Genomic DNA, 259,800 nt, shown 5'->3' with positions numbered 1-259,800 from the left:
AAAAACAGCAATTGGAAAACCCAAAATCAATATCATTTCGTGTCGAGTTTTTAATGAACAATTGTCGCGAAGTTTCAACAAAAATAAGCAAAGGCGCATGGTAAATAAGCAATTGAATTGGTTAGCAGCAACAACAAATATTCGATATCGGAATATTGTGTTCGGTGGTGTCCGTCTGAGTCAAAGACAAAGTGAGTGGCACCAGATACGGCTAACTGGCAGAGAGCAGGCGCGAGCCTTCCACTATGGACTATGTGCTGCTCTATTAGGTTTCATTTTTACAGCCCGTTCGTTTTAATCAAATTCACATTAACAACAGCAGCAGCAGCCGCAGCAAAAGCCAACTGCAACTGCAACAATTTCCAATGCAGCTGCAATAACTGGCAACTCGCAACTTGCAACTAGCAACCAGCAACTGGCGAGTCTCAAGCACTACATATTGTATAAGCTAAGCATTTTAACGTACCACGTAAACGGGTATATTAGTTTTATTTAAAGCTTTTTGTTGTTTTAGTACATCACAAGACGTAGGCAAAATCAGTGCCAGATTAAGCCAGTGAGGGGCCTGTAATAATGCAAATTAGAAGACGACTCTTCAATGTGAATGTTAGCAAAAGAATGAAAAACCAAAGAAGCTAACTTCGGAAATGCCGAAGTTTTTATACCCTTGCAGCAATAATTTTTTTACATTTTAAAATTTGTTTCCCTGCAACTCAATTCATTAATATACAAACAAAATATTACAATTGTTTCTTCTTCTTCCATTATTCCCTAAGCAAAGCACGGCACGCATACACATACAGTTCACTTAGTGCTGTGTCTGTATGTGTATCCATGTGCTCTGTTGATTTGATGATGACGTAGTAGGCAGCGCTTGAGCCGATTTATGTTGACTGTAACTTGTGTTCTATTTAACCGATCAGAATTTCAAATCAAATTTAGGGTCCGGTCAAATAGGATCCGGGGTTTTATGTCCAATACCATCATATTGGCAAATTTCATGTGGATCAAGTTAAATTCACTTGAAAGGAAACAAGTTTCTAAAAAAAAAATAAGTAAAAAAATAAGTGTTTTAAACTTTGAAATTTTAGTGGGCATTATAAAAGTAATTTCTGCTTAAATCGAGGAAGGAAAATTTTATTTTGCTGAGATTGATAGCAGAGAGGAGTACAGCTTTTCATGTCACCCAAAAGTAACAGTGATAGACCATTTGGACCCTATCCCATCCTCGGTGTGTAGTCCCTACAGTTATTATAGTCAGGCAATATTAATATTAAGGAGCACACCATCGATGACCATTTTATAAATGTTTTTGAATAAGAGGGCCTTTGTAGTAGAGGGCCTTTTGTTTTTGGGATGTAAAAATGTTTTATGAGATGTTTCAAAATAGAGAATAATTAAGTTTTTTAAACGTTGATAAGAAGTTTTATTGGAATAAGGAAAAATTGATTCAATTGTTATCCATACAGAAGAAAGTGACTGAATAAAGAAGCCTGTGAGTTGGCCCAGTATTTATAGAATTTTTGATACAAATTTCTCCATGGCTACCTGATGAAAATGAAAAGATTACGCACTCACATGGATATCGATAATAATAATCGAGTATCGATGACCAGATATGAGGTACCGTGCCGTGCCGAAATTTTCCCATCTTTATATATGCAAAGTTTTATAAGTTCTTATAACTATATATCTGAAACATTGACCTTTTTTATGTTACAACAATTGCAGAAATTAAAAATGATTCGATAGGTATTTCACATCCACCGTAAATCCCAACCGTTCCGCGCAGATGGATCGAGATGGTGGATGGTCGCCAGTGGGAATCGGGCTTAAATTACTAAAATAACAATTTCAATAAAAGTTATCGATAGCAATTTCAGTGTAGCCATAATACAAAAACTTTTCATTTTCATCAAGTTGCCATGGAGAAATTTGTTAGGAAAATCGTATAAATACTGGGACGACTCACAGGTTTCCTCATTCAGTCACTTACTTCTGTTTGGATAACGACTGAATCAATTTTTCCTTATTCCAATAAAACTTCTTATCAACGTTTAAAAAACTTAATTATTCCCTATTTTAAAACATCTGATAAAACATTTTTACATCCCAAAAACAAAAGGCCCTCTACTACAAAGGCCCTCTTATTCAAAAACATTTATTTAAATGTAACCCATTTTTCTAGTCATTACAATTCTGCCACTAGCACGTCAAGTTTTTATTGTAGTTTGCTTGTCCTGTACCTTAGCCTTCCCAAAAGTTTTCTGATTTAAGTTATTCAAAAAACAGTTCTTTATTTGGAAATTGCTAATTCATTGCAGTTTGTTAACTGAAGTCGAACACTTTATGTTAAAATGATTTTTTTATTTGTGTTGCCTTTTAAGTCATAACCAGGCATATTCTCATTTTTTTTGTTTTTGACCATTTAAGAGTATCATCTCACTAATAATTATTTTACTTCGGTTCCCAATTTGAAAACGATTCGGAAGAGACCTTGTAGATAGGTCTTGTAGGAGCAATCAGTTCAAATTTCAGTGTTATAGCCATTTTTCACGATTGTTTACATTATGAATTTGCCGATTTGTTAGATTTTTTGGTAAATTCTATGAAAAAAGAGTTTTTTATAATTTTTGATTTTGGATACACATATCACCTAACACCAAGACTTCACAATAAATAATCGTTTCTTTTTAAAAATCATTTATTTTGAAGAAAGGAATAAATTAGCACAGGAAACCTATAATTTGTTTAAACACATCGTGTAGTCTTGAAGCAAGCGAAAAAATGTTAAATAACTATATAAATCTAAAGGTCATATAAAAGATCATACGAAATCGATCTTTGGCAAATTAAAATTCCTAATTCAACATTTATAGCATCTAAAAAGCCTGACTTTTGCCTTTACCATATATTTGAATGGAGAATCCGGAAAATTTGTTAGCAATTGGTTTTAAAGACGCAAAATTGTGGTACCATATCGAAAATGTAGAAACAGAAAGTTTAAGAATTCCATTCCGACTATGGAAATTACCGTTGGACGATGCAAACCTCCACTACAATAATCGAAAATTACGATTTGACAGATGCAAAACTTAACTACTATAGGTGATCTAAAGAAAGCTAGAAAGTTCAATGATACAAAATTTTGCATGGGGATACTCCGATTTCTGCAAAAATGTTTCTTCTAGAACTATATGATTTAGTAGTCCGATTCTGCTGATTTTCAAACTTTATCTTGCCCAATTTTATAATACCCTCTGCAAGGGTATAAAATCGGTAAAAACCAAGGCGTAAAGATAATGGTTTTTTGATTTTTTTTTTAAACATTATCAGAATTTTAGTTTTGAGGTTCTAATTTTAAGAACCCGTTGGAAATCAACAGTATTACAGACTATCAAAGTAATGAATTTCTAAAAATATTTGAGATATTTTTAAAATAGTCTTTGGTAGTTTCACCTATTTTTCTCAAACTGTGTTTTTGCCAACTTCTAACCGATTTCAAAAAGTTATATCTCAACTAAATCGCAATTTATCATATTTTAAAATGACATTAAAAACTTGGATAATTGAAAAAATTGATTTCAAAGCGATTTTTTGAAAAAAATCAAATGTATTCATCATGAAATTTTTTTAGGTTTTGAGGTTTAATGCAGATTGAAAGACATTTTTTTTTTTTGAATTGAGACATTAAAGGCATGAAAATAAGATATCACCTTCGCAAATCAGTTAAAATTTGTCTAAGTTAAAAATTCGCAAAGTTTGAATTTCCTGCCAGTTCTGCTATAGAGATAATCCGCCACAGAGCGGGTCAAAAAAAAAAAATATAGAACATTTTTCATTTCTGAGCAATTTTGCAATTTCATCTGCCTATCAACTTAAGATTGTAGCATTTTGGGTGCCAAAGCTGCTTTCATTTCCATTCCCCAATGCATATAAATAGAGATCAGAAGACCAAAACTGCTGTTTTATTTCAAGGAGTTTTATCGTCATCGATATATTCTTAGGTTATCGAGAGACAACCATCACAAATGACAACATCAGGAGGTTACCGCTTAATTCATTACAAAAACGCATCCGCTCTGTCATGTTCATAATTGAATTTAAAAATAAAAACAGAGTAATTGATTGCCTCCTGTTTACTTGCTTTAAGGTTTAGTCGTTTAAATCCGTTTAGCATACTTATTTATTCCAGGATTAAGTTTTCCATATGGTTTGTTCCAGTATGTTTTTTGGGGGGCAAATGAATTTAATTTGCAATTGAGTTGATTTTCATACAAAAATACAAGGCGACCAGTGAGAAATTAGTTACGTCTACGTCAATGTACGTACTGAATTTCGATTAATTTAGACGATTTATCGTGACTGTATCATCTCTTGCTACAACCGAAAAGCGATTGTCGTTTGGTTTAGTGTATTTAGAAACAAATTAAAATTAAGAATAGCAAAAAACGACAATTCTAAACGCAATTTCAAAATAACCCAATTTTTAAACAAATATTATGTGGGTATTCCTGTAAAAAGGGTTTGCTTAACTTAAATTAAAACATTTTTAAACCCATAACTAACATGTATGTACATACATACATACATTTCATTAGCACCTTTGGGAGAATTCTTTTCTACAAGGTATCATCATGGTCGAATAACTCTTTTAGTGCGTTGCTTGCACATTCAGTTATGGTTTTTATAGCTTTCTGTGTCGGTGGTACACGCCCAAAAACCAACAAACAACCAGGCTTGCAACAACTGCCTCTTGTTGGACAAGTTACCAAAAATAGACCGAAAAAAAACCGCCAACCCAAAAATAAAAAAAAAATAAAACACAAACCAAACTCAGTTCAAAAAATTGTCTCGCACAAATTTATGAACTTTTTGGTTAGCGTTGGTTGGCACTAGATCCGCCTAGCCCCAACTCCAACCCCAACCAAGAGAGCAAAATAATGGAAAAAAAAATAAACTGCAAATAATTGCTGCGGTTATATTTACTACTAACTATGGCTAGTAATTCATATACAGAGCACAACTAAGAGCATAAAGCGTAATTCATGTTGGACTTTTATGGTTAACCAGACCAGAAGGAAAACCAAAAAGAAATAAATAAATATATATGTATGCAAGTATATGTATATAGAAATGCATTGTGATAATTTGCATGCCCAAGGTTATCACAAATGTCTGCCGCCTGCCTCCCCACAAACTCCCAAAGACCGCCCCGAACTGTCGTTTGTCAGACTCGAATTGGCGCTCTGCTAGTGCTGCACCAGTTGACGCCTCTAATTGCAGACTTGGTGCACAGCATTCGAAGTCATCAAATTATGGGTTTATGCATTTTCCTTCATTTAGTTGAGCTGATCTGACAGTTATTATAGAAAGAACGCCCCGTTCCCATTAGCGAAAACCAGAATCCGAAACGAAATTGTGGTGGGCCTGTTGGCGGCGGCTGAAGGCAGGAGGGCGGGATCAGAGAGGGGGCCCATCCTAATGAACTTGTCTAGGTCCACAATGATAACACAGCAATGCAATCTGTTTGGGGTTTGGTTGGCCAGTTGGCCAGCGTTCTTCTGAATGCAATTTATGGGATCAACAGACCCGTTAGTGCCAAATTACAAATGGGCTCGTAGCAGCAAAGTGCAAAACAGACGTGGCAATAACCAACAAGACATTAACCCGGCGCATGCCTGGCCACAGCACACAGCACAGCTGCATTTATGCTGCATATGCTCCACACTCACTCTCTCTCTCTCTCTCTCTCTCTCACTTACTTACTCTATCGTGTTCTCTTTCTTTTTTTTTGCCTCTCCCCATCAGCGTTGTCCAATAATTGCTTATGAGCTGCGCCAAACAGCTGCTGACTGCGAGGCGGGAAGCTGAAATCACTGCCAGCGGCGATTGAACAAGATATGAGTGCAGTTGCAGTCTCTGTAGTCCCCCCCTTATTACCTCCCTATGGTAACCAAAACCAAACCAAGTCCAATACAAGCCAACCAACTAACCGACCAACCAACCAACCAACCAACCAACCAACCGACCATCGCTTGGCCACAAAAACATAAAACAATAAAGTTAGGCGCTGCGCAAAAGAATAATCGCATAAATCATGCAGTCTTGGGGACCTGCGGCAGCGGCGTCTAACTAAGCTGCACTAACGGCAACCAAAAGCTTGCAACTTTTGGGGACGCCTTACAGTGGATCGGGTTTATTAATTATGTCCTTTTTTCATATTTGAATAGTCCTAATCCCATATTTCCCAGCATACTCTGCGTGAGAAAGTGTTTCAGTCATGAATCAATCCTTCTTATTAGTTCTAAGCTATTTAAATTGTTTTTTTTTTTTTAGAAAGAGTGAATAAAACTGTTTAGCTTCTAACACTTTCGTTGAATTATTCTTAAAGAACTCACTAAACAATGCACTTATGCACTTGATGGGTCCATATTGGAGTCTAGTAATAGTTTAATAAGCTTAAATAATTAATGTATTTGATATAATTGATATATTATAATTTACGAAGTCAAGAAAAATCTATATAATCTGCTTTACTTTTGTAATTCTCAACTAATTTTGGCATTGCTACAGTGGTTTGGACGCTGTCATTTTTGGGGTCTAGGTGCTTTATGAAATATTTATACACAGAACAGCTTTGCCATCTGAACAAAATACATTTCTATTAAGTCCCAAAAATAAATTAAGCTTTTATAAAATATTAAATATTCCTTAAATGTATTTAAAATCAAAAATTATGAACAAATTTTAAAGGATTCTGTTTAATTCTGTTTCGCTATAATTTGAAGGAATTTTTAAAAGATTTCCATTAATGTTTTATTTAAAAATGTCCATAAACTAAACGCTAGATTAAAAGTATTTCAAAAATGACATTTTCGAGAAAGCAATCAAATACTTTTAATTAAAGGTAAACAAATTTAAGGTAGAGGAAGACCTTTAATTAAAAATAATTAATCATGAAACAAACGAATTTATCTTGCTCTGATATCATTATACCTAACCATCATTACAAAGGAAGGTAATGAATTTTCTACGGATATTGATGACAATATTAAAAATATAATATTAAAACATAAGCTTTTAAATCCGATTTAAAAAATATATTCGTTTGAGCAATATTGCTATTCTTTCGTTTGGCTATTAATTGATCATTATCTGATTTGTTCAGTATAGACTAGGATTGCCCCACTGTAGCTGTAGACATTGGCAACACTTTTCTTGCCTTAAGCCAAATTTATAGCGATCTAAGTAGGTATAAAGCGTTCATTTTGTGGCAGCGACGACGGCAACGGCAACAGCGACTTCGTTACGTTTTCAAGGAGTGCCTAACAGGAGTATGGCTATGGCTTTTGTTTTTGTTTTTTTTTTTTTTTTGGTTTTTTTTTGGTCCCGTTGGCAGTTAAGTTGGCTCTCTTCTGGTAAGAACAATAGAAATGAAATGCATTGCCCTGGCATAGGGAAAGATGGTGGACTACTTGGGCGAAAGGCAACAGCCGAAAAAAAAAAGAACAAAAAAAACGAACGAAACGATGGACAGAGACGCGGCGACCAGTACAGAAACGTTGTGACATGGCACCAAGCGGGCGCGGTTGCATATGCAACTAACCCATATAAAAGGGTAAAGTGAGGCAGGCAGGTAAAAGTAGGGGCTGGTTGGAGGGGATCTGTGCTCACTCGTGCGCGATTTAAACAACTTCTTGCTGGGCTTTCGCTTTGTGTTTGTGGTCCAGGCTGAGGCTGAGGCTGGGGCTCAGGCTTCAGTCCCCATTCCTTTGTTGTGGTTAACAGTGGAAGAAATGGGACAAACTTTTGGCCAACAAACAAACAAACTGAAAAGCCCCAAAACTCCCCCCATACACATACACACACACACTCACACAGAGACACGATGAAAAATCCGCTTAAATCATGAGCTGCTTCAAGTTATACCTCCCACCCGTATCGTACGACCAGTCATAGACAAATGGCATTCTAATGCCTCTATTGGGGGATCAGACAAGACCGAAGCAAAAAATCACCATTAATCACATATATGACAAAATGCAAGGCAAAAACGAAACAGATCGCAAAATGTTAAACCTTTTGTTTTTTTTTTTTTTTTTATAATCAATGTACACACAGGATGGGGGAGGGCGAGGTGAGATGGGTTGTCTCCTTTGGGCAGGTCTGACTGGTTTTACAGCCGCTCCATCGCCTTCTGGCTCCCGATAGCTTCTGCTTCTCCTCCGCCGTCTCCTGCATCGTTTTTCTGCCGCTGTCTCATTATTATGCGCGCATTGTGCGTGGCCCCGGCAACAGGAACTGGACATGGGCATAGGAATTTGTGTGAAGCCTGCCCAAGCCGAGCATGAAGCGTGCTCCGATTCTCAATTGCAAGTCTTGCTGCATGGTGCATATGCCTCTAGGGATAATTCATATACATAGGAGGCATACAGACAGCGATGCGGAGAGAGAGAGAGCGAGAGAGAGTCGTAAAAGGAAATCATCCAGGCAGGCAGGAAGGCAGGCAAACTACAGTTCGCAATTAAACAAAGCCCAACCATTGGAGGAGCAGACAAACATGGAACGAGTGCAGTTCCATCTCCAGGTTTTTGAAATGGCAGACAATACGCCGACCAACTTGGTGGCAAATGTTGGTGTTTTGCCATATCTGTCTCTCTCTCTCTCTCTCTTTCTTGCTGTCCCTCGCTACATCAGGTTGTTGTTAATACACTAACCAGGCACAAACCCAGGCACAGGCACAGCCTAGCTCCAAGGACTCCAAAACGCATTTCCGCCGTCGACAGCCATGCTTTGCATTTTATGCAAAAAAAAAAAATTTGAACAAAAATGCCCTCACAGCCTATCAGACGCATCCATCGCAATGGAAATGGAAGCCAGTTAGAGTCAGTGGGATTAAATGGACAGGAGGAGGCGAAGGTTCAGGAGGAGCAGTCGTAGTTTTGACCAGCCATTGCCCCACGGCTTGTCATATTTAGTTAGCAAAACAAAGCATTCGCCATAATCGCTTGCAAATCACAAGGGAAACGTATTGCTTGTTAGCTTGTTTTATACCGAATTGTTTAACTAGGCAGCACCAAATCCTTTTTGCCATGTACATTTCATTTTCCCAAAACGCACCTTTCGTTGCCCAGTAGTTTAAAGGTTTGCCAAGAGTCGTTTCATTTGTCATTTATCTTGAAAAATTAGACGCATATTTCAAGGTATGGGCAAAAGAGCTTGACGTGAGGTCAAAAGCTACATAGTTCATTCATATAAAAATCTATATCATAGATTTTTCATCATATTAGCCAATTGTTATCGTTATCGATTTATTTTTATGTTATCGGGATGTGCTATCATCACTAGTAACATGAATAAAACGCACATAATGCATAAAGTATGGAATCAGAAGAAACATTCTTACAAGTATAAATATGAGTACATGCGAGTGAACCTTTGAGGGACAAAAAACGCTCGAGTGAACTCAATGAGACCGGCCTAAGACCTTTTCCCAAAAGGTCTTCAGTTGGCATGATGGAATCATTATTCAATGGTTATGTGTCAGGATATAAGATCCTGAAAAACTCGCCAAATAACAACCCTATTCCCTACTTTCCAAACCACTCCAACAATCAGACTATTAAAGCAAATGTTTTGCATTTTTGTATATATATATTCATTAAGGAAATTTTTGAACCATTTTATTAATTTTTCTAATATTCAACTTATATAACTAAATAACTTTTTTGAAGTAATTTGTAAGAAATTTCCTGTTTGGCTTGCATTTGTTAGTTTATAGACAACTCAATTCAAAAACATTTTTTTATACATATATTTATTAAAATTTTTTTAGTAATTTTTCTAATTTAACTAAATATAACTTATTTAACTAGGTAAATTTTTCTTACCTAACTTAAATCCTAGTTGGGAAAATTTTGAATTCCTGTGCAATAAATAAGAAACTAATCCTAATAGTTAAATTATTAATATTAGGCGAAACTCTTGAGGCCCAGGGAATCGCATAGTCGATGCCCCAATTGAAATATAAATAGTTTTTAGGTTGAAACATGTGGGAAGTGGCATAGAACTAGACGTAGTATGTAGTTTCTATGTAAATTAAATAAATCTTATCGATCTCTTCCACAAATGGTTACAAAAAGGATGAAATTTACTTGTTTGTTTTCTTTTTTTTTTGCATACCCCTGTCCATTCGAATTTCAGTTATTTTTTGGGTTCGGTCCAATTCTCGTTTAAAACTTCAGCTCAAGCGAAGCATTACAAATTTCACTGACCGTAGCACCACAATGCAAATGAGGTCCTTTCAGCGATCCCTGGGTCCAGCCTTCAGCCTGGTCACTTGGTTAACATTGTCAACCTGAGGGTAGGGGAGTTCCATCGTCATCATCATCATAGGAAGGCTGGGACTCGTCTCTGTTTTGTGTTGGTGACAATTTAACACACAAATTCAGTGAAGCGTCAACTTGGGTAGACATAAATTTACAACATTCACAGCCAACGCCTCCTCCTTCCCTCCTCAACAGCGCTGCCGCCCATTGGACCATTCGGCCTTCTGCCAACTGTCCCCATCGATGTGTGAGCGCTTTAATTTTCCTTTTTCTTGCAATTTTCTCTTTGTCGTCGTCGCTTTTTTTTTATTTTTCGGCGTTTATGCTCAAAGTCACTGAAGCGGAAAACTTTACAATCCATCAAATTAATGGAGCAATGTGTCACGAGGAGCACTCCGGTTCCCAGTTGTCCCCGATCTCCTTCTCTCTCTCTCTCTCTCTCTCTCTATCTCGCTCTCAACGCCCTGACAAACTGACGATGCGTCGCAACGATAACTAGAAGAAGTGACTGGAACCTCTGATGTTGCTGCTGCTGCTGCTGCTTCCCATTCAGCTCCTCCTGGTGCTGGTGAAATGTCATCAACTTGAAATTGTAAATCAAGCAAAAATTGATTGAACAAAGCGCAGCGCTTGAGAAACCAAGGAGTAAAAGAACAAAATGAGAGGCAAGCAGACAGGGATGAAGAGTAGAGAGATGAGAACACTGCAAAGGAATGCGGTGCGACCAGTGGCAATGTGTTGAGTAGATTTGCGCATTGATTAAGTTGATAAAAATAGTTGAAGAACCTTTAAATCGAACAAATTATATCAAATCAGTATCCCAAAACAACATAAATAACTTCAACTAACCTGAAATATCTTAGTCTTAAAAAATTCATCGGGGAATCTTTTTTCTATATATTTAAAATCAGATAAATAACATAATGTCCTATTCAAAATTTGCAGAAAAAATGTTGAAAACTGTTATAGAATGAATTATCAGCTTCGTCTTTCGATTATGAATACAATATCTTAACTTCGGAGTTGTACGTTGGCAATTTTTTCTTTTTTCACTTTATCCAATTGTAATTCTCAACTTGTTTTAGCATTAAAGTAGTCATATGGATGGTAAGTCGGCTCGAAATCAATATCATATGCTTAAATTATATTACATTAATTGCATCTAATCAGTTTTCATTATTTATAGTTTACTTTAGCAAAAACTGACAAAGAATTTGCTTACAAAAAAGTATTTGAGTTAGAAATGCCCTAAAAAATAACAATCAATTAAGAAAGCTAAACTATTGCAAGTCAGCAAATGTTTTCTACTCTCTTGTAGATTGAGGGACATTTCCCGTTTTGGTTAGTATACACATACATATGTATGTATGTATGTATTAGTAAATAAATGAATTGATTGATAGACCCACGTATTTTTCACCTGTCACTTGATTTGCAACACTTCCCACTTACAGTGTCATATCCTTTCATCTTTCTCTCACTCTCTGGCCTTAGGCAAAATGACAAAACTTTCCTTTCACCAACCAAATAATCTCACATACATACATACACATACAAATATACATATATTTCTGTAGGTAGGTATAATTCAATTGCCACATATGATATACAATTAACACGGTTAATATGTTGTTGGACCAGCCCACATACTATAGACGACCACCACCACCACCGGCACCACCTTCTCCTTCTTCTCCATTGCCCACTACCACCACCTCTTCCTGGGAGCACTCTGTTTGTTGCCTTTCACCAAAAGACTGCCTTTAACTTGAATGTAATCTTCTTTCTCTGAGAGAGAGAGAGAGAGAGAGAATGAGAGAGAGAGATGTGTGGACGGACATAATGAAAGTCCTACATAATGTTACGGGCGCAAAACTTTCGCAAATATGCAAATCGTCCCACTGCCATTTGCACGTACAAATGTAAAGTACATTTTATAGACTTATCACGCGACACTCTCGGCCCGGGAGAAGAGCGGCCCATAAATCTAAACGATATGCCAGCCATTACCGCCCACTTGCCCCAAAGTTGTTGTTGCCATGGTCGTCTTGGTCGTCTTGGTCTTGGTCCCGTCGTCACGAGTGGCAACAATTAATTTTCATACGCAGACGCAGTTGGCTTGGCAGTTGGAGAAGCTGCAGGAACCACCTCTGACTAGCTACTGACTACTGTCTGGCAACGGATGCAGCGTTTATTTTTTTCTTTTTTCCTCACACCGTCAACAAATTGCACATCGATGGGACGCAACGATGGCGACTTGTGGCATTCTAGGAAAATAAATTTAAATAAATGCAAAGACTTTTGCTGCTTCTTCTTTGTCACAATCTCCCTCTCGCTCTGTTTCTACCCCATACCAATAGAATTGAAAATGCAAATTTGAGCACAAAATAAAATCAAGTGAAGTAACTCGACAAAGAGTGGCAAAAAGGCCTTTAGACCCGGTCTCTCTCTCTCTTTCTAAATGTCTGTCGTCTTTGTTGTCTTTGGGCCACAAGTGTTTTAACATTGTTTGCATGGCGCATTACGTGATTTGGCCACCGCCTACTCCTACACTCACTCCTACTCCAAGTTCATATGCCGAGTAGGAGCTGGAGGAGTAGTCGACTATTGCGTCGAGTTGTTCCTTTGCGTGTTAGCAGCATGTTGAAATTTGAATAAAAAACGCAACGCCAACAACAACAGCAACAAGAACCAAAGGAAAACAATGAAAACGATAAGTGAAAGTTATGTAACGAATCACAAAATACCCTAAAAATAACTAATTTCAAAAGTTTTTTTTTATAAACAATAGGTATTTCTTCAAGTTAAACACTATGAACTTTATCATAACTCTAATTTGTTGTCAACTTCTGAACATGTTTCTTTATTAAAAATAATTAAAATTTTCTATTCGATCAGCTTATTTTTAGCCGATATTTGCATAAAGTATCTAATTAAAAGGGGAAGGGAACAAGGATGATATAGTCTTGTAAAAGTTCTTTAAGTTAAGCATCGTTTGATCCAACCGAAAATTTAATCAAAATCTTACATGAAAATCTGAAATACTGAAGATATGTAAATGTATTAACATAATCCTCTTCAAAAACAAGAGGTTTCGCCTTGAAAATTATGTTTGAGTATGTTTAGTCTATAGTATTTATGTGTCTAATGTGTTATTAGATTTTAATGAAGTGTTAAAGGTTCATAATGAAACTTCCTATTCGATGAAGATTACCAAAGTGAGTAAAAACCAAAAGTCAAAGCTGAATTTGGCTGTACCGAAGTATGTATAGATACATAAACATATATCCTTGCAAGTTCTTTGTGTTACGATATATGATATAATATAATCATCTGATCTTGCTCAAACTTGAAAAAGATATTAATGACTATTAAATTTTAAGACAATTGCTTTTAAAATATCAAAATACCATTTGATGTTACGAGAGTTATATGTCCTTGGTTAAGATATGAGGTCATCTCGTGGTGCTGTTCAAGAATATATCTAATTTATATGGTCGAAAATGCTTTTTTCAAAGCGTAGCACTTTTCTGACCAAAATTAAGATACACTGTTTTTAAAGTGTATTGTCTTTAAAGACAAGATAAGACGAAACATTTTGGTTTTAAGACCTATTCTGAAAGGAAAGTATCTCACACTTCTTGACTCTGCACAAATCTATCCCTTGTCGCAAGAAGAGAGCTATATATTACTTAAAAGTGATTTGAAAATTTTAAGAAAAATATATTTAGATGAATTTTTCTACCATTCTGCGTTTCTACAATTTTGTTGGTTGTCCTCTGTGGGCGATGTGGCTCTGATGATAAGGCATGGCTCTCGCTCTATGGCCGAGTACTTGCCAGAGATAACAGACAGGCAGCAAGAAATGTGGGTGTTGGACAGAATCGAGAGGACAGACTCAGCTGGCAGTACTTTGGCATCTGAAGCAGGAGAGGCACCATTCCAACATTCGTTTTCACAACCTAAGCCGATAACATTCCCAAGATGTCACCACATTTCGAAAGTGGTAGCCTGGAATGGTTGGCTACCTTGGACTTGGCTCGCGAATCGATAAATTAACGCTTGCGTCTTTATTTGTGCATTAGTCACGGTGAAAGGTTGCCCCCTAAAATCAAGAACAATGCCCAGGACCCAAATACCCATCAACATTGACCAAGCACACTGGCCATTTCCACTCCTAAAGCCATTTCTGCCATTCTGATACCGATTCCCTTTTACCATTTTGCTGCTGAGTCATTAGAATCTGCAGCTGCGCTTGCACCGGCGGCTTAAATCCAATTACAATGCAGAACCCACTTGGACACACACACACACACATACACAGATATACAGACATACACTTACACAAATACAATGATCTGGCTGGAACAACCAGTTCCTGGGCCTGATCTGCAATTTGGTTTCAGCTTTTGGACATGACCAAAAGCCGCTGGCCAAGCATTGTCCACTCCGTGGGCCTCTTTTGCTTTATTATAGCAACGCTTATACAGATTAGAATAAATCAACTTGGGCCCCAAAAACGGTCGCCTTTGCTCTGTTCAGTGCTCTGGTTCTCGCTTGTCCAGCGATCGGTAAACGCTACCGGCAACAATCTCAAGCATAGGCACACTAGGCCCCAGCTGCACTCCATGCACTGGGGAAACTCGGGATAGTTGAAAGCGATTTCCTATTAAGTGCGAGAGCCTGGCGCATCGACCGAAAGGAAGTTGCTAAGAGATAAGCGAAGCATAAGAATTAATAATGCATACGCCAGGAGGAGAATGCAATAGAAGGAACAGCAGCAGCGCACTTGGCTTGGATGGGTTGGCGAATGAATTATTTTATTATGTATACTAAGATCTACACTAATTTGAAGTACTAAAACTTTAATATATTATGACTTTAATCAAGTGAGTCGAACTATATGTAAGTGCGGAAATTGTTCAGCAAAATTCACCCATATTTTACCATTATTTAATATTTTCCTTATATTCTAATTTAAATTAATTAGACCACTATTTTTATACCATGTACCCATAGGTTGAAATGGTATATTAAAGTCTCCAAAATGTATGTAGCATAAAATATATACATACATACATATGTATGTATATGCTTAATCAGGTTTAACAGCCGAGTAGTATGTATATGTAATTTTGGCCACGCCCCTTTACTTCCCCAGAATTCACACTATCGATCGAACTCTTGATTTCTGCAATTGTTTTAACTTAAAATATCAAAGAAGCTAACTTCGGCTATGCCGAAGTTTATATACCCTTGCAGTATACTTGGCAATAATATTTTTCCTTTTTGAAATTTCTTTCCCTGCAACTCAATTCATCAATACACAAACAAAATATTATTTCTTTTTTTACCACAAGTTTTTCTTCTTCCATCATTTTCTAAGCAAAGCACGGCACGCATACACATACAGTTCATGTAGCGTTGCGTCTGTGTGTGTATGCGTGTGCTCTGTTGATTTGATGATGGCAGTAGTAGGCAGCAAACAGCGCTGCCGGCAGCGCTTGAACCGATTTATATTGACTGTAACTTGTGTTCTATTTATCGGATCAGATTCAAATTTTGGGATCTGAGATTTTATATCTATTACTATCATATTGGTAAATTTCATGGGGATACTCCAATTTTTGCAAAAATGTTTCTTCTAGAGCTATATGATATAGTGGTCCGATCCCAAAGATTTTCATACTTTATCTCACCCGGGTAAAAAAAAATTTCATCCCGATAGCTCTTAAGATGGCTGAGTAAAACGCGTACGCACCGACGGACAGACGGACAGACGGACATGGCTATATCGACTTAGCTTCTCATGCTGATCAAGAATATATATACTTTATGGGGTCGGAAACGTCTCCTTCTGTGCGTTACAAACATCTGACCAATTTTATAATACCCTCTGCAAGGGTATAAAAAGATCAATATTTTACATATATAATTAGTAATTTATAATTCTATGCATATTTAAAGACTGAGAGAACGTTCTTTGCAAAATTTCAATTTCTCAAAGAACGATTTTTTTGACATTTTCGATGGCTCTGAACTTTATATATTTTTAGCTTGCTTCAAGACTACACGATGTGTTTAAACATATTATAGGTTGCCTGTGGATCAAGCTTTTATATTCCTTTCTTCAAAATAAAGAAATATGATTTTTAAAAAGAAACGATTATTTATTGCGAATTCTTGTTGTTAGGTGATATGTGTATCCAAAATCACAACCCATTCCATTCCCTTCATAGAATTTACTAAAAAATCATCAAACAAATCGGCAAATTCACAATGTAAACAATCGTGAAAAATGGCTATAACACTGAAATTTGAACTGATTGCTCCTACAAGACATATCTACAAGATCTCCTCCGAATCGTTTTCAAGTTGGGAACTGAAGTAAAATAATTCTTAGTGAGATGATACTCTTAAATGGTAAAAAACAAACAAAATGAGAATATGCCTGGTTATGACTTAAAAGGCAACACAAATAGAAAAATCATTTTAACATAAAGTGTTCGACTTCAGTTAACAAACTGCAATGAATTAGCAATTTCTAAATAAAGAACTGTTTTTTGAATAACTTAAATCAGAAAACTTTTGGGAAGGGTAAGGTACAGGACAAGCAAACTACAATAAAAACTTGACGTGCTAGTGGCAGAATTGTAATGACTAGAAAAATGGGTTACATTTAAATAAATGTTTTTGAATAAGAGGGCCTTTGTAGTAGAGGGCCTTTTGTTTTTGGGATGTAAAAATGTTTTATCAGATGTTTTAAAATAGGGAATAATTAAGTTTTTTAAACGTTGATAAGAAGTTTTGTTGGAATAAGGAAAAATTGATTCAGTCGTTATCCAAACAGAAGTAAGTGACTGAATGAGGAAACCTGTGAGTTGGCTCAGTATTTATACCCTTTCCTTACAAATTTCTCCATGGCAACTTGATGAAAATGAAAAGTTTTTGTATTATGGCTACACTGAAATTGCTATCGATAACTTTTATTGAAGTTGTCATTTTAGTAATTTAAGCCCGATTCCCACTGGCCATCCACCATCTCGATCCATCTGCGCGGAACGGTTGGGATTTACGGTGGATGTAAAATACCTATCGAATCATTTTTAATTTCTGCAATTGTTGTAACATAAAAAAGGTCAATATTTCAGATATATAGTTATAAGAACTTATAAAACTTTGCATATATAAAGATGGGAAAATTTCGGTACGGCACGGTACCTCATATCTGGTCATCGATACTCGATTATTATTATCGATATCCATGTCAGTGTGGGATAATACGTAAACTTTTCATTTTCATTAAGTTGCCATGGAGAAATTTGTATCAAAAATTCTATAAATACTGGGCCAACTCACAGGTTTCCTCATTCAGTCACTTACTTCTGTTTGGATAACGACTGAATCAATTTTTCCTTATTCCAACAAAAGTTCTAGTCAAAGTTTTTAAACATTTATTTTTCCCTAATTAAAAACATCTCTTAAAACATTTTTACATCCCAAAAACAAAAGGCCCTATTACAAGGGAATAAGTTGACGGTGGGTTTCTCTTTGAGTAGCCACATTTTCCTTATTTGAAAACATTTACTTAAATGATTTTTGAAAGATTTTTCCTTAATATTAACATTGCCTGACTATAATAACTGTAGGGACTACACACCGAGCATGGGATAGTTACAATGCCCACAAATTGTAAGTCCAATCATCAGTTCCTTCACAGACGTGTATCCCATTTTTGTAGTCTTTACTATTCTGCCACTAGCACGTCAAGTTTTTATTGTAGTTTGCTTGTCCTGTACCTTACCCTTCCCAAAAGTTTTCAGATTTAAGTTATTCAAAAAACAGTTCTTTATTTAGAAATTGCTAATTCATTGCAGTTTGTTAACTGAAGTCGAACACTTTATGTTAAAATGATTTTTCTATTTGTGTTGCCTTTTAAGTCATAACCAGGCATATTCTCATTTTGTTTGTTTTTTACCATTTAAGAGTATCATCTCACTAAGAATTATTTTACTTCAGTTCCCAACTTGAAAACGATTCGGAGGAGATCTTGTAGATATGTCTTGTAGGAGCAATCAGTTCAAATTTCAGTGTTATAGCCATTTTTCACGATTGTTTACATTGTGAATTTGCCGATTTGTTTGATGATTTTTTAGTAAATTCTATGAAGGGAATGGAATGGGTTGTGATTTTGGATACACATATCACCTAACAACAAGACTTTGCTATAAATAATCGTTTCTTTTTAAAAATCATTTATTTTGAAGAAAGGAATAAATTAGCTTGATCCACAGGAAACCTATAATTTGTTTAAACAAATCGTGTAGTCTTAAAGCAAGCGAAAAAATGTTAAGTAACTATATAAATCTAAAAGTCATAGAAAAGGTCATACGAAATCGATCTTTGGCAAATTGAAATTCCTAATTCAACATTTATAGCATCTAAAAAGCCTGTGTTTTGCATTTACCATATATTTAAATGGAGAATCCGGAAAAGTGTGTAAACGTAGACTTTGGTTTTAAAGACTCAAAATTGTGGTACCATATCGAAAAAGTAAAAACCGAAAGTTCAAGGACTCCATTCCGACTATGGAAATTACTGTTGGACGATGCAAACCTCCACTGCAATAATCGAAAATTACGATTTTGCAGATGCAAAACTTAACTACTATAGATGATCTAAAGAAAGCTAAAAAGTTCAATGATTCAAAGACGACAATTAGACTACCATTTCTGAACCAATAAAATAGCTGTAGAAAGTTCACTGCCTAAAGTATTTTTAGTGAACTAATACCTACATTTTGAAAGCATTCAGTTCCTATTTAAGGTCCAATTGATTTTGAATATATAATGATGAAAGTAAGTCGACTCGCCGACTTGGGTATACGCCAGGTGAAACAAATACTTAAAATTTCGAAAACCAAATGTATGTCTATTGAATTGTTTTAACATGCCTTATAACCTAACCTTATGCCTGCTATCTCGCTCAATCTATAAACACACGAGCACTCTAGCGCCGCCACTAGCCAACGGCCAATTCTGCCCTTATGGATCGCATAGCATAATACGTTCATACGCACATTCATTCTAGCTCTTATAGTCTCCGAGATCTGCGTGTTCATACAGACGGACGGACGGACAGACGGACATGGCTAGATCGGCTCGGTTGTTGATCCTGATCAATAATATATATACTTTATGGGGTCGGAGAAGCTTCCTTCTGCCTGTTACATACATTTTGGCGACTTTAATACAACATTTCACCCTATGGGTGTATGGTATAAATATGTATACAGTGTTAGAAGAAATAATAGAATTGAAAATATTTTTTTCAGCGAGAAATTGTCCAGAAAATACTACTGTTGTTTTCATTCTTTTTCTTCTACATGCTTAATAGTAAAACTATCACGTAATTTGATTGGGAAAAAAGTAGAAACGTTCCGTATATTTTCAGTCAAAAACATTTAAAGTCTCACAAAAGTAAATTTTTATACATTTGCAGAGCTACTTATAGCCCGGAGCAGCTAAAGTATGAAAATTGTCAGGATCGGACCACTATATCATATATCATATAGCTCTAGAGGAAATACTTTCATAAAAATCGGAGTATCTTCATGAAATTTACTAATATGATAGTTTTGGATATAAAACATCAGATCCCGAAATTTCAATCAAATCGGATAAATATAACACAAGTTACAGTCAATATAAATCGGCTCTTCTACCACGTCATTGCTTGAAACCCACAGAGCAGCTGAGCACACGCATAAACACACAGCCGCAACGCTACGTAAACTGTATGTGTATGCGTGCCAATCGCAGTGTGCAGCATGGGGAAGAAGAAAAAGAAATGGAAATGACTTTTGGAAGGTTTTGTTTGTGCATTGATGAATTGATGATACTGACAAAGAGTTTGGAACAGGTAAAAATATTATGGCCAAGGACTGCAAGGGTATATAAACTTCGGCACAGCCAAAGTTAGCTTCTTTGATATTTGGTTTGAATATAATTTTCTACGTTAAAGGTGTTTAAAGTCCATTACTACGGACTCTTATGAGGAAGAAAGGGAAATTGTAAAAAACAAGAAACTCTAGTCGTTCAACTGCTAATTAATGAATTGCTCAAAATTCAAAAGTATTTAATTCATACAAAAATCTGTAATTTTTTAAGAATTTGTATTGGCGATATGGATAGTCTCAGCTCAATTTTTGTTTGCCCGTGTACAAAATACAATATTAAAGCAATATGTGTGAAAATTTTCGTCCAAAAATATTGAAAATTGAGATATAGGCAATCTCCGGCGGTACCTCGAAAAAAAGTGGTTTGCGGTGAACATCGTAGCTCGTCACAGAATCATCGGAAATGTTTTTCATTTATCATCTAATTGCATTAGTTGAACGACAAAATTCCCCGAGTAACGCTGTTTTTTTCGATTTTTAAAGGCACTTGAAAGTAAAAAACCCCGTTTTTCGCTCAAAAAACCGAGTTATTTAATAATAAATTAAAAAAAAAAGAAAGAATTTAGTGAAAAAGTACTGTGCAAAATTTTCACAAGGATTCGTGCAGTACATTTTGCAGGATCGTGTTCACGGACTTTGAAAATGGCAACTTTTCAGGAGAGCGTTTTAAAGTTTAAAGGGATCAATTTAAAATTTTAACACTATTCTTGAAAAATTGTGCGTTTAGAAAAAAAATAATAAAAATAAAATCCAAAAAAAAAACAATATACTCGTCTATGCAAAAATTTAGAGTTTTTACAGTGGTTTAAGAAGCCGCGTTTGACAATCAATGGATTAAATATTAATCATCGATTTTGGCAAAAAAAAATATATTCATTGAAAAAACTCAACGTAAATATCCTTAGCAATACTATGCCTCCCTTTGCTGAGAAAAAATTGTCTTTAAAGTAGGAATATCAAATTTATATATTTTACTTTTAAGAGAAAATAAATGCCTTCGTTTTTATATTAAAGTTACTTTAAAAAATACAAAACATTGTTTTTTTACTCCTTGGTCTTGATAACGAACTAAAAAAACGGTTTACAAAAAAAATTGGATTTCAAAACGGAATAAATTGTACATTTTTTACATTTGTAGTTCACAAATAATTACTACTGCACCAAACTACATAAGGTTAGGAATGATTCCCGACGATTGCTTCCAAGAGGAATAGAATTAGGCCGCTCCTATTATGTTTAGTTATGCTGGGGTAATTAAAGTTTTAAAATATGAATAAGGAATATAATGAGGTCGTTGCCCCAACAGAGGGCAGTAAATGAATGTTAAACCGTACGAGCTGTCCCTGTATTTATAAGATTTTTAAGGCAAATGTCCATGACTACTTGATGAAAAACCAACATCTTAAGTATTATCCAACACTGACCTTGCCTTCGATAACTCGATAACTAATATCGAAATTATCCATCTCTAAAGATGGATATGGGAATATGGTCTCCCAAACTAACAAAAAATTAAAGAAAATAATATATCTACATATGTACATTTATCAAAACTAATACAAATATTGGTCCAAGAAACACCATAGGCCGACTTCTTAAGATTTGTCGGGATTTCATTTGACCAAAATAGATTTGCCAGCGGCAGCGAAATAGATCTGGGAATGCAATCGATAAGAAATTCGATACTATCGATGATATAGCCAGACCTATCCCGAAACAGCTGATTAACAAGGTGGCAAGCCTAGATAAATAATGAGAAGTTAAAAGAAGAGCGTCAGAGGACGGGCAAAATAAATGTATTTTCTTTTTTTAGTTTATTTTCAATTGCGTTCTCTTAGTTACACCTTAATTCTAAATAATAATTTTAGATAATGTTTATTCACATAAATAAATAATGCATTAACCATAACAAATAATCCAATTTTTGTGTACACAAAACCGTGAAGACCGTTGCTTGGATAGAATTCAGGTAAGAATTTCTTTACCTCAAAATTAATAAAGATTATATATGTATAAGGAATGTTTTATCTATTGAATTGCATTAAGTTAAGCTTAAAAATCTAAATAAATGTTTTCCAATGCTAAACAACGCAGTTTTTTCGATATCAAATCGATAGTTTCCACTATCGCCTCGTAAAATAATCGATGGAGGAATCTATCGAATTTTGCACAGTTCTACAAGAAAAGCTTTTGCCTCATATTCATCTGTTACTGCCGTTTTTTCAGTGTTCCAAGTAAGAAATATTTTAAGCCGTATCATGGAAGTGCGGATAGTTAATGGTGCTGTGTGAAGAAGAGGTTTGATTTTTTGGGGACATTAACGGTGGATATGAAACATCATGAAACATATTTACAGTGGTCCCATCGATCATTCTAGAACAGGACCCACCCGATGGCGTTGAGATGGGGATACATACCGAGGGCTTTTGGTCGGTCTTAGAGACCGCAGTAAGTTTATTTCATAACCATTTGGTCATCTTATGCCGCCTTATTTTGCCCTAAGCGTAGTAACTGGGTATATACTCGACTCTTCTCTCCATTCTGCTAATTAAAAAGAAAAAGTGTAGATAATTGTCTTCTCGAATCTTTTAAACCCATCCAATTAGATTTTTACTTGCATTATCCATCATTAGCTGAAGTAACGAAATTGCAAAATTCAACAAATTACTCTCTAACTTGCCATCGGCAAACAACTGGACAAGTTAAAAAGAGGCAAAACCGTTAACATAAAGTTCAACACTCGAGAGTCGGCTTTGATGATCGCCTCACAAATCCAACAAATTAAACGCATTCAAGTGCAAGATCGAGGAATTTTGATTGGGTCAAGCCGAGTCGGCAAAAAGAGAGGCGAGCGGTAGCTAAAGAATGCCATAACAAAATGTGTCAAGTGCCAGACATACATAAATGCCTAAGTAAGAGAAGCCAGGGCTTTAAAGAGGCAGTGGCAAAGCCAGTGACAGAGGCAAAGGCAGAATCAACTGCCACAAGCACATTGTATCCTTCGTCTTTGTTTTTGTGTATTGTATATAGTGCGCCCTGCGGCCTCTTATTCTGCCTGTTTACTCTGGCCATTGGACATGCTTGGACGACGACGACAAAGTCGACGAGGTGAAGAAAACGCTCTGAAGCTGGAGCTGGAGTTGAGGCTGAAGATGGAGCAGAAGTAGAAGAAGGCAAAAGCAAAGAAGCTTGCCGATCGTCGGACCTCATGAAACAATAAATTTTCGGTGCGTCACTTCTTTCCTTCTTTTTTTCCCCCTGCGCTGTAGGATCGTTGCTCCCGTATGTGTGTGTGCCTTTCCAATTAAAAATGCGCATGGTTTTCAACGCAATTGGACTGCCAATCGTTGGGGCTTGTACTTATTTGTAAAGTTGCACGCAAAAAACAAAAAACAAGAAAAACCCTTGCTGCAACTTCATTCTGCCATGGCTTGAATTCTTGCTGCCTACACGCATTCGTTCTTCTTTTGGCGATGGCTACCACTAATTTACATAAAAATATCTTAATTGCAATGCCGCTTTTATTATTATTATTTTTTGTTCTCTTTTTGTGCCGTTTGACTTGCCATGCATGGTAGTAGACTGTAGACTGTTGACCACAATTCTTCACTTCGCCACTGTCCCACTGACTGGGCGTCACATCAAGATCACCGGATCCACGATCCATGATCACCAAAAGCCAAAAGATTTCGAGCCGTTACAACACATGTTGCGGCGACACTTCACTTGCTGCCTTTGAGTCGATCTGACTCTGATTCTGTTGATGAGGATCGGGTGGCTCTTGTCTCTCCTTCAGCTTCTTTTGGCCGGTTCCATGCATAATCGTTGATAAATGTGCCTTTCAGTGCAACGAAAAATGATTTGTTGATAATTAATACAGTTGCAGAAAAAGGGAACCAGTTTGCCGCCTGCCGCCGCCATCCGAGGACAGCAATTTGTGCCCAACTGTTGCTGTTGCTGTTGTTGTACTTGCAATCAGAGACCTTAAACGCAATCAAGCCACAGTAATTCATGCCGCTTGACAGGAGGCCAAGCACAGCAACACCGCCAGAACCACTAGCACCACCTCAAGACGACCTCAAAATACAAAAACGAAAAAGAAGCAAACCAAAAAATGAAAGACGAACGAGAGAAAATCGCTTCCTAGCGTCACGCAGCTAATTGCCATCTTGGGCAATGCCGGGAAGGGGGAAAATAGCGAGGGCAACATGATCGCAATTAATGCGACCCAATCTAGTAGCTAAGCAATGGGCATCATTATGATTTTCGATGATCAAATATTCACAGAATATTAATGAAAATTCAAAAAAATTAATAGCTAATTACGAGATTGCAGCTAGAAATTGCAGAAATGAATAGACAATATGTTAAAAGAATTTTTAGTATATCATTTCTAAAGGCTTTGACTAGGGAAAGGGGAAATACTTTGACTATTAAGTATTATCCTTCATTTGTCTTTGACATTTTCTTTTTAATTTGATACTAGGGGTACTTTATATACCCCTATAACGACCACAATCCAGTTAGCCACTCAACTAGCTTATTTAACCCACTGTGCATGGGACTCCTTCGGGATTATTTAATCAATTTGGCACGCAATGTTAGACCAAGAAGCAGCAAGTTTTTTTGTGTCTGCGTATACTTGATGAACATTTTTCAACACCATAATCATTTAAAGAGTAGCTTATGTCAAAAATAGACCCAAAGCATGAACAAAGTTGCAGTTGCAATTACAAAATCCGTTATATTTGATGCAACATTCCAATCAGAATTGCAAACTAACCCTGTTAAGGGAACTCATTGGAATTGCAATAGGATTGGATAGGATAGGATTCCTCACCACTCATTTTTCAACTCTAAAATTTACTCATGTAAAGCCATTTTTTTAGTTTTCTCATAAGCCAAATCAACGTGATAATGAAATAGGTCAGACCAATAGACAATAGTTAAATTTCAGGGTCAGTTTCATTTATTTTTGTAATTTTGGAAGTGCAACAGTTGATAAATGCCTCAACTAATTGAAGAATTATCTACAAATTGTTGAGTTTTTTTCTGCATAAACAAAGCCAGTGATCTTTAATAATTTTTTCGACATCTCAAAACTTAACCTATAGGTTGTTAAAGTGCTCCTCCTCATAAAATTACTAAAAATACTGTGCCGAAAATCTTAATTTTTTTTATCGGAGCTTTCCCAAAGGCCAGATTAACTTTAAGAATTTTAATGTTTTGTATACGTTTGTATCCCAATTGCTCAAAATTCTAATACATTGCCTTTTTGCATACTTTTAGGCTTTATTTTTTTGTTTGAAAAAATTTGAAAACATTATACATATGAATTTTATTGGTGATTTTAAAAAGTCCAAAGATATTATATATATAGAAATTTATAAATTTAAAAATATAAATAGAAATTTTACCACAACACACAAAGTCGAAAATTGCCTTTGCTTTTTGATATTTATTGATGGACATAACCAGTAGGACAGAGTTTTTAACCTGAAACTTTGCCTGAAATTACGAAATATAAAGAAAATGAACACTTGCATAATTAATTTTTGGCAAAAATGACTAAGGTTTCAATTATTTTTAAAGATTTTAATACCTACCTCAAAAATCAAATATTCCAACCAATTCGAATTGCCGTGTGTAATAGCGACAAAGGGAAAACTTACCCTGGTCATAGCAGTTGGAACATACGAACATATTGTCCCAATAACTTAACAACGTTTTGTCCAATTGGAAAATGAGTTCAATTTTCGAGGATCGGGAAGGACTTAAATATTTATCAGTTTAGAAGTTGTTACGCCAAATCGGATCAGAACTGAAAAACCAAATAACCCAATAATTATGCTATTTCATTGTAGCACTTTTGGAATATAATTTACATAAAACTTTTAAGTTAAAAGTGTTTTGGGAATTTGATTTCCTTAGTAAACAGCCACAAAATTTGAATTTGATGTTAGGTTTTATTTGAAAAATCGTTTTATTTCGCCTTGCTTGCCAAAAAAATCTAGAATTTATAAAGAATTTACCAAAAACAAAACGTTTTGTTGTGTTTTTTTTTTTGTCTTTGTTTTTTTTTTCACTGCTTTGCACATTAAAATTTGACCCATTTTGACCTTTTTGCTATTTGCTTTTGACATTACATTTGTTTGTTTTTCTTATTCCTTTTTCTTCCCTCTTTTTTTTCTTTGTAGTAGCAAAACAAAACTTAATTGTAATTTTACTACAACAACATTTTGTTTTTGCCCATTATATAATATTAAATTGTATATAATATGCAATTCTGTAGCTAGTTTTTTTGTTTTGTTTTTGTTTTTTTTAATTCTTTTGACATTCATGTTTCATCTTTTTTTATCGAGTTCGCCCTCTTTCGGCCTCCCACTAAATTATGTTTAATATATATACTAAATATATTTATATGCATGTAGTGTGTCTGTGTGTGTGTGTGTGTGTGAATGTGTGAGTGTATAACATGAGTTTTTTCCCTCCCCCCCTCTTAAATCATTTGTTTTATAAACAAATGTCTCTCTGCCTAATGTTGTTACCAACATTAAATACAATTTAATATGCAATCACACTAGTCACTTCACTGAAACTGCTACTTCTGTTCACAGTCGCAGTGAAGTGACTTTTGGGATCCCATTTCGAAGTGGAAGTGGAGATGATGATTTTGTTCTTGTGCAGTGGAAACTAATTTAACTTAATAATTGCATACAATTGTTTACTCTCATTTTATTTATCCCTTATATATTCTTTCATTCATTTTGGTTTTGAGTTTCATTTTGGTTTTTTTAGGCTAGGCTTTTCCTTTTCATCGCTTAATGCACTTATGTAATTTCCTTTGCTTTTCCTTTCCTTTTTCTCGCTTTAGTTGATTTTGGTATTTGTTTTTTTGTTTTTTGTTAATTGTGGCTAGAAACCTATAAAAATTTCAAGCCATTTTGCAATTTTTCACTTAACTAACTTTACAAAGAATGTATAACTTTTTCATTTTTTTGTTTTTTATTTTATGTATATATATATTTTTTTTCAAATCAATTTCTATGCCAGCAATTTAGCTATAGCTGATCATATAGCAAATGAATTTCGATTTTTCTTGTTCTTTATACTATTTTTTTGTTAGGTTTTTTGTTTTGTTTTGTTTTTTTTTTTGTGTTTGGTTTTATTAGAAAATGTTTGTTCAACTCACAAAGATGAGTTTGGTTTTAAAAAACTGTTCCCTTCATTTTGGTTTTTCATTTCATGGTTGTTTATTTTTTTTTTTTTAATCTTTTCTGTTATACTTTTTTATTTTCAATATTTTTTTTTTTTAATTTTTCTCTGTATTGTGCTCTACAATTAATTATTGCTATATATATTATATATATATATATGTGTGTGGTGTGTGTCTGTGTGTGTTTGTTGTGTGTTAACATCCTCCTGATCGTGGCTATAATCAAGAAAGAACTGAGATGATTTTTATATATAGTTTTGTGTTTTCATCAACTGAAACCTTAGCTAGACTTTAGGAGACCAAATAAAGCAAATCGACAACGTCGACTAAGACGACGATGACAATGAGACAGCAGTAACATTTCGGTTTTGGTTTCGATTTCTGTTCTTCAAGCACATATGTATGTGTATATCAATCTCTAAAAATGATTATAAGCAATGTATGTATATAAATACATATATACAGCATGCACTTGCGTGATATATAAGATATGGATGATCGGGATCTACGAATGATGATGTGGTGGATAGAGCCAGCGAGATAGAGCATTAAAAAACAGAAAGAAAAAAGAATTGAAACTGAAACAAAAATCAAAAATAAAGCATCACATACATTTGTTGATTGGGTTTGTTTTGTTTTTTGCAAATAAGTTTTTCTTTTATTACACAAAAAAAAATAATTAGAATAGAATAAAATACTAAATGAAAAACCAAACTACTTAAAAGATATGCATGTGTGTGTGTGTGTGTATTGGAGGGGTGTGTTTGTGTGTGTGTGATAATTACTAGAAAACGTCTTTGTAATTTTAGGTTTTGTTGTTGTTGTTTGAGAAAATTATGCTAATTAAAATACACAGGTAAAAATAATTTCATTGTTTAATAATTGTTGTTGTTGTTTTTTTTCTTTTTAAACTTAAATCTAGGCGAAAATCTTGTTTCTTTTTTTTATCATCTTATTTTTTTGTTGTAACGTGCAAAATCAATTTTTATTGTGTTGGTGAGTGTAAAAAGCTTTCTTTCTTTTTTCGTTTTTTTTTTTTTTTCGTTTTGTTTTTTTCATTTAAACATTATTATTAATTTGTACACATTTCTTTTAAGTATTTCATTATTAAACAATTGGCTATGTGAGTTGGTTGGTGGATGCATATGTTTGTGTGTGTGTGTGTGTGTGTGTGTGTATTGTGTGTGTGTGTAAAGTACAAAAGTTGCCTTATTTGGAAAGGTTTTTCGGACTTTGGGGCTAAAAGGTTCGTGTGGACACATTTACAAAGACAACATAATCTGGACATAAACACAAAATTAAAAACAGTTCCTAACGCTCAATTCTATTATTACTAACTCGTACGTACACACATCAGTTCTCTCTTCTCGACTTATGCCTCTCCGTCCCGTCTCCGCCTTTTGCACATCACCACCTCAACGAGGGAGTTGGGCTGGGGCGGAGGGTTGGGGGAGGATTAAATCTTCTTATACTTCATCTACTACAGTCCTTTCCTATCTGCTGCGCTTTGCGTTTAGATTCCTATATAATATATAGTTGTTATATATGCAATTTACAGTATACCGTTTTCTTTCATGATTTTTTTTTGTTTCTTTGCTGTATATGTTTGTATTTGTATATGTGTGTCTGTGTGTGAGTTGGTGTTGGTTTCTACCGTTGTTTTTTAATCCTTTTTTTGAAATTTTTTTTTTTTTTGTTGGTTTTTGTTTTCTTTGCTTTTTGTTTCGTATAATTTAATTTAAACTAAATTTCGCTTTGCACAAAAAATTTACACAATTGATTAATTTATTATTATAATTATATGTATACATATATAATATAGATTTAAATAGGTTTCTGCTCTCAATTTGTTGTAGGCTAAACACTTGTATTAATTACACCTCCTTGTTTTTATTTTTTTTTTTTATCTCTGATTTTGCTGCTTTCTTAAGATGTTATTTTTATTTTTGTTGTTGCTGTTGCTTACTGCAATTTTTGTTGTAAATATGTACAAACTTTTTACTTAACATAAATACAATCTGTATGTTACTTTTCTTCTCTCTCTCTTTCTTACTCATTCTCTTATCATCCTTTTTGATCTACGTTTTCTTCTACTTCTCTCTCTCTCTTCTTTTTGCGTATGCTCTATATATAGATATATTTATATGTATAATATATATGCCTATATCTGTGTGTGTGTGTATGTATTGGTTTCTCTTTTTTGCCTTGTTTCTGGTTTCTTATGTTTCCTCTTTTGTATGTGTGTATATGATTATAAATATTAAACGCTAAAACAAAAAAAAAAAAAACAAAAAAAATTTTTTTTTTGCATAAAATACACAATTCTTGCACTTGACAACACGTTTGCATGTGTTTGTTTGTTTGTTTGTTTGTTTGTTTGTGTGTGTGTGTGTGTGTGTGTGTGGTGGGGGGGAGGAAGGGGTTTTATGGGTAAAGGGTGGGAAGGGAAATTAGGAAATATTTGGACGTGGGCGTGAGAGAGTTTTACAATTTACAATCATCCTCAATGTTTCCTTTTCTTTTGTTAATAAATAGTAATGCTGTGTTTGCTGTTCAAGACTTATCAGTATATATAATCAATTGACATCTTTTGATGTCATTGCGTGTGGTTCGTTATCTTTTCCATTTCTCCTTATAATCCTTATGCTGCCCTCTCCCTCTCTCTCTCTCTGTATAGATTTGTCGCCCGCTTTCAAGTTTCTCCTCAAACTTTTATCTTGTGGCTAAAATAATCTGTGCGTTTGTTTTGGTTTGTTGTTTCTTTTCTCTTTTTCGCATTACACTGTTGTTGTTGTTGTTGCAATTGTTTAATTTAGCTGCTGCTGCAGTTGTTGTTGTGTGGAACGGTCGGACGATATTTTTGCTATTGCTAGGCTGTTAGCTAGATGACATTTAGGCTATGGCAGCCGTTAGATAATACAGATCCATTAGCGTCTGAACATTTATGGGCAGACATGAGAGACGATCATGCGTATTGGAATCCAATGCCAGCCAGGAGAGAGCATTATATCCTTCCAGTACAAAACGTAAGACATCCGCCGTCAGACTGGAATCAAGCGGATGATCATTGGCCGACTGATGGGCATTGGTCTGATTGAACATATCATCGGCAATCTGTATACTGGGCACATGCAAATGTAGAGCTGTCTTCAAGAATACAGGGCACACATCCTCCAGATGGGGGCAGGCTGACCAGAACCAAGCGGGCATACGACCCGTTGGTGCTGTCGATACCATATAACCAACCGAAATGGGCTGCTGATTCAAAGAACCAACCTAAAAGCAAATACGATAAGGATATAGAAAGGTTTATGCTTGTGGCAACCGTCGGCTTACCTCTTCAACTTCCTGGGGTGGACTACACTTGAAATTATTGCCACCGGCACTTGGCCAGCTGCGATTATCCTCCATGCGTCCCGGACTGCCAGTCGGTGACACACGATCCATGTGAGCCGCTGGGGGTTAAAGACGAGACATGAGAGATTAGATGAGATAAACCCGACAACTAGGTTTTGTACTTACTGTCCCAGAAGATGTCGCCAATATCGGCATCGCTAAACTCCTCATTACCCTCCTCTTCAAATGTGAGAAAATCATCGTCCACTGGGGGTTCATTCTGGAACTGACGAGTAAAGGACTGCAGGAAAGAGAAACGTATAGGTATGTATGAGTTTAAGTCGAATTTTGAATTAAGATTCATTTCAATTAACTTACTGCACACACAGCACTGGTGGGAAAGACCAGTATATGGGTACAGGTCACATCCTGTGGGGTGGATAGCGGATTTTGCATTGATATCTGAGAGAATCGTTCATCGGGCGTAAATTGATCCGGCATGACACGCAATTTAGCATCAGGCTCAAGGGTTACCAGGCAGGCACTCAAGATTGTGGGCGGATACATCAAGGTGCATTGTTTGCACATGTCCTTGAATTGCTTAGAGGCTTTCTGCAATTGTTGCTTGCTAAGCAAATAGCTCCAGGACTTTAGCTCGCTATGACCAATGCGACCGATGCGTCCAATGACCAGACGCCACATTTGCGGTGTTTGCGAAATGAGACCCATTATAAAGTCCATTAACTTCTTGAGGGCCACATACCGGGCCGGTGCTTTGCGTCGCCTCAGACGATTGGGCACATCGATATTGATGCACACCTTCTCAAGCAGCTCACCGCGTTCATCTGTGGCCGTTGCCAGCAGCCATGCTTGATCCTCGCTCAGGCAATAGTTGCAATACATCACCGAATAGCGATGCTCGTTCTGGCCATGCATACTGCCAGCTGCCCTTGAGAAATCCGTCTTGTCGTTCCTCTCGTGCATGGGGGCCAAGACAAAGGGAGCTGTATACATTTTGTAGGCCTTGCGATTCGGTTCATCCTTGGTTTTTAGGAATGCCTCCATATTGGCAGCAGTGCCAAAACCGGTTAGACTCTTCACCGACTGCGCATGAACGAGATGACGACGACATTGAGAGAAGATGTTCAGTGCCAGGCATTTGATCTCATCGGAGAAACGTTTCCGGTTGCCGCACGGTCCCAGCTCCATAACGGCCTCCAGTGATATAATCTGAATGTTCATCTGCGCACGTACCGAATCTGGAATGACTTTTAGTAGCTCCGCATAGCAGCGTAGTAGGGCAATTAGGGCCAGACGCTCCAATTCACAGCTATCTGAGGCAAAGGTGAAAGGATTTACCACATAGAGGACAATTGCCGATGGATTAATGTCCTCCAGTGTCTCGCCTACACCCAGTGGATCGCCGAGAATTAGAGCTGGCTTTGAATCGCTGCCATTTCCATTGGCTCCACCAGCTCCCTTAATATCGGGTTTGGTATCCTGACTGTTGTCCTGTTGTTGCTGACCAGATGACGATGACACAGGTGTCTGTTGCTCCGTACCCGGCTCAAGTTTAATGGCAGCATCCGTAGGCAGTTCCGTACCAGAAGAGTTACCCAAATGTTGGCCAGATCCTCCAGTCTTGGATGAGCCGCTGCCGCCGGCACCGCCAATATTGCTGCTGCTGCTGCTGTTACCATCTGGTGGATTAAGCAATGTCTTGTCAGTGGCCACTCGACTCAAATAGGGTGCCAATTGATGATGGAAGGCCACTGCATAGCGGCGTATCTGTTCGGCTAGTGGTGCATGCTCCAAGGTCCGCAACCAATCATCCAGCGGTGTGGGTCCCTCCCTATCGTTGGGTAAGCCGCTTCGACTGGAGCTCACCTGAAGGATGCCATCCCAGCCACGAATGGGCGTATGCCTACCCAATTTGCACATCTCGTACGTGCTGCTTAGCTCACGGAAATACGAGCGGGTGCATGATGCCACATGCTCATTATCCGGACAGACCACCAAGTAGACAACATCCCGGGCATAGGAATATGGCTCCAGCAGGAATTTGTCCCAATAGTGTATGGAATGGGGTGCCACCGAAATCCAGTCCTTCTCATAGCCCACCACAACGGATGGTATGGGCTGAGGTTCGCATTGTCCGGATGCCCGGCCAGCCAAACGATGAAATTGTCGCCAGGTGAGTGGTCCACTTACAGTATTATACGAGCTAGCATCCTTGGAACCGGCCGCACCGCCTCGTGATTTGCAGTGAAAGGCATTTTGCAGCATGGGCTGAATGGAATTCATGGTGCGTACGATTTCCTTATTGCTACGGGTGAATCCAACTGGCAGATAGGGCCATTTGTGCACTGTGAGTCGGCCACTGCCCAGGATGGCTAATTTTTGACGCAACGCTAGCGGAGCAGCCTGGAATGCAGTCAATTGCTGACTACTACTATGCTGATTGCTACCACCATGGAAGTCCATTATATTGTCCATCCGCTGACTCTCAAAGGCGAGACGTGCCTGCTCCAGGGCCAAACTGATCACATCGTGGGCATCAATGAATTCCAAGACATTGGCTATGGAAGCCATTGAAGCAGCCGGTGCTCCACTATTTCCAAATAGACGTCGTTGCCTAGACATGCGTCGCCGATGCGATTGTACGGCACGATGCACAGAACTGCTGGACGTCTGGATAATCGAGCACTGTTCCAGCAGCAGATCGAATATGGCATGAGCCAGTTGTTCAACTTGACCAGTAGTAGCTACGCCCGTTGACTTCTCCAAGGCTGTCGAGGAATTCGTCTCGCCCGGCATAAGTTTGCCCTGTTGTCGGCGACTCAAACTCTGGATGAGATTTAGCAATGTGGGTTGTTTATTCTTGCCCGGATCATCAGCTATGCCCGTTATTTCCAGCTCGTCCTCATAGAAGAGACCGGCGCGATGCGATAGTCGACGATTGACCACAGCACTAAAGCCACAGGTGCAATCAACGGGATCATCGTCCACATAGCCAGTTATATGCGGATTACTGCTGGGTGGAGTGCACGATGACGAGCTGGAGCCTCCATTTGGCCCATGCCCATGCCCAGAGCCAGCTCCGGGCATTGAGGAAGAGGCAGGTGAACCACCAAAGGCACTGATCATCCTTAGACCACCAGCAAACGATGACGATGACGAGGAGCTCGGTCCGTTGAGTAATCTTTGGGCAGATGACGCAGCTGCCGCTGAATTAGCCGTATGGCTGGTAGAGGAATGCGTCGGAAATGGATTGAAACTGCCGCCAGGCAATGGTACATAAACACCCGAATCGGCTCCGCGTATATTGCCAATCTTTTGGGTATCAGCATTACACACACAAACGCTGCTACTATCGAAGTTATGATCCCGAAATACATTCAATGCCGTATCATAGAGCAGAATGTTGACCAGAACCGAATTCACCTCGGGTAGCTCCTGCAGTAGACTACTAGATGGGACACTCACTGCTGATGAGCTGCCACTGGCAATGCCCGCATCGCCTGTGTAATGCATCATGCTTAGGTGGGAGTTGCCACTTGCTCCACCGCCAACCGTTGATCCAGCACCATTTGGTCCATTGCCAGATCCATGGATTCCCATGCCGCCACCGGCGCCGCCTTGCATATGATGCATGCTGCCCTGCGGCGTATGTGAATGCGGATGTGGCTCCTGTGAGTTGAATTGTTTATTCAAATACGAAGATGTCGATGTGGCCGGACTGACCACAGCCAAATCGTATGGATATGGTGGTGGTGGATGTGTGGGTGTCTGCCTATGCATGGGACTGCTGCGCGGAAAGGGCACGGTGCCAACCCCAACAGGCCCCGGTGAAATGGGTGACATTCCGGCACGCATTAGCTGCTGCATTGAGCTGCCTGGCGGTGCTTGGGGGCAATTCAGTTGATTTAACAGCAACTGACTGCCAGCGCTGCTCAGTGGTTGGGGTACTGTTGATGTCGATGGTGAGGGCATAGCTGTCGAAGGAGTTCTTGGTGCATTCGACAGAAGAAGCTCTTGTAATTGCTGATGTTTCTGATGCGGATGGGACGACCCGGCTCCTGCCGACTGTTGTTGTTGCTGCTGGTGTTGTTGCTGCTGCAGATGTTGCTGCTGCTGCTGCTGTTGATGCTGATGCTGATGCATTTGAAGCTGCTGTTGGTGCAATTGTATACGCTGCTGGAGAGCCTGATGCTTCTGATGCTGTTGCTGCTGCTGCTGGGCAGCGGCTGCCTTGGCCAACGAAGCGGCTCGAGATTTATGTGTGCTCCAGGTAGGCTTGTAGAAGCAATTGGGTGGAATATTCAAAGCCGGCAGCGTTTGGCTAGGCAAATTGGTGAGTGGGGCATAGCGGGAGGAGCCAACAAACTTCTCTTGCTGTGGCGGACGATACACATAGGTCCAATCATCAATGGGCTCTTCCACAGGACTACCCAATTCGACGTTGTATTCCTGTTTGACCACTTTGAGGACTACACCGCCAACGCCAACCCCGCCGCCTCCGCCACCACCACCACCACCACCACCACCACCACCGATGGCAACACCACCAACAACACTGGATGAGATGCCAAGTGGCACTAGAGCTGTGGCGGTGGCTGCAGTTCCCGCCACTGCTGGAGTGGCCATAATACTGGTGGTGTCCACACTGAGATCCGTCATTACAACATCTGTCTGGCAGGGACTTGAATTGGGATGCTGTTGCTCATGGGATGGCGGCGTGGGAAACATTTTTGTCAGATCCTCGGCCTGTATGCTGCCCGCTCCAGAATTGGCCAATCCTGCAGCTGCTGCAGCAGCAATCACAACGGCACTAGTTACCGCAGTGCTTCGTTTGAGCTCATCAATGGTATTGGTCACGGTGCTGCATCCTCCATTCGAAGGATTATTGGAATCGGGCGGTGTGTGTATCTGGACACTGCTACACTCGTCATTGGAGCTCGTTTCGAACAACTGTTCCAGATCGTTTAATGAGGGATTAAGCCCTTCGGCGGTGAAGAGATTATTGCCACCGCCGCTGCTGCTGCCACCCGTATTAGATGATTTGGTTTCCCTGCATGATGGCGATAGCAAACCCGGCTCCGTTTTGATGTCCAATCCCTGGAAATAGTTGTTATTGCCATTGTCGGGCTCATCGCCACCAGCTCCGCTGCCTCCATTGGCAGAATTGTTGCCGCCGCCGCCGCTGCCTATGCCACAACCACCGATCCCGCCGTTGCCTGTCCCACTGCCGGCAGTTCCACTGGCACCACCGCCGACACCTCCTCCACTTGTCCCGCTGCTATTAACAATGCCAACTAAACCATCGTTTGAAGTGCCACTGCCACCGGATATTCCACTGCCTCCGCCAACTGCCGCTTGAAGATCCAGGGAGAGCAACTGAGAGCCATAGACTGAACCAGGTGATGGCATCAATGGCTTGAAATGCGTGTGACCCTCGTATAAGTTTTTCGAATATCGCGGCCTACGTTGCTTTGAAGGATCCTCCAACTTTGGCCTTTTCACAGGCAAATAATCCCTACATAAGTGAAATGGAGAGAGATTTTAACATTCCATTGGCTCGTAAATTGTAAATTTGCATTCTATACTCACCAGTTTTCTTGAAAGCGAAAGTCATAGACCACTTCCTTTAGCCATTCCTCATCGTAATAACTATCGGGATCCTTTAGCGTCAATTGTGGCGGCTTGTAAAGACTTAGCAAATTGTTAATTGCTTCTGTTGTGGATGCGGCAGCATTTGTCGAAGATGCTCCCGCTGTGCCGACTGTTGCCGCTGGCCTGCTGCCACCACTCAAGCCCGGTTCCTGTTTGATAACCGAGGCCAGCGATGTACCAGACATTCCTCCACCAGATGCCGTTGACGTCGCCGTTGATGCTTGTTGTTGCATTTCCAACTTTTTTACTGTAATTGTACCGCATTGTGCTGCTGTTGTCGCCGCTGTGGCTACTGCCGCTGCGGATGCTGATGATGACGAACCAGAAGCAACAGATGGAAGAATATTAGAAGCTACTGTTGTTGCTATTGTTGAAGCTGCTCCACCTGAGGATGCTGTTGTTCCTCCTCCACCTCCGCCGCTGCCACCGCCTGGTGTGTTTGCTGATGCTGTGGGCGTATTGGGTTGCACGCTTCCAGGTCCACTGAGACTGGGCTGGGAGGCTGTACCACCACCAGCACCACCGCCGCCTCCTCCACTATGCTCTGTGTAGGAAGGCGGTTCAACGCTGGGCGTTTGATGGACATATGGGGAGGCTGTAATGCTTTTATTATCATGTTGATCTGTGGGCGTCGGAGCTGGTGTATTCTTGTCCAGTAAATGATCAATGGGCGTGGGAGGTTGCTGTAGATTCGGAACTGATGTGGGGGCATGTGGACTCATATTGAGTAGCTGTAAAACACAGACACACACACACACAAAATGAAAGTAATATTATTAATCAAATTTCATATGGGAAGAGAAATAGATATTAAATGGTAGTGGTCCTTCACTTGCACTCACTTGCTCTGCAGGTGGCACAGATGTGGGCTGCGAATGTGCCGAATTTGGATGTGGTGAGGGCGCCGGCGTGGCGGGTGATTCAACTGAGGCCACTGCTGGCATAGATGAGTCGCCTCCCAGAGAATTGCGCAAGTATTGCGAGGCGCCGCCATGGGCTGTTCCATGTGGTGTGGTGCCACCAATACCACTGCCGCTTCCAGCATTAGCACCACCAGCAGTCAGATGTCTGTGACAGAAACAAATTAAACAAATTGCAATTGATTAGAGAAAGTCTCACATTGTAAATACAAGAAAAAAGGAAGAAGAAAAAAAAACGAAAGAAACTCTCTCGTTCAATTAAAAACTAAAAATGTTTTAGTTATGTACAACAAAATGTTCAAAAACTACGAATAATGTAGCTGTAGCTAAGTAGTATATTTATATATGCACTTGGTTATAATAATTAATTAATCATTAATAATATATTTTTGAGTATATAACGTAAAAGGAAATTGTTTATTATTAATGATGCTTTCTTTTTATATATTAGGGGCACTTTCCCCCCAAAAATAAAAAAAAAAAACAAATGGTAAGCGAAACAAAAAAAAAAAAAAGAAATAAATAAATAAACCACATCCAATAAAAACCATAAGTGAAAAATTAAAGGAGAATAAACCTTTTTGTAGGTGAAACACAATTGTCGAGCATAAAAAAATATATATGTATATGTATGTATACATGAATCTAAAAAATATTTAAATATATATATATATATTATATGCAACCGTTATTTACAATATATCCATACTACAAAAAAAAAAAAAAGGAAAAGAAAAATCAAAACAAATCATAACCAAAAATTCAGCCAAAAACAAAATGTATAAAAAAGAGATGATGAAAGGAGGTTATTACACCACACGGTGGCTAAACGTGGAGCAGCGGAGTGGGGTAAGGATTCATTCGCAAGAGTCAAGAGGGAACGATCGAGCGAGCGCATGCACCAAAACCAAGTTATTAATTCCCTCGCCAAATGACAAAATGCTCAAGCAAATGGATGAACGACAATGGCCACGGCTACTGAAGGCGACGGTGGTGGACATAAAGGCATGGTGGAAGGTGAACTTCCTCTTTCTTCAATTAAAATGAAACCTTTGTGAATGATTAATATGGAAAAGTGTGTGGGTGTGTGCGTGTGTGTGTGTGTATTTCCAAAAACCGATCTCAATATAATCAAGAGGAAAGGACGACTTTCTTTCTATTTCAATAAATATTATACCAGTTTTATGTTAATTAACAATTTATCCCAATCATTAGAGTCCCAAAAGAGCACGATGCACGATTTGATCATGGATAACAAAGTATCTAAATATTAACGCTCATTATTTATATTTTAGTTTTATTCACTTAAAGATCTGTGTTATGATCTGATCCCCACCAACCACTCCTCTCTTTCCATATACCCTTGCACCTTTCGTTCATAGATGATATCTGATTGAAATATTTTACCAAACCAAATCAACAAAAACAAAAACAAAAAGAAAAAAAAAAGGGGGAAAAATCATAAACCAAAATTATGGATTGAGTACAGTTAGAAAAAATTTGCATATAAAAAGGCGGCGTTTGCGTTGCTTTGCTTTGCTTTGCTGCTGCTGCTGCTGCTGCTGCTGCTGCTGCTGCTGCTGCTGCTGCTAGGCTAAGCTAAGTAGATAGTGTGTGTGTGTGTGTTTGAGTCGGTGTGGGTGTGGAAGGTTTGACTGTGGTCGTAGTGGTAGTAGTAGTAGTAGAAATAGTAGGAGTAATATAGTAGTAGGTGAACGCTGTTGTTGTGGTTGTTGCTGCTGCTCTACTCCATATAAGGGCAATGTGTGATTAAAAAAGGTTTGTGAATGAAAATTGTTTCGAGAATGGATGTTGTGTCTGTCTGTCTGTCTGTCTGTCTGTCTGTCTGTGTGTGTGTGTGTGTGTGTGTTGGTCAAACAAAAAGGAGTATCAAAGAAATTATAAGATTAGGAGGAGCATGTGAGATAGGCGCGCAAGAAATCATCAACCAACAAGTTTTAAATGAAAATTATAAAACAAAATTCACAACAGAGCATTGTGTGTGTTTGTGTGTGTGTGTGGGTGTGGGTGTGGGTGTCGGTGGGTAAGTAGTAAATGAAAATAGGAAATAAAAAAAGAAAGGAAGTAGGAGATATTAAGCAGCACAAAGTTGTTTTTTTTTTTTTTTTTGTAATATAAATAAGGACACACGCTCCACACACGACGACGCTCTGGACAGCAACACAAACCTTTGTTTTGGTATATTGGTGTCTGTTGTGTTGTTGTTGTTGTTGATGTTGATGTTGGTTTTGGGTTTAAACAACGATGACAACGACGACGAGGACGACGACGTCAGAGTATTGGGTAAACGCTTGTGAAACGGCACAATGTGACGCTTGAGGGCAGTCATCATTGACGAGCAGGAGGTGGAAGAAATGTTGTTGTTGTTGTTGCTGTTGGTGGTGTTGGTGTTGGTGGAAGAAGTGGAATGATGTGATCCTGCTGAAGCTGCCGCCGCCGCTGCTGCTATTACCGCTGCTGAGGATACAGGTGCAGGTGTGCCTGGACGCTGATAATGATGCTGATGGAAAGAGGATTTCATGTTGCCACCACCAGCTGCACGTAAAGCAGGCGACCCCAACGGCTGTAGTTGTTGTTGCTGTTGCTGTTGCTGATGATGATGATGATGACGCTTACTGCTGCCACCACATTGAGCGCTGAAATTTGTTTTTTTTTTTTTTGGTTTTTTTTTGGGGTGGGGCGGGATTTGTTGGTGTTAACATAATTTTTTCAAACATCATTTTAAACTGCCTCTCTCTCTCTTTCTTTCTTACTAATAAATTTAAAGCTGACTGGCTAGACTGAGTATATATATATATAATTAAAATAGACACAACTATGTGCCCAATTCGCATGCATATATCTCTATATATATATATATTTTCATATCGACAACAAAAAAAAAAAAGGTAGAGAAAAAAATATATAGAACTACGTAGCAGGATTCAATTGTAGGCCTAGGCGCATGCTGTCATCAAAGCGGAAACTTTTTTTTGTTTTTGTTTTGTTTATATATATATATATATCTCCAAAAGTACATCAAATAATTATATAGTAATTATATATTTTAAAAAAATATATATATGTATATATTATTAATTAAATAAATAGAACAGTAGTAGGCACTACACGAATCAAAAAGTAAAATCAAAAAAACAAAGAAAAGGAGAAACTGTTTGTCGCGCCTTTTGTATATATTTTTGTTGTTGTTATTGTTGTTGTAGTTGTAGTTGTTGGAAGATTAAGAGGTAAAGAGGCAAAGTCTGACACAATTATCATAACCATAAGATAAGCAAAATATAATTCAAAAGTTGAGAGAGAACTCTTTTTGGAATTTCAATGGAGCCACACAACAGATTTGCATCCTATCTCTGTCGTTTCCTCTCAAAAGGGAATTAATTAAAGAATTTGATTTGACAAATACTTTCTAACTATAACAGCAGCAGCATTCGGCTACTATATATAGTGGATAAATTTTTGGGTGGCAACAAGCATTTGCCATCTCACTCGTTCTCAAGACACGATAGATTGATTAACAGGTGTTACAGACATTTTGACGGTTTAAACTTAATTTAGTCAATCGATTTAATTGAAATTCCATAAAGAGATGACTCAACTTTTCACGGTTTAGTGTTTGTTCATCCAATGGTTACATACTACTATTACTCTCCGTTGGGAAAAGTTTGCTTTTGTTTTTGTATTTAGATATTTTTCAGATAGCTAAAACTTACTTAGTGCATATGCAGGGCGCCTTTTGCATGGGATCCACAAATTTCCAAAGCTTTTGACGTTGCTGTTGTTGCTGTTGCTGCTGGATTTGCTGTTGTACCAATTGCTTGGAATCCGCTGGAGGTGGTTTATTCTGTTCATCCTCATCACCGCCACCGCCGATTGAAGCAGATGACGCCGCCGCCGCTGCCGCTGCTGCTGCTGCCGCTGTGGCTGTCGCATCTATTTGCAATGTATTCATAATGCAATCCTGCCAGGATCGCTCTGGCATTTCGATAGCAGCCGATGGGGGTATATGAGTATTGTTGGTATTGAAGCTGAAACCCGAAGTTGGACGTTGATCGTAGTAGGGTTGAAACGTTAAACGCTCCAAAGCACTGATCGCCTGAGGTGCTGTCGCTTTTCGTGAAGCGATGGCAGCAGCATTGGCGACAGAGACGGTGGAGGCGGCGGAAGCGGCGGAGGTGGCTGAGACATTGTTGTTGTTGTTGTTGTTGTTGTTAGTAGCCAGTGGCATCGCTTGCGTGGAAGCAGCAACAGCAGACGACGATGAGGATACAGCAACTGTTGCTGCTGCTGAGGCAAGAGCAGCTGTCTCACCGGCTGCCGCCGCAACAGCAGCCGCCGCTGATGCCGAGCGTGCCTTGTCCAGTTCGGCAAACTCCATCTGCTCCATATCATCCAGATCTGTGACTAGTACATACTTCGTGGGATGATACATCTTATGACCACCTGTAATGATTAAATACAAATTAGAATCATGGGTAATCTCTGAATGAGTAGATGGATAAATGGGGAGTGTCCTTACCCGATACCACTTCCACTACAGGTGGCACATCTGTATTATCCTTATTGCAGAGCGGAAAAAACGATGACCAATCCTCTAGTATCTTCTCGGCCATGGGATCAGTGGCCTTATAACTATTGCCGGTGAGTATAGCAGCTATACCAAAGGGAGCCAACATCACCTTCCTAGCATGAGCTGGTTTGGATGCTTTAGCTGTCTCCCCATTGCTGCCAGGGGCCTCCAGTGGTTCAGAATTGGTATTCGGTTCTTGATTTTGTCCCGTTGTTCCGCCAGTTGTGCCATTGCTACCAGAGGATTGAGCACTGCTAGCCGCAGCAAACGCAGTTGCTGCATCAGCTAAATGCTCTTTGGTCAATGGACGTACAGCGGGATGTTCTCGTAAATCAATGGAGGCACAAACCGTATCCCCATGAACAAAGAACGTAAACGAGAAGGACAAATGTTGCGAGCTGTAAAAAACAAATTTATATAAATAAATCGTTTGTTGATAGATAATCATAGAAGATAAAATTAATTGTATATTGATCTGTAACAGGAAGAACGATGCGATTCCATAAGCTTCAATGCAATCGCACAGAGTTCCTTTTATTATTTTCTCTAGGATGCCATTTTCAATGTCAAACAAATGGTAGCAATTTCCATCACTTGCATTTCAGTTTAATTGGCTTCCCACGCACAATGGTCAATGGTCTTTTCTTAACTGACGACTCACCTACGTCCAAACAGACGATCGCTTGAGGTGCAAGGTTGTACAAACCATTTACCAAAACGCACAATGTCCTTGGTGAGCACGAATCTGAGGAGGTAAGGAGGATAGTAGATTATTATATGTATCTCTTATTCGTTCAATTCACAACTTACCTTTCCATGAGATTGTGCAGAGCCTTAAAGAGCAGCGAACGGCACTCATATGTAAGTTCCCCCTTCCAGGTGCCATTCCAAAGTGGTTGGTTAGCTGTAAATAATAAAAAAAATTATCATTATTATTAATAAATCCATACATATATTTTGACTAGCAGTAATTCAAGATATATTCTTAACATTAGCCCCACTGAAAACCACTATAAATATACATGGAACATTAACGAATCAAATAAGAAATAATCTTATTTTGTATCGGGAGATAGCGTTAATCGCTATTAACAATCAACGAGAATGAATTAATGGGACTTTTTTTTTGGAATATCGGGACGGACAACCGATGGTTTCCACAATTGCTATCCAGAATTCTATTGAAGGGTGTTTTTATTTCCCTCTTTATCTCTATATTTTTATTTTCAAAAGGAAAAAACTAAACAAAGGACACTAATTGAAAAGTAAAAAAGCAAAGGAAAGTGTATCTGTGGCTTAAGGTGGGCAATGTTGATATTTAATCTATGCTGCTTAACATAGTTGATAAATATTTTTACTCAAAATTTGAGAATTAATTCGTAAATAGTTTTCCCATTATTTTGAATTGTTGCAAACAAAAAATGGAAAAATTCATATAGCCATTTAGGGGACTCTCTTCGTTATGGAAAAAAACAAATCGAATTAGTGAAGAAACAATAACAAAACTGCTGATTCTCTATTTCTGGCCGGACAATAATAATACGCAAAACCATCGTCGTATTCTTCGTCATCTGCCGTCGCTTGTAATTCCCCCTCACACTCCTTTGCGACCCGTTACCCCTCTAAAGATGGAGGACCAACGATCGATGCCCTGCGCATGCGTCGGAAACTTAATTTTGTTATTGTTTTGCATTTGAATGACAAACAATTATCCGGTGATAAAGGAGGAATTGGGGTGGTATGGAGGTAAGAACAATAATGGGCGGTTGGGTGGTAGAGCAGGGTATTATACTTTCTACTAATAAGACTAAAATCCGGGCAATCCATATGTGGAACAAGTATGTGCGTCTATGTATGCAAATGCAACAACATTTGGAAGAAGAAGAAAAAACAACAGAAACATGAGTGGAAAAGGAAAGACTGTTCGCTCGCTCATATGAAAATGTGAGCAAATACGAATAACCAAGCACGAAAGAGATAGAATGGAAAAAGGTGAGGGTGGGGGGAAGCAGAAGACTACAAAGTAGGGAAGGGAAATCCAAAGCGGAAGCACAAACAAAATGCCCACTTAAAACAAAAAGGCAACCACACACACACAACGAGTAAATACATAGTTGTCGTTATGATTGGATGAGAGAGAGAAAAGAAATTTTTGGAAAATTCCAAGCATCTCAACACACACAGACAGACACACTCTGGGGCACTGTAAAATAAAGAGACAGAGAGAGAGAGAGAGAACCAGAGAGTAAATTATAGAGACCAAGAGAGGAACAGCCACCTACACGCGCTGATGATTTTTACAAGATGCCGAACAGCTTTTACTTTGCCTTCTTCTCTGTCCTACAACTCCTACTCCTCCTCTGTCCCCCTCATACGGTTGCATACATCCTCTCGTTCGCCACTTTTGACTTAAAAAATGTTGCAAAGATTACGTAAAGGTAAACAACATTATAAATAACAAAACAAAACGCCATCTCGAGAGAAACAAATTGAGATAGAGAGAGAGTAACGTAGAGAGAGCGCGTGAGAGCGAGTAACGAGTAGCTGGCTCTAACATTGCAGCGCCTACTACTGCTGCCTGCTGCTTTGTGTAAATTTATGTTACAACCATTCTTAATGTTTGTGTGTTGTTGTTTTTGTTGTTGTCGGTGCCGCTGCTGCTGCTGCTGCTGTTTTTACAAGCCTGCGTCATTGTGAGTGTGTTTTTTTTTTTCCTTTTTGTATATTTTTCTTTCAATGAGATCAGCGCGTAGTTTTTTTTTGTCGTCGCCTGCGTCTCCTCTGAGGGCAATGTACGATTATGTATAAGTATTCATGAGTGCGTGTCTATGCATGTGTGCGCGCTTGAGAAGAGCAGAGTCTGGGCCAAGAAGAAGAAAAAAAAGGAATGTTGTAACTCTGCCGGCTGGTCTGGTTTGGCCTGGCCTGTCTTGGCCTGGCTCTGAGGTCACATACTCTCAGCGGCGTCGGTCGACCAACGGTAAAAGTTCAAAGCTCGCTAAAAGCCCGCAAGGGGTAACATTTATTGCAGCCTCAGCGCTATTCTTTTCTCTATCTTTCTTTACGTATCGCTCTGTCTCCCTCTCTCTCTCTCCTCTCTTTCTGTGGAGCAAACAAACAAAAGAAGAATCGACAAGCCAAAAGGAAATGGCAAGCCAACAACAAGTTCGACAACAAGCAGCAGTAACTGAAACTAACTGACTACTGCCCCCGACAATGACGCCAACAATAATAACACAACAGCAACAAAAACTGGAGAAGCAACAACAATAACTTGGAACTTTGTCTAAAAGCCCCCCAAAAAAACACAGGAATCCGAATCGGACGACAACGGCGACTGCTCAATGCAAATTCCAAATACATATACATATATGAATGTATGTATGTATCTCCCTTTTATATAATCGTGTGTGTGTGCGTGCGTGTGCAAGTGTGGGTGTTTTTTTGTAGCACGTGTGGTTTGTGCACATGTTGCTGCTGCTGCCGCCGTCGACGACAACACAACGCTATTGTCTCTTCGCTCAGAGAGAAACACAAGAGAGCTACAGAGAGAGGAGCAATAAAAAAACACAAAAATTGCAGATACTCAGAGAGCGCCGACATGAAAACTAACGAGTAATTGTGTGCAAGTGTGTGTGTGTGTGGGAGAGAATGTATCTATGTATCTGGCTTGAAGCTTTTCGGTCATAAAGAAGATGTGTTGTTTGGAACTAAAAGTGCCGCTAGGCGTGCACTCGCTCACGGCAACAGTGTCACTCTCTCTATCCATTACTCTCTGCAGTGGTCTCTCTTGTTGTTGTTTGTGGCCCATATATAAAAAACAAAATGCTATTTTAGGTTAAAAATTTGCTACCACAGCAAAATGACGTGTTAAGAAGAGGCGGGTGACAAATGGTGTCCTCTCTCTCTCTCTCGTTCCATCTATTGTTTATACGTGCGCGTTTGTGTGTGTAATAACAGTTTAATAAAGTTGTAATTTACTGAGAAAGAGAGCGAGGCATCGTGAATGAGTGAGTGGTGAACAAGCGAAAGAGAGGGAGAATAAATTTTGCATTGCATGCAACAAGCCAAGGAGAATGGCCAAAAGCAGCAACAAATGTGTTTAATCAAGGTCAATAATCTGCGGCTGAGAAAATTGTTTAATAAGCACAAAACACACACAAAAAACAGGTAAAAAGAGTCAAGTTAATTCAACCTCACTCACACTCTAGCAAACTCGACTCAAAGAAAAAAAAAAAAAAAAAAAAAAAAAAGGAAATTAAAAAAAAATTTTACAGATAATAAGAAAAAACACAACAAAAAATAAATTTGCAATAACAACAACAGCAAAGCGCATTGTAATTAAGCTTGCTTGCAAACCAGTTTTAAGCTCACAAATGAGAGCTGCTCTAGCAACATCAACAGAGCCGAGAGAGCGAAAGAGAATTCTAGAGAGCCCCCGCGGTACATACATATACAAATGTTTGTGTGTAGTAGAGATACATAAATACAAGGCACATCGTAATTCCACTAGCTCCAATTGTGGAGCACGCACACATGCAAACAGCCAAAGGCAAACAAAGTGACAGCTGTTTAAGCTAAAATGGCTACAGCAGCAGATGGAGATGGAGTATCAGAAGGAGGCGGCAGGCGCAGCAGCAGTTAGCCATCAGAATAGCATTGAGATTTTGTGGCGCCCACATATGTATACGACATGCATATGTGTGTCTAATTGTCTGTGTGTGTGTTGTACCAAAAAATGTAAAAGCCTTTATTAGAAAGGAGAAAGACGAGATGAATGCACCACGCAAAAGAAGGATGGATTAGTTGATGTGTGAAGAAGAGTTGGTCTAACCTTGGTCTATCATATATATACATATGTATGTATATAAGTAGTTTGTTTGGATTTACATTAAAAAGACTCAATGAAAAATAAACAAATTCCCCTTCTTTCACTGTGTCAAACGTTTAAGTATGACTTAGCCGGATGGTGTTTGACTCAAACTTTAAATATTCAAGAGACAGCTTTAAGTAGATTAAGTAAAAATAAAATAAAATCGTCATATTGTTATTAACTTATCCACTCTTATGATTTGCATACTAAGCATGTTTTGTTGGAAGTCGTAGAGTTTAGAGTTTATCAAAGTATTTCAACTATGTACTTTCGAATTTGATAAGCTAGAAACCACTGAACCCCAGCCCCTGTATGTTGTGATGTGGAACTCAACCAAAAACCAAAGTCAGCAACAATAACCAACACCGTCTTACATCTGCTTTCTCTCCAATTCTTCTTTTCAGCCCTGCTACAAGCCTACTTCTTCTCCATGAACGGAGCATTAGACACCTCTCTTCAGTGCTACACCTACCTACCCTCCCCTTCCCCCCTCCCACTTAAAACAAACAACCCTACATACATAAATACATACATATATTTCAAAGTTTCATTCACACGGACTCAGACACACAACAATACAAAACACAACTGACACAGACTTTTTTTTTTTTGCCCGTTTTGTATGTGTGCCCGACGAGCGACGCTTCTGTTTGGTGACCAGACCGACAGTTACACACAAAGTAAAAGGTGCTATAAAAAGAAAATGAAATGATATTGCGCGAATGAGAGGAGACAGGCACAGCATCGTCGTCGAGACAAAGTAATGTCAATGCAATTAGTCAATGTCCTTGCCATTAAGAATCAGGCAAAAACAGCAACAACACCAAAAACATAATGAAACAAAAAAACACAACAAGGCAATGTCGTATAGTCGGGGTCACCAACAATTTCACCACAATTTAACGACGTGCATTCAACTCAAGTCAGAGCGAGCGCGCGCGAAACAGAAACGTTTATCAACAACATACACACTCACACTTAAACACACACACTGACAAACCTAACAGTAAAAAGTAAAATGAAACGCCGACATGACGTAGGTAGAAAGCGAACGAAGGTTACAACCTGCGGTTACTAATGGAATTTGCCGTAGTAGTGTAGTACTAGCTGCTAGCCAGCCCCAAAATTCTAATTCTACAATAGTTTTCTTCTTCATTTTGTTCCTGATGATTGTCGTCGTTGTCGGTCAGAGATAATAGAAGTAGTGGCCACACGCAAGAAAACAAAAAAAAAAAAAGACTGATAAGACTCGAGGAGAGACCCGAAGGCCAATCTTGTCAGATGCGACGGCGACCAGAATGGCAGCAGCAGCGGCGCTATTCGTGTGTATGTGTGTGCATACATACATATATTGGCGGAACAACCCTACAAAAGAATTGCCAAAGCGCCCACACACATATCACACAGACATACGGCAGACATACTGACAGACAGACAGAAAAGAGAGACACAGTGAGAGAGAGCGCAGAAACAAAAAAAAAACAAAAAAAGAGCCAACACACACACACACGCCAGCCATTCACTGAGTGAGAGAGAGCAGCAAACACCCTTTTTGCATAAATAGGCGAGCAAACAAGCAAAGAGAAGAGAAAAATCAGTAAGGCGAGAGAGAGAGAGAGCAGCAGCGCGCTAGGGGCTAGATAGAAAACATTGCAAATGACAGGTGACGTTTACGCCTACGATTGACGTTCTGAATGTGAGTGACGTTAAAGGGGAATAAATAATCATCATCATCATCATCATCATCATCAACAGCAGCAGCAGCATCAGCAGCAATCAAATCTGCTCGCATGTGTTTGTATGTATGTGTGTGTGTTTTTTTTTTTTTTTGTATTTTTTTGTTTTTGGTGCGGCGCGCTGCATGAGCTGCGCGGCCTTGAAGTTTTATTAAATTCATCACATTGCACACAAGCGGCGGCGTGTAAAATGTGCAGAAGTATCTGTGTGTGTGTCTATAAATCTCTAGTTGGCTATGCTGTGTGTGTGTGTGTATGTGGGTGAGTGTGGAACAGAGAGAGAGCGAACAAATGGGAGAGAGTAAAAGAGTTTGACATGTTTCTTTTTTCCCCCCTCACCTATCGGTGATTTGTATCTTTTTTTGGTGGGTTTGTTTATTTGCTTTTCACTTACCCGCTATTCTCAGTAATTCAGCATCAACCAGATCACTAAGATCAGGCTCTTCGCCATACCAAAATATCCACAACTCCTTGGCGGCGGCTAACGATAAAGGCGGGTGTACTTTCGTCGATGTGGTAATCTCAAAATTTAAGGCATTCGGATCGGTGTTATCCTGTTTGGTGGATTGCACACGCCGCCACACGCATAGCATATCCGCTTGCATGCATCGTGAATAGGATCGAAGGATTGGATCGGCCAATGGATCGCTAGATGCATTCGGCCGTTCCCCATTAACGAACTTGCGCCATTTTATTCCACACAAATCAGTCTGTAAATGGATAGAAATATATATAAAGAGAGTGAGAAAATGTGATATTAATTATGATTAAGTCATAAGCGAGATAAGGAATCTTACCCCAACCCGATACCCATATCCATTCTACACTCTAATTATATAGATATGGATTGATTGTCAATCAGGTGCAGGTTTGTGTTGGTAGCCTATCTATCTCTCTCAGTATATCAAAATATCAATATTGTTCGAGGTTTTTAAAAGCAATCGCTGGTTAGATCTATAAAGCTTTAATAATATCAACTAGATATGTAAACATACTATAATTTTAACAAATTTCCCACCGCATACCTCCCTCCCCGTCCACTGCTGTATTAAGATGAAAACCGTTTACTTTAATGAGTAAGCTTCCGTTTATTTAATCGATCATGGGCCTATTAGCCATCATCATATCAGTTATTGACCACCGCTAATGTCACAATAATTAAATAAACGCTTCCCTCTAATGACTCTCTCTCTCTCTCTCTCTCTTCCGTTGTCTAAAATATCTGGACAAAGTCAGTGACCTTCGCTATTCCGTTAAGTTCCTTTTTTTAATTATCCTGCATGAACTTTTATCACAACAAAATAAATAACCAAGAATTGATCTTTACTCTTTAAGGGTCATTATAATAACAATAGAGAGAGAGAGAGAGATCTGGCTATTCTATTTTAACCGTTTTTTCCTTTCCAAATCAGTTGATGTTGAGATATTAAGGCTTCATTATCGTTCGATCACACTACACTCGCGCGCTTTCGCCGCTGCTTCACACGTATGTATGCACAGTGTTGCAAAACGCACGCCGCATTCCTTACTACACTTGTAATAATAACCAAAAGAAGTAGCAAAGCAAAGCTTCTTCTTCAATCTCTTTACAAAGAAACAGCAGAATAAGCAGAAGAAAAAAAATACTAAATTAAGTCTGGCCTGGCTAGCTGAGCTGGCTTGCTGCTTCTTAGGGTCGTCACCGTCATCGTCGTCGTGGTCGTTGTCGTCTTGGCGGCTTCCGTTGAGAGTAAGTGTTGGACATATGTATGTATGTACATATGTATTTACGTATGCAGCTGTTGTTGTTGTTCGTTCATAAGAAACAAGTTGCTTCTGTGTTGCAAACACACAACAAATCAATGAGCAACAACAATCTTGGCCTAAAAGAGCGGCGCGCGTACGTTTTAACTGAGATAGAGCTAAATAACTGCACCTTACACACACACACAACGAGCTAAAACATGCACACACATGTATGTATGTATACAAACACAGAGAGACAGAAACAACAACGATACCAAGAGGTATTCCCCCAAACCACACGAATGGCTGGCTATGGCGGCGGCTGGCAATGCCGACTAGCTGCCGATGTAGTTCCCCTACCCCCTCACACTTGCCACTCACTGCCCCCCGCCGACACCCCTTTCCTTTTACCGCATTGCGTCGCACCATCGCTCAGCAACAGCAACAACGTCGTCGTTGTCGACGATGGCAAGTCGAGTGTCGTCGGTCGGACGGTCGTATCCCCCCGATCCAAATATGTTCCACATTCTTCCGTTTTTGCAATTTTTGTGTGTTTTCATTTTCGCTCTCGTTTTTTGTCTGCCCACCCAACCAACCATCACACACACTCGCTATAGTTGTGCTTTTTTTTTCTTTTCTTGCTGTGCTGTGCTTTGCGCCTTGTTCTTTTATTTATTGACTTTTATTTTGGGCTAGCGCCGCTGCCGCCAGAGTCGTCGTCGCAGCCGCCGCTTGCTATCGCATTATAACCATATTACTACCGTCTTCTTGAACTTCTCCTTTCCATCCGTTGCCTTAACGGCCGCCAACCCTCTGCCCACCAGTCGTTTCTCTACATTGTTGTAATGCAGTCAGAGTTATTTATTTTTTTTTTCTTTTTGTGATCTGTCTACGTTGTCGTCATTCGTTTGTATCTCTATCTTTATCTTGCATATGTGCGCGCTCGCGTGTGTGTATTTGCAATTTTCATACTCAATCTCCAACACTTGCAATTGCCTGCCTTTGGCTTTTATGCTCGAGATATATTTCTTGTTTTTTTTTGTTTTCCTTTCTTCTTTTTCAGCTTTTCGGTGCTGCTGCCTATGGGCCACATTTGCATTGCGAGTGTATTATGAGAGTGCTCTCTTTTACTCTCTCTCTCTCTCTCTACATCTCTGCCTCTCTCTCACTCTGTGTGTGTGTGTGTTGTGTATATCTGTATTGGTGTGTGTTATCATTCCGACATGCTTTACTTGTGTTTGTTCACGCGCGCGTGCCTCTCAAGTTCAAGCTCCCTCTCTCTCTCGCACACACACATACTTGCCTCTCCCTCTCTTTCACATTGGTGTCGCTGGCTTGTGCTCTCCCTCTATTTCTCAAAGAAAGTTTCGCGCGTTTGTTATTGTTTCGTTATTTCGTATTTGCCGCATTCGTTGGCGTCGCCATCGGCATCGGCCTCTGCCTCCACTAGTGGAGCGAAGCGGGTATTTGGGACGACTGGATATACATAGGAGAGAGAGAGAGTGTGTGCGGGGAAAGAAGAGCGCGCGCGGGGGTTGGCCGCGAGTGGAGCACGTTGACTTATACGCATTGTCGTCGTCATTGTCAGTTTTTCCACTTTGCGGCAGTCCGCGTTTGGTTGGTTTTTTTGTTGTTGTTTTTTTTTTTGCCTTTGCTTTCCGCTGCTACTTCAAGATTCATTAAAGAAATATGCCACCTTATGGTGGAAAGACAGAAAGAAGAAACTAGTTGAAGAACCTGTTATATGAACGGACGGACCGACAACAGCAGGCGAACCAGTGTTGCCAAGAAACTAACTATTTTGTTCACTTACTACTTAAAAATAGCTAAACAAATATAACAATTCACTTTATAAATAGTTAAACTAACTAAACAACACAAGACGACTACTGGCTAATAACAACAAGTTTGAAATCATTTTATAGTAGGAATTCTCCCCTACTCCACAATCGTCAAAGCTAAACAAAACAAAACATTGTGTCTCTTTATGTCAACAGTTGTTTTTTTTTTCTTCGTGCATACCCTGTTGCTGTTTTAACGGTAAACGAAGAGTATATATGACAAACGAACCGCCCTCCTCTCACACTACAACAGACAGACAGGCAAGATTACTTCAGTTCATTTACCCCAAAAAAGTTAAACTATTGTTATAAAATAGTAAAATAAAATTATTAATTTCTTTTACTAAAACCCTTTAATTTGTTTCCTCGAATCCTTTGCTTCACTATAATCATAAATTGTAAATTAGAGTTTATAATTTGATGTTGTTGTTCTGTTGAGTTTTGATAAATACAACAGAAATCTATTAATAGTCGGAATCAACCTGTTGAGATCAAGGCCCATTTCTAAGTAATCAGTTGTAAATGCATTTTAGGTTTGCATATTTAAAATTAAATATTATTTGTTGATTAAAACATTTCTCTTTGTGTTTTCGTTTAAAACACCGGCAAACAAATTGTAGTTTCACTCATACACACACACACATGGCTAACCAACAAGTGTAAGTTAAGGTGATAGATCATCCATTTTCAAACGAAAATACCCCTCTAATCTCCACACCACCCCACACCCACAAAAACCGGTGGCAGTTAGATCACAATTTTGTCACTGACCTACATATAATTTTCTACAAAGATTTTTTTTATATTTATGTATGTATTGGTATATATTTGTATGTATATCTGATATTATTGCTTACCAAGGCATAAAAGTTTGTATGGCAATCCTCCAAACTTGCGCCGTTTGTCTGATGATTTTGATGCGTCATAGTTCTTGGCTTGTTTTATTTAAACAACAGCAGCACCTCATTTTCTCAAGTTTGTGTTTTGGATTGATTTCGATTGCTTTGTGGTTTTTGTTGTTGTTGTTGTTATAGTTGTAGTTAAAGTTGATGGTGTTGGTGTTGCAGCTGTTGTTGTTGTTTTTGATGCAATTGTAGTTGTTGTAGTTGCTGCTGTTTGATTTACTAATATTTTGCACATTTGCTGTTGATTTTCTTTTGTTGTTGTGTATATTTTATTGATTCATATAGAAGACACACATGCACACACACACAGAGACGACGACGACGGCGACGACGATAGAAGAAAGAAGAGGAGCAATATTGTAGAGTAGGAGGGTTTTGACGGGGGACAGGGAATACTAGGGCGGGGGGAAAACAAACACACAGATACACAAATGGGGCTCTGATGCTTCTCTTCTTTTTCTTCTTCTTTTTGTTTTTCTTGTTGGTTTTGTTTTTATTTGTTGTTGTTGTTGTTGGTTGAATTAGGTTTTTCTTTCTTTCCTTTCTTTGATTTTGTAATTAAAATAAATTTTTGCTTTGGCAACAAAATACACCACGCACTGCAGCAGTTTTCATTTTGCTGTTGTTACTACAATAAAAAAAAAGACAAAAAAAATAATGAAAAAAAAAACAATAATAATTTAGATTTCGAAACCGTTGAGAGTCAGCAACCGCCGAGAGCCGACGGAGAGAGCGATGGATGGTGTGTAGGTAAAACAACGGCAAATTGCACTCACACTCACACACACACACACACACACACACATGCATAGACACACATTAGTGGGGAGAGAGAAAGAGAGCAAGTATTTTTCTTATTGTTTTTTATTTGTTGCTGCTGCTGCTGCCTCTGCTGCTGGTTTTCTCACTCACATACACAATTACAAGGGTGGATCGTTCATATGATTCAGAGAGAGATAGAGAGCGAGCGAACGAGCGAGTTTTTGATGAGAGAGCGTCGCGCACACATCGAAATTAACTTTTTTTTTTTCCTTTTTCAAGGCAGAGGCAGACGTGATGGCAAAGAAGAGCGAGACCAAGCGAGTCACATACAAACACACATACATGTACACACACACTCACACACAGAGACATCGACACCGACGCACAACGACGACGACGATGAAAGTCGTTGAGTTTTTCGTTAATCGTTGATGTAGACAAAAAATAAAATAGGTAGTTTTTTCTTTTTCTTTTTTTTTTACTTTTATTTGCGGCGACAGTTTATTCAAATTGTTCATTTGTTCACCCCAGGCGGTTGTTATCCGTCTCCCCCTCAATAACACGGCGCTGCTTGCTGCTGCTTGTCGCCATTTATGTTTTGTTCACTTTCCAGCATCTTCTTTCATTTTTCTGTATTCAAATTTTCTTTTTTAATAAATATTTTTTAAAAACAAAAAAAAAATAAAAGGAAAAAAGACTAGCGTAGCAGCAGATGAGTAATAAAGTTTGTTCACACACACACACACACACAGAGAGACAAATGTACTCGCACAATCAAACAGACACACAGTTGAGGAGGGAGACTCGATTAATTTTGCTTTGCACTTTACACGGTCGCGAAAAGTTTTTGGAGGTGGAAAAATCGAATATAACGAACCCTTTTCTTTTTTATTGTTGAAAGTGATTTAGATTTGGTTATTGCGTATTTGTTACATTTTAATTATTTATACTTTATTACTCAATGTATACGTATGTATGTGTATATACACTTTATTTCTTCTTTTTTCGCACAACACCGCACAGCACAAATGACGAGTCAGAAAATTTTAAACCGACTGTTTCTGCTGCTGCTGCTACTACTGCTGCTGCTGCTGGCTGGCTCTGGCTCTGGCAACGGGCACAGCAAAAGCAAACGACGACGACGCGACATCGCCACACACAATGGAAATTTTGCTCGCCTAGCTTTGCTTTTGCTTGGTGGGAACCAGCGAGTAGCGAGAGAAAGAAGATTTGTCAGTTCATGAGAGAGAGCGCTAGCGAATAGCGGCTTTTGCTCTTTTTTTTTGCCAACAGAGAGAAACGGAGAGACAGAGAGCAAGCAAGCGAGCAGGCAAGAAGAGGGAGTGTGTGTTGTGAGTGAGCTACCAAACAAGTTTTTGAATGCTAGTGTGCGTGTGCATGGCGGCATCGGCGTCCACATCGGGTCTCTCTCTCTCCTCATACGCACCACACGCTCTCTTTTTCTCTCTCTCGCTTGCATGCATCTGAAATCTTGTGTTGTTTAGGGATGGATGCAACCCCAGATCGATTTTGAGACCCCAACCGAAGTTTTATTTTCAGATTTAAACTTGTAGATTTTTTTGATTTTGCCTTTCCATATTTTTTGAAACAAATTTCGAATAAATTAACACAAAAAAACAAAAAAAAAAAGAAATCATAATTTATGCACTATACAACACTGCACAAATACACATGCAGACACACACACACACACACACGAGTAAAAGGCAAGCAGAGGCAGAATTCCTCTCACAACAGCAGCAGCAACCACTTTCGTAGGTTTTCTTTCGCCCCATTCCGTTCCCATTTTCTCTGTAGTAATGTTCCATACAAACACATACAAACGTTTGTGTTTGTATGTGAGACTTTGATTTCTTAGGTACTCTCAAAATAGCCGTTCAATAGATCTAGATTGTTTCCGTTTATTGCAGCCACTTTCCTTTTATTCTTATTACTTATTCCTGCTCCTTTCTCTTTAGGTCTTGGAACACACGCATACACACACACACACACAAGCACACACATATACACCATCGCCCGTCAATTGCTGCGGAAATATTTAAATGCTCGTTTTGAACCACTAATTTTATTTTCTCTTGCTTTGATTAAGAAATCCGAACTATTTGTTTTGCAGAGAAATTCATTTAAATTTGTTTTGATCAGATTTTTATATTAATTGTCGTTTGTTTTGATCAAGAATACATTTTTGTTTGGATAAGGATTTTCACACAAGTTTGCAATTTTTGTAACTCAGGTATTTCTCTGTGTTTCTGGTATTTTTGTGTCTTTTTGGTATTTCTGTGAGTTTTTTGGTATTTCTTTGTCGTTTTGGTATTTTCGGTATGTTCTATCTGCTTGCGTGGAAATACAGGGAATGTTGGCCAAGCCACTGTTTAAATCCAGCAGAGATGCCAATTGGCCAAAAACAGCGGCAACATTTAAATCAAATTACCAGGGCTGCGACTCATTTATTACAAACTCTTAATTCTTGCATGTTATGCAGCCCTGTTGGCAAAACCTGTTATGGCAACCCGAAATTCCATGTTAAAGCGTGGGGCAATAAAAATAAACAAAACGGCGGCTCCACTGCAAACAACAATTGTAAAAGTGGGCCGCCGCCGCCGCCAAGGGAAGAAGCAGCAGCAACAACAGAGACAAAAGCAGAAGCTAAAGCAGCGGCATCGACAGCAAGACAGGTGAAGGTGAGAGCAGTGGCGTCGAACATAAGCAACGGCGACGGCGACGTTGACGTCCAAGTTGGAGCTCGAAGATTTCACTTTTCTACAAGGCAAGCGACGAAGCAGTTCAGCCAAGCGCAGCCAAGCCAAGATTAACAAATTCTTCCACTTGGATATAAATATTTACAAAGTTTTGCAATTAGTAAATCCCCTCCAAATAGAAAGCAAAAATGTTTAGGATTATGCAACAACTGAGCCAAAGGATGTCCCATGGAGAGAGCCTAAGCCTGATGCAAAAACGTTATCTGGCGCTGGCGGCGCCTGCGCTGAAAACTTTCACTTTGCAGCAGCAGAAACAACAACAACAACCACATCGCTGGACAGCAACGTCAACCATAAGTAGCAGACAACAGCAACAGGTGACTACGCCACCGCCTCGACACGATTGGAATAGGGCTGTCAGTGAGGCAGAACGCATAGTTGGATATCCTACATCGTTTCTAAGTCTTCGCTGGCTCCTTAGCGATGAGATAGCCAATGTTGCATTGCATTTGCGCAAACTGGTGGGTAGTGCCCATCCACTGATGAAGACCGCCAAGTAAATACCCATTACATTCCATTCCATACCATCGGGTCCTAGTAAAATTTCTAATTTTTATTTATTTCAGGCATCTCCTGTATAATGGCAAAAATACGATGCAGGCATGGGGTTTAATTGTTCTACTCGTGTCAAAGGCAGCAGGACATGCGGCCAGCATACCGGATGTGGAGCAGGATAAGAGCGCTGGGGTTCTACATTCCCAACGTGCTTTGGCCGAAGTCACTGAAATGATTCGAATATCTCATCTGGTGCATAATGTAAGTTTTCATTTCTCATACATATTTGGCCGACTAAAGCTCAAGGGAATGATTTGGTTGCAGAGCGTGGTTAATCTACAGGCCAGCACGGAAGCTGGCCAGGATGTGGCCACCTATGATGACATGTCGTTTGGCAATAAAATTGGCCTGCTCACTGGTGACTACCTATTGGGTCATTCTAGTGCCGAGTTGGCCAATTTGCGTAACCAAGAGGTCGTGGAATTAATCTCGTCGGCTGTACGTGACTTTTCCGAATCCGAATTCATTGGCGAACGCGATGAGCAAAACAATCCATTGCCCTATAAACCGGGCACCTTCCAGCGCCCATCGTTGAATGTCGGCGTCGATTTTAATGAGCATGATGTCATGACACCCATGCCAATTGCCCAGGTTTTGGGCAATCCCGAACAGGAATGGGAATGTAGAAATATTTTAAATGCCGGCAGCCTTCTAGGCAAATCCTGTCAAGCATCACTTAAACTGGCTGGCCAGAGTGAAGAACTACAGCGACATGCATATCGCTTTGGCAAGCATTTGGCCATGGCTTGGCAGGCTTGCTTAGATGCCGAGCCCTTCCAGTGTTCCACATTGCCTTTGGATGCCACATTCAGTTTGGTGAGTGCTCCGGTATTGTTCCATTTGGAACATGATCCCAGCTTGTATGCCCAACTAGAGAAGGGCAAACAGTCAGTGGAGAATATTGACTATGATCAGATTCATAAGGCTATACTGGCTGGTCCTGCCCTGGCCAAGACCAAGGAGCTGCAACGTAAGCATACGGCAGCTGCTCTTGCGGTGCTGCAGCATTTTCCAGCCACAGATGCTCGACAGGCATTGGAGAATATCATACTAGCCATGCAGGATCTGTGATGGTTGTTGATGGTCGTCAATTTGCGGGTAATTGGGTTTTAGCATAGTATACAACTTTTTTTTAAGAATCTTTTTGAATATTTAAATAAAATAAAATAAAATAAGATTGTTAAAAAAATTAACTCAAACTTTAAAGTCAATTATGGAAATTCACATAAATTTCATTTAGTTATTTGATTTTGAACAAAGCCTGTTTAAACTAATCCTTAATTTTTCCACCAATCTTCGAATGAATCAATTTGTCCTGACAAAAGGACGTCTTTAATAATCTATTTAAATGTTTATTCCATTTATTCAGCTAGTTACATATATAGATATGTATGTACAAACATAATGAGGGACGTCTTGAAATTTGTTGATTACTAAATGCTAGAGGGGGATTAGCTATCGTGAGGTAATCCTCATCAGCACCAGTTGGGGGCAGCGTTCGTATTCAAAGTATTGGGGAAAATCCAATGGAAGGTGCTCTATAAGCCATGGCTTTGACCTTGTCTGTGCCACAAAATATTCATACATGGGTGCCACAGAATCACAATCGGCAAATGTGAATACATAACGCTTCTCCAAGGCCACATAGAATGTCTTTTTATTGTCTTTTTTTAGCATCTCATCGATGACACGTATGAAGGCATCCGTCAAGGTGTCATCGTATATGACATCGGCTGCCAATATGATATCGCTGGCATCTATGGCTCTGAGTAATTGTTCAGTTTGCTCCTCCTTGGGTGTGAGAAAGTTGAACTCCATTACTTTCACTTGACCTTGACCTTGACCATGGAGCAATTTGAGATTCCTTTGAACATTGCCGCTTATAAGTTGGAGAATGCAACCCAAATCGACATCGGTGCAATAGACCTGGCCCGCATTGTGGATGGCGGCTGCTATACTAGTTAGGCCAACGCCAGCTCCCAGCTCCATTATGGTCCGGCCAGCCATTGACTCGCGCCGATGGAATAAATAATCCGCCAGGAGCAGAGCACCCCGCCATACTTGCAGGCCCACCAATTTTAATTCGGTTGCCACGGAATGTTCAAGTTCAATGACGCCTCGCCGGGGACGGGCAACATCCAGATCTCCATCCTTGTCAATAATGTTGCTCAATGATTTATCCTGTTTTTCCCCAGTTTCCGGATAACGGAAACGAAACTTGGACACCACTTTCTGGCCATCCTCTGTGCGAGTTGGTTGATAATTGGTCTCACTGTAGATCTCCGAGCTGACTGTGTACATTATTGGAAGACAGTTATATCATTATGAATATATACATAGGCCTTTTGCCAAAATCTGAGGTCTCTCTCTTGGCCCTAGGTCGCCTAGACCCTGGGCAACAAGTGTGACCAGCTCAGCAAAATTTGAATTCGGTGTCCGTTGCAAAATAACGTACACAGTGGTGTGTAGCAATGAAAGACTAAATCAATTGTTGCAAAAAAAGTGAAATGGAAACAAATCGTTTTAGAAACTAAAAAATTAATTGAATACGTTTTAATTTTTTAATTTAAATATGTACATACTAAATTGCAGATCTTTAGGGCTAGTCAAAACATGCGAACCAACATTCCACACAATCTGGTGCCATAAATATGCCCAACACTGTACAGAAGTGCATGTAGAATTATATTTTCAATTTTACATTGTTTTCGAATTCGAATAGTCGATTTTTTAACGCGACTATCCCAATTGATTGTTTCTTTTTCTAATCATCTTGCCCCAATGTGTATTGGCAACAAGTTTAGTGTTGAGCACAGCTGATTGGCCTTGCAGCGACTTGCAACACTACCTCTAAAGCGTGCATCTTGTCTGGCAAGCGATGGAAGTCGAAGATGAGGAAGATCCCATTGTTGAGGAGGTAAGTTGGCTATTGATGATTCCATGAAGTAGCTGCAATTAAAGATCCTTTGAAATCACATACCCAGATCCCAGTGTTCCTGTCAAAGAATCTACAGGGCAACCTCTATCTCTTCCAATATCCAACCAAAACGGAATTGCCAAATCATGACGACGCTGTGGTCGTCAATTGCTGTGTGAAACCCTTCACCCAGGAGGTGAAGGTTGACTTTGGCTTGAACATAGAATCCAAGCACTATGACAGCTTCAAGGCTGAGCAATTCGCCGTGGCCGCCGATGGCAAGCATACATACGGAACTGGACCGGCAAAGGCGAACGAGAGGCCGACATATAAACGTGGCATAATGGACAAACAGGCATTTACCAGCACTCGCTCCCTGACAGACATTTCGAAATACATTGTGGGCATATATGCGGACAAGGAGGTCCATTTGTCGCCACTGGCATCGATTGTCCAGCTGCGACCTGCCCTAAATCATTTTGACAAGGATGACAAACGTCGAAAGGCCGAGCAAAAGGCTCAGTCTGACGATGTCGATGAGGAGGAGGTGCTACAACAAGTGACTGTCAAGTTTGCACGTGGACCGGGAGCGGCAGCTGCCAAGAAGACCAAGGAGCAACGCGGCGGCACCTACAACAGTTTCGTGCAACGAATTATGGACGAACCATGGTGCGAAGCATTTTGGCATGCCCGGAATTCATCGACTGCGGAAATAGAACGGCACAAATTGTATGCAACCAATCATCAGGCCAATCCATCGTTGGCCCTGAATGCCAATGATTACCTGAGGAAACTCTTGCCCCATGATGAGCAGGTGCAGCAAGTGAACACGATGATGATGGCCCATCCAGTATATAATAAGGCAATGCTTAAGACGATGCCATTGCTAGAGCAATTGCGTGTCCTGCTCAAAGATGCTCGCATGTTATCGTTCAGTGATTTGATGAAGGTTCTTAGTGATCATGTCGATCCCCAGGTGACAGCCGATAAAGTGCTAGCCCTGTTGCCGCAAGTGGGCATATTGCTTCATGGCAATTGGGTACCCAGATCGGAAGTGGTCTATCCTGAGAAAATGCTCTCACATGCCAATGGTGCGACTGCCGAGCAAATGATACGAGCACGAGATTATATAGTAAGTCATTAGGTTTAAGCACAGCATTTGTTAAAGAGATTAACATTGCCTTCCATTTTCCATTTGTAGCTCTTTCGATTCTCTCGGACTGCTTGCCTATATCGTACTCAGGTAATGGCCGCCGTTCAGCTGCCTTCAGCGGAAACATTGGATGTACTTCGCACTGTGGCCCGTGTGAATGCCACAAAACGCTGGGAGCTACTTGTACCACCCGATAAGGAGTTCGAGCAGAAACATCCAGATCTAGTGCAGCGCCAGGAATTGCATTGGCGAGCCTCTGAGCAGCTCTACAATGAAATGGACTGGGCCAAAGAGACAAAACGGGTACGCAAACGTTCCACACGCAAAAGTGAATCCCAATCTACAACAATGCCGCCGCCTGCACTCAACCCCAACTCCTTAGCGGATGCCTAGCACTTAGTTAGAATATATACACATACATATATATATATATATATATATATAATTAAATAAAGATCCAAATGATTTATTTTGTAAGATATTCTGTAATAGTTGCACACAAAGCATCTCGATTGCTTTCGGTCACATGATAGATAACAGCTCCAGGTTGTTGCTTCAGTAGCTTCACCATAGGTAGCGACTGTCCCTGCTGGGGTATGGTGGCCAGCAAAGGCACTTGGCAATAAATGAGTTCCTCGAGAGCGTCTTCAAAGGGGAAGCTGCACAATTCCATTTTACCCACTTCATCAATAACCCACAAAGATGAAGACGGTTCCTTATTATCATTAAGTATGGGCAAAATTACTTTGTCAAAATCTAGGCAATACACGGAATATTTGCCCACTTTGGGACACGGCAAATAGTTTTCTGATGGGTCCTGCACCCGTGCCAGTATGCCACGTTGTCCCGCCAGTGTGACTACATCAAAACCAATGCGCTGATGGCTTTCATCCCGGACTTCTTCGGTATAGAATCCCTGTAGTTTTCTTACTCCCGAAAGATTTGCACAGATTTTGCGCACTAAAGTGGTCTTGCCCACACCTGAAAGGATTACAAATCAGAACCAAATTGCAGGCAGAATAAAGTGGATTACCTGGTGGTCCAGTAATTAGAACAATCCCAGTCGAATTTGCCATTAACCGGTGTGTCTTCAAGTGGCGGATGCGCAAACAGCTGTTTATGACCCGGCACAGTGGCACAAGTAAAAATAATATGTAGCTAAAATCTTTTCCTCTCTCTCAGTATAAAATATATTATCAGGAGCATTTACTCTTCTTTTTCCAATTTCGATGTGATTTTTTGTTTTTGAGAGTTAACAAAATTAAATTTCAAAGCCCCTTTTGATTCTCCAATATTTTAGAAACTGATTCGATATGTTGAAATTTTCTAATCAATAAAACATTTGACATTATTATCGAGTGTTAATAAAATAACTCAACAGCTTATATTAACTGATTGCATAGACGGATCTTGACGAGGGGAATTTTCTCCCAAAAGTATGCAATAAGCCGACCAAGAATTCAATTTTCGAAACGTATAAAGAAGTTTTGGAAATTCGTTTGGAAAGATATAAACTTTTTGCAAATATTCCAGCCTATTGCATTTTAAGTATGCAGGAGCTTACTTCTCCCATTTCACAGTCCTAGATCCCACACTTTCTCACAATATTTGTATAGACAAATCAGACTGTGCAAAATTAAGACTGATAGAGATAGGTAGATAGATATCAACACAAAGAAATGTATGCCGTCTCCCTCATTCTGATGCCAAACTGAACGTGTCCCTGTCGCTTTCAGGAGAAATTTTCTGTAAAGGAATTTCCGAATCATCTAACGGAAACGAATTTACCGTTTTCACACATCGTAAATAACGGTACATTAGTAAGACACCACCTAGCGGTCAAATTTTTTATGCATCGAAAATGATTATATTGCTCAAAATTTACTTAAATGAAACAAACTTTACAAAATGACTGGATATTTGAGTTTTCTTTTTATTTACACATGCAGTATATACAGATTTTGGACAATTCTTATGACTAATTTTAAGTAAATGTAGTTTTTTGTTCTTAATTCTATTTATGTACACATGTATTAAAAAAATATTTAATAGAAATTTATAAATTAATTAAATTCGATTCGAAGTAGATCGAATACATACATATATAAATGTATATGGAATAACTCGTACAACTCTTCTTAACAATTTATCATAACATTGATTGTGTGTTTTTGTTTTTATACAAATACAAATAGGATATATCTATGTATGTATGTATAGGAGATACAGAATTTCAGGCAGTCATTTAGATTTTGGCTAGAAATTGGTGTACCACTTCTCTGCAAGGGCTCTAATTAAATTGGAATTCATATAGTCATTTCCTTCCTTTTTGGATGCGCTTACGGAACAGTTTTACCGTATTTTAATTCCAGTTCATATTTGACTAAACGTTCTTTTTGCTCTAAATCTAGTTTCTTTAGCTCATATTCCTGTCGACTTCGCTCACGATCGAGCTCAAATTTCTTTTCATCGAGCTCCAGTCTTTTGGCTTCCATTTGCAGTTTTTGATGCTCGAGCTCTTTAGTCCAATTGAGCTCCTCCCGTTTCAGTTGCAAATAATCCTGACGATACAGATACGAATTGGGCGTTAGTTCTGCTTCATGCTTGTCATTAATTTTCGGTTTCTGTTCAAATTCCGAACGTGTTGAGGTATCGGGCGTATGCGAGGGCCATTGGGAATCATTGTAGTACGTTTGTGTATCCTCTTCCAATTCAACCTGAGCCATATTGACAACATCTACCTCATCGTGCAGATCCATTGCTGCTCTAGGCTTGGGTTTCTTGCCATTTCTTTCAGGCTCCTCAATAACCAAATCATTGTGCCATCGCCTGATGTGACTGGTTAGATTTGAGCCATGATTACCCTATTAATTGAAAGCATTGTTAGTCCAAATTTTTTAATACAACAATATCGTTTCCCGTTCTCTGTTTACCATAATATGATGACCGCATTGTCTGTTATCCTTTTCGACCATACAGGTGCTTGTATTTGTTTGTGAGTCGAATGTAAAGTATTTCCGGTATACGTTTGACTTTGGTCGTGGCATTTTGAGCTTTAGTTCCAGTTAAAAATTAATTAGAATTATTCTTAAATTATAACAAAGTAATTACGAAAATATAATCCAGCCAACAATGTTCTTAAACGCTGGTCACACTATAATCGCTAGCGATTCCCTCCGATGAAATTGGCGTAAATATCGATACATTGCACTTTATCAGTGTCATAAATTTTTTTTTGGCTCGGGCGAAATCGAGATGTTGTTGTAAGTGATGTCATTTTTTGTTAGGCCAAAACAGCTTAATCGACTGAAGAAAACAGCTAAAAAAAGCGTAGTCCCCGGTATAAAAGTGGAAAAAAGGTGATTTTTATATATTGTTTTTCAGTCCATACCTAAAATTTTAGATAAATAAATTTCTAATTTACAAATATATGTATGTATATATATTAATTTTTTGCGTGTCCTGCAATATTGGCTTTAAAAATACCAAGTACAAATGGATTTTTTCTTGCAAAACTATTCCAAAATGGGTTTTTCGGTCATGCCACTGAGTTAAAATTCTTGTAACTGCCTTTTCAATGGATAACCATCTGGTGTCACAAGCGCTTGGAATTTTGCAGGGAAGCCTTTTGATGAAAAATATATTAATTTATTTATTAATTTTAACATCAATCAATGTTTAGGACAATACAGACATACATACATTTTCAACATCGCACTTATCGTCAAATGCGATAGAAACCACTCAACAAATAAAATTCCCGCTGCCCGCTGTTGTTCATTCCCGCAATCGCATTTCCCAAACAGCCAGATCTGGCTGGAAAAAAGCTGAAATGACATCAGTGGTTGTTGTTTCTTATTGTTGTTTTTGTTTTCAACGTGAGCGGGTGTGTTATTTTGAACGACGCGTGTCGCGCGTGAAAATAAACCGAAAATATATCAACACTTTATCAAAAGTGCATTCAAGATCAGTTGGTATTATTGTTACCCGCTTTGAATTAGAAATACAATTGAATTTAATTTTTTTTTGATAATTTTTGTTTATTGTTTGGTCAATCAAAGTGTTGTTGTTGTGAGCGCTCCTTTTTGGTGCATTGCGAGTGCGTGGCCGCCACGGCTAGTGGAGTCTCCTCTTTGTCGCCGTGTTGGTGTGTCGGTGTGTATGTGCAGTGCGCGTGTGTGTTGTGCTCCTAAGGAATATGCAAAGCAAAGGAGTGTAAAGTGAATCAACTAGATTACATTATTTTTTCCTTTGCCTGGCTATTAACAAAATCACACAATCGCAAACATGTCGGAAATATCACCGGAATCCGACCTGTTGCATCAAAGAACTCAATCGTTGCTTATGGCCAGCTCCATGTTGATGGTGGACACGGGCTGTGTGGGTGTGAGTGTGGGTGGTGCAACAGCCACAGGACAGCAAGCCACAACTGGCGGAGGATCAGTTTGTCTCAATGTCGAGGACCTGCTGAGAGAGAATAATGCCCTGCATTCAAAGATTAAGGAGTTGAGCATGGAACGTGATCGCTTGCTATGTGAAGTTTCCAATTTGCGTTTGGAACTGGATATGTCGGAGCTGAAACGTCTGCCCTTGGAATTGGATGGCTATGAAGGGTGAGTGCAAGTTCCTTTTTTTCTGTTTTTCCATTCACTGTGTGAGTGATGGGTGGGGGGAATGGGCTGAGAATTAAGAGGGTGGGGGGGACTGAGTCATAAGGGGCAGCTGCTGCAGGCTAAATAAGTCGTCTGGTTTTCCTGGTTTTTTTGCTTCTTTTTCTTAAATATTTTTGCAACCCCTTTTTTGCTCTTGTTATTGTTGTTGTTGTTGTTGCCCCGGCTACCTGTCCCTTTTACCTGAGAGAATGACTGCTAATCGACACTCGACAGTGTCGTCCATACATATAAAACCACCTCTGATCGCTTTTATAAAAGATACTTTTTTTGGTTTTTCCTTTCTATTGCGTTTTTGGTTTTTTTTTTGCACTCTCTGACTCATTTTTCTCTTTCCTTCAGTCGTCGCCACCCCTCCCCCCACCAGCCACAAAATGCTTATCACAAATATACTTTTTTTTGTTACTATTTGTATTGGGTTTTTTCATTATCAATTTGAGTTCACTTTTTTTTCGTTTTTTACCTTGCCGATAGAAAATATTGTTGTTCTTCTGCTTCTTCTTGGAGGTAGATAAGAATTAACGACCACGAAAAATGCACGGAAATTCAATGTTAAGTACAAGTGATAGATAGAGTTCTCCCCTCTATGTATGATTAACACGAAATCCAAAAGGCAAATAAGCAAAGTGCGCAAGATAATATGAATATTCTCTATATATATATGTATATATATAAATGTATCGATCAACTAACTAACTAAATGCAAAAGACCAAAGAATTGGCCCAAGAACAAAACCGGCAACACCAACAAAAACAACAATACAAAAAGAGAAAGAGAAAACAGAATTACCGTAACACACCAAGACAAAAATGTCGATTTTTTCTTACCCTACAAATTCAGAAAAAAAATAAAATATTTTTAATTTAGAATATTGACGTTATTCATATTTTATTGTTATCTACTGACGAAATGAATGAGTTATTCAATTTATTTAAGTTTTTAACCGCATATATTCAATGTCGGATTAGCCATATAGCAGCATTAGCTGTTAAAGGATAATTTTATACAATGTTTATTCATCTACCAAAATATATGTAGTTCTAAGCAAAATATGTAAAGTAACAAAAATTGAATTTATAAAATTCTGAAAATTCGTAAAACTTTAACTTTACAAATCTGTAACTTGGGCTAACATTTGAACGATTTCCAAAAGTGATATCAATTTGAAAGTAAATCAAGCTAATAATCAAGTTCACCAAAATGTTCTAATAATTCTTAATTTCTTTTGAATCTTTGGTGGAGTCGATTTTTTGAGTTTTTTAAAAATTCATGGATTTATTTTCAAGTTAGCATAATGTCTTTCAATCTGCATTAAAATATAGAGAACTAAATATTTTGCTAATTTTCCATAAAAATTATGATGTGTACGTAATATATTTTTTATTCCTTTTTTTTTTGTTTTGAAAAATCGTGTTAAAATTAATTTTTTCAAAATAGCAATTTAACTAAGGAAAATAAGTAAAATCGAACTCAAAAATTATTTTAAATTTACATATTTTACTTAAATTCTTGAGAATTTGTAAATTTCTTAAGAGCGAGGTAAGGTGTTTTGATTTCTCTATCCTTGGCTAAAATGGATGGTATAAGGATTATATAGAAAGATTTGTGTTTTATTCATATATTTTTTACATATATTGTGCCTGAACATGGCTATATTACATTGCTCAATTTTGGCTACATTTTGCCTGCTCTAATATGCCCAGAGAGTTTTTTGTTTGCGAAAAGGGGTGAAGTGTAACCAAAACTGAAAAATATCGTATACGGATTTATGTTTTGTTTTTTTTTTTCGGTTTTTTCTGTTGGTTTTGCATGCGGTCATGCCCAGTGAAGCCCCCATTTATGCGCAAATAAATAAATAAATATATATACATATATAAGCGCAGTTATTTCTTACCGTTGGCCGCTGATCTCTCTGCTGCTGCTTGGTGGCCTCTGTTAAAGTTAAAGACTCTGCCACAAAGAGACACACACACACACACATACAGTGGAGATGGGGGAACGAAGAGGTAGTAGTGGGGGAGGAGCAGAAGCAGGGGCAGGGACAGTTGGTGGTAGAGGCCAGAAGTCTCTTCTCTTGTCTCGTGTGGGGGCTCTTCACAAAAATTTTGCGCTTCTCACCTTCGGGGCTAACAACAACAACAACAACAGCAATAAACCATCATAATAATAGCAAAATATGGGAAATCATTTAAATCAACACCGACGTAGCGTATACCCTAAGCGATCAAGAGAAACAACAAGAAAAAAACAAAAATTGATCATATCGTATTCAAAATTAATTTCTCAAAATTTGCATATTTCATTTCAGTGAGATTGTCGTTCTGAGATAAGATTATAATTATTAAATTAAATTAAAGACGCTTTGAATTTGTTTTTCTTACCAAAATATAATAGGGAAGTGGTCAAGTCAACTCCTATAACAAGCAATCAAACCAAATGAAATCTTCCAAAAGAAGAAACAACAATATATTCCCAAGTGAATCCCTATTTAACGAGCTTCATCCATAAAGAATGGGTTAGAATCTAAAACTTTTTTCATTGACTTAAAACTGAAAACATTTTAATTGGTCAAATTTTCGACTGCAAACGTTTTGAAGTTAATCCTTGTTTAATCCAAAACTTTTCTGCGATTTTGTCATAGATCTTTAAATTGATTCTCTTTCTTTCTCGAATTCTTCACTATTAGCAAACAAAATGCAAACAATTCCACCAAAGCCAAAAACTATTTGAGAATGCGTACTAAACCCAAATAGATATTTTGCTGACATTGTGTAAGATCGAAGTTAGTAATGAGAAAGAGAGAGAGAAGGTACAGGTGTCCGACTGACGACTCTTGCCGTAGAAGTTACCTTAAAAAGTGTTTAAGTTTGTTCGTTTAACCTATTTACTATTTAGAACCTTTTTGACTAAAATTGGCAACAATTTCTTGCATTTCTTGATCTACAACTTCTTCAAGAGTGAACAAACAGCTGACTTTAAGGGATTGGTAATTTTCCAGGGTTACGAAATAAATTATACAGTTATAGTTTCTGAATGCCCCTCTATTTAAAACAAAAAGGGTTTTAGACATCTGGAACAGTGTGCACTGTATAAGTCCTAAATCAGTTTCAAACATTAAAAAACCTGTATTGGGTCTTTCTCTATGAGTGGTCTTTCTCCTTCTAACGGGGGAAGAAGTGTAGGTGATTTCCCCTTCTCAGAGAGCTTCTAGAACTAGAGTCCTGAGGCCCTTGAGGTTTGTCTTTGGCAGTAGAGGCACCTACCAACCTAAGGCTTCCACTTGCCTTGGTTCTTTTTAACTATGGCCAAGGCAATAAGAACTTGGAAATTCATTTTCAAATTCAACAAGAGGTTAGGAATCAATCAATGATCCAAATTATGACTAAAAAACCCAGATACTACCCTTTACTCAACTTTATACATTAACTTTTAGTTAGAGTATGCAACAAGAAACACAGAATCTTTTTTTTTTGTCGTTCTTCTGTTTTTCTGTTTGTAAATTGCGCGGGCAGCTAAGTGACTGAGGAAAGGAAGTAGCCAGTTGCTGCTATTGTTTGTTATTGTTGCTGCGGTTGTCTTTGGTGGCTTCTGCTTTTGGTCAGAGGCAACAACAACATGTTTTTGGCTTTCCGCACCACAGTTCAACTCATTAGCCAGTTATCATCATCTAATAAAGCAAACACACGCAGCACTCGCACCACTGAATGGTGGGATGATGATGTTGGTGGTGGTCAGCGAGGTGACTCTCCTCTCTCTCTCTCTCTTTGTCTCTCTCTCTATTTTACTCGAGGGACTTCTGGAAAACAAAAAAACACTTGCTCATTGTAGTGGTTGTTGTTGCTGCCGTCTGTGATAATTAAGCGAATGGAGAGTCTATTAATTTCATACGCCCCTCTTTAAAAACAGCAACAAAAAAAAGGTCAAGTAGAGGCAGAGTTCTCTTTCGTGTGGTAGGGGAGGAGGACAAGGGGACTACCTAATGAGTTTTGTACTGTGCTTAGTAGGTGAAGTTGTTCCCTCCATTTGCATGCAACATTTAGAGAAAAGCAAAGATATATCTATCTCTCAGTGGGGGAACGGGGCAAACATGCGTGCTGCAAAAATATCTTTGAAGTTTTTGCTTTTAATTAAAAGATACTACAAAATGGACATATGCATGCATGTACACATGCAAGAGGTGGGGGATGGGGCTCCATGTTGTGTGTGTGTGTGTGTGGGTCTGTGAGGGGGTGGGGTTAAGGAGTCGGTGATCTCAGCAAAGAACTAGAAAGAGAAATGTATATTAATTACACTAAAATGCAAACAAACTTTGTGTCTAATTCCACAATTTTCTATCGACTTGGGCAAAAAGTTTTAACAATGTCTGATTGGAAATGTCAATTGATAAGCTAATGTCTTTGTCTCTCTCTCTCTCTCCCTAAAATACTAACTAATCTTTGGGTCCAAGATACAACGTTTTGTTCAGTTTATATTTTTTCGACTAAACTCCCGCTTTTATTTATGCATATTTGTAGTTCAACTGATAAAATAAACCACTAAAATTGTTAATTTGGCACGTGCTAAATTATTGTGATTAGCTATTTTAATTTAATCACTTTAAACAGACCAAAATCTATTAAATTGTGTGACATTTTCTTTTTTGGACCATGTCTTTGCATTAAATGTATAATTATTGCTTGTCTTTTTAGTAAGATTTAGCAATTGATCATCAAAAGGACATATTAGATACTGAGTCTCAATATAGTTGACATCTCAACCACATTGAGAAGTTTTCAGGTGTTTAAATGATTTAGTAAAAAATGTATACAACAGTTAATAAAGACAAAGGGCAAAAAAGATGTCAATTTGAGCAAACACATAAGATTATCTTTTTTAAATGAATTTCGATATCAAATCTCAAGAAACTATCAAGGGAAACTGGTGAAAAGACATTGCAAACTTCTTCAAAATCTAAACTGAAAGCTTCGAGAGTAAAAATTGATTTCATGCTGTTGACTTAATTGTTATTTCTTTGTTTTTTTTTTTTGTTGTCCAAAAAGAATAGTTTTTAATCAAGCCCTTTTTGCCTGATTTGCAATCATCACTTGTCCATAAAAAGTAAAGAGCAAAAGTCCCACAGTTTTGTTGCCAAAAAAAAAACAAAGTCTTGGGGCCTTGGACCTTGCCATTTTTGGACGCAAGCAAATCGAACTGAAACTGGAACTGGCCTAGAACACACCATCACATCACATCACATGGTGTAGAGTCTTGGGACGCTTGAGCCTCAAGTCTGAGTTATGGCCATGTAAAGTAAGTTGGCTGTCTATTTTAGCCACGATTGACACAAGCTGCTGCACGAGTTGAGTTCCGTTCGCCGTTGTTGGAAGCAACTCGGAAGTTGTCGCTGCTGCTGTCAAGGCAATGGGCACAGATGGGCATGCCACATCAATCATTGAGAGCACACACACACACACATGTGAGTGTGGTGTGTGAGTTGACTTCATGTACTCGAAACGGTATGTGTCTCCCATTGCGAGTGATGTCCTCTAATTGATTACATTGTTGGTTATTCGTTGGTTGCTAAGTTCGTTTCAAAACTAATCCGCAAAGACCTTAAGCTCGCTGCCAAGTGGCATTTGCAACCGTCTTTCTGACTGACTTGGACTTGGCAATAGATAATTTTTATACCCTTGCAAAAATGGTATATTCATTTTGGTCAGAAGTGTGTAACGCACATCTCCGACCAAGACAAAGTATATATATTCTTGATCAGCACGACGAGACGAGTTCAAACAGCCATGTCCGCCCGTCCGTCTGGATCGACAGGATCTCCTCCTAGACCGTAAGAGCTACAGAGCTGAAATTTTGCATGTAAGCTTTTATTTACTGCACAGTTTATATATCTCGGATATGTATATTAGCCGGATCAGACCACTATATCATATAGCTCCCATACGATCGTCAAAGTCACGAACAGTGATTTTTCTCAAAAACTTCGTTATTTTCTGAGATATTATTGAGTTTATTATACCTTTAAATGACTGTGCCAAATTTGATCAAGATCGGGTGACTATATCATATAGCTCACATAGGAACGATCGGTCGAAAACAGTGACTTTAATCAATAACTTCTTTATTTGATATGATATGCTAAGATGGTAGGCCGCTCTTTCGCAAAACATATTTAGATAAATCGTTTTTCCACTTTGATGGCTTTAGGTAAGGAAAGAGTAACTTGCAAGAGTATACAAACTTTGACACGGTCGAAGTTAGCCCCTGGTTTTATTTATTTATTTTGTATTTTTGGATATATCATGCCCCATGCCATTGACATTGTTTATTAAACATTTCACAATGGATAGATATATAAATAAATAATTTTAATTATTGTTCTTTTTCCTACTGAATCGATGATCTCATTTTTCAATTGAACAACACATTGTTTTTTTTGTTGTTGTTTATTGCATGCATAATAAATAATAGTCTAGTCTCTCTAGAGATCGAGTGGATTGATGTGTGTGTGTGTGTAGTGGAAGGTGGAGAGGGAGGGGCGTGGTTAGACAGATAAATTCGCATGTAATTATTCATGGATAATAAAAGAACTTGTCGGATGAATGCGTGACTTCTGATCGTGTGTGTGTATGGATGGAAGAAGAATATAAATCCTGAAAAATGTGGAATATCTATGACTTGATACAGGGTGCCAAATCAATTATATTAAAAAAAATAATTGTCCATCTTAATTAATTTAAGTGGTAGATAAAGATTTGTACTATTTGCTGAAAGGATTTGTTCTCAAAGGTCTTCTCAGGTGGCTAAAAAAAAGGTGGACTGTCTGATCATATACGAATCCTTTTTAAGTCCTTTCTGTGATCTCGTTGTCTAAACATAAATGATTCCTTTGTAGGGAGAAAATGTTACCCTAGTCACGACTCCTCATGATGAGTCGAATAAATATCATAACTTCTTTTAATCAGTTTTGACTCTTATTAGTGTCATAGTTTTAATTATACACGGCGATAGCCTTACTTGTTGTTATTGAAGATACTTTCTATAAATCTGATTTTGAGTACATGGATGACTAATTTTTGTTGTCTCTTATTTTCTTGTCTTGTCTTCAAGTATGAAAATAATCATATTATTTGTTCAACAAGACTGCTCTAAATATACTCATGAAGGTAATTTCTGATAAAAGCAATCTTTGAAATGCTAGGTGGAATGTTTCTAGATTGATATTAATACAACTTTTAGGTTAAAACCATACAATAAAACCCTTTGTAATTCGCATAGATTAATCCTTAAAAAATATGTCAAAGTGAACCATTAAAATAAACAGAATATTTAAAAGTTTTCACTGACATTTTATACGATTACGAAACAATTCAACCGACGCACAGTGGCTGATTCCGGTGAAGTTACTGGCAAAAATCTTTTGAACCAAACCAGATATCGATTGGAAACTTAAAATTTATATTTCTAATACTTCAAAAAAGTTTTTAGGGTCAAACTTAATTCGGGCGTGGTCAAAAAAAGCGGCAAATTAATGTTCAAACACAGAAAGTTTCGTATTTTTATACAATTTTTATAGTTTTAAAGTTCGATAAAAACATTTTGTCATAATATGATAATAAGTAAACAAAAACCAATTTTAAATTAAAAAATAAATATTTTACTTAGTGTTATTTTACCGAGCTTAAAAATACATATATGTACTACCGAGATAATAAGCTTTTTCAAAAAGATCGATGATTCCGTTGAAATAAATTGAAATATTTTATGTGTTTTTTAAAAAAATCAGTTTAAATGGTACTAATCGCAGGGTTTGTCGTTAATCTTTACTTAACTAGTGGGTCAAATTAGAAAAAGTAAAAAATCTCAAGCCGATTGTTTATTTTTTCAAAAATCATCTTTAATATTCACAGATTTTTTAACTAAAATCAATTTTAGATGCAAGTACCGCACTGTAATTTTAAGAACTAAATTAAAATTTAAAAAAAAGTTTTATTTAACACTAAAACTTAACTTGATTTAAAGATATTCGTCTTCAAAGTTGACTATATAAACTGCTTTATTGCTTCCTTTAAATTTTTTTTTAATTATTTAAAAAAAATATTTTTTTAAAATGAAGTTTGCGGGAAATTTTTTAATAATTTCTTAATTGAAATATATTAAAAATTATGTGAAACGGAAAAACTTGAAATTTTATACAAGTTTTTTCAAAATCAGCCACTGTAAGTTTCGTTATAATTATTGAGTTTAAGTTGTGATCATGTTTGTTTTAGTAGAGAAACATGCAGTTGGAATTGGCCAGATCAGAGTGGTTATTAGTTAAAACTTAAAAAAAGGGGTGGATAAGCGTAGATTTCTAGTTTCTAGTCAATCTACATTTAATAAATTAATTAGTTATGTGTTTTATAGCTTATGAGCTAACTACTTTAATCCTAAGAATATTTGTTGGTTTTCATACACATACATACATACATATGTATGTGTATGTATATACATATATACATTTCTTGATAAATGATTAGTCTAACGAGACCTTGAATAATATATGTACTTGAACTAATAAGTTTCTATAACATTTATCAAAATGACCTAAATGTTTCATTTTATTAAGTTTCCTTTATGCTGACTTCAGTTATCAACATTTCAACATTGTTGGTGTAGTTTATTTTAGATTATTTTTAACCGTGAATCATGTGGCTTATCAGAATAATCTATTGCAGACATTCTAAGCATAAAAAAAACAAACACGAATTTTCATTCTCCCTCTCCCTCTCTCTCTCTCTCTCTTGCTGTCTGTCTCTGTTGAACAAAGTGTTTTCTAATTTGTTTTAATTCTTCAACTCCTCGCCTCGAGAATAATTAAATATTGCTACAAACTGACAGGCACTTCCGGCCTGGCCCAAAGCTTTCAGCTGGAGGAACTGGGCTCTTTTGCAAGCGTTTGAAAATGTCGTTACAATGTACCAAAAAAAAACAAAAATTGTTATTTCAAATTCTCAATACAATATAAAGGAACAGGAAAGCAGCTGCAGCGCGTGCCTGAGTCTCTGCCGCTGTCAATCAATTAACACGGGTTCGACCATTAAAAAATGAGCAAAAAACAAAAAATAAGAAGAAAAATTTCCATAGAAACAATAAATAAGATGCATTGCAGACGCTCCCTTCCGCTCTCTCTCTCTCTCTCTCTCTCTCACTCTCTCTCCATCTCGCTTTGAAATATTAATGTTGTAAAATTAAAAAACCATAAAAGAAAAGTGAAAAATTAGTTGTACATTGACCCACATATTGTCTCCTCCTTCTACTTAAGTGAGAGAGATAGAGATAGAGAGAGAGAGAAGTGTTTGGCTTTTCATCGCCGTGGCTGAGTAGTTGCGCCTCTGCCCCCTCTATGTAGCTTCTTCCCCCACCATTTGCTTCCTACTTGGCTTGCATGCCCCAATTGCGGGTGCCAAGAAAATGCGTTGTTGCTTAATTTCCTTCCCTCTATTCAGACCCCTTACCTCCGCGCCCACTCCCCTCACTCCATGAATAAGAAACCCCCCCTCCCACACTCTTCATCTTGGCTTGCCTTTTCATGGCTATCATTAGAGTGCACTCTCACTCTCTCTCTCTTTCTCTCTCACTCTCCGCCTATCTCTTTCTATCTGTTTGTTAAATATTTAAATGAAATTTTGTTCAAAAATTAAAAGCACGTAAATTCGACAGCTGTTCACTCGCTTTCCATATGTGTAAGTGTAGGCGCAGCAGCAGCAGCAAAGTGTCTTACGATTTATATATGCATATATATATATTGTATATATTTCGTTTTATACCCTAGGCTAGACCTGAGTTTCAAGTTCAGTTAGTAACTTTTTCAACAACTTATTGAAAAACACAAGAACTAATCGAATTTCGATACATATTAACAATACCAAATATGTATTTATGACATTTTATTAGGTTTAATAAACTGTCGAATAATCGTCGAATTAATCGAAGAGTATCAAAATTAATCGGCCAAACGAAAGCACATTTCGATCAAGGCATTTACTGGACTTATTTCGATTGTTTGTAATGGATAAATGATTCCCATACCTAAGAATGTAGAATCTGTCAACGAAATATCCCGAAATCTCGATGTTTTGTATTTCATATATCATTGTGTGGGATATTCCCTTCCCCCTCTTACCACAAAAACTACATATGCATATCTTCTTTCCCCTGCGTGCGTGCCTTAATGAGAGATTGGCTTGATGCAATTGTTAATATGTTTCAATTTCTGCTGAGTTACCCGCTTAAAAATTCATAAATTCATATGCACATTATAGTTTTTTTTATAACAAAAACAACGATATGGTTCATTTTTTTCACACGTTTTGGATAGTCTTTAGTTTCTTTGCTTCATTTTTGACCTCTCTGTGATTAATGATTGGAAGTTTGTCGTTTGTTCTTAAGCAAATAGAGATTTTTCCTTGGGTTTTATCATAGCATTTGATGATGAATGACAGTAAATGGTTATAGATCTCTAAAGACATTTAAATACAATTCATTTCGAGTTAATTAGTTTGAAGCAATTTTCGTTTGTTTTTATAATACTTCTGTTTAAGAAGTGTATCATTTTAGGTTTAATGTAAAAAATAATTCAAATTACATATTAATAATTTCGGCGTAATTAGCTCGTTTACCTTACATGTTGTTATAAAAGAGAACTGTGTAAGTTGCTTTCTTTTTGTACTTTTCTCTTGTTTTAAGAGTAAGTGTAAGACTTTTTTCTTCTTGGTGTTAGCGATGATACATATGTACATTAAGGATAGTCAAACGATAAACAATGAGCGAAAATTTGGCCAAAAAAGGACTATTAGTTAAGAAAGTCTTAGACTCCCTAAAAATGGTCAAAAAGAAAAGTTTGTGGCGGCTAATGCGAGATTATAGGGTATCTTAAAATCGGTGACTCTCTGTAAAGTTTTCTTTTTTTGAGGGTTATTATTTGTGTGTTGATCTTCGAGTTATGTTCCAATGACTTTGTCTTGCTCATCGCATCGCATCGCAACGCATCACTCTCGAAATTGACCTTAGCTTGTTTGTGCAGCTTAAAGTTGTCGTTGTTGGTTTTGTTGTTGTTGTTGCTGTTGACTCGCCAACGTCAATGTACGACGCAGCCATCGGCAACATTTGCGCCGACGCCAATGGAATGATTGGTGACCCAATGTTTTTTTTTTTGGTTGTATCGTCGTCGCAGCGGCGCCGTTGAACGCATTCAGTTAAACGCCCACAATATATATGTAGATATATATATATATATATATGTATAATATTTTTTAATGCTGTTTATGTTCAATTCCATTCATCGACAAAAAGGCAAAAAACGTTGAAAACGAAAACATGCAAATTGAAAGCGAATTGAAATCGGTTTTTGTTTTTGGTTTTTTTTGTTTCTTTACTTGTGAGACGAAGCCAAGTCAAAGTAGTAACTTGACCAGGCCAGCTCGGGCCAGGGAACTAGCTGGTCAAGCAAGCAACCAACTAACCAACCAGAAGATAGCCATTTATATGTGCCATTAATCGATTGTCAGAGGCGACGACGGACAACGGCAACGTCGTCATAGCCATTGGACGCGGACTGTGTTGTTGTTGTGGTTATTGTTGTTGTACGATAACCAGTTGTTGCTTGTTGTTTGATTCCCTCTTCATGTAAAGTGGGGACCATTGATTAACATAGGCAACATGAGACACTATTCCTCTTAATGCTTATCACACAGATAACCACCGATTCCGATAAGATAGAAAACAATTAGCTCTTTCTATTCCATTCGAAACATTGTGCAAAATATATACATACATACAGTAGAATCCGGTTATAACGACGCTCAAGGGACCGACGATTTTTGTCGGTATATCCGGAAGACGTACTAACCGGAGGCCCTTTCATATAAATTTGTATTGGGACCAACCAATCACTCATCGAACTTTAGTCGCTATAACCGGACGGACGTTATAACCAGATTCTATTCTGTATATATATTTTCTACTAAAATTGTATATCATTCATTTGTCTACTCAATTGCCAATCTATTAAAAACTGTTAACCCATTTTGGACCGGGCTGATTTTAAGTTGCAAAATTATATTTTTTAAAGAATAAAACATTCTGCCTGTTTTAGTTTGGGATGAAACTGGTTCAAAAAATGGATTTGAAGGTTTATTCAATGGAATTTTTGTCGAACTAACTATATACTTCCCTTTGATTGAAATATAGTCAAATAAAATACAGAATCTTTAAAAACATACAAAACTTGCTGTTCGCAAAGTCGAACAGTGGTCCAAAATGGGTTAAACTACTCCCCGAGTAGGGGGGGGTAGAACAGGCAGTGAAGTTCAAAATTGATAAAAGATTTCTAGTACTGACTATCTTCGAAAATCTTTTACATGTACAGTCGATAGAACATACGATATAGGCAGGACAATATAATCTCAAGATTCCTTAGATTGAACAAATTGACTAAAACTATAAAAAGTCGCGCCTTGCATGAATTTTGATAGTTAATTTTGCTCGGTTCATGGTTAAATTATAGATAGAAGTAGTCCCTAAACCCATGTGAACTATTGCCAAAAAGAATGCTATTAAAATATCACTCGATCGAAATAATATATAATATAAATTTGCAACGATCAATGGATTAGAATCTAAAGGTTGATTTTGTGTGTGTTCCGATTTTAATTCATAACAGATTTCTGCTATATAACAGCCATTAATTGTTAGCCAGCTTTCAGAAGTGGCTAATTAACTTTGGTTTTTGTGATAAGTCTAAAATTACCTTTAGATCATTTGGTCAGCTCACAAACTTAAGATTGAATCTAACAAAAAGTTTTTTTTTTGGGCATTTCTAATTTTTGACACCTCCTACTACTTTTACAACAAATTTTCGTGACTGTGACTTTTACAACAAAAATTTTTTTTGAGCCAAACTTAAGCAAGAAATGTTAATCAGTATTTTTTGTAACCTTCTTGGGTTTCAAAAATGTTTAAAAAAATATTATTATCACATAAAATTGATATTCATTGTGATATATGCAAATTAAACACAAAAATATTAACATAATTATTGAAAATACATTAAATTAAATGTTAATTAATCAATATACAAATGATTGACTTTGAATATATGGGGAAAAATACATACATACATATAAAGGTAGTAAAAAATTGTTAGTATATATGTCTAAGCTTAAAAATGTTGATCTATTTTTATAATCTTTCCACTGGATTGACTTTTTGTAGAACAACAACAAAATCAATATTCAATTCCCTTTTTGCCACCTGACTGAATGTGAGCAAATTTTGCCAGCAAGCTGTGGATGGGTTAAAAAATATTTATTAATAACAATAATACAAGGATATACAAAATTCGTTGAAAACTGCTGGCAGAAAGAAAACAACAAAATCGAGCAGAAATTTTTAATTGCACTTTGTTGTTGTTGTTGTTGTTATTGCATTTAATAGTTGCTCGTATTAGTTTCTGTTTAGTGGAAGCTGCTTAGAGAGTTGCCTTAGCGGATTATATTACCGTCTTGGGGACTGGCCACCATCAGCAACAACCATAACACCATTATCGCCATCGTCGTCATCATCGTAGTGGTTGTGGGAGTGAGGGAGGGGTGACGAGGCGGCTAACATAGACATTTATATCACTGGCTGTCAGTTGAACCCACCTTCTTCCACCAACACCACCACCACCGCCGACATCTCTTTTTTCTATCTCTTCTCTGGAGAGTGTCAAGCGGGGCCAACATCATTTGCACTTGTATGAAAATTGAGTTACCGTTAATTGCCCAGCGTCTAGGAGTAACCCCCTCAAAAAAAAAAAAAAAACAACAACAACATAAACCTCCTGGGGGCATGAACTATAGCGAATCTCTTTCTCTATCTTTCTCTCTCCCTCTCTTTCTCTCCACTGCACTTTAATTGCGACACCCAATTAACAAACTCTGCCTGTCCTCCTCTCCTCCCCATTCTCAATCTTATACGACATACGTAACAAATTGGTGCACAACCAAATTCAATTGAGTTTGGGGCACAAAAATGTATTTCGTGTTTGTCATATTAACATGTAAAACATATCGAAAACGAAAGAAAATTTTTACAAAAATAATAATAATAAACTAAGCCAACAAGCGCCCCCACAACGTTGCACTAAGAAAACAAAAAAAACACAGAGAGCAGAGATTGTACCACCTCTCCACCTCCTCCGTCTCCTTCGCTTCCTCCGTTTTTGTCATGGCCGTCGCTCTAAAAATAGAGTTTAACAAACTGTAAAAGTATTCCACCACATACAAAGACACGACGCAGCGGCAGCCAAGAGCACTCACACACACACACACACACACAAGCACTCACCCATTTGGGGGATGACGCGCGTTGATGCAACACACACACACACACATCGAGAGCTAGAAAGAGCGAGAGCCTCCTCCACATCCTCCACATCCGCATATATATGCATCTGATTCTGTTCCCATTTTCGCATACTGCGAAAAAAAAAGGAAAGGAAAAACAAATCTCCGTGTATAGGCATGCCAGGAAAATCTCAACACAGTGACGAAAGGCGTCATTGTCCTCTCACCCTAAATGAGGCGACTGGCTGACTGACTGACTAACTGACTGAATGACGACTGAAAGTTCGTTCGCTTGTTCGTCCAACGTTTTCCCCAGGCTCTTGGGCTTGAGCCCAGAGCCCAGAGCCCTGAACATTTGTTTTTCGCTTCTTGAGCGGGTGCGACAGGTTCCCCTCCCTCCTAACTCGAACCACCCAGCCACCCATCGTATTCATTTGTGATGATACGATGTCCCATGTAAAAGGGTATAATAACTTTGGCATTTAGCATGAAAAGTTAATTAAATTTAACAAAGTGAGGAAAACTTTCATTAGGGCTAACTTGATTATTTACATATTTAGATAGGAAATTGCATTCTCAAGTGAAACATAGGTAACAAACACACACACACACACAGATTTTATAATTATTTTTTCCATTACTTACTTTGCAATTCTTTTAAAGTGTAAACAAATTCGTTGATAGTGCAACAAATTTATCAATTTGTAATTGATATACCTAGAGCAGAATTTGTAATCAATGTCAATGATTAATCGTTGCTATTGTTATTATTTTTCAATAGAAAAAGCATGGAATTTATAATCTAATTGGTATATATCAGTTTCAATTTAAAACACAAGTGCATTTCCTTCCTAAAAAATTGAAAAAAGTAAAGTTAAATTAAGAAACAGACACAGAAATAATATTTCTTTATAAAGATGTGCAAAGATTTTATAATTTCATAATTTGTGAATTATTTTGATAGTATTTTGAAGACTAAATAAGTTGTATAAATTTCAATTTAAATTTTAAAACTTGGATAAGGACAAAAAATGATGTTGTAAGCTTTGTCTAGCTAGCCCTTTTGCATTGGCATTTCGTTTGTAATTCGCAACTAGTTTAAGCACTGAAAATATTGTATAGCCATGCCAATTGTAGGGACTTCAGCAAACTCTAATGATGGCTCTTTAGATGGTCGGAAAGAATTATACTAATAACCTGAAATTGATTTTGATCTATCAAAGGTTTGAGGTAGTTTATAGGATTCATTCGAATTCGGAACATTTATAAAGTATCTTTGTATGAATTAAGAAAAAGAGTATACGAAATAGTATATACTCTATTTTATTTGGTAGAGTTTTTTGTCTAATGTGACAAGGACTGAGTTGTTGCCCTCCATCTCAACATCTCTCTGTCTCTCTCAGTGTATGTCTCTCCCCTTTTCCCATTAGCAACTCCATGTCCATCTCCATTTGCATCTTCAACTGCTAGAATGTTCCTCATCATGTTCTCCCTTGGATATGTCGGGGAGTGTATACATATGTATATGTATTCGGATGGAGTGCTCTTTAGCGTTTGCTGACTTTTTCGCCACAAAGCGAATGGAAATATTTTTGCATACAGCAAACAGCAGCTGCTCCAATTTGACAAAATGTTTTTCCAACATATTTCGTGTGGTTTTTCGCTATGCAATTTGATTTCTATTTATTTAACAATTTTAATTATTTATTTCACATAATTAGCCGCTTAAGAGAGAGAGGGACATGTAGAAATTTAGATATAAATCAGTTTTCTATATAGTTCTTTTGTATATTCTCTAGATTAATATATGTAAATTTCATGATAGAGGGCAATGCACACGCCCCGCTAATAACTTGTCATCATTTTGGTCTCTACTCCCCTTCTCGCACGCCCCTCTCCTACATCCCCCCGCACCCTATTGTCCCAATATTGTGACAGGCAAGAGGAAAATCTTTTGTTGCCTTTGCGCTTAATTCATCTCGAGCATCATCATCATCATCTCAAAGTTGGTCGTTGGCTTTATTTGTTGTTGTTGGTTGTCATCTTTATGATTGTTGCTGCTGGTGCTGCTGCTGCTGCTGCACTATCTTCATTTCCATTTCCATTTCTCGAGTCCATTCCGATGATGATGATAAAGATAAAGACGAAGATGATAATGTGGCATGGGTTTTCTTTTTGTTTACACTTCAGATTTCTACTTGTTGTTCAGTTTTTAGTTCATTGTGGTGTTGGTGTGTTTGGTTTGGTTTTGTTTGTTTGTTCTCTAGTTTGAGGGGGGGCGCCAAATCATCTCGCCCATACTCTCTCCTCCCTCTTTTCACTCATTCTCTTGCTCCCCTTTCTTGCAACTAGTTCAACAATTTGTCTGTTAGTGTCCTGCTAGCAAAAGTTGCATTTTTGATGCGCTTCATTGTCGTTTGACCCATTTTATGGGGCGTGGTAGCTCCCACACTTCAACACCCCCTTCCCACCGAAAGTCTGCCTACTAAAATATTAATGCCTGAGAAGCCTATTCAAAGTTTTGAACTTCTTTCGACTTCTTTCACACAATAAAAAAAAAAAAAAAAAACTGCACACGAACAAGTTAAGAGTGTAGGAGTGAGAAGGGGGAAGGGTGAGTGAGTAAGTGTGGAGGCGTGGCTAGTCACAATTGCAGTTTGCAATTACCCGACTATCGTTGTTGTTGTTGATTATTAAATACTTGTATGCAGTTGTTGTTGTTGCTGTTGTTGTATTTGAAAAGCGCGCACAAGAATTGAAGTCGCATTGCTCTCTGGGGTAACCTCAGACCAAATGGAGAACGGGGAGGGACAGCCGGCTGCTAGACCTTTGTGCTTTGTGCTTTGGCTTTGTTTGGGTGGTTGGTTGAAGTTGGGTTTCCATGCTGAAGTTGGAGAATGGAATGAATTGCATAGCATGCCATGCAACGGGGCCATAGAAAGTGCCGAGACACACTCTATGGAGGGAGGAGTTGGAGTTGCAGTTGGAGACGGAGACGGAGTTGGCGGAGACATATCGAGCAACAATATATACACAAAAAGCAGCAACTTGAGCACGCATCACACACAAAAAAAAAAAAAAAAAAAATAGCTTCGTTGGTGGGGAGGAGGCAGGGATATCAATTTTCTGGGTCTCTTACCCGCTCGCTCTCACCCTCTAATCATGGGTAACAAGGCATATGGGCATTGGGTATATATATATACGTGTGTGTGTGTGTGTGGTTACATTTGAAAACTGGAACTAAGCCCAAGCCTGGGAAATTGTGTGTGCCCTTTTACACCAAATGGTTGTTAATAATAATAAGTAAATTATGTCAATTGACAGTCAACGGCGGGAAAGTTAATGATGAAAAAACTAAAAAAAAAAGGTGTTTAATTCTTCTCTTTTGTTATTTGTATAGTTTTCATATGTAATTTGCGATTTGCAATACGTAATTATTGGAAATTAATTAAACTTTTTTTCCCACGAAACTATTTGGGCCTACATATGACAAAGTTAACTAAACATACCAAAAAGAGAATGCATAGATTTAATTTTTAAAACATTCAAATTCAACTAAATTAGACTCAAAGCATGTTTATCCCGAAAATGTTATTTCAAAACCACAAATAGCCAAGAAATAATTCGTTTTAAAACTTTGCAATAAAATCCAATCAACTTTGTATATAGAAGTGAACAACGCATACAAAGAATCATCTCTGACCATGCAAAGTATATAAATTTTCGATCAGCACAATGAAAATAGATCATATAGTCTGTTCGGAGGTCTGGATCAATGCTAACTCCTCCTAAACTGCACCGCAGTGAATTGTATATCTCGCACTGGGGAGAGGATCGCACCACTATATCATATAGCTTCCATGATCAGTGGAGAACGGCGACTTTTTTCTAAAACTTTGTTAGTTTATAAGCAATTGTTCTAAAAACTGATATTTTCTTATTAACGGATTTACCGAATTTCATCAAGATCGGATGACTATATCGTATGGCTCCTATAGTACCGATCGTTCAGCGTAAGAATAGATTCATGATCAGCGACTTTTCAAAAGATTTATGGATTATCTTTAAAAGCTGAAAATTACTAAAATTAAAATAAAGTTAAAAAAATGTATTTTTGTTCATATAAATTATCTAGTTTATTAAACTTAAAATACTAATAATATAAAACAACTAAAACTTGCTTAATGATGAAACGGGACCACAATGATAATAATTTATATTAACAAAAATACGATTTTTTGTAACTTTAATTTTATTTCAGTAATTTTGAGTTTTTAAAGAATACAATCCACAAAACTTTTGAAAGGCCGCTTCTGTTTTACAGTTTTCAAATTCATATCGGCCATAATACTAGCCCCTCGTGAATTTGTTTATTATCCGAAAATTTAATTAAATTAAACTGTATTGTATTAAACTATAGGATATAGTTGTAAACTATCAACTATATAACTAACTATATTTTACAAGCATTGGCAACTAAGGCCTTCGGTTTAGACGAAAACTACATCCATACACTAGCCTAGGATTCGAACCCGGATCCTCGTTGTTCAGTTGACTAAATGACTAGGCCACTTAGACAACTCATCTACCGAGGACTGCTAAATTAAACTAATAAATCGAAATGCTTGACTCAAGACATTTAAATAATTTTATATACCATTTAAGACTTGTCCGCTTAGGATGATTTTATTTATGGTGTTGGATTTCTTGCAGTGTATTTGTGTAAATTCTATGTTGGCAATGCCTTAAAAATCTCTTCCTCTCTATTTTTTGCTCTCTTTCTTCTCTCACATTTTGCTCCCCTTGTGAATTTCAAAATAAGGGTAGCTTGGCTCACAATGTCTGCTGTGTCTTTTTTTTTTTGTGATTTCACGTTTTTTGCACTTCTTGAGAGTGGGGAGAACAAGAGAGAGAGAGAGGGGGGGTGGAGGGGTGCACATTCCTCGAGCTTGGCTTTTCTTTCGTTTGCTTATTGAACGGCATTTTTGGAGTTTTGTTTTTGTGGCCTGATATAGAAGCAAATGCCGCAAAGGATAACCACCCCCTTGCTTATGCTTACTTTCTCTCTTTTTGTCGCTGTCGCTCTCTTTGCTTGAATCGCTCTCATTTTCCCCTGTAGCTCTGGCTCTCTCTCTCTCTCGCTCTTTGTTTAACGGAAATTGTTGTTAATAGTCAGTTGGTCCACCCATTCTGAATGATTTTATGAGGTTTAATGGCAGCGCCATAAAACAATTTTTACTTTACAACAGTTTTGCTCAGTGTGAATAATTAAACTTAGTGGCCCAAGGATCGGGGGAGCTAAATCAGTTGTCCTGATGAGGAATGAATATAAATAATATATTTAAAAATGCATTTGTTGTTGTGAATTGTTATTTTTGCAAATGTAAAATGCTAAATTACAACCAACCACCAAAAGGAGATTGAGAAAAACAACCCGCACGAGACATCTGTCACACAAGGGTTTCGTTAGAGCACTCTCTCTCTCTTTCCCTTTCTCTCTCTCTCAATCTCTCTGTCTCTGTTTCTCTATGGAGCCGCCTTTGGACGACGACGCCTTTAGTTATGTTATCCAGTCAGTTCTCCATTCAGTCAGCTAGCCGAACGTTAGTTTTTCGCAGACGCTTTTCCGCCTAGAAGCATTCCGAACACTCCTAGACATATACATATAAAAGTATCTATTATATATACATATATAGATATAGTTCATATAGTTACCCTAAAAGAAGGAAAAAAACTGAAATTAAACAAGAATTTTGAGAGCAATAGATTACGGAAATTTTATACGTGATATAGATATATACATACATATATACTTATGTACATATATGTGAATCGAAGTTAAATTCGTGTCGGTATTTCGGTGTCTCAGTGTTACTGCTTTTAGCATCTGAAAATCCTTTTGTTAATTTTTTTTATTGGTTGTTTTTGGTGTTTTTTTTTTTGTTTGTTTGGCCCCCCTCGCCTCGTTGCGGCCGCCTGTGTATGTATGCGTTTGTCTGCCTTCTTCGTCGCTGTCGTCGTCACCACCCCCGGCGACATCGTCGTCGCCCTCCCCAGCCTCATACTCCTACTCTGCTGATGCTAGCCTGCTCTTAATAATACACATATGTGCAAGATTTTTTTCCCTTCCATATACATACATACATATATGTATATATATACACACACACACGCACACGCTTACGCATATATGAACGATTATAACTATATATTATATATATAGAGAGAGAGCGCGCAAATTATTAAAAGAAAAGAAGAAGAAAAAAACATAAATAAATTTTTTCGGCTCGCCGTTTAATAGCTTCAAAGTGAATTTTTTTTTTGTTTTTTTTGTTGTTGTTGTGTCTATTGATTTTTCATCACGTCCGACCATCACCACCACCACCACCACCAACATCGCCACCGCCACCACCCTCACCCAATCAATTTGGTGCCAAAGTGTTGTAAACCGTCCAAACAAAAACAACAAAAAATAAAGAAGAAATGTATAAAACTAGAACCTAGTTCCAAACACACAAAAGAAAAGAAAAACTGCTACCAACTAACCAAGCAAACAAACAAACTAACTAACTAACCAACCAACCAACCAACCAACCAACCAGCAACATAGTCAACGATTCCGTTTCATTGGACATTGCCTTAACTAACTATTTACCCGTATACATAATTGAAGAGGAGGATAGTGCAGGAGGAAGAGGAATTAGGAAAAGGGATAGAGAAAGCAGGATATCCTATATCCAGAACCAGAACAAAAGCACAACGTTTCTATTGAAGCAGAATGAGCAGCTATACGGCCGCTCAGTACTACAAGACCACCAATATGATTACCTCTAATGAAATCTACTGGTAAGTTTCCATTTCCCACATAGTCCTGCTTACCCTTACCGCCCCCTCAAACAAACCCCTTAACTATTTCCAATTATCCTTGCTGTTGTATGACTTCTTTTTGGTTGTTGTTGTGTTATTTTCTTGGTGTTTTTTTTTTTTGCGCTGGAGAGCGACCATTAGCACCCACTCGTCGCTAATGTGAAGAGTTCAAGGTTCGTTTTTCGGTTAGATGAAGCTGGAGGGCATTTATGACGCAATTGCTATGCTTTTGAATGATGCTGCTGCTGCGAGAAGGAGAGAGAAAGAGAGAGTAAGGAGAAAAATGAAAAAAAAGAGCACAAAATCAATAACATCCTTCTATAAGTCTTCTTTTTTCGTTTCGTTATTTCGCCCATTTTTTATATCCCCTCACTCACTCATCCTTAGCGATCAATAAAGTGCACTTTAAATAGCTGCTGCCCACGATTTAAATACCCTGTAATCCATTGGAATTGCAAAGGTATATGCAAATAGTTTAAATTGAACAATGCTCACTTTTGTTTACTTCGAAATTGATTAAAGAAATACAGTTTAGGGTAAAATTTTTGGCTAAAGTTTGTCATTAGTTCCTGACTTGAAGTGCCGGTCTAAAAGGGCATCTCAAAGTCGACCTATCGATTTAACAAATGAACGTTTAACTCCTGCCTTTAGTTAGCCCACACACGATGTGAGGAAATCACATAACCAAATCCCGTTCATATTCAAAGCCAGCTTGTGATACCAACAACAGCAACAACAACAACAAAAACAAAAGGTTATAAGCCGCCTTTTTACGCCCACGCAGTGGCCCTGTGTGTGTGTGTGTGTTTGCTCCATACCCGCACCACAGTTCATTTTTCATATCTCTTTTGCATCAACAGAGAGTTTTCAATTTGTTTTTAAACAATGTGCACATAATATTCAAGGGCGTAGTCAGGATATACATATTCAAAAGGGCCACAGCAAGTATATAATACCATCTCTCTTTCCCTCTCTATCTCTCTGGGGAATCCAATCGCTACGCCCTTGCAAACGTTTCATAAATTTTACATAATCTTATTCGAAAAAAGTATGCAATGTGGTCACAAACAAAGCCAAAAAGTATGCAGCATAATTTCTACTATACACGATATGTAGATAGAATGTGGATCTTAAAAGAGGGCTGTAGAAAATGTGGAACTAAATGAATTTGAATGCATTCGAGTGAAATGTATTTCTTGTTATTGTTATCTATTTCTTATATTTGTTGATATGGATTAATCAAAGGGCCACGTTGTGGTATATACATATATTTTGTAATTGGTTAAACTTTTTGTAGAAGGAAAATTGGCTAAACGTCTTCATTAATTAGAGAGGAAAACAATATTTTCATTCAGCTGCGAACATTTTTGTGGGGTCTTTAATAATTTTCTAAGTATTTTTCGTAAATTTTGTATCCTTATTGAGAATAAGCTGTTATATTTAAAATTCAGTCGCGCTCTTTTAGTCTTTAACTAATGATAATAAATGCATAATAATTAATAAGTCATGCATTTTCATTAGACTTATATTTGTCTTGTGTCTAGATGGAAATATTTCAAGGCTTTTTATATTTAATTACTTGAAATTACTTCAATTGATTTCAACTTTGGACAGTGATTTTATTTGAAATTTCATTGCCCGATTGAAAATTGCATGTTTATGCATATTTCTTTGTGCTTGAAGTTAAACTGAAAATATGGTTTATTGTATATACATATTGCCCCATACTAGCACATAAAAGGCATTATAGACGATTCATTACTTCATGAGGCACTTCCGTTCCGAATTGGCGCCTCTTCAAATCGCCCAAAAACAAAAAATAAAATCTTTGGAAAACACGCCCACGAAAGTTCTAAGAAAATTGTATGCTGGTGCTGCACCCAAAATGTTAGAAGAAAATTTTTCAATTCACATCAATTCGACTAGAGAAAAAAAAAAAAAACAAAACAGAATGTGGAAAACTCTAGATCTAGCTTTCCGCCTACGTATGTATGTATATGTGTCTCTGTATGTGTAAGTAGCCATCTGAGAGATTTTGTGCAGCCACACAAAAAACCTTGAACTTTGCCATTTACCAAATAAGCTAGTAGCAGCTATTCAAACTATGTATGTATGTACATATGTACATACATATGTAGTACATACTATGACTATTTGTACATTAACTGGGATAAAAGATACTCCCACGACATCAACGAAGGCACGCGCATTGAATTCCAGTGATAAACACGTGATTCTCTGTACATACATAACTGCTAATATATATTTTAAACTTTTGATATTATCACAGTGTTCTGTTGTTACTATGATAAGTAGCAACAATAGCAAATAAAGTAGTTCTTCAAATTTAAACGCAAAATCTAGATAAATGTTGTTGTTTTAACCCTCCGTTGTCTTCCGTGTTGTCAGTTAGCTTTTTATCTTTAATTCTTTATCTTTTTTTCGATGTAACCAAAATTGTCTGTAATCATATATGTACATATGTATTTTGACTATTCTAGATGATATTGTTGTTCTTTTATTTACAAAAACTATATGTAGACTACATTTGCTACATTTAATTAGAACTTCTTAAATTCTACACAGTCTCCACAAGTTGAGGATTAAAACGAATGTCTTGTGTATTGTTAAAAATCACAAAACTGCACGATAATACATCTTACATCCCTTTTACTCTTTAGCTTCTAACGTAGTTCCATATTCCTTAGCGATTTTCTGTTGCATCTATTGGTAGTTAAAGCCAAAAACCAATGAGAAATTTGGTATTTTGAACAAAAGAACTGAAATTTCCTATATTATTTCCGTTTTTTTTCCATTTGGAGTTTGAATACGTATAAGATAACAAGAGACGGGATCAAGTAGGTCATGAATTTTTCAGACTTATCGATTGAATTACAATTGAAAAGGTATCTTTTAGCCATTTTATTCATCTGACTATATTAGACAATGACTCTGCAGGTAGAAAATCGTGGCTTATTAATGAGTTTCAACTCTAACTTTTATTATAGCGCCACGTGACCCAATGTGACATTGATTAGTTACGAATTTTGTTTTTGGTTGGCAAGCAGGCAAACCTGATGCTAATTGAATGCCAGACGACGACGACTAACTCTAGTAGTGCTTCAAGACAGATAGAAAGAGTGAGGTGTAGAGAAAGAGAGAGAGAGAGAGAAAGAGAAGGAGGGTGAGATGATATACTCGAAATGAAATCGGGCTTGAACGTTTATTTTGCTTACTTACTTCCCGTTTTTTGTGGACTGGATCTCTCGGATCGTTGGCTTTGGTCTTGGCTTTTGTAGGCTTCTGGGTTTGTAGGCCTACGCAAATGTGTAAATAAATTTTCAGAAGATGGGGAGATGCAGCCAAAAAATACAACAAAATTAAAACCCGATGAACATCCAGCCCCACACATGGAAAGCATCTAAATTAAAGTGAAGAAACCAGTTGGGGAAGTTGGTTTGCTGACGTCATGTATTTACTTGTAGAAGGAAGGGACGGGATGTGGGGATTGGGGGGGCCGCCGCTGCCGGTTGCCGGTTGTTTGTTGGTTGGTTGGCACACCAGTTTACCAGTTCTTGTAGCAGTTTCTGTTATTATTGTTGTTGTTGTTGTTGTTGTTGTCGTCCTAGTTATGTGCCAAATTTCTTAAAGCCAGTTGCTCTCGCTTCTATGTAGATATATACATAGAGTAGCAAGTATTTTGAGTTTGGTTTTTTTTTTGTTGTGCTGCACAGATACCTAGATACAATGAATGGATATGCAAAGTAAGAACTAATTTCAGATAGTTCGTATTTTTTGTTTTGTTGCCCAATTTAGTAGCAGCAATTGTAAACGCAGCACAGGTAAAACGCGTTTCCATTGTTATTTTTGTTGTTGTTGTTGTTGTTCCGTCTGTCTGTTTGTCGGTTCGTTTGGTAATTTGCATTGAATTGAATACCTGACGAAATGCATTATGGCAATGCAATTTCTATAGAATTAATCACTGTTCTCTGTTGCCATTTGGCAATTGAACTAATAATACAATAACAATAACAATAACAAAAACAAAAACAACTCAAATCAAAACTCTTAATTTAATCTGGAATATGTGTATATATTTGTTTGTTCATAGTTGCCACAAAAGTCAGTTCAAGTTCATTAGCTTTTGTGTGTTGAAATTGTCTCTAAAAGAAACTTTGCCAAAAATAGCTAAAATTTTGTGTAATTTTCGCATAATTATGACCATTTATTTTGCATGGAATTATGTAAAAATTTGTGTAGATTTGTCTTTCGCCATATGCAGGAGCGGACTAAGATCTAGTAAAGGGGGCGTTTTTATTACAAGCAATCAATAGTTTTTTCTAAAGAGTTTCTTAAATCAAATTTCATTAAAATAATTTGAAAACTAGAAAAGTCTTAATTATTTTCTAACATTTTTTGAATTACTTGATTTTTATATTAAATGTGTGTTTATATATATATCATTCTTATCCATATTAGTACCTCTATATAGTTTTTAATTGACAGTTTGAGGATAAATTTTGTGTCCAGATCATGTGGGGTAAGATGGATTTTGAAATTTTCTCTCGGCCCTGTATTCCGGCCCTGTTCTATTCATGTTAATCATGATGGGGCCATCGGCTATTTCTCAGCACTTTAACTCAGCTGATCATAAAAAGTACAAATCGTTGAGAAATTCAATTGCATGAAATGTAGTAGGGTACATAGATAGATACATACATACATAAATAATAAGCTGCTAATCGCTTGTAAACATGAATTTTCCAATGAAAAAATTTCAAACGAAAATCAATGAGAAAACAGACAAGCGGCTAATGATACACTTGTCGAAGAATTGCGGTGGGTTGGGAGTGGATATGGAGGTGGAGGGTGGAGAGTGGACGTGATTTGGAGCCTAACGAGCGCAGCAGAACCCTTGTGGGCGAACTTTCCCATTGTGCCACATGAGCAGCAAGCGATGCCGCCCGCCGGCTATCACCCGTTCGCCCGTTCTCCCAAACACCCCTGCCATGATCTTGTGATTGATGAAGGCGCCACATTGACGGCGGCGGCGGCGGCGGCAGTAGTGGTAGTAAAGAAATAACTTTAGCCAGTGGGCAGCCAGCCCAGCACCAGCACCGAATAGTTGTGGAGGAGCATTCATTCATGGCCAAACATAACCACAAATGAGCAAGTGAAGTGCAAGTGAAAGTGAAGTTGATGGTGGCAGCAGCAGCAGCAGCAGCGGTTCGTGTACTTCGTGAAACCACGAAAAATTTCCCACTAACATAATTTTGTTTCTTTCAACATTTTCATTTTGTCTGGTGGTCTGAAGTCGGAGATGCTGCTGCTCATGTGGCTCGTCATCATCATCGTCGTCGTCATCGTCGTCGTCGTCGTCAGCCATCAGCTGCTCATCTTCACTGTTGGTGTTATACATTTAATTGAAAGAAACATGGGTGGAGGATAGTAAGGGGGGACGAAAAGAGGAACCAACCAACTTAATGATAAAAGAGAGTGAATCTGTTTGGTTGACTGATCCGTTTCGATGATGGTTCGTCGTTGACGACGACGTCTTGTCGTCTGGTGGGCCATGCTTCATTAGCCCAGCTCTAAAGCATTGTCTCCCTCTCTCTCTCTCTCTATCGCTATCTAGTATTCGCTGTTCACTTTCTAATGACTAGTAGGGGGGAGGAGGGAGGGCGGTTTCGGGCCCAATAGCACAAAGTCGCAGCCATGACCGAATGCACACAATCCAATGGCCCCGCCAGACACGCAAGTTGAAGGTGCTCAATGGCAGAGTGGGAGAAACGGAGACATGCGGTTAAGCTCTCGCAATCGTTTGCTTATTTTTCGTTTTGTTTTTCTTTTTTTCGGGGCGGATTGAAGGTCTTTTAAGACCCTCGCATCAGGGCTGCTTGTATTTACAAATTGGGTTCAAAGCGCTTAAGGTCAAGTCAGTCAGCGAGCGGAGGTAATCGCTTAGTTAGTAACTACAACATATGACAAAGCTTTCGCGATGTGTTTACTAATGAAATATACAATCAAAGAGGGCAGCCGCTAAAGTATTTCTCTAACGAAAGAGAGTGATGAAAAGAGAGTGAAACAATAAGGCACGAAGCACAAGTTGGTTAACAATTAAACCTTTTTTAAAATCAGATCCCCATATTCGATGAGAAACCTATAAAAAAAAAACGACACATTGAATGAAACAAGTTAAACATATTACTTAAATGTTGGCTTCGTGACTTGACCAAAATGATATAAAGTATGTTACGTTTTTGGTATTGTGGTATTGCTAAATTAGTTTTATGGCCAATGGAAGAAGAACCTTCAAGACGTATTCCATCTCTACTACATATAATCGGACTACCCTCGTAAAGAGCGGTGCGGAGTGGAGTTATTATGTTGATTTAGGTTGTCATCATCGCTGACTCTATGTATATGTTGTTTATTGTTTCATAACAACAGCTCACAGTCATTCAGTCAGTGAGTGAGTGAGATGAGATGAGGTGAGGTGAGCTGAGCTGAAGTGAGGTGGGGTATAGTAAGTAACTGTGTGAGACTCACTGGCTTTTACTTGTTATAGTATAGCAAATGGGTTTGTGTACCTTGTGCCTAATGCGTTAATATTTTCAAAGCTTGGAGAGTTCTCTTTGCGCGTGTGTGTCTGTGTGTGTGTGTGAGGGCGGGGGACAGTGGGCAAAAGTTTTTTATTTTAGTTTTTAATGTTTTTTCATGACTTTGGTTTTAACGATGACAGTGAATGCGACAGCAACAGCAACAGCAGGTTTCAATGAAAACTCAAAACAGGCCTCAGGTCCGGATATAAATGGTTTGTTGTCTGTGAAACACGGCGTGTTCACACACACATATACATGCATATGTTTGTATGTATATACATATATACATATGCAGCAGCAATACAGTCATCAAGCTTAACGCTTGGCTCAGTCTCCAGTAGTCTCCCCCCTCCCCTTTGCCATTGTCGTTACCATCTGAGAGTTAGAGTCGTAGCCAGTGAGGCATTACGTTGCCCATTTTGTTAGTAGCCCACCGCAAGCGACTAACTACCCAAACTGCCAGCCATAATGTACGGCACATGCACATATGGAGAAGCTGAAGCCCCGCCCCTGCCACTGCCCCTCCGTCTGCCCTTTACTTCCCATTTGCTCTCTTTGGCAGCAGTCATGGATCAGGGTGATTGAGGGTAGCTGAGGAAAGGAGGGGCAGTCGTTCGTTTGCTCAAATTCGTCTGCTTGTTGTCGTTCGTGAGTCACCTGAGCGTAACGTAAGCGCAGCTTATTGTTCGAGTACAAGCACGAGCATATATTTTTCAAAATACCCTTTCCAAAAACGGGGTATACATTATTAACAGCTGCAGCTGTCCCTTAAGTACGATAATGTTCGCTGTAAGGATGTAAAAATGTGTCATAGTCATGGGTAATATTCATTTCTCTGGTTTTATATTTATTTTATTGTTGCTGGCTTTAGTCTCTCTCTCTTGCTCTTGCTCTCCCACACACTGACTCTCTCAACTGCAGTGGAAGTAGCTGCAGAAGCTGTTATTGTTGTTGGCTTGAGACTCAGCTGTTTTTGGCTAAGCTCAGAGCGAGAGTCTTGCTCATTTAAACACACATACAGATAACTGTGTAGGTACCTTTCTATATGTGTACGGGTGCGTGTGTGTGCGTGTGTGTATGGGTACTTGTGTCGTTTGCATACAAATTTACACCTTTTTACGACTGTTTGTAGATTTATGTATTTTTCGGGTTTTTGCAATTACCCAATTTGACTGTGGAAAAAAAATAAAAGTCTCAACAATTTGTTGTTGAGAGCGCAATGAGATGATTGAGAAGCAAACAGTAAAAGCTCAGATCAGCCAAAAACAAAAAAAAAAAAAATAAAAAAACATTTAAGATCAAGCAAAGTGCATTTTGTGTATGTGAGTGTGTTTGAGCTTTTATTTTTCGTTTTCTCATTATTATTATTATTAATAATAATATGGCCCAAAGCTATCATGATTAATGCTTTATCTATCTATCCAAGTCTTCACCTGCATTCAATTTATTATATAATCTCAATTAGATTCAGTCCTCTCCATTACCCCACCAATAAATACACATACAGTCATAAATATGAACATATAATGCATATGAATGTGAATTTGTGTGTGTGTGTGTAGGTACAGGTGTGTTTCTTAGTAAATTTCACTTATAAACTGTTTTTGTTTTTTTGTTCTCCTTCTTCTTCCTCTTCTTCTTTTGTTTTTATTTGGGCTTTTTTTGTTGTTTGCACTAGATCAAATTGAAACAGAACAGAAGCAGCTCTCAGCCAAGTTGTAAGTGGCAGTGGCAAAAACAATAACTGACACATATACACTAACCAATTGGCAACACGCATACATACAGACACACAACCTGTAGTCGTCGTACACACACACACACACACACACACGCACACACTACCACTAACGGGAGCTATCGCTGCCACCACCAACATTGCCTCTCCAACAAGTTGGGGTACCAACAATATATTCAGTCTCTCTCAAAGTTTCATCGAGGCAGCACACGGGAAACGCTCGATCTCGTCGCTTGTGCCGCTGCCGCCGCCGCCGTCGCCGTCGACACCGTCTGTCGCTTTGTAGTCAGAGTTTAGCGCGCTGCTTTTTGCTGTTCGTCGTCGTCGTCGAAGTCGTTGTCGATCGATTGATTCGTTTTCATTGCCGATATTCGTGTGGTGTGTGCGTTATTTAATTGTTATTTATTTATTATTTTTTGTTTTGTTGTTGTGTTGTTGTTGTTATTTTATAGCTCAGCAACATGCAGTCTGTTTCAGTTTTATGAATAATATTTGGAAATTTAATACAAAATTCAATGCAAATTGATTTGCAAACATTCACGAGTGCGATTTTGTGTGCCTGTGTGTGTGTGTGAGTTTTCCCCCCTCGCTCCTTCAACTAAAAGGAAAAACCCAAAGATACGAAAATCATAAAAAACCATTGCAAAATACGCAACACGCACAGCTTATTTTCGTCACTTATTTTATTTATTTCTTTTTTTTTTTTTTTGATATGTGTGTTATTATTGTTGTTATGTCCCAGGCAGAGGGCCGGTTTATTAATTTGACATCGTTGTTGTGGCCGTCAGTTCAATCCCCCCTCCCCTACTGCCCCATCTTTTCCCCTTGTCGACAAAAGACATTGAATAAAACAAAACGGAAACCGTGAAAAAGACAAAAAAACAAAACACAAGCATAATATACAATTTTTTTTTTTTGATTTTTTTATGTAAAAAATAAAATATAATTAAAGAGAAAATCGCCTTTCTCCACACAAAAACAATAGTGCCACCACCACCACCACCATCAACAACAACAACAACAACAATATCAGTTGTAGCAGTAGTAACAGCAACAGCAGCAGCAGCGGTAGGCGTCGACAGCGGCAGCGGGAGCGGGAGCCACGGCCACTGCCCCGTTACGTTTCGGCAAACATTCGAAGCGTCCCAAGTTTTATGTCTGTCTCTCTCACACTCTCCCTCTTTCACCAAGTGTGGAGTCTACTAGAAATTTCTGTTATTTTATAATTAAAGTTGCGCCAAGTAAAGTAAAGTTCGTCAAGAGGACAGACCTACAGCAGCCAGCTTCAGTTCTTTCCTACTAGCTGCATGTCCGATGCAAGTAGCCAGAACCTTTTAATTTGCCAATAAACTTGACCAGAATGAATCATCAGAAGTCATTTGCATTCGTTTCATCATTTGCCTTTCCGCTTTTCTCCAACTGCAACGCCTTGTGTCCTGAAATGAGATTTTATTTTCTCGGTCTCTCTTTTTTATCAGCTGATTGAGAAGAAGGTAAACAGAGCTTGGAAAGCTGGTGATTCGTTCGATTTCATTCATAAGCCTAAAATTATTTACAGTTTTGGCTCTCTCTCTCTCCCTTGCATACAAAAAAAGTTACAAACAGAAAACCAAAAAGCTGCACAGCGCTTTAAATTTGAACTGCGACAGCGCAGCGCGCGCGCTCTCTGACTCTTTTGCTTTTGCTCAGTGCTTCTGCTGCTGCTGCTGCTGCGCTGCTTGGTTTGGCTTTAGCTTGTGTAACCGTTTGCCACCCAATTACGCTGCGTCGTCGCAGTCGCTGACGTTGGCTGTTAACGTTAACTTTTGTTGCATATTGTGTTGCCACTTCCTCTTCCGCTCAGTTGTCCGAACATTGTGCTCCTGCAACGCTTGGGAGCGAAAGAAAAAGACAGATAAATCAAAAGAGTGAAGGAAAGAGAGAGGGAAAAGCAGTACTTTGTTTTTGTTGTTGTTGTTGTTGTTGTTACGTGCGCCGTTACTAATGACACGAAAGTGAATAAAAAAAAAAAAACATCAAGCACGGGTTACCAACAACCAAAGGGGCTCCAGCTGCAAGCCAAGCTATAAGCTGGCTGACTATCTCTTGCTCTTTCGCTCTATCAGTGTGTGTATGTGTGAGAGAGTGTATACAACAAATAATTGTAAATTAAATAATTATACAATAACAAGCAACAAAACAACTTTGGAACTGATTGTTGTTGCTGCTGCTGCTCCTCGTGCTGCTGCTGCTGTTGCTGGCGAAACACCTGTAAAACAAAGACAACTCTATCTATCTGAAACATTAGCTGCTTGCTACCTGTTCCTAGTAGATAGATAGATATGTATGTACGTGCAATCGAGCGGATGCAACTGCAGCGCAGCAGCAGCAGCAACAACACTTCTTGATAGAGCTTTTGAGCTTAACTAAAAACGAAATTAACCCAACGTCGATATCCACAGAATAATGCAAAACAAAAAAACATATGCTGAAAAAAAAACCAACCAAAAATACACAGCAAAACCGAATAGTGAACCTTTGATTCATAGTGAAGAAAGACCTCATTACCCTTATTATAAACCTTATAGTATTTCATTAAGAGAAAAGAAAATCATTTACATATGTATTAGGGTTGCAATTAAGGTCGCTAATTGATCGTTAATCATCGAAGGTCATGTGATCCAGCGTTTTTTTTTTTTTTGCTTTAACTTAAAGAGAACGTGAATAATTATATAAATGCCTGTATTATTAGTTGCTTATACCCTTTCGAAGGGTATAATAAAATAGAACAGATTTGATGACACAGATAAGAAGAAGAATTTACAGACCCCACAAAGTATATACATTCTTGATCAGCATGCGATACCAAGTCGATTGCTCCTTGTCTTTTGAAAAGCTAATGGGAAAAAAATTAGCATTTAAACTGTTTATTTATTGCCCTAGAGAAATAAAATATTGAAATTGGCTGGATCGGCATATATATAGCAATAAAGTATCTCTACTAAATAACGATATTAATAGCTTTTTATGTTATACATTTTATCCCCAGTTTCAATCAGAAACACTCAAATCACTTTATCCTTAAAAAACAAAAGAGACAAAGCTGAGAAAAACGATATTAAGCATAGGCGGGGGAAATGAAGGAAATTTGCTCCCAAAAGTACGCAATTAGCCGGCCAGAAATTCGATTTTTAAAACATATGTATAAAGAAGTTTTGAAAACTCTAAAATCAAGCATTGCTTATACACAATTTTGAAGTTGGAAGGCATACTAAAAGTTATATACTTTTTGCAAGTATTAAACACTTCCAGCCTATTGCATACTTAAAGGAGCTTATGCTCTCCATTTCACAGTCCTAGAGCCTATTAAAAAGGACTGTAAGAGCATAGCCTATATTGGCTACCTTGACATTTTCTTTTGATTAGAGTGTATGACAATATTTCTTCGAAAACAACAATGAAAACAAAAAACTTGTTCAACAAAATTGCAATTACAAACACAAGTTTCCTTGGCTAAATGGAAAGAAGAAAAAAAAAACAAGTTGAAACAATTCTAGCCACAGTCATAGCAACAACAACAACAACAACAACAAGAACAACCACTAATAGTTGCTAAATATTCCGCTTTTAGCGTTTTTATGTGATTTGTGAGTGGGTTTTTGGGCAGCATTCTAAGCCAGTTCATTGATAGAGAGAGAGAGAACGAGAAAGATAGAGAGTGAGACGCAGAGAGACAGAACATGGACAACTCCCCTGAAGCGATTGTAGGCGACTTGTTTTGGCCAATAATTCCATGACTTGTTCCAAGGCTATGTGGATACACTACTCACTACTGGGGCTCAAAGCAATTCGTGAGATTATCATTGTGAGGCTCAAAATCGTTTGTTTAAACAGCGTTTTTGTTTTTGTCTTTATTTTGTTTTTCACCATCATCATCTTCTCACTTGACTGACTGTTCGTTTTTTGTTTCTTTAGAACCATATGTACAGATGTATGACGAAACAGTTGGCAAGTGTTGTCACATTTATACATATATCGAGAGTCAGAGTCAAAGTTGTATGTAGATATATATACATATTCCACCCTGCCAACAAAAAGCGATCGTTTTCAAGCTCTCTTAAGCTCCACTCGAGACAACGACAACGATGACAACGAAAAAGGTCCTTGAACTTTATGAGCAAAAAGAGATTTATGGAAAGAAAGTGTGGGGGTAGCGAAATTAACATCTATATATAATACATATAAATGTACATATCTACATATACATATGTATATAGACGCATTTCCATAAAACATATATATACATTGTATATATTATTTTGGATGGCGATCTTGATCTTGTCATGCTATATTTCCCTTTCTATTTTGATTTTTTACCTTACGAGACAAAACTAAACTCTGATTGTACGTACGTACGATGAGTATACATATATGTATGTATGTATGTATGTATTATATATGTGATTTCATTGTTTTTATATGAAATTCTCACGCATTTCGCACATAAATTTTCATATGATTTATGGATAGACGGTTTTTGGTTGGTTTTTGTTGCTTGTGTGCAAAGTGGATCAGGTCAGTCAATGCGACAGAAAGATAGAGATCACCCCCGTTTTCCCCTCCACACACACACACACACACACACACACTGAGCCTGGGACTGTGCCTGGGCATGGGCCTGATGCCAAACACACTTTCTCAGAGCACGTTTGCCAAGTCTGGAGTGGATTAAATCCCACCTCCACCTTCATCCACCAACACCTGTGTGTCTGGCACGTTTTTTGAAGGTACTTCTTGGCACTGGGCGCCAAAGTCTTCAATGTGCTTGGTGTGTGTGTGTGTGTGTGTGTGTTTGTGTGCGTGTCTGACATATTCAATTTAAATATTTATTGTTTATTTTGCAGTCTCTCTTTCTTGACTTGTTGTCTGTTATTGTTGTTGCTTGTTGTTTTTCTTGTTGTTATTTTCATTTCTAGTTTGCAATTGACAACTTGCGACTTTTACTTGCGATCAGCAATCGCTGACCCAAAAAGCTGATTGAATGCGATTGCCAACATCTCTCACAGTGTGTGCTTATACATGTGTGTGTGTGTGAGTGTGAGTGTGTGCATATGAAATAATTTTCGCAAGTGTCACAATTGTCCTACAAAAAAATAATGGGTTATAGTAGTAATATGAGTGTATTCTTCAGCCTAGAACAGTCGCACCCCCCTCTCCACCCCCCAAGAAAAGATATGTCTAGTTATAATTGATTATTTGTGGTTTCCAAAACAAAATGATTAGATCAAATGAATGAAAGTTAAAAAGCCATTTATATAGAAGAAGAATCGAAAGTGTTAAATTCGCAGCATTTATTATGTAATCATTTTTCTGGCAAGTTTATTAAATGTTGTTTTGTTATTCGTTTCCGTTATAAATACAATATTATTATATATGTACATATTCTTCTAGACGCATCTAGAATACATATTTGTTACTGGTTTGGCATCCAATGTCTCAAACAGTTTTATACTGTTTTTGGAGAGTTGTACAGGTTCTCTCAACTTTATGCATCAAGTAATGACCAATTTAACATATGCATACAAATGTAGATTCATTAGCAATAATTAAATTAGAACTATTCGTACTCTGTGTATTTTTGGATAAACAGAAAACAATTCCACGACTTTAAAGGGTAGAGAAGCGGAGAAAAATCGGTTTTGTATATCTCAACTTTAGCTGTTTTTTGGAGGTAAATTATTGTTTTTGGCCTAGGGAATTTTATTCATTTTGTCTCCTGTGAATCCGCAATTTATTGTTGGCCTCCTATATCAACTAGATACAAAAACACGAAAATTCATATCAAGTTTTCATCAATAAATTTGTTAAATGTATTCTGAACGGATCCACAGCTCCGGCTTGTGTCGTTTCTAGGTGAAAAGTTGACTTTTTATATAAAAGCTTTTTGCACTTTGATACCTTGGTCTAGACATCTCGGTTTTAGCTTATTTTCTGCCATAGGGTGTTATATATGTATGTATAAATGATAAATACATTTTATTTTCATCTTTATCTATTATCACAGTCTGAGACTTTTGTTTTCTTATCATATTTTTGCCATATATGTATGAAGTCCATCGTTAATGGTATTTTAAAGTTGAATATCGGTCAGATATGTATATATATAAGGGTGTCTATAATTCGTTGCGCTTTGATGTTTAGGTGATTTCCTATTATTACTTTAACCGCATTTGAAGGGCATTCGTTATGATGTTGATGAAAGAGAACTTTGACCGTTTCTCATTTAGAGTTGAACCGGGGGGCGTATACGCGATTTGCTTCGCATAGATATTATTGTTTTTGCCTCTGTGTGTGTGTGTGTGTGTGTGTGTGACTTTTGTGTGTGTTTGTGTGTATATTCTTCTTAAGCCGGAAATTATTGGGACAAATTCTTATTATCGCAAATTCCATAAAATTCCAATTCTTATCGTAGAAACGACAGCAAAATGTAAATAGCAACGGAACGCCGCGTAGTAGGTACGAAAAATACCAAAACTAAACCAAAGATAAAATGGCAAAGAAATTTAAAAGTACACAACAAGAAACAGAAAAAAACACAAATAAATTAAAACGAAAGCAAAGACAATAAATTAATAAAACATATACACATATATATATCCATACAATATATATGTATATATAAAGACAACAAACAACAACAAATCAACAACAATAACAAATCAATTTGCAAATGAATAAACGAAAGTAACAAAAGAAGAAGAGAGAGAAAAAACCCATCGAACAGCCAAAACACGAACAAAACTCTGCAAAAAAAAAAAAATAAGTCAGACAGAGAAAGAAAGAGAGAAAATAAAAAGGGGGCATTGTAAGGCGGCCCCCAAACGAAAGTGAAGGCGAAAGTAACCGCCCAGAAGTTAATCTATCATCAATTGCAACTATCTATGTAAATGAAAAGTGTGAATAAACAAATCTAATCGAATGCAAGGAGCAACAACAATCAACCATCAACGAGGAGTCGTAATTCAATATGTCCAAGTGTGACAATCATCACGTCAAGTCGCGTAGGCATCCTGTGCCTGTGCCTCCGCCTCAGGAAAGTGAATCCTTTCTGCAGTATTGCAGCGACACCGATAAAAAGCCTCCGCCCATTGTTGTTGTTGTCGGCGATGGGCGAAGTCGTGTGCGTCGTGTGGTAAGGACTGCCACACGACACGTGACCGTAGTGAGTCTCTCCACACGACACAAGGAGACACAGACTCACACATCACATCATGTGACGGCTGTCAGGTAAGCCACAAGCCAAGTCAACTTTGTTAGTCAGCCACTTGGCACATGGGTGGGGGGTTTGGGGCGGCGCGGGCGGCTGGCGGGCTTCGCCATAATGGACACCGCTTATCGCAGTCACTTAGTAGTACATGGCCCCGCGTTTTCTTCTTCGCTTATCTTTATGGGGCTCGTTATGAGTGTGTGGTGTGCGTGGAGGTATTTACGATTTAGTGGGCTATTCTTGGGCATACCTAAGCGTTCCACTGGTCTTTGTTGCCCCATTTGCCACTTGTGCGAGAAGTGGGATTATCTTTATTTTTTAATAACCCGACCGTCTCAATGGCTTATCTACATGAATTCTACACAGTTGTGGAACCTAAATATATGGTAGCTGTTGTGAAGCATCATTTAGTGTGTGTGTTTTTTTTTGTTGCATACTCATGGGGTGTATGAGAAAACATTGCATACTTCCAGGGAGTTTCTAAATCATTCAATCAATTTAAACGTGTAAACGAAATAAATTTATTTCTAGTAAGGGTTTACACCATGTACAAATCCGAGAAGGAGAGTCGAGAAGGTCTCTCAAAAAATTATTGACTCTCTTTTCACTCAGCCCAGTGGCGGATCAAGGTGTGGATGTTAAGGGTGATATCGGTTGAATATCAACATTGTAGCAATTTAAAAGGTAAAATATCCTTTTTGGACTAGGAACTAAGGGATATTTCATACCCGAATGAACTCCCACTGACGAGATTTGGGATTTTTCAAAGTAACTCGAAGATCGTGATTTGAGAGGATCTTTAAACGAAACGAAAAGTTTGGCAATCTAAAAGGGAATCTTAATATTGTTTGCTTTATAAGACTATGACACATTCGATTTGAAATTTAAAATATACAATCAACATTATTGTTCAATGGTTTCAATTATTTTTTATTGGTGGTGTTTGTTTGGTTTTTTTGTCAATGGATGGAAATTGGTTACTTCAAAAGGTGAAACTTGAAAATGACCGAAAAAGTAACCATTGCGGAAGGATGTCGTATATAAAATGCATGGCCTGAAACCCACTCGTTATGCCTATTTTGTGTGTATGTGTGTGTGAGCGTGAGTGTGTGGCTGGTGGCACACTTCTTCGGTCATACGAAGCGTAGCCATAAGTTCTTTAAACACAAAACTAATATAAAATCAATAATAATTACGAGTGCATTGCATTTAAAAGGCGGCCACATAGGGTCACGCAACCCGCCAGTCAGTCAGTCAGTCAGTCAGCCAGCCAGCCTGGAGAGTTGGAGACGGAGACGGATCTGGAGGCACACTTGTTGCATACCAAGCAGGAGGAAGTGGACTGAGGAAACTTTTGGCTCGCGAGCCGAAAGCCGAAAGCAAATCATGTGACGTTTATGTGTCAGCGACCAGTAAACGCGTCGGACAGGGCAAAGATACAAGAAACGATACAAGATACTTACGATAATGCGACTTGCAGAGAGGTTGAGAGAGAGCAAGAGAGAGAGATAATGGAAACAGCTGTCCATGTCTATACACATGTGCAACGGCAAACAATTAGGGCCGACGTGTGGCAGATGTTTTTCCTCCGATTCAAATTGAAAGCAGGACTCTTTCTTTTTTTGAAGGCACTTAAAATCAGACAAGTTGATGCCAACAGAGAGCGAGAGAGAGAGAGAGGCAACTAGTGGCAACTACCTGCCGTCGTTGTGTTGTCCTTACGGGGAGATACATAAAAGAACACCAGGTGCAACTGGCAAAAAAAAAACACACAGAAAAAGGAAAAGATGGATGGAAAAAGGGAAAAAAGAAAACATCAGAAATAATCATGCCAGAGCCAAGGATGCTAGCAAAAAATCCTTATTGTATTGTATCCTTATGCTCTTGTCTGGTTATCCTTTTCATCACAATCCTGTTGATCCTGTTTTGTTTGCTCGCTGCTGCTGTGGACTGGTCTGGCCGGGTCGGTTCGGGTCTGGTCGGTTCTGGGGTCTTCTTGGCTAAGGTGCAAATTGCAGCTGTCGATTCGGTTTTTAGGTGTTTTGTTGAGTCGAGTCGAGCAAAAGCAACCCGCTGAGCTCAAAAATGTTGCCCTATGATACGAACGATATTCCAAATGCATAGGTAATGCATTATGAAATGTTAAGAAATGTTACTCAAATCGATTTGATATGCTATAGCTGTAAATCTGTAAAGGAAATTGATTAATTTTGATTGAAAATGCCAAAGAGATGGCTGCAAGAGAGAGAGAGAGAGAGAAAGCAATATTTGATCTACTTGTAATTAATTTTTTGATTTTCATTTCTCGAACTTTTTGAATATGATGAAATCTCGAATCGGTTTTGAGAATTTTTTCATACGCAGGAAGAAGAAAGATTTATTTTTCAAAATTTCACACTTTAGTCTATATGGAGAAATTGTTGTTGTTTGGCTTCATCCTGTCTATGTTTGTCATCGTTGGCTAATCATTATTTCCTTCACTTTCCATTTGCCATATGTTACTTACTCCACTCATCTCATCTCTCTTTTTCCTGTATGTCTTTAGGTCTCTCGCTTACCTATCCTATAATGGATCCTTTTACATTCAATTCCCTCACATTTTTTTTTTGTCTCTCTTAAGGGTAGCATAATTGTTCTTTTTTGGGTAACCCGACGAGGGCTAAACAAAACAGATGCATTTTATGTATCCCCCGTGTGCGTGTTTGCCTGTGTGTGGGTTTCGTGTGTAGGCAGCAATACACACGCACACACACACACTGCACCTCACTCACTCACTCATCCATGCGAAACACGTTTCTCAACGCCGACGCGCTTGCGCCGTGGGCTTCCTACGTACTAAACCATCCATCCAGCGATCCATCCACCACTCAACCTTGCCGAGCACATTGGCTCGGTTAGTTCAAACACGACTGTCGCATGGCTTGGACGTGCCCATCATCGTAATCTCGATTTCTCACAATCTCCTCTTCTTCCGTTTAGCTAGTAGTTATTTGTTTTAATTTTTTTTTTGTGTTGTTTAAGTGCTTCCTCTGTCGGTCTGACCGAAATACAATTTGAATATTATTAAAAATAACAAAAACACACAAACAAATCAAAAGAAGAGCGTGCTCGCGGTCGAACTGTTTAATTAATGATTAACTAATTAATTAACATACTCCATGATCTTGTCTCCGTGATTCTTGTCAACTCCACTCCCAATTTTCTCCTGCTACCCCTGCTGTGATGTGTGAACTTCTTTAGATTAAATCAAAACAAACGGTCCAAGAAACCGCATAAATTTCTGTTGTGTTCAAAACGAAAAACCAAACAAAAAATATCAAGATGATAATTTGCATATCGGGTTTTATAATTGGCGAAAGGTAGGAAACAAAAAAACAAAATAAGTTGTGACCTAGAAAATGAAAGTTCTCCTCCCTTTAAAATAGAATTCATAGTGGTTTTCTCTCTAACAATTTGTTAATCCTTTATTAAACTTTCTTCTTCATCTCTCTCTCTCTCTCTGTCTTTGCAGTTTTCCCCAAAAGAGCATCGAACGCAGTGGATCCACTCAGTATGATTTAGCCGGAGCGCCACCACCGGGTGGTTCGAACACATCCACCGATAGTGGGAGTGTTGGCGGCGGTTATGTCTATTTGCAGAATCATTATGCACCCGGTGCCCATAATGCCGGGGCCGCCATTAACTATCCTGCACAACAGCATCCACAGATGATCTATCAGATCCAGCAGTATCCCACGTGCCATCAGCAACAGCAGCAACAACACTTGCATCAGACGTATATGCAGGTGACAGCATCAGCAGCAGCGGCGACGGCAACACCGTCACAAGCTGGTGGCCACTATGCCCATCATCAACATATGCTCCATGGTCATGGTCATCATCATCATCATGGCGGTGCTGTGGTTATTGCTGGCAGTGGCGTTGGCATTGGATCATCATCAGCAGCAGCAGCAGTTCTCATGCAACAGCAGCAACAACAACATCATCAACAGCAGCAGCAACATTATCATCAGCAGCAACTGCAACAGAATGTCCACAAAAAGAACTCCATACGGAATGGCGGAGATGTACTCAAACGCACGCGAGCTCAATCAGCGTAAGTTTTTTTTTTTTAATTTAAATTTGCTTTTGGACTTTAACCCGGCGCAAAAAAAAAGGCAGAACATTTATATATATGTATATGCATATCAAATGGATAAGTTTTTTTTTTTTTTTGAGGGTGATATCTAAGATTAAAAGCTTGACGCAAGATAGCAGTAAATATTTGATAACAAATGACTGCAGTCGACATCATCTGATGTCAGAATTCATTTACTCTACACTAATATATATAAAAGTAAAATGCAAGCAAGGTTAGACAGAATCGGTAGAGGAAGAGAGGAAGAGAGGGAGGGAGTGAGGGAGGGAGGTAGGAGCGTGCGTGTGCATTTAATCGGTCAGCAAGTTAACAAGTCTTTTTCTCTTACTACCTGTTTTTATGGTATTCATATTACTCTTTTGTGTTTTGCGCCCCATAACTGATTGAAATGCGCAAATTATAATTAGAAATTATCAGAATTTTAATAACAATAATGTTGGCTAGAGACGATGTCTCTCCTTACCTCCTCTCCTCTCCCCTATGCCCTGTGGGTGTAGAAGAAACAATTTTAATCAGGTCGATAGCCTGCCCTCAAGGGGAGAAACAGACGACCAACGACAACGAGGAGGAATTGTATTTGAAGAGATATACGATCGTCGTCGTTGTCGTCGTCGTCATCTTATCTTATCTTTTGGGTAAGGGAAAAAACAACAAACGAATGGTACGAGTGGTCGGACGAATAGGTTTGCTCTTTTTTCGGATGGTTTCGGGGGGTTCTCATTCAATTGGGACGGCAGTTATGTGCAAATTTTGTCTAGCAACGTCACGCTGTGGCGCAGTTTTTCATTTTAATTTTCATAAATTGCAAATTTGTCATCAACGGTGTGAATATATATATATACATATATATTTTACAGCTACGAACTCTCGCAAGATCTGCTGGAGAAACAGATCGAGTTGCTGGAGCGCAAGTACGGCGGAGTGCGAGCCCGTAACGCAGCGGTTACCATACAAAGAGCATTTCGTCATTATATGATGGTTAAGAAATTTGCATCCATTACGGCCATGGCTAAAGCGGAGAAGCGTCTAAGTCGTCGCATGGTGATAACGGCCTCGAGTATGGGTCTGGCGGAGGAGAATGCATCGGCGAATGCATCGTTATCATCGGCATATGGCAGTGCAACAGAATCTCAGTTGGAGCAGCAGCAGCAGCAGCAGCAACAACAACAACAACAACAACAACAACAACAACAACAGCAGCAGGCAACAGGTCAGGGACAGGGACAACAGCCACGTGTCACCATAATGGCTGGACCAGCTGGTGCCGCCTCACCAGGATTATCAAGGACACCACCAACCCGATCGCTATCCATGCGAGAACGTCGCCCATTGGATTGCAGTCCCATACCACGTAGTCAATCGGGTAAGTAATGACAATTCGAATTATTGAACTCAAGTTTAACTGGTTGTTATTTTTTTTTTTTAGGAGCCTCACCCGTATCCATTTCGGGATCCACAGCTTCAGTTTCGAGCATTGCCTCCCATCCTCATGTCAATTTATTGCATGCGGCTGAGCCGCATTATTATAATGCACAGGCCATGCCCACAGCAGCTGCCTATTACACAAGCTATCATGGATCACCGCATGATCTGAGCTATGCCAGTTCGGCGGACACCTCACTGAATGCCTCTTGGGTGAATACGAGTGGCCATTCGCCACATACCCCATATTATTCGGCCGCTCAGATCTATATGCGACCCAAGGGTGGCAGCACAACGCCAACACCGAGCTGCGGCAGCAGTGGCAGCGGCAGTGGCAGTGGCAAGAAGGTGCCACCAGAGGTACCCAAACGTACCTCATCCATAACGGCCCAGCAGCAGAGTCAATTGCTTCTCTTGCAACGACAGACACCGCCGCCGCCATCCCTGCTAAGGACCAATGGACTCTGCAAGACAGCCGAGAATGGCAGCTTAACCTCGGTACAGAGCTCCGGTTCGGACTCAAGTGTAACCTCAGCGGAGCGAATCAACTCAGATCTGGGATCGGATCGCAGCAATTCGCCGCACACCTGGAAACGTGGCACAGCTCTCAATAGTTCGCAGCAGTTCTCGACACACTCAGCCGATTCGACTGGTGGAGCTGGTGGTGGTGGCATTGTCGTTAGCGCCGCTGGCGTTGTCGCCGGTCAGTATGCCGCTGCTGCCCAGATGCAGGCTGCTGTGGCAGCTGCCACAGCTGTGGGCGGTATACCGCCGGCGGATGATCATGCAATATCCTCGCACACCAGCGCCGCTCAGTACGAGCAGCACGAGCAGCAACAGCACGAACAGCAGCAACTTCAGGCCGCCGCTGCCGCCGCCGGGGTGGCCCAGAATTACAAGATGTCCGAGACCATACGCAAACGTCAGTATCGTGTGGGCCTCAATCTGTTCAATAAGAAGCCAGAGAAGGGCATCACATATTTGATTAGACGAGGCTTCCTCGAGAATACACCCCAGGGAGTGGCAAGATTCTTGATCACCCGCAAGGGCTTGTCGCGTCAGATGATTGGCGAGTACTTGGGCAATCTGCAGAATCAATTCAACATGGCTGTCCTTAGTTGTTTTGCCATGGAATTGGACTTGTCTGGCCGACAAGTGGATGTGGCTTTGCGCAAGTTTCAGGCTTATTTCCGTATGCCAGGAGAGGCTCAGAAAATTGAACGACTTATGGAGATATTCTCGCAACGTTATTGCGAGTGCAATGCAGATATTGTTGGTCGTTTGAGATCATCCGATACGGTAAGCGAGCGATTAAATATTATCATACAAAAGCTTATAGATTAATCGAAATTTCTCTTCATTTTTGTTTAGATCTTTGTGCTGGCTTTTGCCATCATTATGCTGAACACGGATCTGCATACGCCCAATCTGAAGCCAGAGCGACGCATGCGCGTTGAGGACTTTATAAAGAATTTGCGGGGAATTGACGATTGTCATGACATTGATAAGGATATGCTGTCTGGCATCTATGAGCGTGTCAAATCCGATGAATTCAAGCCGGGCAGTGATCATGTCACACAGGTGATGAAGGTCCAGGCCACCATTGTGGGTAAAAAACCAAATTTGGCCTTGCCGCATCGTCGTTTGGTCTGCTATTGTCGCCTCTATGAAATACCCGATGTCAATAAGAAGGAACGCCCTGGCGTCCATCAGCGCGAGGTGTTTCTATTCAATGATCTATTGGTTATCACCAAAATCTTTAGCAAAAAGAAAACCTCTGTGACGTACACCTTCCGTAATAGTTTCCCACTATGTGGCACTATAGTAACTCTACTGGATATGCCCAATTACCCGTTTTGTATTCAATTGTCACAAAAGGTCGATGGCAAAATTCTAATCACTTTCAATGCCCGCAACGAGCATGATCGCTGTAAGTTTGCCGAGGATCTAAAGGAGTCCATAAGCGAAATGGACGAAATGGAATCCCTGCGCATTGAGGCCGAGCTGGAGCGACAGAAATCGGCACGTAATCGTGCCACCGGCAATGCCGAAAATCGTGACAGCGGTGTGGCCGATGTTGAAGTGTGTCCTTGTCCCTATCCACCGGGATCTCAAGCTGCCGGTGAGCAGGCCGCCAATTCGGCCGATTCCACACAGCAGCTGAAACGCAGTGCGCTAAGCAACAGTTTGTTGGACATGCATGAGCAATGTAAGTTTTAATTGATGAATGAAAATGAAAAAACTAAGCACAATTCTAATTGCAATCTCTTTTCTCTTTGTTTAGTTGGCAACGAGAAGCCACAGCGACGTGGCAGTGTCGGATCCTTGGACAGTGGCATGAGCATCTCTTTTCAATCCACAACAACCTCAAGTGCATCGCGTGAAAATGCCGCGGCCATAGCAGCTGCAGCGAATGCCGCAGCGGCCGCAAAAATTCGTTACAATATGCCCCAATCGGCGGGCATTGCCGGGCCAAGTAATGTGTATGCAGCGCCCGGAATGCAGGCATATACCCATGCAAATTTTGTGCAACAATCGCAGGCGACATATATGTTGCAGCAACAGCAAATGCTTCAACAGCAGGCCCAAATGCAGGCGCAGGCGCAAGCACAAGCCCAGGCCCAAGCCCAGGCTCAGGCTCAAGCTCAGGCTCAGGCTGGAGCTGTGGTCACAGGACGCATACCAGGACGCGAGAGGAAGGCATCACGCTCCGATGATAACTCACGTTCGACGGAAGTCTAAGTCTACGGGCAGAGAGCAGCACAGTCTCAACTTTTGTACATTTCAGTTCTTCAGCAAAGCGATAAATTACTAAATCTATATATATATATATTTATGTATATATATATATTTACTCATTTATATAGAACATGAAGAGATATATCAGTATCAATACGAATCGAAACGAACCGAACGCCATTTTTTCAAAACATCTAATACCCAGCAGCAGCTTATCTAGTAAATTCTTAAATGTTCCTTCGTTCTCTGCTAATATTAATGTAAATAAAACTCAGCATTAAATAATGTTCTTTTTTTTTACACCCACCACTTACCCCTACCCCACAACTATTTAAACACTTAAGTAAGTTTTCAAAACTAATTGTACATATATCAAGCATAAACATATAAATATACATACACATATATATACCCGCTACGATCTATGATAACCACTATATACATATATATGTATTCAATATACTAATTGAACTTAATTATTAACTTGCTCCAAAAACTTTCAACACCAATTTACAAAAGGCATCTTCGATTTTTCCGCCTAGTTTCTTTTTTTTTTTTTTATTATCTAATACTAAAACTTTAAGCGATTTCTGAGAATCTAGTTCTCAAAGCACTAACACGCACTTTCATCAAAGAGGCGTGCGCATCGTGTACATTATAAATATATATTTTTTATGTTTGTTTGTTTTTTTTTTTTTTTTGAAAATCCAAAATAATAAGTGTTCGTGTTACTACAAAAACAAGAACAAAAAAAACAACAAAAAGGAAGAAAAAAACCAACAAAAAGAACGTAGAAGTAAAGAAGATAAAACGTTCGTGTATACCACATGTGTGTGTGTGTATAAATACAAATATATACATGTGTGAATTGAATATTAATTTAACAGCAATTAGCTATAATTATTCATATTTATAGAGCCAAAACTACCCAAAACCTAAAATAATACGAGTATAACAAAAAGCAAAGTGCATGGAAAAACAAGAACGATATGTATATGAAAAAAGCAAAAGACTTAAAAATTTAAATAAATGAAAAGTAATAATACCAAAAAAAAAAAAACAATTTCTTTGCTTTCTCTGATCTAAAATCAAAAATTCATTAAGAAAAACGTAAAGACTTGGTAGATGCATCCTTGGCAACTCCTTTACCAATTTCAAAATTCGAGCAACATTTTTTGGTAGAATTTTGAAAATCCTGGAATCGTTGAGTATCCAAAAAAGACCCTTACATCTCGTCTGCTGAAAGACCTATAAAGATGTCGTTATTACAGATTAAAGTCCTTACAGAAAGATGTGTATAACTCGGCTATTTTTAGAAATACACAGGATGTCTTTTGGCCAGAAAAAGGTGCTTGTTTATTTTCATCGCCTAACATCACTTGAATTGTCCTTCGAGAAGCTGAGGAAAAGAACCTTCAATAAATTCACTTTCCATTTGTCCTGCGGTAGGATTTATGGATTTTAGAGGTAAGGAACGGAATATGTTAATTTCTCTACTTGCCATAGGACATTGACCGACCTCGACAGGACATACTTGAATACTCGGAAAAATTAATTTCAACCCGATATTTTTACGAAAATTGTCGATATTTTAATTTTTAAGGTTTTAATGCAAACTTAAATGGTTATGTCTAGTCAGGAAGCGCTCGTTCAAAAGCTATAAAACCTAAAATACTCTTACTCTTAAAACGCTATACATTCCAAATATAAAAAAAAGGAATTTTGGAAAATTCTAACTAGATATAACCCCTTAAATATTACTGTACAAGACCAATAGAATAACGTAGTAGGCGGCTGGTCCAAAAATGATTCAAAGTGTGTAGCATACTTTTAGGCCGAAACGTTTTTAATATAGCGGGCGACGAAATTTGAACTTCTAACGACGAATCTGCACTGGAGAAAATATGAAATACCAGGCCAACGGAATTAGTCAGTAGGTGGCTGGTTTAAAGTTATTTTTAAATGCGCAACGGACTTTCGGGCATTTGAATTTAACTGCCAGTTGGATTTTTGAATTTAGCGGGCAACGAAATTTGAAGTTTTAACGACAAAATTCGTACTGGAGAAAATATGAAATACCAGGCCAACAGAATTATTCAGTAGGTGGCTGGTTTAAAGTTATTTTTAAACGCGTAACGGACTTTTGGGCATTTGAGTTTTTGAATTCAACTGCCAGTTGGATTTTTGAACTTAGCGGGCAACGAAATTTGAAGTTTTAACGACAAAATTCTTACTGGAAAAAATATGAAATACCAGGCCAACAGAATTATTCAGTAGGTGGCTGGTTTAAAATTATTTTTAAACGCGTAACGGACTTTTGGGCATTTGAATTTTTGAATTCAACTGCCAGTTGGATTTTTGAACTTAGCGGGCAACGAAATTTGAAGTTTTAACGACAAAATTCGTTCTGGAGAAAATATGAAATACCAGGCCAACAGAATTACTTAGTAGGTGGCTGGTTTAAAATAATTTTTAAATGCGCAACGGACTTTCGGGCATTTGAATTTAGCTGCCAGTTGGATTTTTGAATTTAGCGGGCAACGAAATTTGAAGTTTTAACGACAAAATTCGTACTGGAGAAAATATGAAATACCAGGCCAACAGAATTACTCAGTAGGTGGCTGGTTTAAAATTATTTTTAAACGCGTAACGGACCTTTGGGCATTTGAATTTTTGAATTCAACTGCCAGTTGGATTTTTGAATTTAGCTGGCAACGAAATTTGAAGTTTTAACGTCAAAATTCGTACTGGAGAAAATATGAAATACCAGACCAACAGAATTACTCAGTAGGTGGCTGGTTTAAAGTTATTTTTAAATGCGCAACGGACTTTCGGGCATTTGAATTTAACTGCCAGTTGGATTTTTGAATTTAGCGGGCAACGAAATTTGAAGTTTTAACGACAAAATTCGTACTGGAGAAAATATGAAATACCAGGCCAACAGAATTATTCAGTAGGTGGCTGGTTTAAAGTTATTTTTAAACGCGTAACGGACTTTTGGGCATTTGAGTTTTTGAATTCAACTGCCAGTTGGATTTTTGAACTTAGCGGGCAACGAAATTTGAAGTTTTAACGACAAAATTCGTACTGGAGAAAGTATGAAATACCAGGCCAACAGAATTACTTAGTAGGTGGCTGGTTTAAAATTATTTTTAAACGCGTAACGGTTTTTTGGGCATTTGAATTTTTGAATTCAACTGCCAGTTGGATTTTTGAATTTAGCTGGCAACGAAATTTGAAGTTTTAAGGACAAAATTCGTACTGAAGAAAATATGAAATACCAGGCCAACGGAATTAGTCAGTAGGTGGCTGGTTTAAAATAATTTTAAGTGCGCAACGGACTTTTGGGCATTTGAATTAAACTGCCAGTTGGATTTTTGAATTTAGCGGGCAACGAAATTTGATTTTTTAACGACAAAATTCGTACTGGAGAAAATATGAAATACCAGGCCAACAGAATTACTCAGTAGGTGGCTGGTTTAAAGTTATTTTTAAATGCGCAACGGACTTTCGGGCATTTGAATTTAACTGCCAGTTGGATTTTTGAATTTAGCGGGCAACGAAATTTGAAGTTTTAACGACAAAATTCGTACTGGAGAAAATATGAAATACCAGGCCAACAGAATTACTCAGTAGGTGGCTGGTTTAAAATTATTTTTAAACGCGTAACGGACTTTTAGGCATTTGAATTTTTGAATTCAACTGCCAGTTGGATTTTTGAATTTAGCTGGCAACGAAATTTGAAGTTTTAACGTCAAAATTCGTACTGAAGAAAATATGAAATACCAGGCCAACAGAATTAGTCAGTAGGTGGCTGGTTTAAAATAATTTTAAATGCGCAACGGACTTTCGGGCATTTGAATTTAACTGCCAGTTGGATTTTTGAATTTAGCGGGCAACGAAATTTGAAGTTTTAACGACAAAATTCGTACTGGAGAAAATATGAAATACCAGGCCAACAGAATTACTCAGTAGGTGGCTGGTTTAAAATTATTTTTAAACGCGTAACGGACTTTTGGGCATTTGAGTTTTTGAATTCAACTGCCAGTTGGATTTTTGAACTTAGCGGGCAACGAAATTTGAAGTTTTAACGACAAAATTCTTACTGGAGAAAATATGAAATACCAGGCCAACAGAATTACTCAGTAGGTGGCTGGTTTAAAGTTATTTTTAAATGCGCAACGGACTTTCGGGCATTTGAATTTAACTGCCAGTTGGATTTTTGAATTTAGCGGGCAACGAAATTTGAAGTTTTAACGACAAAATTCGTACTGGAGAAAATATGAAATACCAGGCCAACAGAATTACTCAGTAGGTGGCTGGTTTAAAATTATTTTTAAACGCGTAACGGACTTTTGGGCATTTGAGTTTTTGAATTTAACTGCCAGTTGGATTTTTGAATTTAGCGGGCAACGAAATTTGAAGTTTTAACGACAAAATTCGTACTGGAGAAAATATGAAATACCAGGCCAACAGAATTACTCAGTAGGTGGCTGGTTTAAAGTTATTTTTAAATGCGCAACGGACTTTCGGGCATTTGAATTTAACTGCCAGTTGGATTTTTGAATTTAGCGGGCAACGAAATTTGAAGTTTTAACGACAAAATTCGTACTGGAGAAAATATGAAATACCAGGCCAACAGAATTACTCAGTAGGTGGCTGGTTTAAAATTATTTTTAAACGCGTAACGGACTTTTGGGCATTTGAATTTTTGAATTCAACTGCCAGTTGGATTTTTGAATTTAGCGGGCAACGAAATTTGAAGTTTTAACGACAAAATTCGTACTGAAGAAAATATGAAATACCAGGCCAACAGAATTAGTCAGTAGGTGGCTGGTTTAAAATAATTTTAAATGCGCAACGGACTTTCGGGCATTTGAATTTAACTGCCAGTTGGATTTTTCAATTTAGCGGGCAACGAAATTTGAAGTTTTAACGACAAAATTCGTACTGGAGAAAATATGAAATACCAGGCCAACAGAATTACTCAGTAGGTGGCTGGTTTAAAGTTATTTTTAAACGAGTAACGGACTTTTGGGCATTTGAATTTTTGAATTCAACTGCCAGTTGGATTTTTGAATTTAGCTGGCAACGAAATTTGAAGTTTTAACGACAAAATTCGTACTGAAGAAAATATGAAATACCAGGCCAACAGAATTACGTAGTAGGCAACTGCGGACTTTTGTGCATTTGAATTTTTGAATTTAACTGACAGGCGGTTATTATATCCAAGGACATGCGAAATATTTGATAAATTTATTTTATCCCCAATAAGTAGGCAAGACTTTTTAAGAAATTTATATTACTCACTCCAAAAGTGAGACAAAAAGTCGAGTTGTGTAAGTTGCAAATTTTATATCCAAATATAAAAAAAAAACCGCTAATAGTGTGGCTACATTATAGCATCGACTGAGGTCCGAAATGTCCTTAAAATAATTCGGAAATGGACCTTTTTAGAAAAAGAGAGATCATCGAGGACATCCTAGGAAAACATAACCTTTCGTCCTGCATCCGTATTTGTGGATTCTAGAGCTGAGAAACAAAAAAAAAAATTTTCTCCATGCCATATCATCGCAGATATTCATCGATTTCGACAGGCCATGATCAGGACTATCGATTAGCGATTTTGCTTCCAAAAGTATTGAACAAGACTCTTGATGTCATCGGATCCTGGTTTTTTTTGAAAAAATTCATGTCAATCAATCATAAATGGCGCCAATTTTTTTTAATGCCTGATAATCGTCAAGTTCGTCTGATCTCTGCAGGGCATTGACTTATTTTAATAGGCATTAATATTCCTAGTAGACACCTCTGGTCGCACTTTCCTCTTGTAGTTTTCCGAACGCTATATTTCCCGAAGAACCAAACAAAAAAAAAAACAGACTTGTTCATTTATTTTATTTCATTTAATTATAAGTCATTTATTATTATTATGCTGATTGACCACTTCGAACAAATGAAATGACGCCATTTGTCACATTATCCAAAAAATTGTTTTCTTTCCATTAGATGTAAACATTTTTTATCTCTCATTACACATGTATGTATGTATATAAGTATGCCTGTGTTTCGATACAATTATAAATTAAATTTTGCTTTCGATTTTATTTCTGATAAATTTTAGAATTTTGGAATTTCTTTTATTTTTTGTTGCCCTCGCACTATGATTAGTTTATCATTCTTTTACATTGTTTATATTTAGATTTAACATAAGAAAAAAATATGTATTTTTATATATATCTGTGTATATATGAATATATATATTCATCAGTTATCATTTTTTATGCACAACTTAAACGCTAAATCATCGAGCGCTTTCACTCAATTTATGAAAATTACAAAAATTAAAAAAAAATTCATATAATAAAATACAAATACATAATGATAATGGTAATTAAAATGTTCTAAGAGAGGAAGAAGAGAACCAAACTAAAAAACTAATTCACTCGCCTGGTCAATCGATCGAATAATTGATCGATCGTCTCCTTTCAATCTAACACTTTACTATTTGCCATCAGTTGCAGTACTTTCTCCCTTTCCTTCCTTTTTGATTTTAGTTTATCAGCACATATATACTATACACATACATATAAATATGCTTATGTATGCTTAGGTATAATGTATGCAATTATATATTATATATAAATAAGTGTATTACAAAGTGGCGTTGAATCCAACAAATTTTTGCAGCGCCGCCCGGCTTTGCTCTTCATTTTGACTTACAAGTTTTAAATGTTGCTTGACTTTAAGCATACATACAGATAAATTGTGAGAGGGGATTGGGTATGGGGATCTGATTACATATTTTTATAAGTTGGGGCCATGTAGGTGTCGGTCTGTGTGTGTGTATATATGTAGGTGTGTGTGTGTGTGTGTGGATAATGTACAAGGCAAATAAAAGCAAATACAAAATAATAGAAATACATTTATAGATACATTTAAATATGTATATCTCGTAAATAGTAGAATTATAAAATAAGAATTAAGTTTAAGTTTTAATTTATAGTGTGTATGTGTGCGTGTGTGTGTGTGTGTGTGTGTGTGTGTTTGTTTGTTTCTTTCTTTTTTTGTTTTTGCTTTAAATATACAATTGTTGCTATATTTTATGTAGTGAATTATACACATATATAAAACCAAGCAGGCGTGTTCCATTGCCATAACTCTTGCTATATATTATAACATATATTATTATAATCGTGGATTGGTTGGTTGATTGAATAATTGGTGGTAATGTTTTTGTGTGTGTCTCTGTGTGTGTGCGTGTGTGTGTGTTTGTAAAGGAAGTTTCATTTTCACAATAATCTTTGCATATTTACCAAGCTTTTAGAAGTTTTTAGCACTTAAATGCAGTCTGCGGCTTTTCTATAGCTCAGTGTTTGAAAAGTGGCAGATGCAAATGAAGTCAATATAAAATGTGTATAAAAACTAGATAGTTTATGGGATTTATACTGAATTCCGTTGGATTATTATGCACTAAATATATCATTATATTAATATATGCAAATAATTTTCCTTTACTAGTCTAATGCTTTCAGTTCAAAAGTTGCATATATTTTAATCACTTTTCTTAGTAGTTTTTATAGCATAACATTACTCCGGAATTGAGTATAATCCGTAAAAGCATATACATATACATAAATACATAATTCTCAACTGAAGATCACGAAAACTAAAGAGAAACTATTTCTTGCATTTCAATGATTTTACTTTTTTGCAATATTGAATTTTCATGTTTTGTTCACTTAGTTAAAGTGTCATATATATGTATGTAAATGTTATGTTCCATATAAGTATGTATATATATATATATATACTATATATACGTTTGCATGTATGTATATAAATAGATGTATTATCATGATTGTTAAAATTTGTGATTTCTTCTTTTGTTTCTTTAGTGTGTGTGTGTTTTTCTTTTAGTGAATTTCGGTTGCGAAGAGAAGAGGAGGGGAAAACGTTACGTTTCTTTACGGTGCTTACAATTAGGTGAGGTCGGCTTTTAGGTGCATATTATATGACTATATAGTATAGATATAGTATGATATCGTTTTTGCATAACCATTTCGTTTTTGTGTGTAAAATCAAAGTAAATATACAAAGTATATAGAAAAAGTGTAAAAATTTTAAACTTATCTTAAGTCAAAAAATGTACATGGTTGTGCGCAGTGTGTGTGTGTGTGTGTGTATGTGTGTGGGTGTGGATGTGGCTGTGGCTGTGAGAGGTGAATGTATGTCTCTCTCAGTGTGTGTGTGTGTGTGTGTATGGCTGTTCAATAAAGAACACAAAGTTATGACAAAAGTACACAAGAATTAAAATAAAAAAAAAATTTATAAATGAATGGAAACATATGCAAATGTTTGCTGAGTAGTTAACATTTAGTAGATCTCGTCATCTCATCGAATTCTTATTCAATTAAGCCTAAGCAAAGAGCGTGCACTCAATATAGCTAGTGGGCACAAATCCCTCGTCCCAGCCATTGGAATTGTTAGCTCGTCGTACTCGCGTCCATCCATCGCCTTGATCAATTTCAATTACTTGCAGCTCCTCGCCCTCATTCATCGGTATGCTGCCTTCGCTGGTGGCTGGAGGGGGACAGAAAACCACAGATTTTTCAGAGAGTTTATATAAAATCAGAATAAACCGTATTGCATGCTCACCTTCGAAGGGATAAAGAGCACGACATGTGCCCAATGGTTGAAGCGGTTCCACTTCTGTTTCGTAATACGCATCCTCACCGATGGCATTCTCATTGGCACTGCCCTGCCCCGAACCTGGTAGCGATGTATGCGATGTGCCCAGACCGCTTTCGGGACTAGCCGAACTGCTGGATTTCACCATGGAAAAGGCAAACGGAAACGAAATATTTGAAGAAGTTGCAATTTCAACATTATTAAGTGTTATTATGTTTGGTGTAGAGCAAAAACAAACAAAAAATAAAAAGAACTTAAGAAACCAAAGAAAATAAAGAAAATTATAATGATTTTAGTTATCGATTAAAAGACTTTTTACAGCTCGTCTACAGAAATACATTTTTCGCTATGGTTTTTTGACCACATCGATTAGATAGAGATGCATATAGACAATCAATTCTAAAAGTCTGTCAATGCCAACCGAAATGAATATATTCCTAAGAAAAGATTATAGTAACTCAAATTTACAAGCTGCAAACAGTCTTTTCAGAAAACTTTTAAGACTACATAATATATTGAGAAACAAAATCAAATTGAAAATAAATTTTGTTTCCTTTTTGGGCATATTGTGGACTTATTTCGGGCACTTTTTGTTTAAATACATAACAATTCGTTGATGATCGTTGGAATATGATAGAGAATCGCATTGAATTGAAGTGAAATAGAAAACCAACACCGCAAAAACGAAAAAAAAAAAAAAAAACAGAAAAAACAATGCCACACACCGAATGCAAAATGCAAATGGAAACTTAATAAATAGCAATGACAAAATCAAAAAGCTTTTGTAACGATCAAAAAATGAATCTACATACATACATATGTAGTATAATCATAAAAATAAGGACAAAGCTAAAGTCAAAGCAATGATAATGATAATGAACAAAGAGAGAGAAAGGGAGAGCGAGAGAGAGATGTATGTATGTAGGTGTATTATATAAACATTGAACGTAGACTTATGAGTGTACCCGTTATTGTTATTATTATGCCCATTTTGAATTTGCGCCACATTATCCTCTGAATCTGACCTGCTTAAGCTGCCAGCATCGTCGGGCTGATCATCGCCATCATCATGATGATCATCGGCGCTGCCATTGGAATGTCTGTAATGATGTAAATCGATTATATGGATATATGTACATACATATATTGGTGTACATATGTATATAAAACACTTACCTCGATGCTCTGTGCCCGTTTTGTAGTTGATTTCGATTCGCTTGCGGGCTATTATTTGCCGTCTGCAATTGATTTGCCTTATCCAAATAGCCTTGATATTTCTTTAAATCGATTTTTAGCTTTTCCAATTTGTGCTCGGATTCGTTAAGTTGTCCCTCAACGGTCATCGGATTGCCCAGCGATGAGTTCGCCTCATAGACGATTTTCATTTTCATTAGGCCATCACGAGCATTCGTCTCTTGGGAAATTTTCTGTTGCAATTCGGCGATCTTGGCCTGCAGTTTTTTGCGTCTCTGATTTGGTGGCAAATCGCTAAAGTCCTCCTTTTGCCCGTCAGCCGTTAGAGAGTTCTGTCAATATAAAATCGATTAATTACACAATTCACTTTGAGAAAATATATACATATATATATTAAATATACATATGTATATAGCAGATATATATGCATATATATATAGAGTTATTTTAGACGACAAATGCAACGAGTACGTATACAAATCAAGACAAAAGTAGCACGCCTTACGCAGTGATTAGAATAGAAGAGACAAACATAAAGAGACATAGACAAAACGAAAAGAACAACACAACACAATGGAAAATCATATAAAACAAACAGATATAAAAAGAGAGCTTAGCTTTAACCTAATGCCCCGTTTTCACAAAATCAAGCACATTAAAAACAATCAAAAAGAAAACCTGTTTTATCCGTATAAAGAACAGGTTATCTCAAATTATAATGTGAATGATGTTGGCGAACGAACGAACGAACGAATAAATCAGAAAATATTCAATATACATACTTAAATCATAATACGCATGCTTATAAAACTGAACAATAAGCAAATCATAATCAAACAAAATAATAACAAATGTGTGAGTGTGCTCTGCTTTAGCTTGATGCTAACTAACTATATTTAACGATTTCAATATGTTAATAGATCGATCATATTATTATTGTGAATATATTCACAGTTGGTTGCGTAAAAACTAACGATTTCGATTCCAAAGAAAGTCTACACAGGTAAAAGTAAAAGTTGCAATCTCGATTTGAAAAGGTTTTTGTTATATGGTAAAAGAATCTTATTCAGAGACATTTTATTATTGAAACAAACAAATACTCTTTTGATTAACGTTTAGTATTTATTTTTTAAGAGTTTACTAACTTATTATATGTAATTTTCTTATTTTTATAGTTTCTTATGACTCAAAATAACGGAAAACCTCTTAAATATTGAGTGCTTTGAATAAACACTAACAAGTGATTAAATGTTCTCAACTAAAAATTGACTATAAAAACTTGACTATAATTTTTCTATATAACATATAGAAGATTCTCTATATAACATAAAGAAGATCTAGTGAATCTAGATACTTAAGAATTTCTACTTGTTTCCTAGATAGTTTACCATATAGATTAATGAAATCGGAAACTGGAAATCGTTGAATCGTTTATTTTTACCACAACCAAAAGTTAATTATGTATTTAATTAATTTTTGGTTATACTCATTTTAGGTTGATTTAATTTAATTAATTTTTATTTTTATTTTTGGTTTGCAAGTGATATGCTAAATATTGATTTAAATAAGATTTAGTTAATATGAATAAATGTTTGTCGAAATGTGTTTGTTTGCTTATTGGGTATGCAGTTTGGGTTTTGCTAGTTGTGATTTTAGTGTTAGGATTTTTAGTGTTTAGTGATTTGTTGATTGATTTGGTTATTGTTAAACAAATAATTACAATTAAGTAGGTATCATTAGGCTATGCTTAGTTAGAAATAGTTAGTTAGTAAAGAAGCTGGGGAATATTTCATCATACCTTCATTGTGATACAGGCTTCAATTATCTGCCTTTGCTATTTATTTGTATGATAATTGGCAGCAAATTGATTTAGTATTTTATTTATATAGTTTATATATATATTGGGGGTTTTGTTTTTATATATATATATATATTTTTTTTAAATTTGTATCACATTTGTCCGTGTGTATGTGGGGTGTGTGTTTGTGTTGGGTGTGTGAGTGTGTGTGTGTGTGAGTGTTAAAAGCAGAAAAATTGAAAGGCAACAGAAAGAAATGAAGAATTAATTCAATTAATACGTGTTATATATACATATATAGACAATAAGCTTCAGTTTTCTCAATTTTTCAGTTCATTTTGCAAACAAAAAGCAAAAGCTTGCGAATTTATTAATTTGTTTTCGATTTCATGTTAAAACATTTAGCACAGCAAAACAAAAAACAGTCACAATTCGTATGCACTTTTGTTAAGATTTGTTTCAGAGTGAGTGAGTGAGTGAGAGTGAGATTGAATTGTATGTATAATGGAAATGGGGGGAAATGGGAAAATGGTAAATGGCATTTCTCGATCGATTCCGGTTAGTAGTAGTAGAAGTTACGAAACAACAAAAGAAACAACGGCCTGAACAGTGAGAGTGAGAGTCAGAGACAGACTGGGTACACTTGGTACTTACAGCAATCATTGAAATCAACGTCCATGTATTAAACATAAAATGTATATAGATATATATATAAATGATATTGAAACATAAGTAGAAGAAGAAAAGAGAAATAGAGACGGCATGAGTAATAAGAAAACTAAACAATTGATTTCACTTACGACTTAAAACTAAAATCAAATTGAAACATATTAAAAAATAAAAAGAAATAAATAAAGAAACACACACATGGAAAAGCATTTAAAATCAAATGGAGGCAAGTGCTTGAAAATCACATTAATCAAATGGACAGTAGTGCTATGGAAACGGAGAGAAACATGGGAGTTTTGGCAGGAGGGAGGCAGGATCACAAGAGAGTGGACAACTAATCAAAAGAAGGTATTCAACCACCATCCATTCAGCCATCCAATCGATCAAAGATTTATCTCACCTTAGTGCTGCCGAATAAACTAAAGATGCCCACACGTTTCTTAATCTTGTTCGCACTAATTGTACCCTTGACAGTCAAGAGATGTGAGGTGGAATTGCTGTATGTTGAATCCTGTACAGCATCCGGATCAAGTTTCGATAGATCCTCAAATGGTATATCTGTAGGTGGTGTGAAACCCGATTGATATCTATAAGAGAGAGGTGAGTCAACTATATTAGTACACTTTCGAGTAGGAAATTTGCATAAACTCACCGCTCTATGACTTTAAAGGAATCCTCCTTCTCGTTTATCGATTCACCAGCCTTGACCATACCCTCCATACACCTGGCTATAATGGGCGCCACAGATGACTCGACATCGGCTGCTCCGATGATGAATTCTCTTATGCCACGCGTACGTTTCTCATCCAGCTCTTGCAGGCGATTGAAGACGGCGGGCAAAAGGATAGTAAAGTGCTGTTGCTGCAGATTATTCGTCTTCTGCAATTGATTGGCGTACTCGTTTTTGGCATCGTCCGATTGTTGAATCTTCGATGTCATTATGGTCTTGTAGCGTTCCACTTCCGCACGACTCAGATTTAAATCCATATCGGCTTTCTTATAATTATCCACAGCCTTCTCTGAATCACGATAGGCCTTCTCATAGTTACGCTTGGCGCGATCCAGCGAGGATAGTTGCGTTGTAAGATTTTGTTGCAGGTTGCCACCCTCAGCTAGGCATCTCTATATAAACAAGCCATTTATCATTAATTTATCATATATTCGACTCTCGCATGAAGGTTATTTCTCACTCACCTTACGATCCTCACGCAATTGCTTTGATAGCAATGTCATGCCTTGTATAGTCTGGAGCAGCAGGGTCTCTGATACCACCTCACGTTGGCCGGCCAAATCGCCCACTTCCTTGAGAACATTGCGAATCGCTTGCGTCGATGTAAATCTGTGACCAAACAAAGAGACAAGAGACAAGCATGTGAATCAATTCTCCTCTACGCCTCAACCCACATATTTTCACGCCTAAAGAGATACTTGTACACTGGGAGAAATCGAAATAGACATATAATTCAAAAGTGTATCCTTTTAACTGGCCTACAGATTGACGTAACGAGGTGATTCCAATCTATGTGGTTTCTAATGCACTTGACAAACTCTTGTTGTTGACATTTTGTTTTTTTCGAGTGTATGCATTCGAGTGGATTTATGGTTGGTCTTATTGACAGAGTTGGACACGCGCTTTTGTGACGCGCATTGAATGAACGCCCACGCGACTTCATCGGACTCGGTATGTCTCTGGCTCAATATATGGGTCTCAACTCAAGTCCAGAGACCATGCATAAATTTATGGATTTTACAACTCTATAAGGCATACAAATACGTCGCTTGGCATTTCATTACCAACTCTTCAACTTGGCCACAAGGCTATCCTACACATGAAGCTACACTGAAGCTCTAAAGCTATGGCTTCATTGTCATATTACACTCATATGCCACGGCATATACCATGTGCCAGCCAGGCAGGGCCAATTTGTTGTTTGCCTCATTGGCACTCTATTTGCGGGCCATGATGTCAGGGCACTTGGAAAGTACGGTATGGCAGATGATGGTTTTGGTTTGGTTTTGTTCGGTTTGGCTTGGTATGTTGAGGGCGGGCCAGCCATATCCATCATGTAATTAAAAACTGTGATTCTCTAAGAGACCACACATTGAGCTAGTTCTCTTCAGATTTAGCTCGACTAGACTTTGTGATATAACCAAGTGGCATTTGCAAATTAAATGATGGCACAGACACGCACAATTACACATCAAATCATATGAGATCGGGGTCTCTCAACGAACGACCATACGCCGTAAAGCAATTGAAGAGAACGTCAATCCACTTAGCACTTTGCTAACATCTATGGCAAACAAAACAGTTTCAATTATGGATAATTTTCCAAAAGATTTAACAAACTTTTTTAAGCAATAAGAGAAAACTTTTGTTTTGTTTTGGGTTTTTAAGACGTTTTTTTTTTGTTTTTTTGTTAGTTTTTATTTTGTTGCTTACTCATTGTCTTCCTCCTCCTTCTTTTTGGGCTGATAATTTTTCACTAAGCGCCTGCAATGAGAGGAAAAAACAAAAAACGAAAGAAATGTATTAGAAAAACAACAACAACAACATGGCATTAGTGAAACTTTGCTTATAAATAGAAAGAAAAAATAATAGTAGATAATAATAATAATAGGAGCATTTGCATTAAACACGAGACTTTTCATTTTGCCACTGCCAAAGCCAAACTGGAGCTGGAGCTGGAGCTTGGAGCACGCAAAGAGATTTCACTTGATGTTAAAGTAAAGTACAAGACTATGCATATTTAATATAAGTTTGTGTTTTTTTTTTCTTCTTTTTGTGGTCTAGTTAGTTGAGGGGCTGGGAATCTCTTGCAACTCCAAAAACTACACTCAACTTTTGCGGCGTAATGATAAAGTCATTAAAAAACGAGCCAACGAGCCAGCGAGAAACAGTAGCTCCAAGTCATATCGGAGAGGCCACAGTTCAGTTCAGCAGCCAGCAGCAGAGTCTCAGTCGGTTAGTCAGTCAGTCATTATGTGTTGGCAAAGTCTCAACTCATTGTGGGAATCTCTAACTGACATAGCAAAGCAGGCAGACAGCAGTGGGAAACCGATAGCCAACCATGATGAGTTCCCAACACCTTGGCCGGAGCGGCAAAATAGCAGTGGTGGAGCACTGGTTGCGCTGGTGTGGTGAAGCCACAGTAATCTTTCAAGTAAATTAAACAATTATGACGACCAAGAGACAGTCAGAGCCATCAGTTTGGCTTGGGGAGCTCTGGCAAATGGGTAACCCTAGCCTAATCACATTAAATCACTCGTCATCTAAGGGCGGCTAAGGGGAGAGACAAAAAGAGATCGGGGACACACACACACACACACAGACACACAATGTTCACCAAATGCGTCGGTGTCGCGTGTCAATTGCGTGGGGCAGGTCGTGGTCAGCTCATGTTTATTTTGGTGTCACTCAATTGTGCAATTTACAACCTCATCATGATGAAAGACCATCATAATAATCATCATGGTGATGGTGATGATGATGGTGATGTGGACAGCAGTAGCTGTGAGGGTTGAAGTTATAAAATTCTTGCCCCAAATAGGTGTGGCTTAGCACATTCTTGGGTCAGAGAAAGAGAGAGAAAAATAAACACCGGACTTAGGAAAACATTTACAATTAGCCATTTATTACACTGTCCTACAAACGAAATGTGTGTATGCCAAGACGGGGGTGATAACTAAACTAAAGTCATTTATCTTTCACAAAGAATGTCATGATGTCATTCACATAAGTGAATCAGAGCAATGTTTGTGCTTTACATGCATTTCCCAAGACATTTTTGCACTAAGCTCTTATCATTTTCCGACATAGAATGATAAGAATGTTCCGAGAAGAGTTTTATGTGTTTAATTGAGTAGGAAGATGCATACTAGGAGACGATTTCTATGGTTTCTTTGTTAAGCACTTAAAGTCGTTTCAATTAAATTATGTTGCCCAGTGTATGGGGTATTAAGGCAATTACGTCTTATTGTTTTGGCTCCAAAGCCTCGTCTTGCCTTGTCTCGACTTGGCAGCGGCTCATATAAAATGTCAGTCGAATTCAGTTTTGGTTTTAACTATATTATTATCATTTTATACAGGAACTAGCAAGAGAGAAGGAGAGATCGAACCCAATGGAACTGAGCCACAGCATTCACTCTTGGCCAACAACAATAACAACAACAAGTGTCTCTACTGGACGACCTTGTGCTTATTTATATATATGTACATACATATATATATTTCTTACATTAATGAAAATTTTACTTCCATAAAACAACAACGAAATTTTGTTGGCGTTGTAAGGAATTTTTGGCAGCTGCAAAAAACAATTTTAATAAAATGGAAAAATGAGAAATAAAAAAAAAAAAACAGCTAGCCACCACATGACATGCCGTGCTCCATGCCGAATGGGTGAGGCTTTGGCGAACACAACAAACAAAAAACCAAGCAAACAATCTAAAGAATAATCGAAATATATATTCCTACATATATTTAATTGGCTGGTTGTGACTATAAACCGATATGGTATTGGCGCCAATCAATTATATATACATACATATAGCAAAAAAAAAAAAAACAAAAAAACGCCAAACGAAAAGGAAAAACACCAAATGGCTCAAGACTCAACTGAATGGGCAAATCATAGGCCTCAATTGACTTTAAGCCATAAAACTAAATAAAAACTCATTAAATAATATCACAAGTCAATATCGGGATCATAAAATAAAACTACAATATTAATATATATATAAATCACTTGAGCATGATTCAACTTTAAGTAGTTTGAAACACTGACCTAACAAGATTAGAATTTTATAGCATATAGTAAATAATGATTCATCGGTATTGCGGGAAGTACTAAAGTATTTCTTATCGAATAACCATGCCAAGGCTAATCCAAATTTAACAGAGGCAAAATACTCGTTCTTATCAATGTATTTACTATTTTTTTATCCAGAATACGTTTAAACTAAATAAAATAATTTCTAATAAAAGAGATGACGAAATTTCGTTTTCTTACTCTCTACAATCCTAGAGACTCTCGAGACTTGTTATCCTGGATAAATTTATTTGATATAAACTCACCTTAATTTGCCGGCATATTCCGTTTCTATGGCTGCACGATCTCTTAGAAGATTGCATAATTTATCTAAGGCGTCGATGCCTTTGTTTGTGTGATTTGATAGATTTTCATTCTGATCCTGTAAATAGACATGTGAAATGGATTAGTGCGAATTATTCTTTCCACTCTTCGAGTCATTGGCATTGGGTGGATGGAGGGGGGGATAGGAGAGACAAAAAATAAGCCTTAATGCATTTGACATTGAGCCAACACACGAATGCCTTTATCTGGCCAGAAAAATCTAGGCCAGAAAAAAAGAAGAAAAAAAACGTAAAGAGAATTATAATCTAATTTTTTAATTAGCCGCCGAAGTAGAAACTGCGTAGTGGCATGCCACAAAGAAGAAACAAATGTCGAGAGTGTGCGCTATATATGATAAAGATCATATAATTATATACACACAAACTGTATATGACGATATATATCAGATACATATATATTGCGTTTCAGGCAAACAAAATTAAATGATGATGAATCCAAAATCACTTAGAGGTGGCCATATTGAGCGATATCCAACGAGAGGCAACAAAAGAGGGGAGACGGTGTGGGGGATCGCTACTAGTTAACCATAATTTAACACAAAAATTAAATGAAATTCATTCATTAATTTACCGTTGACACAAATATGGGCAACTTCCTCCGAAACAACAATCGTTTATGTATTTCTATTTGTTATTATGTCATAACACTCGGCATTATTACCTTGCCGCCCCCCTCGACCACGGCCACAACACTCACCATGTCTTTCTCTAATTTGCAACACTTTTCAATATACGATTTGTCAATAGGCAAGCAAACCGAAGCATAATCAAAACAAACTGCGTTTGCTCCACTTATTTTCACTCTTTTTTTTTTGTGCCTTTTTGTATTTTTTGCGCGCACACACGCATTTAAGTGAAATGGAGGGAAAAGACAACATCAAAAGACACTACCGAACGGTTGATCAGTTAGTCGATCAGTTGGTCGGATCAGTTGCTTGTTTGGTAGGTCTGTCTCTCTGTCTGTCTGTCTGTCTGTCATCTAGGCTGCCAATCACGCCCACAAGACGACGCAATCTTTGCCAGCAAATAAATTAAATGCAAAACTCCAAGCCAAACCATGCCAACAGCTTGATGCCCTTTCCAAATTTAAGCTACAACATTGATCAACTTGAGTGTGCAGTTTTTCTGCCCCTTCTCTTTGTTAGGGTATAGAGGCAAAACAAAACCAGGTAACAACAACAAATGGCAAAAGCAACCCAATTTGCATGAGATACTCAACGAGATCTCCCCCCATACCTCCACCCCTCTCACACTCTTTGTTTTGTTTTTGGCTCTCAAGAAAATTAACATCAATTATGTAATGAAACCCAGTTGTGATCATGGCCTAAACAATTTTTGAGCGGCAACAAAATTGTTGAAAAAATTTACGTTTTTGAGGTCTTCTTCTCTTAATGTTTGTTGCTATTGCCGATTCGTTTTGCCAGCTATGTCTAACAAGGTTGCCAAATTGCTTGCTGTGATCAATGATCAATGAAATTTGGCAACATTACGTTAGACTAGACCCATTAATTGAATACAATTTGTGAAATAACATTTGGTTATACAGTTTTTTAGTCTTTGTATTCAATTAATAGAATTTACTTGCGTCACAGGGTAGGAGATGTTTGAGATAGAGGGAGGAAACTTTCTCCCCACTCTATTACGCTACTCTTGTAAGCCAGGCCAAAGGTGTGGCAACAACAACAACAACAACACATTTTTGTGGTAAAACAAAATAATCAACTAAAATGGTGGAGAAACAACAAGGAAAATGTCATGCCACACACACGTGTGTGGTATAAGTGTGAGTGTGTGTGTGTGTGTGGGGGAGTAGGTTGAAGCTGCCACAGAAAATAATTGAGTTGCAAAACTTGCTGCAGGCGTCAGCAGGCGGCTGCTTCAACTGCGGCAACCATTCGGCGGTTTTTCAGAGGCAAAACTACTTTGCCATGCATAATGATTCGTACCTATCCGATCCGACTTTGACTCCATGTGGATTTGGATGTGGATTTAGATGGGTGTGGGTGGGTGGGCAGGCAGGCAATGTGTGCCACTATCTAGGCCTATAAACTCTGTCTGTCACTCGCCCCGAAACCCATATTGCATAAAGCCAATTGAGTGGCAACTAAACCCCCAAGTGCCTTTCAATCAAATTCATTTATTTGCCTACCTTTCCTCTCCCTCTGTGTGTGTGTTTGCTTGCGCAACATCCTTGCTAGCGGGAAACTGTTTTTCCAATTGACCAACTTATAAGTATCATGATGCTGAATGAATGATTAAATGGCATGAAATGGCTAGCTAAAAAGTGGCCAACCGAGTAAGTGTCTGTGTGTGGCTAAGAGTGTGTTGTTGTGGCAGGAAAGTTGCTATTAGCGCCATTGATTTATATAAATATATAATTGATAACTCATTCATTCATATTGATTAGCAGATCATGCAAGTGGAAAGACATTTGCAAGTTGAGAAAACTATGTGGTTAGCCGGTTAGTTAGGTGAGAATGGAATGGAATTTCTCGTCGATGCTTGGCGAGGGTTACCATAGATACAGCTTTGAGGAACTTGGTTAATCTACTAAGCAGACTTTCTTTCTAAGGCAACACAAACAATGATTTCCTAAAAACTATAGATATTTGTGCTTGATGGTTTCCTCATTCCATTTGATTTATATAATCATAAAATAATGATTAGATTATGCTAGAGAAAGAAGAAGAAAAAACAACTGCATCTCAATGAAATGAAATGCTTCACACGCACACCCTGTCATATTGGTTGACATTGATAGACGACTCTGGAGGTTATTTTGCCGACACCCAGCCAGTGAGAGGGGGGCGGAGAAACGGAGGCTAGGGGAGGAAGATCGGATCGCATAGTTAACCTTGACCGCAGAGCGAGAGAGATCAGCCGCAAGCAAATGATTCGCGAGTCGACTAAAAAAGGCAAGCCAGACGATACCATCCATGCCCATAGCAGGCCGACCGACCTCTCTGTCATTCCATTCCATGTCGTGGCGAGGCGAGGTGAGGTGAGGTGACGGGAAGACTTGCCGGCCGGCAGTCAGTCAGTCAAACAGTCTGTCTCTCTGGCGTTCAGCATAAAAGGAATGAAAACTAAATGAACATCAGAGGGTTTAAAATTGGCATGACAGCTGCGGCGCAATGCAGCGAAAAAAAAAGCAGCAGCAGCATCCTAAAAGCAGTAGGAGATTCGAGGGAGATGACGCCGGGAGCACGTGACGCAGCATCATCATCCAGCCTCCGACATGCCTTTGCCAGATGGGCCAGGTTAGTGACACCAGCTAAAGCAGTAGATGATAATGATGATGAAGAGACTCGGAGACGAAAAATGAAGCCAGCATCTTCATCTCTTATTACACACATATTCGAAGACAGCATTTAAATATTATTTATTTTTTATTCACACAAACACACAACACACATAGTGTAAATGAGGGGGAGAGAGAGAGGTGGGTTTGGGAAGCGGAGATTAATGTCCGGCAAATGACCGAAAAAAAAACGCCAAACTAACAAGCTGGCCAATAAATCATGGCGAAAGTTTTCTCGAAAAATGTCAACCAGGCAAAAAAGTTATTAGTAAAAACCAATCCCAAACCCTCGATAAATGGTATTGGCTTTCACTCAAACATTCAGTCAGTCAGTCACTCAGTCAATCCACCAGCAACCCCACTAGCCACTTTAGCCGCTGCTACCTTAACTTGTCGTCGTCCATCAAAAACAATCAACGAAAATGTAGCAATCAGAATCTAAAGACAACAATCGTTTTTGAACACTTTCCAAAGACAAACAAAACCCATAAAGAAAACACAACAACAGCAACAACAACAACAACAACAACAACAAACACCGTGACAACAAAAGTCCATAAAGAAATTAATAAATTGCCAGAGAGAGAGAGAGAGAGAGACAGCGAGAGGGAGTGAAAAATGCTAGTAATAATAATAATAATAATATTAAGTAAACACGACAAAACAGTTTTCATGTCGTGTAAATAGAGACCCAAAAATCAAAGAGTGTTCAATTCGATTGAAAATCGCTGATTGTGTCGAGATGGAGCGGCAGCAATCAATGTGGAATTAAACACAACATATAATATATTAAGGGCCGAGGTCTGCGTCTGCCACTGGGTCAAGATTGAACACTGAAGACCACAGAGAGAGAGAGAGAGAGAGAGACTGACTGAGTGAGCGAGTGAGTCGATCGATTGATTGATTGATTAAAAACCAACCAAAGAATTGTGTGTGTTATTTGTTTCCCAGCCCCCTAACCCCAACAGTGGATCAGTCTCAACAAAATAATGATCATAATTGGTATGTAGATATATTAAATTTATATTCATAGTTTATCCACTTCAGGGAACTACTATATCTATATGTATCGAAAAAAAAAAAAACGATACTCAAGCTCTAGTTTCAAAACCTTTCCGAGTATTTATTTATTTGATTTATTTCCGTACCACTGTGCGTCATTGTTATTATTGTTGGTGTTGTTGTTGGGTTTTCATTAATTTAATCGTGTATTTTGATTCGATTCTTCATTGCTCGTGACATTTGATCAACACCAATAACACGAAAAATGCAGCCGCAATCGCAATGAATTTGGAACGGGGACATAGACAGGGACAGAGACTCCGGACTGAGGAGGAAGTGTCGCTGCCGCCGTTTGGTTTATCTATCTGGGGAGAATTTCTGTCTTTACCGCAAGATCGGTTGACAGTTTCAATTTCCAATATATATATATATGTATCTCTCTATATCATAACGATGAGGATGAGGCCAGACTTCAGTCTCACAGGGCGGCATAGTAAACCGCAGTAGTTTAAGGTGCAAATCAACTGTTGCGCAACTTTTGTGGCAAATTAAAACCAAAACAGTGAATGGGAAAACCTTTGAACAGTTTTTGAGCCTAAGTGATGATGGCCATAGCCGAAATGCTGTCGATTGTTTGTCTTTTTATGTAATATTAGTGACTGCAACTGCAACTGCGACGACAACGGCAACGGCAGCCAATGCCAAGCTGAGGGTGTCAATTGAAGCATGGCATGCCCCTTCTTCCGATCCCTACCCCAGTCTTTGGTTTCTGGCGGTACACTATGGGTTCCTGTTTGCATTACAATTGTCGGCATCAGGCGGTGGCTCTGGTTCACTCGACCAGAAACGTTGGCTTCCTTTTGGCTGGCTTGCTTGTTGTTGGCATGGCTTTTGTTTTAATGGTTAAGCCGCCAGAGACCCAGTTTGAACAAACGACCGACTAACCAACCAACCAACCGACCAACAAGCTAACCAAACTGGCTAACTTGGCTAACTGCGCTGCCGCTGCTGCTGCTACCTCTAGGCAACAGCAAACAGAAAGAAAGAAAAAAAGCAAAACTGGGTAACAGGTGCAGCAGCGGCAGCGGCAGCAGTTGCGGGGTTCAACGCAAACGATTTTGTTACTGCGGTTTTTTTTTCGAAGCCATAGGCTAGTTTAGTTAGATGCCTCGGACCGACCACCGGCAGGGGAGAGACGCCTCGAAGCGGCCAAAACATTCCATGCTAATTATAATGCACTCGAAGGAAAACAAAAAAAGAACTAATGGTAAACAGAGAAATGCAATACCCAAACTACTTTAAAAGTAATTATCCGGACAAGTATTTTTTGTTCACCCCATAACTAAATCCATAGCAAATGCCTAAAATGTGGCTTATCTCTTACGCTTTCACAGTTTGTCGGAAATCTAAATCTAAAACGAAACTAAAATTAAAGTTATTCTTTATGGATCACTAGGTCAGCACTAACCAAGTCTTGAATTAAGTCCAATTCAGAGGAGGAGTCACAGATTGGTGGAGTTGGGTTGGAATTAGTAGTACAATACGTAAACAAAAAGGTTAACTTTGAATTAAGTTTTAAACATGTATTATGAAATAATTGAAAAATTGAATAGAAATTGAAAACTGAATATTAGCATTCAAAGGAAATGACTTTATTTCATAATTGAATTATAATTCACATTTGAATATACATAATTAATTAATTAGTATTATTTTTAAATCGAGAGCTCAAACCATGTCAGCTGACTTAGCTTCTTAGAACTAACCTAATCTGCAACAAGAACTACCACCCAAAGGCTTTAATTAATTTAGTAATTCTTGCTAATTATTTACTGATTAAATTTGTGTTCTTCTGTTTCAAAATTTCTATCTTCTTCTTAAATTTTAATTGTGTGTGGTTTCTTGTTCTCATTATGTGGTGGTATCGCAAAATTTCCGTTTTGCCTAGTGAAAAGTTGTCGCAATGCTGCACCACTTGGCTGATGATGATGAGTTCAAGACGAAGAAGTGGAAGGAGAGAATCATGGAAGTTCCGCACTGCACGCGCTTTTATCTGCAACGGACGTGGTGGCACGCCAACAAAACGAAGTGCCACAACTCGAGGCGACGTCTTGCCTCCTGATAAGCGCTCTAGAATGGTATGCTATAGAATGGAATGGAATGGAATGATGGAAATGCTGCTATCGACAACAGAAGTTGACCGCCCGGCATGACTGTTCGCTGCCGTTGCCTGCACCCAGTTGACATTTAGATGACTAAAAAATAACAAAAACAAAAAAAAACCACTATAGTTGGGCCTTGGATGGCCAAATTGACATTGCCCCCCATGTGTGAGTTTATGTGGGTATGTGTGTGTGTGTGCATGAGGGGAGGAATGCCACGCCCCGTGATGTTAATGTTTTTGCATGACAACGCCGCTTAGCAGCAACAATAACAACAACAACAGCAGCAGCAGCGGTGGCGGCGCCTTTGTTTTGACTATAAAAATGTTATATTCATGATGAGTTGGTCGCTTGTCAGTCAATCCATATGGTGAGTAAAAGCACACACACTAAAGAGTCAGAGTCGAAGGCAGGTCAGGTTCATTCACCTCTAACCTCCTCCCCCCGCCTCCCCATCACACTCTCTCTCTCTTCTTTCTCCCTTTTGCATGCAAGTCTACACGCAAGCAAATGCAATTTGCCAGCTGACGATTCTTCATTTCGTTTTCGTTTACCTATTACTAATTTTCTTTGTTTTCTTTGATTTTGAAAACCTCTAAAGGGTTGTGGGTTGGAAAATAGAATTAAGTTGAAAGAAAAAGAAGAAGAGGAAGAGAATCGAAAACCTATTCCCGCCTGACCTGACCTCATTTTGGGTCTATTTATAAGCAGCTTTTTCCTCGTATTGTTATTGTTGTTGTTCTTCTCAGTTGTTGTTGTTGTTATTTGCACATTTTCAGTTAATTTGTTGTAACGATTTTTCCGCCTCACAGAGACCCATTCATTCAGACAGTCATTCAGTCACTCAAAGTCCCAGTCCCCCGCCACCTACTACTCTACTCTATATTTGCATAGCCTCACACACATGCGAGGGTTACCCAAATAGTTGGAATCTTCCAACCCACTAAGAGTTCATTGCTAACATTTCCTTAAGCCTTATCCTCCATTTTCAAGTGTTTTGTTGTTGGGGCATTTCACGACGACGACCTTCGCGAAATGCGTCACTAAAACTCGTCATCATGTCACGATAATTTTAATGCTTTAATATGCAAATTCTCATTTCAACATGAAGTCATGCGACAAATTGTTTTTAATATCCGAATTTTGGTTCGCTTTCATAGTTTTCCATTTCGAGAAAACCTCGTAAGGATGACCTTAATAAAGGCCATCAGTTTTAATTGGTTACTTTTCGGTTAACCCTCGTAGAGACTTGAGGTCTTGTTTGTTGTTATTTGCCTTTGCCTTCCTTTTTCTATGTATTTTATCAGTCACTCAACATCAGTAACAACAGCAACATTTGTTGTTGTTGTTGTTGTTGCAGTTGTTGCTGTTGCGTTGAATGTGGCCAAAATTGGCACATTAACCCATTGCTAACCGAACGATTTTGCCTGTCACTGACTATTGATTAAATAACTTTGCCATTTTCTAACCAAAATCGATCGATATCACATTATATTGAGGTTAGCCCCAAATCCAATTATAAGAGCTCTTTGTAAACACGAATTATGTGATAATTATTTAACATGCAAAAAATGTGCAATAAATATGCAAAATGAATAAATCAAATGACGCCTTTTCACAGTTACTAAAAATGTGGAAAATCTAGAAAAGAAAAAAAAAAAGCAAAACAAAGCTGCTAATCTCGTCGAGACGGTAACATGATCTTGGCTCGAAGAAGAAGCTTACGATAAACAGGAAGCATAAAAAAACATTAGGCCAAAAAAAAGAGGAAAAAAACACCATAGAAGATGTGAAAAATGCTAGATACCATATACATACATACATACATACATGTTGTGTGTTAACCGTTAACACACACACATACTAGCATACACATGAGAGAGTCAGCGTTTAGAAAAAAAAGCGTAATCATAAAAATACTTGAGCCACATCGTTTATTTGAACTTTAACTTTCAGCAACCGCAAACCAGAAGCAACAACCCATCAAGACAGAAGCCAGAAGATGAACAGGGAGACAGTCAGACAGACGGACGGACGGGCGGAACAGCGGTTGGTCAAGAAGCAACTCAAATTGTTATTAGAGATGGTCAACTACCTATTAGACTAAAGCCAAAGGCATGAGAGATAGACCTAACACAGGGTTTGTTTGGTTTTAATTGAAATGAAAAGTACAAAAATGTTAGCCAAATGAAAAAAAATGCATCAATAGATGGTAAGGGAGTTTAGTAAGTTTAGGAGTTTCACACTTAATCTGACATTTAGAACTCACTTTGTGGCGTCTTAGCACGTTCTTATTCTAGTTCTTTTATTATACCACTTCCACTTCCATAAGATGGAATCTTAAAGTCGTATCTAGCCGCACACACGATGCCATCAATAGATTGATATGGTCCCAAGCAATCTGTGTGAATATGTGATTGCGATTGCATTTTGTTATGCAAAAGGTGCAAAATGGGAATACAGAAACCGAAACGAAAAATCAAATCACATTTAAACGGCGACATTTAATTGCAAACTGGTTGCGGCACAACTACGGAACCCGAATTCAACTCAACTCAACTCAAGCAATATAGTAAGCAATATATATCTGTCAATGCATGGTTAATGGTTAACCACCTGCGGGGCAGTTCTTGTAAATGTTGCAACCAGATGGGGCAAGTAAAGAGTCGAGTCGTTGCGAGTGGAGTGGAATGGAGAGTCGATCTAACACTCACCAAAAATTCCACATGCCAATCCTCCTTGTTGTGTTGGTCCAAAAGTGCCGTTGCCGTTGAATAGGCGCTGCAAGCAGCATTTAAATAGCCAAACAGGCAGTTCATGCTGAAAGCCAGAAACGAACTAATTGACCATCTGACAGCTTCACCAAGCCGACAGTGGTAAAGTGGTCCAAAAAATCATTTACCAGAATATGCTCACAAAAGAATGTGTGTGGAACGATAAGCCAAGAATTCGTGAGAGAATCCATTATATTACCCAATTCACAAAAGAGTTTATCAGTGAAGAATTAAAATCTCCAAGAGTAGAGAGTATTTGCCAAGTCGTGGTAGTGCCAAAAAACCAAAAAATCATTGCAGAGATTGCTCAAGTAACCTCGAAACGTGCCAAATGCAAAAACTAGTGCATGGAATCAACAGTAAAAATCACACAATTGTGGCTCATTAGAGGGCCAAAATGAGTGAATTGAATAAGAGGGAAGTTGGTCAGACAAAAGTAAGTCTAATATACTTCCGGTTAAAAAGTGATCCATGCTATATGTATATATGAAGAAGCATATACAGAAATACATACATCTATAGCATATCAGTATATATATAATATATATATATAAAAAGTGGAGAATTGGTTATCTTGGGTCTTGAAGCGCCATTCAAGTTAATTTGCTCCAATTATGAAAATGCTCATGTGCTCATTAAACTTAATTGAGAGAGCTGGCAACCAAGACGAAGAAGAAGACGACGATACTATATGATGCTGAAGTATATATAAAAAAAAAAAAACAAGATAAAAAACAAAAGCCATCAAACAGATGCCTTTGGATGGACATGGCAACGGGCAGTGGTTGGTTCGTTCATTTTATGTCTATGAGGAAGAGATTGAGCCACTTGACAGAAAATAGTCACACTTGTCTAGGCTAAGCTTCAATTTCATATGCAAAATGGACATTCAAATGACCGCTACGACTAGCAAATACCCTGCGCAAAGCGGCATATAATCACAGTGTTATTTAGTTACTTGCAAAGAAACTAATCTAGCCTCTATCTCGAAATAATTGCAGGGTATGACAGCCTATAAGAACTTCCGCTTTGATGTACAATTTGATATGATAATCACTTACATCAAGCTTTATATCATAGGCCTGGAACCTACACACAAGACAAGATGCAGGGTAAAGATATAGTCTAGAAGAGTAACTGAACAAACGGCAGATCATGCTTATTTTTGTAATATAATTTTTGTTGTTCTTTTTTGCAGGTAAATTTCGCCATGAAAGTTTAATTTTTCTAGCCCGACTAGAAGAGATGTGGTAGTAGTAGAAGTAGAAGAAGCAGCAGCAGCCGTGTGAGACGTCGTCATGTCGTAAAGTTGAAAGCAAAAAGAGCTATAAATTCGCAGCCACATTCTTTTGGTCGCAGCAGCAGCAGCCAAAGTTACCGAACAGGTTGAACTACTTTGGCTAAAAACGATGTGCAGCAACAAACCTGGGCGGAGGACTGCCAGAAGAGGAGTTAACTTGGCTAGGTAGGGGTTGTATCCGAGTAAAGAAGCCCGGACATTTCTACGCACATACATACACACACACACACTTACATATATAGTAAGTGCAACCAAAATGACTGACCAGAATTGACCAATTGGATAAGGCAAAGACAGCCTATATAGAGCTAACTACTAAGCGAGCTTGGCTGGAAGTCTATGTCGTTCGGTCTATGAGCTGATATCTATAAATAGTTTTATGTGTTTGCAACTCTTATCAAGTTGCAACAAGAGTTTCGCTTTTTCCAACCATCCAACAACAACAACAACAACAACAACAACAACAATGTGACCACAACAAAAATTTGTTGCATTTCCGTTGCTTGTCTAAGAAACAACAACATGAGCACTACAACAACAAAATGCAACTCTTTTTTCTGTTTATGTTTTGTTGTTGTTGTTTTTTTTTGGTTTTTTAACTAGAGCAAAAGCCAAACAACATTTTCCAAGTAAGTCATTTCTCATGCTCTCATGTTATTTCTTCTCCATTACTTTCAGTGCCGGGATCATGAAGCGCAGCCCCCACCACTGCCAATCCGCGTATACTCCTCCTCCTCCTCTTCTTCTACTATTACTGGTCCTCAACTTATCATTAATCTTATGAGCATTGCAACTAGAGAAGATGACAGGAGCGGATTAATAGGAGGCTACAGTTAATTTGTTTTCTTTGTAATGCATTTATTTTGAGATGACATTTATTTTTAGCATAGAAAGAATAATCTGAACTATGGGGAAAATTTGATAATCTTTGTGCAATTTTAAATCATGAATTTATTGGTGTAAGTAATTGCTTTAGGATTCTCTTTGTTTCATATGAAGAATGATTATATTATAATAGTTTTAGATTTAAAATAATTCACTTTCTCGCTATGTATGTAATAATTAAATAAAACCACAATAAAGTTTATTTCTTAATCTATTTGTGTTTAATTTTAGAATTGAATGGAATTTTATGAAAGAAGAAAATTTATAAGAAACGTCACGGTTAAACCGCCACTGGCAGATATTACAATATACACATATATGTAACTTATATACATATGTATGTATGTATCTGCATAGATCTTTATATGTACACAAATTGTTGTTGTTGTTATTATTGTTGTGGCTTGTAATTAAAATTTCTCACATATGTATGTATTTACATACACACACACAAACACACACACAGGCATGCTCGTTTTGATTATACGATAGGTTCGTGGAAAACAAGGTGGCAATTATAAAGCTAAAGTGTGGGGGGTGGGGGGTGTGGGGATTCGGGATTAATGCAAATACCTGGAATATATCATAATAGAAAAACAAACTTACAGATTGTGAGGGAGTGGTGGGGAGTGGGTGGGGAGTAATGGGAGCGGGAAGATTCTCGATTCTCTCGCACGCTTCACAGTAAATAAACAAAAGAACAAAAATTCTTTAAAATGCTTTGGAAAACACAAGAAAATACGAAAGACAATGAAGAAGAAGAAAAACCGATGACGACCAAATGAACATAACTTTCGCTACCATTTCCCGGGTTTTCCCCTGCTTCTTTCGTTTTTTAATTTAATGGTGTTTTTCTTCTTTTTATTTTCGCTATTTTTATATGTAGATAATTATTCTCTTGTTTATTTATGAGCCATGAAAATGCACCCAGCAGGGGGAAAATGTGCAGTGAAAAAAATTTATCAACTTCCTTAAGCATTGGCTTCCGATCTTGTGGGTGCTGTACGTGAGGCCCCTCCATCCTCCCTCTTCTATCTCTTTCTCCATCACTTACTATTCACCTCATCCTCCAACTCCTCCAACTTGGAGTGCTCGCTAGTCAGCCTGCCTGACTGTCTGTGTCTCCTTCTTAGAGTCAACGGGGCGTATGCGCAATAAATTAAATGCAAGTCAACTCAAAAGTCAATTAATAACAAACAGAGACCAAGCTACAACAACAACAACGACAACTGGCCTTATGTTGGGGCAGCACACAGCTAAGAGAGAGAGAGAGAGAGAGAGACAAGAGGCTGGAAGAGCTGATTGTCCGATACAACAACTACACAACTCTGACGTCACAAATACCTTCTCAAGTCTCTTACTGACCAGTTCAGTTCAAAAGGTTAAATTGGGCACGCCATGGAATGTGAGAGACTTTTCGTTTTCCCTCTTTCTTCGACTAAGACAATCTCTGATGTAAGCAATAAACAGGCCAACAACAAATTATTATCAAATCAAATTATCAAAAATATAAATAAAAACCCAGCTACTAAGACGGAAGCAATAACATAATAACAAATACATATTGATTATAGCTCTAGCTTCTTCAGGCAAACAATCGTATGGTCCTTTTACAATAAAAGATTTGCGTTTGCTTGTGATTCTTACAGATTTATTCCTTCCTTTAAAGTATCGTAGATCAATCGAAACAACAACAATTGCTTCCTTTGATTTCTCATCATTTCTTATCACTGATTGAACTGACGCGTTGTTCTTTATGGCCCTATTCAATTCGATTCCCCCTACATCAAAAGACTCCACACCGCAATAAAGACTTCTCGACGAAATCGCAGTTCAAGTCAATGTCAATTTCAAAGGCAATTGCTTAGACAAAGTCCGAGTAAAAAACAAAAACCACCCCGCCCGACCCTCCCATTCGAACATCTGAACAATTGCAGGCTACCAGCCCCATTCAACCATTCCAGCTATCCAACCAAATGCTTTCAATTAACCAAGTGAAAAGAAAATAGAAGGCAGAATCACAAATCTGCAAAAACAAAAGCTGCAATTCAATGGAACAGAACAGCTGCGATGCCTTAGCCATAGAACAAACAATCAACAAAACATTGTCTAGTGGATAAGGTAATTTCAATGCACCGAAGTAACACTACCCTACAGGTGAAATGATGGCAATTTAGGGGAAGATGCAAGTTAAAACTCTTTGGACTGAAATGAATTGAGGCTAACAACAAATCTAACTCAACTATATCTTTTCGTTTAATCTACTTCATATAATATACTTTCTGCATTAATTTTAAAATTAGAATACCCTTAGCAAGAGCATATCAATTGACCACGTGCCAGTTAGTCGACAATTTGAAAATAAACGTAAATTCGTATTGAAATTGAGCCTTCATATAGAGTCAGACTGGCAGACAGACAGATATGGACAAAGACAGCGACATGGAGGGAAAGAGAAAGGAAGGGAAATGTCCATCAAACAGCCGCAAAAGTGAAAATCTAAACCAAACTGAATTCTGGTTTCAATTGCTCTCGCGGTTGAGTGCCATTGTTTAGACCAAGATTTTAGCTCTGGTTCCAGCTGCTTGACGACGCTAAACGATCTAGAGTAGGTAGATATAGGTAGGTAGTAGGTAGGCAGATGGATGGAGAAATAGGGAGGTTGGAGTTATGCCGGGTGAACGGAGAAGCGAATCGTGAAAAGCTGTGGAAGTTGCAATTACAACTCAAAAGTTAAACGAGTTTTATTTTGCCAGTCAGTTAGTCACTCAGCCAGCCAGCCAGCCAGCCAGTTACTTAGTTAGTTATTCAGTCAGTCAGTCAGTCTGGGTTGTGTCTATTGTTTTAGCAATATTTCTGTGAGATTTTTTCTCTTTATTTTCGTTATACGTTATAAGTATGGACCAGGAGGCCAAGTCAACGCCTGCCACCTCCGCTGTGTCCATGTTCGGATGGAAAATTGAAAAAATTTCATAACAAGTGTTGCCAAATGTTTTCAAAAATGAAAAAAAAAAAAAAAATTAAGCAAAATAAAATCATAAAGCAATAATTTAACAACGTTTTATTTTCATCCATACACTTGTGTGTTGAATCATTTTGCGTGGGCGAAATCTGTGCAGAAAAACAACAGCAAAAACAACAACAATAGAAAGAAAAGAAAAAAAACACACACATTTTATTTCTCGAGTGGTTTTTGTTTTTTTGAAAATTTTCCAAGTGCTTCTCGTTATCTACCTTCTCTTTCTCTCTGTGTGTAAATTTTCTTGTTTATATTTTTAGCTTATTTGTATAGATTTTTCACATATTTTTGGTTGCTTTCAAGAGAAACAGAGACAGACACAGAGATAGAGAGAGAGAAAGAGAGGGAGCGAGACAAAAGCGGGCTAACTAACAATATCAAATAGAACCCGTTCGAAATGCATTTACAGTTAAATGCATAAACCGTTAAGAAGATTCTCTTTGTCTCCTTCTCTCTGTATGTTAATTGACTCGAAACGATATCACAAATGCAATAAATTGACATTCCCGAATTGTGTATACTCTTGCCAAACCGACTTATGAGTTTGTGATTCTCCAACGAGACGTAGAATGGTCAACAAGGGATCAAACACACTTAAGTGATCTCCAACTAGGCTTTAATCCTTTCTATCATTTATTAAATAAGTTTCCACAACCTTACCCAACCTAAACTAAAGCTATGGTCAAAGAAAATAAAGAAGACTTTACCCGTTCTTTTTAGACCCTTTTGAATTATAGCTATGTATTTAATAAACTATTATTGTTAATCGAATGTGAAAACGAATTTGCGTTGTCATGGAAAATTTTCATACCCATTGCAAGAGCATTTGGATAACATTTGATGATCCAACAGGTGGTAGCTTTTGTTTATTGTTTGATCCATTTTTTTTAAAATTTAAATGACACATTTGTATTTGCTTGTTACATCTATGCGAAAGAGGGGGAGGGGGGGAACAGTTTTCACTTTTGCAAATTAACAAAAGAATCTTCAAAAAGAAATCAACAAAAATTTTGATTGTCTTTCTTGTTTGAGTGAAAGATAAACCGGTTTATCGATTTGTTTAGAAAATTATGAAAGACTTTTCAATAGAATAACTAAATAAAAATCTCCAATAGCTAAGAAAAAAAAAAGAGAGAGAGAGAGGGGAGACAACAACAAACAGGTGAAGACAAACTAAAAAAAAAAACAAATAAATGCAGTCAAACAATGGATGAAAAATGCAAATTGACTTTGACGAGTTGGTTTATTTTTGTTGGTTTGTTTTTGTTGTTTTTTTTTTTTTTCATTTTTTATGATTTGTAATGTTAATTAATGCTGATGAGACGAGACTTCATTAGTCAGCAACGAACCAAGCCGAAATGAGACGAGACAATAAAGAGAATGCATAAGCATATACATATATTTTGTAGATAGTATACATATGTATGTATATAGTTTCATATATGTTCAAATGAAAACCGAAAGTGGCTAAATGAAATGCGGAAATGGACATAATAAAATGAGAATTATGAACGCAATGCGTTTAAAAAATACAAATTGATTCATTTTCAATTCGCTGCACAAACGCAATACTCATATATAGTCAGTCATGTATTTACATTCACACTCACACACACACACACACACACACAAAGAAAATTTATATCGATTCAAAAGTAAAAGTAACCAGCTGCTTGCCCAAAACCAATGCAAACAAAAAAGGGAAAACTGTCTAAAATCGAGAAAATTTGTTTATCAAATTGTTCAGAGACTAATATCACGGATATGCGTCAAGAAAAGAAAGAACTTCTTTCTGGGCCCCGCTCATTGGGTGGGTGGATGGGTTGGTTGGTTGTTTTCCGAAATGGTTGTTATCGATCGAGTCAATGTTAACATAAACAACAAGGCTATAGACGCAGCATCAGATTCCCAGCCGCGGCAATTGTTTATAATAAAATGTACCGAAGGCTTATAAAAATAAACTCACTGCATTGCAGCAGAGAGACGGCCAAAGTCTAGGCGAAAGAAAATCGAGTTTTTGACTTTGTTTTTCAACTTACGAAAATTTGTTTATACCATCCATCAATCGTTTATTTTTGTTGCCCCAAGCCCCAATTGTTTAATTATTGCCATTGAACTTACCTGGAAAAAGAGAAAGAAGAGAAGAGAAGAGAGGAGTTTAGTTCAAGCTTAAGTACTGGGAATCCCTTCACATTGTTCTCTTGTGATTTTATCAGTAACAAATCTAGAGGCATTATCATTCGATATCGATTGGTGACTCTTATTTCGTATCGGTAATATTATCTCGTTTACGATATTGATAAGTTGCAGTTTCCAATTAGCACAGTGCAATAGAAAAAAATATTCCATCAAAGATTTGCTGGATTGAACTTTATCAACATTTCGAATAGAGTCATTGTTCTTTTGGCAAAGTTTTTGCAAATCAGTCGGCTACCATCATTCCATAATAGTATTATCATCATCATCTTTCTGTCATCGTTGTTGTTGTTGTCATTGTCAAAGGGGTAAAGGAAAGACGATGACGACGTGTGCAACGACGGCAGCGACATACATGACAACAGGGGAGACCAGCTAGCTAAAAAGCACTCAAATGGATGCAAAATAGTTGGCAGCTGCCTTCGCAAGTTGCCGCTGCCTTTGCCACTGTTGCAGCAACTGCCTACTCCCCAACACCCCCTTTTTCTTCTCCTTCTCCTTGTCCTTCTTCTCTTGGTGTGTGCATGGGGAGTGCATTGCTCCGGAGCAATGCTTCAACTTCTTATTTGCTTCTTTACTCTGCTCTGCTCTGCTCGAGTGCAACCAAACAACGCGCAACTTTTATGCCTTCGTTGTCGCCTTCTTGCCCCCGACACCTTGCCCCCTCCCCCCACCCGAGCCCCACACTCGGTCACCGGCACCGGCACAGCGCTCCTCTCATCAACTACTACTACTAACAGCAACTTTTTTATGCCTTTTTTTCTTTCTTTTACTTATTTCTTGTAATATTATTATGTGCCACGTCGAGTGGCAACAAAAACAACTATAACAAAGTTGCTCTAGAGTTGAGAGTCTGCCTAATTTAGGCTGTAGCTGGAGAGCTGGGCATACAAGTTATTTTTATATTCCCCAAACCCCACCACCATCATCATTCCTCACCTCACTAAACCATGTCTCCTAATTGTAGTAACAGGGTTAAAAAGGGTATAATTAAAATTATATAACAGATAACTAAAAGAAGGGGAAGAAGAAGGACCCTAAACTGATCAAACTCATTACTCAATTCCCTCGAGTGGTGGACTAAACGGAAGATTAAGCTTAATTCAATTTAGATGTGATATCAGGATATTTCTGCACATCTAGGACATCATTTATCTGTGTATAAAGTTCATTGATCTCGCCATTTCTTTCGGTAAATATTGTTATGTTCTGTTAAAGCCAAAAACTGATTTATACAACATATATGGTGGGCAACCTCACTTCCTTTTTCCTTAGACACACACACACACACACACACACCCATTATGACTCTGCCAGATGATTCAGTTTTTGTCGGTTTTGAAAGCGAAAAACAAACCGCACAATTGAAAGCGACCCCAATAATTCTTTCGTACGTACGTTCAGAAATGAGTCAAAAAACATTAGCGGATCGGTGGCGGATCGTGCCCGGTAGCCAACTACGTGCCAGCTAGCGATCGCTCGAGCCGATGATGATGATGATGATCTATAGGGCCCTCCTTGGGCCCAAAAAGAATCGATTTCTTCATATGCAAAGGGGTAATAGAAACGGTGGGGAGGGGTCATTGGCATGCGTTGCTTGGCAACATGTTGCTGAAACATTTTGCTTAGCTTATCGCCACCTCAAAAGAGAGGCAGCATTTAACGATTTCCGTTACTGCTGCCGCCCCTCCTTCCTTCATTTCCCCTCTCCTCACCGTCTCCTCTCTATTACCCCACTCATCACATACTCTTAAGTTTGTGGAGGAGTCGTATTACCCACGCAAACAAAACAACATTATGAATTTTTATACCCATTACTTAAAGCTCAGGTAAAAGGTATATTGATGTAACGCACCTTTTGTAGTCGAGGTGTCTGTTCTTCCCGTTGTGCAGGGTATTGAACAGTCGTCGCCGAGCATTGGCACATAAGTTTTGTGCAAATTTTGCAAAAATATATAACTCAAAAACAATGTTTTTCAAAAAGAGAGAGAGATAGAGGGGAATAAAAACAGAATTTTGGTATTCGGTTTTTTTTCGGGTATGGAAGGGTTCAAACTTTGGGCATGTCATGTGACAGGAAATGAAGCTAATTTGTATTTTGCGGGTGTGGCGGCTCGCAGTTTTGTTTGGTTGGGTTTGACAATGGCAGGCCGAAAAGGAAACCTAAGAAGAACGCCAGGCAGCCAGGCGGCCAGGCTGGCTGCCCAGGCACACAAAATGAGGGCCAGAGCAGAGCAGAACGATATGGAGATTGGGAAGAAGGGGGGACATAGGGAGAAGAACACATTTTATGGCAGCCTTGTACTCGTATTCCTTTTTCTTTTTTTTTTGCATAATATTTTATGATGAACATACACACGCACACACACACAAACACACTGCCAGAGAGACACAACAAAGAAAGTGTCTTTTCTTCTGGTCGTTCCCCCAACTTCCTCTTCCCGGCCTCCCTTCCTCTGTCAGCCTCATTTCTCTTGCCTTTGAACTTGCCTGCAGCAGCAGCAGCAGCAAAAAGCTCTTTCAATAGGGCCAAAGCTGTCACAGATTCCATACGGGCCAGCATATTCATACAATATGATGCACAGTGGGAAAAATATGTACGTTAAAGTTGGCAGCAGAGACAGGCAGTCTTAAAAGAAAGACTTTAGGAGACTCTTGCTGACTTCTTCTAATTAGAATCGCGTTTAGAAAGATTTGTTTACTGTTTTTATGATGAAGTCTTTTCCAGATATATTTTAACTGACCCATTTACTTAAGGTAATTGTAGTCCTTGTTTCTGCCAGTGTATAAACTCCTTCTTTTCAATGTTGTTCCACTTTAAACACAGCATTAAACAAACATCATAATCAAGCATTTTGCCGCTATGTAAGCAACAAGAGTCCTTTTCTGTATTTCATCACGGCAAAGGAACAAAGGGAAATAAGTAAGGCAGGCTGGCAACCAACCACCGACCCACTCACTTACCCACTCACCCACCCACCCACACACACACTCTCTCTCTCTCTCCCTCTATCTCAGTCAGCTGTGGCTCTATGAGTCATACCAGCTGTTATATTGGGGGTGGTTGGTGAATGAATGGATGGATGGATGGGATAGCCAACCACCCCCTTTCGAAAGAGAGTATGACTCAGACGGAATTACAGATGACTCAAAAGGAATGCCAAAGAGGGGACGATAACAAGAAGGTGGCAAAGGAGTAAATAATGAAACGTGTTTGCTCTAATCAACAACTAAAACGTGATGTAAACTGGCAGAGCAACAAAAACCAAACTGAAATTGGCCACTTCACTGCGAGTGCAATCTCAAGAGCATGTTGGAGGGGGATGATTCAAGTGATTTGTGGTCGATTTCTGTCGCAGATTTGCAAAAAATGGCACAACATTTAGCGAGGGCCTCTTCCCGCTCATTGGCCACATGTTGAAGAGAAGTCACTAAGGCGTAAATGAATTATATAAAAACCAAGAGTCGGTCGACCAGCCTCAATTGGCCTAGGGGGTAAGCAATGGCAAGGCGGATGCACACACACACACACACTCATAAATCTTGCATGTTATTAATATAGTGTACAGTTTGTGACACATTACACGGGGTGAAGAGAAATAATATAACTTTAAACAATAGCATTAAAACCTGTTGATAAAAATGTTAACCAAACAAACAGGAAGACTGATAAGGTCGTGTACAAAGAGGGGATTGGCCTCTTGTGCTCCAATCAGCTCGTCCTCCCACCCCTTCTGCTACAAGCTTTAAATTAACATAACAACATAAATCACTATGGAATTTTTAATTATTAAAAATAAATCGTTATGCCAAAATGAACAAAAAACACAAAAAGAGAGACTGAAATTCTCCGTAACATTCTTTTTCACAGGCAAAAACTGACATACAGGGTGCGTCATCATAATGCTAATGATGATACTATCGCTTTATAGTTAACCAATCATCTAACTAGACCATAAATAGAAGGAATAGAGGAAAAGATCTACGGTCAAATATAATGAATGGAGCCCCACCACAGGATCCCTTGAAACCAAAGCGATAGTTTCGACGATAGTTTCATGACTAACCTAGACACCGCACCCTTTATTAATGGCCTTTGTCCCCTAAAGAACGCAAACAAACCCAAAGCAAAAACAAAATAACAAACAAACAAAAAACTAGCCACATTTGTGTATCTAATGTCCAACTAATATTTACTTATTAACCTTTGCTGATAGCATGCCAAATGATTATGTATGTGTGTGTGTGTGTGTGTGTATTGACAGTTTGCTGAATTCTACATACTCTTGCCAAAGATCTAAAACCTAACTAAGACAAAAAGCGATAATGCAGAGACATTTGACACGATTAGAATTTATACTTCATAACAAGACGAGGTCTAACTATCTATATATATACATACATACATATCATATCATAGAGCCAACTGAGTTATTCAGAAGAGAAAAAGGTTTCTTTATCGATTCTGAAACTACTCCAGGATAGAGTAACACAACAAATTCATAGATAACAAAATCCCAGTCTAGATAAAATATTTATTATAATGCCTTTTTCCCCGACGATCACTAGAAAAGTTTACCTGTCTCTACTACCTGTAGATAAATGTGTGTGAGTGTTAGTGTGTGTGTGTGTGTGTGTGTGTGTAAGGCCATTTATGACCAGCAACAGGTTCATTTAATTTAGTCACACATGAATTTTTGCTGATAAGTTTCTTACAACGAATACCTTCTGACGAATCGCAACAGAAAATACACAATAAGAAAAAATGCATAGTAATAAAATAATAACAAAAAAGTGTGAGAGAGAGAGAGCGAGTGAGAGAGCAAAAGATGATTACTATTAAAGGAAATGTAGCGGAAATACTGGAAATGCATTCAATTGATATGCCTAATAAATTCTTAAAGAAAAAAAGAACAAAACAGAAGAGAAAAGAATAGAAATATTCATTTCCTATTCCCTTACTCTCTAGCAGATGATTCACCCAAATGGCCAAAGATGCTAATGAACAAACTTTTTGTGAATCATTTATTTTTTTGGTTTACACAAATTCAATTTATTGGCAAATAGTTTTCCATGATGTTTCAGCGTATTGATTGGGGCGTGGCATACACAGAAAGACAGAGAGCAAGCGAAAGGTGTACGGTGTTAAACAGGAATTCTTTTTATATTTAATTGTTTATTGTATTTATTAGAGTCGAAAGCTTACAGAAACAATAACCAAAAAACAAAAACAAAAACTGTGTTTGTCGGTCAAGTGATAATTTTTGTTTTCGGACAAAGGAAACATTGGTTTAGGTTGTGAGGTTCGTCTGCCCAACAACAATAACAAAATTCCTGCACTTTTTCTTTATCACTAAAAGATATATATGTATATATGCATACATACATATATGGTCAAACCTGTGGCGCCGCCAATTTTTGAATATTTTGAATGGCAACGGTTGCTTTTGCATTTGCATTTTAAACGTTTTTCTGTTCGGTATTTCGTTTTGTTCGCTTTGCCAAATGTGTTTTGTGTGTGTAATATATCTTATGGATACAAATGTCTTGTTGCGGCTGCTTAATATGCATGCAACGCAAACTGGCTGAAGGCTACTGAAATCAATAGACACCACAGAGACAGAGAGACATAGAGACAGGCGCAACGTCAGCCAAAGATTATTTTACAATGCACTCAAAAAGACATTTTGTGAGTAGAATCGCAATCAAGCAATGAGAGAAATGACTAGAGAATGACAAGAAGATTTGTATACCCTTGCAAGGATATGATGCAGTTTTCAATGATCAAAAATTATCATCATCATCTTTCACATCACGAAACGCACAAGCACTCCAAGGACCTGGCCAAAAAATACTCATGTCTTTAAACTAAAAACTAATTGATTGATTTTGTGGCAGACTAATATACCCTTTTCTTTAAGTTAGCGTAAAAGTGTAGAAAAAACAGTGCAAAAAGTGATCTGTGGAATTTTTTCCATCTAATGTGATATTATAAAGGATTTCAACTTTATTCAAATGATAGATATACATTTGTTTTCTCTCTCTCTTTTTACATTTCTCATATTAGACAATCTTCACTGTAGCCTTGACTGGATATGTCCCAACTCTCCACTTGGGTCTTGGGAGGCGTTCGAATTGAAGTTCAATTCTTAGCCGGATGCAATAAAAATAAAATCAGCCACCACCCATGGACTTAACAGTGACAGAGAGTGAGAGAGAGAGGGGGGGAGGGAAAACGAAAGGAAAATATATATTTATTGACATAATGTTAGACGTAAGGTTAGAGAAAATCGATAAGATATTGTAGATAACTAGAGATTCGCATAAATGTCTTTTAGGGTAGAAAAATCGAATCAAAAATGCAAGCAAAATGTTGTCCTTGCTAAGACAGGGTCAGGACGACGGGCCATGCCGGGCCGTGGCTTTAATTGGAATTGTGCCCAAAAGGGCGAATCTTAAAGAATGTTTCCCTTCTTCAGGAATTGGGGGAGAAATTGTACAATTGGAATGAAATTGGCACGTCATCTTGATTTTTGGGGTGCGTCTCTCTGTGTGTGTGTTAAAATTTTCATTATGCTCTAGTTGAGGGTGTTCAGATGATGATGATGATGATGCCAACGCCCAAAACTAGAATCGAATCGTATATAATTACCTGCTGCGAAGAGATTTATATGAGGAGAGTTCTACAGTTCTTCCTCCCTTCCCCACCTTCCTGCATGCCCATGTCGATGGGGCGGGTGATGCAAGCTTGCTTTTTTTATGCCCCCAAAACACTGGCAACTATGTATGTCACTCATTATTATTTTAGACATAAAACTGTCTGTTTCTGTTATTTTTAGTATCTTCCGCAGTCATTAAAAATCAAGTCGATACCATTTTTTTTCTTTCAACTTTCGGTTTTCGATTTGTGGGTTTCGGTTTTTGTTTCGGTTTTCGAGTTGTTTTCATTATTTTTCATTATTATTATGTGAGGTCGGCCGCAAACGCTGCGTAAGTTTTCAATGTCATGAAAAGTTCGATTGATGTTCCACAAGAAGCATGAAAATTATTTTATTTACACAATACTCCAAACTACATTAAACAGCTGCCACTTTACGGATGAGACGGACGGATGGCGGAGACGGTGGAGGAGGAGGAGGGAGAGGAGGCGTTTTACAATGCCGACATTGAATTTTGAATTTGTGAAGTGGATGAGTGTGAAAAGAGCTAAAACAGTTAAGGAGATCTTCAAGATTGTATATAATCTATATTTACATATACATACATATGTAGGTATGCAACTCCAAACGCGCGGGGAGACAAGTGCTCCCCGCTCTCTTTGCATTAAAAAACAGCTGATCATTAAATATTGTGTGTGATGTGAAAAATGAAGGTAAAACTAAAACAAAAGCTAAAGCTACTACTTTAATTTTTGTTAACAATTTTCACACATCTCTTGGAGAGACTTTGTGGTGAGAGAGAATATATGCACAAGGTCTTCCACAATTCGGAGATTTGGTTAATTTTATTTCGCATACTATATATGTACATATTTGTATATAAATCGGAAGTAAAATGAAAAGTAGGCAGTTGATGCAATGTTTGCTTGTAAAATAATTTTAAATTATAAAAGAAACCGAAGAACTATTTTTAGGCCAAAAGAAAAACAAAAAACTAAGCAGAACGAGAGAGAAAGAGAGAAATAAATGCATTCTGTTTTGTTTTTGTTCTCTTCGAATGTCGAACAAACAAAGCGAAACAAATCTCTGAACAATATACAAAAATTGTATTATTTGTTCGATTTTGGATACTCTATCGAATGCAGTCAAAAGTTTTATTTGGTTTTTTTGGTTTATTTTGTGAATCCTGCAGGGTATTACATAGTCGTTCAGCCTTTGTGTATAGATAGCTTATGGTTTTTTTTGCTTTTTGCATATGCAACGCGCCAAGTTTTTAATGGACTTTAAGACGACGCGGCGCATGCTTTAAATTTAATTAAAGTGAAAATTTTGTAAAGAAAGTTTCGTTTGGCCGTTTTCTATGCATTATACATATATATTATATACACAGGAGATATCTATATATATATATATATATATATATATATATATATAGTGTGTTTTCTTAGTTGAGTGACTTTGGCTATGCAACAGGAGGGGGTGGGGAAGGGGCGGACACGCAGAAGCAAGTTAAGGGGTGGGGAGTAGGCGTCCCCTACAATTGACCCGCTTAGCCAGAGCGGCGAACCCAGACAACTATGATTTTTGCATTATATAAAATAACTATAATAATATTGAGCATAAAGTTATTTTATTGTTGCTGTTGTTGTTGCTGTTACGGTTATGTATTACTTGTTGTTGCTGACGTGCTTAATTCAATTAACCGAATTGTTGCTACTTTCTAGAGTACTCACACAGATTTGCGTGCAAATTATTTATGCAAATAAAAAGTTTAAATTATTAATATACATATTGACATATACATATGTATGTATGTATATGTATGTGTCTGAGTAACTTCATGACCACCAAAAACCGCACTAGGGAGTCAAAAACGAAAAAGTGTGGCGAGTAATGAAAAAAAGTTTATTACAAGGACCTGGCTTCATTGTATTAGATTAGATTGGTAGTAGGATTCATAAAATATTGTCAATTAAGCTGTGACTATTATTATTGACCCCGTGAGAGTATCCGACTCCTGCACTAAGTTTCGTTAGTGATTAGTAGATTAGGTTAATGAGGCAAGCAAGTCGTCTCGCCACCACGTGGATCAAATATTTTAAATTCTAAAGACCATGCCTTATTTCGCTCACTCATCTCTGCCCCTTTGGACTGTCTAGTAAAATTTAAACTGCGGCGGCAAAAGGGAGCGTGGCAAAAATTTGAGATAAACTTGATCTCTGTAGGTACTCCACGAGTCTTCATATCAAATTTGGTGACTCAAGCTCTTAAAGTCTCTGAGGTCTAGGTGTTCATACATACAGACATGGCTAGATTGACTCGACTTTTTGATGCTGATCAAGAATGTATACATATACATATTTTAAAAGCTTCATTCTGCTTATTACATACATTTTGGCGACTCTAATATACCATTTGACCCTTTGGGTTCGTGGTATAAAAATCTTACAGGATATCACCGGATCAATCGAAAAGGTTAGTTATTTATTTAATAAATTAAGCACTACGAAAAGGTTAGTTTCACTATTTTTTAGCTTTAATTAATTAACTTAAATATAACAATAAATCTAAAAGAAATTATAAAATACCTCAATCTAACCAATATTATGAAGCTCTTATAAGATAAGCTAGCATACAAAATAATATATTCTAGACTAAGAAAAACTATATGAATTATATTAAAAGAATGAATATCTAAACATGAACCAGCCGAAGGCCTTAGCAGCTATAGCTGTCCCCCCTGTAGCTATAGATTTATCTATAAGCTAACATTGTACAAATAAATAAATAACAATAAAGAGACAAACTAATATCAAACCCGTTGGTTTAGCGACTGTCGCAAAAGGTAACATTTAGATGAGGCTTAAGACTATTTTTTAGTCTAAACATAGTCCAGGCTATCATATTTTCATCGCTTAGTGCTAGTTAAAATCAAGTCGTTTTCGCATCTATCGTTGAATCATCATTCATCATAATCGTTGGTACAACATATTCTCTCTTTTCCTCTTCATAGTCTCCGGAAAATCCTTTAGCCAAACATATTTGCCACTTTGTTAGCAGCTTTAAGCCAAAAGCCTCCAAAACTAATACCAGACAGATGGGGAGATAGAGAGAGAGAGAAAAAGAGAGACTATCTGAAAATCCCGGCAACACCCACACACACACAGAGAGAGAGAAAATGCTAATAGATTGCCAGTCGCTGTCTAGACATTGCAGTTTCAGTTTTCCCATTTTATTTTTTTTTTTGGTTGCTGCTGGTGGCTCTGCTTACGGAAGCAGTTTCCACACACACACACACACACACACACACAGGGAGAAAGGTAGAGATACACATTTTGAGGGTGTGCTGCTGAAAAACTACCCCAAATCGAAAGCAAAAAAAATTAATCCATCGATTTGATTCGGTATCAAATGCCGACTACAAAAAAAAAACAGCTGAGTAGCCGCTGCAACGTTTTACATTTTCAATTTCAGGTAACTACGTATGACAGTGGGCGTGCCTCACTCCCACTTCCACGCCTGGTTATGATTATGCCTGATGCCAAAAACCAGAAAGTTTTAAAAAAACAGCTGGAACAGCAGAAACAGCTTGCAACGGTCACTCGAAAGAATGTTGAAGGAGAAAAATTCCAAAAGCGATAAACAAAAATCTATAGGATCGATGGCCAAATTCATCCAGACCGCGAATCGTATACACTTTTGGACATTTTTAGAATTCTTTAAAGAGGGAAGGAATCGGACACTAGTAATTCTCGAAATGATTTCCTATTATTTAGAAATAATAAACGTTTCCTTACTAAGAAGGACAACTAAGAAAAGTCAAAATACCCGCTTAACCCGAGGGTATGCGTAAAAAAATAAAAAAAGAACACACAATAACAGAAAAATATATAGTGATTTTAGGCGAGAGGGTGACAGAGGGGGCATGGGGGCAGCAAGCATGCTTTGGCGCTCTCATGTGGCTGGCTGTGGCCAACAAACAATTTACATAAAACCAGCAGAACCAGTTTTTTTTTTCTCCACATTTAGTTTCAAGTTTCAACTTGGTCAAGTCATTGGGGAATCGGCCAACAACAGAACAGACTTAGAGCCGCAAACCAAGAGACTCAGATTCAGTTTGAAGATCAGACGCTCAACGAGTCGGGGAAGGAGGGAGAGGTACAGATTTGAAACGCAAGGGTAGAAGTGTTTCTAGTTATTGAAGATTGCACTTTGACTTTAAGCATTGAAGAATCATTCGCTTTGAATTAGCTGTTGCATACGAAATATTAATGAAGCAATTATTAAGAGAGAGAGAGAGAAAAGGCTTCCAATTTCTGCAAGTACATACATATAGCCCTATCGACCACAAAGCAAAGATCAAAGCTTTAACATAGATTTAGGTATGTTCTAACGCCTAGGTATAGTTCTAATTCTGTTCTTTTCTGCCATAACTTTCAATTGTTTAGCAACTTTCATTTATCAGCCATTGTGAATGTTGTAAAAAGTTGAATTATTGTGCCAGTCACGTGGAAAAACAATGTGCCAACACTTACTTATTTGGTTAACATAAATGAAAAATTGAAAAATTCTATAAATTTCATTGACACGTTTTGCATATAAACAGGGTGATTAAGAAAAGCTTTCCAACTTGGAATAACAATATCTTATGTATGTATGGAATCCTATTTGAAATGATCTAAAAGCGATCTCTAGAGAATTAGGAATCTAAAAAAAAGGACTTACCCATAGCTCAGTGCCCCAACTCATTTTGTCGGAGTTTGGCGCTGTTCCGGCCGCTGCTGCTGCTCCTCCTGTTGTGGTTTCTGATTCGGCAGCCAGTTTGCTGATGCTTGATCCGCTGCCACTTGCCACTGTTATTTTGTTGTTGTTATTGTAATCCACAAAAGATAATGTAATCCACAGTTGAAGAGGATGGAGATGAAGCGAAGGAAGAACAGAAGAAGAAGAAGGAAGATGATGATGATTCAAAACGGTCAAAAGCGGTCAAAGGCGATGTAAAAACGCGTACAAAGAGGGGAGCATAAGTAGACGACGACGACGAAGAACAAGAAGAGGCGTATAAAAGATGATGAGAAGTTGCTATTATTTTTGTTGTTGCTCCCGCAAAAGGTTAATTAAATTTTTTATGTTTCGTTTCTTCTACGTTTTTTCTCTCTCTGTTTTTCTGTTTGTTGTTACGACGCGTTGTTTAATTTTCTATGAAAGAGAACAATTTCCAATAGAAAAACGCATTTCTTGTCTATTTTTCTACTTCATTTAGATCTGCTTTTGTTTGTGTTTTTGAGGTAAAAGACAGGTAAAAGAAGTTACTGTCTATGCCGGCAGCAGGTAAAAGGCACAAGAAATTAGGATAATATGAGAAGAAAAAGGAAATAAATACACACATACATATATCCATATGTATGTATGTATTTTCATATCTGCCGGTCAACATTTTGTTGTTGTTGTTATTATTATTGTTTGCTGACGTAAAAGAAAAATTTCACTGCATTTGCGCATACAACATGAAAACGGAGACAGAAAGCGAGAGAGAGAGCAAATGAACGAAAGTGTAAGGTGAGGGGAGAGAAACAGCGTGAGAGAACGAGGGCCCAATTGCATTTCGTAATTGAGAGTTGACAATTGGAAAAGTTTTCTCAAATGGAAATAAAGTTGGAACGTTTCATCTACCGTGTTATTCTCTCTCCTTCCCTCTATTCTGTTCACTATAGTTTTTACATAATTTTTGCACAAACACATTTACACGTTGCACTAACACACACACATACTCAACTCAGTACAATTGCCGAGTGCACGCACTTGGATATGCTTTTTCTTCTTGGCGATCCTAATATAAAATTTGGAAACTTATAGTTTCTTCTCTTTCTCATGTACACACGCTCTTATTCTTCGTCTGTCGCTATTCCCATTAAAATATGTTTTAATATGGGCTTGCACTTTTTTAGTATGCGTCATAATTTAAGCGACATTTGCACGATAAAAAAATAACAAACACACATACACACTTATGAAAAAAAAAATATTTAATTTGCTTATTGTTGTTTGCGCGTGCGGCAAAAAAAAAGGGTGCGTCCACGCTCACCTCAAAATTTTACAAAAACACGCGACACTTAATTTTTGAGTTTGTTTTTATTAACAAGAATTTATAACAATTTATTTTGCTTTTTCTTCACTTTTCCAAAAAGAAAACACCCGACGCACGTCCGCTCGTCTCGAAAATATAAACAACAACAATAATAGAAAAAAGTGTAACCAGCCCCTAAAAGTGTAATAACGTTAAATCTTGCATACAGTGTGACCAGTTCCAAAAAGTAAAAATACCTAAGTACCAACCAGAGTCCAATTACAAAACTCGGTCACACTAAAGAAAAGAGGGCGCCACAATCAAACTTCTTCAAATAGTGGGAGCAGAAAAATCAGAAAATTATGCAAAAATTGTTGCATAATCTAAGGGCGCTGATGTTAGCGGGCGCTTAAAAATATTTTCTATTAATTTTCACCACCAATGCACCAATTGTGTCATAATTCATATCGTTGTCTTGGTTTTTTTTTTGTAACAATTAGTTATAATTTATTCGGTTTATGAACTAACTAAAATTGTTGCATAACTACCCAATTTAACTTGGAAATCATTTCCGTTTTCCATTTTCTGCTACATTTTCATACATTCGTGTTTGTTGTGTGTGTGTAAATAATTTCTCTGGCATGTTGTGTAAATTATATATACAGTCCATATAACAGTTATAAAATTACTTTATATTCATGGTTTATATAAAATAAGAAATATAAATATACTATATATATATACATATATCCATATATATATATATATATATATATCTATATAGTATATGTATAGTACAGTCGTTGAAATTTGTGGCTGGTATAATTGATTCTACATTCATTAGGGATTAGGAGTTCGACGTTTTGGGATTGAGGGTTCGAGTATTTTCGATTTGTAATAGATTCGAGGACGATTTTCGAGAGAACATATCGAGTGTGTATAGAACTGAATAAGCATATTATGGAAAAGCTAACTAAAATCTATAATTACTTTAAAATATTTGGGTGTTAAGTGTTAACCTCCTCCTCCTCCACTAAGGAGCAGCTCGGCGGCCATGTCCAGGCTCCAGTTGCTCTGCTGGAGCGCCTGTTCGCACTGCGGACGCCCGGCCAAACCGAGGCGAGTCAACTGATCGATTTTGTAGTGACGCATGGCGAGATTGGAATCACCGCTAGCCGCTCTCAATGCATTGAGGACATCCTGTTCGACAGCTGAGGCGCCTAGCTCCTGCATCAATTGCTTCAATTTTTCCTCCTCGCGGCCATAGTCCGAGGGAACCGGAGCATAAAGCTGATGGGCACCCTCCAGTTGTTGTTGCTGCTGTTGCCGCATTTTCTCCAAACGCCGTTGGATCTGCTGGGCCGATAACGGCGGCGGTGCCAACGGAGCAGGACGATGTGGCCTCAAATAATCATCGAAAGTGACCTCATCATAGTGGCCACTGGGCAATTGGTCGTAATAGGTGGATCCAGCTGTACTGGCCGCCACTGCATCATAGAGACTGGCCGATGAGGCATACTGGGTTGTATTATTGGTCTTGGGAGCCACTACACGATTCGATATGGCCACGAATGAGTGATGAGTCTCACCCATGACTTGTTGCTGCTGCTGCTGTTGATGATTTTGATAGATCTGCTCCTCCAGTAGCCTCTCTGTAGGCGGCTGGGAATAGTATTCGGATGTGGCGCTGCCGGTGCCGGTCGTGGAGGAGCCTGGAATTGCCGCCACTCTTTCATACCAAATTCGATTAACCACACTTTGAGTTGTTGAACTGCTGGCGGCCAGTTCGAGATTGTTTTGTTTGGGTGACACACCGCCACCTGGACTGGAGTGATTCGAGTTGGTATTCCCGTTTTTCAATGGTGTGAGATTCTGTTTGTAGACCAAATCCTTGTTATTCGCATAAACATGTGTGGAATTTCGCTGATAATCCTCTTGGGCCTTGCCACTATACATATCCTTCTCCAGCTCGGCTATAAACGATTTGTCCAGCACGACACCGCTCTCCGTGGCACTCGAGGAGACAGTGGAGATCTCGGACTCGGGTAAAATACGCTGTTGCTGCTCCTGACAGAGATTATTTAAATTCAACTGCATGGCAGCTGACTCTAAGGCGGGTATATTCTCCTTGTTGTTGCAATTGTTGGAATTGTTAATACCCGCTCCGATCACCGAGGAATCACAGCCACCGAAGAGACTCTTTCTTACCGTGGATGAACTGTTACTATAGATGCTAGCCGGCTCCAGAGGTTGACTTACATTCGTATATAAGGTTACAGCCGTCTCCAAATTGGTAGTGTCAAACGGATCCAACGGAATCGACTGCTGCTGCTGCAGCTGGGATTGAGACTGATAATGTTGCTGCTGCTGATGATGATTCTGGTCTCGCTTCTGGGCAAACTCCATGGTATTGGAGTAAGTGGGGGGCATTTGATAGGGTGGCGGTTGCAGTCGTCCAGGTGATGATGTCGTTGATGTCGGGTTCGTTGATGAATCGTGGAATTGAAACTGCGGTTGCTCATTGAAGTAAGTGGGCGAGGACGCCGCCGCTGTGAACGTGGGAACATCAATCGGTGCATCTAGTATACAAAACGAGCTATCCATTTGTAGGGAGGAACTGTCTCCCATTCCCACTCCTCCGCCTGCCGTCGGTCGCATCTCTGGCGAAATGTCTATGAGTATGCCCTCCTGCTGCTTTTGTGGGGGCGGAGGACGCTGGGGGCCCGCACCACTGGTCCTGTGCTTTACCGCATTGCGTCGCTGCAGACCGTTGGCAGCATTCTCGTTGACCAACTTGTTGTATGCAAACTGTTTGCTCGATGTGGACTTCCTTTCTTTAGCATGATTCTGATTCGGTGACGATCCGGTGGCCAACGAGGCAGTTCTTCGCTGGCGATCCTCTCCATTGATCAGACCACCGCCCCAACAGAAGCCAAACGGTGAACCAGAACTGTTGCTCGAAGTATTTCGCATGGCCACGTCTCCGCCAGCCAAATGGTTGTCTCCCCTTCTTCTCTGCTGGTGCTGTGCTTCCAGCAGAGTTTTCGGAAAGATGCCAATCTCAAAGGTACGCTGGTTTTGACCCTTGATAAGCTTCAGTTCGGGACGACCATCAATAATGGCTATTGTATCGCCGGATTCAATTTGCAGGCCCTTCGCGTCGTGATAGCTACGCGAGGCTTGCATTAATGGAGGCGACATGCTGGCCAGGTATTCCCTGAAAGAACAAATGAAGTTTAATAATAGTTTCTTAAAGATTAGTAGCAAGAGGGCTAACTCACTTGAGGGCGGCAAAAGTAGGTCGTTCCGCTGGGGTTTTGTCCCAACATTGCAACATCATGGCATAGACATCCGGTGGACAGGCATCCGGCTGATGTAAACGTTCCCCTTCGCGGTCGATTTTTCTTAGGATCTGTGAACCGTTTAAACCCACCCAGGGATCTTCACCAAAGCTAAACATCTCCCACAAGGTGACCCCAAACATCCAAGTGTCGGACGCATGCGAAAATTGTCGGAATCTTAAAGATTCGGGGGCACACCAGGGAAATGGAACTTTCTTGTGCTCGGACATGACATAGCAATCATCCTCCTGGGGAAGCGCACGCATTAGACCAAAATCCCCTATTTTAATCTTATTTCCTGAAGCCAGAAGGACATTCCGACAGGCGAGATCGCGGTGTAGGAAACGCTTCTGCTCGAGATAGGCCATTCCCGTCACTATTTGCACCGACCAGTTCCAAATGTGGGTCAAAGATGTATGCCGGCATTGTTTCCTTAGAGTATCCAGCAAGGAGCCATGCTCCGCCAGCTCCGTGATCATCATCATCGGCTGGGACAGCACCACACCATAAAGACGCACCAGATTAGAGTGATCCAGGGCATGCATGGCTTGGACCTCACGAAAAAAGTCATCGATAATGCCCGGCTGGGTAAGATTATCGGCCTTAAGCACCTTAATGGCCACAGGGATCACCTTGCCTGTGGGTGAGGCACTCCATTCACCACGCCGCACCACTCCGAACGATCCATCCCCCAGCTTCAGACCCATGGTAATGTCTTTCTCGTGTATGAGGCAGGTTAGCTGTGACCCTCCAGCACCCCCAGCGCCATCGCGATTGGAATTCTGCTGCTGCTGCTTCTTAGACGATGGCTGCTTGCCGCCACCGATTAGCTTGGAGAGGATATTTTTGCGCCATTGATGGGCTTTCTTTTTGCGCACTGCCTCCATAAGTCGACGTATGGCCGGTTTGCCCAGGCCACAGCGTTCCAGATCATCGGGTAGCACATAATCAAAATGTGGCAGTCGCGTCACTTGCAGATCATCACGTATCCTCTCGAGAAACTGCTCCAATTGCACCTCGCGCAGCAAATCCTCTAGCCAAGCGGTCTCATTGTGTATCCCATCTATACCAACTCCGATTCCAATGGTCGCTGCTGTCGACGCCATCATACTCATCTGCAAATCGGTTAGAGAGACCAAAGAGTTTGAAAGATTAACGAAAGAGTTTGAAAACTTTTGTAAAGATTTGGAAAGCCGAGATTTATTTATTGAATACATCATGAAAATTGAATAAAACACACGAAAAAACAAAAACAAATTAGTTGTCACTCTATTCTACTGTAAGGTGCATACAAAAATCGATTGACATTTATTACTCCACTTTAACATTATCTTTTTATAGCCTGGGGAAATACTCAGAAACCAGTTGTTGTACATTCGAAGATCTGATTTGAGATTTATGGATGGAGGGACGTGCAAACAGTTGACTTAACTTACACGCTCAGCCTACTAAGTGTGAGTTTTAAAGCGGAGTGCTCGGTTTACTCATCAAGTTAGGAGAAAACACATGCTTTCCCAGTTGAATCATCTGATTTAACCTAGTACATTCAATCCTAAACAGATCTTAGGAGACACCATACAAACAAATGATAATTGCCTTCCTGAATCCGTAATGCCTTAGATTCCGTAGAATTTCCTCTCTTAATGCCACTACCGATAAATCCATAATTCATGTTGCTCATTATATAGAACGTGGAAATCATCTTTCGATCGTTATAAACAAAAGTTTTTGCGCTCTAAATTAGTTTGTTATGGATAAATTTACTTCACACTCAAACTGCATGCTATTATGGGCCTCTGAAGGCCGAGGAGAAGAAGGAAAAGAAGGCGATGGTGGTTATCGCGCTCAGTCAATCAAAATGGAAAAACCGCATCGAACTTGAACTCGCTACAGGTAGTAACTAGCCAGCCGCCAATCCACTTGATGGCGATGAAGGTGGAAAGTGTTTTATGAAAACAAAAAAGGAAAAAAACAAAAGCTTTTATGGCCCCCCTCAACTAATTAAAATGGAAAACAGGTAAAATCCCCCATTGGTGGTTATGTTATACTTTTGGGCTCAGACGACTTTTCTATACTCTTACAATAAAATTCGTTAGGTTAATCTGAAAATCCGTTTTGATTTGCTTCATGTTTGTAGTGTATCTGTATTCGCTGTATCCTGCTTTATTATGTCAAATGCTTTAAAAGCAAATACCAAGTCCAAGAGAAGGGAAAGTAGCGGGGCGAAAATGTAACTATGTTGGGAGGGTAGATAGGGTAGGTCGTCACCGATATCGAGTTGTATCTGTGTTCACTTGCGGTTTCCAAGGAATGATTCTCTTCTCTCTCACACGTGCCTAAGTGGGAGTTTAGTATACGCACCGGATAGAAGTGGGATTACGGGAGGAGGGTGGCTTACGTTTCTTTTATATTTTTAGCGATTGAGTCAACTGATTAGTGTAAATGAAACAAATTCCGTTTAGTAGAGCGACACACACAATCTACACAATACACAGTTCAGGGTAATTATTCAGGCGGAAACTGCAGCGGGCAGCGGATGACAGACAACAACGCCCCGGTAAAAGAGCGAGAAAGACTCAGAGAGAAAGACAGAGAGGGGAAACACTGAAGAAGAGAGAGGGCGGTGGTATAAAGTCACAAATATTGCGAAAAAGTTTTCCAAGAAACATACATACATACATATATGAACATTTGTTTAGAAATCCCAACGAAGGGAATTGACGCGCCGTACTTTGCTCATCATAATGATGATAGGGATGAAGTAACTGGCATTATTGATGTTAAATATCGCCTGATATATGTACATATGTATGTACATTTAGTAGACATATGGATTACCTACATAGATAAAGTTACTTACCCAGAGAGCTTTGCTTTTAATTCACTGAACTTGATTGGATTACTTTTTTTGTTGTTTTTGATCTCTTCCTCTTTGTATTTGTATTTTTTTTTTTTATTGGAGGAACAGCTGCAGTTAAGAGAGAGAGTCTGAGAGGAAACTTCCTGTTCTTTAAACAGGTTGCCAAAACCAAAAGATGATTGAAACTCAATATAGTATATATTATATGCAGTCGCAGTGGCAAGGTGAAGGACGTCGACGTCAACGTCAACGTTGACTGCTGCTTGCCTGCTGTGTTGTTTCTTTTTTGTTTTATGTGTGTTTCTGCGCTGCTGCTGCTGCTTTGTTTACATATGCCAAATGAGCAGCTGCCTCATGATGATGATGATGCGCCATGGATATTTCAAATATGGCTGAGGCAACAACGGCAGAGAAAAAGAAAACACTAAAATTATAATATTAATTTAGTGGCCACACACAATGCTCCTCCTCCTGCTCCTCCTTGGCTTTCAACACACACAGACACACACTGAATTATATACAGTTTTTCCACTCAATTCACATACACATACATATATAATAAATACATATGTATATGCACCCGTTTGCTGCTGTCGTCACAGTTTTTTGCACAATTTTCTTCGTTTGTGTGAAAAATGTTAATGTAATGTAATGTGTGCAGGCAAAAAACAACAAAAAAAAAACTAATTTTTACTCTTGTTATTGCTGTTGTTGTTGTTATTAGGGGCGACTGCACGAAACAAAAGCGAAGTGTATATGCGTTGTTGTTACTTGAAATAGCCTTTTTGTTGTTTCTGCGGTTATTTGTGTTTGTTTTGTGACTCGTTTTCGGAAACTTGTTGTTGCCGCTACTGCTTGTTGCTGTTATTGTTGTTGTTTCTGTACGGTGCAATTTATTTATAATGTTTAAAACATGAAAAAAAATGCTTTAAATGCGCGACGTACGCGCCCGCACGCCCAGAAAACAAAAACAACACTAGAGATGGGATCCACAGCGATAGCATTTATTTTGGTTGTGACATTCTGGTCGATTACAACACTATCGATTATTTGTACATCGATAAACAAATTCTTGTTAACGATAGCCAATTGATATTCAAATTTTAAATTTTGCAACTTTGTTGCAAGCAATTAAGTCAAACTTTTAAGAAATAACAAATCATCTTTGGAGATTTCAAAATGTTTACGTTGAATTTAAAGTTTATAATCATTATAATAAACTTTATCATGAATTTAAGTGCAATTATTGCTATTGTTATTGCTATTGCAATAACTATTGCTAACTTCAGAAGAAAGAAATTTTGCTCAGGACTTGCTAAAGAATTGTGATCAGTTGGCGAACAAATGCAGCGGAAACATTTGTTATACCCCTTATTACGTTAAAATTTTTTTCATTGCTTTTATTTGGCGTCTCTCGTCTGCCGTTGCCTGGTAAACAGGATAAATAAATACATTAACCAACCTCAACATGAACTTAAAACAAGTTTCCTTAGCAACAACAACAACGTCAAATAAAACAAATAAAAAATAAATTGTCAATTATCTCAATTCTAAGCAACTTACTACAAGAAACGTCACAGGTTCTCCTCACTTAAAGTACACGGAGCAACCGCTAACTCGGATCACCGATGCCATCATGTATTCCCGCAAGCTCGAGCGTATGCATCGGCCACCATCGGATATCACAAAATATGACAATGAGCCGTATATGAAGAATCCATTGCTTAAATTCCACATATCGGAAGTGCATGAGCGGCGTCATTTTCAATTTCTCAAACAGAAAGCGGCCGATGTGAAGGTGAGAATAGCTCGTAAGCATTGGGCGGCCGATCCGGATATACGACCCCTGCCCCAATCCCACTATGTGGATAATTTGCGTCGAGAGGTGCGCAAAATTGTCGTACCGCGAATGCTACGGAAAACAGAGGCAAAAATCCTCAGTTTCGCCTCAGAGCGTCTGAAGACTAAGTATCCGGAATTGGTGGAAGAGTATATGAAAGATGTGCACGATGAATACGATCGTCTGATGAAAATCTATAGTATGAAGAATATTCTACGGCATCCGGAATTCTCCAATGAAGATGGCGCACAATTCGAGCTGCCCCGCACAGATTTCGATTTCAAGCGGCCCGGCAAAACGGCCAACTACAAGTCGTATGTGGAGAATCGTCGGAAGATTGCCAAGAAGTTGTTAATTTTACAGCAACCCATGAGAATCGTTCTAAGCATATCAGTGACAGAGTTACCCGAATTGGCGTGCATTTTCCACTATGTCAGCATCATGAGTAGTCAGCAAACCCAGATGGGTTTGGGTGGTCGTGAAGTTCTTTCGTATAAATTCTATCGCAAGTACATACAGAATCAGCTGGACAAGGTGAACACTTATCTGAGATGGACGTGGTATACCAAGTTGGTGCTGGTGTTGCGCAAATTATTGCGAAAGCGAGTGATGCCCATGGGTCTGTGGAAACGTGCTTGGGGCGCTCTTGAGGGTCTAATGAATCGCGAGCTGAATAACATGAAATTGCGCACGTTTAAGGAAATGTTTCGGATTTGCTCCAATCCACGACTAATGCCCGTCTTTAGGATCTCCCTGGAGTGGGTAGATCTGGCTGGGGACTTGGATACCAAACCCAATGTGTATAACATAATGCGAACTTTTGCTGAGATAGCAACGGAAATCTCAATGGTCGGCTATCGCATGGAATCGCTGCAGCCGCAGGTGGATAATCTTACCACATTGGCCATGTATTCCCAGACCAATGATTATCTGAAGATTGAAATGAATGATAATACCCTGAGGGATGTGGTCAATGAGGTGCAGGATACAATTGCTCGCTCCTATACGGAAGTAATTGATTATATTCAATCGTATCGAAATAAGTACTATGCCCTCTACTCATGGGAAGAACGAGATGAGTTGACCAAATTTTTGGCTGAACCTCATAAATTCGAAGAATATTTTGCCCGCATCGATGTATATTATGAATTTATCAATAAGTTGCGTAGTGAACCGGAAACGGAATTCTTCATAATGGCTGTCATTCATAACGAACCGGCCATTACAGCTCTGCGAACTCTGGCCGAGAATTTAATAGCCGAGATCACATCGATTATCATACAGGAGCACATCAAGGCCGAGGAGGAGATTTGTGCCGAGTTTGAGAAGATTAAATATAATGCCCTCGAGATACCAAAGTCCACAGAAGAGTTGCTGGAAAGCGCCGATTACATGATCTATGTGAAGAAGGAGAAGCTGGCGGAGCTTACAGATCGCATACAATATTGCCTTCAAGTGGGCACGAATATTGTTGAGTTGACTGAAATGTCAAAATATCACTTTGATCTTACCATACGAACGATTAACTGGATCAAGGATATTAACGAGATATGCGATTACAATGCCTCACAGCAGGAGCAATATAAATTTCTCTTCGAAGAGCATCTGCAGGAGGTGGTCAAAAAGCTCAATATGGACATTGAGGAACTGCTACCCAAGCTGGCTGTAATTGATGATATGAGCAGGCCGGAAAAGTTTCGTGATTCGTATATAATACTACAGAATTTCATTGATCAATTGAAGACTTTCGATGACTATGTGGCCTGGATAAACAAGGAGGAGAAGTTGTTTAAAATCGCTCAAACCGAATATCCCACATTGGAGGTAATCAAGAGTTTTGTTTATCCCTTCGCTGAGCTAATGAAGTGAGTTTACAGTAAGGACTTTCTTTTCAATCTGGAAAGTAATTGTATATTGTTTTTTTTTTCCTCTTTGATAGATGCTGCATAGATTGGCAGCGCTATTTGAATGTCTGGCAGGATGGACCCTTTGAGTATTTGGAGCCTAAATTTGTAGAAACCACAACGGATAATTATCTCAAGGAGTTTCAGAAGAATCAAAAATATTATCGCGTTAAAATCAAACAGGATCTTATTGAGAATCCTGTATGCAAATTTAAGGTAAGACTTTATCGTTTACGCGTTTTTGCAATTGAAGATTTACAGTCTGTTCTGCTCCTCTTTCTCTTTAGGGACAAACAGAAGATCCCGATCCGGAAAAACATCCAGTGCCACTGCGCCTTTGCTCCTCGATGATTCAATCGATTAAGGACTTCACCACTGGCGTCTTCATTGTTAATACCATGTGTAATCCAGCGCTACGTAAACGTCATTGGAAGGAAATGTCGGATATAGCTGGATTCGATATAACCCCAGATGCCGGAACTACACTGCGCAAAATTCTCAATGCTGGACTCGATGATATACTGGATCAGTTTGAGATAATCAGTATTAGTGCCAATAAGGAATTGCAATTGTGGAACAATCTACAGGCCATGATCAAGGAATGGGAGAATAAGATCTTTCCCACAGGTCCATACAAGGAGACAGGAGTGACAATACTGTCCAGTTTGGACGACATACAGGCCCTTCTCGATGATCATATACTGAAGACATTGGCCATGCGCGGATCGGCTTTTATGAAGCCCTGCGAGGAGGAGGTTCGGGCCTGGTATGAAAAGATAATGCGTGTGAATGAAACCCTAGATCAGTGGGGTAAAGTGCAAGCGAATTTCCTTTATTTGCTGCCCATTTTCTCATCCAAGGATATTGTGGCCCAGATGCCAGAGGAGGGGCGTTTGTTTACCATTGTCGAGCAGACTTATACACGGAACATGGGCCTAGTTTTGAGGCAACCCCTTGTAATGGAAACTGCTCCTGCTGTTGGTCTCCTCGAGTCATTGCAAAAGGCAAATGAGCTGCTGGAGGATATATCAACGGGTGTCAGTAACTATTTGGAGAAGAAACGTTTGTTCTTTCCGCGTTTCTTTTTTCTGGCTAATGACGAGATGCTCGAGATTCTATCGGAGACGAAAGACCCGTTGCGTGTCCTTCCACATTTGGGCAAATGTTTCGAAGGTATCAATAGTCTCGACTTCGATGAGGGCAAAAATGTGCTGGCCATGATAAGCAGCGATAAGGAACGTATTGAGTTCATTGAACAAGTGTCGACAGCGGCAGCTGGAGGCAGTGTAGAGAAATGGTTGATTGGAGTCGAGGATGAGATGCTGAAGGCAGTGCGAAATCAAAATGAACTCTCCTTCAATCACTATCCGACGGTGAAGCGACACGAATGGGTTCTGGAGTGGCCGCAAATGGTAGTGCTTGCCATTTCGCAGGTCTTCTGGGCATCCCGAGTGCACACCTGTTTGCGTCGCTCAGTTGGCGGCAATCAGACAATTATGATGAATTTCTTTCAGGAATTGGCCAAGGAACTAAATGATATTGTCACGCTGGTGCGTTCCCCACGCATAAGTAATCTCAATCGCATTACCATCAAGTCATTGATTGTGATAGATGTCCATGCCAAAGATGTAACCGAAGAATTGATACGGATGAAGATCAACAGTGAATACGACTTCCAATGGTTGGCCCAGATGCGCTACTATTGGGAAGAGGATAAGACTTTGGTTAGGATTATCAATGCCACTGTTCCATTTGCCAATGAGTATTTAGGTAATTCGGATAGATTGGTCATCACGCCGCTTACAGATCGTTGCTATCGCACTTTGGTGGGAGCCTATCAATTGCATTTGAATGGAGCTCCCGAGGGTCCGGCTGGAACTGGTAAGACGGAGACCACTAAGGATCTGGCAAAGGCATTGGCTGTCCAATGCAAAGTGTTCAATTGCTCAGATGGCCTTGACTACAAGGCCATGGGTAAATTCTTCAAGGGACTTGCCTCGTGCGGTGCTTGGGCCTGTTTCGATGAGTTTAATCGCATTGAATTGGAAGTACTTTCGGTGGTTGCTCAACAGATTTTGCTCATCATTCAAGCGGTGCGAGCGAATGTGTCCAAGTTTATGTTCGAGGGAACCGAATTGCTATTGAATCCCGCCTGCTATGTCTGCATCACCATGAATCCCGGCTATGCGGGTCGTTCGGAATTGCCAGATAATCTGAAGGTGTTGTTCCGTTCGGTGGCCATGATGGTGCCAGATTATGCCATGATTGGCGAAATCTCTCTCTATTCCTATGGTTTTGTCGATGCCCGCAAATTGGCAGTGAAGATAGTAACTACCTATAGGCTCTGTTCCGAGCAGCTATCCAGCCAGAACCACTACGATTATGGCATGCGTGCGGTGAAGACTGTTCTGTCTGCCTGTGGCAATATTAAGAAGCAGTATCCAGATGAACTGGAGGATATTCTACTCCTGCGAAGTTTAATTGATGTTAATCTACCAAAATTTCTATCGTTCGATGTGCCCCTCTTTGAGGGCATTATCTCGGATATATTCCCAGGCATTCAATTACCCCATATTGATTACAGTCTTATTGAAACGGAATTCAATCGCGTCTGCGAGGAGGAGGTACTGGAACCAGCTCCATCATTTCTCACCAAAGTCATTCAGACCTACGAGATGATCATTGTGAGGCATGGCTTTATGCTGGTAGGCGAACCACTGGCTGGCAAATCGAAGACTCTGCAGGTTTTGGCCAAGGTTTTATCGGCTCTCAAGATCAAAGAGCCGAGCAAGAGTAACTATTTCCAGCACGTTTTGATGGGCATCATGAATCCCAAATCTATTACCATGAATCAATTATATGGCTCTTTTGATCCCATATCATACGAATGGACAGATGGTCTGGTGGCCAAGATATTTCGTGATTTTGCCATGACACCGACTCCAGATAGAAAATGGGTTAGTTCCTCCCTCTCTCCCTCTCTCTTTCTTTGATATATCAGTTCACTCTTTAGGTAATCTTTGATGGTCCCGTTGATGCAGTTTGGATTGAGAACATGAACACTGTGCTAGATGATAATAAGAAACTGTGTCTAACCAGTGGCGAAGTCATAACCATGACCAACGAAATGTCTATGGTGTTTGAGGTAATGGATTTGGCTCAAGCTTCCCCTGCCACTGTCTCACGATGTGGCATGATCTACATGGAGCCGTCTACATTGGGTTGGCATTCTTTTGCCAATACTTGGTTAAAGCAAGCCGATCCCCGTTGGGCCGATGAGGAGAACATTGAGTATGTGATGTCTTTATTCAAATGGCTCTTAGTTCCGGTTAGTTTGAAATGGGATCTGTCTGTTATCTGCCTCTATTATGTTCTTCCTTTATTTATTTAGTGTCAGACATTTGTTCGACGCCACTGCAGCCAGTTTATAAAACCGGGGGAATTCAATTGCCTGAGGACTACATTTGATCTTTTCGACATGTTGATGGATGAAGCAATCGAGGAGAATCCCGAGGACTACCAAAAATATTTGACGTTCTATTTTCAGGCAGCAATACTTTTCGCCTTGGTTTGGGGAGTTGGCGGTGTCCTGGATACCCTTTCTCGGGAAAAGTTTGATGTTTTTCTAAGAAAGGTAAGTCGAAGCTGGAAGAAAATTAAATCTTGTGCATGCCATTATCTCTCTATATATACCTTTGCAGATATATGATAGTGACGAATCGAGTCCACCGGCCGCGTTGGGTAAAATGGAAGTGACACCACCAGCTGAGGGTCTTATTGTTGATTATGTCTACGTATTTAAGCAACGTGGCACTTGGCGCTACTGGCCGGAACTGGCAAAACGCATGGATGTCGAGGAGACAAAGACTGGAGTGATTGTACCCACTGTGGATACCGCACGATATGTGCATCTTCTAAAGATGCATGTGGAGCACAAGAAACGCATGCTTCTTGTGGGACCAACGGGTACAGGGAAAAGTGTTTATATACAAAACTATTTGATGAACAAACTGGATGTAGAAGCATATGAATCGGGATTCATAACGTTTACCGTAATGATAACGGCCAATCAGACACAGGACTTGCTCATATCGAAACTTCAGAAATGGAAACGTGGCATCTATGGCCCACCTAAGGGTATGCAGAGTGTCCTGTTTGTCGACGATATGAATATGCCGGTGAAGGAGGTCTATGGCGCTCAGCCTCCGTTGGAGCTGTTGCGTCAGTATTTCGATTACGGTCATGTCTACGATCTAAGGGATAGTTCCAAAATTTGGATTAACGATGTACTGATAATAACTGCCTGCGGTCTACCCGGCGGCAGTCGACAGGATGTGTATGCCCGGTTCCTCAACCATTTCAATGTCTTTTCGATTAACACCTTCAGTGACGACACTATGTTTCGCATTTTCCTTAATGTGGCACTCAATGGCTTTCGACGTGCTGGCCATGCACAGGATGTGTTTCTGGTAACGAATCAGATAGTGAGTGCCACACAGAGCATCTACAAGAGTGTCCAATCGGAGGTGCGAGCAACACCGGCAAAGTCGCATTACATTTTCAATTTGCGTGACATTTCCCGCGTCGTAACCGGCTGTACCTTGGTACGCAAAGAGTCCGTCAATGATAAGAAGATGCTGGTGCGTGTCTGGTATCACGAGGCAATGCGAGTTTTCTACGATCGCCTTGTCGATGACATCGATCGCAAGTGGATGTTCGACAAGTTAAATGAATGCCTCAAGGCGAACTTCAAGGACAAGGTGGAGAACATCTTTGACAAGTACTGCAGTCAGGTGCAGGGCGAAGAGCAGGTCTTCACCATTGAGGCCGCCAATAGTATCTTCTTTGGGGTCTATTTCGATGAGGATAGTGTGCCGGATGAACGACGTTATGAGGAAGTGCCCAGTATGGAGATTTTCTATAAGCTAGCGACGACTAGTCTAGAAGATTACAATTCGACCCGTCGCTCCAAAATGGACATCACCCTGTTCACATTCGCCCTGCAGCATTTGAATCGGATTTGTCGCATTATCTCAATTCAGGGAGCCAGTGCTTTGCTCATTGGTTTGGGCGGTTCAGGACGTCAGTCGCTGACAAAGTTGGCCACCAATATGGTGCAGACTTCGTTCTTCCAGCCGGAGATAACGAAAAACTATGGAGCCAATGACTGGCATGAGGATATCAAGGCCATTCTCAAAGAAGCCGGTGGCATGAATAAGCATACGACATTCCTGATAACAGAGAATCAAATTAAAATGGAACTCTTTCTCCAGGACATTGATTGCCTGTTGAATCAGGGCGAAGTGCCGAACATCTTTCCCATCGATGAGAAACAGGAAGTCTTGGAAATGGTCCGTCTAGCTGCCCAGGGTGGAAATCGTAATATCGATGTCTCGCCGCTGCAGGTCTTCTCGTTCTTTGTGAATCGTTGCAAACAGAAGCTTCATGTGGTTCTGAGTTTCTCGCCCATTGGTGATGCTTTGCGGACGCGCGTCCGTCTCTATCCCTCGCTGGTAAATTGCTGCACCATCGATTGGTATGACAGTTGGCCCGAGGAGGCCCTGCAAATGATTGCCAAGATGTCGCTGGTGGATGTGAATGTCCCGTCGGAGGATATCAAAATGGCAATTGTGGATACTTGTCAGTATTTCCATACGACAGCTGCTCGTGTCACTCGCTCCTTCTGCCAGATGTCCAGCCGTCACATCTATCAGACTAATGCATCTTTCATTGAGCTAATCCGTTCCTTTCAAACACTCATTGCTCGCAAGCAGACTGAGACTATGTTCGCCAAAATGCGTTATATAGGTGGTCTGGACACATTGGCCAATGCAGCTGCTGCCATTTCCATTATGCAAAAGGATCTAAATGCCCTGCAACCGAAACTGGTTGCCCTAGCAGAAGCATCACGCAAAATGATGCTGGAGATCAATACGGAAACCCTGGCTGCCAGTGCCGCTGCCGAACAGGTCAAACGTGACGAGGAAGTGGCCTCAGTGCAAGCAGAAGCTGCCCAAGTTCTGAAAAACGAATGCGAAAAGGATCTGGCCAAGGCCATACCCGTGCTGGAAGACGCCCTGGCTGCTCTGAATACCCTCAAACCGGCTGATATTACACTTGTGAAGTCAATGAAAAATCCTCCGCCGGTGATTAAACTCGTCATGGCCGCTGTTTGTGTTATTAAAGGAATACCACCGGAGCGAATACCGGATCCTTCCACGGGTAAAATGGTTCAGGACTATTGGGGTCCGAGCAAGCGACTCTTGGGCGAAATGAATTTTCTGCCAGCTCTCAAGGAGTTCGACAAGGATAACATTCCAGCAGAAATTATGAAGCGCATACGCAAAGAGTTTATACCCAACAAGGATTTCGATCCCAAGGTTGTGGCCAAAGCTTCTAGTGCCGCCAAGGGTCTCTGTCAATGGATCATTGCCATGGACATGTACGATGAGGTGGCCAAGGTGGTGGCACCCAAAAAAGCCAAATTGGCGGCTGCCGAGAAAGAGTACTCCGACACAATGAGTTTCCTTGCCGAGAAGCGAGCCCTGGCTGCTGCTCTGGAAGAGAAGGTGGCTCTTCTCAACATCGAATTGGATAAGGCGAATGCCGAAATGCGAAAGACCGAGGAGCATGCGGAAAATTGCCGCAATAAACTGTTACGGGCGGAAGCTCTCATTGGTGGTCTCGGAGGTGAGAAGTCACGTTGGAATAAAGCGGCCGAAGATCTTCAGGATCTCTATGATCATTTGCCTGGCGATGTGCTCATCTCGTGCGGTATTATAGCCTATCTATCTGCAGTCAATCTACAATATCGAGCTGAATGCGTTCATGATTGGTTCAACAAGGTCACTGCTCTTGCCATACCGTGCTCAAAAACCTACTCAATAACAGCGGTCCTTGGCCAGGATGTGACCATACAGAATTGGCAATTAGACGGACTACCCAACGATGAGTTCTCAAGCGAGAATGCCATCATTTCAGCCAATTCTAGTCGCTACAGTTTGTTCATCGATCCCCAAGGACAGGCGAATAATTGGCTTAAGAATATGGAACGAAAAAATCGCTTACAATGTGTGAAATTCAGTCAGGGCAATTATATGAAAGTCATTGCCGAGGCCATGGAATACGGCACTCCGGTTATTATTGAGAATGTTCAGGAAGAGCTTGAAGTTCCACTGGATCCCATCCTAATGCATCAGACCTTCATTCAGGGCGGCGTAAAGCATATAAGTCTTGGAGAAGCCGTTGTTCCCGTTTCGCCCAGTTTTCGCCTCTATATGACCTGCAATTTGCGTAATCCGCACTTTCTGCCCGAGACCTTCAACAAGGTGACTGTCATTAATTTCGCTCTAACCCAAACGGCTCTCATGGATCAATTGCTGAGCATTGTTGTGGCTAAGGAACGACCCGATCTACAGGAATTACGCATTACCCTAACCACAGAGGCAGCAGCCAATAAGGGAGCTCTGCTCGATGCCGAAAACATGATTCTCAAGACCCTAACCTCCAGTGAGGGTGACATTCTCGAGAATGAAGCTGCCATTCAGATTCTAGCCGAATCGAAAACTCTGTCCAAGGATATATTGGAGAAGCAGGAAGCTGCCAAAGATACTTCGGCCAAAATAGATGCTTTCCGTTTGAACTATAAGCCAGTGGCCGTGCACTCGTCCATATTATATTATTCGATTACCGATCTACCCAATATAGATCCCATGTATCAGTTCTCTCTGAATTGGTATATTAATCTATATATGTATTCCATTGAGACGGCCAACAAATCAAAAGATTTACCCAGACGCATTAAATTTCTGGTGGATGGTTTCACTAAAAATCTATATAATAATGTCTGCCGATCGATATTCGAAAAGGATAAATTGCTTTTCTCCTTCATACTAACGGCACGCATTCTCCTGGGCACTGGCCAAGTGCAAATGCGTCATTTGGCCCATTTGGTGACTAATGCGAAAGAGTCAACCAAAATACCCTCGAATCCCGATCCCAGTTGGATCACAGAGACCGTTTGGTTAAATATATTGCGTCTGGAAGAGCTCAAAGAGCTGATCGGCATTGTGGATTCGTTCCGTAAGAACTTAAGCGCATGGCAAGCAATCTACGATCACGCCTCTCCCGAATTGCAACCACTGCCGGCGCCCTGGCAGGATAAAACGACGGCATTCGAAAAGATCATTGTACTGAAAGCTCTAAGACCCGATTCTGTATTCCTGGGCGTACGGAATTTCATTGCGAAAACCATTGGAGATGCCTATGTCTCACCGCCAGAGTTTGATATTTCGAAATCTTATGCTGATTCCACGGCTCTAACACCATTGGTCTTTATCCTGTCGCCGGGTGCCGATCCCTTGGGCTCTCTACTAGCATTTGCCGAAAAAATGGGTCAGGAGGAGACATTCCAAAGCATATCATTGGGTCAGGGACAGGGTCCAATTGCCACGGCACTCATCAAGAATGCCCAAGAAATGGGTTATTGGGTTTGTTTACAAAATTGCCATTTGGCTGCATCATGGATGCCAACATTGGAGTATCTCTGGGAGAATATGGACACATTCAATACGACACGTAAGCGCTAGGCAGAGCTGTATCTTGTTGGATTAACTTTTACCTTGTTTTTCCCACAGCCAATTTCCGCATTTGGTTGACAGCATATCCAACGCCACAGTTTCCAGTGACCATTCTTCAGAATAGTGTAAAAATGACCAATGAACCACCCACTGGACTTAAAGAGAATCTAATGCGTTCCTACAACTCGGAACCGATTAATGAATACGAGTTTTATGCCGGTTGTCCCAAACAGGATCGTGCCTTTACTCGTCTCCTCTATGGCATTTGTTTCTTCCATGCAGTTGTTCAGGAGCGACGCAAATACGGACCACTGGGTTGGAATATTGCCTACGGGTTCAATGAGTCGGATTTGCAGATTTCTGTGCTGCAATTGAGTGTGAGTGAAAGTCGGATTTCGTTTGAACCCTTATCCGTTAACACATTATCTCATTTTCCAGATGCTACTCAATCAATACGATCATGTGCCCTATGATGCCATCTCCTATCTAACGAGTGAGTGTAACTATGGTGGTCGTGTGACAGACAATTGGGATCGTCGTGCCATTGTTACAATATTGGCCGACTTTTGCAATCCCCAGGTGGTGGCCGATAATCGGTATCGCTTTGCCACCGACGACCGTTATATACTGCCACGCAAGACAGAGCATCGTGAGATTCTGCGGTATTTGGAGGAGCATATACCCTCACTAGCACCGCCTGAAGTGTATGGATTGCATGCGAATTCTGGAATTACCCGAGATCTCCAGACGACCAAAACTCTGCTGGACTCTATGATCCTACTGCTGGGCACCGAGGCGGCTGGCACTGCTGGGGCTGGTGTAAGCGCCGAACAGATTATACTGGATACAATTAAACAGATTGAGAAGGATATGCCACCAGATATGGATATTGAGGGGGCGGCAGAGAAATATCCCGTGGATTATAATGAATCTATGAACACTGTGGTTGTCCAGGAAATGGAACGTTTCCTTAAACTTCAAAAGGAAATACGTGGCTCTTGCCGAGATCTGGCGATGGGCATTAAGGGCATCATTGTTATGACACCTGATCTGGAGAATGTGATGACGGCCATGAAATTTAATCGTATACCCAGCAAATGGATGTCAAAATCATATCCCTGCCTCAAGCCGTTGGGTTCCTATGTCCAGGATCTGTACAAACGACTTAATTGGCTACATCAGTGGCATCGTCAAGGCAAACCGCCGACTTTCTGGCTATCCGGTTTCTTTTTCACGCAAGCCTTCCTCACGGGTGCCATGCAGAACTATGCCCGCAAATATAAGATACCGATCGACACGTTAACCTTTGATTATGATGTCCTCAATGTGGATACCAAACCTTTGCCCCCAGAAGATGGTGTCTATTGCAATGGTTTATACCTGGAGGGTGCACGATGGGATTGGAAGGCAGGTCTGCTTGTTGAGCAGCTACCCAAGATACTTATCTATGCAATGCCCGTTATCTATTTTCGTCCGGTGCTAATAATGGAGCTGACTGAAGGATCGCGCTATCGTTGTCCCCTTTACAAGACAGGCGAACGCAAGGGTACTCTGTCCACGACAGGACATTCAACAAATTATGTGGTGCCGCTGCTGCTCAACACACATGCGAAGGCCTCACACTGGGTGAAACGCAGCGTCGCCCTAATTTGCCAGACCAATGACTGATAAATTCTTTTTTTTTTTTACCTATACCGAATAAATAAACGTGATCCCGAATTGTAAATAGCTATCCAATCCAAATAATTTCAAATTGCCGCCTATCGATTGTATTACCGATATCTCGATTACATGGCTATCGAAACCTCCGGCAGCACTGACGGCAGCTGTCTGTTGACGTTTCGGGGCGATTGTCTAAAATTGTTGCCTACACGTGCAGTTTGAATTTTTGGTTTTCGTTTTTATTTTGTATGCTAGAAAATCACATCTATTAATCTATTGGAATCATGCCGGCTGCAGTGGCTCAAGGCATACAAATAAATGGCGGCTTAAAGAATAAGAAAATCGTCTTTGATGATGAAGGGGAAGCAGTGGCCAAACCTCAACACAAATCTAAAGAGCACAACAAACCACAGAATGTGAAAAATCAAAAGAAACAACCATACCAACAAAATGGGTAAATTTCTAAATAAGATCGAAATACTGTTATTTATATATGCGAACTGAAAAATTCGTGATTTCAGCCACTCCAAACCATCAAAATCCAACCATGGGAAAGGACAGCGGCAGGGTCAGGAACAGGTGAAGCGGCCGCAGAAGATTAAATTTGGTGATGATGGCGATTCCATTGTAGAAGAGAAGGAGCAACAGCAGCCACTCAAGAATGTGAAAAATCAAAAGAAACCATACCAACAAAATGGGTAAATTTCTAAATAAGATCGAAATACTGTTATTTATATATGCGAACTGAAAAATTCGTGATTTCAGCCACTCCAAACCATCAAAATCCAACCATGAGAAAGGACAGCGGCAGGGTCAGGAACAGGTGAAGCGGCCGCAGAAGATTAAATTTGGTGATGATGGCGATTCCATTGTAGAAGAGAAGGAGCAACAGCAGCCACTGAAGAAGGAGAAACCACTGGAGGCAAAGAAATCGCAACGCATCAAATTCGATGATGATGGCGAGGAGCAAAAAGTGGACTCTGCCGATTCAGATACCGATTCCGAGACGGAAGGGCAACAGTCTTCGTTTAAGAAGCACAGTAAATACCAAGCTAAGGCACAGGAAGATGAAGATTCCCAGAAAAAGTGGTATCATGTGGTAAGTTGATACAACTTTGAGTTAACAAAAGTTAGAGGTTTCTTCGTTTCCAGCATCCCGACTATCCTTCGACTGATGAATTTCTAGATATGAAGGAACCCGAGCAATTGGAACTATTTAATCTCTGCAAGAGTTCTTTTGAAGCAGAAAAATCGATCTACAGCAAACGTAATCCGACGGATGCTCGTTGGCTGCAAACCGCCTTGCACAAGGGTACAGCCAAGGATCGTGCCAATGCTGGAGCCCTGCTGGTCACCAGCAATCCCTTGGGTAATCTGGAGGCCCTCTCCACTCTAATTGGCTTCTGCAAGATCTCCAATAAGGCCAGCAATGAAGTCATTGCTGTGCTCACGGATCTGTGGCAAGAGGTTCTGCTGCCGCCGCAACGGAAACTTCTATCGATTCATACGCGAGGAGCGGACTGGAAAAAACTGAAGAAGGACACAACGCTAAGCAAGGAGAAGCAACGTCGCCTCTACTCCTATTGGTATTTTGAGAACGAGCTGAAGGATCAGTATCATGAGTTCCTGAAGAATCTAATGCAAGGACTCCAAACTGGTCAGGATCACAATAAGAATTCATCCATAGTGGCTGGAGCCAAACTCTTGTCATATGCCCCTGAGAAGGAGCAAATGCTCTTAACCATGTTAATCAATAAACTAGGTGATCCCACGGCCAAAATAGCCTCCAAGGCATTGCATCATCTCAGCGAGGTGGCCCACAGGCATCCCAATATGTGTGGCGTCATTGTTGCTGAGGCGGAAAAGCTACTCTTCCGTAATAACATCTCGGAAAGGGCTCAACACTTTGCCCTGTGCTTCCTGGCCAGCATAGCGCCATCGGGTAAATCGGATGTATGCACCAAATTGGTAAATATATGCTTTGCCCTCTTCAAGGTTCTTGTGCAAAAAGGAGCTGTGAATAATCGCACCATGCAGGCCATTCTAAGATGCCTCCAAAAGGCCATAGTGGAGGCTCAGCCCGCTAAGGATGGGGGCGGTGAGCTGCTCAATAAGGAGATGCAGGATACTGTCTATCGTCTGGTTCACTTGGCAGACATTCGCGTCTCTGTCCAAACACTGGGTCTGCTCCTCCAACTAATCACCGTGAAAACTGAGAAATCGGATCGTTTCTATAATGCTCTGTATGTGAAATTGTTGGATTTGAATCTAATCAATGTGGGTGGCAAGACAGCTGCCCAACTCCTGCACATAGTTCATCGAGCCATACACATTGATAACCATGTGGCCAGGGCACAGGCCTTTGTAAAACGTCTGCTCCAATTGTCATTGTATGCTCCTCCTCACATAGCTGCCGGTTGTCTCATAGTTCTTCACAAATTGTTACGCATGCGTCGCGAACTTGTCCCTGGTAGTGGACTAAAGGAGGAGGAGGGACATAAACAGCATGCCAAGTTTATTCCTCTCGATTTGGATAAGTTTGGCAACGATGATGAGGACGAAACCTATAAGGATGTGGAAGACAAAGAGGTTGAGGAAAAGGTAGAAGAGGAGGAGAATCCGGCCATCAAAACGGAAACGGGCTCATCTTGGCATCATGCTAGTGTGGCCACCGCCACCGCCGCCACAAGCGAGTCCAAAGTGAAAAATATTGACTCGTGCAAATATGATCCGTATCACCGTGTGCCAGCCTTTGCCGGAGCTGGCTACGCCCTTCGCAATGAGCTGTTGCTCTTGCGTCAACATTATCATCCCACTGTCCAGGTCTTTGCCGAACAGATTCTGCAGCGTAAGTCAGACTTAATTGAATTATTAGACCAACTTACTGAAATTTGCTTGCCTTTTAGAGAAACGCATCGATTACTATGGTGATCCTCTCCGGGATTTCGGTCTACCACATTTTCTGGAACGTTTCGCCTTTAAAAATCCCAAGAAACTGGACCAGCAACCAGCTGCCGAGGCGACTGCTATTGCCCACAAACGTTATACGGCATTCGGTTCCCGTGGCAAATCAGTGAGATCCTTGACCAAGACTAATTGCACGGAAGATGAGATGTTTATTTTCAATTTCCTTGAACACAAACGTAAGCAAGCCGATTTGGTGGCCCAGGCCAAGAAACAAAAGCAACCAGATCAGTTGGATAAGGACGAAGCGGATGAAAATGGTGAAGAGGGGGCTGGCGAAGTCCTTCAAGAAGGCGAAGTGGATGATGATGAGTTTGAGGCATATCTGGATGGATACTTTGGCAAAAAATTCAAGGATGGTGGTGACGCTGAAGAGGAGGAAGATGAGCTTAATTTCCTTCAAGAACTCGGCGGTGAAATGGAAGCAGACAAATCCAAAAAGAAAGATAAGAAAACTAAAAAGCAAGCTGCCGACAAGGCAGAGGACGATATGGACGACATCGATGATGATTGGGGTGATGATGCCATACCGGATGAGGACGACGAAGATGATGAAATTGCAGCAGATGGAGAGGATCAATCTGATGATGAGACGGGATCTATTGATTTGGAACCCCTTGACGAAGATGATGACGACGATGATAATGATGATGATGATGGCTCCATTTCAGATGGCGACTCCAGTGAGGCACCTGAGAGTCCCGACGACGAGGACGATGATGATGATGCTCAACCCAAGTCGAAAAAATCACGCAAAGATTCAGCCAACATGTTGAATGAGCGTGGTTTTGCCCAGAAACTGAAGCATAGCAATGGTAAGTTATCTCACAACTAAATATTTGATATCCCTTCTCGTCTAAACTTGTTGCTGTCACTCCACACAGATATGTCATCATTGTTTGCCGCTGCCGATGACTTTTCCGCTCTCCTTGAGGAAACGGGCAAGGTAAAGGGTCAGGGCACCAGCAATGCTGTCTTCAACAAGGACAAATCATCCGACAAACAAATGAAATGGGAAGAGAAACGACGCTCGAATAGCAAAAACTACACAAGCAAAAGGTTCTCTAGCAAAAAAGGTGACTCCAAATCGAAACCCAAATTGGGCAAAAAGAGGAAACATTAGCTAAGGCAACAAATGCAATGTTAAGTTAACTCTTTGTGTTAATAAAATGAATTATAATAATTTTACTTCTTGTATTGTTTGATTTACTGGACATAACTGGAATAAAAAGAAAAACAATCTCCATTATATTCTAAATCAAAAGCAGCTAACTTGCTCATGCGATAAAAAAGCAATCTAACATACATACATACATATATGTAGGAAGTGGAAAATTGGATTAAACGAATACTTTTGTGAGTTTTCGTTTTCTCTTAATATATATGTATGTGTACGCATAACATTATTTCAGCCAAGTGAAAGTATACATACATTCATTATACAAATTAATCAAGAAGTACATTTTGTTTTGTAACTTCTTAAGAGTATAAAAAATGTACAATATTTTTATAACTTTTACCTATGAGATGATCGACTAAAATAAAAGTAGTTTCATCGCTCAAAATTCTGTCAAAAATTGGTAGAAAACAAACCTGTAACTTGTATGTCGAAATACTTTATTTTAATTGTATTAATCAATTTGTTTTTTTTTTTGCTTTATAATTTTATGTACAAACTTTGGTGACTTAATGGCTAGTAAATCAATTGTTTGTTTATCTTTCTATGCTCGATATACTTTATATGCGATTGATCAGATTAGATCAATCAGTTTCTCATCTCCTATCCAAGCGTTACATATGCACACACACTTTTAAGTATTATCTAATGTACCCTGTACTATAGAGTCGGTATATAGAAATAGATTTTGATACATATACATACATATGTAGGTACATACATATGTATATAAAACTTTGCTCAAGCTTCTTGCCATTTGATTGATATTGACTTCTTACAATTTAAAACTAATTTGTTGTCGTTCCGTTTTTCATAATGTTTCGGTTTAAGTTAATGATTATAATATTTTTGTAATATTTGTGTTAACTTAAACTAAGACGAATTGCTTTTGTTGTTTATTAATAAAAACTCATGCATTTTCTACAGTTTTCTTTTCCTTTTGGTAACCTTTTTCTGCTGTTGCTTTTTGTTTAAAAAAATACGTTTTTTGTTTATGTATATAACTTTTACAATATATTATTATTGTATTTAAAATTTTTTGTTCTTGTTGTGAAGTTTTTGGTTTTCTTTTGTTTTATTATTTGTCTAAGGCAACTTGTTAAAAGGCAACTTTAATATATAAATCTTTTATTTGTTTTTTTTCTGGTTGTTGTTGTTCATCTTACTGAAAGAAAAAATGTATAACATGAGTTTTTATTTAATTAAAACAAAAATAAATCCAACAAAGATGCGGATATGTCGTTTTTTTTTTTGTTTTCTTATTTTGTCTTAAGAACTTCAGGTGGGCAGGGGCAAGGGTAAGGTTCAAAAACAAGTTGCAAAACCAATTTAGGAATAAATTGTTTTTAATTTTTTTCTTGTACATTTATTTCATCAATTTCCATACACTTACATCTCATACTCAATTTGAACATACAAGGTTCAAAATGCAAAAAAAAAAAAAAATGTATAATAATAAAAATTTGTTAAAATTAAAACAAGTTTTAAATTACTTAACAAAACAAATAAAAAAAAATGTTTGTTTGTATGTATTTGTATTTATGATTATAATCATAATAATAATAGACCTGATTAATTAACAAACAAAATTTTCCCGTCTTTATTTGAGGGGAATATGATATAAATCTTGTGATCTCGCAGTTACTCCGACTACGGATCTTTTGTTGGATATATTCCGTGTAGAATTGCAAATATATTTATGCTTAAGCTAAGTGTAAATGAAAAGGTATTAAATGACTAAAAAAAAAGTAATTGATTGAATCTCCCAAAATGTATGTTGGAGATTTTCACCGTTTCAGCCAAGTTAAGGGAAGGAGAGTCAAGCCAAGTCTGTCTCTCGTCCTCAGTCTTTCAAATTGCACATGTTCAGAGAAAAGGTCTTATTTAGTTTAACTAACATTTATCTACTGTTCTCAGAGATTTACAAACTAAACAGATATGACTGTTGCGTTTGATTTTTTGTTTTGAAAATTGTCAAAGAAATTGTTGCAAAAAGCTTAGCATACAACAATATAGTTTATAATATATTACCCCCCCTTTGGCCCCCACTCGTCTTCATGTGAAGTCTTAGTAATTAAGGTTTAGTTGCATTCACAACGGACTTAGAAATGAACAGGTAGAAATGTTTTAGTTCAACATGATGCATGTGAATTTGAAAGAGAGAGAGAGTGAGAGACAGAGAAAGCAAATTTGAGCTCGGCTTTTTGTTTTGTTTTTTCTTTTTTGAGTGTGAGTGTTGGAGCAGTGAAGGATTTCTGTTTTTTTTTTTCTTTCTTTTTTGTTTTTTGTTTAATAGAATGCTGTCTTCGGTAGATCCTAGACCTTAAACATATATTTTATGGAGCACAACTTAAAGCATATTCAACACGCACACACATACAAGTTGTATGAGTTAATAATATGATTCATTTGTCTCTCACAAATTATACACTTCATTTGAAATTTTGGATTCAATGTATTATGTCTACTAATATCGTTATATGTATATATATATATATATATATATATATACACGTGTAAGTATTTACTTACACGTGTAAAAATTCACAATCTATATAAAAAAAATAAAAAATTTGAGTTAACAATTCGTCTCTCTTGGCCTTTTTATCATCATCATTCATTTAATTAAGCAAAAGCTGCGTGTAGTATTTAAAAACTACTGAGATCGGACTAGAAGATTAGCTTTGTTACAGTTGTTTCTTTGTTTTTAGAGAAACATCAGATATGTACTGTGTGTCAAAACAATTTAACAAAAGTTCAGACCACCAAGAAAAACAAAGATGGTTGAAGAGAATCACAAAAAGACAATTGTGAAGTGTATAGGAAATTTCGATCAATCCGAATTTAGCCTTGGCCCTTATTATACGTGAAGTATAATATATATATGTATTAATAACTTAATGTCTAACTTTGCTTTAAACTAATTGCAAAAATGTTTCAATAATAATTATGATATATATATATATATTATTTTTTTCGTAGTAATTGTTAATTGTTTGCAAAATTGGATTTCATTTCTTGTATTTATATATATTTTTTTTTTTGTAGTTCTTTAAATCGTCTTAAAGAGTCATAAAAAGCGAACAAACACATTCGATTTGTTGTTTGTTATTTTTTGTTTTAACTTTTTACATTGGATTATATTAAACAATTAACTAACACAACATTATTATATTATATATGCATATGTACACACACACATATATATATACTATATACATATATATATATATGTATATCGATTACTTCTATATATAATGTCTATATAGAGGGTGCTGCGATTTATGTCTATCAAATGGAAAAAGAAAGCAATTAATTGCTTTGTTTTTCTTTTCACTTTAAACTTAATTTAGTTTCTCTTTCGATCTTAAAATTAGTTTGTTTATATATATAACAATTTCGTTAATAATATGTGTTTCAAGTTTGTATTTTTTTTTGTTTGTTTTCATGTCAGGATCTTTGGTGTTATACATAAAATTATGTATATATGTTTTGTTGATCCCATTTTTTGTTTTACTGTCGTCTTACTAACTGTCCTTTTTGTTTCCATTTTGTATCTTTTCCTTTTGGCGATATATCTTCGTTTCGGTTTAGAAAATATAAAATTCCTAATATTCAATTTTATGTAACTCTACACAACGAGCCGACGCGTTGTCTATATATCGATGTACATAGTGGATATATACATATATAGAGCTGACGGCAGGTGGTGCATTACAATCGGATTTCCCGTTCAGATATATATTCTTATATTTGCTCTAAAGTAGCCACTTCCTCGGCCTCTTCGCCCAATCTTGCCCTAAGAATTTTCGTCTTGGTTTGAATTTCCTGTCAGCTGTACGGTTGCAGATGCAGCTGCTGCCGCTGCTGTTGCTCCTGCCGATGTTTCAAGTTTGCTGCCCACTGCATGGCCGTCGCCAGCACCGCATGCAGTTGGTCACCACGTAGTCCTGGCTGTAGTTCAATCTTAACCACATGCTGTGGTGGATATGGTGGTCGCTGTGTGGAAGGAGCCGCTGCTGCTGTCGCTGCCGCTGCCGCCGCCGCTGCCACCGGTGGCGGTGGCTGTTGCTGCTGATGTGGTTGTGATTCTGTTTCTTCTTGGTGTTTCTCTTGTTTTATCTTTTGCTGATTAATTCGTTTTGGTTTTTTCTCTTTTGCTGGTTTTTTCGGCTTTGCTGGTTTTTTCTCTTTTGCTGGTTTTTTCGGCTTTGCTGGCTTTTTCGGCTTTGCTGCTTTTGTTTCTTTTGCTGGTTTTGATTGTTTGTCTGGTTTTTCTTTTGCTGGTTTTGATTGTTTGTCTGGTTTTTCTTTTGCTGGTTTTGATGGTTTGTCTGGTTTTTCCTTTTTGATTTTCGGTTGTTTTGTGGGTTTTTCTTGTTTAATTGTTTGTAAGATTGGTGGTTGTTGTTTTTGTTGTCGCTTAGATTTTTGACGCTGCTGCAGCGACGGCGTTTGCTGCAGCGGCTGCTTCTGATGCTATTCAAATACGTAACATTGCCGCATGGCCCGTGCGCGAGCTGGCTGCACCCGTGTGGGCAGTTGTGGCTCCTTCGGCTTCTTGTCCCTCTTCACACGCGGCTTGGGTCGCGGATAGATCAATGTTGTTTTCGCATAGCCGTCATCCATTTTCTCCGTCTTAATCATGGGAGTCTTGGAGCCATACACACGGCGCCCCACCTGGAATCGGTGCTTAAGAACCTGCTGCACACCCTTGATCCTTGCGTTGAAAAGTCGCCAACTGGCACGAGTTTTGCGCAGCAAAGCAGGAGCTTTGGGAAAACCAAACAGATCCTCATCGCCCGTCCGCTTGGGCTTTTTAATTACGACGCGAGTTTTGCGAGGCATGCCCAAAGGCATGTAGATGGGGGTTTCCTCCTCTGGCGGCGGCACTTTTTGCATAAGGAGATACATGCCAGCTTTGCTGTCATTCAACTGATTCTCAAGGCGACATTGCAGCCGGGTCTTTCGGCGTTCGAAGTAGATGGGGGCACGGTCGGGATCTGGTTTCACCACTGGCTTTCTTTCACGTTTCCCTCGCACTGGCACTGGCGCTACTGGTGGCACGTAGGCTGGGACTGGAGCTGGCTCCGATTTTAGCGCTGCCTGGTAAACTGGCACTGGGATGACCTCTGGCTCTGGCTCGGGCTCGGGCTCGGGCTCTGGCTCGGGCTCTGGCATCTGTTGTCCTTGGTCTACTTGCTCATTGGCCTGTGATACATAATAGTCGGCCGGCAGACTCAAAGGCGGCATGTCCTCATCGAAGCCAAGCAAATCGGGCAAAGTATCTATGTCGCCAAGATAGTATTCATGTACTTCATAATCCTCATCATCGGTCACCATCTCTTCTTCTTCTCCTTCTTCCTGCGTCTCTTCCTGTTCCTCTTCCTCCTCTGTCTGCTGCTCCTGCTCATGTACTTGTACATGCTCTTCCTCCGACCGCTGATCTCTCCTATCAGACGACATAGTGATGCCCTCATCCTCAGCAGATGAGTCTAAAAATTGTGCTGCTGCCTGCTCCTTTTCGGCTGCTAGCTGCTGCTGCTGCCGCAAAATTTGTTGCTGCAATTGCTGCTCTTGCTCTAGCAGTAATTGTTCATGCTGCTCTTGCTTCAGTTTCTGCTCCTGCAGTTTTTGTCGCTCCTGCTCCAGTTGCTCCTGCTGTTGCAGTATCAATTCCTGCTGCAGTCTTATCTCTTGCCGCAGTTGTTGCTCCTGCTGCAAACGCTGCTGCTCCTGCTCTTGTTGCAGTTTCAGTTGCTTCTGTTTGAGTTTCTGTTGTTTCTTATGATTTTTCTGTTTATGATGTTTATGTGGCTTTGTTTTGACAACTGTTGCTGCTTGTTGCTGCAGTTCCAATGTCTCATCTCTCAAATCGACAACATCCTGCTGCTGATGATGCGGTTGCTGCTGCAACGGTTGCTGCTGCTGCTGCAACGGTTGCTGCTGCTGCTGCAACGGTTGCTGCTGCTGCAATGGTTGTTGTTGCTGCAACGGTTGTTGTTGCTGCAGCGGTGGCTGTTGTTGCAGCGGTTGCTGTTGTTCCTGCAGCGGTTGCTGTTGTTCCTGCAGCGGTTGCTGTTGCTGCAGCGGTTGCTGTTGCTGCTGTTGAGGGGCAGGTGATGCTGGTGGTAGTGGAGGTGGTGATGCTGGTTGTAGTGGTAGTGGAGGTGGTGACATAGCCGATATTGTGGCATCAAAGAGTGTTTCTGATGCCGCATAGTCACTAGTGTTATTAAAGTTTGCTTGCAACCATTCACTATCGAGAATATCGGCTATTTGGGGTCGCTTCGCTGGATCACGGTGCATGCACTTGGTGACCAGCTTTTGGAACGAGGGACTGGCATTTAGCCAACGTTCAGAGTTCTGATTAAACGATTCCTTCTCCATTCGCCGCCTGAGCTTGTGATGCACTGTGACATTATGCTCCACATCGTCCAAATGCTGCCGATACGGTGGATGACCCACGAACATGGTGTAAAGTATCGCTCCCAAACCATAAATATCCACAGCAGGTGAATAGTTAACCACATTTGGATCGCTAAGTAACTCAGGCGGCGCATAGTCCAATGTGTAGCGTGGCTTATCCAGCCAGGATTCAAATTTACTGTTATAGCTGCAAAAAGATTAGGGAGAGAGATTAGATTAGAGAAACAGCGACGAGGTCTTAAATGACCTACCAGGCATTGCCAAAATCTACAAGCTTCACGTTCAAGTCATCTCGACTCTCAAATACCACATTCTCGGGCTTCAGGTCACCGTGTATGAAACGCTTCGAGTGCATATGATGCACACCCATCACCAATTGCCGAAAGATATCCTGACATGTTGCCTCATCGAGTCTTTGTCTATGTATTAGGTGTGTTAGCTCCTCGCCGCACAAATACTCTGTTATTATCCAGATATCGCATTTATCACGAAACGTTTCATGATAATTGACAATATTCGGATGGCCGTGCCTATCCAGGGCACATGATGTCAACGCATCTACCTCGGAGGCGCGAAATTTCGATAGGGGAATGACCTTAGCCATGAAGACCATTTCTGTGGTGCTGTCCACCACAAAATGACAAGTGCCATATGCCCCGCTCACTGTGCGAGTACCAAGCTCCAAATCATCCGGTCGATTTGGTATATTCTGGTGTACGACAGAGAGAAATCAATTATCAGTCAGACAACAAATTTGTTTTTGAAACAACAATAACTTACCTGCAATCCTGGATTGCAATACTCTATACAACAGTTATTATCCCGTCGCATTTGCTCCAAATGCTGTGGCGCCACATATGTGTAGCCACGGAATAAGCGTATCTTACTTGGCGGCGCCTCACAATCGGGATCTTCGGGCAACTGATCGGTGAACTCATTGCTAAAATGTTGCACATCATCCTCGGATGTTAGGTTCAGTTTATAGGGCGCCTTGCGGCGCTTGGCCCTTAACTCTTGCCAATTGATGCCATGGAAGAAGGCATGCTCCTTGATTTCGCTGGCATCCCGATGGTTGCCGCCTAGACGACGTTTCGGGTTCTTTTCCAGCATCCTAAGCACAAAGTCCCGCGCCTCCTTACTAAAATCGTCTGGGATTAACGGTTGTTCCTTCTGTATCCGCCTCGAGATCTCTGATTGTTGACTCTGGTTATCGGAAACGAATGGTGAGGCTCCAGTGAGTAGCTCATAGGTGAGAATTCCCACGGACCACCAATCGACCGCACTGTCATGTCCGGGTGGCCCTGTCCGTATAATTTCCGGTGCCATATACTCCAGAGTGCCACAGAAACTATGCGCTCGATAATCATCTTCGGCAGTTAGAATTTTAGATAAACCGAAATCGGACAAAACAATATGTCCATCGCCATCGAGCAGAATATTCTCCACTTTAATATCTCGATAAATAATGCCCAACTGATGCAATTGCTCCAGGGCCAGCACCACTTCGGCAATATAAACACGGACACGGGGCTCCTCAAAATGATCGCCATAGTAGAGATGCGTGAATAGCTCACCTCCCCTGGCAAAGTCTGTGAAATAAACTCGCGGATTAACAAGTGACAACCTAGGAGGTTGGTTTAAAGCCACAAAAATACTTACCCAATACAAGGTACAACTTGGATGCAGACTGAAAAGCATAATGAAGTCCCACAAGGAACGGACTACGTTGTACTGCCTCAAGGACCTGAAAAAAAACAAAGATTTGAATGTAATGTTGGAAAGAAGCATGGTGTAATTTTGGTTTATTTGCATCTCTTTCATTCTCGTTCTCCCTTTTAACCATCCCTTTCTACTTAACTTCCACGTGCTTTGAGTTTTCGCCTGTTAACCTGTGACCATATTATGTAAGAGTCTGTAAGATCCATGGCTTTGAGGAAGATAAATGTCGCTTTCATCTTTGAACTCCTCGTAATATCTCTTAGAATTCTCTCTAGAAATCTACAAGTTGCAGGGGAATCCCCCATAATCATGTTTCGTGCCAGCAGAAATACATAGATTGAGACTAGTTAGGGGGGCCGGGATCGGGTCCAGAATTTTTTACATATATTTCGTAATTGTTTAAGTCAACTTTTTTCGTAATAAAATAGGAGCTAATGACTACCTAACCTTTTAGTCATGGTGATCGAACAGTGGAAAACGTACACTATAGATAGTGTTTACATAAGCTTAATTTTTAAGGAGTTTTTTATTAATGGTCATTACAACCCCAGACGTCTTACGACTTTTAAAGTGTCAAATATTTATACAAAGTATAGTAAAGTAAGTAAATGCATACAACAGCCATGCAACATGAGGTCATGTTCAATTTCATATTTAATATAACAATTATTGTTGTTAAAATAGCAGCTAATGAATTGAAATTTGTCTACAGTAGAGCAATGAAAATGTTTGCTATCGATTAAAGAGTTTTGAGTTCTGTTCTGCGTAATACCTCCTCAATTAATATCAATCTGATTATGAATAGGTTTTGAAAGACGACGATGGCTATGACTATCCAGCTTTGTGCTTGCTTCTTATAACTTATCGTTGCTTTTTTTGTGTTTTTGGTTTATTTATTTCTCTGTTTTTTCGCTTTTTCGCATTTTTTCTTTCTTAGTTTTGTTTATTTATATACATATAGCGAGTGTGTTGTTGTTGTTTAATATTTTCTTGTCTTGTTGTTGTTGCTAAGGCAGTTTTTAGCGGGGGTTTTTATTATTGTTGTTGTTGTTTTATGGGTTTTGCCAGCAAATATAACACACTACGTGTCTGACTGTACCATGGCCGAAATGCAACAGCTTTGAAAATTAAAAAGTTGCACGCGAGAATCTCTAATATTTTAAACTAAACATAACCAAAAACCCATCAAATGGGGTGTCGAAGGAGGAGGCAGACCGACTTGGAGTTACCCAGCCCAGTAAGCAATCAAGAGCTCATATTCGGTTGCAATGGCCCGTTTTACCCAACTGAATTGCGCTTATAGGGTATTAAAACTTTCACATTTTGCATATTAATTTCCTTTCTACTCTGTTGTTGCTTTTCTTTTCGACTGAGAAGTAAAAGTAATTGATAAAAAGACGCAAAATTGTTGAAAGATAGGCCGACCACTGATGCCGGTGGCACATGTATCTAGGTTAGTGGCACACCAATATATTGGGGAGCGCGGGAAAGAGAGAAACCGAGGGGGAGAGAGAGAGAGATAGAGTACCTTGGAAAGGCCTTAAAGTACGCATACAAATTTGTCTGTCCGTCTGTCTGCGAGTGTGTGGGTGGTTGTGTGTGTTTTGTTGGTGGGGGAAAGGTGTGGGGCATACTACACGTTGTATGTATGTACATACATATCTCTATTAATAACACGATGTTCTGTACCCCCCCTTGCCACCTGGTAAACCAGCAGTTAATCCCTGTGACAAATGGAGGGACAACAGACAGACCGACCGAGAGATATGTATGTATGTATGTGTGTATGTAGATGGACAAACAATTCAACAGCTCATGATCTCTCACTTCCTCTTCCTCCCCCATACACTTGTTTCTTCAACACTCTTGCTTAGTCTATCTCTCTCTCTCTCTCTCTTTTTCTCTACATACATACATATGTATTTATCTATATGCACTTGTGTTTGCAGTTACTTAATTCACTCAAAATTTGTATTCTCTCTCTGTCTCTACTAGTTTTCCTTCATTGATTAGGCTATGTATATCGAGGGGCGATTCTCAATGTCGTTGTTGCGGCGGCGTCGGTGTAGTAAACCGGTTGCCCATAAACTAAAAACTATTGATCGAAAAGAGAGAGAGAGAGAGAGAGAGATACATTTTTTATATGTATCTCTTGTTTCTGTTTTGATTCTCTCTCTTTTTCCTTAGCTCCGTTAGGTTTTTGCCGGTGCAACATATAAGAAGAACAAGTCCATAATGTGGGTCAAAAGAATAACAACAAGTATTTTTAATACCCTGCTTTTGGTATACCCACACAGACAAGTGGATATATTGGTGACACTCAAGTTTAACTATATTCAAAGTATAAAAAAAAACTTAATTTTAATTATTTATCATAGCTTCGTTAGTCTTAAATGGAAGGAATCTTGTAAACTGTAATCCAATGTCTGATGAAAGCAATTGTAAGAATGTTTTAATAAAACCCTTTTGCATTGTAAAATGTTTATTACGATATAATTTAGTTATTCATGTTACATGATCTAACTAGTCGAAACCTTCATTAAATAAATCGTTTATGATAACATCCTAGAGATACATATGATAGGTAAAACTTAGTCTAGACTTTACTCAAGCTTGGACTTGTTACATTTGCTTCGTCTTTATTGGTAACTGTACCTTCGTCTTCCCAAGTCTAACTTTGGAAGATAATCCCTTTACCCCTCCCTCAACAACCCCATCCATCCCCTTGAAATTTGTTGTTGGTTATTTGTTTTGTGTTGATTCTAGTTCCAAGTTTAATTTCAATTAGCTGCGCTTTATTGTCGCAAAAAAAAAAAAAGAAACAGAGAGGGAGAAAGAGAGAGTGGAAAGAACCAAAACAACAAGCGGAAAAGAAACGTGCAACGGTAAAGCAACGACAAAGAAAAGGAAATAAAAGACATCGAGGTTCGAGCACGTTCTTAACAATTGCAGCAAGTGAAGATGGTAGAATACCCTTCTCTCAAAAAAGGTAATTTCGGGTAGTTATATTTCCATATCAGAGTCGCCCAAATGTATGCAATCAATTTGTTAGAATGATTATCCAATCTTGCTCTCGTTTATCATTAAGTCATCGTGCTCACTTTGTTTCTTTTTTTTGTTCAGTTGGCTGTAGATAGAGTATCTATTGTATTGTGTTGTACTTACCACTCGCTCTGTTTTAGTGTGCTCAGCGGTTTTGAATTTTGCGACCACTGTAATTTTATTAAGAACCTTCATGGCATAGAGTTTTCCACTATCGTGTCGTGTCAATTTGCGCACCAGAAATACACGACCATAAGCTATCAAAGATATAAACATTTAGATATAAAAACCGAACTACAGAAATGCGGGGAAGAGACGAAAGTACTTACCGCCAGTGCCAAGAACACGTATTATTTTGAAATCGTTCAGACTCACAGCCTCATCGCTATATAGTTTAACTATAAAAATAAAAAGTCGATATTAAATATAATTGAATGTAATTCCTAACGAAAATAACTACTACTTCTACCATTACCTACAACACCTTCTCATAATTAATCCTAAAAGACATCATATTATTTATAGAAAGGGATGCAAGAGCAATTACACTCAGTTTAATTGATAGTTAGCCCCCCCATATATCTACGATAAAACCAGTCGACGACTTAAACCAAAAGTGTCTCCAGATAACATTTGTTTGTTGATAATAGAATACAACCACACACACATTGTTTTAAAACATGTGGTGATACATATACATAGAGCAATTATATAGATTTAGTTGCACGTGCAACCTATGCCGATAAGAGCAGACGTTATAGACTCATAAAAAGTCAGGACATATCAGGAGATGCAGCAGCATTGGGTGGTCGTTACAGAATGAAAAAAGGTTTACAACAAATTCCAGACAAAATTTAAGAAATGCACAGAAAAAAAATGTGTATCCCCAAAGAGACTAATTTATATCAAGTTTTTCCCTTCACAATTTTTGCTGACAAATGAACAGGCCATCACACACATAAAGAGAGTGAGAGAGAGAGAGAGAGAGAAAGAGAGAGAGAGAGAGAGAGAAAGAAAGGGCAGTGAGAGGAGTTCAAGTTGAATGCCTTTGGTTTATCTTTTGTCCTTGAACTCTGAGAAATGGGAAAAGTTAAGGGGTTTGGGGGAGTAGTTAGAATTTGGGCTAAGAAATGTGTTCACATTATTTCTAAGAGAAAAAAATAAAGCAAAGGTTCATGAAATTTTCACCAATTAAAACCTGTTTATCTCAATTCATAATATACATAATAAATACATTTATATATATATATATTTTTTTGTATATAAACATTGGAGCAAATTATATAGAATAAAGGCACAGAATATTACGCGTGTCAAAGCAAAAAACGTTTTTTGTATTTTCGTTTTTGTTGTTTTTCATTTACAGAACATTGAACCAAGATTATAATAACAATTTCGAGAGCTTTTATCCCCCCGCCTACAACACTCAGAGGTGTATAGAAGCTATAAAACAGATCTAACTTACAAATTGGTTTTTAGTGGTTTTTGATTCTAATTCTTGAATTCTAGTGCTCAAAGGGAATCTTGATAATCAAATCAATGATTAAATTATAAACTTGCTATATCTTGATATCCACAAATTATTTTTATTCATCATCGAAATGGAATTATCTATATATGTACATATATATCTTAAACACAATTTGCGGTAATTAAATCTGGAACTGAAAATTGAGTTATAAAAATGTTATCGATACTCTACTGCATAAACAATACTTTAGATTTTTTGTCCCCCCATCCACCGACACGCACACATAAATGCTCTATCATTTTCTCTCTCTCCCTCTCTTTCTGTAATTTTAATATAAAAATAAATAAAATTCAATGTCAGCGTACAACTAAAATTATTTTTAACCAAGCACGAGACTCATAAACAAATAAACAAACAAAATGTTTATTTTTTATATATAATTGTCAGCAATCGGAATGTCTATCAAAAACAATCAAATAACATATAACGCTACGATATCATAATAGCTTTTAGAAGGGGGGCAGCAGGTAGGAAGATCCCAAAATGATCTCGAATGAGTCACAAGAGACTCGGAATATGAAACTAAGGGGTAGCTGGACTTCTAGCTATGACCGGATGCACATGAGGGTGTATAATAGCCTTGGCATGTGATGCCTTTTAGCCGGTTCTTTAAACTCTGAGCCATATGAACGAAAAGCAAGTACAAAATGTATTTTTAATTTTTTTTTTTTTTTTTTTTTGCCTGACTAGACTAGAAAGTTTAATGAACGCGCAAAAAGGAAAAAATATATACATATGTATGTACATATAAATTCTTTTCAACGAGTTTCAAATATGCTCTTAAATATTCATTTTTTTTATGCACTAACATTCAAATCAAGTAGAGAGAAGAGAGTGGGAAGGGAGACAGAGATAAACTGCATTTTCAACTGATAAGAGACACAACACAAAATGCATGAACTGCAAATGTATTTATAAATATCAAAGAAGCTAACTTCGGCTATGCCGAAGTTTATATACCCTTGCAGTATACTTGGCAATAATATTTTTCCTTTTTGAAATTTCTTTCCCTGCAACTCAATTCATCAATACACAAACAAAATATTATTTCTCTTTTTACCACAAGTTTTTCTTCTTCCATCATTTTCTAAGCAAAGCACGGCACGCATACACATACAGTTCATGTAGCGTTGCGTCTGTGTGTGTATGCGTGTGCTCTGTTGATTTGATGATGGCAGTAGTAGGCAGCAAGCAGCGCTGCCGGCAGCGTTTGAACCGATTTATATTGACTGTAACTTGTGTTCTATTTATCGGATCAGATTCAAATTTTGGGATCTGAGATTTTATATCTATTACTATCATATTGGTAAATTTCATGGGGATACTCCAATTTTTGCAAAAATGTTTCTTCTAGAGCTATATGATATAGTGGTCCGATCCCAAAGATTTTCATACTTTATCTCACCCGGGTAAAAAAAAGCTCCCAAAAAAAATTTCATCCCGATAGCTCTTAAGATGGCTGAGTAAAACGCGTACGCACCGACGGACAGACGGTCAGACGGACAGACGGACAGACGGACATGGCTATATCGACTTAGCTTCTCATGCTGATCAAGAATATATATACTTTATGGGGTCGGAAACGTCTCCTTCTGTGCGTTACAAACATCTGACCAATTTTATAATACCCTCTGCAAGGGTATAAAAACAGATGATAAAAATAAAATATGTAAAAACGATTTCATTTTTCCTACGAAATGTTTGGCTCAAAGGCTAACTTGTTGTATACACATATACAAATGTGATTGAAGTGTGTGTGTTAGCTATGCCTGGTCTTCGTCCAGTTGCATTGTCAAGTTCAAGTCACTAAATTGCCTACGTTTGTATGTTGGGTGAACGTGAAAAAGTGCTGCTGCAGCACGATTATGCAAACAAGCATGTTTGATTCATACACACACACAGTCACACACAATACATAGAGTAGATACATATTAACAATATGACTCTTTTGTCGACGTCATATGCACAGTGGGTTCAAAATCTTGACTTTGGCGTAACAAAATTGTGCACAATCCTTGAAAAATCTAAAGACTTTCACGTGTCAATTGTTTTTAATTTTCATTGCAAAATTGAATTTAATACATACACTACATTTTTCCATTATGCTGTCATTATTCTTGTGGCTTCCATAACCCTAGAACTAAGTGGATGACAAAAGTTGCAGGAAAAAATAACAATTCATTAACTATTTCCATGATTTAACCATTCCTACATTCAAACTGATTATAGAGATTTATTCTTTTACCTCTCTTTTACTATAAATTATTATTAGTTTCCTCGATTTATTGAACTAAATATATAGCTTCCTAGCATTTGGATTGGTTTTATAAAAATCACCTTGATAAGTTCCATTCCTGGGCTTATGGGAAAACTTGAAAATGACTTTTCCGTACAGTCAAAATCTAGTTTATATAAAACAAATCGAAATTGATCAACATAAGGGGTCATATGAAACTCTTCATAGCTAGGTTACCATTTTCCCACGACAGAAATCATTTTGTGATCAGAAAATGAGCAAATTATTAAATATTTTAAACAGAAATAGCTTTCAAAAAAGATTCGTATAAGATGAGAACTTTCATAAAATGCTGGGTAGGTGGTCTTTTAACAATTTAGGTCCAAATCTCAAGTTTGATAAAGGGGAGATAGCGATCTAAACGAAATGATGATATATCTATAGTGTCTGACTACTTTTTTCGTACTTTTGCTACTGCAAACTTGAAAACAAATATTTTGCTACACATTTCTTAAATATGTTTGTACCACTGTGTACACTGAATACAAAGTGTCGAATAGTGGTCTATATGAGAGTTGTGTTTGTTTGTGTCTGTGTGTGTGCATTTCCAATTGTCTGGCCTGGCTTGACTTGGTTCTTGTTGTAGTTAGCTGAATAGGCAAACTGTGGAGTAGTGAACAAAATGAAACGGAGAGCTGAGTAAAGAATACTAAGAGCAAACCAGGCAAGCCAAGTGAAAAGACAGTGCAACAGTCGGTAGCCCGCCTTTTCTAGGTAAACGTGTCAAGGTTAAAAGTATGTGCTCCACTTTTTGCTGTCAGTGACAAGGATAACACAAAGGGGAGTCAAAAGTTATTCCGATCTACCCAAAACACACACAAAGTTTAGTTTTTTTCCGATGGGTTGGCTATACAAATCATATTTATGTAAATGTATTTAAATTTTGTTTCTTTTGCATTACTCACCATATGAACGCAAATCGGTGACGTTCTCCAAATCCCTTTGATGCGATTCATTGTACAAATCAAGAGGCGTTGTATTGCTCGTGGGCATGGCATATGAGGTGGGTGTTGTTGATGTGGCGGCTGCTGCTGCGGCCGCTGCTGCTGCTGCTGCCGCTGCTTGGGCTATTTTGGTCTTGTTGCTACCACCGCCACCGCCGCCAGAGACTGCAGATGCTGCAGCAGCTGATGCTCTTGGCGAGGCGCTATCATAGATTTGCAAATCACTATCGTCGAGATCGTGCACTACTTCCTCCTCCTCCTCCTCTTCCTCTTCGGTCTCCTCGTGCTCTTCGTAGTAGTCGCCATCTTCGCGATCATCGCTTTCAACGTCTGAAATGTAAACCACTTCGGGCACATTGCTTGTGGGTGGCGGCGATTGTGGTGACGGTGAGGGAGGTGAGGGCGGTGACATGGTATCGCGGTATGTATAATTTGTGTTCCCTGATGATTTCTTATTATTGTTGTTCATATTACCATATTGACCATTGTTTGTCACATTGTTGTTATTGTTGTTAATAGAATGATTATTATGGTGATTATTATGATTGTAGGTCCTTGTATTGTTCGTAATTCGGGGATCACTTAAATGGGACGAGCAGGTCGAGGAGCTTGTGGCATGGCCATCTATGGTAGAGTGTTTCCTTTTCCTAGAACCATTGGTTAGCGACGACTTCATTGAGCCATTAAAATGACTATTCATTTGCTCATCCTGCTCCATCATTTCAATCAAATTCTCATCGTCTGGTGGCGGCGGTGGTGGTGGCGGGGATTCTGGCGGTGGCAAAGGTGGCGGCGGAGCACCTCTCTTTCGGCTCTTATTACTGCTGGCCATAATTTCGCTATGCTGTTTTTGCATGCGACTCATTTCTTACTCACAATAGTGTTTTGTCTGTCTCTCTCGCTTTCGGTCTCTTTGTAGTATCTCGAATTTGACCTTTTTTCACGTTCTATATTGTCTTGTCTCCCTTACTCAGATGGCAGACATAGGCATACACTAGTATCCTTTACGCAGGTAGGACGCACACTATCCTAAGATCACTTTTCTCAAGGAATTCTCCTTTTAGTAATAGAAACAACTTAGATCTTCTAAAAATTGCACTTGTTGTTTATCATGTCTCATTGTTGTAAGACAGACGACGATATAAATTGGCTGTGTGGGCGGAGATAAGGCCAAAAAGGTTTTTGTTTTTAGCATCTTACTTATAGTAGAAACTCTCTTGCATTTCAATTTAAAGCAGGTCACTTTATATTATTGCTATTTTAATTATTATTATTTTGACAATTTTTCTACTTCAGCTGTTTTGTGTACAATTGAATCAAAACTGATGTATCGACTTTGAAATACTCTCTTTTTTCTAACACAAATGGTAAGAAAAGATGTGTTTTTCTAATGCTTGTATAACGGTATACTTTTCATTATCCTGAACATTATGATATTTGATGTCCCCTATCATTCCTAAAATAAATACAGTGAAAATTCTATTATTATTCTATTATATATTATGTTATGAGTAAACAATGACAGAAAATGTTCGGGATAGTACGGGAAAGCTGTGATCGTTAAGCCAGATTTCACTGTATACTTATATATATATATATATATTCCACTTATGATTGTCAATCCATTTTTGGAGGCTAATTTGAAATGTTTACATATCTTGTTATAAATTTACATATTAAGTTTAAGAGATTCCTAATATTATAGTTATAAGACTTCCATTTTCAGGTACGTTAGGGGTTACACAAAGTCGACCTTTGTTCTATTCTTATTGACTTGCGAGGGTCTAAGGTCTGGTTAGATTGGCTAAAACTGTTGCTACAAGTTATTCCAATTATCAAATAATCTATGTAAATTTTTTAAAATTATTCCCTTACAATTTCCAAGCAGAGTTTCCACTGTAAGTACTATTACTACTGCTACACACACACACACACAAACACACATACGTATGTACATATATGTATATCGACGCATACGTATATGTACATTCTCCTCCGCATGCCATCAAGAAATCTCCCCACATTCTCAACAATATGGTACAGTTTTCACACAATTGCAAACAAAAACAACAACAAGGTTAAATGTTTAACTTAAAAAAAAAACACACACACTCGGAAAAAAATTAAGCAAAATTAGCAAAATAAAAAAAATGTACTTCCAATATAACGGTAAGTAAAAGTCAGCGGCAAAGAGTGTTTAATTTTTTGTGTGTATTTGGCAATAACAATTGAACACTGTTTTTGTGCTATCTCTATCTCTTTCTTTTTCAACTGATCGAGAATGTGTTGTGTTGTTGTTGTTGCTTATTTCTTTATTGTTGTTGTTTTTGGTGATGATTTTTTTTTTGTTCGCTAGGTTGTATGTGTAAGTCTGTTGTGGGGCCGACGAGGGGAATTTCTGATGCGGCAGTGGCGGGTGGGGGCGGTCTGTTGTTACGGTACACTGTGCAACACTGTCAATAATTTTCTTTACTTTTTTTGTTGCTTTTTAAATATTATTATTCAACGAGGAGCATTTGATTTGTTGAATTTTGTTGTTGTAATTATCACAATTTTCATCAATTGCGTTTTCCTGTAGCCATTCGTCCGTATATGCACTAATACATTTTCTTGCTCGCTTACGCATACAGGCGCACAGGGACCCATACAGCACTCACTCACTTACTCACACACACGCTTACAGTCAAACGCACACGCAGGCAGTTTTATTATTCTTTTTCTTTATTTTTTTTTTTTTTGCTTCTTATTTGAAAAGACAAAGCGTCTTTTTTTAATTTTCTGTTTTTATCCTTTATCCTTTCAATTATATCGGCAATGTGTGTGTGTTAATATATACGGACATATATATATATAAAAAATGTATATACATTAATATTCTTAATTGTGTTGCATATATATGTATATATCACTATGTGTTTTTTACCGCCGCTTTCTACTTCTCACTCACACAAACACACAACACACACACACACACACACACACGACTACAACGACGAAGACGCTCTTTACCATCTGCTCTTTGCGCTCTCATTCGTGGCCACTTATTGCTGCTTTATTTGGCACTGCACGCACACAGTTTGACGTTCGTCGCACTTATTGTTTATCAATTGCATTTTTATTTCAATTGCAATTGCATTATCACCCGCCTAACTTTTAACTTTCGTGCTAAGAGCACACTTTTAATATTCGGTTTCAGCTCAATTCACACAATTCACTCGGCTCGAAATTTTTCTTTTCCAATGCTTTTTAGAGCTGGGAATTTCATCGATAACACAATTTAAACAATGTGGTTGTATTCAAAAAATATAGTGTTACCGTGTGCGACTCAGATTTTCTATCCGGCTCCCGCTATTTTTTATCCGACTTTTATTCAAGCCCCTATTTTCGTGACTCCCAGTATTTGATGCAGTGGGAGACTATGCCCGATGTAAACATCAACCAGCTGTTTTTTGTTTGTTGTTGTTGTTGTCGACCCAGTGATGTTTCTGGTAAATATAAAAATAAAAAAACGCAGAAAAAAGAAATTGCAATAATCATAATGATAAATCAATCTACAGTTTATTAGTCGCCACCAGTCGCAGGGCAACCGCTTGCGTGCTGTACGAGAACGTCTCGGCGATGATTTGGTGGCCAAGTTGGATGCACTGCATGTCGCTGCAATGCGTACTGGACTCGTCTCGATTAAGGATCTCCAGGAAGCCTTCCGTAAAGCCCACATGGACCACAATCCAAATCGCCTAAATTTTCTCTGGCTTTTGGGCATTATATTTTTTATAATGGTCGCCACGCCCGTCTTTTATGAGATCATATCGTTCTTGCTAGGTGTTCGATGCTTTCTGCCCAACAACTCTTTGGTTTGGGAGGCCACCCGACCCATCAGTGATTGTGAGTTTTGCAAGGGTGTGAAGGGTCCTCTAATCCTATCAAATTTAACGCGTGAGGAATTCGCTCCCTATGCCTATTCCTCTCTGCCGATCATCGTAAAACAAGCTGTCGCCCATTGGCCAGCGAAACAACATCTCAACTACAAATTTATTAAGCATCTGTATGAGAATACGCCGGGATCTCTGGAAACTGATTGCCAATTCCTTCACTTCAATTCCGATTTAAAATCCTTAAAAGATCTCCTCGAAATGCCCTTGGCCAGAGTGGAACAGAGTGAGGGGTCTCCATGGTTTGTGGGCTGGAGTGTATGTCAACCTACTGTGCTGGCCGAGCTGCGAAAGTTGTTCCCGCGTCCTCACTTTTTGCCCGTTGATGCCGAGATGCCACATGCAGACTTTATTCTGATGGGGTACGAACAAGGAGCAGTCATGCATTTGGAATATATACCACGCCTAATGTGGCAAGCTCAGCTATTGGGAAACAAGAGCTGGTTTCTCGCACCGGCGCCTGAGTGCGATCATCAGTGTCAGTCATTTTCGTTTTATGTGGAGCCCGGAGACGCCGTTCTGGTGGATACTCGTATTTGGTACCATGCTAACACCATTCCTAAGGGCGAATTTTCGCTAACAGTGCAGTCGGAATACGGATGATCCCTCTCCACCAAAATGAAAACAAATTAATGTTATATACTTTCTTCTATAATTAAATTTACCGTTTAAATCGAACGATCGGGAAATTTATCGATTACATACTTGCTGGTATCGGACGAAATGCAACTTTGAGCATTTCAATTTAAAATGGACACCAAAGACGTCTCTTCTGTCGATTTTAGCCAATTCTCTGAAAAAGTTTACGAGGAGTTTGGGAAGGATGCTAAAAGTACCCTCAGGGATCTGTGCGTCATCAAGTCGGTGATTAAGCCAAAACAGTTTGTTGATTTTCTACAAAAGCAATGGCAGGAGCTCTCCACGTCAGAGATGTCTCTGTCGTCCTCCACTCAGGAAGACGCGGAGCTGAGTTTGCTAGCCGACTATGCGGAGTTGTGTAAAACTTTTGATGAATATCCCACAAATTTGCGCAAGTTGCCGCCACCTAAAAAACTACAGCGAGCCAATAGCACCATGCTCAAGGGAGTAAGCTGTGATTTAGAACCAGATCAATATATGCATCATCAGTCCACATCGGCTGATTTGGTGCGACTAGATATGCAACGAGGTGCTAAGCAACTGTACAGGGATTATCATCAGTTCCACGGCAAACTCAACAAAATCTGTGAACAAGCTGCTGCAAAGAGCGACGACGAAAAGGTGTACCAAGAGAAGATCAAACAAACCCAAGGCTTTGCCCAGCAGCTAGATAAACTAATACCCAAAGAAGAGGGGCAATGTTCAGATGCCTTCACAGCCAACGAATCAGAGAAATTGAAGGCCATAGCCGATAGCTTGGAACAACTCAACTACTTGCGCTCTCACGAAAATGTACGTTTGCCTTATGATACTTTCAGCAAAGACTTGGAAGCACTCGTAGATATCGTATCCAATACTTTAATTCAAATTAGTTGCTTATAATAAATTGAGATTTTTGTTATGGCCAAGATTTTTCAATGTCTTCATTTTCCTTGTCTGAGTCTTCATGGTCTTCCTCCTCAAACTGCAGTAGATCTTTTGCCTGAGTCCTGATCTGTTGAATGGTGTCACATAGAGCCTTCAGTTTGCGGACACTATTGCCCAGATATTCCACTCTCTGTTGCATTGCGAAGCAGTCATCTAAAACTGACATCGGGCGCTGGGTATTGGGCTCAGACTTGTGTTGCACCAATTGTTGGTAATTAACTAGTATCTTGGCTAAAAACAGCTCATACTCAGATTTATAATTAACAGTCCTTTGCCCAGAATAATCAGAGGCAGCTGCCGATGATGATGAACTGTTGTTGTTCTCCTCGACTAGGAGAAGTGTTTTATTAGACTTCTCTAGAATTTCGTTAATTGTTGTGACTTGATGTTGCATCGTTTGGCGGGAAATGTCTAGGATTGAATAAATATATAACATTGACTGGTTAAGCATTTCTTTTTATATTATTTACCAAGTCCCGCCAATATTTCCTCAATTGGTTCAGACATTTAAAGTCAAGTACTGCCAACCTATTGCAATACAACAATAAAATAAAACAAGCTGAATTTAGTTTTGGCTTTAAAAATGCTAAAGGTCGCTGTAATCGATTTTGGTATATCGGATTTAAAAATTTCCCAATTGCATATCTCATCTTTTCGACACAGAGTTTACCTTTAACGTTTCAAATTTTATTTGACTTTTTCACTATTTTAAAATTAAAGGGTAACCTTGTTTTTTTATGTTTCTTTGCTTTATGACATTACAATTACGTTTCTTTTATTCATAGACATCCTCCTTGTCAGCCACGTACTTAATAATGTCGGCAGGTTTTAGCAGCTTTTCGGCATCCGAATCGGGAATTTCAAAGCCAAATTCATCTTCCATTGCCATGATGACCTCCACATGATCCAGTGAATCCAGGCCCAGATCGTTAATGAAGTGTGACTCCACATTCAGCTATCCAAAATACAAGAGAAATAATTAACAAAATGTTTATATTGATTGGGCGCTCTGCCTTGTTCTTCCTCATCATTATTTTTGAGATAGAAAGAGAGAGCGAGCAACTGGCAATAGCATGGCTTGGCTGTTTACCTTGCTGGGATCGATCTTATCATAGAGTTTTAAGACAAGCAAGACACGCTCATTGATCAGCTTCAGCGACAATGGAGGTTTGGCCGAATATTTACGCATTTGCCAGCCACATCTGCTCTGCTAAAGAGAGTGGGAAGAACAAAACAAAACAGAGAGCCCCGGTTAGTGGATTCTGATTCAAATTGGTCTTTACCTTGTCGGCTGTAACTTTGTCATAAGCAGAGACAACCTTTAAGACACGGAATTTGATGTCTTCAATAGTGCTCTTGGCAGAATATTGACGCACATGGAACTTCTGCAAAATGATAAAACGATACACGGAAGAAATGAGTTTTGTCCCTTTCACTCACATACATACACCGGCTTGCCGTGTCTATGCGTGTGTATGAGTGTTCATGCATGAATTTGTTTTATGCAAAACAATGTGATGCAATCACAATTATTGTTCATGAAGACCTCCTGCTTTAGTGCTAAATCTTATCATTAATTCTCAAGTTTGACAAGCCCTCACAATGAGGTTAGAAAGCTGAGGCAATGTCAATGTCCTGTTTCCTCTCCCTCTAGGGGGGAAAACAAACTTAACAACTCCCCAATCTTTCACCGACTTACTTGGCTGCTAATCATGGCCGGCATGACGATCCTGTGCATCATCCTAGTCTGTGTCTGGCCGACAAGGGAGCTGCTGGCCAGCCTCGCTGTGCTCAGGGCCGCTGCAAATCGGCTGCATTGACGCGCGATTTGTGTGAACGACATCTTGCTAGGATTTTCCTGGAATAAAAAATATGCACGGTTCAATTGCCTCGGGTTTACAATTTAAATTATATTGTCTTTAAGTTTAATCTGAACGATATTTACACCGAATTTTCAAGATTATGTAAAAGTTCTGGACAAGTGAACAGAGTTGTCAAACGCAAAATCGGCTGTTGTTGAATTTGACAGCACTGTGTTTTAATAAATCGGTGTTGAAAACTAATACCATTAAATCGATATGTTAAAGAATCGATATGTTACCGAATCAATAATAGTCAAGTGTGGCAGCGCCAAAACTTGTAGAGTTGCCAATGGCGCCGCGTAGAAATTTTTAAATTTACCGCCATTGAAAAATATAAAGTCACCCAAGAGGAAAGCATTATTTGCAATAGACAATAGTTGTTAATTTGGTTACAAAAATTCTCATATAATTAAAACATTCATCATTTCACATCATTTATATAAACAATATACATTCATAAAGTCGAAACGAAAAATATAACATAAGTACACAATTTTAATATATATAAATACACAACAATTGTCGTTTGTTTTAAAGCCATTTCATGATATAGTTTTATTGTATTCCTTATTGGACAGTGGTCTAAAAGAAATATGGAAAAAAAAGATTTGATTAAATTTTCTTTCATTCAAAGTACAGTTCTCGAAAAACTTACAACAACAAGATGGCCGCTCTTATCACGCATAACTCCGGGCTCAGCACCAGTTTGAATGTCAATAACCCCTCCTTTGCCCTTTACCACATTATGCTCCAGTCTGAAAATAAATGATCACTTTAGAGAAAAAATACCAATTCAAAAAATGGTTCACACTTACGAATCCCTATCCACAATATTAACAATGCCTGCCGTTCCAACAGTATCAATAATATAGGTTCCAAATTCAATAATGTATGGTATAATAAGAATCAAATCACCCTTATCTTTCTTCAGATCGAGAGGAATACGTATAACCATTAAATCGTCATTATTATTGGTTAGTGTAAAATCAATCTTATCCAGTGGCAGGCGATGTTTCTGCTTGTAAGTCTTGCCATCCAGGACATAGATGGCCGTGTTGCTTAGGAGAATGAAACGTTCGCGCGACTTGTAGCCATGCCTATCGAATTTGGTGCAGAAGGATTGGTATTTCAGCTGTTCGCTGCCAAACGTGCGGGCCACAAAGTCATTGACCTTCTGGATATGGTCTTTGGGTATGCGGTCATCAATGAATGGAGCCGGTACGCTGGCCGCATAGTTGTTCTTCTTGCCCTTGAAAACTTTTTCGGCAAGTGTTTTAAGTTCGAATTGCCGCTTACGCTGGGGCGTCAACGACAGGCGATAGATGCGAGCCAAGTGTAAGCGATGTAGGCGATGCAGATATGTTGAAGCCTCCTGACAATGGGCCGGACAAGAGGGCCAGCTCTTATCCAATACCTTCTTGGGCAGAGCCTTGGCCAAGCGTAGCAGCCACATACGTTTGGCATTGGCTATGAAGTCCTCATTGAAGCCATTTGGTGGATCATTACGGGTAATGAATCCCTTAATGAAAGCACGAATCTTATCGGCAGCTTCCCTCCTCTGCTTGGCCGCTTGTTGGGCTAAACGACGACGGCAATAGCTCTGCAAAATGATGACCTGAGCGCGCAATTTCAGATATTTACGGCGCTGCAGTAGACCCTTCCAGTGAGCTTGAATAATAGCTGCTATTTCATGCTTTCTGGCCTGGAAAGCATCCTCCGTATCGAAGAGAGTACGTGGCCAGCGGATAAAAAGTTTCGTCTCTCCCAACCTGTATTGTTCGTTGTCATAGCCCAGATCCTTAACCAATAGCTGGACACCAGCCTTGGCTCCACCTGGTCCCTTATAGTTTGGCCAGGTGGCCTTACCCAGGGACTTATACCTCTCCAGGAAAAGCTCATAGCTACGACGATAAGCAAATCCGGCACGTCGTACACGCAAATTCTCCATCAAGCCCAAATATTTCACCTGATGCAGAACCAATTCATCGTTGAAAACGCCCGAAGTCTGCAAATCATTGGGCTTAATGCAGCGAATATAACTGGGTTCCTTGCACATTAGAATATCCATTAAATTGTTCAACGAGGTCTTGAATTGGGTGATGGCTGTCTCGGGACGCTTCTTGCTACGCAATTCCTGCTCAGGGAAACAGGAACGGACAATTGAGTTGCCAGCCTTGCTCAAGGTCTCCTTCAGATCTCTGAATAGCAGATCATTGTTCTTGTCCAGGAAACCATGCACACTGTATGTCACATCACCGGCATAGTGGACCAAACGGAATTCATCCCTCAGCATGATCTTTTGGATATGGGTAGGTGCCTTCTCGTGGCACACATAATGATGATGCTCGGCCAGCTTATGCGTAAGCTTCTCCAGGAAGGTCAGATCTGTGGGCTCACCCGGTCGCAAGCATTCCTCATCCAAAATGGAAATGATGCCCTTGTGCTTCTCTTCGATTAGATTGCAAATGACTTTATTATCGAAATACTCAACAGGTATCCATTCGATTCCCTCTCTTCTGTACTCATCCTGCTCGGACTTTAACGTTAACTCAATAAAGAGTTGCTGCAATTTCTCATTGCAGAAATTAATACAGAACTGTTCGAAATTGTTCTTGTTGAAAATCTCAAAGCCATAGATATCCAGGATACCCATGACATTGTTGCGAGCCTCACGGGTCTCTTTGGCCTGTAGCGAGATGTTGAGACGTTGAACCAACCACGAGAATAGACGATCATAGACCGCTTTGGCCAACGCGTCGCGAGCATAGACGGCCAACTCTTGATTTAGAGGTGAGGTTACGACATCTCCGCGAGCATCGATTGTCCGGTGAGTGAGGGCAGCGCCCAATTCGCTGGCATTCACACCCAAAAGGCGGGACACAGTGACCACTAGATCCCGGCTGTTCACCTGGGCATTGCCTTCCACTTCAGTGAAATTGATGTTACCCAAATGCAATATGCTGGCCACAATGCTAAAGATCTCCTGCTGCTCCTCATTAGCGAAATCGATAATCGTCAGAGCTTGTTGCACCGACTTGAAGTTCTCTGCATCGTTTATTGATGGCACACTGCCTTTAAGCTGCGTTCGTGTTAATAAAAATATTTGTTTTACCATCTTTTAATAGATGTCTCGGCGTAAAAACTGTAACTTACCCCATCACTTAGATAGCTGTAGGTGTCCAGAGCCCGCTCCAGACGTAACTCCTGCAGTAATGAGGCATCAGCGCCAGCCAAGAGTTGATAGAAGATATGGAAATTTCTCTCGCCACCCATCTGAGCCACGACACGAGATTTCTCCAGCAGATAATTCAAAATATTACCACCAATGGGAACACCTTTGTAATCGAACTGAATGTCCATGTATTTGCCAAAACGGGAGGAATTGTCGTTGCGATTGGTCTTGGCATTGCCAAAAGCCTCCAGCACTGGGTTGCTCTTCAACAACTTATCCTTGACGCCTTCAACGGTGGTCTGATGACCCGAACAGGCGGCAATGTATTGCAAAACTTTCTTCGATGCCTCCGTTTTGCCTGAACCACTCTCACCCGAGATGAGGACGCATTGGCCGCGATTTTCTTCGATTAGTGAACGAAAAGCATTGTCTGTTACAGCAAAGCTGGACAAGATTCAATTCGTTAGTTCATTTATTCGAGACATCTAATCTATGAGTCAAATACTTACACATGTGGCGGCATCTCATAGAAATGCTTATTCCTGTAGGCCTTGATATGCAAATCGGTGTAAATTTTCAGCTCCTTATAGGGATTCACCGATATCAAGACTTGGCCTATATAAGTCTGAAATTGAATTCAATTTAATAATAAGTGGTTAATGAATGGTTTTCAAAAACTCTTGAGAGTCTTACGCAGCTCCAGCAGCCTGTCTAATAGACAGAATAGAGACAAATACAAATACAGAAATAGATAAAGAGAGAGACAGAGACAGACACAAAGTTGTAGATAGAGAATAGAGTTAAGAGAGACATAAAAGAGCGTTTCACATACAAAAGCGTAAGGAATATGGCGCCACAGCGACTTACATAGATGAGGTTCTCCTGGAAACGTTTCTTAAGATTCTCAATGAAGGCATCTTCACTTTGGTAGTTCTCAAGGAGAACAAAATCCTGGAAGCCAGCACGATCGCGTTCGTGCAAACTCGTCTCCATATTGGGTAAAGTTGAGGAGCTATAACGATAATAATGACACAAATAAAATACATATTAGATGAAAATTAAGTACTTTTTGTTTATTACAAAAAAGTATTTTTAACTTTCCTATTTAAGATCTAACTTCTTTTTTTTTCGATCGGTAATCGATCGACAAATCTTACGTATTCATATAGTTTTTTATGAAAATGTGATGTGAATCGAAATTATATACCCTTTTCCTGTATATTGCTGGTGAAGGGTATAAAAATGTACAAACACTTGACAAATTCGTTGAATGTCGTTGGCCAAGATCGCTGATAAGGGCTTTTTGTTTTGTGCTGTTGATGAGCCTCAATCTAATGTCGATCGCAGGAAATCACGAGAACTTATAATGGGCTTGACTTTCTTATAGTTTTTCTATCTATATATGTATCTCACGACTGAAGAAACAAATAAACGAAAAGGAATTAAAAACTTATGATAAATTTAAAAGTCATTTAGTATATTTTCTGTTTTTAGAGATTTGTGCCAATTCCTCATGTCTGTTTAACATTTGTTTTCTTCGTATGTTCAGACATATTTCTACATATATTTTTTGTAATTTAATGATTTAGCAAGAATGATTTCTACAGGAAATTCCCTTTATCTACTGTTCTTCGTTCTTTAAATTCGTTGTCATGTGAATATGCGGCTACTATACCATTTGTGATTAGGAAAGAGAACCTCTTAAGTTGGAAACTCAAGTCAAAACCCCAATACGAATTGATAAGATTTACGTTTTAGTTTAAGACCCTTTGCTATATGTCAGTTCGAAAAATTTATGACACTTGCCAAATGCGGAAATAAAAGCTTTACCAGGCTATAGCCTAAACCATAGTCTAACCAATTAATAATTCAGACACATTCCATATAACGCTTAACTTAGGTAAATCCAATATATGTACATAATATACATAGATTGAAGTTGATTTCGATAAAATAGAAGAAAAAAAAGTACCACATTCTTGGGTTATAAATAGATTTGATTCTTTTTTTTGTATGTGTTTTTGGTAGGTAGGTGCAATTCATAGCTCTGGGCTTTGAGCTTATCAATGCCATATTTCATGGTAGAATAACGGGGGGCGATTGGAAATGGGAATGGAAATGGGTTATTGCTGCGTTTATTGGATCGTTGTTATTATTTCTTTTTCTTTGCTGATATGAGGCTGGCTGGTAAATCCATATATATATGTACATATAGCTATATACTGTATAATGGTTACGCAATCGTCTCAAATGGATTATAGAGGACCTTCGAATTGCTTAAAAGATTATGTTATTTGGGTGTGGCCATAGCCACAGAGCTTATCATGATGTAAGCACTTAACACATTAAATTTACACTAGTTAAACTGGATAAAATGACACTCATCGATAACTTTGAGTATGTTTAGGTGGAGGAGTACCATCAATCACAAAAAAAAAAAATAAATAAATATATATGTATATGTACATAGGGTAACGACAACAAATTGTATGAAAGATAAGCCTCTCGTTAGTGAGTCTTCATTCTGGCAGTAGTCATAGTCGTGTACCTGCTGCTGTTGGCCATTATGTATCCTTTCTGATTGTTTCTTAATTGGTTTCACACTGAAGATGGCAGATGTTATGTTGGTCAAGTTTATTCGCACATATTCCGCACGTTAAGAACAGCGTTGGCAAACTAACTCGATCCGAGGGCGGTTGAAACGTTTTAACCATCAATACATATAGTTACTATAGTACATATCAATTGGCCTCGCGTCAGCGTCACTTGTCGGCACAGTTATCAAAGATAATATACAATACCAGCCTAGACGGGGGGGACGGACGTACGGACGAGACGTATGAAATGAAGGAGAGCAATAGGCCAATCAGTTCCCCAGATTAGATAGTGCGTGCGTTTTTTTTATATTTCTTCTTTTTTTTCGCGAATGAGCCTGACTAACATGCACGAATATTGTGGGACTGTCTAAGAAACGATCTTCATATGAGATCATCCGCGTTCGAGATTCACTCTTGATCCTAAGAAGTTCAAATGCCAATTAAACTGAGGAAAACATACCAGCCATTACAAATATTTCAGAACTTTTCACTTTTTTTTTGATTTCCTCTCTAAATAAATTCTTAAGCTATGTCGTTATATGAAAAAACAAAAGAAACTGATAGCTCAAAACCGCACTGTTCTGTTCTGAGTCAGATTCTGCTTCCACTTCCACTTAATATGTTGCAAATTCAGTTCACGATCACCCATCCATCCATCCATCCATCCACTATTATATTTAGCGTTATTGTTATCAGCTTGCGAAATAAAATAAGTCATTGCTAAATACATGTATTGTAGTAAGCATTCAACCATTTTGTATATTATATATGCATATATTCTTAGAAATGCTGCACACACCAACAAATTCCCCCCCGCACTCACTCACTCTCTGTCTCTCTTCTCGGATCTTTGAAACAATCATTTGGTATTTCACTTATGAATCATCAAACATCTGTACATATGTTTGACATGTTTCTTATTCGGATAAGCAAAACGTCATTGTATACTAAATAAAGTTTTCAATTCTTTAAGATGCTTACAAGAAGCTTCATCAAGTTAGTATAAATACGATTCATTAAATCAGATTGATCTATTTGATTTTGTTGAATCAATGCTGAATTGATATATATACATATATATATATATATTGCTATAAATATTGGTAGATTTGTATTGATTATGTTTTGACAGTAATTGCATTTGTTCTAATCATTTCTTTGCATTTAAAACGTTTGAGAACAATTAAATAATAAATTAAATTCACTAGCGCCTGCAAGTATGCTACAAGTTTGCGTTCAAGTAAAATATGTTCAAACTCAAACTGTGTAAAGTCATTGACATTCTGTCCAGTTTTGTTCTTGTTATTCTCCTTTCCCTTGGGGCCCGACTGGGGTCGGCCCCAGCTTTGCTCCCTCTTCCCAGACACCTTTTTATACCATACACCCATAGGGTGAAATGGTATATTAAAGTCGCCAAAATGTATGTAACAGGCAGAAGGAAGCATCTCCGACCCCACAAAGTATATATATTCTTGATCAGGATCAACAACCGAGTCGATCTAGCCATGTCCGTCTGTCCGTCCGTCTGTCCGTCCGTCCGTCTGTCCGTCTGTCCGTCTGTCCGTATGAACACCTAGATCTCGGAGACCGTAAGAGCTAGAGCCACCAAATTTGGTATGTAGACTCGTGTAGTATGTAGAGTGATCAAGTTTATTTCAAATTTTTGCCACGCCCCTTTCCGCCCCCGCAATTTAAAAAAAGCGTTTATCTCAAAAACTATTCCAGCTAGAGACACCATATTTGGTATGTATATTCGCTTAGTAAATGCACACATTTTGTATGTGTAAAAATTTTGCCACGCCTTTTTCCGCCCCCGTAATTTGAAAAACTTGATTATCTCCCGTACTTTTTTACCTTATCCAATCAAATTTGACACACTTAAATTTAATACTAATATCTAGCAAAATACCAAATTTGATCAAAATCGGACAAAAAACAGTCGAGTTATACATATAAACGTTTTTCCATAAGGCCGGAGTTGGCCGTTGGCTGGTGGGGGCGCTAGGGTGCTCGTATGATTGAGTGAGCGAGATACTAAGATATGCTTGTAAAAAGCATGTGAAAATGCATTTGTTTAATAAAGTTGAAATATTTGCTTCACTGGTGTATGGTATACCGAAGTCGGCGAGACGACTTACTTACTTCATTTGTTATTATACTTACATTCTTTTATCAAGAATGAAATTTTGTTTGCTCTCTTTAAGCTAATTGAATTGGGAACTGGTTGTCCACTCCACTCTCCTCTATATACATACATACATGTGATGTAATAGTAGAAGATTCGGTGACTATTTAAGTTAGTTTGATTCTTGAATCTCGTTCGACCTTTTTGTCTTGATAAGCATATAAATGACGTCATATATCACAAAACAAATAAAAAAAGAAGAGGGAGAATAAGAAGAAGAAGTAGGTATATTGAACTCAAATCGAATGCATTGGAAGTTTCCGCTGAGCGACAAAAACCAATTTACCCAAAGACCCAAAAGATTCGTATGCAAATTAGATGTATTAGAAACAAAAGCAACGGTTCTTCAGTGGGTATCAAGAAGAAAGCAGCTACAACAACACCAAACAACAAATAACAACAACAACAGCGTTGATAATAATGACTATGAATTTGGGTCTCGAATAGAATCGAATCGTAATCATATCGAATGGAATGGAATCGTATGGGATGCATTAAATATTCTAATGAGAAAACCATTCCAAGATACAAGATTAGAGGAAGATGCATTCTGCAGTCAATAGTTTCTGACTGCATTCTGGGGAAAAGAGAGTTTTGGTTTGCTTGGAGTATAAATAGCCATGACAGTTGCCACTCTAAAGCTATTCCCACAACAAACATGGATCAACGAGCAACGGCCATTGGCATAGGTAATAAAAAGAAGACTGGAAGGAAGTCTTCACACAACTGAAGAAGTTTTCCTGATCCTAAATGAAACTTGGCATTTTCTTTAGTTCTCCTGTGCTTGTGCGCGGGCACCAGCTTGGCTTTCCAGGACAAGGCTCCAGTCCAGCACAGTTTGATTCCCGGCCAATCACGCACCGATAAGCAACAAGTGCTTGAGGATCCACTGGGTTCCGGACGTGGCATCGATGAGAATCTGCTGAAGACCATAGGTAAGGGTGGCATTAAATTGGTGGTAGCCTCCGGCTCGACAACGACAACACCCAAACCGGCAGTACAGCATCAACATCATTACTATTATCCAGAGGAGCAGCACGGACGTCAGTACGGTTATGGCTATGGCGGCTATAACCATCCACCCACTCCATATCAGCCATGGCCTGTCTACCCACAACCCCCACCACCGCCGCCGCCACCACAGAGACCATGGACACAACCACCACCACCGCCGCCAACACCCCCCTACTATCAATGGTATGGTGGTCAGTGGGGCAACTATGGCGGCTATGGCTATGACTATTATCCCGGCTACTCTGGTTATCCCGGCTATCCATACTACCCATACTATCGTGCCTCCAGCAATGCCCAGGCCGGTGACAATGGTCCGGGATCAGGACCGGGTGATATTGTGCCACCACCCACAGCTGGCTTTCAGGCTAGATACCTGAGTGCTACGAATAATCTCATCGATGGCAAGGGAACACAAAATGTTCTCCCACTCTATCATCTCCTGAACATGTCTAGGCCCTAGGGACATCAACATCTACATTTTTTTTCATTCACATTAACATTTTTTTTTTTTGACTACTCTAAATAAACTGAACTTAAATTGAAATTGTCATGAATTGGTGAACATTTTCAAGATTTTAACTTTTCTTTCGTTTAGATGGTGACACATATTTATGTTATTTATGTATTTACTTATTTATTGTATAAAAAAAGAGAACCTGCACTCGAAATCTTTAAAGCTGAAAACGTCAATGAACGGACTCGCGAGTCCGCTTCATCAACATTGCTTGGAACTTGGAACACCACCAGCAGTGCCGGTTTCTGATGACGCATCCATCGATCTGACGCATAGCAGCGCAACTCTTGATCTTCACTTCGGTGTGTGTAACTGCTGCTGCTCATGACCATAAAACAATCATCATCGCCATTACCAAGAGAGTACCATTATTTAAATACTTTTGTGTGTGTGTGTGTGTGTGTGTTTGCTCTTAGCTCGTTACCAGTTATACTTAATATTTGCTTTTAAATGAAAATTGCAAACAGAAAAGCTGTTGCCAAAAAGACACAACACAAAGAAGCAGAAATGTTTTCTGTACTTGAAGTTGCTTTTTTTTATGGCACCCCACCACCAACAAAACAACAACAACAAAAAAAACAGACGTTTAATCAGTCATAATACCCTCCATAACCAGAAATAATATACGGGTATATGTATAAACACACATATATATGTATATAGAAAGAAGTTGTGAATCAGACGGAATGAATAATTTACAAAAAAAAATACCTGAAGAGGAGAAATTACCCATATATATGTATGATATATTACTTTGATTCAAGGTAAAGCTTAAGATCTTAGACAGTATCTCAAAGTCGAATCTTTGAGTATTTTTTTAAGGGGTCTTTGCGGGGTTTTTGTTGTTGTTGATTTCGTTTTGCTACTTCAACGTAAAAAACCCCTTAGTTGACACTTTACATTTTCAGCACTTGCCATTGTAATTATAAGATCCCACTTTTGACTCTGATTTTACCTCCAGGCTACTTTTGAGAAGAAGTCAGAGAAGAGACAAAGAATTGTAAGCCAGTAATGCATGACATGTGATTTTATTTTTTTGGCAACGTTTGTTCTTTTTTTTTTTGTTGTTGTTGTTGTTGTTGTATGTATGATATCATGTAGATTTTATCGACCAAGTTTAATGGATTAGTTCGTTGACTACGTGTAATGCATTTTGAATTTTTCAATTACATATGTATGATCTTAGAATTTCAAATACATATACATATCTAATCTAAGCCTAACAATTTGAATATTTTATATGGATATATTTAAGTACATACATATGTATTTCATATTTGTTTACATAAATTTGAAGTCTTCTAATTAAATCAGTGTTTGGTTTGCAAAAGATCACGTTTGAAGCGAGTCAAAGAAAAGAAAAGAAAATACTTTCAATTTATTTCATTCACCATAATTTTTCATGAACACGTTTCATGTATCATGGTCGATCGACGTTGGGGATGTGGATGTGGATACCCATTTGTCAAGCTGACCCCGATCACGTCGTCTTTTGACAGTCACTTGGCAAAGTCTTTTTTGCTTGAAAATATTAAGTATATATGCCATGCCCCAGAGCAGAGGCAGAAATACACCATACGCCCAATGAAGAATGAAGAAGTTTTCCCCCCTTTTGACTTCATTATCTTATCAATAATGCAATTGGTTCGATTAGATCACCCTGTATAGGTATACACCGCTGTCTGACACCATCAATTCTCATCGTATCACAGAAAGTGTTCAAGTTAAAATCCATAAAAAGATAACAACACAACACCCATGCCCATACCCATGCCCATACCCCAAAGACCTATTCACCAAACACACTCACAATGGGGCCTTTAAAATTTGGTCATAAATGAAGAATGTTAAAACAATTTGCAGAATAGAAGAGGAGGATATACCACCTCTTCCACCCCCTGATATGTGTGCGTCTCCCATTAACTAAATCAAACGTTCAACTGAAAAATTACATCATATTTTTCAAAAAAAAAGTCTTTGTATCGCGTCTTAATGGGCTTCTTTTGAGTTTCCTTATTTCCAACTGGCTTAATTCAAACAATGACATTGAAGCAACATGCCAGGTAAATACTTTAGCTAGCTTGAAGTGATCTCTATGGTGGGGTAAAGGGTGAAGAAGAGGGCCCTAAATGTATGAACAGCTGTTCATAGATTTGCCAAATCATGTTTAAAATGAAGTTGAATTTACTGTCGCTTTTTTTTTCTTCTGTTAAGCAGCTTATGCATCTCGAAATAGGTCAAATCAATTGTGGAAAATTGAAATTTGATACAATTTCAATATTGCCTTTAGACCTTGATAATAACCATTGCGAACAGACGACAATATATGTATGTACATATACATGTATGTATGTCTATGTGTGTCTGTGTAGCGATTACTCATAAGTTGACCCAGCTTTGTTGTATTGTGGGTTGTTTGTATTTGTTCCTGCTATAAAACCTAAGCAAACAAAATTAAAAAAAAAACACGCACACACACAATAAGCACTAGGAGAGGACTGAGGAGGCAACAGGCAGGAAGGCAGGCAACTAGACAGTCAGACAGGTGAGTTCGTTCAGGTGGGGAGGTCATCGTATGTTCATTACTCTGCCGGGCCTCATATCGGAAATGCCACATTTAATATCCTCTCTTCAGGAAGCGAATGGTCAAGTCATAAGCAAATGTGAAATAGATGAAATTGAGGTTCATCCTCACAAACATATGTACACATGTACATACATACATATGTATGTATGTATGTATGTACATTTTGGTAATGGGAGTGTGTGGTGTTTCACAATTAAACGTTCGCATAAACATAAACCAGATTTCTTGGTGTCCAAGTTCAAATCGTGCTAAGGAAAGAAGAAAGCAAAACGCCAACGGAAGATCACGACCAGGGGCAAACCGGCAGAACCGCTTTTTCTGTGTCTTCTTTCCTCTTTTATAACATTTTTTTGTTTTCTGTGAGATGAGTGTGTGTGTGTGTGTGTGTTAGGTGAGTGTGTGTGCGTGTGTGTATGGGTATGTGTGTGAGGATGGAGGATTTGTTACTTGACAGGAACTCTGCGAATATTGTTTTTATAAATTAAATAGTTTGTCTACATTTTTGGTCTAGAACTTCATCTGGATGAATGACCCGGTTAACATGTCTAAGGCCAACTGTCACTCAAAAAAAAAAAAAAGTGTCCCCGAATGGCGGTTGTTGTTGTTGTCATTGGGTTTTTTATTGGTGATCTACCTGTTTGAATTTCTTTTTCGTATGTGTGTGTGTGTGTCTAACGGTAGACCTGACCCGGCGCGACGTCGCAAACAACGAGTTAAAAGGCAACAAAAAAAAACTTTGTAACGTATTTAGCTCTCTATAAATGATTATTATTATTATTCTTATTTTTGCTTTTGTCGCATTTGGCACACAGAGCACCGGCACGCTCTACGCATTCAAATATGAGCCCAAAACGAGACAACAACAACAAAAAAAAAAGTAGTAAATTAAAATAAGAAACAATTACAATACACAAATAACAGAAACCTTGATCGAATGTGTTGTCGTCTGTGGTTCTTAACAATACTTTATTTACAATATTCAAATCTCGTGGGTGAACTTAACGCGGCGCTCCGCAAGCGTACCTTGCCAAAGTTAAATCTCAACTGATAAACGGCTATTTAAAAGTGCCTCTATTCGCACAATCAGCTGAGCGGCGATATGGCGCGCGCGAAGTGTCTCTTGCCAATCGAATGCTTTAAGCTCTGCTGGACTTCCATCGAGTTATCGAGTTTGAATTGAAAGCTTTGCAGGCAAATCGCTCCGAAAAAAACTGTAACAAGTTTATTGCACGATTTTTCTTTGCCCAAAACCGAGTGTTATCGTCGTCATTACAAATTTAAAAATGAAGTAAGTAAGTCGTCTCGCCGATTTGGGTATACCATACACCAGGTGAAACAAATATTTAAAATTTCGAGAACCAAATGTATGTATATTAAATTGTTTTAACATACCATACCATATGCTATCTCGCTCACTCTACAAACACACGAGCACTCTAGCGCCGGATTATGGATCGCGTAGCAAAATACGTTCATACGCATATTTTGCATGTTTCTAGTCCGATTTCAATAAAGGTAGTTTGTAGTTTTTGGTAGTTTGGTAGAAATAGATAAGATTTATTAGTTTGCCAAATTTGATTGCGATGGTCAAAAAATTGCAAGAGCCAATCGGTTTTTTCTAAACTATGGAGGAGGAAGTGGGCGTGGCAACATATTAAAATATATATACATATTCTGCGCGCATACTAAGCCAGTATACATACTAAATTTGGTGACTTTCGCTTTGTTAGTTTTCGAGAAAATCAGTTTTGTTTAATTTGCGGGGGCGGAAATGGGCGTGGCAAAATTTTTAAATAGTCAATATCTGCGCGTCTATAAAGCTAGCTTACATACCAAATTTAATGTCGGTAGCTTTCATAGTTTTTAAGAAAATCAGAGTTATGTAAATTTCGGGGGCGGAAGGGGGCGTGGCAAAAAGTTGGAACAAACTCGATAACTGTACATACCACACGAGTCTACATACCAAATTTGGTAGCTCTAGCTCTTATAGTCTCCGAGATCTAGGTGTTCATACGGACGGACGGACGGACCCACGGACAGACGGACATGGCTAGATCGACTCGGTTGTTGATCCTGATCAAGAATATATATACTTTGTGGGGTCGGAGATGCTTCCTTCTGCCTGTTACATACATTTTGGCAACTTTAATATACCATTTCAACCTATGGGTGTATGGTATAAAAATTAACCGTCAACCCGAAATTGCTGGCGCCGGCAGCCCTGAAAATACTGGGGCTGGCAGCCCTGAAAATACTAAGGTTGGCAACCCTGAAAAGGACGAGCGGGGACCAAACTTTTTAAAGCGTTTAAAGGTTTTAAAGCGTCGAAACGTCAAAGTCTAATTACATCACACAACCTGTAAAATTGCGCTAAATAAACTGATCGCTATATAAATTGTAACTTAAGTTTGTTTTTGGTACAAACCGAGAATTAACCTCTAAAGCTGAAACCGAATATATTATCAAGGAATGCACACTTCTGTAGAGTATTCAGGGTGTAATGGCAGATCCGTTTTTGTTATGTTTCTGACCTGTTCTAAGCGGATGACATTTACTGGAAGACGACTCAGGGTTTGCCGCTTTAAAGAATTCGTAGCCTTCCATATAGAATAACCAGAATCTATAGTATGATCTATAGTTTCCAATGTTATCTCAATAAAATTTGTTCCTTGGCAGTGCTACTTGTTTCTTGATTTACCGGGGACATCGCCTTCTTTTCAGATGAATGCAATCATTGAATTCTGTATTTAGATTGTATAAACTAGAAAAAATATCATCAATATTTGACTGAGCTGTCTCACAAAAAATTTAAGAATATTTACATAGCATAAAAAAACGTATGCGCCTGACATAATTCTGGCAATGAAACGGTTGCGCCTGAAACTATGCAATGAATATGCACAAACTATGCAACAATTTCCCAAATATATGAAATCAGCAATATCTTGGGACTTCACAGAACTATTGGGTTGTCCTTCTCAGAAATTATCAGGAGAGTCTGGACTTTAATTTGGAAAAATAAAAATTGTCTGATATGGGTTTTACGTGATTGTTATATTGTTTTTATTAATTTACAAAAAAAAAGTACACAATTGAATTACACAATTTGCATACACGACTTGCATATGTACGTATATACAAAAGGAAAGCAAACATTATGAAGTCAAAAATATTATAGGGTATACATATATCAAGGATACAATGAAGTTTAATTAGATAATATTTTCTTTCACTTTTGAAACTTATCATAATGCTTAGTGAAAAACAAATTGTTTGCTCTGTTGCAAAACATGTGTTGAAATAACTAAAATTAAGTTATATTAAAATAAATTGTTTTTAGTGTTTAGTGCACAATAATGAATTGCATTGAAATAACAACAAATTGAAGAACCAAAATTGTAAATGGTAGTATTAATATGGGACATAAGTCGGTTAACAGAAATCGTTTTTTTTTTTTTGTTTGTTTTGTTTTGTATATCTTTTGAGGTCTGCGCATTTGATTAGTGTTAAGCTCCAATATTCTGGTTTCTGTATTATAAGGTAGATACGATATATAAATATATATATATATAGATGATTGATTGGCAATCAATTGGCGAATAAACACGTATACAACAGATTTACGAAAACATAGAAACTTGCATAAAACTGCCAAATTGGGATTATAAGGTTAATATTATTAAGCCGATTATGCTGGTATAGACAGATAGATAGATAGATAGGTATAGATATATAGACGTAGTTTCGCTAGTAGCTAATTATAATTAATATTAAATTATTTCTATTAGTATTTATGTGTGTTCGTAAATGTTAAAAGCACTTTTGGCAAACATCAACATGGTCATCATTTCCCATCCCCAATTCAACAAGAACAACATAATAAAGGACGTTATTATTCATTATTCCAATCGAAAACTATGCTTCTCCGTTTTGGTTTCCGACCGGGATTCTGTTGTTGTTGTATAGGATTTACGTTCCATTACCCGTTGGGTCATTGAGGTTAGTCTCTCTGATCCCTGATCGATAACGCTAATCTTGCCGCCATCCGTATTGACTGTCATTTGGGAGAAGCTCGATTCCAAGGGTTTGACCAGTTCACTACTGCTGCTGCTGGTATTGTTCGCTGACTTATCAAAGTTGCGCGTTTCGTATCTAATTAAAATGAAAAGATTAAAATCATGTCACTCTCGATATTGTCTTTCAGACATACCTAGACGTGTAACCCTCGTAGTTTTGACCAGGATAGGCATTTCCTCCTGTTAACTGTACAACACCGCCCTGACCAAAGGTCTTGTCATGCAGATCTTTGACGCACGCCTCCAGATTGCGATTCACATTGGGCTTCTGTGGAGGCGGTGGCGGCACAGCAGATGGGGATGAGTTTTGCGTTTTAATGCTGGACGATTCAAAGCTATGCTGGTAGTTGGCATTAGTGGGTGTGCTTGGCTGCGACAATCTGCCGCCGGTTGGTGTGGTAGTTAGGCCATTGCTGCCGCCAGGACTACCCGGATAGGGTCGTGGCACTGCATTGGCTGTTAGCTTGGGGTTAGGACGAAAACTGTGGCCAGTAGTGGCGGTTTGCATGTTAGATATGGTCGTGGACAATGGCGGCGGTGGTGGTGGAAAGTCTCCATTTGTATCCTCCATTGGTGGGTAGTAATTGACTGGTGGAGGAGACACCGCTTCTGGCAGATGGAAATGCTGTGGTTGGGGACTCGCATAATTATAGTGATGCTTCTGCTGCTGCTGCTGCTGCTGTTGCTGTTGGCTGCCAGTGTAATAGCTGGGTGAGCTGGGCATCTCACTGGACGCATAGTAACCGCTACGACCCAAAGTCTGTTAGGGTTAAGGGTTAGAAGAGATAAAGAAATTTGGTTGGTTAGACAGATTATTTGTTAGATTAGCTAAAAACCCTACACCAGGTTAGAAAATAACTAAAACTACTGTGACACAACTGGTGACCCCAAATTTGCTATCCATCTCAATGCCAATTGTTGGTGCAGTCAGATAACTATTTTCAAACAAAAATATTAAAGCCCTAAACTAGAAATCTTTGAAAGAAAAATGGTTCATACATTGTTCTGACTCTTGTTGTGGTTTCCATACGCATATTCCGTGTCGCTCTCATCGGTGGTGAAGCCCTGTGCATTCTTTGCATATCGCTGGGCCTGTCGCACATGTTTCAGACGTTGTCGCGCCTCTTCCAATTCCTTTTCCTTGCGCAGCACGGCGGAACGGGCATTGATCTCCTGTGCCATGCCATCAACCATCGATGTGTTAATCTTGAGTGAGTGCTCCTCCTCCGCTTCCAGTCCCTGTTGGGCGGCATGAACCAGATTGTCGGTGGATTTAATCACCGCATTGCCGGCTGCCTGAAGGCGACGTCCAGCCTCCGAATTTGGATTCGACTTCACTTTACAGGCAATTAAAAGCTGGGCAGTGGATGCAGCCACCTGCTTGGCCGTGGAGATAAGCATTTCTTCAGTGCCCACGCCTCGCACCAGATTTTGTGCAGCCTCTACTAAGCTGTGTGTGGCAGCAGCGACAAGACGAGCAGCCGAAATTAGACCCTCAGACCATTGGCCGTCATCAGAGCTGGTTAGAGGACGACGAGCCACTTTGCCCTGGTCAATAAGTTCACGTTGAGCAGCATTGGCAGCGCGCACCAAGGCAGCGGAGGCAGCCATAATGCCCTTTGCCGCTTCCAAAATCATTTCATCAAACTTCATATTCTCATCCAATTCAATCTAAATGTGAAAAGATATAACAAAAAAACAGTAATCAATTAGAGAATTAGTTTAAGATTTTACAACAACGATGACAAGTTGTCCATCAATCGATGGCAATCACCATTTGGGGTTTAGTTTTGTTTTAGATCGAGAATTGGTTTTTAGTAGATTCCGACGATCACAGTAATAATATGTTTGATTCCTGGGTGAACTTTTGAATGTAACAACCAAGAATATCAAACATATCTCACTGGGACCATCAATTAGTTCGTTTTTGTGGGCAGATGAGAGGGCAAGTTAGAGGTAAATTCAAGCACCGCTTAAACACTAGTAATGAGTACCGATCATGACATTATAATTAAATGCTGGAGTTAATAAGTCATTCACCATTATGCGCGTATTATACAAATGTATATATATGAAAAGCGAATATAAAAAATGCCTTGGCATGCCTACCTTAACATCCGCTTGACGACGTGGCCTCAATGATGCCAATTTCTTGGCTGCCGCATCAATCGATGCAGCTGCACCTAATAGTTCATTCTCAGCTATTACAGTGGGATCTTCGGGATCTATCCAATCGGAGCCCTTCAATAGTCTAGCCATGGCAACGAGATCAGTGACACATTTGGCCACACGGCGTGACAAATGCATGCGATCATCGGCACTGCAATTGTGCAGAATGCCATTCAAGAGTTCTCTATAGGATTCACCCACAGCGGTGCCAGCTTCCAGTGTCCGTATACGCAGCTCATCGGTTTCGGCACAATTCCAGGCCACCGAACGGCATACAATCAACATGTCCGAAATAGCACGACGACCCAAATTGGCAGCAGCTACAATATCCGTTTGCAAGTTGGAAGCACCAGCGGCAACTGCCTTGGCTGTGGCTGCCGTAACATTCATGGTGACACGTATAAGATCCTCGGGTCCCACCTGTGGGCTGCCAACTGGTGGTGGCGTCTGCATGGCCTAGAAGTCAATCAGAAAATTAATAAATGCAACAAATGGCGAGTTAATTTTGATGCTTACTCGAATCTCTTGAGAAATTGCCTCGACGGTTGCCTCCATGGCTCTGGTGCCACGTGTATGCTCATCCTCCACAGCTTTGACAGTCTTTAGCAATGAGGAGACGTTCAATACCATCACCTAATTGGATTTTAAAAGTGTAAAAATGGTTGGCAAATATGTTTGGGATTAATGCTTAAGGTATATAGAATGAAGATTGAAGAGTTGTTGTTGTTTAACTAAGTATATAAATAAAGTATAATAGAGTTTATGATCTACGATAGGTAATATGCGGTCTACGATATACGACATACGATCTACGATATAGACAGAATATGAACTACTATGATAAACTATGATAATAAATGGCTTTTGGCACTAAATACGAATAAATTAAAATATATGATATTCGTTTATGAATTCGACTTTTATTAATAATTCAAAAATTAAGAATTGTTATGTTAAAATTCAAATTTTATGTTTCTTTCGTTTAGATGGGACGACATTTAATAGACAAATAGAAGGAGGAGCACGTCTAGATGCTGGGGCAATGGACAAAAACAAGTAACCAATTAAATAAAAAAGAATATTACGTCATATTGAAATGAGATAATTTCCAATCGATTGGTAAAACAATAATGTTCATATATCTTTAATGTGTTTGTTTTTGTGTATTTTTGACTGTCAAGATTAACAATCCAACTGCTTAAATCCATTGCCAAATTGAACAAAATTAGCCATGAGCCAGCCAGCATCTAAAAGTTCTCTTACAATATTTCGTTTAAAAATATTATTTCGAGATATTCATTTATGTATATATTTGTGCAATGATTTAATGGTAGATAGTTAATAAATTAATTCAATTTCGTTAAACGATGCCCGCCCCGCAGAAATGACTCATGATTCCATAGCCATTGCTGTCTGCTGTTGTTGTTGTTGTTCATGTTGCTGATGTTGCGGATGTTGCTGTTGTTGCTGCTGCTGCTGCGGTTGATGATGATGCGGCTGCTGATGCTGGGCACAGATACGGATGTCTGTGGTGTATGGGTTAGTTTCTGAATGGCCGCCTTTCTGGGCAGTTGCCACTTGGCAAACATCTTGCAGTGTCTGCTCGAAATGTTTTATTTTCATTTCATTTTGATTTTTTGATAATGGATGAATGGATTTTGATATCGATTTTGATAGCAGATTTTTTTTTGTTCCACAGCGAGAGCAGCGCATGAAGAGAAGGAGTAGGAGGCGTGGAGGCGATATTGAATTCGATTTGCATTTTGTACAGTTCATGAGGGATTTTCATGTTTGTGTGTGTGTGTGTGTGTGTTTTTGTATGTATGTAAAATATATGTATATATTGTGTGTATGTGTGTGTGTGGGAGAAGAGAAGAGCAGAGATGTCGAACGCACAACAAATTAGCAAAAAACGAAAAAGAAACGTACAACAATTTATGCTTTTTTCCCTTTGATTTTCTTTATACAAATGTTGAAGGTGTAGGAGGAAAATGGGAAAATGGTAAAGGGAGGTGGTAGGTAAATAGGTTGTTGGGGGGTGGTGGTTGTAACTGATATTGGATAGGGTGGATAGGGTGGATAGGTGGATGGGTGGGTGGTGGTTGGTTGGTTGGTTGAGAGAGCGCAGCGCAGCGAATTGCATGCAGAGCAATGACCAAGAGGGATGGATGGATGACCAAAGAGTTGGATTCCTGGATGCCAGGGTGGTAAATTTTTATCTTTACAAAAAAAAATATTGGAGCCAGAGAAATTTGAAATCTCTTTGTATGTATAGACGTCTTTTGTGTTTGTATGTGTATTTTCTTTTTGGGTTAAACATTGAAAATATTAATAACATGAAAAAACGATTTTAAAAGCCTTAAAATAGTAACGGCAACAAAGAGAAGAAAACAGATGAGTGAGAGAGAGAGAGAGAGAGCTGTGGATTTGGTAGGTGTTGAAAGGAAATGTGAAGCAGCCGATCCAAATGGCGCATTTTTATGTTGTCTTGATCTTGTGCGCATCATTTTTTGTGGTCAGTTACAACAATCATACAAAAGGAAATAAAAAAAAAACAACAACAGGGAAACAGAAACAGGCAACAGCAGCGCAGCAGGAGCAGCAGCAACAGCAGCAGTAAATGTAGCAGTGGCAATGGTGAGAAAGTGGAAAAGTTGGTTACACAAAATACCATACAATTATTTGTTGTTTTATTGTATTTTATGGATTTGGAACGAATAGAAGATGGATGAGTGCCAAAAGCCATTTGTTGTTCTCATTTTCCAAATAGCCATAAACAACATTTATGTATATTTGTGTGTGTGTGTGGGTGTGTCTGTGTGGGTGTATGTGTGTATGGTGCGATTATTATCGGAATATAGATTTATATTCTTTGCATAGGATGTAGAAGCCAAGAGATCAATATCGTTAAATTAATGTATATAGTATTAAATAATTTAAAAAATTATCCCATGTATGTGGTTGTATTAGAAACCCAACAAAACCTCTCAATTTACAAATATTCAAAGATGTTCTCCTATTTCCAGCATGTTAACCATCAGACATTCCAAATGAATGCTTCGTTATTCGTCAGGAGACTGAATATTTGGCGACACATGTTGGAAATTGAGAACATCTTCGATTACATATCAATCTGAAGACTTTTTCAGTTTCCATCACTGTATAGGAAACCATAACCACATCAAGTCAGTTACAATTTGGTGAGTGAAGAGGAAAATAAAAATAATCAAACAATAATTTACTAAAATATATTACTAAAAGCCACAACAACGAAAGCTTTATAGCAAGAGAATTTAATAATTAGAGAGTACGAGAGAGAGATAAAAAAAAACTACAGAGAAAGAGAGAGAGAGAGAGAGAGACAAGGAAGATATTTGGAAAACTCAACTCACCCTAGCGCTCTCCTTAAGGTCCTGCATAGAGGGATCATTAATGGACTTGCCCGATGCCAATTTAGTGCAGTTAATCAAATCACCCAGAGCAGAGGCCACATCCTTAACAGCATTAATGACCATGACTTGCGAATCCGGTTGAGAGGATCCCAACGAGCAGGCGCCACGTTTAACAGCCTCGGCCAGTTGAGCTATCAAGTAAAAACAAAAGTTGATTTGATTAAAATCCATTTTGACTTGCCATAAACTTAAATAATCTCTACTCACTTATGGTCGATACAGCATTCTGTGCGGCAGTGGCCAATTGATCTTGAGTACCGGCAGCGCCAGTAACCAACACTTTGGTGTCCTCCACTAGAGCCTTGGCTGTCTGCAAAATGTGTTCACGATGATCGGCGAAGCTGCCATCGCCATCCGAGTGTAGAGTGCCGGCAGTGGCGAACATAATTGTTGTGTCCAGGTCGCCAATAATGCCGGATACTGTATGGGCGGCATTTATGCAAGCCTGAGTGCCCCGAGAGCCGGCCTGTAGAGCTGCCAGCACTTGGGCCACCTTCTCGGAAACTTCACGTGCATTGCGTGCAATCTCCTTCTGGGCACTCACATCGTTGGGTCGGGCTCCACCGGCTGACGAACTGATCATGGAGCTAACCGAGCGACCCAGATCAATGACTGTGCTGCGAATGCGCATGGCCACGTCTGGTGAAGTGGTTGTGGTGCTAGCTCCCACCGAATCCTGGGTGAGTTGTTGATAGTGTTGGGTCATGTCGACCGCCAATTGAGGCAAAGCTGCTGGCTCCACGCTACTCTTGGCATTCATCTCATTGGCCAGGCTGGCAATCTCTTTAGCTCTGGCCACCATGCGTGTCTGATAGTCCACATAGGCATCCAGATATGAGGCATTCAGCAGGGATTGCCGTTTATCGGTGAGACGGGTAATTGATCTATTCACCTGATCCATAAGTCCCGTAACGATGCCAGTCTCGGCATTAATCTTCTCGACAGTTTGCTGCAATTCCTGTATAGCCTCTCTGGTGCCATCGATGGCCTCGTCCAGGCGTGGATGGGCATGGGTTGCACGCGGATTACCAGCGGAATCTTTAGCTGATTGCACTAATGTAATGGCACTCTCCACAACCGACTTGGTTTGGTTAATCAACGACATTTGCTGTTGACTGTGGACGATATGGGTGCAGGCTCCAATGGCACCATTTACCATGGGCACCACATAACGGGAAATCTCACCAACCGCATGACCCAGCTGTTCGGCATTGTTCTTGCCAGCCACACGAATCGGCTCCAATTTGTCAACCAATTCCGCTGCCGAGTTCATCGTCTGCCCACTGAAACCATGTAGATTATTGTCCCGTCTCTGGCTCAAGCCTTGGGCATTCACTGCCAGAGCACAGCTATCCAATTCTCGAGTACATGTTCCCAGAGTATGAAGAACTTGTTCGCATTGCGCTTGTCCTGGGGCCTTGTCACGTATGTTGTCCACCAGACGCTTCACAGACTCCGATACGGGTGTGGAGTGCATGGAGAGTTGCTGCCAGACCGGTGGATTATCCGGCGATAGAGCTAGGGATTTGGCTGCTTTGACCATTTCTACAACCCCATCGATTACACCGCGACCAGCCTGGATAACAGGTTCCTGGGCTTTCCTACCCTCGGCAGATATCTTGGCCGGAATGGAAATAAACTCAGGACTAGAGGCATACTGGCGAACTGCCTTTACAGCCTCCAGCAGGGGCTCAACCAAACGTTCGCGACTTCCACCAGCTGGTTGCTCTTCAATGGCTTTGATTGCCTGCACTAGATCCGAAGTGGCGGTAGCAACCTGCTTGGCCAAGACAATGAACTCGTTCTTGGCCACCGGATTGGATGTGTTCATCGAGGCCTGGCGACAAATGGAGCACAGATAGCTGGTGTGCTTGGCAATGACTGTGAGAGCAGATATCATTTGTGGCTTGGTGGATTGCTGGCTGCTTACAATGTCGCAATGTTGACGAATGCCCTGATAGGCCCAGGTAAGTTGAGCCTGATCAATGATGCCCGGACGACCGGCAACGCTTGAGGGATGCGAAACACCAATGAGGTAGGCCGCTTGCGATGAACTCTCCATCAGTCCCTGTATGGAATCGTTGACATTGTTCACTGATTGACTGAATTCCACATGCTGCGATTGTTTGGCATTGTTGATCATCTCGGAGATGGCATAGCCCAGATTCCTTGACTTTGCGGTTGCTTGTTCCACACAATCAAAGTAGCCCAACTCATTGATTGGTTCATGGGGATAGTCCAGCATACGGCGCAGTGCCTCAATGTTTCTCATGGCATTGTCGCATTCTTTTTGGCCAGGTGCGGATTGAATGCTGGCATCCACCAACTGATTGATGCTCTCTGTGACCCCGCGTGCAGCAGCATGCAATAGATTCTTGGCATTTGGCTGGCCAGGGTCGGCTGCAATTGATTTCGCTGTAGACAACAAGGAGCACGACTGAGTGGACACATGGCGAAGGCACTCTATAATCTGAGAGCGAACAGAATCTTCTTGTGTTTGACCGGCCATTTCCATGCTGACCGATAGCAGATCCCTGTAGTTGGCTGCAAAGTTGTGACTGCTCTCGGCCAGTGACGCTGGAGAGGCATAGGATACAACAATCTGACCGCCAGAGCTACTCAATTGCTCTGCCATTTGCTTAAGCTCCGACTGAAGGGTTGCATAGGGGCGCGTTGATGGTGGGAACTCGCTCATGCAAAGAATCTCGCTAAGATCGCTGACATTCCTCAGAGCCACATCTACCTCATGCTGACCGGGTATGCAGTCTACAGTGCGGGAGAGGGCAACAGTGACGTCTCGTCCTGCTTGGGTAAGAGCTTGTGGATCTGCCAGACCCTGAAGCGTACGCTGGGCCTCTTCGATAAGTCTGGCCGAACTGGTCACCACGTCATCGGCACAATCAATAATTGCTGGATTTCGGGTAGTAGCAGCCACTCCATGTACACTTTTGGTAAAGTCTCCCAGAGCAAGGGCAGTATCCCGACCGGCTGAGCCTGCATAGCTGTGTTGATTTTGTAGAACTGATGACAACAATTGGCTTAGGGCTATGCCCACATTCTTGGCCGATTTTCTTAATTCATCAGCCGTATTGTCTACAGTGTCTCCTGGCAAAGGAATCAGTTGTCCTGCTAGTGCCGCTTGTCGTGTATCGTCTAGGACATGATGCAGCTTTCTCACTGCCTCCAGAGCCGACTCCAGTTCCTGGCCGCCGCATGCATCACGGGCACGTTGTGCCACCGAATGCAACTCGGAAACACTTTGGCCCAAATGTAAGGCACTCTTGGAGAGCTGGGCAGCTGATGGTATATCGGTGACTGTGGGCTGCAGGGCTCGTGAAGACTTCGAAACCTGGAGAGCTGGTTCAATAAACTGTTCAGCTGCTTCGATGAGATTTAGCTGAGCATGTGCATCATCCGGTTGGGCACGTGTCGTTTTCACTGAGGTAACCAACCTTGGGATAGTGTCCGCCACTCTCTTGCAATCTTGGAGCAGTGATTCCTTCGTCTGATGGTCTTGACTGTGCTGCACGGCATTCTGGGCCGCCGAGATGCATTGGGTGGCAGCCGAAGCAGCCTGCTTGGAGCAGTACTCCAAACGTTGTATCAATCCTCGCTTCATGGCTGGTGTATTGGCTGCAGTGGTTGTTATCTCACGCAATTCCTCAGCTGCCCGACGCAAGGCGTTCTGGTTGTCAGTGTCATGTGGATTCGAGGAACAGAGGCGTGCAGCTTCCACTAATTTGGCGGTAGCATCTGCCAACTGTTTGGCTGCAGACAATAGACGACGTTGCATATCCGCATCCTGTTGCTGATCCGCCTCGCCCTTAATACTTTGGATAAGTTGGGCTGTTGTTTGACCCAAAGTGCGGGCATGACGCACCATCTCCTGGGGATCATTGGTGGACACTAGAATATCAGTGCCAATAATGACGTTCTCCACCGGACTCAATTCCTGACTAGTACGATTGGCATGCTCGCGAGAGCTCAGCTTAACATGCTCCAGCATATCGGTAAGGCTCTTGGAAACATCTCTGGCTGCGGCCAAAAGGTCCGCCTTCAATTTGGGATCGTTGCTGGCCTCATTGCAGACTTCGCACAACGAGTTAACAGCTCTGGCCACATTTCGGGCCGCTGCCTCCAATTGTTCTCGACAGGCAGCATTGTGCAAAGTGGGAGCCACTACCTTAGCACAGGCCACCAGCTGGCTCGTGGCCAAGGCACATTGGCTGGCTGCTCCAATTACCCGATTTCTGGCTTGCTCATCCTCACAGCTGGCAGCAATGTTTTTGGCACGCAAAACCAATGCAGCTGTTGTATTGGCCACCGCCTTTGCCAGAGCCAAGAGCATATCATGCAAATCACGATTCTCTGGCACCTCTTCTTCGGCAATGGTGCTGAGGACGTGTGTGGTGGCTTCGCCCACTCGACTGGCAGCATTAATCAAATGCTGAGGTGGCTCCTTGCTTTCGGGTTCGGCTGCTTTGAGTAGATCACTAAAGGCATTGCATAGATTGCGAGCTGCTTCCAACAGTTGGTCGCCATTCGAATCGTTCTCCATTAGAGCGGCTATCAGACGCACTTCCTTGGTTACCTCGGGAATTGTTTGGGCAATTTGCGAGACAGATGCGGAAATGGCTTCCGTATCCACTTCATCAGGTTGCGATGCTGTGATAATCTGGGCTGTAGCTGCACTCATGGTAGCAACATGGCTGCTAACTGCTTGCTTAGAGGTATCCAGAGTGTTTTCACGCCACTCGATTGACCTCAAATCACTGCCCAGCTCTTGGATTGGTGCCTAAAAAGCCAAAATCATACAATTTATTGACCATACTAGCAGGATAATAAGGGCATTCGCATTACCTTGGTACGCAACTCTTCATCGGCACGTAATAAGACATCCTGACCAGCAGATATATAACTGAGTAGTGCGCGTTGCGGTTCTGTGAGATTTACAGAACTAATCCGTACTTCCTTAGTCTGCAGAAGGCAAGGGAAAAATATTTAATAAGTTAACTATTGAAACGACAAAACAACAAAATGTAAAACAATTCCAATGAGGCGACAATTCATACTTTGTAAAATTTTGGATGACCATTATCTGTATTCAGAGATTTGCAGCATGTTAAAGGAATGTTAAATAAATGCATCAGAGATTAGATTTATATTTTTCTATTAGATGGAGGCGATATTATGTGTTTGTAGTTGTGTTAGGAAAATGTGCAGTGGCAACATAGATAAAAAGCGCGTGAAATGAAATAGTGAATGTTAGTTGGGAAATGTTATATTTTTTTTGGGGGGGGTTTTGACCAGAGTGACTTACCGTGGGCGGCTGGTGCGCATGATTGACCTGGCCAACGAAGGCTCCATACTGTACGGTCTGCACTTCGTTCTGGGTAAAGGTGCGCTCGCCTATGGCACAGACGAACAACAGGGTGGGTTGTAAATAAGATATAGAAATAAAACAAATAATACAAAAACAAATATTAGCGTACACAAAATAAAGAAAAGATTCGAAAAAGCATTTATTTGTATATTCAATATAATATCTAAGTTTCTTGTTTCTTTAATACAACAGTTTCTTAAAAGAGTTTTTCATTTTAATTTGGATTTTTCTTTTATCAATCATATTGAACAAAAATATAAAACAAAGAATGCCAAGCCAAGTATAAATGCTTTTGTTTGGCATCGGCTAGATAAATATATGTATATATATGTATATACATTTAAGAAGCTCAAGCTATAGTGCATATATAAATATATCAATTAGAATGAGTTCATTAAACTTACCATCATATGGCCGCATAATGCCCGGATGTGCCAAACTTTCCAAGTTAAGTTTTTCCACACGATTCGTTTCATGTTGCAAGAAAGTGGCCCTGGAAATTAGAAATATATGTTAACTCTTCACATATATAGGCTCAATTTGCAGGACTTACTTTGATGGTGCCACTGACTCTTCAACCATGGTGGATCCCTCATCACCCTCAATACCAATATGATCCTTTGTTTGTTTTTTCTTCAATATGATATCAATATAGCCAGCAATAAGTTGGACAATTTGCTCAGCTTCTGTCGTCTGGACTGAATAATATTGATTGGCATAATCACCAAAATCAAGGGTGAATGTGTTTGGCGAGGCACCCCAACGTCGGACTGTGGTAAGTGGCCAGGAAACTAAAATTTCCTTCGTATGCTCGTCCAGACGCAGCACAGAGTCTTTGGTTACACCCAATAGACGTGGAACCAACTTGTTCTTGCCATTCATCTTTTCTTTGACCAGAAAGAAGGTAACACCATACGTGGGCAACTCGCGAGCTGTCTTCGTGTACAGGACTTTGGCATCGATTTCCGATAGTTCGTCATGTTTTCGATGTTCGGCAAATACTTTCTTTTCGATGTTCTTCACACGTACATACGATTGAGGCAGAAAATCTTTTAAGCTTTACAAGTGGAACATACGAGATTAGATTATGGAACTTTATTCTGCAATCGATTGGCAAACTCACTCCAAAAATCCTGGCTTGTGCTTGGCCGCATTATGAGGTCCAAACTGTATATGCACTTGGATACCCGCGAATTCACATGCTTTATCCTGAGTAACTGGATGGGTACCATCCAGAATGGCATCTCTGGCCTGAACATAGAGCAAGTTCAACTGCACCGGATCACGGGAATCAATGTTCTGGTCAGAGAAGAAGAAACGACGACGCAGCAAGACCGTCTCCGATTCATCAATGCCCTGTTCCCTCAAGGTACGACTAACATCTACCCAGTTCACTAAGGATAGAACAATTGGTATGTTTTGCAATTAAAAAGCTCTAAAGTCCTCTAAACAGAATATTTTCTACTCACTTTCATCATCCGTTTTCAGTTTCTTGCGTAAACTTTCCATTTTGGCATCGCGATCCTTCTCCATAATCTTACGCTTTAGGGTTAGAGTGCCAAATTTATTATCCGGCAAATTCTCATTCTGTGCTTCGTTATCCTCGCGGACCAAGCCGTATTCCTCATGATTGGTTATACCAATTTTGGTGCATATAACAACCATTAACTGCGAGACAGGCTGTGAGTCGTCCACCAGAATGGTTTTCACGGCTCCGTCCAACATTCTCACACGTAATATGCGCGTCTTACACCGATATTCCAGAGTGTCCTGATTATGCAGAATATAATAGCCCAAAGCACGTCCAGCCTCCAGCCAAACGCCTTGCTGGTTCTGCTCATCCGAGATAAACAGGCCATATTCGCTGGCTAAACAGAGGGAGATAGTAACAGAAATAGTCAGAGTGAGAGCGAGTCAGAGAGATACAGAGAGTCAATAAAGGAGAGAGAGAGAGCAAGCGAGAGTTAGATAGAGAGGGAGTGATTGAGAGAAAAAGAGGAGAGTGCACTCGGAGCAGGAATGGATATATGTATGTACATATATATTTCAATATGTTATTGTTTTACTTACGTTTTCCCTGCACTGCTTCAGCAAATTTATCGCGAATAATTTTGCATGCATCGTGGACTGTGGTATTTGGTTGGAATTGTATGGTCTTGGTCACCCGACCACCTTCCAGCTGTATGCGCAGCGATAATGTGGACATCTTGGCCTGGTCGTCGTCGTCGCCTATGTGGTCGTTTTCGTTGTTTTTTATCTTCCACAACAGTTCCTGCTAGAACTGTTATAACTGCTGCTCTTCCTACTGCTACTGCTACTGCTACTGTTACTCCTCCTCCTCCGCCTCGTCGTCTCTTCTTCTTGCTTAGGCTTAGTTTATATGGTGTAGAAATTGCAAAAGGCACTGCAAAAAGAATAAAGAAGAAAAACCAAATACAACAATTGAAAAAAAGAGAATATATCTGAATATAAATGCCACAGAGAGAAAATAGAAATAGAAACCCAGAGACCAGAGACCTAAAGCCACCCCCAAAGTGTGAAGAGATAGCCAGGAAAAGAGGCAGCCACCACCCAAAAGCAGACGGCCGATAAAGTTGCTGATGAAAATCTTCTACACAAACACACTCACACTGGTGAAAACCCACACACACACACACACACACACACACAGTAGAGAAAAAAACAAGAGAAGCAGTGGTGGCAGAGAGAGGCACTTCAGTTACCAAATCAAAGACAGCTTCTTTTTTTTTGATGGGGTGGGGAGCTAGCAACGTACTCGCCGCCCCCCCTCTCTTCCGTTACCCAGAACAGGACCAAGAGAGGACCAGGCCGGGCAACAGAATTCTGACGCCGTTCTGGATTTTTAGCTAAGTTCACTTAATGCCAAGCTCCCCCTACCCTGATGCCACTGCTACTGCTTCCACCCCTCTGCGTTCAGAGTTTCTGTAATTGATTTTCTGTCGCCTGCTTTTGATCCTGCGACAGCCCAAAAAGCTGCCTCTAAGTGTGTCACTTCAGCCCTGGAATGGGTAGCACCAAATATATATTGCCAATGACAAAAATCAATAATTCACATGGTTAATGTTTTGTTATTCCTCTCCCTTTGTTAAGTTTCAATGTAATTTTTGCCTTTTTACTTCTCTTCTCGTCTGTCTTTCCTATGCATATTGCTGTCTATCTCCCACTATGATAACGAAGAAGAAGCCTGGCTGGCATTCAAAAAACCACTTGATATTTCCGACAATACTCCTCTCAATCACATACACATACACACACCCACACACACACACGCACACAAGAGGACTCGAGTATTACTTTTTATAACTGGGCTGGATCCTGGTTCCATATGGCGACTAGTCCTTCTAAAATCTGTAGGCGGCTTTCCACAGCTTTGCTTTATTTAATTTTTTTTTTTTCTTGTCTCTTTTTATTTTCAATATTATTATTTTCTTTTTTTTTTTTGTACTATTTTTTGAGGAAGAGGCACGTCCGTTGGGCTCGAAATCTGGCACGTAACTGACACGTACGTAACTGGCAACTGAAAAGTTTACCCAGCCTAAGGGATGCTGCAAAGTCGTTCCCGACGTTGTCAGCATCATAACTGTTAACCGGATTTTTTGTCTGTCTGCTGCTGCCGGCGGTGGTGGTAACCGCAAAGAGACTGTGTGACTGTGACTGTGAAAGTAGCAGCAGCAGCAGCAGCAGCGACCGGGACAGCGAGAGAGAGAAAGCGAGATTATGGAGCCTGCGCACACAAAACAAGAGAGAAAGAGAGCGGCTTAAAGGGGATGCACCCCTAGACTGGGAAATTTTTACCCTCGAGGTACTTTCATACTCTCTCTGGTAATCTCTTACTTACTCTCTCTTTCTCTCTCTCGGCCGGTTACTCCGTCTCCCTTAACTTATGGATTTTCACGCCCGATAACGGCCGTCTGAGTGGCGCCAACCGACGGATTGGCAGCGCTTTGCGCAGCTTAAACCTTTCATGTTCTTAGGGGCGGCTTATGTGGGAGTGGTAGTTGGTCTAATGTAGCCTATAACGGTAGCCACTTGCTACTGCGTAATCTATACGCCTTGTCGAGAAGGAGTTTCAAATGCGACATGCGCGCAAATATCTAGGGCAGGTTCAAAGACGACTAGAAAACGCTCGACCAAAAGCGTTTAAACTGAAAGATACAGTTAAGGGTAAGAACAAAGGCGTTGAAATTAGTCAATAAAACATACTTCAAATTGTCTTAAATTGGAGTCACTTACCAAGGCAATAAAGTTCGTTTCAAACAACATGCCCCCTTTAATGACTTTTTCGTATGGAGAGCTCTAGTGAAAACCAATACTCTGCCATTAATTGAATTAACTGAATGACAGGAGAGACCACACTATCCGCATCCCCACCACCACCACCACACATCAGCTTTGTTCAGGCCGTGAAGGACCCCAAAAAGGAGGCGGCTAACCAACTGATGAAGACTCCCACAAAATAAACAAGCACTCAAAGGATAATAGAGAGATAGATAAAGAGAGAGAGAGAGAGAGAGAGAGAGAGAGAGAGAGAGAGGGAAACTGTCAGTGTCACATCAGCGAAATGGATGCAGGACAATGTGGACATTGCAGGATAGATTTCACCGAGCTCAAACGCAAACAGTTTGCCCAACATTCAATAAGGGAGACAACTAAATTCAAACGAGACACAGTGCATCAGCAGCGGAGCGACAACTAACAGAGTTATGACATTAGATGTACCTAATAGAATCAGCCAGAGCCACAAAAGGTCCATCACATGGATGCCAGGCAACCATGAGAGCATATCACATTACAGGCAACATTTTACCAACAAAGCCCTGTGACATTTATGATTTCCTTTTGGACCGCCAAAGGCCAATAAATATTAATTTTAGCGCAAAAACATTTTTGCCAACTAAAAGCTGGAGAAGGTAACATCATAATCATAGATGGTAGTAAACGTAGTAAGAGGAGTGAGAGAGTTTAGCCCGCGGCGACCACGAATTTTCATAGTGGTGGGCCGCTTCATGCTAGCTACTCCCACTCGAGAGTCGACTATACTCTACTCCCTCGCAGTTGGTCACCAAAAATGCAAATGGAAGTGGGCAACTCTCACTAATTGGCATCCACTTTTCACTCAGGAGTCACACTGAGTTGCTAATGGATGTAATTTACGGCCAGCTAAGTTTTCTATGACTCTAACTAATTAATTGCTCCTGGATATTGTGTTTACGAGAATGGATGCCACCGCAGCTAGAGCTCTCTATGCACTTTCATTTGCAATTGCTCTGGCCAACGGCAACTTTTGGTAAACTATAAGCCAAAGCATATTCCAAAGAAATTTACGAACATTGAAAGTGGATACTTAAAACATTTAACGATTGTTAATTTGATAAGCATGTACTTGGAATTATTTGATAGATTTCAAAGAATTTGAAATAATCGTTAATATTTTACAACTATTATCTATTGATAACTTGAATATTTAGTTTAAATCAAAATTTGCCCAAACTCGCTTGATTTAGTTGTAATTCTCAACTCGTTTTGGCGTTGAAGAAGAAAAGAAAACTGGGTTGTTGGGAAAAAACACCGTACTTTCTGTTTGCTTACCAAAATTAACTACTCATTTAATTATAATTTGAATAATATAAAATCTTAAAAATAAAATATTTGACTTACTTTTCGTACACATTTTAAAGCTCATATCGTCGATTAGTTTTTAATAAACACACAAACAAAAAAAATGTTGTGAAAAAAAAAAACGTTTCGGTATTTTCGGTTTTTTAGTTAACTTCTTTCTAAGGCACGAAGTTTATGCGGCTAACGCTTATGGCTTATAAAGGCACGCTAAGGCGTTGTGTTGTTGTGTGAGTGTGATTGTGTTGTGTTGTGTTGTTGTGGTGTGTTGTGTTGTGTTATGTATAAAAATTTCGTTGTAGATCGTTGTTTTTTATTTTTTTAATTTTCTGTTTTTTTGTTCTTTTTTTTTTTGTATTTTTTTTTTGTCTTTTTTATATTATTATAATTTTTAAGGTTTGACGTTGTCTCGAAGGCGTAACGGTTTTGAAGGGGGATTTTAAAAATCGTTGACTGCGACGGCAGTGCTAGATCGGAGTGCACCACCTAACTTGTGTCTGTGTGCGTGGTTAGGTGATACGCAACTCCTTTAAAGGGGGGCGCAACTGCTCGACGAGCTGAGGCACGTTTGTGGTGTGTGTGTTCAAAACGGAGCGTCCTGTCCGTTTATTGTACAATGAAGAATTGTACAGAACCGAAAGTTTGTGATCAATTAAAAAGGAAACACGAAAAAAAAAAAATATTACAAACTCTTAACACAAATGACCGCTAACAATTGCAGCAAAAAACGTTGGTGTCTCTTTACAAATAGCTTAAAAAACGCGTATACATAACGTGAACAATGTTTATTTTTGTTTTATTTTTTTGTTTTTTTATAACGTTTAAAATTTCTAAAAGCTTTTTTCTTCTTGTATATATATATATATATATATGAGTGTGTGTGTGTATATATATTGTATATATTAGATGTTGTGTATATAGATAAAAACGTGTAGGATTTTTTATATAAAAAAAAGCCAAAAAAAACGTGTATTGTGTTGTTGTTCTTTCTTTTGTTTTTTGGTTTTTGTTATTTAAGGCAAATTATTGGCAGAGTTTAGAGCGACGATTAGAGCCTAGGGCTGAAAATCGCATTGACTTAATTAAGGTCTATATGACAAGTACGAAGAAAAAAAAACAAAAAAAAAAAACTGTTTTCAAAAAAAATTCAGCAAGGCACTCGACGACAATGCAGCGAAGTTCTAAAAAGAGTTTAAGGCACACTATATGACGAACTAGGCCCGAAAGTCGTTACAAAAGGCACTTTACACAGAAACTTAACAAAAAACTTAACAACTCAGTTAACTGAATAACAGGCACAAAACGGTTTTAAAAACGCGACTTATATTTGTGTTTGGTTTTTTTCTTCTTTAGGTTTTAAACTTGTAAGTTCGCTCTACTAAATATATATAATTCCTCTTCTGTTTTTAGTTTTTGTAGCAAGTGTTAGCGCTGGCAAGTTTTGCCCGATCTGCGGCTAGGCCTAGAGTGATGTGCTATCCCGACGACACATCGTGCGCTTCTGACCTAAACATGATTCATTCCACAAGTCGTAAGCATTATGAAAATCATCTGGCGTCGCTTTGGCGCCGTAGATGATGCTGCGCGCATGCTCCACGACCAGAAAAAAAGGATGCTGCTGCTGCGCTGCTGCCAGCATATCCTTATGCGGTATCAATTGGTGTATGTGTGTGTGTGTGTGTGCGTATGATGTCCTGAAGGCAGGAAAAGGATGCAAATATGCCAAACTATGTGATAGAAGGTGTGTGTTTCTGTGTGTGTGGTTCTGTTCGCTTCGATGAGATCGTAAAAATTGCCTAACAGAATGATAAAGGAAGGAGGTCGAGGTATATGGGGCGGGTGAAGAGGGTGGTGGTGGTGGTGGTTTGTGGACAACGCAACGCAACTTAGCATTTTTGGTTTTGTTCTTTTTTTTTTTTTTTTTGTGGGCAACCCCGTCGTCGTACGCAATCCACCACCAACTGGGCTTACCCAATGGGTGGCTCTGGACCACCAATGGGTGGACTCCGCATTTGGCTTATGTACAACAACATGAACAACTTGATATTGTTGTTTACTTGCCTAAGTTATATAAATTGAGTTTGCTCGTTTTCGTTTTTGTTGTTGTTGTTGAAGAGCAACAAAAACCTCATCAATGCATGGAAAATGAATAATGGAAGGAACTCTAAAGAACAAGACAAAAAAAACCAACAAAAACGGGGCACATCATCTTATAAGATTTAAGAACTGCGGGAGATCTATGGACAAAATTTGGACATTTCAAAGTTTCTAATTAGCAAAAACACAACTTTTCGATTCTATACTCCGAGATCTTTTGATTAATTGAATTAAGTTGAGTAATGAGTCAAGCTAAATAGATAGGGGAATAAGATTTCGTGAGGTTTGCCTAAAACTATGCAACACATTTTGTAACATTTTGATTACAAGAGAAGAGATATAGCAAATAGCAGTAGTCACAATTCCAGGACCTCCTCCTGTACCTATCACATCCCTACAACCACACCCACACCTACAAAATGCCATTCTAACCAAGTTCTTTATCGCCGCTATGAAAACCAGTAAAGAAAAAAAGCAAAAGAAAGCAAAATGAAAGAAGCAAAAAAAAAAAAAGAAAAACTTGACTGGCGCGACTTTGTGGCGCCGATGCCACCATTTTGTCTGGGGCTCCATATAAACGTGCGAGTGTCGGGTGGTGTATGCCTTTTGCGTAGGAGTCCTGCCTGGTCCTGTGCAAGGAATCTGCACAGTTTTCACTTGTCTTGGCCCACGCTTCACTCTTTCACACAGTCGGACCATGTTTTCTTCTGATTGCTTTTCTTTTCCCAGTTCAATAGAAGGTTCTATGTGTGTGTGTGTGTATGTGAGCGTGGCAAGGATAACAAAATGTCATGATGCTGCGCCAATGTGGAGCCTTTTATGTAATTTCCACATTTTTTTTTTTATATGTATATGTATATGTATATGAATATATATTTGTGTTTGTCGTATTAATAGTCAGAGGCAAAGGCCATAAAATGAAATGGAAACCACAGTTAGTTTTCCTTTGAACGACTAGGCCTACTAGCATGTTATATCCACAACAAAATACACTAAAAATATCTCTCAACTCAAAAGTAAGCAGACACATAGAACATATAATCTACTGTTAACCATTGCAAAGAATATAATTTACAATCGACTTTAGTTAATTGCAATTATGTGTAAGTAATTGAGCAATTTACTTAAAACTCGCACAAAAATGGTTAAATTTGATGCACTTAATGCGCAAAGTGGCCACAAAAGCGGGTCGTAATCTCATTTAATACCCCACCGCACAACATACTCTTAGTCACACTTAAAATGATTAGAGTCGAGCGAAACATATTAAATTCGAACTACATCGAAGTTTTGATACCCTCTGCTTTTTCTATATCATACTTAAAAGAAATTTAGATCAAACAACTAAGTGGCACCTAAACCAAGCTTTAGTCATTCATTTGTTTGATCTCCAATTAAGACATATTTATGCCTAAAGATTGACACTTACCTCAATTCGTTAAAAGCCGTCTTAAAAATTCCAGGGCCTAGCTTATATATATTTGTTTCAGTTGGTTTTTTGCCTCTTTTGGCTAATTCTGGGAGGGATATAACTTTCGTAAGTTTGATTTGTTATATGCTGAATGTTTTCGTTGTTATGTTTTGGATTTCGTTGTTGTTGTTGTTGCTGTCGTTTATAATTTGTATAAGAAATCTGTAAATAAAGGAAGAAAGAAAACAATGAGCAACGGTTGAAAAAATTGGTTAATAAACAAAAAACAAAAAAATAAACCATAATCTATACTATAACTAAGACATTTGCGAACGCTATATAAATCTTTTGAACGGCCAGCAGAAGCACCAGCAGCTGGCAAGAAGGCGACGATGGACGATAGAGCATGGTAAATGGGAAGGGACGCGAGGTGGGTGGGGGGGCTTGTGTAACGTACTGCAGAGATTAAGTGCGCCTGGCCACGGTGGCAACAACTTCAAAGCTCGCAATGCACTCGAAACTCAACGCACAAAGCATTTTTCCTGTTTTCATTTTCCATATTAGCAATGCGCGACCTCATCGAGGGTCGGCGGTCGATTGGCGGGTGCCGGGTGAAGGCAGACGTTACTCAGTAGTCGGAGGAGTTAGGGAGAAGACACAGATGCTGACTTGAAGCTGATGCTGCCTGCACATATATGGCTATATGCTTGGCATTGCGGTTAATGCCACCAAAGCAGCCGTAACAACCGATATGTAAGTATATATAGAAGTTGTCTGAAGAATGCTGCACCAGACTTTTCCATTAGCGCGCGTTCACACACACGTAAGCACACACGCACACACACACACACACACACAACAAACATTGCATTACTTCGAATGGAGTTTTGTTTATAAAAAATCAATCAACACCCAAAAGGCCCAAAACTGTAAAAGGAGTGTAGAGAGTGGAGTGGAGTGGCACAGAGTAGAGATCTATGCAAGAATGCGGCTGCTGTTGACCATTAAACAAGCTACCCAACACAGCAAACAAAAGAGAACAACAAAAATTTGCAAGATACACGCAAAAGGAGTCGGTCGGGTCGGAGGCCCCCCTAGGCGACACTTATTAAGCTTTGTCCCATGCCATGTTTCCGCCCACATATCTCAGTTACAGGTGCATGTGGCATCTAGGGCGGAGGCAGCCACCCTCATCCTCATCGTCACCCTCACCCAATTCATTGACAAGACAAAAGAGCGGCCTGCTTTTTGGCTTATTGTTTATTGCGTGGGTGCCCCCAATTGGAGCCCGATCTTTACGTTCATGTCTGCCACCTGAAAGCGAAAAGGCATTTGCAGTGGGCGTTGGACAAGTTTCTTGCTTAGTAGGTCGGCTGGTTGGCTGATTGTATGTTGTAGGCTGATTGTGTGAGAGGCGAGAGTCTCTTTCATGTTGTTCATTCGCGAAGCAAGAGCAATCAAAAATTACAAAACGATAGCGTCACGTAGTTATATCGAACGCAATCTGAGACCTTGGCACGATTCTGATGTGGGAACAGATGTCTGGATTAGGTGCACAGCACGTTCTAGATATCTATATAAATATACATACATACATACATATGTATGTAGGTATATTTAGTAGGTAAAATTTGGAAATCAATTTCAAGAGGATTGTCTAGTTATCGATTGATTGTTGCAATCAGTTAACACAAAAACAAAACAAAACATTTAATAATAACTGTGACATAATCTGATCATGATCATGGCCAAAAATATTCCAATAATCATTACATCATTCGGTGCTTTTACAACTACAGTGAAAAGAATAAACATGTGTACACAGTAGCTAAGCAAATTTTTTTGACTACAATTACTAAAACCGATCAAGATCTACTTATCTAATCTGACAGGATACTCATGTTTCGTAGGCTCTAACATGATATCCCTTTATATATACATTGTATATGAAAACTAATATAACAAACACACATGCTCAATGGGCAATAAATCACAAAATATAAAATTGAAAAAAAGGAAAAAAACAAAAAAAAAGAAGCTGTTCAACGTCAAATGTGTTGAAAAATTCACAATGCGTAAAAGTTTTTCCTTTCGACTATAAAGGCGCGCACAGATTTTAATTAAACCAAAACAACAGGCAGCCCCAATATACATATGTATAGACCATACAAATATATACCTAAATATACATACATTCAGATATGTATATCCACAATATCTATATGCATTAGCTGCGCGTATATGAAAGCTAAAAATATACAGCATTAATGCGAGAACTTTTCAAGGTAAACAAAGCATAATTTTTGAAGTGTAACTCGCTGCTAGGCAATGATCCTATGGATTTTTTCGAAAAACCGAACCAAATCAAAATCAATGAAAGGAGAAAACAAAAGTGTGAGGAAATAAAGCCCAACCCCCGCTCAACTAATCTTCTGTACATATATATTATATGAATGCTTGCATATAGTATATATATTATCCATCTCACCCTCTCTGTCTTGCTTTTCATGTGTGCCACACAATTTTCACGGCACACTGAAAATAGAACACAGCCACAAGATCAGAAGCCATCGCCACCAGCATCATCATCATCACCACCACCAGCACCACCTACCTATCTTCTATTGAAAGCTAAATGCCGGCAAAGTCAACGTCAAAAAGGTGCCGTGAATCTGAATATCTGAATGAGGAGGACTTTTTTTTGTTGTTGTTCTTGTTCTTATTTGTTTTTGATCATGGGGGCAATCTTGTACGCCAACCCTACACCCCCCCTCCCCCATTCCACCCACAACAAAAATACAAAAACAACAATATAAATGTTCATTTAGTTGGCTAGCTGCCCCAACCGCATCTGATGCGGGAGCTTTGCTCATTGCTGATGCTAATACCCCGATTCTCAAGGGGAGGGGTGAGGGTGATGGTGATGGTGAGGGTAGGGGGTGGCATTCATTAATTTGATTTGCTTTGCTTTTTGCAAAACCAAATGACTCATCGCTGAATTTTTAGACATTTCTGCTGTATTTAGCTTAGAGGTTCAAACAGATGGCCAACAGTCAGCGGCAGCCCCCCAAAAAGAGGCTGCCCAATTGGAGAGGGCGAAAATTGTATCTACACTACAAACAACTGATGATGATTATTAGTGTTGCGCCTGAGTAACGATTCATGGCAATTCTTTTTTACAATTGATGTCAGCGGAAATTTGTCAAAAAAAGAAACACACATAAAAAATTGAATGGTCCATAAACAGAGAGAGAGAGAGAGAGAGAAACACACACAAATGATGTTTGACAAATGTGTCACGTTGGATCTTTGTTGGGTTTGTGCTGTTTTTTTTCTTCTGTTTTTGTTAATTTGTCCAGGTTGAATAACAAGTGTAATTATGTATTCATATGGAACAAGAGTAACTACATTAATTTGGCATTTTGTTGTTGTTGTAGTTTCCATTGAAAGCTACTACGAAATAACACTAGAGAGGAAAAATAGAACAAAAAACGATCCAAATACAAATTATGTGAATGTAAAATGTATCTATATACATATACCACATAAATATAAGACAACTTTCAATTCATTTGCATTTTGTAAGCCAAAGTTGATAGGACTCTTTTTTTTCTAAAGTTTCTGCTGAACTTTGCGTCTATCAAGTAGTTGTGAAAATAATTTTTATATGTATGTTTCACCATTTTCATGAGGCAGGGTATTTGCAAAAGTCCGGTATTCTGACTTCAAGTTAAGTAGATACAAGTTAAGCAAAATTTTCCCATAAATCAAGCATGTTTATTTTACGATTTTGGCAAATTATATATATTTGTTTTCATAGGCATTAACACCTTTTATAAACAACAGTCACGTTCTTGCGTTTCCTTGCATACAACGATGGGGCCGATCTGAGGGCGTTCAACTCGAACTAAATGATCGGTCATAAACATTTGCTTGTGCCTTCTTCGGTAAGCCACATTGTGATAAAAACGTTTCTTAAAAATGCAAAAAAAAAAAAGAAAAAAGAAATGCCAAAGTGGAGCAGCAGTCAACAGATAAATAAGACAAACGCTTAAGTAAATATAAACAGTGACCGGAGAGAAGATACAGGATAGGAGGAGTGCATTGCTGGCCAGGAGTGCCCACTCCCAGCATCAGCATCAGCAGCAGCAGCAGCAACTCGGCTGGGGGTCAATAAGAGCCAACCCATTCGAACTTTGCAATTTGACTTGTGGGTGTGGAAATCTGGTGCAGATAACCCCACAGTTGTAATTTGAGTAAACAAGACGTTGTCGTCGCCAAAGAGACTTTGTCTCGCCTCAGATCTCTGTCTCTCTTTCTGTTGCTCGTCTGGCAAACAATGGGCCACAAATTTTTGTATCACTATCAGCATCAACAACAACAACAAGAACAACAATGAGCAGTCCAATGATGGCAAAATCCAGATAAAAGATGCATTAAAAGTAACAAAATACACAATAAATAAACAACAAACATTAAGAAAGAGAGAGAGAGCGAGAGTGAGAGAGAGAGGAAAAGAAAGAAAAGCAAACAAACAAATCAAATCGAATGAATCGACACAAAGTGACGTCAAGAGAAGGGCGCAAAATCACGGCTGGATGGGCTCTATATCTGAATGAATGAACTGTTGGGTGGGTGAGTGGGTGGTTGGTTAGTTGCCTAGTTGATTCATTCGCATGGCCTATAATTTTCAATTAGCTCAACCTCAAGGTGGTTACCAACAAAAGAGAGGGGTTGAGTGAGAGTACATACATATATCATAATGTGGCCAAATTATATCAACCTTAGCAAAGAGATGATAAGCATCGACAAAGCTAATTAAAACCCTTTGAAGGCACGCGTGTCTCACAAAGCCTGGCGGCTGTAATTAGCTTCTCTTAACAAATTAATGCTTATCAATCATCAATGAATCTTATCAGTAAGTAAGCAGTTCGATAAATATTCTCAATTTTGAAGAATGCCCAGGTCTAAGATTGAAGAGATTCCATATGGAAATGCCAACTAACAATAATAAGCTTACAGAAAGAAATTGTTAAACATGTGCAAACTAATCAAAATTGTAGAGATTGTTCGGTATTAGCATATAAACTATGTACATATGCATGCAGGAACCCTTCGACTTCCTTCCGTTTTATTTTGCTTTGGTGTTTTTCCTTTTATTGTGTGTTCTTTTCTTTTTATTTTTCTTGGTTCACTCTACATAAAAGACATTGCCAGGCAATTTTATGATTGGATGCCAAGCTCCCATTCCCAGCAGCAGCAGCCCACTTAAGACCTCCTTCTGCCTTCCGTTGTCAATCGTAGACAGCAAAAAATTAGGCTCCCGCCAGTCGGGCTCCAATGGATTTTCGCACAAGTGAGTGCCAAAAGAGACAAATACATATTCATATACGAAATACATATAGAGACATACACACATACATATGTATGTAAGGCATCCCTCCCAATTGCAGCTATCAAGATTGAAAAGGGGAGAGTACTTGAATGCCATTGCATCCACATACGTATATATATAAATACATTTATATATACATATATAGTTATAAAGACACAAAGCTGTTCCATTGATTAAGGGTGCCCCTCCCCAAAATAAAAAATATATATACAACAAATTGTCTGACAAGGCCAGGAAATACATAATATAGCAATAAACTGCCAGTGGACACGCCAATCTTAGATTGGATAATCAACTTAGCAAAGGGTTTTTTTCTTCTTCTTTTCCCTTTTTTTTGTTTTTTTTCGTTTGCTAATATATTTTTAACATCAAGGCTTATGGTAATGGACGGGCGGTGGTTAGCGGGAAGGTGAGAAAAGAATTCATTTGAAATATCTTTAGTTTGCTCATGAGAAACAAGGAAATTGGTTGACAAACTGAACAACTGACAGGGTGATGAAGTGGCTATCTGCGTGTGTTATGGCCACCTCAACCTAACTCGCTCCCTCCCTCCCACAGACACATACAAACATACATATATCTATCTATCTATGTATGTATACATATCTATCTCTATCTCCTCGCCAAAATCAACTAACCGAATGACGACTGACGTAATCAAGCAGGGATTTACGACACTCAGAGTAGTCGAAACCGAAACCAAAAAAATAAAACCCAGCCCACATTTCTGACACAGATAAAAAGGCGGCAAAAAAATATACAACAACAACAACTAAATAAATAAAATACAATCACAAATAAATTTTAAAATAAATTAAATGCACTGTCCTTATTCCATCAGTAGTCACTCAATGTAATATAAAAATTGGAAATTAATTTTTGCATAAATCTTGGCCTTTCAATATGGTGACAATGACAACGTCAGCAGCAGCAGCAGCAGCAACAACAACAACAACAACATTAACAACTTCCATTCTATATTTAGAATCGGATGCACATTTACGTAGACATATATATGTATGTATATGAATAATATTCTTTATCAGCGGTATGCAAATAGTAGTAAACAAGGGTTCCTTAAGCAGCTGCTCCCCTGCGTTCACTTAGGCTCGGAGCAGAGCAGAGCACACCAGAGAGAAGATGAGTCAACCACAAAATGATGAGTAAAAGAAAAAAACAAAAACAAATAAAGGGAATGCGAATCAAAAAGGAAATGCCTGAAATTCCAATGCAGTTGGTCGCCCACTTTCCTGCGCTTTAAATATTAGCAGAGGAGAGGGCGGATGGGGCTCTTTAAAATTACTAAAAACATTCGCAATCGCTTTGGTTGTCTTTCATTCTCATTGACTTGCTGCCACCTCTCCTCCACTTGAAAGTTCCGCGTAATTAAGAAACACATTTCCAAAAACAATAAACTATGCCCATTATATGGTCAAAAGTATATCAAACAACAACAAATACAAAAAAAAAAAAAAATAAAAGGCATAACATTTTCGAATGTTTAGTTACCTATTCTAAATTGTGACATTGGTCAAAGTGAAATATCATCAATACATCAAACAAGAATAAAAAGTGAATAACTAAAATGTCTAATGATTAACAACTTGTTTACTTATAGTACTTAATTACTCTAGAAAAACTCTGTCTAAATATATTGAATTGATTTTTATATACTTGGAATATACTTTAAGCCAGATTCTGACCCCTTCTCATTTTTGTTTTCGCACGCTATTGAGGGAATTGAAATTGAGACGGATTCTTTGAAATAATTCTAAAATAAAAGGTGTACATATCATCATGCTTATCAGTTCTTATAGGAAAACAACTGTTACTCAATTTTCATTTTTATCAGAAATTTGATTTACTATTGAAGAAGCACAGGCCTGAATAATCATTGTGAAATACGTGTGTCCATATACCCGTTTAAGCTATAGGGTATAGGCTACAGGTAAGTAACTCGAAATATTTAGTAGATATATTGTATGTGAACAACTATGTATAGGCTATAGGCTTGAGTTTTATTTTTCTTTTATATGTATATATATGTATGTACTTACATACATATATATTTGTTGTTGTTGTTTTTGGTTTACTTAGCATTTTACGTTGCTTGTTTTTCAGTTTGTACGGTGCAAAAGAAAAACATGTGTGCGGCAGCAGTTTGAAAGCGGCATAAAACCTACATACATACAGATGTATGTACATAACATGCATGCATCTGTATCTTTATCTACATATACATATATGAATTTATATATGTATATATATAAATGTATCTACAATATTCAAGTATGTATCTATAAAGCAATGAAAATGCTGAGGCGTTAAAAAAATAGAGCGCACAGTTGTTATTTTTATATTTTTAATTGTTATTACTCTGTTTGCCCCTTTATTGTTGTTGTTGCTACTGTTGCTTGTGTGTGCATTTGGAGCATTGAATTTTGATATTGTACCCCCAGAGCAGAGTAAAAAACACTACAAAACAATTTCTTGCTTAATTTGTTTTAATTGAGCTTGAAACATGAGGCAAGCATTTGATCAAGTCCCTGCACTTGCCTTGGTCCGCACCAGCAACAATTGGGCTAATACGATAAAGAAAAGTAACATCCAACATAAAAAAATCTGGATAAATAAATAAATTGAATTTCAATAGCCACATCAATTCTATCCTACCTGTCTTACGTAACGAGTTGGTTGGAAGAAAGAAATCTAAACTTTTTGAATATTTACAGAAACTCAAAACCCAATAGATTTGAAAATTTCCCCAACTGACATTTCAAGATATACATATATACATATGTATGTATGTAGTTTATATGAAGATCGGTGGAACCCAAATCAAGTGCCAAAGATAACCAACAGACACCCGAAACAGTTTTTCAATTATGCAACTGACATTTCTCATTAAGAGACCATACAAAACTTAATTAAAGAAAAAAAAATATACATATATATATGTATATGTATACAAATTGCCATGCAAAAATCTCAGTAACTTTTGATCTCTCTTTCGAAAGTTGCTCTGGCCAACAGAGCCCCCGATAGCAGCCCCAAACAACATTGTTGATTCGCGTTTCTGTCCATCAAGTGCAAAACCCAATTAACAAATACAGCTCAATTAATCAAATTTGCAAAAAAAAATAAATAAAAGAATTTGCAGTATAATAAAAATAATACTGTTAATGTTAATAAAAGAAACATATACATATGTAGTTGTAGAGTTTCCTCCCACTCCTCTTAATAAAATGGAAAATGCAGTTGCAAGCAAAACGCGTTATAAGCCAATTTGAAACATGTCCAAAATGGGTGCCCCGGTACTGCCCACAAATGATTCAAGTGACCGAGTTACAAATCAGTTTTGAATGAATTTTGAATGAATCGTTGTTGTGGTTGTTGTTTGTTGTTGTTTGTTGTTGTTTGTTGTATCGAAAATGAATGTGCACGCAGCACTCACTTGGAGCGGATGCAAAACGTCCACACGTCCGTCCACATGTCCACAATCCATATAATATACAAGAAAATACAAAAACAAAATACAAAAAAAACACAAATACTCGTATTTTTGTGCCCACACACGCATATACAGAGAATCGGAGAATGGAGCAGCATGGAGTGAAAATGAGCTTGGATTTCTTTATGTGGTCTCGTGGTCGTAGTCGTGGTCGAGGCATACCAAAAATGAAACACGCTAATAAGGTCAAAAGCTTGCTGAAGTGACATGAGCCACAGAGCGCGGGGTACAGCGGGGGAGTGTGCCAGTGGAGGGAGGGTGTATAGAAAGAATAACAATAACAACAAGAAATTTAAACGAGCATTGACATTTTCAGATAATGGTTAAAAAAAAAAAAAAACAAACCGAAACGCCCACAAAATGGAGCGCCAGTGAAATTTGCCCCAAACAACAATCGAAACAAATGATCGACGATGGAAGTGAGAAATTGAAATACAAATAAAATGAAATATATTAACATACACCCAAAAAAACATGGAGAAAAAACAGCAGCAGATTGAGAATTGCCTAGACAACCTTGAGATACTCTCTCCTTCTCTCTTTCTCTTAATCAACAAATTGTAAGATGAAGAAATTTGTATAGAATTCACTTCCTTATTAAATTATCTATCATGCAAATTCTTTAAATGATTTCCCAATTAGGTAAAGATATTTTGCTGAATATTAAGTGAGTAAGTTGGGGAAAAGAAGGGGGAGTATATATGGAATATATTTACTAAATGATAGCTCTGATAGCTGTATCTGAAAGGCATTCCATTTGCTTTCAAGCTATTCCAAATATGCAATTGTGATGTAGACATTTTGGATGAAACCTGTTGACTACCGTTGACGATGGAGATATCAATTGAATCTATCGTACCATTAGAGATAAACCCCAACAGCTTTTGAACGTAAAACGTAGATAGACAACAAATCCAAGTGTTAAGTAGAAAATACAAGATTTTAAACAGCCAAGGCAGCTGGTCTGACTAGGCAAACAAGAAATATAGAATGAAATATACTACATAGGTATAAAAAAAATAAATGTATGTATGTTGGTGGCTATGATGTGATGTGATGTATGTATGTATGTACATAGCTAGCGTAAAGTCAGGGGCAGACAACAACATAGTCGTTCGTCGTCTCTCAGCAGACGTCGTCGACTGCGGCAGAGCGATGAGGTAATATTTGCTGTTTGTTTTTTTTTTTCTTCTTAAAAACGAACAAACACACATTCCAAAAAGGTTTTTTTATATGTACATATATATCATTTTGTTTTTTCGATTTGAAACGATGCGCAGACGCCGAGCACTCTTGAGACTGAAACTCATTGAATGTTTGCCTAATTACAGAATTGGTTTTACTTATTTATGGCATATATTTCGGTTGTTTGCTCTTCTTATGGGTAAAAATAACGCCATATGTCACGCACTAATACACGGAATCATGTTCCTATATGTATATACATGTTGCTTCTTTGTATTGGTAGAATGAACAATCAGTCCGAGAGAATTGGCGATAACTGCTGACTGCTGCACTTGGCTAATACCTTTTTTTTAAATATTTTTTTTGTTTTGCTTTTCACTCAATATTTGAACTTGAACACATACATATAGAACGTAAAAAAAAACAAAATATGATAAATTCAATTAGATACGCAAAGTGTATATATATATTTTATTTATATATATATATGTGTGTGGGATATATACTCTATATATACGCTGTATTGCGATATCGGCCACGGCACACACACACACTAATCAAACGAAACGAATTGACACCGACGACGGGTAAAACTCAACTGAGGAGCTTGCGCCGAACGCTAGCGGCTCAGAGCGGGAGCCTCGCCATTGAGAGAATTCGATAAAGAGCGCAAGAGACAGAGAGAGAGAGGGAGAGAGAATTTGGGGAGAGAGCGCCACCTGCTCTCTCTCGCTCTCAGTGCTTGGCGATCGCGGCATCCAAAATGTAAACAAAACAAATTGTGGATGTGAAAATGGACCCCTTTTTCCCCTCTTTTATTTTTTCTTGGCAGTGGGTGCCGCCAGCCGCCTTCTCCTTCCACCTGCCCTTCGTGCTCCTTGCGATGACGACGATGACTAATTTCTTTCTACTTGATTATTACACTATGCAACAAGTCATCATCAATGGGGGGGCCTGTTTACAAATGATCTTAATGCTGGAATAAGGATGAATCAGTGATTTATTTCAAATAAAGTTCCAATGACTACTCTACAAAAGGAAAGTATGAGTAGTTTCGGGTTGGATTCGTTTTCAAAACTAATTCTCTTAAATTTTTATGATAAGATTGATAATTATGACGCAAACAATTTGCTAATGTGTGTATTATGTAAAGACGATTTTTGAAGCTTTGGCTAATAATGTAAATTAGTAATATTGTTGAAAAACTTGTTGAATGGTGTTAAATGGTCTTTGTCTCACTTTTTTTCTTGCTCTTGTATTCTCTGTAACACTCTCTCTCTCTCTCTCACTCAATTGTTTATGGTGATGATGATGTTGGCCAAGAAGAGGAAACGACAAAGTGGAAGTGGAAGTCTTGTATTAGTCACTTTGAAATTACTTGGAATCAAAGATTAGTGTGTAAAAATTCAATTGATTGACAGAAATGTTTTCTATTTTAAGTATCTCTATGTCTCGGATTTTTGTGTGTGTAAACAAATAAATGAAGCAAAACGAGTTTGAACGACGCCCCTTTGTTTTCAATTATGCTCAATTATTGACACAATCATTAGGCAATTGAGGCACATTGGGAGTGGGTACTGGGACTGGGACTGGGGTTGGGACTAAGACTGCCGGGACGGAAGACTACGACTTCAACTGCGACTGTGAGTTGGAATTAAAAAGTGAAATCTCTTAAGCAGCGGGAAGCCTGCACGAGTTGGGTATCTTGAGGGTTGAGGATTTGGCTATTGGTTTTCTGGTTTAAGTTTGGCAAAGCAAATTCAAGTTAATTATGAAATTAAAGGCAATTCGCAAGCTGTTAGCGGATTTCTTATACGTGTATATACGCGGGGTTCTCTTATCGTCTTAACTGCGTACTTAATGGAACTGGAATCATATTGGTATGTATCACTCCTCCACTCCTCTGCGCCCTCTTTTGCCTCTCTGGCCATGCAGTTTAATCACTCTGGCACTAACGCGATAAAGAAGTCAACGCCAGAGTTGATAATGTGGACACCACACAAACAAACATACACACACACATGCATACATACATACACTTCAAGGCGCAGCCGGAGTCTCCTCCAAATGCCTCCAACTGTTGTGGTGGCCAGGGCGTTAATTGAATTATATTTCGTTTCGTTTCTTTTCATTCTTGCTTGCTTGCTGCTAGCTTTCAACCACCGAAGAACTGGGGCGTGTTGCAAGGCAGGTTCATGTTAGCGAAATAAAGTTGCATTTAATTAGCATAAAATGTACGCAAAGCACAAGCGAAACACACACACACACACACACACACTAACTCATTTACGCACGCACACATGCTTAGATGCGGGCGTAGGCGTCGTCCCCCTGGCTCTGTCCTTGCTCTATTGGTTTTCCCCCAGCTGTCATACGGAAAAAAATTGAAGCGGCCCGCTCCTGGAATGACGCGGAATTTGCGTGACCATGACAACAACAAGAAGAAGGGCTACCGCCGCCGCCTTTGGAGCACCAGCACTGGGGTGGTGAGGAGATGATGGTCGGGCAAAGAGGTTGCGGGTGGCCAGGCCAACAACAAAACTCAGAAGTGAGCCACAGCTGAATTTACTTTTGCATTTTTTGTCACTCACAGCACAGTTATATGTAGTTTTTCAACTTTGGCCTAAGCCGGACTACACTTAATTGTTGATAACTTACATAATTATATCAAACAGGACTAAAATTTGTAAACAGTTTAAAAAAAAAAAAATAATAATAAAAAACTTTATAATTTCTTGTCAGTGTGACCGTTACCGAAGCGTCCGCGGTGTTGGGAAACATCCATTTCTTTAATTCAGTGTTGAAAAATGGCGCCAAATTTACAAAATGCATTTTCTCGCAAAAGGGTCACACTTGATGTGGGAGCGCCAACTTTATTATTTGAATAACATTTTGATTTTCAATGTTTGGTAATTCCGACATCTTAAAGATGCTGACAATTTGTTTTGCCAAATCTCATACTCAAACAAAACATAGAGTGTGATTAATGGATGGCCAAGGATTATAAGCGCGCCTCCCAACCCCAACCCATTCCATATTAAAACGATTTGATAAATTTGTCTGCCTTTCCTGCTTTTGTACGATCATCATTTCCGGCATGGTTTTGATTCTGTCTTTGAGAGCTAGCCAAGTGTACCGGGCATAAGTTACAACAACCCCAAACAACGATGGCAATCTTGTGCCAAAAACAAAAACTAGCGGGGGGAAAAAAAATACATGGTAATAGAAAATCATAAAATAAAAAGAAAATTCATGACGAAAACTGAAACTCAGCGGACCGCATATAGCGCCCAAAATTGTAGTCTCAGGGATTTGACTAAGCGCTTAGCGCTGTTGTTGTTTTTGGGGTTGCTCAGCGAAATAAAAATAAATTTAATGTTCCTGTTTTTGCCAGGGTTTTTTCTTCTTTTTTTTTCATTGCCTTCGCTTTCCTTTTTCATTCAATTCATATGGATGTAACTATATATATGTACATACATATATGTATATGCGTAATTTATGCTGGCAAATATCTCGAGCATAAACAGGAAACAAGCGTCGTCCACGCTCCCAGGCCAGGACAGGCCGGGACAGGCCAGCCCAGCAGCTCAAGTGAAAGTCAAGTTTGAAGACGCGCAAATTCAATTAATTTCAATCGAACGCCTGTCGTTTTGCCCATCAGGCATTGATGCCCATCGAAGATGTTACAAATAGATATATAGATACATTGATATACATACATGTACTATGTATGTAGAAGTTGCACACCCCCCAAAAGCATCTATAAATCTCAGCAAGCGGGACATGCATGCGTTCTGTTATGACTGGCTGCAGGCCAAACCCATCGATATGTGTCCTGACTCCTGCTGCGTCATTGCTTTAGTTCCGGTTGAATTTCTGGCATAGCGGCTCGAAAAGATTTATGTCACTTTGTTGGGCCAACAGAACAAAACCAATGCCGAAATCCCTAAATCCAAAATCCTTTCACGCACAAGAGTGACCCACTTGGGACTTGAAACTGGCTGAAAAGGCTGACCAGCAGCAGTAAACACTAATTGAGCGATCTTCCGGTTAAGCTAATGGGTTAAAAGAACCCATTTTATCAACCAAAAATGTTCAAGGGGTGTTCTTGTGCTTGCCAAAGATTTATTACCATCTAATTGGTTGGGAAATGCAATTTCTGGTTTATTTAATTATCCCATGGTCAGATAGTTTCAAGCTGAACCGAATAGAACCGACGAAGACTAATAAAATACACGAAAAGTTATAATTATAATAAATATCAAATTTTATGGCATATGAGAAAAATTATGCCTAAAATGTGAGAAAAAGAAAACACTAATGATAAGAGCGAGATTTGATTACAAAAAGAATCCGGTTGATGGAATTATTTTCAATTGCTTTAGTTTTTTATCAGTAAGTAATTGAAACTGTCGCGTTGGAAAACTAAATAGAATTCTTGACATAAAAGACTATATTTTATGTATTATAAATAACAATTTAAAATTTAAGTGAACATAAATTGCATTCTATTCATATATTCTTAAGTCTGAAACTTAAAAAAAATTCAGAATTTCTACTGAAAACACAAATTAGACAATTGGAAGCAAAGACAAAGAAAGAAATTTTATAGAAAAATGTTGCGTCTTGATTTCAATGGCCATGAAACTAATTTATTTTAACTTTAACTTTAATTTAATAATAGACCTTCACAATTTTTGTTCAGGACAGCCTAAAAATAGTGAGAATAGTCGCTCCAAGGAAACATCTTTTTGGCTTTCATTTGAACTGCTCAAATCTCAGCCAATATTAGTTTTTGTATATGTATTTCATAATTATTTTTAAAAATTTAGCTTTTAGACTAGAACACCCTCTTCAGGACTTCTTTGAATTCCCTTAGAAATATTGTGAAAGGCCTACAAAGATCATAATTCTTTGAAAAACTCCACACGGTTTCACCTATTCGCAGTTCAAGCCACTTCAGATGGGACTATAAACTCAACTTATGAGTGTAATTAAATGAAGAGTAATTCTGGGAGTGTTTTCTCAGAGCTCTGCTTCAGTTATTTACTATCTATAAAAAATTCTGAACAAATTCATGGTACTCAAAAACTCATTTGCATCTACTTGTACTTTTGTATGAAAAGAACAGAAAAAAAAAGGAAAATTATATTGAAAACAATAAAAATTTATGAAAACCCATTAAAGTGAAGCTGGAAAAACAAGCAAATGACAACAAATTACTGGCAGACGTTAACCTCTTCGAGTCATCCAACTCAAACACTCTCTTACCCCTTAAAATATGATGATATCAGAGCGAAAGGGAAGGTTTTTCTGGCCACAAATTATTTTTATAGCTGAACGCAATCCCAGGCACGAGTGCTAGTTCTAGAGCGCCGAGTTATGCACATTATTATTATTATTATTATGTGCCCGCAATCCTAAAGCCTAAGCCCAGCCAAGTGCCTGGATAGACGTCTGGGTCGTAAAAAGACGAAAGTGAAGTGAACTGAACAAAAAACCAAAAAACTGGACTTATGCAGTGTCACTTGCCTGTCGTCTGGCGGACTCATGGTCATGGAAGAGAACAAAATTTTAATTGATGACAATTTCATTAAAAATTTCCACTTGTTCGTTTTTGGAGTTGGAGTAGAATGAGAACAGAGCGGCAATCCTGAAAATCTACATCCTGGCATCCTGGGGCAATAAAAAAGGCAAACAAGCAGCAGCGCGTGGGCGATGATGAAGATGAGGTTGATGCGGCATGGCCGAGTCAGAGTCAGAGTCAGGATCAGAATCCGAATCAGAATCAGAGTTAGAGGCGGGCAATAAGAGTGAACGAAGCGTGAAGGATGCAAAAAGTTAATCGCTCAGGCGGACGCGTTGACTCTTTTGTATCTGGACAGATGTGTTAATGTTCTGCAACTTTGTGCAGGGGTATTTTTTATGGCTCTAACCCAGGGTATGCGGGCTGGCTAAAGGGCCGTCATAGGACATACATGGGATCTGTTTGCATTTGTGTAAGGTTTCTCTCTCTCTGTCCCTCTGTCTCGCCTGGCAATAAGTAAATTGCGTAAATTTATAGCTTCGTAAATTGTTTAATGACTGAACCATCTATTTATCCAGGATATGGCATGCACTGACATGGCCTAATGGGTGTTGAGGTTGTGCGTATTCCGGGAAAGGGAATATTGCAACAGGCGGCGTCAAGTGGAAAAAAGGTGACGGGAAAACTAAACCAGGGTTAAATATTTATTGGATCCTTTATGGGAAAGTTATTTAGCTACAAAGGATGAGTTATGGCAAAGTTTATGGATAATATATAAGCAGACAAATTAAATGTAGTCTTGACTGATCCAAAAAACATAATCTAATATATTAGTTTTAAGTCCTCAAAATGCCACAGACGACAGCTAGAACATTACTCCATTAAACTTCTTTCAGCTTCTTTCAACTCGTTTGAATAAAACTAGATATGTTCTATTAATAGTTTTAGGCAGTGACTGATCTAGGAAGCAATTCGAAAATAAAATTAAGTTCAATCATCAGTACACTTTGGCAACGTCTTTAGCATTTCGATGGACCGCACCATTAAACAAGGCTAAAACTAGTTGAGAATCACAGCTAAGTGAAGCGCTAAAAGCTAGGTAACGATTAGAATTACAAAAATAAATAAAAAATAAATTTCAATAGATATCTCTTTGCCTGTATATTTCTATGCAAAACTTAGCACACAGTTTTTAGACTATTTTAAATTAATTTTTTATTAAAGATCTGTACGCATCAGATTACCTTATATTATATAGCTGACATGGGAGAAATCGGTTAACACCTTGTTAACAAATTTATATTATATAGCTGACATGGGAGAAATCGGTTAACACCTTGTTAACAAATTTTGTATGTTTTAAAACTCCTTACAAATCCACCACTGATCAAGAAAATATATGCTATAGAAATTGTAACCAAAAGTCCATTAGTCTTAAGCCTATTTAGTTGTGGTTATAGAAAGAAGAATTCTTTTTCACATTTTCACTTTTGGAGAATTAAAACTCAATAGTTCAAGTGATGAATTCTTTGTATTTTTTCTTAATTTAAGTAAATTAAAGATTAAAACATTTAAGGAGCAATTAAGAAAGCATTAAAGATGTTAACATCTCGAAAACGCCCAAGAGATACAAAACATTACTAATATATTTTATATGTAGTTCAGAAACATTCATCTCAAAGGAGGTGGGACGAAAAAAAACTCATTTTTATGGAGGGGGGTTGGGGTTTGACTTGTTGTTGTAGTTTCCAATTCGCTGACTTGTCGCACCCAGTCAGGAATGGCCTCAACGATAAACGTCGCTGATAGCGCAACATTTATCAGCGGGCAGGAAAAACAGGAACAAGGACAGGGAAAGACAGGGTCAGGGACTGAGACTGAGACTGGGGGAAAACAACAACGACGACGACGACAACGACAAGACAAACTCAAGCTCAATTGAGTTTCAAATTGATGTCACCATTATCGGGAGCTGTCATCTAAATTGTTAGAGGAGGCGAGGCAAAGGCTAAGGGGAGAGAACATCATTTTGTATCGCAGACGTATGCGTATTTATTTTTAATTTTTTCATCATTTATCAGCAGGAGAGTTCGCCCCACCCGAAAAAGCAAAAAAAAAAAAAAAAAAAAAACACAACCAATTCCTCCTCCTCCTCCTCCTCCTACCCATACACCCATCTCGTCCACATCATTCTGGCCCATCTGAATCTAAATGCGAGTCCCGGGAACATTTTCACATGCCCGCAATTGCATATTTATGTAGATGCAATGTGCAATTTTAGTTTGCGCTTCGATTTAAGTGCTCATAAATAAAAAT

At 38.9% G+C, this 259,800-nt stretch overlaps 19 protein-coding genes and 1 non-coding gene across 38 annotated transcripts; 8 read left to right on the top strand and 12 right to left on the bottom strand.

Annotated features, from left to right (window-relative positions):
* Positions 1-30,297: 30,297 nt before the first annotated feature.
* On the bottom strand, positions 30,298-53,242 carry LOC6645648 (mediator of RNA polymerase II transcription subunit 13). Of its 2 annotated transcripts, XM_023177519.2 has the most exons (14): positions 53,055-53,242; positions 49,026-49,341; positions 42,833-42,926; positions 42,684-42,767; positions 41,972-42,420; positions 41,166-41,895; positions 39,624-40,091; positions 37,357-37,582; positions 36,452-37,245; positions 35,389-36,377; positions 31,220-35,331; positions 31,028-31,142; positions 30,842-30,960; positions 30,298-30,781 (listed from the first exon to the last, which is right to left on the bottom strand). In XM_023177519.2, the coding sequence occupies exons 1-14, from the start codon at positions 53,121-53,123 to the stop codon at positions 30,398-30,400; spliced, it is 8,949 nt and encodes a 2,982-aa protein (XP_023033287.2). In that variant the 5' UTR covers positions 53,124-53,242; the 3' UTR covers positions 30,298-30,397. The 2 variants fall into 2 exon arrangements, with proteins under 2 accessions (XP_023033287.2, XP_046867834.1); XM_047011878.1 differs by lacking the exon at positions 39,624-40,091 and having other exon boundaries at positions 53,055-53,241.
* LOC111519017 lies at positions 42,500-42,647 on the bottom strand. The gene has a single exon (XR_002724202.1). It is a non-coding gene; the product is annotated as a small Cajal body-specific RNA PsiU6-40 (non-coding RNA).
* A 3,110-nt stretch (positions 53,243-56,352) lies between the features above and the next one.
* Positions 56,353-58,392, top strand: LOC6645647 (all trans-polyprenyl-diphosphate synthase PDSS2). The gene is made up of 4 exons (XM_047011871.1): positions 56,353-56,566; positions 56,746-57,140; positions 57,211-57,400; positions 57,464-58,392. The coding sequence occupies exons 2-4, from the start codon at positions 56,773-56,775 to the stop codon at positions 58,268-58,270; spliced, it is 1,365 nt and encodes a 454-aa protein (XP_046867827.1). The 5' UTR covers positions 56,353-56,566; positions 56,746-56,772; the 3' UTR covers positions 58,271-58,392.
* A 111-nt stretch (positions 58,393-58,503) lies between these two features.
* Positions 58,504-59,598, bottom strand: LOC6645646 (methyltransferase-like protein 22). The gene has a single exon (XM_002068286.4). The coding sequence runs from the start codon at positions 59,498-59,500 to the stop codon at positions 58,655-58,657; it is 846 nt and encodes a 281-aa protein (XP_002068322.1). The 5' UTR covers positions 59,501-59,598; the 3' UTR covers positions 58,504-58,654.
* A 438-nt stretch (positions 59,599-60,036) lies between these two features.
* LOC6645645 (DNA-directed RNA polymerase III subunit RPC5) lies at positions 60,037-61,746 on the top strand. Its single transcript, XM_002068285.4, has 3 exons — positions 60,037-60,116; positions 60,184-61,248; positions 61,318-61,746. Exons 1-3 carry the CDS (start codon positions 60,078-60,080, stop codon positions 61,660-61,662), a joined length of 1,449 nt encoding a protein of 482 aa, XP_002068321.1. The 5' UTR covers positions 60,037-60,077; the 3' UTR covers positions 61,663-61,746.
* LOC6645644 (nucleoside-triphosphatase THEP1) lies at positions 61,715-62,574 on the bottom strand. The gene is made up of 2 exons (XM_002068284.4): positions 62,303-62,574; positions 61,715-62,250 (listed from the first exon to the last, which is right to left on the bottom strand). Exons 1-2 carry the CDS (start codon positions 62,343-62,345, stop codon positions 61,736-61,738), a joined length of 558 nt encoding a protein of 185 aa, XP_002068320.1. The 5' UTR covers positions 62,346-62,574; the 3' UTR covers positions 61,715-61,735.
* A 790-nt stretch (positions 62,575-63,364) lies between these two features.
* Positions 63,365-64,430, bottom strand: LOC111518977. Its single transcript, XM_023177464.2, has 2 exons — positions 64,203-64,430; positions 63,365-64,133 (listed from the first exon to the last, which is right to left on the bottom strand). The coding sequence occupies exons 1-2, from the start codon at positions 64,314-64,316 to the stop codon at positions 63,609-63,611; spliced, it is 639 nt and encodes a 212-aa protein (XP_023033232.1). The 5' UTR covers positions 64,317-64,430; the 3' UTR covers positions 63,365-63,608.
* An 890-nt stretch (positions 64,431-65,320) lies between these two features.
* LOC6645365 (IQ motif and SEC7 domain-containing protein 3) lies at positions 65,321-111,727 on the top strand. 4 transcript variants are annotated; one of them, XM_023177530.2, is made up of 6 exons: positions 65,321-65,882; positions 106,265-106,849; positions 107,749-108,254; positions 108,318-109,612; positions 109,685-110,522; positions 110,598-111,727. In XM_023177530.2, the coding sequence occupies exons 1-6, from the start codon at positions 65,557-65,559 to the stop codon at positions 111,053-111,055; spliced, it is 4,008 nt and encodes a 1,335-aa protein (XP_023033298.1). In that variant the 5' UTR covers positions 65,321-65,556; the 3' UTR covers positions 111,056-111,727. The 4 variants fall into 4 exon arrangements, with proteins under 4 accessions (XP_023033298.1, XP_023033300.1, XP_023033299.1 ...); XM_023177532.2 differs by lacking the exon at positions 65,321-65,882 and adding an exon at positions 86,880-87,146; XM_023177531.2 differs by lacking the exon at positions 65,321-65,882 and adding an exon at positions 102,237-102,773.
* A 7,526-nt stretch (positions 111,728-119,253) lies between these two features.
* Positions 119,254-157,973, bottom strand: LOC6645364 (formin-binding protein 1-like). 9 transcript variants are annotated; one of them, XM_023177382.2, is made up of 11 exons: positions 157,943-157,973; positions 156,583-156,710; positions 128,482-128,597; positions 125,848-125,898; positions 124,599-124,743; positions 124,057-124,526; positions 123,805-123,991; positions 120,920-121,269; positions 120,709-120,843; positions 119,711-119,877; positions 119,254-119,635 (listed from the first exon to the last, which is right to left on the bottom strand). In XM_023177382.2, exons 2-11 carry the CDS (start codon positions 156,604-156,606, stop codon positions 119,472-119,474), a joined length of 1,809 nt encoding a protein of 602 aa, XP_023033150.1. In that variant the 5' UTR covers positions 156,607-156,710; positions 157,943-157,973; the 3' UTR covers positions 119,254-119,471. The 9 variants fall into 9 exon arrangements, with proteins under 9 accessions (XP_023033150.1, XP_023033151.1, XP_046867832.1 ...); XM_023177383.2 differs by lacking the exon at positions 157,943-157,973 and adding an exon at positions 157,629-157,702; XM_047011876.1 differs by lacking the exon at positions 157,943-157,973 and adding an exon at positions 157,660-157,678.
* Positions 157,974-158,595: 622 nt separating this feature from the next.
* Positions 158,596-164,571, bottom strand: LOC6645363 (activated Cdc42 kinase Ack). The gene is made up of 3 exons (XM_002068280.4): positions 164,126-164,571; positions 161,206-162,380; positions 158,596-161,141 (listed from the first exon to the last, which is right to left on the bottom strand). The coding sequence occupies exons 2-3, from the start codon at positions 162,378-162,380 to the stop codon at positions 158,939-158,941; spliced, it is 3,378 nt and encodes a 1,125-aa protein (XP_002068316.2). The 5' UTR covers positions 164,126-164,571; the 3' UTR covers positions 158,596-158,938.
* Positions 164,572-165,687: 1,116 nt separating this feature from the next.
* LOC6645362 (dynein axonemal heavy chain 12) lies at positions 165,688-178,174 on the top strand. Its single transcript, XM_002068279.4, has 8 exons — positions 165,688-167,830; positions 167,905-168,085; positions 168,157-170,826; positions 170,883-171,197; positions 171,261-171,503; positions 171,571-176,446; positions 176,506-176,825; positions 176,887-178,174. Exons 1-8 carry the CDS (start codon positions 165,762-165,764, stop codon positions 178,114-178,116), a joined length of 11,904 nt encoding a protein of 3,967 aa, XP_002068315.2. The 5' UTR covers positions 165,688-165,761; the 3' UTR covers positions 178,117-178,174.
* Positions 178,175-178,291: 117 nt separating this feature from the next.
* LOC6645361 (uncharacterized protein F23B12.7) lies at positions 178,292-182,262 on the top strand. The gene is made up of 6 exons (XM_002068278.4): positions 178,292-178,564; positions 178,632-178,808; positions 178,876-179,209; positions 179,263-180,958; positions 181,017-181,889; positions 181,959-182,262. Exons 1-6 carry the CDS (start codon positions 178,395-178,397, stop codon positions 182,195-182,197), a joined length of 3,489 nt encoding a protein of 1,162 aa, XP_002068314.1. The 5' UTR covers positions 178,292-178,394; the 3' UTR covers positions 182,198-182,262.
* A 4,371-nt stretch (positions 182,263-186,633) lies between these two features.
* Positions 186,634-201,487, bottom strand: LOC6645360 (chromosomal serine/threonine-protein kinase JIL-1). Its single transcript, XM_047011916.1, has 9 exons — positions 201,222-201,487; positions 198,174-199,362; positions 193,771-193,839; positions 193,565-193,698; positions 190,340-190,424; positions 189,461-190,269; positions 188,932-189,389; positions 188,240-188,867; positions 186,634-188,188 (listed from the first exon to the last, which is right to left on the bottom strand). The coding sequence occupies exons 2-9, from the start codon at positions 199,075-199,077 to the stop codon at positions 186,731-186,733; spliced, it is 4,545 nt and encodes a 1,514-aa protein (XP_046867872.1). The 5' UTR covers positions 199,078-199,362; positions 201,222-201,487; the 3' UTR covers positions 186,634-186,730.
* A 110-nt stretch (positions 201,488-201,597) lies between these two features.
* On the top strand, positions 201,598-202,833 carry LOC6645359. Its single transcript, XM_002068276.4, has 2 exons — positions 201,598-201,700; positions 201,770-202,833. Exons 1-2 carry the CDS (start codon positions 201,692-201,694, stop codon positions 202,745-202,747), a joined length of 987 nt encoding a protein of 328 aa, XP_002068312.1. The 5' UTR covers positions 201,598-201,691; the 3' UTR covers positions 202,748-202,833.
* Positions 202,834-202,881: 48 nt separating this feature from the next.
* Positions 202,882-203,693, top strand: LOC6645386 (augmin complex subunit msd5). Its single transcript, XM_002068275.3, has one exon. The coding sequence runs from the start codon at positions 202,895-202,897 to the stop codon at positions 203,663-203,665; it is 771 nt and encodes a 256-aa protein (XP_002068311.1). The 5' UTR covers positions 202,882-202,894; the 3' UTR covers positions 203,666-203,693.
* LOC6645385 lies at positions 203,626-204,259 on the bottom strand. Its single transcript, XM_002068274.4, has 2 exons — positions 204,181-204,259; positions 203,626-204,121 (listed from the first exon to the last, which is right to left on the bottom strand). Exons 1-2 carry the CDS (start codon positions 204,215-204,217, stop codon positions 203,682-203,684), a joined length of 477 nt encoding a protein of 158 aa, XP_002068310.1. The 5' UTR covers positions 204,218-204,259; the 3' UTR covers positions 203,626-203,681.
* Positions 204,260-204,414: 155 nt separating this feature from the next.
* LOC6645384 (acyl carrier protein, mitochondrial) lies at positions 204,415-205,729 on the bottom strand. 4 transcript variants are annotated; one of them, XM_002068273.4, is made up of 5 exons: positions 205,656-205,729; positions 205,410-205,568; positions 205,009-205,095; positions 204,801-204,920; positions 204,415-204,665 (listed from the first exon to the last, which is right to left on the bottom strand). In XM_002068273.4, the coding sequence occupies exons 2-5, from the start codon at positions 205,551-205,553 to the stop codon at positions 204,486-204,488; spliced, it is 531 nt and encodes a 176-aa protein (XP_002068309.2). In that variant the 5' UTR covers positions 205,554-205,568; positions 205,656-205,729; the 3' UTR covers positions 204,415-204,485. The 4 variants fall into 4 exon arrangements, with proteins under 4 accessions (XP_002068309.2, XP_023033138.1, XP_015033290.1 ...); XM_023177370.2 differs by lacking the exon at positions 205,009-205,095 and having other exon boundaries at positions 204,801-204,917; XM_015177804.3 differs by lacking the exon at positions 204,801-204,920 and having other exon boundaries at positions 204,994-205,095; positions 205,656-205,728.
* Positions 205,730-205,956: 227 nt separating this feature from the next.
* On the bottom strand, positions 205,957-218,631 carry LOC6645383 (unconventional myosin IC). Of its 2 annotated transcripts, none has more exons than XM_002068272.4 (7): positions 218,567-218,631; positions 209,612-209,756; positions 209,254-209,369; positions 208,726-209,188; positions 206,388-208,651; positions 206,228-206,327; positions 205,957-206,154 (listed from the first exon to the last, which is right to left on the bottom strand). In XM_002068272.4, the coding sequence occupies exons 2-7, from the start codon at positions 209,735-209,737 to the stop codon at positions 206,140-206,142; spliced, it is 3,084 nt and encodes a 1,027-aa protein (XP_002068308.1). In that variant the 5' UTR covers positions 209,738-209,756; positions 218,567-218,631; the 3' UTR covers positions 205,957-206,139. The 2 variants fall into 2 exon arrangements, with proteins under 2 accessions (XP_002068308.1, XP_023033099.1); XM_023177331.2 differs by lacking the exon at positions 218,567-218,631 and adding an exon at positions 211,293-211,395.
* Positions 213,620-215,062, top strand: LOC6645382 (multiple organellar RNA editing factor 1, mitochondrial). 2 transcript variants are annotated; one of them, XM_023177512.2, is made up of 3 exons: positions 213,620-214,215; positions 214,300-214,461; positions 214,555-215,062. In XM_023177512.2, exons 1-3 carry the CDS (start codon positions 213,996-213,998, stop codon positions 214,998-215,000), a joined length of 828 nt encoding a protein of 275 aa, XP_023033280.2. In that variant the 5' UTR covers positions 213,620-213,995; the 3' UTR covers positions 215,001-215,062. The 2 variants fall into 2 exon arrangements, with proteins under 2 accessions (XP_023033280.2, XP_046867769.1); XM_047011813.1 differs by having other exon boundaries at positions 214,300-215,062.
* A 2,045-nt stretch (positions 218,632-220,676) lies between the features above and the next one.
* Positions 220,677-254,706, bottom strand: LOC6645381 (talin-2). Of its 2 annotated transcripts, XM_002068270.4 has the most exons (16): positions 254,616-254,670; positions 241,885-242,088; positions 234,792-235,125; positions 234,191-234,589; positions 233,845-234,115; positions 233,275-233,778; positions 233,126-233,214; positions 232,659-232,747; positions 232,199-232,315; positions 227,546-232,133; positions 227,279-227,469; positions 224,403-224,519; positions 223,827-224,342; positions 222,717-223,388; positions 221,852-222,477; positions 220,677-221,793 (listed from the first exon to the last, which is right to left on the bottom strand). In XM_002068270.4, exons 3-16 carry the CDS (start codon positions 234,925-234,927, stop codon positions 221,541-221,543), a joined length of 8,568 nt encoding a protein of 2,855 aa, XP_002068306.1. In that variant the 5' UTR covers positions 234,928-235,125; positions 241,885-242,088; positions 254,616-254,670; the 3' UTR covers positions 220,677-221,540. The 2 variants fall into 2 exon arrangements, with proteins under 2 accessions (XP_002068306.1, XP_023033315.1); XM_023177547.2 differs by lacking the exons at positions 220,677-221,793; positions 221,852-222,477; positions 222,717-223,388; ... (2 more) ...; positions 227,279-227,469; positions 227,546-232,133 and adding an exon at positions 232,411-232,436 and having other exon boundaries at positions 232,214-232,315; positions 254,616-254,706.
* Positions 254,707-259,800: the final 5,094 nt, after the last annotated feature.

Source organism: Drosophila willistoni (genome assembly GCF_018902025.1).
Source record: "Drosophila willistoni isolate 14030-0811.24 chromosome XR unlocalized genomic scaffold, UCI_dwil_1.1 Seg143, whole genome shotgun sequence".
In the NCBI taxonomy this organism is placed as follows: domain Eukaryota; kingdom Metazoa; phylum Arthropoda; class Insecta; order Diptera; family Drosophilidae; genus Drosophila; species Drosophila willistoni.
The sequence above is the reverse complement of the archived record's forward strand: the minus strand, read 5'-3'. Positions and strand labels throughout refer to the sequence as shown.

Bases quoted from the DNA above. Each gene is read 5' to 3' on its own strand.
- LOC6645364 (XM_023177383.2), bottom strand. The intron at 128,598-156,582 runs GTAAGTCCTTTT...GTCTATTTACAG, and splicing joins GTTGGGGCACTGAGCTATGG to GATCAGAATGAAAATCTATC. The intron at 120,844-120,919 runs GTAAGTGTTTTA...ACATCATTACAG, and splicing joins AACGGGCACAGAGCATCGAG to ACATTCCAATGGCAGCGCCG.
- LOC6645363 (XM_002068280.4), bottom strand. From the start codon at position 162,380: ATGAGTATGATGGCGTCGACAGCAGCGACCATTGGAATCGGAGTTGGT. The intron at 161,142-161,205 runs GTGAGTTAGCCC...TTGTTCTTTCAG, and splicing joins CCTACTTTTGCCGCCCTCAA to GGAATACCTGGCCAGCATGT.
- LOC6645362 (XM_002068279.4), top strand. From the start codon at position 165,762: ATGTATTCCCGCAAGCTCGAGCGTATGCATCGGCCACCATCGGATATC. The intron at 176,447-176,505 runs GTAAGCGCTAGG...TTTTTCCCACAG, and splicing joins GGACACATTCAATACGACAC to CCAATTTCCGCATTTGGTTG. The intron at 176,826-176,886 runs GTGAGTGAAAGT...CTCATTTTCCAG, and splicing joins TTTCTGTGCTGCAATTGAGT to ATGCTACTCAATCAATACGA.
- LOC6645644 (XM_002068284.4), bottom strand. From the start codon at position 62,345: ATGGCAAATTCGACTGGGATTGTTCTAATTACTGGACCACCAG. The intron at 62,251-62,302 runs GTAATCCACTTT...TAATCCTTTCAG, and splicing joins TCTAATTACTGGACCACCAG to GTGTGGGCAAGACCACTTTA.
- LOC6645382 (XM_047011813.1), top strand. From the start codon at position 213,996: ATGGAATGGAATCGTATGGGATGCATTAAATATTCTAATGAGAAAACC. The intron at 214,216-214,299 runs GTAATAAAAAGA...CATTTTCTTTAG, and splicing joins AGCAACGGCCATTGGCATAG to TTCTCCTGTGCTTGTGCGCG.
- LOC6645646 (XM_002068286.4), bottom strand. From the start codon at position 59,500: ATGTACACAGTCAGCTCGGAGATCTACAGTGAGACCAATTATCAACCA.
- LOC6645645 (XM_002068285.4), top strand. From the start codon at position 60,078: ATGGAAGTCGAAGATGAGGAAGATCCCATTGTTGAGGAG. The intron at 60,117-60,183 runs GTAAGTTGGCTA...TCACATACCCAG, and splicing joins AAGATCCCATTGTTGAGGAG to ATCCCAGTGTTCCTGTCAAA. The intron at 61,249-61,317 runs GTAAGTCATTAG...TTCCATTTGTAG, and splicing joins TACGAGCACGAGATTATATA to CTCTTTCGATTCTCTCGGAC.
- LOC6645383 (XM_023177331.2), bottom strand. The intron at 209,370-209,611 runs GTAAGTCGCTGT...ATTCAATTTCAG, and splicing joins TCCAGGAGAACCTCATCTAT to ACTTATATAGGCCAAGTCTT. The intron at 209,189-209,253 runs GTAAGTATTTGA...AATCTTGTCCAG, and splicing joins TATGAGATGCCGCCACATGT to CTTTGCTGTAACAGACAATG.
- LOC6645386 (XM_002068275.3), top strand. From the start codon at position 202,895: ATGGACACCAAAGACGTCTCTTCTGTCGATTTTAGCCAATTCTCTGAA.
- LOC6645384 (XM_002068273.4), bottom strand. From the start codon at position 205,553: ATGTCGTTCACACAAATCGCGCGTCAATGCAGCCGATTTGCAGCGGCC. The intron at 204,921-205,008 runs GTTACAGCCGAC...CACTCTCTTTAG, and splicing joins TTGTCTCTGCTTATGACAAA to CAGAGCAGATGTGGCTGGCA. The intron at 204,666-204,800 runs GTAAACAGCCAA...TATTTTGGATAG, and splicing joins ATAAGATCGATCCCAGCAAG to CTGAATGTGGAGTCACACTT.
- LOC6645360 (XM_047011916.1), bottom strand. From the start codon at position 199,077: ATGAGTCGCATGCAAAAACAGCATAGCGAAATTATGGCCAGCAGTAAT. The intron at 188,868-188,931 runs GTAGGTCATTTA...ATCTTTTTGCAG, and splicing joins GTAGATTTTGGCAATGCCTG to CTATAACAGTAAATTTGAAT. The intron at 188,189-188,239 runs CAACAACAACCA...CAGCAGCAACCG, and splicing joins AGCAACAACAACCGTTGCAG to TTGCAGCAGCAGCAGCAACC.
- LOC111518977 (XM_023177464.2), bottom strand. From the start codon at position 64,316: ATGCCACGACCAAAGTCAAACGTATACCGGAAATACTTTACATTCGAC. The intron at 64,134-64,202 runs GTAAACAGAGAA...TTCAATTAATAG, and splicing joins AATGCGGTCATCATATTATG to GGTAATCATGGCTCAAATCT.
- LOC6645365 (XM_023177530.2), top strand. From the start codon at position 65,557: ATGTCGGAAATATCACCGGAATCCGACCTGTTGCATCAAAGAACTCAA. The intron at 106,850-107,748 runs GTAAGTTTTTTT...TATATTTTACAG, and splicing joins CGCACGCGAGCTCAATCAGC to CTACGAACTCTCGCAAGATC. The intron at 110,523-110,597 runs GTAAGTTTTAAT...CTCTTTGTTTAG, and splicing joins GTTGGACATGCATGAGCAAT to TTGGCAACGAGAAGCCACAG.
- LOC6645648 (XM_023177519.2), bottom strand. From the start codon at position 53,123: ATGACGCATCAAAATCATCAGACAAACGGCGCAAGTTTGGAGGATTGC. The intron at 42,421-42,683 runs GTGAGTCGTCAG...TGTTTTTTACAG, and splicing joins GATCGTCTGTTTGGACGTAG to CTCGCAACATTTGTCCTTCT. The intron at 37,583-39,623 runs GTTTGTGTTGCT...TTTCTGTCACAG, and splicing joins ACCAATATACCAAAACAAAG to ACATCTGACTGCTGGTGGTG.
- LOC6645647 (XM_047011871.1), top strand. From the start codon at position 56,773: ATGTTTAGGATTATGCAACAACTGAGCCAAAGGATGTCCCATGGAGAG. The intron at 57,141-57,210 runs GTAAATACCCAT...TATTTATTTCAG, and splicing joins CCACTGATGAAGACCGCCAA to GCATCTCCTGTATAATGGCA. The intron at 57,401-57,463 runs GTAAGTTTTCAT...ATTTGGTTGCAG, and splicing joins TATCTCATCTGGTGCATAAT to AGCGTGGTTAATCTACAGGC.
- LOC6645381 (XM_002068270.4), bottom strand. From the start codon at position 234,927: ATGTCCACATTATCGCTGCGCATACAGCTGGAAGGTGGTCGGGTGACC. The intron at 232,316-232,658 runs GTAAGTCACTCT...TGCCTTCTGCAG, and splicing joins ATGCGCACCAGCCGCCCACG to ACTAAGGAAGTACGGATTAG. The intron at 232,134-232,198 runs GTAATGCGAATG...TTGGCTTTTTAG, and splicing joins ATGAAGAGTTGCGTACCAAG to GCACCAATCCAAGAGCTGGG.
- LOC6645385 (XM_002068274.4), bottom strand. From the start codon at position 204,217: ATGTCTGAACCAATTGAGGAAATATTGGCGGGACTTG. The intron at 204,122-204,180 runs GTAAATAATATA...ATTCAATCCTAG, and splicing joins GGAAATATTGGCGGGACTTG to ACATTTCCCGCCAAACGATG.
- LOC6645361 (XM_002068278.4), top strand. From the start codon at position 178,395: ATGCCGGCTGCAGTGGCTCAAGGCATACAAATAAATGGCGGCTTAAAG. The intron at 180,959-181,016 runs GTAAGTCAGACT...CTTGCCTTTTAG, and splicing joins TGCCGAACAGATTCTGCAGC to AGAAACGCATCGATTACTAT. The intron at 181,890-181,958 runs GTAAGTTATCTC...CACTCCACACAG, and splicing joins GAAACTGAAGCATAGCAATG to ATATGTCATCATTGTTTGCC.